This window comes from Centropristis striata, chromosome 19 (assembly GCF_030273125.1).
Source record: "Centropristis striata isolate RG_2023a ecotype Rhode Island chromosome 19, C.striata_1.0, whole genome shotgun sequence".
NCBI classification, from domain to species: domain Eukaryota; kingdom Metazoa; phylum Chordata; class Actinopteri; order Perciformes; family Serranidae; genus Centropristis; species Centropristis striata.
This window is the reverse complement of record NC_081535.1, coordinates 9,359,306-9,647,663: the sequence shown is the minus strand read 5'-3', so window position 1 is coordinate 9,647,663 and position 288,358 is coordinate 9,359,306. Positions and strand designations below refer to the sequence as shown.

At 38.4% G+C, this 288,358-nt stretch overlaps 8 protein-coding genes across 17 annotated transcripts; 5 read left to right on the top strand and 3 right to left on the bottom strand.

Annotated features, from left to right (window-relative positions):
* Positions 1–51,807: 51,807 nt before the first annotated feature.
* LOC131992770 (syntaxin-2-like) lies at positions 51,808–58,952 on the top strand. Of its 3 annotated transcripts, none has more exons than XM_059358459.1 (9): positions 51,808–51,841; positions 52,388–52,447; positions 53,211–53,310; positions 54,672–54,746; positions 55,148–55,221; positions 55,420–55,528; positions 56,098–56,171; positions 57,458–57,595; positions 57,701–58,952. In XM_059358459.1, the coding sequence occupies exons 2-9, from the start codon at positions 52,397–52,399 to the stop codon at positions 57,893–57,895; spliced, it is 816 nt and encodes a 271-aa protein (XP_059214442.1). In that variant the 5' UTR covers positions 51,808–51,841; positions 52,388–52,396; the 3' UTR covers positions 57,896–58,952. The 3 variants fall into 3 exon arrangements, with proteins under 3 accessions (XP_059214442.1, XP_059214441.1, XP_059214440.1); XM_059358458.1 differs by having other exon boundaries at positions 51,812–52,016; XM_059358457.1 differs by having other exon boundaries at positions 51,812–52,048.
* A 1,827-nt stretch (positions 58,953–60,779) lies between these two features.
* On the bottom strand, positions 60,780–62,619 carry pgam2 (phosphoglycerate mutase 2 (muscle)). Its single transcript, XM_059358461.1, has 3 exons — positions 62,089–62,619; positions 61,781–61,961; positions 60,780–61,177 (listed from the first exon to the last, which is right to left on the bottom strand). The coding sequence occupies exons 1-3, from the start codon at positions 62,503–62,505 to the stop codon at positions 61,008–61,010; spliced, it is 768 nt and encodes a 255-aa protein (XP_059214444.1). The 5' UTR covers positions 62,506–62,619; the 3' UTR covers positions 60,780–61,007.
* Positions 62,620–68,733: 6,114 nt separating this feature from the next.
* nefla (neurofilament light chain a) lies at positions 68,734–71,892 on the top strand. Its single transcript, XM_059358441.1, has 4 exons — positions 68,734–69,860; positions 70,076–70,200; positions 70,640–71,097; positions 71,200–71,892. Exons 1-4 carry the CDS (start codon positions 68,820–68,822, stop codon positions 71,610–71,612), a joined length of 2,037 nt encoding a protein of 678 aa, XP_059214424.1. The 5' UTR covers positions 68,734–68,819; the 3' UTR covers positions 71,613–71,892.
* Positions 71,893–76,998: 5,106 nt separating this feature from the next.
* On the bottom strand, positions 76,999–82,008 carry nefma (neurofilament medium chain a). Its single transcript, XM_059358437.1, has 3 exons — positions 80,817–82,008; positions 79,800–79,924; positions 76,999–79,683 (listed from the first exon to the last, which is right to left on the bottom strand). The coding sequence occupies exons 1-3, from the start codon at positions 81,873–81,875 to the stop codon at positions 77,952–77,954; spliced, it is 2,916 nt and encodes a 971-aa protein (XP_059214420.1). The 5' UTR covers positions 81,876–82,008; the 3' UTR covers positions 76,999–77,951.
* A 46,142-nt stretch (positions 82,009–128,150) lies between these two features.
* On the top strand, positions 128,151–231,957 carry LOC131992750 (ankyrin-1-like). 6 transcript variants are annotated; one of them, XM_059358428.1, is made up of 44 exons: positions 128,153–128,639; positions 172,768–172,869; positions 179,685–179,783; positions 180,002–180,100; positions 180,386–180,484; positions 180,628–180,813; positions 181,967–182,065; positions 183,144–183,242; positions 183,415–183,513; positions 184,058–184,255; positions 185,003–185,101; positions 185,507–185,605; positions 187,479–187,577; positions 188,642–188,839; positions 189,964–190,062; positions 190,307–190,405; positions 191,552–191,749; positions 191,860–191,958; positions 193,660–193,758; positions 194,030–194,128; positions 195,514–195,606; positions 195,848–195,920; positions 196,102–196,122; positions 198,989–199,112; positions 201,908–201,971; positions 202,285–202,397; positions 204,093–204,317; positions 205,084–205,238; positions 205,479–205,690; positions 207,717–207,921; positions 209,091–209,187; positions 209,280–209,508; positions 211,062–211,190; positions 212,619–212,738; positions 214,642–214,726; positions 216,568–216,642; positions 216,738–216,869; positions 217,099–217,257; positions 218,913–218,984; positions 227,354–228,011; positions 228,667–228,802; positions 229,292–229,363; positions 230,584–230,678; positions 230,917–231,957. In XM_059358428.1, exons 1-43 carry the CDS (start codon positions 128,514–128,516, stop codon positions 230,650–230,652), a joined length of 5,712 nt encoding a protein of 1,903 aa, XP_059214411.1. In that variant the 5' UTR covers positions 128,153–128,513; the 3' UTR covers positions 230,653–230,678; positions 230,917–231,957. The 6 variants fall into 6 exon arrangements, 4 of the variants coding, with proteins under 4 accessions (XP_059214411.1, XP_059214412.1, XP_059214413.1 ...); XM_059358429.1 differs by lacking the exons at positions 196,102–196,122; positions 218,913–218,984 and having other exon boundaries at positions 128,154–128,639; XR_009396244.1 differs by lacking the exons at positions 218,913–218,984; positions 230,584–230,678 and having other exon boundaries at positions 128,151–128,639; positions 205,084–205,250; positions 227,939–228,011; positions 228,667–229,363.
* A 5,364-nt stretch (positions 231,958–237,321) lies between these two features.
* LOC131992773 (eukaryotic translation initiation factor 4E-binding protein 2-like) lies at positions 237,322–242,125 on the top strand. Its single transcript, XM_059358462.1, has 3 exons — positions 237,322–237,609; positions 241,530–241,721; positions 241,802–242,125. The coding sequence occupies exons 1-3, from the start codon at positions 237,474–237,476 to the stop codon at positions 241,825–241,827; spliced, it is 354 nt and encodes a 117-aa protein (XP_059214445.1). The 5' UTR covers positions 237,322–237,473; the 3' UTR covers positions 241,828–242,125.
* A 1,883-nt stretch (positions 242,126–244,008) lies between these two features.
* ndr1 (nodal-related 1) lies at positions 244,009–245,812 on the bottom strand. The gene is made up of 3 exons (XM_059358449.1): positions 245,390–245,812; positions 244,287–245,050; positions 244,009–244,161 (listed from the first exon to the last, which is right to left on the bottom strand). The coding sequence occupies exons 1-3, from the start codon at positions 245,664–245,666 to the stop codon at positions 244,009–244,011; spliced, it is 1,194 nt and encodes a 397-aa protein (XP_059214432.1). The 5' UTR covers positions 245,667–245,812.
* Positions 245,813–248,934: 3,122 nt separating this feature from the next.
* si:dkey-88l16.3 (low-density lipoprotein receptor-related protein 2) lies at positions 248,935–286,400 on the top strand. Of its 3 annotated transcripts, none has more exons than XM_059358425.1 (47): positions 248,935–249,060; positions 250,290–250,412; positions 251,284–251,532; positions 252,558–252,671; positions 253,270–253,389; positions 253,884–254,009; positions 256,508–256,711; positions 257,259–257,427; positions 257,620–257,788; positions 259,303–259,525; positions 259,622–259,741; positions 260,220–260,438; positions 261,600–261,908; positions 262,818–263,036; positions 263,575–263,721; positions 263,877–264,425; positions 265,419–265,652; positions 265,801–266,049; positions 266,141–266,368; positions 266,503–266,751; positions 267,145–267,372; positions 267,507–267,755; positions 268,500–268,676; positions 268,826–269,092; positions 269,240–269,455; positions 269,726–269,911; positions 270,100–270,222; positions 270,497–270,664; positions 271,101–271,316; positions 271,903–272,132; positions 272,320–272,449; positions 272,850–273,043; positions 273,799–273,985; positions 274,718–274,930; positions 275,045–275,228; positions 275,876–276,077; positions 276,658–276,822; positions 277,043–277,297; positions 277,445–277,663; positions 278,116–278,250; positions 279,283–279,484; positions 279,583–279,708; positions 280,721–280,828; positions 284,355–284,591; positions 285,365–285,656; positions 285,951–286,047; positions 286,247–286,400. In XM_059358425.1, exons 1-47 carry the CDS (start codon positions 249,003–249,005, stop codon positions 286,325–286,327), a joined length of 9,165 nt encoding a protein of 3,054 aa, XP_059214408.1. In that variant the 5' UTR covers positions 248,935–249,002; the 3' UTR covers positions 286,328–286,400. The 3 variants fall into 3 exon arrangements, with proteins under 3 accessions (XP_059214408.1, XP_059214407.1, XP_059214409.1); XM_059358424.1 differs by having other exon boundaries at positions 273,799–273,994; XM_059358426.1 differs by having other exon boundaries at positions 251,284–251,533; positions 252,648–252,671; positions 273,799–273,994.
* Positions 286,401–288,358: the final 1,958 nt, after the last annotated feature.

Genomic DNA, 288,358 nt, shown 5'->3' with positions numbered 1-288,358 from the left:
TGCTATGCAGACTTACGTGGACCTATATTTGTACACATATTTGTGATATATTTAAAACAAATGTAATCCGTGAGAAAATAAAGTTTCTTTCTAATTATTATTGACAATGCACATTTGGTGTATGGGAACGTAAATCCTGCTTCCAACTCAATCAGCTGTCTAAGGTGTTTATTTTGCCACAAACTCTGTGAGCTAATCATCTTGTGACTGTCAAATTAAAAAAAAAGTCTTCCTTTCTCTGCTGCTGTCAGCTGTCATGTCACTGTGAAACTCCTCCATCCCATTCGAACTTCATATCCATTCATGGGTTTTTCCACTGAGATCATTAGAAGTCCTGCTTCACATCACATATGTCCAGATCTTCAGTATTGCTCATCACTTCTTTACCACCAACACCACAAGTTCCTAGACCATAGACTGTGACATCACCCATTGGTACGATTTTGAAGCATCAAGTTTGGCATATTGACATTCCCAACCTATTTATTTGCAACCAGAAGTGACCACATTTGGAGCAGAGGATGGAGCTTTGAATGAGGAAGGACCTTTTGTGTCTTTTCCTATTCGTTTTTTGTTTCTTTCTGGTCATTTTGGGTCTCTTCTCTTGGTTGGTATGTGTCTCTTTGCATGAAATTTTATAGGTGAAGGTGACCTTTTGCTGTCTGCAGAAGAGCTGTGGACTGTGATTACTATGAGCAGTGTGTATGGGAATGAATTACACTAACTTATTTGCACTTTTTCCCTGATGGTCTGATTAAGTAGCTAAATTTGTCGCTGGTTGCTTTCCAGAAATAAAGTCACTAAGTGGATCTGATTGTTAATATTGTGAGAAAGTTGCGAAGATGGCAACACTGGTACCAACTTGTAATGAGGATGCCATGCCTTAAAGCAGACCTGGGCATTAGGCAGCCCGGGGGCCACATCCGGCCCATTGACTGTCCCTCTCCGGCCTGTGTGATGTTACCCAAATATTAGGAATGAATACAACCGCAGTGCTTTTATTTTGAAGGCGATTTACATATGTGTGTGCGTTCCACAAAAAGAGTTACCTTGTTACCTTGTCAAAAACACTTATTGCTTCTTGCATAAAGTTTATAAATTGCTGGTTTACTGCATAACATACATGCTCTACATTGTTCTTGTGGTTTGAATGTATGTTGTGTTTAAAATAAATGGAAAACTGAAATAACGATTGGAGTTTTACTATTTTTTAATGCTATATTTGACTTACTCCACATTACCTTGCCTTATCATAACATGCATTCTAATCAGACACATCAGTAGAAGCCCAAACCCATATAATTTACTGCTTTTTATAAAGCAATGGTATTAATATTGAGCAGAATTAAGTTCAGAGTTTTGTTCAGGCCTTCCGCAACCTCGCAGTATCTCATGTGGCCCCTTGGGAAAATGAATTGCCCACCCCTGCCTTAAAGCATAGCCTGCTGTATTTTCTATTTTACATTTTAAGTGGAGCATCATTTATGAAATGTACATCAAGTTGTATTGGAGACTTGAAACAAGTAATTGAGACCATAAACTCATTACTGAGGTAATAAATCAAGTGAGGGTTTTCCTATAGACTTTCAAACAATTGGCTTCTTTTTTCAACCAGTCGCTCCCTGCTGGCCATTTGCAAGAATGCAAGCTTAAGGCACATTCGCCTCACTTGTCAGACCCAGAGGTTGCTGCTTGGTCTAGATTTGAAAGAGAGTGCAAGAAGTTTATGTGCAGCTCTCCTTCATACATAACTAAAATGATTCTTTGTATAATCAATTTCCCATAATCTTAATGAACTAAGAACAGGAATATAGAGGTATGTGTGAGACATAACTGTGACTATTTTAATGTCACATTTTTTAATGAAAGCTTTACTTTTCTGTCACGGACATGATTTCAGTTCCATAAATCATGTAGTAATGCATGGCAGTTCCATTTCTTTCCCTGGTGCATCTATCATTTAGACAAATAACACCTTAGCTGATTTTCTTCCAAACATGGTCCAATCACCAAGAAACTGTATCTTGTGTTAACACTCAAACTTTAGGCAGAGCAGTAAATAAATGCAACAAAAATGATGAATGACGCTGCTAAAATCAGTCACTCATCTGACATTTTGCAGTAGAGAAACTTATGGTGTTAGTGGAAGACTAACTTTTGTGTAACTGTGACAAAGCTTGTTATATCACATAATCTTTCTTCCGTATCGTGGGCAGGAGAACGTAGTGACAAGGATATGTGTGTGAGAGAGAAAGAGCATGCAAATTAGCATAGCTCAGAGAACTGCAGGACTAACTGATGTTAATTGTGATGAATTATGTGCATGGGGTCTTTAAATAATCCATCTGGAAAGTAGATTCACAGATGGCTTATGGTATGCTTTACGCCCAACTCTTGCACTAACCAGCCTCCTGAACTTGCTCATTAGTTACTGAGACAGACACCAGAGATGACCTCAGTTATATTATCATGTATTAGACTACAATAGAACATGTCAATAATTATGTCCATAACAATTATGTTTGCAAGACTGCATGCAAATTCCAGAAAGTGCACATGAAAGATAGATTCCTCAAAGGGAGCACAAAGACATATGCATGTTTGAATTTTGAGCACAGAATTCAGACTCCACTTCATCAATGCAATTGTGTTAATTAAAGCAGATGACACAAATGAAAGTGATTTGTTTTACTCTCATTAATCATAGAATCTGTGCATACGTATTTTTTCCCTATGCCTATTTCCTCATCAGACTGTTCTCATTCAAACTGCGTCAATTATTGATGCCTTTTCACAGCTCTTTGTGTCAGATGCCGTTGCACAAAGCACCCTATTGTCTGAGATTCAGCATTCTTTCATGTAACTTTAATGTTAACCCATCTGCAGCAATATTTAACACTCAGAGCAAGTGCTTAGGTAGTGAGGTGATGTAGTGTAAAGAGTGAAAATGTCTGCAAATGGAGGAGGACGGGTTGGTTGGATGGATGGGTCAGACAAAGACATGACTTTCACCCAGGAGACCACTGTTTGTCAGTTGTGTGAAACCAAATCAGTGATGGAAAGTAACAACAAGTACATTTTCCTCAAGTACCGTACTTACGTACAATTCTACTTTACTTGAGTTTTTCCATTTTATGTAACTTTTTACTTCTACTCCCACCAAACCCACCCTCAAAACAACTACAAAGATTCACAAAACGACTACAAAGAGACTCAAAATTGCTACAAAGAGACACAAAATAACTATAAAGAGACTCAAAGTGACTACAAAGAGACACAAAACAACCAGGGACATAAAACAAAACAACTACAAAGAAGTGCAAAGCAACTATAAATCAAAACACCTAGTCAAAAATCAATTGTAAAAAAGACCAATACAATTTGGTGGCAAAACAACAGGCAAAAAAAGTACTACTAAATGACCACAAACAGATACAAAACCACAGATGCCTAACAACTACAAGGAGATATATAACAACAATAAAAAGAGGCTAAACAACTAAAAAACCCAAAACTTGTACTATATTTGAGTATTTCCATTTTATGTAACTTTTTACTTCTACTCTGCTAACTTTTTAGGCAAATATTGTACTTTTTACTCCACTACATTTAGCTGATAGCTTTAGTTACTTTCCAGGTTGAGATTTAACATGAAAAAAAATAAAACAGTGCTTACATAAAAGCATCAATACAATTAATCTAATAATATATTCTTAGAATATGTAAAACAATCTGAGTGGCTTCATTCTGCATAACGAGTATTTTTACTTTTGATACTTTGAGTACATTTTGATGCTGACACTTTTGTACTTTTACTTCAGTAAGTTTTGAATGCAGGACTTTTACTTGTAGTGGAGTAATTTCACAGTACTTTTACTTAAGTAAAGGATCTGATACTTCTTCCACCACTGAACCAAACATCAGTAATAGCTACCCAGTGTGTCAAAAGCTGAAACCAACGGGTCCTGACTAAGTTGACCATTTGAATGTATTATCACTAATTATTATTATTACCACCATTCTTGTGCTGGATTCAAATTGCCTACCCTCACAAGAGAAATGAACAGGAAAATGATTCATGAATCTAATCCAGGGCAATTTTGACAGACTCACTGTTTACTGTTGTGTCTCTTCACACAGTGTCAGTCACTGCTAATGCAAATGAAACAACCTCCTGCTGCTGCTTCACATTCAAAACGTTAAACAGGCAGCACAGCATGGCTTTTATTTTGACGCAGCTACAGGAAACACAATGTGTTTGTCACATCGGTTAACACTGATTGTTTATCAAAAATGCCCTGCTATGGGGCGTCCCGGTGACTCATCGGTAGAGTGCATACCATTAAGGTTTAGTCTTAATGGTTCGAATCCAGCAGAGTCTCCCCCTTCCACTCTGTATCTCTACCGCTATCAAATAAAGCAAGGCCAAAATAACTTTTAAATAGGAAAGAATGCCCTGTTATGACCCCAAACTGGTCTCTGGACAGCGTATTAATATAAAGCTAGAAAAAGAAATAAGAGAAGTCAAGGGATTCAGCCTTTTAACCTTTTATTGCCAAATATAAAGGATAAAGAGATATGGGGGAACACTTGCCAAAACAACAAACAAAACAGCCCTTAGGTGAAATAAAATCACAAAGCTAACTGCACTGCCCAAAAAGAAAGGGTTACTGAAGCTAACTGCCTATCATCACAGGAAAACAGGAAATAAAGAACATAACGAAAAGTGGCAGCTCTCCCCTATGGTGCGTCTTGGCAAGAGTTTTCAAGGTGATTAAGACTAAACAAACATCAGACAGCAGTAACTTAACTTGGGTCTGACAATATTACACCAACACAGCTATGGATTAATCCTTTACAGACTAGCTCCAACAGAGAAACACTCAGGTTCTAAGATCCACCACCAATGGCAGAAGAGCAGGGAGGAGGAGCTACAGATGAGCCTGAGGAGAGAAAAATGTCACACATTCATCTATGTGGGAATTTATGAAACAGCCCCATTTGGCTTGCTTTCTTTAGTGGATCATTTTTAATTTTTGCCAGAGATTCAAGGTGCCGTGGTGAGCTGTTAGATGAGGAGCTGCGGGCGACAGGCTGTACACCTCCATCCCCTTCAACAAGGGACAGCTTCTACTGCGCTCTGTGGTTGTGTTGAAAACTACTCGCGCCATGTGCAGCATGAAATCAGTTCTCAGTTGCAATTATTTTTGACTGACTTCTTCATCCAACCAACATCAGACTGTTTGTTTGGTGCTGTAAACAGACCCACCAGCTGCTTCTCGGTGGTATTTCTGACAGAGAAGCTGCTGCTGATTCTTTGCTTTAGTATAAAACGGAACTTGCTGTTTTCAATAAAGGCGATCCCTCACTGCCTTCCCAATTATAATGCTACCTATAGCCCATAGAACAACACAGATTTATTTTGTTTACTTAAAACAATCATGGGTGGATTACTGTATGTGCCTAATGGGCACAGGCCCAGGGGCCAAACGTGTCAGGGGCCCTAGCCTTCGCCTGAAAAATATCATGCAAAGAGACACATATCAACCAGGAAGAGACTCAAAATGACCAGAAAGAAACATAAAATGACTAGGAAGAAACACAAAAGGTCCTTCCTCATTCCAAAACACTATAAAAGACCAATACAACTACAAAGATTCAAAACATCTACATAGGGACACAAAACAACCACAAAGAGAGACAAAACAACTACAAAGAGACACAAAACAACTATAAAATGTGATGAAACAACCACAAAGAGAGACAAAGCAACTACAAAGAGACACACAACAACTACAAAATATGATGAAACAACCACAAAGAGAGATAAAAAACAACTATGAGTCACAAAACAACTACAAAGAGACTCAAAATGACTAAAAGGAGAGACCAAACAACTACAAAGTGTCACAAAACAACTACAAAGACACTCAAAGAGACTACAAAGATAGACAAAACAACTACAAAGAGACTCAAAATGACTACAAAGAGAGTCAAAAAGACTACAAAGGTAAACAAAACAACTACAAAGACACTCAAAATGACTACAAGGAAAGACAAAACAACTACATAGAGACACAAAACAACCACAGAGGGACATGAAACAACCAGAAAGAGAGACAAAACAACTACAAAGAACTACAAATCAAAACACCTAGTCAATAATCTATTGATAAAAGAACAAAACAATTTGATGGAAAAACAACAGGCAAAAAAGTCTACTAAATTTCCACAAACAGACACAAAACCACAGATGTGTAACAACTACAAGGAGACACAAAACAACAATAAAAAGAGGCTAAACAACTATAAAATCTGTGTTTCATGCTCATATGTCAGAATCATGTTGGGGCTCCCTCCTTGCTTCTGTGCCCAGCAGTCATTTGTCTCATAATGTGCCTTTTAACAAAATGAGAAACTATATGAATATAATATAGTATTAGCCTTTAGATATCAATATCACAATATAGTGAATCAGGCATGCGTGGTGGAAGGGTAACTTTTTGCTCCTGGTATAGAAGGAGAGAGAGAGCAGTGGTAAAAGATCATTAAGGAAACCCATTGATGCACAAAGGCTGAAATAATGTCCGGCCTCTACTTTAGCTACACTCTATATTTGAGAGGATGTTCTACTTTCAGCAATATCTTATAGAATAATTATTTTTTATTAAACCTGCATAGCGTAGCACATATGTTGGGTTCAAACCATCAAGGCAATTCAAAACACACGGTCACTTTAAAGGATGTCAAGGGACTTTGTAATGGAAATATAACAGCTAAAGAACACGATTCCCAGCTGCATGCATTGATTTCCATCTGAACATAATACACTCTTAATAATACTCAAGGGGATGCTGCCATTTTACAGAAATTAAAATTTACTTTGACACTTTGTTCACAAACTTTTTCCTTTCTGTTTCTCTGCAAGTAGCCAAGTGGATAAAGAGAGACATTTTTCTGTATTTAACCTTATATTACTTGTAAGACAGTTTTCAAGAGCGGCAGTATGGAGTCTTCCAGGAGTCTTCAAAGGGAGTGTAGGAACTCATGAATCTCCATTGCAACTCCACCTCACATAAGAAGTGAACTGAAGTAACGAAAGCTGTCTGCCAGCATTGAGCAAATCTGTCCATGTTAGGGAGAGAGCAGAGGAACAAAACGATGCCAGGGCCCTGTCAATTCACATAATGATGATAAACAAACAAAAAATGGCAGCCTGTCTTCCATCAGTGCATCGGAATCAGACAGCCATCTGTGTGAGGGCTGAAGCAGTCAGCCTGGTCGCTGTCTACCTTATAGTTACTCCTCCGCTCTGTTATTTATACTCAGGAAGGAAAGTCTGCATTTACTTTAAAGAATTAACACTGTATTGCTGGAATTTACACAGCGTATTGATTGTGCATATTTGGATTTATAAAGAAAAACATAAATAATAAAAACAACTCACAGGGCTTTGATGATTTGATGATCCCGTATTTATAATTTACGGGACTGTGGTAGCATATTGATCAGAGAAAAATATGCATTTCACAGCAACGTATTCCCTATATCAGCATCAAAGAAAACCTGATGGAAATATGACATTTACGTTTGTTTCAAGTTTACATTTGAGGAACATCACAGTCTCCTTATTGCTCCTCACAGATGTGATGTTTTCATCTGCCGCCATTTTTTTGTTTCTTCAGCGGAATATCATGTACGCCATGATTCATTCTGCTTTTATCCATACATCAACTCTGAGTGCAAAAAGATTTTTGCAGTACTTTTGTGCTATTTCCATCACTACTGCTCAGAATTTTTTATGCACAAATAAAAAATGTCCATTAAAAAAAAGGTTGATAAAAGTGCACAACAAAAAAGATAAAGTCTATTTAGAACCCAAGGCGTATAATTAGTGGTGGTTAGAGTGTTAGATTACTCCACTACAAGTAAAAGTCCTGCATTCAAAACTTACTGAAGTGAAAGTACAAAAGTATCAGCATCAAAATGTTCTTAAAGTATCAAAAGTAAAAGTACTCGTTATGCAAAATGAACCCACTCAGATTGTTTTATATACTAGAATATTTGTATTGATGCATTTATGTAAGTAGTTTTTTAATGTTGTAAATATGGGACTCATTTTAACTTTAAAATATACTGTTAAATATATAATAACATTTAATTTATGATGTTTTATGTTAAATATTGAGGTGAAAAGTAACTAAAGCTGTCAGCTAAATATAGTGGAGGAAAAAGCACAATATTTGCCTCAAAATGTAGTGGAGTAGAAGTTTAAAGTTACATAAAATGGAAATACTCAAGTGAAGTATCAGTACCTCAAAATTGTACTTAAGTACAGTACTTGAGTAAATGTCCTTAGTTACTTTCCACCACTGCTTATTATTAGCTATAACCATACACTGTAAATCTTAAATGTAAATGTACAGTGAAATCTGAACAGTATTTTACTCTATTAATGTCATACAGTGTAATATTGTATATTACAATGCAATCTGAGAGAGAAAAAATGTGATTACAACAATATTTACAGGAATTTACACTGGAAAGTTTTACAGTGTATTGTAAATATTCAGTACTTGACTGACACATCTGTGAACAGTATTGTGTTGTAAATTTACAAGAACACAGTCATTTGCTGCAAATGTATTTTTAGTAATACACTGTTTTTCTAAAATACAGTAAGAACCTGGAAAAATAAATAAATAAATAAAAATACAGTACTTTGCAGGTGAATGTACACTGAAAAGTTTTACATCACATGAGTCCCCTTTAAAAAAAGTTTTGCTCCTTCATGCTTCCGAGTCTTTGCACGCCACCACTTTTCCCCACATCCACCCTTTTTGTCATTCTGAGCTTCAGTTTTACTTCCCCCTGATCTGCATGGAAAAATAACAGAGACAGACTGACAGTTATTGATAGGAAGAGGGAAGACACACCAAAAAAAGAGAGAGTGAGGGAGGAGAGAAGGCAGAGGCAGACACTGAGAGGGAGAATTCATGGAACAGAGTTCACACTCTGTCATTATTCTCCACTAGAATTTGAACAGCGTGTTTTAGATCACTGTTGTCGATGCTCACAGCCTGCGGGGTTGTGCTGAGCTGATGAAGGTGGGTAGTCAGCATCCAGCAGCGAGCCGGCCGGCAACATTGCAGGGGTGGGATAAAAGCCTGCTATCAATCTGGATGAATCACCATCAATAAAAACAGGAGCAACAATAACGTGTAGGGAACCATATTTATTTGTAAACATCTGGTGAAGTTTGATTTAAAACATTACATTACATTACATTACATTACATGTTATTTAGCTGACGCTTTTGTCCAAAGCGACTTACAATAAGTGCATTCAACCTGATGGTACTAGACATAGACCACAGGGATCAAGTAAGTACATAACTTTAAGAGCCAACTGTCATTGATACAGGAGTGCTATATGTTAAAGAAGAAAAGAAGAAGAGAAAAAAAGAAGAGCATTTAAAAAAAAAAAAAATTCTATACAGTACAGGCCAGAAGTTTGGACACACACCTTCTCATTCAATGCGTTTTCTTTATTTTCATGACTATTTACACTGTAGATTCTCACTGAAGGCATCAAAACTATGAATGAACACATATGGAATTATGTACTTAACAAAAAAGTGTGAAATAACTGAAAACATGTCTTGTATTTTAGATTCCTCAAAGTAACCACCCTTTGCTTACTAGAATATAAGACATGTTTTCAGTTATTTCACACTTTTTTGTTAAGTACATAATTCCACATGTGTTCATTAATAGTTTTGATGAATTTACAATGTCAATAGTCATGAAAATAAAGGAAACGCATTGAATGAGAAGGTGTGTCCAAACTTTTGGCCTGTACTGTATATATATATATATATATATATATATATATGTTAGGTGACCATGACTTAACCGAGGTATTGTTGGAAGAGATCTTGCGGAAGATGTCCAGGCTGTCTGAGGTCTTGATTTCGGTGGGGAGCTCGTTCCACCATTTGGGAGCCAAACACTACACTGTGTATTGCAACCATATGTGAGTACACTGTAAAAAAAGATAAACAATAGCTACTCAATAAAATTGAGGCAACAGTTTGCATGCAATATTATTAGTTAAATCTAACTACGTTACAAGTTGAGTTAATAACAACTTAACAGGAAATGCCTGTCAATTAAAAACGGACTAATTCTATTGTGTTGGATTCATTCAAAATGCTCTTGATTTAGAATTACATACACATAAAGATTTTATTTAATGTGATTAAAATGAGTAGATTCCATCTCAAACATTTTTATATTAAAGTTACTTAAACAACTGCCTTAAAATAAAGGACGCATTTATATTTAATACATTTTATCAAATATATTAAGTAAAATGAAATGACTACAGAATAATTTATTACAGTGTAGATATATGGTGTCAAAACAGAAATATATTTTGGGGCAAGCTTTTTTTTGGCTCATGTTTTGGTCTGTCACTTGTGAGTCCCTAAGCTTTATGATGATACCAAATCACTGGCCTTTAAATAATTGTTTTCTCAGTGTCAGCTGATGAAAAATTAATAATATTTTTTTTTTTATAAATGATGAGAACCAGCTCATTTTTCCCAAACTGAACATGAATTATGCAGGATTCTGCAGCCCTGGATTGCTTTCAGTGGCAATAGTGCTCCCAGAACTATTTAGCATTAGAGAAATACATATGGTTAAAAAACAGATTATTTCCTCCAACAGGGAGGTTATGTTTCCAGTATAGTTTGCTTATCTGTTGACTTTGTCTGTCAGCAGGATCATGGAAAAACTACTGGGCAGATTTTTAAGAAACTTGGTAGAAAGGTGCAGCATGGGCCAAAGAAGAAACCATTCATTTTGGAGCAGATCCAATTCACTGGGAGGACACAATTTGTTCTGCTGTTTGGCTGCATGGTCTCACTTTGAGTTGGTGTCTGTCTCAGCAGAACTCTGTTAAAAAAAACAAGGTTTTTATTTTAGACTCAATGTTGTTTCTGGATCTGTCCAAGCATCTTCTTTAATTCAGCAAATTTTAAATCCACCAAAAAGCATGTGTTAAAGTACTTTTAGACTATTCAGGTATCCACACCTCTTCTCACCACACACCACAGTGTTTCTCATTAACGTGAAACAGACAGAAATGAAATGGGGTCTGGAGTGACATTCTCTTCATTAACACCACTTGGACAAAGCACAGAGCTTTCTATAGTTGCTGTGGTATCTTCCTGAGTTAAGCAGCTTTTACCTCATTAACTTTTCACAGAATTTCGTCTTCATTTTACAATAATTTTGTGGGTTTTTGTTTAACAAGCCTCTTGCCTTCTTCATGCTGCAGTACCACTCTCTGCCTGAATTGTTACTGGTGTGCAGGTGGGGGCGCTGTTTTACCAAAACATAAACTCAAGATGGAAACAGTCCAAGCACAGGGCTGGAGTTCATGGCCTCGTGGAGGTCTCTGAGTACCCCATAAGTTTTGTATTTTTTCCTAAAGTAAAAGGAGACTACATTTGAATGATTTAACAAAATGTTCCCTGCAAATATTGGTTATTCTTACAATATCCAACTGTAGAAAAATGTCTCTACCTTGCACTCCTTTCACTTTTTGGTGGACATGCTGCTTCCTGCATCGGTTTTAATGCAATTTACTTTTTTACTGTTGGAACACAGGGTTGCGTAAACAAACTTTTCATGCTGTTCCTCTTCTGGAACCTTCTGTCTCCAGTAGAGGATAGAGAGAGACAAAGAGAGAGGAGAATTATCGATATTTGCACTGTTTTACTGCTCTCCCCTGAAGCAACAGAGCTGTGCGGCGGCAATTTGTCTTCATGTGTCTTTTTAGTCATCCTTTCTTCTGCTTAACTTGATGCTACTGTGTTTGTTGTTTACCTCCTTCTTTCCCTCTGCACATATTTGTGTTGCACCCAGGGTTATATGTCTTCATCCACTACCTCTTTCCTCCTCAATTATTTTAATGGTTGTACCTTTTTTTTATTCTTTGCGAGTCTTATTTTCTTACTCCCCCCTTCCTGTGTCCCTCTGTTTCCCCCTGACTCCTTGTCCTTATGTTCCCTTCTGACAAAATGAGTGGATAATAAGACATGCTGTTCCATGGTTGGACACTGTGTTACTGTCCTCTTTAGGATTCTGTTAATCACTATGCCTCGTCCGTGTCCGCTACGTAAGACATACACGCCAAAATATTGACAAGACCAAAAGCATCAGTTGTGAGTGACAGACAAACTGCATCGATTGAGCTTCAGTGAGCAACACAGAATGTGTGTGTCAAGAAAAAAAACAAAAAAAGCTCAATACTGAGAGTGGGTAGGTGACCTTGCTGAAAGTAAATTCACCAGTATGTGTCTCAGACGGCAACAGAAACACTCTCATGGGGTCACTAATGCAACAGTTGGAGCTGCTCTCAGCTTTCTATTTCACACAAGACAAGTGTTTACAACCCGTCCTCACCTTCACTCTCTTTCTCTTCATTTTGTCACTTTTTCACCAATAATGGAACGGCTGTCAGCTCAGGTTGTGGTGTGTGTGACAGGTGCGTGTTGGTGAGTGTTTAGTGTCTCCGATCATTGTCGCTGTCAGCTCTCCTCTTCGCTCGCAGCGCTCCGTATTTGTGGAAATTCATGCTCGCGATTGGCCGCCTGTACCCCCCAGACACAAACACACAGGAAGTAGATGATAAATGATTTGAAAAGCGCCTATACGCTGCCTCATCTCATAGCTTTCAGCTTATGTTCCTGTCAACGTGGAGCTCGAGGAGGATTTCATCGTCTCCTGGGACCCCCTGTGTTTTTCTTTATCGCTGCCTCTCCTTGTCTATTTATTGTATTTCTTTCTATCAATTTCTATTTGCAAATATAACCTCCTCTGCCTCCCCTGCTCACCACTCACAGGGGAACTGGGGAAATTATTTCTTGTCCGGGCCTAGTGTGTTGTGTGTACACTCTGTCTCCACTCCTATAGATTGCAATGGGATAAGAAGGCCTTCCAAAGGTATTACCATACATTACCACATCGACTGCTGGGCTGTGAAGATGACACTGTTTCACCCCAGTGGTCGTATACGGAGGGATAGAAAGATGGAGAGATAGCATATTATCATATCATTTCATATTTTAGCTGTATATCTGTGTGTGTTGTTTAAAGTGCAGCTGTTTAACTTAATTCAATATCTCGAATGAATCGCTATTTAGCGAGGGGAGGGCGATTTAGTTGGATTGGTTTAAAATATGTGTGGTATTAAAGTGTTCCTCATTGATTGAAGCAGCAGCTCTGTTTATAGCAGCCGCTCTATTGATCCCAGCAAAGGCCCTTGTGTTTGTTTGCTTTCAACCATGTCAGGCAGGAACTTAATCAGATTATACTGTCAAAGAAAAGTCTTTGTCTCTCTCATATAATCACAAAGATTATTTTTTAAATCAGAAAATCAAATGTGGATTTAAAAGAATTCATGACATACCACGTGGTTCATAAATACCAGGTGTTATCTAAAGCATAGTTTCAGTTAATACCATACTTGAAAGTAAATTATATGTTTATTGTCTAAATGATAATATATTGAATTTATTTATTTATTTTCTCCTTTACCGCTTATCCAAACTCGGGTTGAGGGGGGCTGGAGCCCATCCCAGCTGACATTGGCCGAGAGGCGGGTCCAGCCTGGACATGTAGCCAGACAATCACAGAGCAGACACATAGTGACAGACAACCATTAGCCCTCATTCACTCCTATGGGCAATTAACAATCACCAATTAAACCTAAGCTGAATGTTTTTGGACTGTGGGAGGAAGCCGGAGGACCCTGAATCGAACCTGCATCCCTGTTGTTGAAAGTGCTGATCACTTCATCACCACGTAGCTCAGATATTTCAATAATTAAAAAATATATATGTAATGATGTTATGATGGCACTATAAGTAAAGCTGGGTATCACTAAATTCAGTAGGAGTCATCCTCTGGGGACCATGAATGTCTGTACAAAATTCAATATAAATCCATCCAGTTGTGGAGGTATTGCAACTCATATTCTATCATCTTCTGCCACAAGAGGTCTCTTATTCAAAACAATAATAAAATATTAAATTCGATGATCATGGCAGCCCAATGCATTCTCATCCTGATGCTGTCTAGGCCCTCAACATGTCATACTTATGCATCAGTATTACATGTCAGTATCACATATGCTTCAGTTTTTGGCATGTGGGAGATGGCGTGTCACTTTCTGCTAGTTAAGTGAGAAGTGGTTTTTAAAAATAAACTTCTATGTTCACAGGTAATGGTTAATTTTAGGAAATAAAACCACTTGACTCAGGTTATGGTAAAAGATCAACGGTTTGCTTAAGACATTTCCAAAATCAGCTTATTATCACCTGAAAAAATATCAAGAATTTAATTACTTAAGGCTGAGCAGGACTGATTCATGCATTCTAATTCAGTAATGGTGTTGATCATATAGCTGCAGCTGAAAATACTACCACTAGAGTCCTCACCAATACATGTTTGATGTGCACCTTGTCTGGGATTTACTGTCCTGTGTCAAAACTGAAGTTGGAGAAGCAACATTCAGTTTTTATGTACGACTACATATCTGGAACAAATTACCCCAAAACTTTTTTTTTTAATCTGGTTTAAGAGTTTACAGTTTGCCACTGCTTTTCATTCAATTAAATAGTTGTTGTTTTTTTTTTACCATATTGCACTGAGCTCTAGCTACACTGTTACTTTTATTGTACTACTCAATGTGTCTTGTTCTATTTTGTCTTATTTTGATCTTCTCTTACCTTTTCCTTTTCTTCAATCCTATTGATGTCTTTTATAAAGATTTTTTTATATTGCCTTCAGTATTTAATTCGTATCTTAATTCATTTTGTGTCTGATGTGAAGCACTCTGTGTGCTGTACAAATTAACTTGCCTGTATACCTAAAGTGAACATTTATTTAGATACAAACAGTATTAAGATCCAAGCCAAATGTTCTAAACTAAATGCCCTAAATGTATGAGAACTAACAAGCATGTTGTAGTTTTCAAAAGCCCTTCTTATCTGAGTTGTAACTCAATAATATTGATTACTCTCAGATGAACACACAGCATGATACTAAAAGCATCCCGTTACAAGGGGAAACTCATAAAAACATATCTTATGCAAGCCAGGATCAGACCCAGCAGCAGCTACAGAAAAAAATACATTATTTTTGTTTGCATATCTATTTTATTGAATATTTAGCTCAGCAGGTACCTGGCAGTGTCCATGTCCAGCAATAGAATAATAGAGAGAAAGCTATGTCTCATGAGTTTAAATATTCATAAACATTTCCTCCTTTGGTGATTAATGTATGTAACATGTTCACCTGTGGAGAAGGATGAAAATACATATTCCCGATATGTTCTTTTTGCACCACATGCCCCTCATACTGTTTGAAGTCGGTACATTCAGGATCAGTTAGTCAAACTATGAAACATGCCTTCATGATCAAAACCTCATGATCATGATCAAAACTGACTTTTACACAAAGGCTTTTTTTATATTATATCTGTGGTCTAACCGCATTTTGGCCCATTTATTATAACAGATCCTATGGTCACGTTGTCATGGACTCTGTTGGAGCTTCCTGCTCCTCTTAACTCCTCCTCCTGCACTCACTCCTCCTGCTCATTCTGCCACACACCTGAAGCTCAACTGCTCTTTATTTCCTCAGTACTTAAGCCTGTCAGTTTGCCTGTGTCATTTGCCAGATCTAAGTTTGTGCTCCTGCCTGCTTCGTATGCTGTACTCATCAGTTTTTCTATTACCTGTTGTGGATCTTGCCTGACGTCTCTGTACCTTTGGCTAACTGTTTTCCTCAGTAAACCCTGTTTCTGCCTTACTCCCGCCTCTGCCTGTGATTCTGCATGTGGGTCCTCTCTGATCTGTGACGTTCTACATATCTGTGTGTGATTCTATCCTGACTGTAAACTGCTCAGGTTGTATGCTCAATGTTTGGTTTTTGTTTCATTTTGACTATGTATTTTTTATCTATTGTTATCATTGCCCTTGTTTCTACTCTTTTATTTAATCTAAAAAAATGCAATGTTTAGCACTTTGTAACTGTGTTTTGCACTTTGAAAGGTACATTTATTATTATTATTATTATTATTATTATTATTATTATTATTATTATTATTATTATTGTTGTTGTTGTTTTGTTTCTGTCCATTTTGGAAATTAGGAGCATTTCCTAAAAATGTGATACAGTATATTGGCAAGTTGGCATGGGAGATTGGCAAAATTATAGAATAGATATTATCTCTTAAATATTTCCCTTAACACAGTGGGGCCATCTGGCATACTGAGACAATTACCAGTCGGCCATCACATAGGTGATCCATTAACTGTTAAAAAAAGTCCATCTAACCAGCCCTGTCTGTCTCCATGCCAACCCTTAGATTGTGCTTGCCATTTGGGGTTTGCATATGACTGTGTCATGTGTTGTGGATTCACTGGCCAATCACAATAAGTTAGTTAAACTTGTGCTTACATCATACGCTCCACTGTAACACTCTCCACCACTACAGTTGCAGCTTTGAAATGGTGACTTTAATGCACTTTAATGCCTTCAAAATGATTTGTTTGTTTTTTCATCACAAATTGATCAATTTGTTTAGAAAAAAGTTTAGAAAATATTTTTGTCCATTAGTAAACATAGGGCTAAACTTTAAGTTAGCTGGCTGGGCAGGTGGAAGTCTCGAGTGGCAGTGAGTGCCCATAGAGCATCTGTGTTAATATTCTGTAAAAGTAGTATGCACCAGTCAGATGGCCAGCAAGAAAAATTGACAAGAACGCTTGGGTGACACTCAGGCGACAATCTTAAAAGTACATCTTTATTTTTACTGTACTGTATTTTATTTTGAAGGACAGAACTAAGGTCCAGGTGTGTTAGGGTGACCATATTTTGATTTCCAAAAAAGAGGACAATCGGCACGGCCTCGAGACACAAATTCAGACAGGCTTCTCGGAGGTTGATGAACATGCTTTATTATGCTTCAATTGTGCAAAATTAACTTCTGTAATAAAATAAAATGAAATCTTGAAAACTTGTAACAAAATAATAGCTCTCGTAGACTCTTCAAATAAATGAATAAATAATATGAAATAATGTTCTAAATATAAACTCTTCTGTTAGAAAATCTAGCTTCAACAATATATCTCTTAATAACTGCAATAAGATAAAAAATAGAAGAGTCTCACAAAGATACTAACTTAACAAACAAAAAGGATCTATACTTTTCATCTTCAGTTGTCTTTGAGCTTTGAGATCTCCAGCACCTTTATTAGACACTGAGACATATGTGCCAGCATTGCACACGGTGCACTCCGCCTCCCACCTGTCCCGACCGGGACGGTACGTCGGACATTTTTTTTGCAGTTCATCTGTGAAGCTGCACTTACGCTTCCGCCTTCCCCGTGCAATGCTGCTCCGCTGTTCGATCTGCCCTCTGTCTGCTCTGCTCTCTGTCTCTCTGTGTGTGTGTGTGCGCGGCGCTGACCCGCCCACTAGGCAGCCTCTTGGTAATTACGTCTCGCAAAATTGTGTGCAAAGTGCCGGTCAATTTACGTGCACGTGTACTGGTCCTATGAAAAACAGTGAACACAGGACATTTTCGTGAATTTATACATTTACATATACAGACAGGACGTAAAAAGTGGACATGTCCGGGCAAAAGAGGATGCTTGGTCACCCTAAGGTGTGTTGATAACGATGGTTGATAACGGTGTTATTTATTTGGCTTACCCAGAAACATCCAATTTCCCCAAAAAACTCAGCAAATCCCATTGTTTTACAGCGAGGAGAGCCAAGTGTCCGATTTGGGATACAGTTAGCGCACGGCTAATTCACCGGCGTTAGCGTCCTTTGGCCAACTCTGGCAAACCGGTTAAAACAATATACAGTTTAAAAGATAAGTTAGACTTTAGTTTCACACAATTAATAATAATTCATTGGAAGCCTAACATGATCATTTATATTAGTAGTTAATGTGAAATTTTGATAGAATCTTAGTCAAACGGTGTTTGATTTGGGATACAGTTAGCACATGGCTAATTCACCGGCGTTAGCGTCCTTTAGCCGACTCTGGAAAACCTGAGCCTAACAAACACGGTTAAAACGATATACGGTTCGAAAGATAAGAAGTTAGACTGTACTTTCACACCATTTAATTAATTGGAACCCTAACATGACCATTTATATTAGTAGTTAATGTGAATATTTGATAGAAGATCAGTCTAGGGTTGAATTTCGTTCCCATTACACCCCTGAAGTGAACAGACATTCCTATAACACCATCCTAAAAGTGTCCTGGAAATGACAGTTTGTTATCTGGACACCTCAACGCCACAGCAGTTTTGGTAGCCTGTGAACCATGCTCAACACATACACATGCATACACACATAACACTTCACATACCTACACCGTAGAGAAGCACATGCACTGATGCAGAAAATTGGCAGAAATGTGAGGGGTTTGTTCTGATATGATCTATGAGATGAAGCAGTGAAGCTTGTCACTCAATATAATCTAACATGACAGCCCCGTCTCTAACCATCTCTAATCCATTAATCACACCAAAACACTGTCCAACAAACACACATTGTTATACACCCACACGTAAACAGAGAGACACACATAAAGTCACTCAAGTGAGACATCAAATCAACAAAACTTTTGCAAGGAATTGATACAACTGTAGTTTTTCCCGGAAAAATCTTTGTCTGTAATTAATCATAATTATGGTAGAATGAAGCTGACCTCTTCCGAGTTAATAACTGTCACATACAGTCGCTGCTCTATTCAAAAGCCATTGTCCTACTCATTGTATTGCGAGTAACCTAGTGGTGCCACAGTGTTCGGCTCACAGCTTAACTGTTCTACACCTTAGTTCATGGGAAATTATTCCATAATTAACCCAAGTCTTTCTACCAACAGAGCCCTACAGTTGTACGAAATTATGCAAATATCTCATTTCCAATTCCCAATAGGCATTTGTATGCTAAAATGAACCACAGGAGTGCTCAGACTGAATGGGAGCCATATTTCAAAGGGGACCCGACTGCATACAAACTTGCACAAAAAGACGCAGATTAACTTGAAGTGAGGCGAAGATGTGTCCCTGTGAATGAGCTTGAACAATAAATGGGAACTTATCCGGAGCCGTACGACTCCGCTTCATGAAATTAAAAAGGCAAAATGGGAAGAGTTGAGGTAGAAGTAGACTCAAACAGCTCCTGCAGAAGGGAGCTAGCACAGGCCACGTCTAAGGGTTGATGGCTGTTTGCATCACTCTTCTAATAGATGTAAATCCGCTCCATAAGCCCTGTCTGGGGCCAGTGCACTGTGGACATCACAACCAGCTTAAAAGATATCACTGTCATCTAAGTGTCTCCTTTCAGCTTCCAGACTGAGAGGTGTTGACCCCTGGATTTTTTACTTTGCTGAAAAGTTAGAACTGTTACCAAGTCTCTGTCCTTCAAACAGAGTGGCAGGAGATGTAGAGGTGCAGGTAGAGAGGTAACATTTCATTTTGCTGCAATAAAAGAACAGTGACCAACTGAAGGCCGAAAAACTCTGCAAGTAACAGTTCATTTCCAACAGTAGATAGGTCACTCGCTTTGACATAAACACCGCAATTATAGAGTAGTAGAGTAGGTGGCAGTCGAGAAGTTTAACTAACGTTGAGGTTAAAAACCTCTTTACGTCACTATTTTAGTATTAATATACTGGAAGTCCAGGTATCATATGAAACTAGAAGATCTAAGGAATATATAAGCAACATGTTCATCATGATATTGTGTCTGGAAGTTGTCGAAATAACACTAAGTTATGCGACTTTTTTATGTTTCATGGTGATTTTCAAAATGGTTATCTGACTTCGGCATCATGCAATGCCTACTTTATGCTGATAACATGCAGTTTAAGGCAAAAACCACATCATTTTTCTCATGTAGTACAAATTTGCTATTTCCGCCTACTGTATTTGAATATTTGTGCACACTGAGGTCCCTAAACAGGCTTTGAATCACATAAACTGGGTATCAGTGGAAAGCTGAGACTCTTGTGGATTCCATAAGCTCAGTTTTCTATTCTTTTCTATTCTATTCTATTCCATTTCTTGAGTCTCGACCTCAGTGTATAAAATGATCTGCTGTGACCTCTAGGATAATCACAGCCTCATGAAACTTTACAACCATAAACTAGAGACCTAGAGCATTTAGACAGTGTCTATCCTAGGTATATTGACAGTAAGAGGGTTTCTCAGCAGTTTAAAGTGCTCATCATCCAATCGCTGAAAATACAGAAATCTCCATAAAGGTTTTGAACCCAAATCACAGCATGGGTTCTTCTATGTTGTTCCAAAGGCCTTGATATATTAATGTAATATTCTGGAGCGTTTTTTTTTAACCATTTTTTATCCATTCGCGATATGAATAAATAAATCAGCACCAAATGTGTGGTGAATTATGGTAAATGGTATCAATCCAAAAGTGCTGCAACAACTTATGGGACATAGTTGAACATAGAAACAGACTTCAAATAGCATAATATTAATGTTATGAACCCTTATGCACCTTAATAGGTTGAAATAATTAATTAATTAAATCATTTTTATTAGATATTTTGACCAGAACAACTTGATACAGTGTTGACTGCATCTCAAATTAATCTTCAGGTTCACAGCTTTCAGATGATGTCACCACTTCTATGTGGCATTTATTGATGACCTGCTATCTCCCCTTAAACATCCACTGCCCACAACCACCAATTCTCAACAACAAAAAAAAGGACATGGGATGGTAAGAGGTTAAAAAATGATATGGCCCACTTTAGGGGTGTGTAAAATTGTATTGCATTCTTGCATGAATATGGGAATTATACAGTAATATTTACAGTTACAGGAAGGAAGGACACATTAATGTTTTGACCCCCAATCTGTTGTTTATGACTCTTTCGATTGGCCCAAGTCTTAAGATGGGGGGGCAGATCCCACCTACAAATCTCCCTCTGTTATTCCAACGCTTCTGATGGGTAAGGAGGTGGACAGAGGGAACACTTTCACGTTGTCCTTTCTGAAATAAGATGACAGCCTCACCTTCAAAGACTTTTTTTCTGCAGCAGCTAAAAAAAATGCCGGTTTCCAGGATAAGGATGCTGCATTTCTATAGAGCCTCTTACCTTTTCAATTACAGTGTGGTTTGGCAACTCCACTGCTCAACAGAGGAAGCAGCTGGATAGAAATGTGCACTCAGCCTCAAAAAATCATGGGCCGTGAGCTGACTATCATCTCTGGCTCACATGAAACCTGCATTTAGTGTGGAAGCAATTCAAAGATACTGGCAGGAATACGCCAAGGTGGTCCCCACCCATTCTCCTGCTCCCTCAGAGGGAAAAGCCTCGGGGCAATCCAAACAAAACCCTTATGATTTTCAATAGCATTCTTGACACAACAACAACTCAACTAATACACCTGTATAAAATTACCCAAATGTCAGTGAATGAAAAGAACATTTTACAATGTAAATTGGTAAAAGTATTGTGTAGGTGTCAAACTAATCTGTGTCATTCCAACCAGGCAGGTGCACATCTGACTTGACCCATTCACAGTAGCCGTGTTTCCATTAAAAATAAATTGAATTTCGAAGCGTAATTCTGAAATATTGCATCAACGAAAATGTGAATTAGGAGCGTTTCAATCAACTGGTTTAGAGCAAATAAAGAATGCTGCATTAACATACTTTGGTCAGAAGATGGCAGTGTAATATATTGCTGTAAGCTAATCCGTCAGTAAACAGAAGAAGAGGTAGAGATTGTGCAAGAAAAAGAGACTAAAAGAAATAGTAGAACAAAAAAGAGGTTGTTAATCGGACAACTTTGGCCACACACAAGAGAAAATGGAGAGAAGTCTTCAGGAATTGGATTCAATTGGGCAACTTATAATTGTTCTTTTATATCAGAGCAGAAAAAGCTGATCAGTCATGTAAGTTAAATGATCGCTACATCAGAACTTTCCATCTCCTGCTTAGCGCATTAACCATTTTCCGAACTAGACAAAAAACACCTCAAGCAAGCGTAAAAACTTTTAATGCAACAAAAAACAAAAGAGTTTTATTGAATTTTGGTGTTTCGATCAAGCTTTTCTCGTGCAAATCTTCAAATTCCTTGTTGGAAACGTGATTATTCACATATTCCACAGTGTCTTTACTCAGTTTTGTTGTTTCAGGTGCGTTCTTTCTTGGTGAGAATAAAAACCTGCAGCCATGGATTAGTTTGACACCCTAGAATGGCCGAACAGAGGAGTCTAGCCGGGCTGGCGTTGTTTCTACTCCCTTCATAGCATTGTACCAAAAAGGTGACTCCCAGAAATGTCCCAAACACAATAAAGAACATTTTGTACTTCTTGCAGCACTTATAAATTACAAATACAGAACTTTGCCTTCAAAAATATAATGCAGGACAGTAAGAACCAAAGTTTAGCCTCATTAGTATTTAATTTGGTTACCCACCTCTCATAAGCCACCAAAGTGCAGGAAGCTGGCACTCCTCAAGGAAAAAAATGGCTCTAAAGTGCAACAGCTGAATCCAAATGTGCAAACTGTGTACTGGCAGACCGAGCCCTTGTGAACTATGGACTATTTTCTGTATTCTGATGTTGACTGGAGTGCTCAGAGTGGCTACGTGAGTTCGAAAGGGTACAGTACGTAAGACTTATAAAAGAGATGAATGTGACAGCCTTTACAACACAATTTTTCCATTGGCAACAGCAAGAGCAGGCAGCAACAGGTGCACAGTCACCACAATACATGAGCATATCTTATCGTCCTGTTATGCATGAGTAATCAGTCACCATCATGCACGAAAGGGAATATGAAGAAATATTTAATACCTCCTGCTGTTAATCTATGGGAGTGACATCTCTGGCATTATAGAAGAAAATATTTTCCCATTTGCCAGTGCTGTGTTAGTGAAAATCAGCTGATGATGTTGTTTTTTTCTCCATATGGGCGAACAGCAGAGTTGCATTCTCGGAGCTGTGAACTTTTCAAACTTACTTGGCATACAATATGATCGGGATGGGCTTATCAGTAATTGTGGTCTGTCCTGTAAAATGTGGTCACGCAGATAGTGTCCTGTATACCAACCTTATCTGTGTGGAGCCCTGGAAGTGAATCTGTCTGGAGGCTTCAGCCTTAATTTCCACCACCGCTTCTGCTGGACTAGTGGAAGCTTTTGAACATTTGGATTTGGGATGAAAGAAAAAGTCCAGTCAGGAACTAGAAATACCCAGGAATCTGTCCAGTTTTCAACAGCTTTACAAAAGTCCCATAATTCACAATCTGCTACTCATGTGTGTGGGTGTGAGGGCGTGTGAGTGTGTGAGAGAGAAAGAGTGAGAGAGCGAGTATATGGCTTAGAGTGCTACAGTTACCAAGTGTGCAGAAATTTCAACTAGGGATAGATGCACTGACCCTGTGTGTGGCCCTGTGACTTTATGTGTAAACTCAAAACTCTGCAAGAACTTCAGTTCTTTCTATTTTTTAATGTGACCCTCTCCTTTTAACTGTCTTCTCTGTATTTTTATGCAACATGCATGAGTTGCATAATGAGTTATAGAACTTTTTGTTTTACAGACATGAATAGGAAATGGTACGTTTTCATCATAGTATGAAATATATCAATATTTGAGGAAAGAAACCACTCTAATTATATTATGCTATTAATTTCAACCATATTGCCCAGCCCTGCAGCTATCTTATCAGGACCAGAATCAGTCAACCCATTAAGCTGCTAATGGAGGCTCAGTTGCTCTTTAATTAGCTGAGTATCAGAGGTATATCAGGCACATTCCAAACAACATACAAATATAATATTTATCTTGTATCTATTAGTGCTTGTTTCTGCATTATTGTGTATATTTAACTCTTTCCTCTCTTGGGCATTCTCTGTACCAAAGGGTTTACTGGCCATCTGGTAAACAGGGCACTATCCCGGTGGGCCGATGCATATGTGGGCAGGTCAGCAGGTGGATTTTAAAAAAAATATTTTACTTTGACTGTCCCTGCATTGGCTGAACGGCCCATCAGCACATCTCATTGGTTTATACAATTGTCATTCACACATGGGTTGTAAATCACTCAATCACTGGCTGGGCTGGACGAGTGACACTTGAGTCAGCTAAGCTAATGAACCAGGTGAGATCAACCGGAAAAAAACGTCCTGGTTGTGCTGAGAAGCAGAAGAAAAAACAATTATAGGTCTCTGAATTCCCTGAACATATCTTTGAGTTTTTGTACTGAAAGTCCCACTTTGCATTCTAGTCTCTATGCCTCTACTTTGTAGTGGTTTGGGGCAGTAGTAGAGTAGTGTGCATGATTAAGGGGCCGTATGAATTAATCCAACCAAACGGTAGTGGGACAGCCTGATTTTTTTTTCCTGTCCACCCTTGACTGTACGCCAACCACCTTTGATTGCTTTCTCATGTATACCCTGACTGACATGTTAGCCAGGTCTAAAGGTTGCTGTAGGGATTGTCTCCACACAGCTCTCCTTCTCATTATCAGCTCATAAAATACGGACACTTGGTCAGGACCCCTTGGCATCGCTTTGTGGTGCACTGGGCATGCACTAGCATGCAGACAAGGCCGGAAAAAAGAACAGAGAAATTTGGCTTACAACACACACAGAGGGAGTGTGACTTCCTTCTCTGGTCAGGATGCCATTACTCCACTATATCTTTATGTGGCAAATAGTTGTTTGCTGCTATATTAAGGTTTTTAATCTTTTTTTATGGCAACTGTAATGGTTCGATTCAGGTTCTACTGTCCAGTTAGACCAGGGGAAGGCAACCTGCAGCTCTGGAGCCTCATGTGGCTCTTCAGGCCATCTGCAGTGTCTCCCTGTGGCTGCGACAAAAAATATACCAAATTAAATTTCTTTTCTATCACTTTACATTTTTTAATATTCATTGATTGTTGGTGTAGGCCTAAAGCAATTTGTATTCTTCAATTATAAAAAGTGTTGCTTATATATAGCATTATTTTTACATTTTAGTCAACTAAAATGTGCACCACAGCTTCAGAAAGTCTACGTCTCCGCATCTTACCCTCAAAATTTTGCCAACATCAAGTCTAGTTTTGAGTTTCCCTTCAATTCCAAATCTCCAGAAATATTTCTTCTGTGTCCAGCGTCTCATTTGCACATGGGTCCTGGCTGCATTCTGACAAAATCATACTAATAAATGCTCATTATGACTGATTAGTATTGTTGGTAGGGTAATTTAGACTCAGTAGGCTATTTCGTCTTCATTGTAAGGCTCAAAATAAGGTTTTGCGGCTCCATTTCGATATTTTTTTCTTTTTTTGGCCAACAATCGCTCTCTAGTTCGACGACCCCTGAGTTAGACTATTAATCCTCTGGGTCTGGGAAGCGAAGCAAATGCATAAGTGCTTTAAACCTGCATTCGTTTTAATGGCCAGTAGGGGGCAACTCTAGACTGTATAGAAGTCTCGGAGAAAATGGTCCCAATCCACTTTCCAATCCACTTTATTTATATAGCACAATTTTAGCAAACACAAGGTTTCCAAAGTGCTGCACAAACAAATACATAACACAATACAAAGAGATGTAGTAAACAATAGATCAGTAAGATGCAATAAATTAAAAATGGGATAAAAATAAATAAAATAAAATATAAAATGTACTGCCCGCACAAAATAAAATATGCATGAATACAATAAAAACAAAAAATCATAAAATCAACATAAAATCAACATAAAATAAAATCAACACTCTACGTGGTGTTAAAAGCCAACGAGAAGAGGTGGGTTTTAAGAAGAGATTTAAAATGAGACAGTGAGGAGGCCTGTCTGATGTGCAGCGGCAATTCGTTCCACAGTTTTGGAGCTGCGATGGCAAAAGCTCGTTCCCCTCTGAGCTTCAGCCGAGCTCTTGGCACTCTCAGGAGAAGCTGGTCAGCTGACCTGAGAGAGCGGGTAGGAGAGTAGGGGTGCAGCAGCTCAGAGAGGTAAGGAGGAGCAAGACCATTTAAAGCTTTAAAAGCAAATAAAATAATTTTAAAATGAATCCTAAAATGAACGGGCAGCCAGTGCAGTGAAGCTAAAACAGGTGAAATGTGCTCATACTTTCTTGTGCCAGTTAAAAGACGTGCAGCAGCATTTTGGACCAGTTGAAGGCGGGCAATGGAGGACCCACTAACCCCCATATAAAGTGCGTTACAGTAATCCAGCCGAGTGGTCACGAAGGCATGGATTACTGTCTCAAAGTGCCGTGCTTGCAGGAGTGGTTTTATTTTTGCCAGCTGCCGTAGCTGGAAGAAACTGGACTTCACCACAGCTTTGATCTGGCTGTCAAATTTAAGATTAGCGTCCACTTTAACCCCCAGGTTACTCACAATAGGCTTATGATGTTGTGCCAAAGAACCAAGATCAACCAGGGGGGGTTTTGCAGAAGAGCCACCAAAGACCATGACTTCGGTCTTTTTTTCATTAAAACTCAGGAAGTTTGAGGACATCCAGGCTTTGATGTCATGTAGGCACCTTAGGAGTGAGTCAATACAGTACGAGTCATCTTTTTTGAGGGGGACATAGATTTGACTGTCATCTGCATAACAATGAAAAGAAATTCCATGTTTTCTGAGGATGGACCCAAGTGGCAGTAGATACAGGGAAAAAAGAAGCGGGCCAAGCACAGAGCCCTGCGGGACCCCACATGAGAGAGGAGCAGTGGAGGACACAGAGTCACCAAGGCTGACACAGAAAGTCCGATGTGACAGGTAGGACCTGAACCATTCCAGTGCTGTGCCACTGATGCCCACCCACTGCTCCAAACGAGCCAACAGGATTTCATGGTCCACTGTATCAAAAGCAGCAGACAAATCTAAAAGCACCAGGACAACACAATGACCAGAGTCAGTAGCTAAAAAGATGTCATTAAAAACTCTTAAAAGCGCTGATTCTGTGCTGTGCAATGTTTTAAAACCGGATTGGAAGATCTCAAGAATATTTTTTGAATTTAAAAAGTCCATGAGCTGAGCATAAACTATCTTCTCTAGAATTTTAGAAATGAAAGGCAGTTTAGAGATGGGTCTGAAATTTGCCAAGACAGTAGGATCCAGCCCAGGTTTTTTTAACAGAGGCTGCACCGCAGCATGTTTAAAATTTAAAGGGACTACTCCAGAGGACAGACTGCTATTAATTACTGTGAGACAGGATGGGCCAACAGTGGGAAAAACCTCCTTAAACAATCGGGGCGGGTCCCAGACAATATAGCAGGGTATGCTAAAGGGGATAGCTACCTTGTGACTAATAAGTCACTACCACCTGACTTCCATCGTCCTAGAACTTTGACCCTTTCACAGTGTGTTTTCAGTTTGTTATTATGGATGCACCTTGATAACCAATACAAGCACTAGCATTAACTTAGCTAGCAATCTAATGTCCTTCTACTCAGCTCCATCCTCTTCATCAAATATGGTAAATAAAAGTTACAAAATAAAAGTAAAAAGCCAAACTTTAGGCTTCAAAAAAGGAGTCCACATTGGGTGATGTTATGTGGATTCATATGAAGTGATTTATTTGACTTTACACTTCTTACTAAACTAAGGAGGTTGGGGAAATGATGGTCTCCCACAGTGGTGCTGGCCAAGATTTTAGTAGCAGTTTCTTGGGGCCTTTGCTGCAGGCAATGCAGAGCTGATATACAAGTTCAAGATGTAACTAGACAAATAATGTAAAAGTCTCCAGATCCCTTAATGAGAGAAAACAGTGTGTACATACTGTGTGTGTTGGCGGGTGTCCCTGCTGTGATCCCCCCTATTTGTTATAAATTGCTGGCCACTTTACGAGTTACAAGGGAGGTGAGGGCTGTCTTTTTATTGATTTCTCTTCAGCCCTCTGTGTATCCTTACAAACCTCAGGCCTCATGCCTTCTTTGACCAAAGAGTTCAACATCAGGCAAATAAAAGAAAGAATCTTCTTGGTGTATTTACTCCAGTGATTTAAAGGCTGAGGATTTTGAGAAGCCTCCTCCACTGATCTTAAAAGAAAGGTTCAACTAGAGGAGGAGAGCGCAAGTTCGGCTTCAACTGGAGGCTGCTTCACATCAAACTCAGCTACAGATGTATGCTTGCTGTTCAGGCTTTCTCAGACTATTGTTTTGACTGCTGTGTGACCATTCCTATCCAATTTTCTTCTTCTTCTGCTCATGTCCAGGGAGAATATCTCAACTTAAAAAGAGGAGAAGGATGATGAAGGATGAAAAATATTGTGAGAAACTTTTAATGGAGTAGTAGGAAGACATAGCGTAGAGAAAGAATAGATAAAAATGTCCATCACAATTTCCCAGGGGCCCTTTAAACCACTTGTTTTGGCAGAACAACAGTCCAAAAGCCTGAAGATATTAGCTATACAATGAAATAGAACACAGAAAGTGTCACATTTGACGAGCTGGAACCAGCAAATGTTTGACACTTTTGACTTCTACTCTCACCTCGAAGCAGGATTCTCCTGTATCCTGACAGAGTCTAAACAAAGCTTGTTGAAAACTCTGCAGCTGCATAAAGCTGATGCCAGACGGTGGTTATGTTTGTAATGATCACACCATAAGTACCCCCCACCTTCTGGTGGCACCCAAAGGGGCTGGTAAGACGAAGAAGTAAGTCCCTCTGAGCCTGGATAGGACAGGGCACACTTCAACTCAACATAGATGTACTGGCAAGCCAGAGAGTCTGCCGCTGCAGTATTTGCAGCTATTTGGTTACATAATGTCGAATGAAGCTCAAAATCCCAAGCTACAGGAAATTTCTAATTCTCTCTTTTAATATCTCAAGTGTGTCATACAATTTGAACAAGTTTGGGTTAGTTATTTTCTAATCAAGTCTTCATTTCCACCTATTAGCAGATTTCTGGAGAGTTAAGAGGCTAAAGATATGCTTGTCAGGATCTATCCTCTTGAGTGATACGGTGGGTATGTGTGTGGGTGGGTGGGTGGGTGTGCAGGCGGCTGTGACTGTACATGTGCATGTGTGTACTCAGGCATACTGTATAATCCTTTAATGAATGTTTGTGCGACTGACTGACGTCTCCCCTCAGTGCTCCAATAATAGCCTCTGCTTGTTTCTCTCCTTGTGTGACCCCTTCGTCTGTCTCGCTCCGCTCAGAGGCCGTTGGTTGTTGGCAAACAGTGCTGGTTCCCAATTTGGGCAAGCAGAACCACCTCAGTATTACGGAGGTGTCGCAACAATCCGTATAGGTTGTGAAATAGTAGTTATTTTGGCATTTTGGTAATAAACATCAGCCTGAAGTGATCATATTCGGACAAGAGGGTGGAGCTGGGTAGAAGGATGCTAAGCATAGAATGTATAAATAATGGACGTAGTCACTGTGACCTCACCCATTGGTTTGTGGACTGCCTGTTTGAGGCAGTCCACAAAATTCAGCATTTCACTCGTCGCCATCTTATGTCACCATCCTTTTTTCCTTTTGAACTGTGGAGGACCGAGAGGAATATGACGACACTGACTACACGCCTCTCTACACCAGCAACCTGACTGAGCAAAGCCGCTGCTAATTCATGTATGCAAAATCTATGTTACTTACCTGAAAACTGAACAGCGACACTTTTAAGTGTCTACTAGTACAACCAAACGTCATTAACTGAAAATACAGTGTGAAAGGGTCATAGTTATGAGAGAAAAGACAAACGTCCTTTATATATAATGAGGTAATAAACAAAGTGCGAAGTTTTCTCATTTTGTCAGCGCCCCCTGTTGGAATTTTCGGTAGAATGCAGCTTAAGGCACTTCCTGATTTGCCTCACTGCTCCGACTCAGAGGTTGCCTCTTGATTCTAAGTTTCAAGCTTACGCTAGCAAAAGCAAGCTAGCTTGGTTACCAAGGTGCATCCGTAATTTAAAATGCCTAAAAATAAAAAGCTGCCTCCATAGTGTAGACGGTGAAGACGACATTTTTGCAGCATGGTAGTGAATGCCAATCACAATGTGGCCACAGCCCAAGCTAAAGCAGACCCTGCTTTATCGTCTATTACACTCTAAATTGGAGCAAAATATCACAAGATAAACATCAATCTGTATTGAAGAAGACTTGAAACTATTGATTGAGACCATAAAGTTATTGGGAAAATGTTTACTTAGGGGGAAAAATCAAGTGAGAAGTAGAGTCATTCACCTTTAACTTCCTCTTGCTAGCAGTGGAGTCGCCCTCTGCTGGCCATTAGAAAGGATGCAGGTTTAAAGTACTTTGGCATTGGATATTTTTGTAGATAGTCAAGACTGCAGACACACATTACCAAAGTACAAGTGGGACGTAGCATTTTATCAAATATGAATCCAGTATTGAGTCTGTTTATTAAATCAAAGTCCTTTCAAATCCATGCATGAATATGTGTCCTTGACAGTTTAATCATTAGTAATACAATTATGTCTTACTGTATGCTGGCACCTAGGAGGTAAACACTGACTCAGTTACATTCATTTGTGTGCTTGTGCCACATAGTTTGGTGCTGTGGATTCACACACTGCCTGGGAGCTTATTCACCCAAAGACAGAGTTAACCTTTTCTTCCTTTACCGTTTTTATTTGAATTCTGCTGACACTTTCTCTGACTCAGAGAAAGAGACTACAGGCAAATTAGATTGTAAACATGTTCAAAGTCCTGTCACTCTTCAGAGCAGGTTTGCTCTGAAGTCAGTGAAGAGTCTCCCTGGCTTAAATTCTACCTTACTCCACCTCGCACCCTGAATATTAGAGGTTTGATGTTTAGCCTTTCCATCAAAAACAAAGTTTTCTCTTCCATCTTAAATCCAGTGTTTCTGCTCCCTAAAGCCCCCTATATGCAAAAAAGAACACAAGCAAAGCAACATTTGCATGGGAGTACGAGAATAAACATCACTTTTAATGTTGAATGTTGAATGACAATTTGCTTGACTTGTGCAAAGTGTGAATTACAATAAAACAGTTTAGAGGTCAAATATACATGCATTTCGATAAGAACACTCTAGATTACAAAACAAAAATATTTATGAAGCATTTTTATCTTTAGCTTGAATTTTCTCCTTTGTTAAATCTGCTCTCACAACCTTTGCACTTGGTGCAGATATACAGCACCATGCGTGTTAGTTTTTGGTTGAAAATCAAAGATCCTGATCTATTAGTTTGAAATCTGTCTAAGAAAATCAAGGCATCCAACCCATACTTACACATAGGCAATTTGTTCACACCCTCAAATATGATCAACAGGAACGTGGCACCCCTAAGTTATCAACTGAACCTAAACTCGAGGTTTATGTTGTAAAAAGCATTGCAGTTTGGTTAAGTTTAGGCAAAAAAACCCCTACTTAGTTAGGGTTAGAAAAAAAGATCCCTGTTTGGGGTTAAATATGTTGTTTGATACATTACCACTTGTTTCAAATTGTATTGTTATATTTGGATAATTATAATGCTGTGCAGAGTGACTTGTAACTTTCCACTTAACTGCTGATTTTATTATCTCTTTCCCAAAGATTTACAAGGGCCCAGTTTGTGTTCTCAGCTGTCATATTTAGGCTTGGTAACTCACAGATACACACCTGTAAGAACACACACACACACACACACACACACACACACACACACACACACACACACACACATATACACATACACATGTGTATAACAAACATTGTGAACAGCTGTTGTTATTAGCAACTGGCCAATAGAATAAGGTGTCAGTAAATTATTACAGTAATCTGGGCTCACTCTAACTGAATTCCTGCGAGAATTATGTTATCCTGAGACCAGATCTGCATAACTTAACCTGTGACCAAAATAAAGGCTGGTAATGAGACCTTACTTTTTCTCCAGTCGTGTTTACTCTTGGGCTTCCATCAACGAACCAGGAAACCTTAACGGTATCAACCCATTATAACCCCAAAAAATAGACTTTTACCTTCACCTTTGATCCTCTCATAAGTACTACGGCCACTAGATGATGCCTGTAACAATTAACGTAAATATTGGTCATCATGAGCTTGAACAATCAAGCTATGGGGGATTTTCGTGGGGAGGACAGTATCAAAATAAGAAAATTAGCTTGAAAGTTTTAAATCTAAACTCCTGTCAATGAGTTATCGACCATCACTCTCACAGTCTAAGAGAATCATGCAGGTTTATTTCTCGTCCGTTATTCTCAGAGCCCTCTGGGTAAAATAGGAATTAAAATAAGATGCATAACAATAAATTCAAATAACACCAAAAACACTGCATAAAAAGCAAAGATAAAAAGTATATGTAGTTCAGAAACCTTAGCCTACTCACTTTTAAATTTGATATTTCCCTTGTTTTTGTTTTGTTTTGCCTTTAGGCACATGTTCAGTACAAACATCCCTTAAAGCAAACAGGAAATAACTTTAACATGGTGATCTAGTACATAAAAGATTGCAAAGCTAAGTTAAAGCTTCTCTCTGCTGCATACCAACCTTAATAGGATGATGGCATTGTTATGGATTAGAATGAAGTCAGCAGCCAAGGAGTCGCCATTCAAACTGTACTTAGTGTTTTCATTTAGAATATAGTACATTACTTAATTGGTATATTGTACACATTTCCCCTTTCTCTTAGGCTGGTAAAGAGCTCCAGGCCATTAGCCAGGGACAGTAGTATGGCTCTTTCTGTTAAGTGAGATCGACTGTTCAAGTTAGTCTTCAGCTATTGATTCTTCCAGTGGTTTAAAACTAAAGTTAAACTCTCATAAATAAAACAAATCTGCAGTGCCTTATATTTGTATTCCCGTGTTTGCCTCATGGGCTGTTGTCCTGTTCCAAAGGCCTCAGAGGCTAACATTTTTAAAATGCTATTATTTGTCAAACTTGCCAAACTTTTTCTCTGGAGTGTCAAGCAATGGCTCTAGTATGCTCCTTTACATACCAAAAGCGAGTTTTTTTTATTCTGTTTTCTATAAGAACTGCATGTTTGGGTGAATAGAATACAAATGGGTATTATTCTGCTTTAGCTTCACTTACCCTCCTTCCTGCCCTGACCACTTAAGGGGACGTGTGGTGAAGAATGACAAATGCAGGACCACCGTGTATGTGCACGAGACCTGGGTGGCGTGCACACCGATGCAAGTGGTTGGGAATTTGATAAGATATTTCAGCAAGATTCTTCTGAATGTCCTCACGTCGTCTGCTTTGTTTTGAGGGGATTCAGTGAAATGCAGCTTTCTCTGTATTACTTTTCCTTTCTCCCTTAAATTAATCCCCTCTGTCCATTTTCTGTTCCTCTCTGACTTTGCCTCTGTCATTTTGCTACAGGCAAAATTAATAAAAGATGGGAGACAGGTGAAAGGATGAGCAGAAATTATTAAACAGACAAGTGATAATGGTGCAGGAATAAGGGGGGATACGAAAGGAGAATAGATATGATCAACAGGGTCACTTGGGCATCGAGAGCAAAAGTCTTTATGGATTTTCTTTCTCACATTCAGACATAGAGTACATCCTGGGCAAATATATATCAGCCAAATGACTTTATTGCAGGTTTGTCCTTATCAGAGTCAGCGGAGAGGTAATAAGCAATTATACAGAAGGACAGAAATGCCAAAGAAATACATTATTTTCAAACAGTGTTGCCATTATGAAGTTTGTCCACCAGAGAGTGCTGACAAGTTACTTTCTGTTGGTTGGTCCACCACTTTGCTCTAGACTAAAATTTCAAAATACATACCTGATGGATTGGCACAACATTTTGGCAAACATTAAGGGATCCTCTGTGAGGTTGACATTTGTCACTTTGAAATGTCTCCACAACTACTGAATAGATTTCCCTCAACTTTGCTAAAACACTTCTTATCTGACCATAATTAGGGCAAAATTAAAACATGTCCAAAACTTTGAAGTAGAAAGCATCAGCTTCCTACTGTTTTGTAATATATGGGAAATATACTTTAGCATGCTACCGTGCTAATGGGTTAACATCATAAATACTCAGGCTTTTTCCGTTCAGTGTTTGTAGTTCTACCTATGAACAGTGATGCACTATAACGGGTAGATAAATCTAGATAAAATTTGTAAACCAGGAAGCAAGGCTTTTTACAACTCATATTGACTAGGTTTTTTTTAGGTGGGGACCTCTAGTGGCCATTTGTAATTAAAACACTAGTGAAGAAGGACTGAAACAACTTGGTATGTAGAGCAAAAAAAAGTCAATGAAAGAAGGATGTTGGGATGGATGTATGGGTCAAAAACACTTTAACCCATAAGACAGGTCTTTGTGTCCCCTGTGAAACCAAAAGGTATCTTTTATATGTAAATATGCTACATTCTGTCACCAATGTAACTGTGTCCAGTAGTTAAATATAGAAGTAGTTATTTTAATCCAAACTATATGTTTTCTCATTTTACCAAGTAATTTTGAGCCTAAATCAAACCAAGTATCTTATTTTGTAAGACATCAGAGAAACTGTGAGGATAATTGAAATATTATAACCACTTGACTTTAGTAGATTACGTGTTAGCATGCTGCTGTTAGTGTTTAGCTAAGTAGAGTCTCATAGAGCTGCCAGCATGGATGTAAAGTGGTCTTGTTCAAGTGTAAATGTCTAAGTATATTTCATGGTCAAAATTGTCCAAAACAGCAATTTAATATTGGTCGTTAATTTGGTAAAACTTTCAAATATTGTTGTTAGCCTTAAAATTCTAGTACTGGTTGATAACCATAATCTTTAATGTACATTGTATTAGGGCTGGGCGATATGGACCAAAAGTCATGTCCCGATGTATTTAGGCTGAATATCGATATACAATAAGTAAGTAAGTAATATATAAATGCTGCCCTAGTAAGGGCAGCATTTATATATAAAGAAAGAAAATAAATATCAATAAATGCGATATGGTCTAAATCCATATCATATTTAAAAATGTATCGATATATCTTTTATATCGATATATCGCCCACCCCTACATTGCATATTGTAGGTGCTAAATTACTTCTATTGTTGGAGTGCTCACAGCTGACTCATACAGACAAACAAACACAGAACAACCTGTGATCAGGAGTCGTGCAGTCAGTGGACGTTATTTCTTTTGAAAAGGTCCCAGGCCAAAAAAAAAAAGGAAAGGGGAGCTAGATATGGATTAAAATCATGAAGCAACATTACAGCATAATCCTCGCCAGGAGGTGAAAGCCCAGAGATGGATGAAAAACAGACTCTGCTCCATATCCCTCCCAGGTCATCAAAGTATCACTCTGGGTGTACTTTTGTGCCAAGGTTACTACCTGTGACAGAGAGCCAAGACACAGCCACCTCACCAGACTGCACTGAGACTTAAACTCATCCAGCTTGTTTAACATTCCACAGAAAGCTCTGGGAGTGATTCGGAGCCTGAAGACAATTAAAGCCTGATGGGGTTTCAGAGGGAGGCAAACTCAGTTTCAATCAGCATCACATAACGAAAGTAAACAATTGCAATTACAATAATTAGTGTTGGTTAAACTTGAGCTTTGCTACACTTGCTGGATGAAAATGGAATTGTTTTTCGATCAGATGAGACTCATCACACAAGGCTGCCATCTAGAGCTCAAATCCTCTCTCCACTGTTTGAATGTATGTCTGTGAACTACCGGTCAATATCCAATGAAAGCATAGGGTTTGTGTTCAGTGACTTACAAATAGAAAAAGTGACCCTGTTTATTTGAGACCTCCATTTCCAGCAGTTTTTTTACTCGCTTTTCAGTGCTGTCATGGCCTGAATCAGTGATGCTTCCAGGAGTCGATGAGGTTCAGCTGCTACCTTGTCAATGTCACTCATTCTTGAATATCAGAGGAGCCTTGAGCTGTAGTTCATGGCTTACTGTAATCATTTGCCTCAGTTGAATACAACAAACTGTGCTTGAAGCCGGCAGTTTCTCCTAGAGCAACTGAAAAAAAGGATCAGTCATGCTTTATGACTCAGAATGCACAGATAGGAGGCTGTCCATTTGGCAGAAATGCAGCGGCACCTGTGTGCGGTTGTATATTATTACAGTATATTACAGCATATTCCCCATCCATGGAAGGAAAATGGATGCATGCATTCTTGTTGCAAGGGAAGGGTACATTTGTTTTGGTAATTTTTATTTCGCCTTGTGATGTAAAATAATTCAGGGTGGGTCATCGCTTCTCATTTCCTTCACAATCATCCTCCTCCAAGTTCTGTCCTGCCGCTATCTCTCATTTGAAGCCTTTAATTTACATCCATTTTGATCAATTACGGTACTGATTCATGCTGAATTCAGATGGAAGGAAAATCTATTCTGGAGTGTCCCTCCGTTGTCCCTCTGAAACTAAAATGAAAGCACAAAAATATCTGCATTTTTTGCTAAAGATGAAATCATGAGCCATTTACATAAATGGTGCTGGCAGCTTGTTATAAAAGGTAATGAAACGGGGGGGGGCCAGATTGCCTGAGAGAAAGCGTTTTCAGTAACAAAGCCAAAGGGAGCGCACATGCATTTCTGTACTGATATGTGCAACTTCTGAAGTGGCAGCCAAAACACTTTTATTACATTAGGAATAATATAAGTAGAAGCAGTGCTGTATGTCCCGATGTCCAACTATTAAAGGGATAGTTCAGATTTTTTTGAAGTTGGTTTGTATGAGGTCAGTGTATTACCTACAGCTGATAGAGGTCAGTACTCCCCAACTTTGGGGAAGCAGGCAGGAAAACCCATCACGGAAACTAAGCAATGTATTGCTGTGGAGGGGGGCTGCAGCAAAACCTATTTTTAGCCACCTAAAAAAGTCAACATCAGTTTAAGTGTACACCTAATTTATATATTATCATAATATTTTGTTTTCTTTTACCTTGACAGCCCTGTTTAAGTTTGATGCAGGGTGAGCTGAAGCCATTTTATGCTCAAATACACCAGACTCCATTTACAAAAATATTAATTTTACCTTACAGAGAACGATTTACGAGTTAAAATACATTTCTTCCTTAATATTATCACACATTTTACATTTTTCATTAACAAAGTTTAAAACAAAGAAATACAACTGTATAATCATTTGTTTTGTGTAAAACACCATCAATTTTAATATAAACACATAAATACATTATTTAGACACATAATATTTTGCATGTTGCCTTTTTTTATAATCAGGTGGTTCTGATGGCATGACGCACAATTTCTGAGTGTTGGTTCTGCAAGACCACTCTTCCAAGTCTGTCTTGAGCTTACTTGCTTTGGGTGACTCTTCTGCCTTATTATGACATACACTGGCTGAAACTTTTGTGGGAACCCTTCGGGAAATATCTGGTTTCTGATGCACTCCCAAATCTTTCATGAGCAGTGGGAATTTTCCAAAGAAGTTCGAGGAATATCAACCCCAAAGAAAATATATCAACATTTCGGTCATAGTTCTTCAAGCTCTTCTGCTCAGGAGCCATGTATGACTGGGTCCCTTCGTAAACCATTCTCTCCATCAGGTTTTAAGCATCGTCATTGTCATAAGTTGCTGCCTCATGTGGTTTGTTTGTGTCATTGTGTTACTTTGGTGTTTTAAATGCTAAGTTTAGATTCATCAAGGTAAGGCAAGGTCCAATTAGATGCGTCCCAACCGCCATCTACTGTAAGTAGAATACCCATTATGGGTAAATATCTCATACAACCCCACTTCAAAAAAATCAAACTATGCCTTTAAATTGGGGCTGCAACTAACAATAATAACATTACGTTATTAAGTTTTTGGATTGCTTGATTGCTTATTCTATAAAAATTGCATAAAATGAGAAAACAGATGAGTGAAACAGATTGAGATGAAATATGAAGTAGAGAGCCAATATCAGCCTCCATCTTTGTCTGACAGGTAAACATCCATGCTTTTGATATCTGTCTGTGCCCTCCAGCTCAGAGACTCAAGCCAACATAACATTTTAAAGATTTTTTTTTATTCATACACAGCACCACAGGCTGGATTTGATCATTTAACTTGAAGCTGGACTCATTTGACATTCGCATCACATTCTGAATTCAGAGTGAATACAGAGACCTTGTGAGGTTGCCTTGCTTTTAATCTAGACTATATATCTCCCTTAAATGAGTAATGTCTGAATCTTAGCCTTCATTGTGCATATTTCCTGCGATGCTGGTTAGTACAGGAAGTTATTTTACATCAGGAAATTGATTTGGGATGAGTAGAAGTACAATCATAATCTAATTTCCCTTTTTAAGCTGAGTAGGCTTTGCTGTTCCTGAATGAAAATTATCCTAAAATTTATCTTGGTTGAATGAGCAGAAGTGATTTTTTTTTTCAGCCGAAAGAGATCTTCAGTTAAGGTGAGAGCAAACGTGAAAAAACTAGAAAATGCAGCAAAAGTTATTAGAAGCAATGTATAAGGTGATGGAGGCCTACAGGAAGTTTAGAGTTTAAACGAGAGTCACTGTTACTTTAACTTTTCTTACGTTTCCGGATCAAAAACCTCACGCTTGCATTTGTGCGTCTGCTTGTGTGTCTATACAACCTCAATTTCCCGCGTGTCAGTGGTTTTGTGCCCCGCCGTGCTCACAATTTAATCCACAAAACACACAATTACAAGAGTGACAGAGAAGTTAATGAACAGTGTTGTGCTCCACTGAAGGACTCCCAAGGGTAGATCTGTTAGGCATTAACAGCAATCAAAGAGTTTTGTTTAATATATTCCATCAAGTGATAATGGACGTGTGGTGAAATGTAGCATGCTTATGATTGTCCAACATCGCATAAAGCGGAGAATGGAGTTTCAATCAAAGCTGTAATATCCTGCTATCAGGCAATATTCAGTTTGATGAATGGACAATAAGACATGGTGGGAAAGGTATTTAGTACTGACAATGGGGAGTTAAATTACTAAGTGTTGGCAATAATGCTTGGTTACTAGTAACTAAGTGTGTATTTTTAGCAAGCTTGCTAACGTGATTTCAAATTTGAATTCCTTCAAAATTCACTGCATTTCTTTTCGTAGGAAAATTTTCTTCATTAGAACAGCCTGTAGCGGACACTACTAGTTACTAGGGGATATATAGAGATATTGTGGTGTAAAAAAAGTTTTAAAAAACAAGTCAGCTTTAACTTGAACAAGTGTTGCAGTCTATAGTTCATGGAAAGTAGCTAGCAAATTGACAGAGAAGTCGAAACACCTAGCTATAAGTAGCTACAGTGAAAAGCGGTTAAAAAGTACCTAAAATAATGTATATAATGAATATACAATTAAAATAGTTAGCTAACTTAAAGTAATGGATAAATTAGGGTGACCATATTTTGATTTCCAAAAAAGAGGACAATCAGCACGGCCTCGAGACACAAATTCAGACAGGCTTCTCGGAGGTTGATGAACATGCTTTATTATGCTTCAATGGTGCAAAATTAACTTCTGTAATAAAATAAAATGAAATCTGTAAAAACTTGTAACAAAATAATAGCTCTCGTAGACTCTTTTCAAATAAATGAATAAATAATATGAAATAATGTTCTAAATATGAACTCTTCTGATAGAAAATCTAGCTTCAACAATATATCTCTTAATAACTGCAATAAGATAAATAATAGAAGAGTCTCACAAAGATACTAACTTAACAAACAAAAAGGATCTATACTTTTCATCTTCAGTTGTCTTTGAGCTTTGAGATCTCCAGCACCTTTATTAGACACTGAGACATATGTGCCAGCATTGCACACGGTGCACTCCGCCTCCCACCTGTCCGGTACGGTACGTCGGAATTTTTTTTTTGCAGTTCATCTGTGAAGCTGCACTTACGCCTCGGCCTTTCCCGTGTAATGTTGCTCCGCTGTTCGATCTGCCCTCTGTCTGCTCTGCTCTCTGTCTCTCTGTGTGTGTGTGCGCGGCGCTGACCCGCCCACTAGGCAGCCTCTTGGTAATTACGTCTTGCAAAATTGTGTGCAAAGCGCCGGTCAATTTACGTGCACGTGTACTGGTCCTATGAAAAACAGTGAAAACGGGACATTTTCGTGAATTTATAAAACCAGACGCCCCGGACAGGACGTAAAAAGTGGACATGTCCGGGCAAAAGAGGACGCTTGGTCACCCTACTTTAGCTTGAACAAGTGTTGCAGTCTATAGTGAATGGAAAGTAGCTAGCAAATGGGCAGAGAAGTCGAAACACCTAGCTAAAAGTAGCTACAGTGAAAAGCGGTTAAAAAGTACCTAAAATAATGTATATAATGAATATACAATTAAAATAGAAAGCTAACCAAAAGTTATGGATAAATGGCTAAAGGTGTTAGCTAAAAGTAATCAATATGCAGTTAAAATATGAAGCTAGATGTAAAAGCTAAACGGTTAAAAAGGCTAAATGGTTAGCCTTTGAATCTAGTAGCATATCCACTTGATCATTAACTTTGTAATATCCAGTTTACATTAAAATTAACATACTTTTTTTAACAAAAGTTTGAGAAAGACTGTTCATTTGGTTCTGTTAAGTACTGTAGATATTGTCTCAAAACGCTTTGCATGACTGAGCTGCTTAGAGACTTTATTGTGCTGAATGTATAAGTGTCGAGGGGTTAAATGAATCACTTCTTTGTTAAGGAGACCCTGTCAGTGTGATGACTGTTTAAGTTCATATTTGCTACTGTTAATTACAGATTAAAAAAAATAGATTCATATATTATTTGAAAGTCAGTTAATGAGCTCACATGTTGTGAATGAACAGTGTTAATACATCTGGAAGTGATTGAATACAACAGGAATGCCATTCCAATTAATTGTGCTTTTACTATTTGGTAAGAATAAATAAATAAATAAATGGATGGATGGATGGATGGATGGATGGATGGATGGATGGATGGATGGATGGATGGATGAATGAATGAATATAAAATTTCAGCATATAATCAGGCAAGATTGCCAAAAAAACAAACTATTTTCCCGCCTGTGGAGAGTATGAAACAGTTAAAGCATTGTTCCTTATTTTGTTGTTACGTCCCTGACATTTATGGATCAAACTAAGATAAATCCATCATATTAGAAACAGATACATACATATCTGCATTCTTAATGCACTGCAGCTGTTAAAGGTCATGTTGGGGAACACCACACGCTTTATCTCCACTGGAAACTGTCGCTCTTTGATCTGGGTGAGTTTACTGTGAGAGTCTGGAGGTCATTTGGGGAAATATAGCAAGTCAATAACTGAGGCAGAAGTAGACAAGAGATAAAGTGGATGAAACATAAACATATATTACACCACCTTATCACAAGCAACTCTGGACTTCTCTGGACATCCTTGATTTATGATATTTATTTTATGGACTTTTTTTCTATTTTGGTAGTACAGTAAAGCCTGGGTGTAAGTGGAGGTTGTGCTGTTGGATCGGCCCACGCTGCGAATCACACTGGCAGTGTTAATGCCCGCTGAGCATTACACGATTATATCAGATCCAGCTTTTAATCATGAAAGTGAAAACACAATTAAGTTGGATTGCACTGAGCGTAAACCTCTACCCTGCCTGCCTGGTTAATTGGATGGTCTGTGTGCAGGGCCTCGCATTCAGCCCACAGTTGACTCCTGCCATGGCCAAAATCACCACATATGTCTTGTGATGGCATTTTAATAGATAATGAAATTTCTCATTTAAAAATAGTAGAAAAAAGACAAGAGGTGGCAGGAGCCAGGAGAAAGGGCAGCAGAGGTGTGAAGATATTAAATTATGTATGGTGTGTGTGTGTGTGTGTGTGTGTGTGTGTGTGTGTGTGTGTGTGTGTGTCACAGAGACACTGGTCCCCAATGGTGTTGATCTTCCATTGTTAGCTAGTAGTAATGAAGAAAAATGCACACAGAAATTTTGTCTTGTTTTGAAATTACCATTTTTTTTGATGATTACATAAAGATTTCAATTTATTGGTGACACATTTGAACATATCTGAAGTTCATCTAATTATGCAGCACTGAAAAAATGAAAAAGAGAAATTGAATAAAGGGGAAGGCACACTACAAATGTTGCTGCACTATTTCTCAATTACTAAAGTGAAAGAAAAAAAAACTTTTTAAAAGTCTTTACATGTTTTAAAGTGTATGTATTGCTGGTTTTGATAAAGGCCACAGGTTAATTCATAAGTAAAATGTCAGTGTCCATTTAATTTAAACAGTACATATGAAGGAAACTTCCCTGACAACTATTATTGGAAATGTGATTCATATTAAAATAGAATAGTTTTTTTCTCCCCAAGATACATTTTCCTCATAATGGAAGATTTTTCCACGACAGCACTGAAGAATATGAATATGAAAAAGAGTGCACTGTTGTCATCAAACTTTAAAATGTTACTTTAAGAATATATGTTGAATAATTAAATGTTTGTCGCTTGCAATCCTTGATATTTGTGCATACAGCCATGTTACTTCTTATTGCAGGTAAAATTTTATACTTTTAATGATGTTTGTATCGCAGAAAAATGTTTCTAAATTGAAAAAAGTCATATTTAAAGTAATATTATGGGATATTCTTATTTTCTAAAGTGTATACTAATTACACATGGGTGGGTTCAGAGATTATAGGCCCCAAGGTACTTTTGTGTCTTTGTTGTCATTTTGTGTCTCTTTGTGATCTCATTGTCCATTTGTGGTAATTGTGTATCTCTTTCTTTCTGTAGTAATCTTTTAGCTGTCTGTAATTGCTTTGTTTCTCTTTGTAGTCTCTTTTATGTGGTGATTTTGCATTTGTGGTCAGTATGGGTCCCTTTGAGTGATGTCACAACCTTCGTACCTTGATTTCACATTTACTATCCCATTAATAATACATTTTGTACTCACAATATTCTAATGCCAAGTGACAGTCACACCATAACCATTAATTTTAATTCCAGTCATCTCTTCTTTTACAAGATTACACAGAGAGGTGACCTGACACATATCACAGCTGGACTTTCACTCTCCTGCTGCTTCACCAGGAACTCATCATCAGCGATGTAGTAAAATTGCTCCCCAGCTGCCTGCTTGCCTTCTCCTGAGTGTACCAGTCCGCGAAATCACTGCTTAGCACTACTGAGCCTGCCAGCAAGCATGCATTATTGATTTACATTGAAAACTGTTAACAAGAAAGAGTGTGGGCCTGTACTGCTCTACCGGTAGATCATGGCATCAAAACTTCCAGGTTCAGGTGTCAGACTCCCTCTGGGGCCACTGCTGGTTATTGTTAATAAAAGTGTCCTGGTTTTCTCCTTTCATTTTATATGTAACACTTTATTTTAACTTCCCCATATTTGACATTAATATCACTATACAATCACTGAATACAACCGGTTTATAGTACAATACCTATAATGTACTTGTAAGCAAATATAAGGACATCTTTGTAGCATCCATAACTGATGTTGCTTGTTAGTGCAGTTTAATATATAATAGCTGTAATCATATATGATGAAAAAATAATTCCACATGAACAGAGTGTGTTAGAACAGGCTGCTCTACAAGGCAAGGCAAGGCAAGTTTATTTGTATAGCACAATTCAACACAAGGTAATTCAAAGTGCTTTACATACACATTAAAACAGCAAGACACAATTGAAAACAGTAAAAACAATCAATTAAAACAGGGATATAGAAATAAAAATATAAATAAGATAAAATAAGATACAGCAGGATAAGAAAATAGATAAAATAATAAAAAGCACAAGTCAAACATTGCGTAGTTAAAAAGTAAGGGCAGTAGAGGAGAGCAGATAAGTGTTAAAGTTAAGAGCCTCATAGTTAATAGTAGTTTTTACGAAAGGAATGCACTGAATTTATAAGTTATCATACAAAATTTGGTCAGTATCATACTGATCATTGATGCATTAAAGGCGTGCTGGAGGGGAGGAAGCTGGCACAAACAAAACTAGGACCCTGACCCAGGAGACTGCATTGGAAACCTCTTTGCTCATGCTTTACGTCACCAACATAACTGTGCCTAGTTATGTAGAGAAGAAGTTATTTTAAGTCCTAAGTACTTTTGATTGCTGGACGTAGTTAACTGTCACAACTAAACTAAAACAGCGACCATGACATGACATGTTTAAAATAGTTAAGTGGCCATGACAAAGTTACAACCAACTTTTTATAAGTAGGCATTCCTAACTTGACAGATGCTTGTCAGGGGGTGCAGTTTGATGCAGTAGCCAAGTAGTGCATTAAATGTTATTTAGTGTAAGTGAAAGTATTTAAATGGGAAGGAGAAGATTAAAATAGAATGCATGCAATTCATGGCCATTGGCCATTGAACAACTGTGGTTTATACAAAAAAAAACAGTTATAGAGGCTGTACAGCAATCATAAAAGACTTTTAGTGATTGACATATTCATTCAGTCATTACCCTTATCCAGGTCGTGGGGGGCTGGAGCTGATTTCAGCTAACATTGGGCGAGGGGCGGGTACACCCTGGAGAGGTCGCCAGACTATCACAATCAGGCTCTCATTCACTCCTACGGGTAATTAAACCTAAGTGCATGTTTTTTGGACCGTGGGAGAGAGCTGGAGTACCCGGTGAGAACCCACGCTGACACGGGGAGAACATGCAAATGATTGACATATTAATTGGTAATATTGTTACATATGAGTACATAAGTGAATACAGTGGGTTTTACTGCTCACATAACTGCCAAAGGGTTGTTAAAACGAAATGGTAAGTAAATAAAGTATTTCACATCAAGTGATTGATTGCTGTTGGTTGCGATCTCTTTTTTGTCCAAAATCATCCTGCAGTCATCAAATTGAAGAGATGCACAGTTTTGCATTAGTTAATTATTATTTCCATGGGAGTTAATAAGCTTTTGATTTTAAGCTTCATTCCTCTCGTTGAGAACTTCCTCTTTTTCCTCCTTTTTCCAGCGACTCTCAGGCTCTCTCCCAGCTTCTGCTTTCCCGGGTGGCAGACAACCATTCTGCTAACTGAGCTAATTCAGAGTGACACTACTAGAGATTGTCTCTGCAAAAGAGTCCCTCCAATTCCTGCATTACAATGGCATGCTACAGCATCTTAAGCTCCCTCCGCAGAGGCATATTGTCTTGGATGTAGAGGCCGGGACAAGAATGCTGGCAGAAAAAGACCTGGCTGGTACATCTGTTTTAGCTTTAGTATGGATTGGACAGATTGCTAATTAGTAATTACCAGCTCATTGTTGCCTGGACTCAGGACACTAGCCAAAAACAACAGAATTACCTATGTGAGGGACTGTAGGAGAATGTGTATAGTGCCCAGCCATGTAAAACACACTTATGAGACCTCCTTGTTTATGTAGTTTGTTCCACATAAACCTTTTTTTTCGCCGTCACAAAAAATCTATGTGATCTCCTTTGCTGGCTTATTAATTGGCTGCCAGTAGATTCTGTAATTGTTCTCCAATCTGTTTAAATTGCATACATTTTTTCTGTTGCCAAGCAAATATTGGCTATTCGTCATTACATGTGGATCTCTCAGAGTCTAACTAAACTGAATTATGCTGATTCAGGCATCAATTATCATACTTTAAGGCCAAAGAAAAAAGAAAAAAAAAAGCACTCTCTCACTTCAGATTGTAATCTTGAAGCTACCCCTAGTGGTGGGAAGAAGGAATTGCATCAAATTAAAACATGACATGAAGATTTAATTCATATCAAAAGTATATTAAATTCAAGAGACTGGTAACACTGTCTCCAAAAAGAAATATGTTTTCAGGCCTCTCCTTAATGAATAATACATACATAAAACTGTATCTGAAGGGCAGAAGAGAGTGCAAGGATGTTTTTAATGTTGAATCACTGTGTTCAAGCTCCTGTGAGGGCAAGTCTTCACTTGGCTGAAGCGTCCGAGAGACAGAAATCTGTTGTGCTCTGACCTTCCCTCAGGGAGGTGTAACATTTCTCACTTACAGGTCGGATGGTGCATGAAAATGAAAGGTTAGAATTTCCATATTTTCTTGAACTAGATGCAAAGCTACAGCCTGGTTTGTGCTGAAATAAAACTGGGGATTTATATCATAATTATTCTAATTTAAATGCTTTCAAATGGGCAAACAAACATGAATCAAAGTGTAAAATATTCATATAATTCTACATGCATGCCAGGCATGCTGAGTTTATTTAAATCACGTTATTTTTAGTTACGTTTTTGGACCAAGTTTATATATTTTATAAAAAAAATATTTAAAAAAATGAAGTACTGGCTTTTGTTAGGGATTAATAAAAATGAGCAACTATCTGCATTATAACCATTAGTAAATGTTGCTTAAAAATGTATTTAGCAAAGTATAAAACACAATAATTTAACAAGAGCACACACACAGTTAACACTTTTTTCACATTCTTGAGGGAAAGCAGATATAAGACAGAGACTCATTCATGGAACAGAGACACCTTGTTGAGATATTTACAAGGTTATGGGCTCAGAAGGAGTAAAGCTCAGAGGAACACTAAATATACATTGTATTAAATTATTCTGTAGTCATTTCATTTTACTTAATATATTTGATAAAACATATTAAATATAAATGCGTCCTTGATTTTGAGGCAGTTCTTTAAGTAACTTTAATATAAAAATGTTTGAGATGGAATCTTCTTATTTTGATCACATTAAATATAATCTTTATGTGTATGTAATTCTAAATCAAGAGAATTTTGAATGAATCCAACACAATAGAATTAGTCCGTTTTTAATTGACAGGCACTTCCTGTTAAGTTGTTATTAACTCAACTTGTAACGTAGTTAGATTTAATTAATAATATTGCGTGCAATCTGTTGCCTCAATTTTATTGAGTAACTATTATTTATCTTTTTTTACAGTGTAGAGGGCCAGATAGAATAAATGTGTGTAGAATGTATTCCTTCAACAGACGGCGACCAGAAGCTGTAACACCAAAACACTGAGGACTGAGCCTAGGGTGTCATCAAGGGTGGGCCGAGTCTAAACCAGGGTGCTGCCCCAACAGTTTTGACCAATTAGATAGTTGTACATTCACATTATAAAACTCAGACTGTGTTTTTTCTGATCAGATTAAGTTCCATGTACATGCTAACTCTTTTATTACTGGCTTAATAAATAGTTAAAAGGATATGACTCTCCTCGCCAAAAAAAACGAACTCTAACACTTTCAACAGGTGTTTGACGGCAAGATTAATGTCAGTTAGTGAGCAAACATCCTGCCACACCTTGATAACTGTAACCATCTGTCCTTAGGAGATATGGCTTTCAACATTTATAACACCCATTGGGTTAATAACAAGACCTGACTTTTGTTTTGGAAATGAAACGTCACCCAAATCGGATATTCATCTGTAAAATGTCTTTTCAAAAACAAGCCGAGGCCGACTTTGCCCATGGCCCATGCAGGCAAAAATAATGAAAGATAGCTTTGTAGCGCACAACGAGAAACCAAGAAGCTGTTTAGTACCCGCGAGCACTCAATGTATTATTTATGAAAACCAGCACTTCTGATTGGAGAGGGAAGCTTCTCGCTGTGTGTGTCACTCATGTGAAAAGGCCGGGCTGTAGGTGTCTGAAGTATCTGTTATTTATTTCTCTGCAGAATCTTCCTCTGACGTGGCAGATGCTGTGATCCTTCTATGTCTCCGAGCATATTTTCACCTTTGGGACGGAGGAAGACTCAGGCAGTTCACAGTAACAGTTTTAAACAGACAGTGTGGCAAGATGATCACAGACACAGATACATTCACAGCTGTGCATTTCAAAACTGAATTGATGGGATCATCAGATTCAGATATCTTGTGTTTTTGGCTCACTTGACAGGGTAATATGTATTATAATAATATAATTAATTCGCCTTCATTAAAGGCTATAGTGTTAGATTAGGTAGTGTTAGAGCATCAGGCTCTTAAAGCCTCCAACGCTCACCCGGGTTCTTTTTCCTAAACTTGGTCTTACAAAACACTCAGAACAAATGAATATAGTTAACCATTTATTAAAAGAATAATAGCCAAATGCAATGCTCAGTGCTGGACTTTGCAATGTGACCTTGATGGCACCACAAGACAGAGATTTGATTACAAACTTCCTTAACTTTACATATATCTTCTTGGGTTTGGGCAAAACCCCGTACAAAGGGGTGGGCTCTTTAACGCAATTGGTCAATTTGTTTTTGTGGGATGCCATGGTTACCACCTTCAACCGAGCATCTGGGGATTTAACATCTCACTGACCTTTCAAACTTTATGTGTGTGTTTGTTGTCTGCTGAAGCTTTCACATCCTGCCCCCCCCCCCCCCTTCCTGCTTCTCCCCCCACATACCTTTCCTAACTCTGAACTCCTGCACATAATTTTCTTATCCTTAAGTAACCCAGTCATGTCATTAAGTAACCCGGTCATAATTTAGAAACTCAGCCAAGCAGAATATATTCCCCACTTCCACAGTAGCCAATGATTTATAGAATTGTCATTAACAATAGTCAGTATTGCAAACCTGATCCAAATGTGTTTTTTTGGCTGAAGCTGTGTCCACCCTAGGGTATGTGGTGCAAAGGTGTACGGGCAGTACTTTTAGTAAGTCAGCATATAAAGTACAAAGTTGCTTGGTTTCATTTTTATAGTGTGTAATGATTTTTTTTAGCTGCAGGTGAGCTTTTAAGGTAATGTAAAGACTTTCAATTGGCCTTGGGAAAAGTTGGAGTCCTTGTGCAACTTATTTCTTCACTGCAGCTGGGACACATTTCAGACTGAAACTTATAATAACTAACTTATTGTACGTACTGATTATACAGTCATGGAAAAAGTTATCAGACTATTGTTTTCTTCAGTTTCTTGTTCATTTTAATGCGTGGTACAACTAAAGGTACATTTGTTTGGACACATTTAGAGTTTACTTTAAGAGCTGATATCTGGCAATTTTCCATGGTTTTCTTGATAATAACCAAAATCATTATCAACAAAACTATGGAAAATGGCCAGATATCAGCTCTTAAATTAAAATCTTATGAGCTATTATGTTGTTATCATTATATTTGTCCAAACAAATGTATATTTAGTTGTACATGGCATTAAAATGAACAAGAAACTAAAGAAAACAAGGGTGGTCTGATAATTTTTTCCATGGGTGTTTATGTAAACCAGCTTCATAGAGAACAATGCAGCTCTATGCATCATATTTCTTTAAAGTGTCTGTCCCACTGTGTGCCTTGTAAAAACATAGGTTTATTCACAAGAAGCACTCCCTCTCACAAATTATAAGTATCATTTGTATCATTTGCAAACAGCACTACAGTAGGCCTGAAAATTTTCAGTTATGGTTCAGGCAACAGCAAGACAGTAAGGACCATTGACTTGGATGTGTACCATTATATAAATAGTTTAAATATAATGAGGGCCTGCAGAGATCCTGCAGCTTGGCACTGGAGTATGCTGTCATGTACTTATGGGAGAGGCCATTATTGTTTGGAGCTTGGAGACTAAGACACTGCAGTGAGAAAGTTAATACAATGTGTTAAATATAGTGTCAAAAAATACCCCTATTCTAAGACGGTGGACCTTTGGGGATACAGTTTAGTATAATTAAGAACAGAAATCAGCCCCAAGTTAGAAAGTAGGGATACACCCATAGGCTACTGATAGTGATATAGCATATCATGGATCGGATCAGATCTATTCAGTTCAGTTCTATGTATTTATTTGTTTGTTACATCTTGTTTTACAAAATAAGGAAAGCAATGTATAACCCATAAGAACCAAGACCCATTTATCCGCGAAAGACAGACCAAGTGGACCATGTAGAACACATTTATGATGTTTTTAAAAAAAATACTACCCCTAAATGTCAAAGATCTGTGATGTGACATATATGTCACATTGGGCATTTATGGTATTTATTTTTATGATATTTCTTATTTTAATATAAATAAATTTGACCAATGCGGCCCTCGTAACGATATTTTGTGGCCCTCACCTTTATATGAAAGTTTAATGTGCGTTTTATATGAATGGCACTTTACCGTTTTGTGTGTGGAAGGTCCCTTTATTGCACAAGCTGGAGCTTTGTTTCACTTGTTTCTATGACGATGTTAATAAAAAGAAAGGCAGCTGCTACCGGACTGTTTATTATCTGCCGTGTTGTTGTTACAAGAAGTGGAAATGTTATGTAATGTAATTATGTGTCTTTTATTTTTTGGTAATTTTGTGTCTTTTTAAAATTATTTTGTGTCTTTTTTTAGTAATTTTGTCTTTTTTCTAGTAATTTTTTGTCATTTTGTGTCTTTTTTAAGTAATTTAGTTTTTTATTGTCATTTAGTGTCTTTTTTATGGTAATTTTGTGTCTTTTTAAAATAATTGTGTCTTTTTTTTTTTAGTCATTTTGTGTCTTTTTAAAATAATTGTGTGTCTTTTTGTGTCTTTTTTAAGTAATTTAGTTTTTTATTGTCATTTTGTGTCTTTTTTGTTGCAATTTTGTGTCTTATTTTGGTCATTTTGTGTCTTTTTTTAGTGATCTTGTGTCTTTTTTTGGTCATTTTGATACTGCCTCCAGCGGCCCCCAGGTAATCTGAGTTTGAGACTCATGCCCATGTTGTGCATCAAAGGGTTAACATAGACCCTCATGAGGGAAGCTGTGATTGGTCGCAGTGTGAAGGTGGGCGTTACCAACCTCACCTTGGGTAACGTTAAGCTGCACCATTCAACTCACATCGCCTACTCGACCAACCTACACATCTACAGTAACTTTTTGGTAATTTTGTGTCTTTTTAAAATTATTTTGTGTCTTTTTTTAGTAGGCCTAACTTTGTGTCTTTTTTCTAGTAATTTTTTGTCTTTTTTTGTCATTTTGTGTCTTTTTTAAGTAATTTAGTTTTTTATTGTCATATAGTGTCTTTTTTATGGTAATTGTGTGTCTTTTTAAAATAATTGTGTCTTTTTTTTTTTTTAGTAATTTTGTGTCTTTTTAAAATAATTGTGTGTCTTTTTGTGTCTTTTTTAAGTAATTTAGTTTTTTATTGTCATTTTGTGTCTTTTTTGTTGCAATTATGTGTCTTATTTTGGTCATTTTGTGTCTTTTTTTAGTGATCTTGTGTCTTTTTTTGGTCATTTTGAAACTGCCTCCAGCGGCCCCCAGGTAATCTGAGTTTGAGACTCATGCCCATGTTGTGCATCAAAGGGTTAACATAGACCCTCATGAGGGAAGCTGTGATTGGTCCCAGTGTGAAGGTGGGCGTTACCAACCTCACCTTGGGTAACGTTAAGCTGCACTATTCAACTCACATCGCCTACTCGACCAACCTACACATCTACAGTAACTTTTTGGTAATTTTGTGTCTTTTTAAAATTATTTTGTGTCTTTTTTTAGTAACTTTGTGTCTTTTTTCTAGTAATTTTTTGTCTTTTTTTGTCATTTTGTGTCTTTTTTAAGTAATTTAGTTTTTTATTGTCATATAGTGTCTTTTTTATGGTAATTTTGTGTCTTTTTAAAATAATTGTGTCTTTTTTTTTAGTAATTTTGTGTCTTTTTAAAATAATTGTGTGTCTTTTTGTGTCTTTTTTAAGTAATTTAGTTTTTTATTGTCATTTTGTGTCTTTTTTGTTGCAATTTTGTGTCTTATTTTGGTCATTTTGTGTCTTTTTTTAGTGATCTTGTGTCTTTTTTTGGTCATTTTGAAACTGCCTCCAGCGGCCCCCATGTAATCTGAGTTTGAGACTCATGCCCATGTTGTGCATCAAAGGGTTAACATAGACCCTCATGAGGGAAGCTGTGATTGGTCGCAGTGTGAAGGTGGGCGTTACCAACCTCACCTTGGGTTACGTTAAGCTGCACCATTCAACTCACATCGCCTACTCGACCAACCTACACATCTACAGTAACTTTTTATTTTTATTTTTAGCACAGCAACACCTCAGCAGTTCAGTTTCTAAAGCTGTTTCAGTTGTAGCTGCTCCGTGTAGCTTTAGCTTGAACACACAGGTGGTGACCGGTTCTTTGTTTGTGACTTCTGACTGTTACGAGCCTGCGTGTGCGCGCTCATTATCATACAGGTGCGCTCAGCTCACGGGAGGAAACACGGCAGGTAGAGGTCGAGCCTTATCGTAAATACCGAAAATAATAGAAATATTGATAATACCTTGCTGTTCTTTGTTGTCATGGCAGCGTGGGGTAAATGTAAATCTTTAAAGCGAGAGGTTTGAGAAGTTATTTGACTTCGTCTGAGCAGAAAAACGGCTAATGCATCCAGCTGGGGTTGTTTATGACAGCAGCGAACTAAAGCGGATTTTTATTTCTTTTTCAGTTTTAGCCAGTCCATATAAGCGCAGCAGGTTCTACGAGTGTTTAAGTGACTGTCTATGTGGAGCAACAGGTGGGCGGTTTTTAAGGAGCCTAACGCTATTTTCTTCTTTTTGAACTGCAGCAGGATGATATGACAGCTACAGCAGAGAGCACAGTCAACATGGAGGAGTTTTTCACAACGGTGAGCTCCACACAGCGTGTCTGTTTATGTCTCTTCATGTTCTGTAGCTTAATTTAAGTGTTTGTGTTTCGTCACCCTGCTAAAATAATCGCCTAACTCATTTTTTTTTTCAAGTTTTGCAAGAAACACAAAAAACTTCACCAAAAGTGTAACATATGACATTTATTGATCATTTCACTCAAAAACGATGCAACAAAGGATGGCTATTGCCATAGTAATAACACTGTGTGTAAATTATGTAACTTAAGAGAAATAAATGACTTAGGCAATTTTTTTGAACATGCCTTTGTGACTTAAGCAAGATATGGTAACACTTTATTTTGAAGGTGTCTACATAAGAGTCACACAAGCCTGTCAGAAACATGACATGACAAGTATCATGAGCGTGAGTGTTACTTCTAAGTGTCATTAATGTTCATGACACATCCCATGTCATGTTTATGACACGCTCATGTCACTCTTATGTAGACACCTTCAAAATAAAGTGTTACCATATCTTGCTTAAGTCACAAATGCATGTTCAAAAAAATTGCCTAAGTCACATTTTATTTTGATTTAGGCATAATAAATCTTAAGTCACACACTTGACATAGGTCATTATCTTAAAGGGGTAAAATCACATGATCTGATCAACTGAGGATGTAGGTGATTTTACCATAGGTGGCCGGTGTCATGAGGAGATGATTTAGGCAAAAAAAAACAATTTTGACAAAAAATTACTTTGGCGATTATTTTAACAGTGTGACGATTTGTTTGTGTGTAGGTGGGGGAGGTGAGAAGCCTCATTGAAAAAATCTCCTGTCAAGCAGAAGAGGTGGAGAGAAGACATGGCGCCATCCTCTCCAATCCAAATCAAGACAAGAGTACGTAGAGAACCACCATCAGAAACTTGATGCCTTTTTCCGTTGTGCTGATGCTCTCAGAGATCTGTCTCCTCCTTCAGGGCACACAGCATTGAAAAGACAAACAAAACGTGTTTTCAGCCTTTGACAAACACACCTGTGTCTGTTTGTAGAGGGGGTAACAGGTATTACAAGTGCATTTCAATAAATTAGAATATCATAAAACGTTAATGTCAGTAATTCAATTCAACAAGTGGAAATAACACATTAATAGATCCATTACACATGAAACATTTCATGTCTTCATTTATTTAATTTCTTCTAATTATAATCATTATGGCTTACATTTAATAAGACCTAAAATTCAGTCTCTCAAAAAAATTGAATAATTACAAAAGTCCAATTTTTAAAAACAGTATGTTTAATATGGAAATGTTGGCTTCTGAAAAGTATGTCCATCTATATCAGGGGTGTCAAACTCAAATACACAGGGGGGCCAAAATTTAAAACTTGAATAAAATCGCGGGCCAACATTAATCAAATAAACCTTTTACCGGTGGGTCAGCTTTAGTAGTACAATAATAATATAATAATTTGGTATTCCCTCGCAGGCCAAATAAAATTACACTGCGGGCCAAATTTGGCAGTTTGACACCCCTAGAGTTTTTGCACACAATACTTGGTTGGGGCTTTTTGATTTGAACTACTGGAAATGGACTTTTCCATGTTATTCTAATGTATTGAGATGCGCCTGTATATGGAAATACAGTCATGGGGAAAAAATGATTAGACCACCCTTGTTTTCTTTAATTTCTTGTTCATTCAGAGTTTAATTTAAGAGCTGATATCTAACCATTTTCAATGGTTTTCTTGATAATAACCAAAAGCATTATCAAGAAAACCATGGAAAATGGTTAAATATCAGCTCTTAATGAGCTATTTTTGTTATCAATATATTTGTCCAAACAAATGCACCTTTAGTTGTGCCAGGCATTAAAATGAACAAGAGACTGAAAAAAACAAGGGTGGTCTAATACTTTTTCCATGACTGTAGAAATGGATGGCATAAAACATTTAAAATAGATGTTATACAAACCACTTTATATTTGGGCAATTCAACATGTGGCTGCTGGTGCCCACCACACACCGCATGTTATTGGAAAATAATGATTGGGTTTTATAAGCTAAATTATACCTTAATAAGGCAGTCTGAAATCTTTTGAAGTAAAAATATATGATGACGAATTATGAGAATATTAATCAGACATGCATAATACATATGAAACTCAAACATTGTTGATAGGTATAATCTTTGACGTACATCTTGAGGTTGTACATTACTTGACTTGTATTAATATATTGATACTGTATGTTGTTACTAGGGGGGAAAAAAGAGCTGGAGCTGCTGAACAAAGAGACCAAGAAGAATGCCAACTTAGTCCGGGCCAAGTTAAAATGTAAGTATATAAGATACTTTCTTTATGATAAGTTTCTTTCTTTCTTTTCTTTTTTTTTTAACATGTTTTGTACAGTTGATGATTTGCCTTTGGGGTGTGATAAATGGTGCAGTTTTTCAGCATGCAAAGTTATTTATGACATGTGACTATGTACCATCATAGTTTGAGACAATGAGGAGGAACTGTGCAGCACATCACACATCCTCAAATTCTGGACCTGCATTGTCCATAACATGGCATTTGACTTGCAAATTGGTTGAAAAGGAAGGTTGCTGTACTCCACTCTACTGATCATTAAATGTTGACAAAACCCTGATTATATGCAATATATATTGTGAGTAGTGTTTAAAAAATTGATCTGTGTTTGTTTTCATATTAGATATGTCTTGTGTGATTTTCAGCAATGCAGAAGAACTTGCCTGCAGATGAGAGCAGTAAAAGGCCCTCAGTAATTCAGCGTATTCAGAAGAACCAGGTCTGGTAGTGCTTTTATTCCCTGTAATAACCCAAGTGCATAAAGATCAGCTCTGAGTTTATTACAAAGAGGCCTCAGTCTTTATGCCTCTGACAAAATCCTCTCTGACAGCGGTCTGTGCGCCGACTTTATATGAGTTCATTTTCATTTCTTATTCAATAACCTGATTTAAATTTCTGTTGACTGCCTTTTTACCAGCACTCACACCTGACTCGGTGCTTTGCTGAAGTCATGAGAGGGTACCATAAGGCGCAAATCTCCTTCAGAGACAAATGCAAAGCACAAATTCAGAGACAGCTGGAGATTGGTAAGTTGCCAAAAATAAATGGAACCAAAACCTTGTTCGTCCCCCATCTGTGTTTAGTGTAAATGGCTTCCTATCATACATCAGGATCTTATCATGCCAGCACAGTTATTGCGAGTGATTCAATACTAATCGCTCCTCTGATAGTCAGAGATGGTATGATGTAAGAGTGGTAATATTATTTCTTCCTCGCAGTTACTTCATTACTATGACAAAGAGGCTCAGCATTAAATTTTAATGATCTACCAAGCTACCTTTTCCCTTTAGATTATGCACAAGCTGTGGTTTAAATCTACATTATACTCATTTGATTTAAATTGGATGAAGAAGCAAAGCAGTTGAGAAGAGTAGAGGTGTAACTACGCCATCTAGTGGTGAACATTCAGAAACACACATGTCCTGTTCTCTTATTTATGAAGACACAACACAAATTATTATTGCACGTCTATTTTATGATAGGTCCTTTAAGATTTAAGCCTGCTCACTTTTGTTTTAAAAGGGTGTTTTTTTGTAATGGCAGCCTGTTTAACTAACCTGTACAACCGGAGTTATCGCTATTGTCGCTGTTTCAGTGGATAAAGTGACAACAGATGAAGAGTTGGAGGAGATGCTGCACCATGACAATCTTTCCATCTTTATATCTGGCGTAAGTGGAATTTCCCTCACTACTGGGCCACAAAAATCACTATACTAGTGAGAATTACAGACTATAGTTTTGTTGTTGTTGCCACCGATCACCTAGATATGCAGTTAAAATGTAATGTGCATTGTTTGTGGGAATACAAAATTATTCAAATGTTTTGGAAGGCAGTATGCACAGGTGTCAGTACAGCAATAGGTCAGCAGGTGTCAGTAGACCCACTTTTCTGTCTGCTTTTGAAGGTCCCAGTTTCTTACGGGCGGAAACCTCTGGGTCTGAGCATTGAGGAAAACCAGGAAGTGCCTTAAGCTGCATTCTACCAGAAATTCCAAAAGGGGGCGCTGACAGCGGCTGCAGAAGTTTTTTCGGTCCAATAATTTCAATACAAAATTAAAAAACTTCTCACTTGATTACCTCAGAATTTTTTTAGGACAACACTATGGTCTCAATCGCTAGTAAAAAATCTTCAAGACAATTTGATCTTAATAGTGTAAATATTGGCCCCATTTAGAAGAAAATAGAAGATAAAGAATCATATGATTTAGGGCGTGGCTACAATTGATTGACAGGTGGCCAACAAGGCGAGCCGTCATCAGAAGAGAAGCAGAACAATGCGTATCCACGGCACTGTCTCAATAAAGTTTATATATATAAACGGGTGATGTCACGGTTACCACGTCCATTATTTTTAGACAGTCTATGGTTTCTTTTAAAAAATAATGAAGATGTGTTTCAGTCGCTTTTAATGCTAGCCAGCAAAGGTATAATGGTGAAGTGGCTTGCTGATGACCCTCCTTTGCATCAATAAAAGGACTCATATTTTTTGGCATAAGCTTAAGAATAATTACTTTATTAATCCCACAAAGGGGCAATTCAACCTCTGCGGTTAACCCATCCTTTTTTACACACAAGTGAACACACCATGCAAGGAGCAGTGGGCGGCATATTACTGCGCCTGGGGAGCTGTGCAGGGGGGATAGGTGCCTTGCTGAAGGGCACTCCAGTCCTCGAATTTGAACAAGCACCCCTCCGGTTACAAGCCGGATTCCTAACCTTTCACCAGTGATGCGGGCTGCTGCACAGGGACAGTGCCCTGTTTGCTTCATAATTGATGTCACTGTATTTTACTATATGAACCAGTCTTGTAGCACTACTATCTGTTAATTGTTTGTTTATCGGGTTTGGTTTGTAACCTTGTCTTTAAAAATTCTATTAAAAAGAATAAAATAAGAAAAATGTAAAGTGAAGCTTAGATGACGATAATAAAAACAACTGCACTTTTTCTTTCGCAGATCAACTCAAATGCTCGAATCTCAAGCCGGGCTCTGAGTGAGATTGAATCTCGGCATCAGGACATCATCTGCCTGGAGTCCAGCATCAAAGAGCTGCACGAGATATTTGCTGACACTGCCATGCTGTTGGAGATTCAGGTAAAATGGCTGCCTCATTTGGAAATGATAATGACAAATAAGGAAATATTCTGATTTCAAGGGACCCACAACCTGACTGGTGTTAATTGTGTTCTTCGTCTCAAGGGGGACTTGATCAACAACATCGAAAAGAATGTGACGAGCGCAGCAGAATACGTAGACGCATCCAAGGCTGAAACCTATAAGGCAGTCACGTACAAGAAAAACCCATACAAGGTAGCGTCTATGCCAAGCTTCTTCAAATCTTTCAGGAGGAAAACCACTGCCAAAACTGCTACTGATCAAAACACCTCAGACTAAAAACCATGACTGAGCTCCTGAACCTGTTTGAACATCGACTGCACCAAACATCCTGATCAACATCAAAGCCTGCGCTCGCTGGAGCACTGTACCACGCTCATCTGATTCATGGTACACTGCCTGTCTTCAGCTTCAAACGGCTTCCAAAGGATAATGAGGGGGCTGTTATTTTTAACTTAGTAAATTTGAACTGAAATAATAATGACCCTTCAAATGAAAGTGATAAGATACAGTCCTGGAAGCAGATTCTAGGGGTACCTGCAGACTGTCAAAAGGACAAATGCAGCATACAGCCTCAAAAAAACACAACGTTTAACTTGACTGTTAATCACTGTATTCAGACTCCCAACCCTGAGAGTTTAGGTTTCAGATTTGGCAACATTGTTCAGTTTCCAACAATATTACACATAATATAACACACTATCCTGCTATTAAGATGCACACCATATGCACTGACTTACAGGTGCATCTCCATAAATTAGAATATCATAGGAAAGTTTATTCATGTCAGTAATTCAATTCAAAAAGTGGAAATAACACATATAGATCCATTACACACAGAATGAAACATTTCATGCCTTAATTAATTTAATTTATTCTAATTATAATGATTATAAATGTTAATATTACAGAAGACCAATTTTAAGAATGTTTAATATGGAAATGTTGGCCTCTGAAAAGTATGTCCACCTATATGACTCAATACTTGATGGGGCTTTTTGACTTGAACTACTGGAAATGGATTTTTCCATCATATACTAATGTATTGATATGCACCTGTACTACTCACTTATTCACTCACTCAGGTAGCTGCTGTTCCCCTCAATGGCCAGTAGGTGGCACAGCAACATTACTTAGAACTCTGAACCAGGACCATCTCCCTTTCCTCCTCTCTGCAATCCTGCTGAAGTCTTGTGCCTTTATACTGTGTTTTACTAATGCGATGTAATGTTGTGTATTTTATACTTTATACATGAAATGTCTGTAATGTATTAGGATAAACTGTCAGACCATGCCAATCCTAAAATAAACCTTTGTGATGAAAGCTTCTACATAATCTGTTGCTGGTGCTTTATTGTAACATGAATGAGTGAGGGGAAAAGATTGACATGACGATACATACTGGAATTAGTTATGTGAGATGTACAAAAAATGGGTGACAAATTAAAGGGCTCTTTTAAAGCCAAAAGAGCAGCTTTCTTTTTTTCCTCATTCAATGGTTTGATAGCGGTGGTGAAGTGTGCTCTGTAACATCAGTCCAAAATGTCAATGGGGTTCATAGGTCATATTATATGATTTGTATAATTTTCATATTCATTAACCCATTCAGTGATCCTTTTTCTGTCCTTTACTGTAGATGGATGCCTTATCTTCCAGAGACCACTCCTAACAGGGCAGAAATGTTTCACCATGGAAAGAAGGTAATCACTATTGAAGCACAGTACAGTAGCCTACAGTCATGGAAAAAAATATTAGACCATTGTTTTCTTTCAATTTTCTTGCCTGGTACAACTAAAGGTACATCTGTTTGGACAAATATAATGATAACAAAATACCTCATAAGAGTTTAAGAGTTGATATCTAGACATTTCCCATGGTTTTCTTGATCATAAACAAAATCATTATCAAATCATTGATAATAACCAAAGTCATTATCAAGAAAACCATGGAAAATGGCAAGATATCAGCTCTTAAAGCTCTGAGACCCTCAAGATGGTTGTCAATCCTGGCGAACATTGCTGTTTATAAGAGGTTCTTGCAGCTTTTTAAACTAGAGTGCAGACATGATTCCAACCACGTCATGCCAGCTTATCTGGAAATGGGATAAATATTATTCTAATACACATTTTGTCGAGAGAAAAACTGGCATGGCCATTTTCAAAGGGGTCCCTTGACTTTACCCCCTGAATGAAAATGTAAGTACAAACTAAATACCTAGGGCATTCAGCAGATATATGGCTTTTCTAGGTATATTGGTAATAAGGGGGTTTCTGAGCAATTTCCAGAACACATCGCCAAAAAATGGAAGTTTTTGATACCATGATGCAGCATGTGTTTTGTATTGTTGATCTCAAGGTCTTGCTATTTTGGTGGGATTTTGACCATTTAGGCAATATCAATCATTGATTTTATCAACTCCAAAATTGCTGCATATAAATAGCCATCATTATAATTCCACCATAATGTGCCAAGCCCCTTTACACCCTAAACTTTTAACATTAACAAAACACAACGCTTATATCAGATTTATGATGAGCAAAACTGGACACTCAGGGCTGAACTGCATCTCAGACTAATCTTGCGGTACCCAGCTTTCAGATAATCTATACCACTTCTACTGATATCCTGTCCCCTCCTAAAAAAAGACAAAATTGTGTCTATATGGGTCTCTGAGGGCTAAATTATTCACGTTGGCTTTAAATGAGTCACCAGTCTGTTGGTTGTGTGTGATAATAATTGCTTGAAATGATTGTTTGCCTGTGTGGGCCTCGGTGTTATCTGACTGTAGGGGAGGATAGCCAAAAACTCAGACAAGCTGCATCATGGGACTGCAGCCAGAATGAACCCATTGACTCATCTCTCAGACTGTTTCTCTCTCTCTTCCCCTCCTCCTCTCTGCCTCCTGTATAAGATTTCACAGCACCTTTGCACTCTGCTGAAACCACTGATTTCCAAATGGGAAACTGAAGCGGAATAATAGATGAGGATGACAATGTAATTTGAAGAAACAAAAAAGGGGAAAATAACATGATGAAAAATAAGGAGAAAATTAAACAGACACGGGCCTACATAAAAACATGGTTTCTTTATTGGTTGTGCCAGGGTGGTGAGGCCCTCGGCATAGGGCTAGACCACAATTTAAAAGGGCTGAGTGATGTGTGGCTGCATAAACTGCGTGGCCGGGCTGTCTTCTTTGATTGACAGGTCATCTCTCTGTCTGTCATTGAAACAAACAGGGCTAATGTGCTGCAAATGGCCCATCTCCAAAAGAACCATTAAACATTTCCCCAGTTGGAATGGACTACAAGGATGGACAAATGCCTGGGAGGAAAGGTTGAAGGACAAAGGGGGAACAGTCTTTGGTGTTTTTCACAGAGCCTCCAGAGCGCGCTTACTTCTTAGCTTTGCCCTGAGCGGCCACGGCCTCCATGGCCTTCTTTACGGTTTCCTCATCACCGAGGAAAGCCATTGGCTTCACTGGCTTCAGGTTTGCGTCCAGCTCGTACACAATTGGGATTCCTGTGGGCAGGTTCAGCTCCATGATGGCTGCATCAGACATACCTGGAAGATAAACCAGACAGGCAGATCAGCAGACAGAACAGGGAGTGTAACCGATACAATAAAAGGCTGTCTGGAGCCCAGCTGGGCAGACAGGAAGGACAGTGGTCTTACATAATAAATGTCTTTATACGATTGTATTTTTATTTATTTTGACCACAGCAATCTATAATTTATAATCTAAGAAACTTGATCTACTTCCTTAACACCTACCATCCCTATCTGACATTTACTATTGCCCTTTAGGCTGTATGACCCTTATCTATGTCTGGCCACTCCTTGAAAAAGTACAACCTTTCTACATAAAGGTCGTGACTGTAACGGGAACCACACTCATGACTCTCTCTCTCTCCTGTCCCTGAGCTGAGGCCCTGCATGCTATTTTTATGCTCAGTAATCCACAACTGTGTGTGTGTGTGTGTGTGTGTGTGTGCGTCTGTGATTATTTATGCCTTGGCCTTGTATGCAAATGCAATGCAAGCTATTTTCAAACCACAGCATTTGTTTAATTTGTCATTTTGTTGTGTTAGATTTAATGTCAGCACTCCTTGCAGAACTTTCTTCCTTTTTTTTACACTCTGTCCACCTACAGACTGTAATGCTCACCCTCTAAGTGCTTGACGATGCCACGGAGGCTGTTTCCGTGGGCAGCGATGATAACGTTCTTTCCCGCCTTGATTTCAGGGGCGATGACGTCATTCCAGAAAGGCAGGGCGCGGGCGATGGTGTCCTTCAGTGACTCACATGTGGGGAGCTCACCGGGCTTCAGGTTCTTGTAGCGCCGGGACTGCAGGTAGTAAGACAGAAGTTACATAACTTTGGAGCACTTTAAAATGAATCCATGCCAGTTGCTGCTTCTTTAATATTTCTCTGATTAGTGAGAACAACAATATTCTAAATGAGTCTTTTCTCACCTCACTGATGATTTTGTTGTATGCGTGGTCCTTGTCCATGGGTGGGGGTGGGATGTCAAAGGAACGGCGCCAGATCTTCACCTGCTCCTCACCGTGCTTCTCAGCCGTCTCGGCCTTGTTGAGGCCAGTGAGGCCTCCGTAGTGACGCTCATTCAGACGCCAGGTACGGATCACGGGCAGCCACATCTGGTCTGTGCCTTCCATGATGGTCCACAGGGTCTTGACGGCGCGTTTCAGCACGGAGGTGTAGCACACGTCGAACTTCATGCCTGCCTCCTTGATAGCCAAGGCTCCACGCTTGGCCTCCTCCAAACCCTTCTCACTGAGGTCAGCATCGAACCAGCCGCAGAAGCGGTTCTCCTGGTTCCAGGCGCTCTCACCGTGGCGGACAATAACCAAACGATGGACGGCAGCCATGTTTACAGTGTGTCTGCTTAGTTTAACTTAAACTACACAGGTTCCTCAGCCCTTCTAAATTGTGCGTACACACACACTGTCTGACCAACAGTGAGCTCGAACAGCATACCACACTCTTTTTATAGCAGCCTGGATGGTGACAGTGCATAGCAGACAGGCCTCCTTTACTTTCCACCTGTGAGAGGCATTCATGCTCTGATGGACACACATGCCCAGCCAATAGGAGCAGACCTCTGCGTGGCTGGTGGGACATGTGGCGGCTGGGAAGGCCAGAGGTCAAACATTAAGCCAAAATAGCAACATGACTTTTAAACTGAGATCTGTGGAACAAAAGTTTAAAGATCAGAGTTGGGGTTGCCTCACTCTGAGATGAACAGTTTCATTACTGAGAGAGAAACTGCAGCTCATTACACTGTGAAGAGGTCATATGTTTAGTAAAGATAAGTTCACAGGGCATTTGTTGTGTGTATAACAATGCCAGTGAGGCTCATACAGGTCCATTCAGTTTCAACACTGGTCAGGGGAAATCCATGAGCAACGTGTTGCCAAAACACAGCTGAATGAACAGCTGCATACAGAGTGCACACTCATGTGCTTTCTCATACTGTACATGTAGCTGCCAATGCCAGCAATTAAAATGATGCAACTAACGGACTGCCACTCCTTTTACTACTCAGCAACTACAGATAATAACTTAATGGACATGAAAATAAAGGACAGGCTAAAGATGTGGAAGCAGCAAAAGCCGTAAACGAGTGTACAAAGGTTTGTCAGTTAGAAGAGAAAAAATTTAATTTAAGGGAAGCCACAAGTGAATTAGATAAACACTTTAACTAAAAGATATAACCATTAAACTTCCCCAGTTGATTATTTACATTGTGGCAATTCATTTTTTATATTACATTCATGCATTCATGCCAGACTATCGCAGGGCTGAAACACAGAGACAGACAACCATTCACGCTCTCATTCTTTGGTATTACAAGTTTTCTGAAATGTTCGGTTTCAATATACAAATTATCTTATTAAATATATGCTAATTTGCATACATTTCAAGAACAGATATCTGAACAACGGATAAAAGCCAGGTTCTAAATTATTGCTCATTTTGTTGACATATTTGAGTCTTGAGTTTTTACAGAGATCATTTTGGATATCTCTTTGCATCACACCATAAATCAGAAAATACTGTCAACAGACATATAAAACAACAGTTTGTGCTGTTTTTTGGAATAAATATAGAGTAAAAAAAATAGATATCCACATGGAACTAACTTTCTGAATGATGACTTACATTGAGACATTTATCATTGTAAGTTTCCTAAATGTCTATGTTAAATATGCAAATAGGGAATTATCTAATGCTAACTTTTGGTAAATGTAGGAAAAATCTACAGAAAAGAGACATAGTGCGGTAAAATGAACACTCAAAGTAGATCTTGGGTGTGTTAAATAGCTGAAAATCTCAAAGTTTACCACTGTATGAAGTGTTTTTTTCCCCTGTAGTGTCTCTCCTGACTCATTTCAGCTCAACCTGGTTTGACCTGAAAAGCATAATGTATTGGCAAATCATCAAGTGTCTAAAGTGTGTATAATAAACAGGCAGAGGAATTTTTAGTGTTATTACTGTCCATCACCTCTAGAGGTTGCTCTAGTATCATTTACATATTTCTACATGCAACGTGTCACATTGTTTTAGCCATACAAGTCTATGAGTAAGACTTAGAAGCTTGGCTTGTTATCCCAAAGGAGTTCAATGTTAGTAAGACACTGTTAGATGTACATATACCCCATGATTTACATAATTGAAGCTGTATATTCTGCAGAAGAATGGGGTTGACTGCAAACTAAAAGATCAAAGTGCTGCCTTGTGATAGGAACCTGCCCTGTCTCAGTATCACTACAGCATACTTTTATTACAACTAATGATTCAAGTTATTCTGAGAAATGTCTTCTGTTACACCCTACTGGAAATATTATACACCGCTGAGACAAATAATCGAAGCCAAATATTCTGCAGTATCCTTCATGAAACATAATGTTTTGAAGCACTCAAACTTACCGGACAGGGATAAAAGTGCTGATGGAAGCTTGGAAACTCAGCCACAGGGCCAGAGCTGTCAGACAAAGTCAGTGTCTCCTACCACTCCCAATCAAATTATCATCCATATTGAGAAAAAAAAGAGAAATACAATAGTCCAAAAATATGATATTAATGGCATTCCAGGCGTAACGCCAATCTGCTATGTGGGGGTTTTATGTTACTGTCAAGGGTGATGGTGCAGGAAAGCCACTGTGTGGGTTTTTTTTTTGTAGATGAGTGACTAAATTATAGTTCTCAATGGTGGAATAATGAAGAGATAATATCAAGCTCTGCTGCAAGGTTTTGGCTCTTTGGCACAGTTACCATACAACCCCTGAAGGCACCCATTTACCAGCAAAAAAAAAAAAAAAAGAGCTGATAATACAGCTGTACGCAACCTACTAAGCAAACTGCTGACAGATAAAGTTACAGAGTGGCTGTTGAACACACTGCAGTCAAACAACTAGCAGCTAAAGAGTCGTATATTGTATTTAAGGGTTGCTGCAACCCTGAGAGGTAGAGAACAGAGGGAGATGGAGAGAGAACATTTTATTCATTAGATGTCTAGAAATAAGTGAGGGCTCACTCTATTAAATTGTTAAATCAGTAAATTAAATTGGACTCACAGAGAGCAAGGTGTAATGTTACACTGGGCTCTGGTGCATTGTATCCAGCTGTTTTTCCTGTATACCTGCATAGGCTGTAAGCACTGAATGTGAAAGCAGGCACTGAAACTGATAGCACTGCAGCTGTTAAGTCATAATGTTAATGTTACACACAGTTAGGGCTGGGCGATATGGACCAAAAGTCATATCCCGATATATTTAGGCTGAATATCGATATATATCCCGATATTTTTGTCGCAAATGTTCAGTCAAAGCCAAATATGACATGTCACAAGTAGTTTTATTGAAACTGTTTATTTAAGAGAACATCAATACTGTATAACAGGGGTATCTTCTTTTTTTTTTTTTTTAATCAAAGCTCCAAAAACTTCACATTTAAATAAAAAATATCTTAAATTAAAATAGCCTATGAAATAAAATAGGACGATCTTTTTCTGAAATAAATATATTTATATGAGAAAAGAATAATGAACATTACAAAATAACTAAAAATGACAAACCATAGTAAGGGCAGCATTTATTTATAAAAAATAAAATAAAAATTGAACTATATCGATATATGCAATATGTTCTGATTCCATATCACATTTAAAAATACATCAATATATCACCCAGCCCTACACACAGTACATGTTTGTAGTGTTTATTTCGTTGCATTACTTAACAGTTTACGCCTTATGATTCAACAGATCTAACACCAAAGAAATGTATTTTTTTTGTTATATAAAATGAATTTTGTTCATGGTGATGGTGACTGTATCCATCAGCTGGTTATTCAAAGTGGCCAAAAGAAGATTGATAATGCGCCTATAAATTGTGGCTTTACACTATTTATCCACACACTAACTTTCCCCCCACTGCCAGCAAGCATGTGCCAACCCCATTAAATCAATGGTCCTCTACAGCTGCACGGCCTGTAACTGTTAAACGGCAGTCAGTGTCATGTTTTTATGTGTGTAGTCTGACTTATCTGTGTTAGATGTATAGTTTGGATTTATGGAAGTGGGGTTGTATGATCCATAGCCAGTGGCTTTGAAGAGAGCCAGGATAACGGCTTCAGTTCCCCACACATAAACTTAAAGAGGGCTGTCTGAGGGCTAAGTAAAGTGGTGAAAATATTCTAAATATAGCATACACTCAAACTGATATTGATTGTTTTGGATGGGCCTTTTCTTAGATGGCTATAATACATTTTGCTGCTGCCTGTCATCGATGGTGCTTTGTCTAGCGTCCATGTAGGAACTCCTGTCTGCTTCTCCAAACAAGACCACCCTCTATTAGTAGGTAACACACTGACTATGGATAGGTACCTCATATGACCCCACTTCAATACAGCAAGAGAACAACTGTTGAATTTTACAGTCATGGAAAAAATGATTAGACCACCCTTGTTTTCTTCAATTTCTTGTTCGTTTTATTGCCTGATACAACTAAAGGTGCATTTGTTTCGACAAATATAAAGGTAATAACAAAAAATAGCTCACTCAATAGCTGATATCTAGACATTTTCCATGGTATTATTGATAATGATTTTGGTTATTATCGAGAAAACCATGGAAAATTGCTGGATATCAGCTCTTAAATGAAACTTTTATGAGCTTTTTTTGTTATTATTATATTTGTCCAAACAAATGTACCTTTAGTTGTACCAGGCATTAAAATGAAAAAGAAATTGGAAAAAAAAGGGTGGTCCAATAATTTTTTCCATGACTGTATATGGAACTTGGAATATGGATGTTGCTGTTTTAACACTTAACACGCTCATTATAAGGACTGAGCTTTTATGTTAATTACAGGGAGAACAAGCAACAACCTGGAAATTAGCACAAGAAGTGAGTTAATTTGTTAAGGAAGAGAAGTTAATGGTTCCTGTGAGCATCTTGAGTGCCAAAAATCGCCCCCGTGCAGATTGTCAGACTGCTGTTAGGGTGGGAAAGCGTGTACACAGGGGAGTTTGTGTGATCACAACTGTTACGATGACTCAGCCTGCAGCAGAGTCCATGCAGCTCCCACTGAAGTCCCCCACCTCTCGCTGCCTGCCTCACCGCTGTTTGGGCACAGCACTGTCTGTAAGTACTGGGGGCCTTTGCTGCATAGGCAAATTACTGGAGCGTTCACACTATGGATCATGCACATACTCACACACACACAAATACACACTAAAACAGACAGATATTGCTGCAAAGTACTGCATTACACTTCATTTATGCATGGGGCTGGAGAGCAAGATGAATTTCCCAGCATAAACTTTCAGAGCCGCTGCATACCTGCACGAATATATACACACACAAGAAAAGAAAATGCACGTCAGCAGCTAAGTGTAATTGACCTGCCAGGGTATCTGTGCTGCAGATGAGAGGGACTGTTTGTCTTTTACCGAAGTGACAGAACAACCCGACAAAAGGCAAAGAAGGCTTTTCTTTCCGTCATAAAAACATTGCTTTCAAAATATCTCTCATATGTTGATATTTTGATTAGTTATCATCGCGCTTGTTTTTTTCATGTCAAATCATGAAGACAACATTATATACCTTATTTTAAACGAGCTGTCCAAGTTGTGTGACACTGACAAAGACTTTGCAGTGTTCATTACATTTTAGTTTTATTTATGCAAAAAACAAAACAAATCACCTGAAATTACTGCCAGATTCATGTACAGACCAGCCATTTTGGTTTCTGCCTGATTTGGTTGAGGTCAATTATGCTGTCAGTTTTGCATTAAATCCCTTTTACAGAGTCAGAAAAAAAGCCCAAAAATAATGAGAAAACTGAGAATGTATTGTAAATATGATCAAAAATAGTAATTTTCTTACTTTTTCTGCTCCATGTTGTCTACATGTTCTTCAACATGTGACCTCTTACCTTGTGTTTGGGTGGGATTTTATCATTGCAGCTCTTTTGACGGTTGTTGCTGTAGTTCTGCTCTCTACCAGAAGGAGAGATGCTGTGTCACGGCTGTTAAATGAGGACAACCCCCTCCCATCTCCCTCTCTCTCTCTCTCTCTGTCTCTCTCTCTCTCTCCTGCAGTGAGGATAGCACAACAACTATGTTGTAACAATGTTTTTGCTCTATATAACATATGGAACGCCGAACAAAATGTTTCACACTTACTTACAGCATTACTGTGGTCAAAGTCCATGTTCAGAGTGTTTGTTAAATATGGGTATGAGGTCTGTTTCCTGTTTTACATGTATTTGTTTTTGTTGCACTGTGAAGCCCACCGTAATCATTGGATGAATTTTACTGTTATGACAAGACAAACAGAAGCATGGATCGATATAACGTGTAATTTTGCGACCTCTTCCCTCCTGTCTTCTCTTCTTTCTATCTTTAACTGATCTCCCTCCTACGCTCATTCCCATGGACCCTCCGTCTCTCATTTCTTGCCGTTGCAGTGTAAGCCTATCGAGCCTGCATTGTCAGAGTTTGGGGGAAAGCGCTTGCGTCAGAGCTCACTGTCCTGGTATAAAAGCACAGAGCTGCTGCAGCAGGCGGCAGTCGAGGCTTTAACCTGAGCCCTTCGTACACCTCCACACACACACACACACACACACACATACACAAAGAGGAGAGGGAGAGCAGCTTGTCCTCCCACCACTCAGCCATGAGTAGCATCGGATATGACCCCTACTACTCCTCCTCGTCATACAGACGCTGGTATGTCGAGGCACCCCCTCGGGTGGTGACCAGAGGGAGGACCCACTCCGGCTACTCCTCCCATGCTTCCCCGCTGTCCTCCTCCCGCCTCCAGTATTCCTCTCCCGGACGGGTGCTGCTCTCCTCCTCCTCTCCAGCCTCTTCAGTGGAGCTGGAGCTCAGCCAGGCCGCCCAGATCAGCTCTGAATTCCGCGCCGTACGCACCCAAGAGCGCGGCCAGCTGCAGGATCTCAACGACCGCTTCGCTGGCTTCATCGAGAGAGTGCGTGAGCTGGAGCAGCAGAACCGTGCTCTGGAGGCAGAGCTGCTGCTGCTGAGGCAGAGGCACGCTGAGCCGTCCCGTCTGAGAGCTCTGTACGAGCAGGAGGCCCGGGCCCTGAGAGCAGCTGTGGACGAGGCGAGGGCAGAGCAGCAGGCTGTGCTGGGACAGAGAGAGCGGCTGGAGCAAACCCTGAGCGCCCTGCAGGGTCGATATGAGGAGGAAGTGCTGGGTCGCGAAGAGGCCGAGGGCAGGCTGATGGACGCCCGCCGTGAGGCCGACCAGGCTGCCTTAGCCAAGGCTGAGCTGGAGAAGAGCGTCGAGACCCTGCTGGAGGAGCTCGCCTTCCTCAAGAGGATTCACGAAGGGGAGGTGGTGGAGCTCCAGGCCCAGGTCCAAATGGGCGTCCAGGTGGCGGTGGAGTCTGAGGCCGCAACTCCTGACCTCTCTGGGGCCCTCAGGGACATCCGGTCCCAGTACGAGAGGCTGGCAGCAAGAAACATGCAGGCAGCAGAGGAGTGGTTCAGAGGGAAGGTCGGCTCCATGACCGAAACCGTGGCCCAGCACAGCGACGCCGTCAGGAGCTCCAAGGACGAAGCGGGAGAGTACCGACGCCAGCTCCAGGCCCGCCTGCTGGAGATCGACGCATGCAGAGGCCTCAATGATTCCCTGGAGAAACAGCTGAATGACATGGACGACAAGCAGAGGGCTGAGATCGACGCTATGCACGTCAGTAGTGGTTGCAGGTTCTACTGTATAATGATGTTATTAATTATTTACAACCTTTAATTTGGTAGTATTTAGTCTTTAAAATGTCACTTCAGGTTTTAATTTAATTGAATAATTACACATTGTATTAATTAATGTCATTTTAATAAATAAATATAATTCCTTAATTCAATTTAATGTTAGTTATTTTTTGTCTTTACTTTTTCTATATTCAGGACACCATTGCAGAGCTGGAGAATGAGCTGAGAGGCACCAAACAGGAAATGGCACGATACCTGAAAGAGTACCAGGACCTTCTGAATGTCAAGATGGCTCTGGACATCGAGATTGCTGCATACAGGTGAGAAATCATAATGGGTTTCTGAAAATCAATAACAACAGAGTGATCAAATTTATTTTTATTGTTGTTTTAGCATGTTAAAGTTGTGCATATATACAGGTTTTTCACAAGGTCATTTAAGGTGAAAGTATGTGTTGACATTCAAGAAAAGGGACCTGCAGAGTGCAAATTTGAACAAAGCTGTAGTATTACTTTCTTTTTATATATAAAGGTCTGCAAAGTTTATAGCAAAACTAAATGCATAAATGATGCATATGCATGCATAAATATGCAATGCATAAATATGTTGATATTTAGGCTTAAAGTCAAAAAGAGCAGGCCACTTTTATTTTGGTGAACACATTCTGGGATGGAGTTTTAATCAGAATTTATTAAGATAAATGTCTTTACACACATCATATCAGACTGCTAACTGGGTTCACTTCACCAACCTCTACAGGAAGCTTCTGGAAGGGGAGGAGTCTCGCTTCAGCGTAGGAGTGGCTGGGGGCGTGTCCAATCTGTACAGCCACAGTTATTCCACGCCCTCCTTCGGCCGGCCCGTCCTCTCCAGCATGAGCTCCGGCACCTCCTATCTGGTGACATCACGCCTGCTCAGCTCCAGCCTCAGCACCACCGAGGGGATCATCTCTGCCAGCCACGCCCAGCCGGCAGAGGCCAGCCCGCCCGCTGAAGAGGAAGAGGAGGAGGAGGAGGAGCAGGCAGAGGAGGAGGTAAAGGAGGAAGAGGAGGAGGAGAAGGAAGAAGAGGGAGGAGAGGAGACAAAGGAGGAAGAGGAAAAGGAGGAGGAAGAGGGAGGAGAGAAGGAGGGAGAGGAAGAGAAAGAAGATGAAGAAGAGGCTAAAGGAGATGAAGAGGCCGAGGGAGAAGATGCAGAGGCGAAGGAGGGAGAAGAGGGTTAGTGCACTGTTCCTTTTTATTATATTCTGTAATTAAACTTCAATTATTAAGGTCATGATGGCTAATACTAATATGTAAAACCCTCATTTGTTGATACAGGTGGTGATGAAGAGCAAAAGGAAGAGGTGACAGAGGCTGCCGAAGAGGACGGGGAGAAAGAGGACAAAGGAGAAGGAGAGGAGACTGAGGTTAAAGAGGAAGCACAAGAGGAGGTGAAAACAGAAGGAGGCGATGACAAAGAGGAGGACGTAAAGGAGGAAGAAAAAGAGGAGAAGGAAGAGGCAAAGAAAAGTGAAGACAAGGAAGATAAATCAGATGCCAAGAAAGACGACAAAGCTGATGAAAAAGCCGATGAAAAAGCCGATGAAAAAGCTGATGACAAAGCCGACGACAAAGATGACAAACCTGCTCCGAAAACAGACGACAAAGCCGACGCCAAAAAGGAGAAAGAGGAGGTCAAAGCAGCCAAACCTGAAGCTGCAGAAGAGAAGAGCACAAAGGGTAAAAAGTAGGCCAGTTACCTTCGCAAACTCCAGTCAAGACTGTCCATTTGCTCGATAACCAGTAGAGGCATCTATGCTATCCTGTCAAATCTGCTTGTTAACGTGGTGCTCAATAAAACAGTCCAATAGCCATTTACAGCAACAAATCAAGGTAAACTGCTTGCCAATATCCAGAGTAGAGCATAACGGTGTGGTTGCACACTTCCTGATGAATGTATTATGTGTAATTGCTGAATGCAAATGTGAGCGTGTGAGTTTTTGGTGGTTAAATAAACACCTCTTAAAGCCATGTGTCTCAGTGATTTTGAGCTTTGTAACACATAAACAAGTCCTCATGATTTAACGCCTGGCAAGAAGATGAAGGACACAGATTTACAGCTTTAAGCCTCTGTAATTACTGTTGTTCTGTAATCATCTTGCTAGGGTTTGTTGAGAAATGTTCCCAGTTGATCAGGTGATTATGAACAGTGACAGTGACTCATTATTTCCTAATTTCTCAGTATTTATTGTGTAGTTTTTTCAAAAACAAAAACAACCCTGCACATTTTTATTGGATATACTGACACATACAGTCATGGACAAAATTATTAGACCACCCTTTTCTTCAACTTCTTGTTAATTGTAATGCCTGGTACAACTAAAGGTACATTTGTTTGGACAAATATAATGTAGTAATGTAAAGAAAATATATTGATGCAAACATAAAATGCAACATAAAAAAAAGTTAATAGTATTTTGGTCACTCTTTTACTCACTCCTATAAATATTCTTTCTTGCCCATTTTGGCTATAAGCATGCCTTTAGAATCAGCTCCCATAATGCTTTGGTGCATATAAACAGGAAGAGTACTGTTACCATGTAAACGTTAAGTGAGTAGAACTACGTTGCAATGTTATCCTTTGTTTAGCAACATTTTTCATCCACAAGAATAGAGTTATGAAATCATCCCCCAAATGTATTTTCTTCATGAATTAATTAAAATTGTACATAAAATCTATAAAAAAAATTCTAACAATAAGAAAAAGGCACAAAAATTATACATCCTAAAAAAAATTCCCATTGAAATGAACAGTTAAAACTAATTCGAATCCCTTTTATTGAAAACAACATTTAGACTGTTTTATATGTATTTTATTTTTGTATTTATTTTTATTTTATTTCACCTGCTCTGAATTTATAATATTGATGTTATTAATAGTTTTACTGTTGATTGATGTTCACCTAGCATTCTTTCTACACTTATGCAAGGTATCTACTGTGAAAAACGTGCCAGAAATGTTTATTTTTATAATTTTCAATAAAGCATTGAAAAAAACAAAAGGAAAAAAAAACAAAAAACAAACAAACAAGTGAGTAGGTTGAGGGCTACAACCTATATTTGTTTACATTAAGACAAATTAACACAATTAAAATATGACGAATTAGCTGCTAGCAGTTCCTGTTAACAATGTATCCATGGATGTACGAACCACTCTCACTGGATTACTTTGTTGCTAATGAAAACTTAAAATCACCATGATTTTCAGGTAAGTCCTGTAGTTAAAAGCAGCGTCTTTTTTCTGAGATTTCTAAGGGTGTTTGTGGGCCTTAATTGCAATTGACATCTGACATATGTAGCCTATAATATGTCTGTGTTCAGGTTTGACAATTTTATGAATGAGAAGGTTCGTCATTTTTGACGTAAATTCCCTCCATGAGCAGCTGTAGCAACTGCTGACTGTTGACGCCAGCCAAACTACAATAAATAATTTCCCATGTCCCATATGTTGATTTAAAAACATGCACCTGTCCCATTGCACCTTCATGAAGTGATTAACTATCAATAAAAACACCCTCAGTTTATTACACCAAGGGGGTTTCTGCTTATAGAGTAAACTACTAGCAGCTTATGGTGTCTTAGCAACAGTGTTAGCAACTGCTGTGCAACTGCCTTAACTCCTATTTATGTGTGATAAACTTACGATACGTTGTCAGCAGAAAGAAAACATTTCAATGGTCTTATAGCAAATATAAAATGAATACATTTTACCTCTTTAGGGGTTGTTGTTCCGTCTTTTTTCCTATTAATGGTGATGTCTTTGCAGTAAGTTAACAGGGAGAGAATTTAGGGAAATTGTGTATTTATTATTTATTATTTATTGCAACTAATGGCCATAGTGGCCGCTGTTCAGCAATCATGACATAAATACGAAGGGATACTTGTTAGATACTAACTTTCTGAATAATTAAAATTGAGTGGTTCACCTTTAATAATAATATTAATAACAATGATAAATATTCATATATGTGAAGAGACTGTCAAATGACATGTTAATGTCAATGATTCATCATAATAATTAACAATGATTTACCACAGTAGGAAACAGTATGTAAACCATAGACTGTGATGTAAACAAGCAACCTTGTTTATTTCTGTTAGTCTGAATCATTCAACATTTGAAAAGCAGTTATTACATCTCTGAAAATCTTTGTAAATATCTTTTTTTTGACAGCTTGGATGAATGAGCACATTTGTATCATTTTTTTCAAAATCACACCCAGTATATTTTTGTGAAAATTATCACTTCTGTAACTTTTTTAGGAAATCGGTCACTGTCGACTGTCCACTTCAAATCATGAAACTTGGCAATTCTGTATTAACTAGAATCTAACTGATACAGAATTGCCATGAAGTTGCATTCTTTCTAATGGCCAGCATGGGACACATCCACTGGCTGCACAAAGAAGTGATTGTATAGAAATCTATGAGAAGATGACCCTATTTTTCACTTGTTTTATTGCCTCAGTAAACATTTTATTAATGAGTTTATGTCTCAAATTGAGAGTTTTATTACATTTTCAATGCAGCATGATATTCAGTTTGCAAGTTATGGTCCCATTTAGATTAAAACAGACGATAACGGAGGATTTGCTTTTGATTGACCAGTACAGCGGTGTCTCTATGTTCTCACTCAGATCCACCCTCTCGCCCAAATATCTGCCAATTATTTTATGCTGTCTTTGAGATGAGCTGTAAACTTTATTAGAGCCTGATATACATTGATAATATGTAACTTTTGCTGAACAGCAAGTGGCAATTACAGGATGATGGTAAATGCTGAAACATGGTATCACAGGTAGGAGAAGAGTCGAGAAGTTAATGAAATGACTCAAACTTTATTTACAGTTTGCTAATATTAGCTACCATTAAGCTTTGATGGATTGATGGATGGATGGATGGATGGATGGATGGATGGATGGATGGATGGATGGATGGATAGATAGATAGATAGATAGATAGATAGATAGATAGATAGATAGATAGATAGATAGATAGAAACTTTATTTATCCCGAGGGAAATTCAAGCATCCAGCAGCATTCAAACATACACTATACATACATTAAAAATAAACTTAACCTATGAATAATTAACTTCTGATAAATCTTAATTTACATTAAATCCTTTGCTGAAATATTTAAACATTTGCAGAGAAATTGTAAATGATAATTGTGAGTACTGAGCAAGTGTGTCTTTTACTGCTTAAAAATTTAACCTTTTACTTATAAAAGCATTTTATTTATTTCAAAAGTTACAGATAGTCTTGATTTTAATGTGTCAAATAATAGTCACAGTAGCTATGCCATTAGTTACAGTAATTGCACAATTTACTCAGGAATGATGACAATTATGATTACTCTGTTACTATGTGAAAGTGTGTTTTGTTTTATTATTACAAATTGGCACAATTATACCTTTTGCATAAGATGACCCATAACCTTTTTTTTGCAGTTAGCTAATATGATTACTTTCACAAACATGCTAGTTGTAACAGTTTGGTTTGTGTTTTCCAAGTACAACATTTATATTCTCCCCTAATGTGATAAGAGAGCATTTACACAAACACACACTGATGCACATAATCGTCTGACACCTGGCATCACCCAGCAGCTGCTCTGTTATTTTACTCCCTCGGGTAGACATTAAGTGTAAGACAGTCTGCAGCAGCAGGCTCTCTGCATTAGGCATAGTGCATGAGCCCTGGTGGTGGGTTTTAAAAAATAGTTATATAAATCTTCAGTCACTGATGCAGTCTTATTTCTTTGCACACAGCCTTGATAACTGTGATAACATCTGCCATATATTTCACTGTTGACAAAAAATAAAACCACATATTTAAAACCTCTCAGCAAACCAGCGGCACATCAATCCAGTCTAAAGCGGAAGAAATATATTTCAGCAATACATTAACCCATAAGCCAAGAAATAAATCTGGCCCATCCTTTCAGCATGGTCAGCCAAACCTTATCACACTCCAAAATTAAGTATCTAATAAAAATGTCATGGAAATGATTAATGACTTTAATTTGAAGGAAATCCAAGACTTTTTTTAATCAGATGAAAAAAGTTACATCCGTGGTCGATAACTTGTTTTATCAAATAACATCATTGGCAAATATGTCAATATTTTAGAGCAGCTTTTGATGATAAAATTACTTGGGGGGAATGATTAATTATCCACATATATATTATTAAAATTGTTAATACATCTCAATACAGTATAGATGTACGTGTCTACTAGAACTTTTATCTGATTGAACCAGATCTAAAATCTAAAATGATATGTGATATGAGGGAAATTAGGTCAGAGAACACTGTTACATGCATTATTAATCTTTTAAAATTAATTTTCATATTAATTTTTAATATTTATGAGTAGCCAACTGTCGCCACGGATTGGTATCAGTAATATTTTGTAGTTGAAAACATTAGAATTTATTAATATAACTTATTTGAAGTGATCTAGACATATTTATAGTATATATTGTATTTTTAATGGTGTGTTATGCGTATATATGCGTTATTTTATGCTGTACTTAGGAGAAGTTGGAAACCATTTGAATTTATTAATGTAGCTTATTTGAAGTGATCTGCCAATTTGCACTGTTATACATAATGTTTTAATGGTGTGTTATGATCTGTTTATATGTAGTTATATTATGCTGTACTTGGGAGAAGTTGGAAATCATAAGAATTTATTAATTTAACTAATTTGGAGTGATCTGCCCATTTGCACTATTATATATAATGTTTTTAATGGTTTTTTTTTATTATGCTGTACTTGGGAGAAAGACACTTGGGTGGGCAAAAACTCAATCTAATTTAATCAAATAATTTAATTTTCATGAGTATTAGCTAAATTAGTTGACCACATTGAAGCACATGGTGTTATAAGACGTAATCACTTTTTAAACTTAAAGGCCATTAATTTCAAAACTTAACATTTATTGTAAAGTCCTTTCCTGCCAAGTTGTAATCCTTTCAGATACTCGATGTACCTAAGGTAATGTTGACATCTGTACATATAATTGCAAAGCACACACACACATTAACATAAAATGACTCGACACAATCTCTTTTTTGACTTCATTATGACATTTATTGAGCAAATGCTGCTGGGAAATCGTTCATGATGAGTAAAGTCATGGGATTGCAAACAGTAGCACCTCATTTATTTCTGTATTTAAATTCAAGTCCATCCTATGCATACAAGAATGCATGAATCTGCGCATTTACAGTGTTTTTTTTTCAGTTGCACTCAGGTAAACATAACAGACACTGATAAAAAGCATGTTTAAGGCTAGGAGTTTCTTCAGGTTTCGTTAAGCTTTTAACTGCTTCAGTTACTGGATGTATATGGTCATGTGTTTATCATATCGCTGCCCCTTCTCATTCTTCTCTGTACGTTGTGTAATTGTTGTTAGTTTCTTTTTGGCTCAGTTGGTATCTTCACGTGTCAATTAAGGCGTCTTCAGTAGAGAACATGTCCGTGTAGAGGACCCTCCCACCTTTCTGTCCCCGCCCCCCTTTTATACTTAAACCCAAAAAACCTCTCAACTTTAAGAATATTTCTCTCACTCTCGCACCCACATTTCATTGATTCCTTTTACACATTTACTCTTTTTACAGTGTATTTCTACCATACATACAGATAAGAGAGGAAAGTACTTCCCCTCTCCTGAGCTAGCATGCACAGACCCGCCCCTCCCTCCCTCCCTCTCTCACTCCCCCGTGAGCTCGCCCGTGAACTGCAGAAAGAAAGAAAAAGAGGTTAAAATGTCCCAGTCGCTTGCTCCTGACCGCGTCTGCAGCGAAGCCCCCGTTTTTAAAGCTGTCACTCAACATGCAGTTTTTGAACTTTATAGCATTTTGGCTTCTCTCTATGTTTTGTTTTTGTATGTTTAAGAGTGGTTATCTTTAATTACATCGCTCTAGCTGTATGATTTTCTTTGTTATGTTAGTTCTGGGTTGATTGCTTGTCTTGGTGTCCTCTCCTCCGCTCCACCGGGTCGGCCGTCGGTCGCTCGGCTCATTCGGCCTCGGTCACCTGCTTGATGGACTGGGTGGAGTGCTTCTCTGACTTCTTGGTGGAGACCAGCTTCTCCTGGATGACCTCCTCCACCTCTTCCTTCACAGTCTCGGTCACAGTGACTGATTTGGTGACATGCTTGGATCCGTCCTCTCCTGTGGTGATGGTCTCCACTGTCTTGGTGATCACCACTTTCTGGCTGCCGTCTTCCTTCACGGGGCTCTCGTCCACGCCGTTAGCCAGCCCGTCGATTTCCTTCTTGTCTTTCTCTTCTGGGCTGCTCTTGTCTATGTCTCCGTTCATGGCCACATCCTTCTTTTCTGCCGGCTTGTCATCTGTTGATTCGCTCTTTTTCTCTGATTTCTCTTCAGCAGCTTTAAGGGTCTCAGGCTTGGCGGGCTCTGTCTTTGGGGATTCAGCTCTGGGAGATTCGGGTTTGGGGGACTCTGCTTTTGGGGAGCTAGGTTTTGGGGATCCAGCTTTCGGTGAGCCTTCTTTGGGGGACTCGGGCTTCAGAGTTAAAGGCTTGGGAATTTCAGATTTAGGAGACTTAGCTTTGGGTGATTCAGACTTGGGAGAGCCAGGTTTAGGGGATTCAGACTTGGGGGAGCTAGGTTTAGGTGATTCAGACTTGGGGGAGCTGGGTTTAGGTGATTCAGACTTGGGAGAGCTAGGTTTGGGTGATTCAGACTTGGGAGAGCCAGCTTTAGGGGATTCAGACTTGGGGGAGCTAGGTTTAGGGGATTCAGATTTGGGGGATCCAGGTTTAGGTGATTCAGACTTTGGGGATTCAGGCTTGGGAGAGTCAGGTTTTGATTCCTCAGTTTTGGCGGCCTCTTCCTTCTTGGCCTCAGGCTTTGCAGCTTCTGTTTTGGGAGCTTCTGTCTTGGCTACAACTTCTTCTGATTTGTCGTCCGCTTTCTCATCCTTTACTTTCTCATCTTTTTCACTGTCTTCCTTTGTGTCTTTGTCTGCGTCCTCTTTTTCCTCTTTCTCATCTCCACTTTTGGATGCTTTGTCATCTCCATCCTGATCGCCTCCCTCCTCTTCAGCAGCAGCCTCCTCTTCTCCTCCGCTTCCCTCTTTGTCTCCGGCCTTCTCTTTGTCAGGAGAGGCTTTAGACTCTGGAGCTTTGGAGCACAGTACTGTCTCCTCAACTTCCTCATCCCCCTCTTCTCCCTCTTCTCCTTCATCACCTCCCTCTGCATCATCACCTTTCTCTCCCTCATCCTCTCCCTCATCCTCACCCTCACCTTCCTCATCCTTTTCTCCTTCTTCACCACCTTCTCCCTCTGCCTCTTCTTCCTCATCATCACCCTTTCCTTCCTCCTCTTCTTCCTCCTCTTCCTCTTTAGTGGGTGCGCTAGCACTAACTTTGGCTTCAGTGGCGGCTACAATTTCCTCGCCCTCTCCCTCTCCCTCTCCTTCTCCCTCTTCTTCTTCCCCTTCACCCTCTGCTTCCTCTCCCTCGCCTCCTTCTTCCCCCTCATCTTCCTCTCCTTCATCTCCTCCTCCTCCGAGTGTGGCAGACAGCTCTTGCGCTATCTCTGCCAGGGCCTCGTCAATGTCAGACTTGTCATCCTCCACCCTCGTCTCCTCGATGATCTCCTCCACAAACTTGTGCTGCACCTTGAGCTTAGTGTCTGATTTAGGCTTTGAGATTTTGGTGGGGCTGACAATGTGGCGATAAGGGAAAGTGCTGAAGTGGGTCTCCTCGCCCTCTAGGAGTTTCCTGGGAACAACAAATGTATCCATATAATCATCACTTGTGATCCAGAGAAGGGTACAAATCATGTCAAAATGCTGTTTTTACTACTTTTTAAATGCCAAATGCATGTCGGTTTATACCTGTATGCAGCAATCTCGATGTCCAAGGCCATCTTGACATTGAGCAGGTCCTGGTACTCGCGCAGGTGACGCGCCATCTCCCACTTGGTGCTCTTGAGCTCATTATCCAGTTGGTGAATTGTCTCCTGGGGAAAGCAGACACACAACAAGGTTAAATAAACACATCAAAATCCCACACTGTGCCGAGCAACATTCATTTTTGCAGCTTCATTCATGCAGCTTCTGTTCATAGATTACCAGCTCATGGCAGACTTCCAAAACTTTTTATAATTGACCTTAAATATAAACCTGTTAATCTAGTCCTCCTTTATTCTCTCTGCATGTTTGAATGAATTAAAAAAAAAAACTGTGCACCAAAGTCTGTTGCTTTAATACAATCTGACGCAGTATTCTAGTGATGTTGAATGCCTCTTTTTTTTTTCAAGGGCAGCCTCCAGTCCACGCTTGTCAATACACCCCCTCACCCCACCCCCGCCTCAAAATCTCAGTGGGGTGATGTAAGGACAGAGCCAATGACGGCATCGACCCATGCCTCTGACTCAGCAGTACAGAGAGAGAGAGAGTGAGAGAGAGAGAGAGACTGCTGCAGTGTCTCCCTTTAACCATTTCCTGACAATTGGAGAGTGATTTGTAAGAAAAGTCTGCGCTTGTAACTTGTAAGTTGCGCAATGCTGCAATCATTACGCAGCAGCAAATGTTTCAACACAAGCCCTTAGTCATGACATGGAAATAATATATATGATCCGTTTTGCAGTTGTTAACAAAGTTTGATATGGTCCCTGAAATAAAAACTGCGTCACAATGACATAAAAACATTTTTAAAAATATATAAAAATCTAATTAACTTTCTTATTTATCCTTCATCATATATTTTACTAACTCCGACTCAGATAATTAAGTTTTTAAACACACAACAACTAAAAACAAACAAATAAATAAGTAGTATATCTAATATTTAAAAGTGTATTTAAACCATTTTTTCAGCTCTTTACGCACGGCTCTGCGGCTGGTTCCTACCTGCAGGCTGGACAGGTCGCTGTTGTGGCGGTCCTCGATGTCATTCAGCTGCCTCTCCAGTGAGTCCCTTGTCCCGCGGACAGACTCCAACTCCACGGTCTTGGACTGCAGCTGGCGACGGTAGTCGGAGATCTCATCGCGGGCAGACTTGATGGCGTCCTTGTTTTGCTCCGCAGCCTCGGTGAGCTTGGTGTAGCGGCACATGAACCAGTTCTCCACCTGCTGCAGGTTCTGGTTCGAGTGGCCCTCCAGCTCGCAGCGGATCTCCCGGAGAGCCTCGGTGATGTCCGTCTTCTGGAGGTCTTTCCTCTTCACGGTCACCTGAGACGCCTGGATCTGGGCGATGAGCTCGCTCACCTCTTCCTCGTGGTTGTTGCGGATGAAGGCGACCTCATCCTGCAGCGACTGAACTTTCTTATCCAACTCGGACTTCAACAACTCCGAGTCGGTCTTGTCCTTCTTCAGGACGCGGATGATGGCCTCTGTCTCCTCCCGGATGCGCGCCTCTTCGTCAAAGCGGTCCCTGAGCCGCTGGATGTCCTCCTCGATGTGGTCGGTGTCGAGCTGGATTTGCGCCTTTTCATGGTGGATCTGCTCCAGCATGGAGCGCAACTCCTGCAGCTCCTGGTCATAGAGGTCGCCCAGCTGGGAGCGAGACACCTGCTTCTGCCGCAGTGCCTGGATCTCCGCCTCGATCTGCGTGTTCTGCTGCTCCAGGTAGTGCACCTTGTCAATGTAAACAACAAACCGGTCGTTGAGCCCTTGAAGTTGCTCTTTCTCGTTGGATCGCTTGTAGTCTCCGTTCAGCATGGAGGTTTGACTATAATCAACGCTGTCGGCGGAGCTGAGCACCGTTGAGCCGTAAGCTCGGGACACCGGCATATTCACGCTCCTCTTGTAGGAAGTGGTCATGGTGGAGCCGGGGCTTGACCGGGACCAAGACTGGGAGCGAAAACCGCTGGAGGGGGTGCTGCCGGAGCGGCTGTAGCCGTAGCCGGTGGTCCTAGTATCCATCGTTCTCCTGAAGGGACTCCCAACCGTATCCACCGGGTAACTCATCCGGTCAGACTAGCCGGAGATGTGCGCAGGAATGAAGGGGGGACGGTGCAGGAGGTGAAAGGCGTGGGGCGAGTGTGTATGTGGGTGTATGTGTGTTGTGTGTGTGTGTGCAGGTGAGGGGTGTATGGCTCTCACAGCGACTGAGGGCTCCTCTGCCTGCCCCTTATATATCTGAGGCTGTGTCGCTAACAAGGCGAGTCCAAGCAGTTTTGTTTGGTCCATTGATGGAGGGGAGGGGAGGGCGCATCCCCCCCAGGCCGTCTGCTAATGGTCCGGGGTCCCGTTCAGTCTGAACCACGTGGGCTGCGAGCGCGACGTGGGTGTCCGGTTTAAATTAACAGGTTGACAAACATACAGATACAAACATTTATGTTGTTTTGGAAAGAAAACAACTTTTATTTAAAGTTAAAAAGCAGTCTGAATTCTCTGAATCAGCCAATCAAGATGTGAGTTTTAACGTGTGGAATAATCCTGAGTGAATTGGCTCTGTCATTTCAGCACCACGGACAGCGACTAGCACAGCAGTCAGTTGTTTCCTATGCTGAAACACTTTCTGTGATGGAATGACAGCATTTTGTGCAGCTCATTGAAGTGAACTATGAATGCACTAAGCTGAACAGCAGGATGACAGTTGCTTTGTATTCACTGAATATTGCTCACACCAAGTTTAAGCACTCTGAAGCCTCACTCTCATTGTCACTTGTATTTCTCCTAAGTGACCCTCAGCTCGTCTGTGTGTGCCCCCAGTCTTCTCCACTACATGAGTGTGTGGTGTTTGTGCTTGCAGGTGTTAGCATAATGGCATATGAATGGTAGAAATATATATTAATATGCATTAAAGTGACCAAAGAGGACGTGCAGGCAGGGAGAATATTTCTCGTATTTCTGATTGATAGAATACAGATAATTTAAAACTTAAAAGTTGTGTTTCACTTTAAAAGTAAAAAGATACATTAATGTCGGAAAATGATTTGGTTATAGGCATTTATTCATTTTAGATAATATCATAGAAGGTCATTTGTTTGTCGACAGCTTATCAATTATTAAGAGTAATTTGTACAGTCTAAAAAAAGAAAAAAGGTTGCTAAATGGGCGTTACTAAACTTTTTAGGGCCCCTTCCCTACCTTTAACTAAAAAATGTAATTCAAAAAGATATGTACCAACCAGGAAGAAACTCAAAATGACCACAAACAAACATAAAACTACTATAAAGAGACACAGAAAGACTACAAAGATAGACAAAACAACTACAGTGAGATATGCAAAACAATTGCATAAAGGGGGAAAACAACTATATATTTTTTAAAAAATACAAAGGCACACAAAACAACATCAAATAGATGCATAGTGACTGCAAATAGACACAAAATGACAAAAAAAGAAGCCTGAAGTGAATGGTATCAAAATCCACCCATGAATCAACATATGGATACTTTTACCTGCAGAGCGTTGACTTTTTCTAATATATTCTCTTGTGCTTATTGTACATTTCTGCATTGCTGTACTGTGTAGTGTTAATATTTGTAGGCTGCACATGTACAATCTTCCCTTCCAGCTATCTGTAGTAACCTCACTATTGTAGGTGCAAACCCACATGGGACTCATGGCTTTTCCCTCCATTTGCTGAGACATTTCCTCCCCCGAACAGTGAAGCGAGTGTCCGCTCGGCCTCACTGACAGGCTATTGATCTCCCATCAATCTTGATGCTTCACTCTAATCTCGGGTCACCCCAGTCAATGCAGGAACGATTACCGATTGTGGGGGGTAATGCAGCAAAAACAGCTGCATTAGTGCTTTTGGGAGGATCCATTACTTAATGTGGTTAATTCTGTCAAAAATGAAATTAAATCATCACACAGCTCCACAGGTGCAGCTAGTGGCGCTCTAGTGATCCAGGGGGGTAAAATGACTGTTTTTCTCAATGGACTCTGGTGGCTTTAAAGAGGGACAGTGCACTCTGGCAACAAGATAAAGCAGGAAAAATTACACTTTAAGTGTAGTGAAAACTTAAAGTAATAATTATTTTTGCTCTTTTTTTTTAGGTGGCTAATATACATTTTGCTGCTGCCCCTGGTCCACAGCAGAACGTTGCTTAGCTTCTGTGCCGGTACTTCTGTCGACCACCATCTACTGTAGGTAATACACTAACTGGGGATAAGTAGCTCATACAAACCCACTTCAAAGCAATTTTTAAACTCTCTCTTTAAGTGGCATCTCTAAATTCTTGAAAAATACAAATCAGATCTGGTACAACTAGTCACAGTGCTACCTTTAAAAGTCTGCTTGTTATGGGCGCAGCATGTGAGTGGATAAGTTTTTGTGCTTTTCAACAATGAATTAGACATTTGCCATTAATCACCCGTCTACATTTTCTTGTTCCCCTCATTGGTTTTCCACTGTGAGCTTTAGTCAAGCAGAGCTAATGCATCAAGCATGGCCAATTTTAGATTGCTCCAGAGACAAAAAGGCAGAGAGAGAGAGATCGAGAGGAATAGAAAGAGAGCTAGACAGAAAGGGAGGGAGAGAGACGGTCACAATGACTTTCTCCTCCTGTGTGTGCGTGTGTGTCTGCCTATTTTAAGCACTAATATGTATTGTAAATGCTTATACTCCATCAGCCGCACCCACAATCTCCTCGCATGCTGACGTTACAGTGTCCTTGACCGCTGCTCCGTGAGTTTCTCTGTGTGGGCCCTCCTGTCGGCTGCAGGGGTTTTTTAGATGCATATATTTCATTGTTGAGCCGTCCACCCAGGACCTAGAGGTGCTTTTGGATGCCCCTACGAGGGCGGCGGTGGTGTGATGTACACGGCGGAGTGAGGGATGTGTGGGTTGGACAAAAGCAGGGGAGTCATTCAACATCATTCTGGGCTCCAGCGCACTGCAGAAGGGTTGGAGTGTTTTCAAATGGCACTGCAGCAGAAGGCTCTATAGCAAAAGCAGACAAGCCCATCCCAGTCAGCCTGGGTCTGTCCCAGCTTCCAGCCCGCAGAGACCGGGCCACTGAGAGCGCTTAGCCCTTCTAGTGAGGTCAAGGCACGGGCATCTTGAGGTGGAATAGTGCAGGAATATGTTTAAATATATGCTGATGGATGCAGAAAGTGCAAGGGCAGCATGACCTTTTATGTAGCTGATAAACTGTTGAGTGGCACAGAAAAGTAGCAGCGTGCAGAGTTTATTAATAGCAGGATAATGAAGCAGTAATATGACAGATGAAGCACATATTCCAGAAGCATCCTTTGATAGTCAACAGGTGGAGGGATCAGGGCCGTAGCCAGGTTTTCCGAAGGCCATGGGTCAAATCCCCATCAGATGACTATTAATTAAAATTTTCAATAAAATTATTATTTATTTTGCTGGCTTAAAAGCAGCCAAATTCAGATATAATGAGTCTATGAATCGGCCAAATAGATATTTTTGTATGTGCTGAGTAATTATAGCTATGGATCTAAATAGTGAATCCTCCTCCTCTCTTTAAAACGAGATTTTGTAACTTGCAGCCATTGTGACCACAAGCAAAATCTATGGGTAAATATGAAATGCTCCAATCTAGTGAAACTGTAGCACACTAAAAAAGACTCATAAAGTCAGCAAACGGACTTAGTAAGGTTTTTTTAGACGTTACTCAGTGTAAGCACATTTTGTTACATGCATTTGCTTAATTAAATGCACAGTATGACATTTCAGTTGCTTTAAATCAAAGCAATAACAAAAAGTGACTTTAATGACATAGTGAAGTAGCCTGGGATCACTGGAGTTGTTGTCTTCATTGGGAAACAAGTGAGTTTAATTCTGTGATATTTTATGATGAGTTGCTGTAACTTCTGATGTTTCTCCAGAAGTTACAGTGATGAGAGGGGTCAAAGGTGACCAGGTGGAATCCATGTTAGCTTGAATCGCATGACAGATTTATCTGGGTTTGAAAATTGTTGGAAATATTTGGGATAATGCATGTAGACAACTCCATAAAAATAAACAACACACAGTCATGGAAAAATGATTAGACCACCCTTGTTTTCTTCAATGTATTGTTCATTTTAATGCCTGGTACAACTAAAGGTACATTTGTTTGGACAAATATAATGATAACAATAAAAAATAGCACATACAAGTTTAATATAAGAGCTGATATCTAGACATTTTCCATGGTTTTCTTGATAATGTTTTTGGTTATTATTGAGAAAACCATGGAAAATCTAGATATCAGCTCTTAAATTAAGCTCTTATGAGTTATTTTTGTTGTTATCATTATATTTGTCCAAACAAATGTACCTTTAGTTGTACCAGGCATTAAAATGAGCAATAAATTGAAGAAAAAGGGTGATATAATGTTTTTTTCCATGACTGTATACTTTTTAAAGTTTTAAATGCAGAACTTTTACTTGTAATGGGGCATTTTCGTTCTGCATCTTAGGCAAAGGATCCAAATACTTCCTTCACAGCTGCTGTAATGTGTCGTACAACTAACAGGCTGCCAGTTGCACATCTGCCTGTATTATATATTCTTGAGGAGGAAGAGAGAATGTCGTGAGGAGGAAGTGGAGAGGAAGAGTGACATTGAAATAAAGCAGATGCAGGGACTTTAATTAAGATTTACGTGGATGATGGTCAGTTCACCACTGTGTGAGGCCACAAGATTAATCAATGTCAAGTGTTGGATGGGGACAAAGTCAGTCAAGGCCCACACTCAACAGGGAAATCTATTTTATTTTTTTTTAGCTCAAAACAGAACAGGATCTACCCTGAACTATTGCCAGAAACCATACTATTCTCTAACATATTATTGTATGCAGTAAAACATGGGTCTCAAACTCGCGGCCCGCGGGCCAATTGTGGCCCTCGTGACGATATTTTGTGGCCCCCACCTTGATATGAAAGTTTAATGTGAGTTTTATATGAATGGCACTTTACCGTGTTGTGTGTGGAAGGTCCCTTTATTTACTTTACTTCTGTCTTTTTTAATAATTTTGTGTCTTTTTTTAATAATTTTGTGTCTTTTTTGGTAATTTTGTGTCTTTTGATAGTAATTTTGTGTCTTTTGTAATAATTTTATGTCTTTTTTAGTAATTTTGTGTATTTTTTGGTCATTTTGTGTCTTTTTTGGGTAATTTAGGTTTTTTTTTAAATGTTGTGTCTTTTTTTTAGTAATTTAGTGTCTTTTTTTGGTCATTTTGATACTGCCTCCAGCGGCCCCCAGGTAATTTGAGTTTGAGACCCCTGCTGTAAAACAATGAGATTTAACTTAACAGGAACTAAGGCATAGTCCACTCGACACAGGTATTTTTTAAACAGAGATTTAGGTCACTAAAAATGTCAGTATGTGTTATAACTATTGTGAGGCATCACAAATGCAACAATTTACAGGACAAACTAACAGAAGAACTGCAACCATAAATAAAGTGTCCTGAGTTTTTGGTTTCGTTATAGTACAACATACATACAACACAGTCATGCAGAAGTACGCGTACGTGCAGACGCACTTTCAGACCTTTCCGGAGGTAGATGAGATCACTAGATAAGATTGGTTGGACGTTAAAAATATCGGCCGATCGCCGATCCTGCAAAATTAAGGAAATAGGTGCCGATCGATCGGTGCACCCCTAATGGACAGTATATTTCATGAAACTCTCTTTATAAACATAATTCAGTGTGTGTGACTGCAGTCAGCATAGCTTGAGGGAGATGTAGAGGGCTGTTCTGGGCCAATGCAGGTGGCCAGGCTGAATGACTTGACACATACACCTACTCAGACACATACATGAATACTGAGCTGCTCAGGACACCAGCTGGAACAGAGTCTTCTTCACCCTCTTCATTTGTCACTGTTTGTTTTTATCACTGCTGCTCATCTCTTCTTTTCTGTTTTGTTCCTTTTATTTCTCGATTACTTCTTCCTCAGCTTTACTTATTTACACACTGAACTTACTTTGTTTCTCCCCCCCTACTAGGTCCTTTTCTCTCCATCTGTTCCCAGCTCCCCTCTGACTCCCCTCCTCCGTCCCTGTGTCTCCTTCCTGCCTCCTTATTGTCTCTCCATACGTCACTCCGTCTGACTCCCAGACACCATAATGTTTTTCCTCTGCTCGTTTGCAGTGATAACATGTTCGTTTTTTCCGCTCTCTACACCACATCCATCTGCTACAGCTGGCATCACATACCTCCACTACATGCAGTTGTCACGGAGACGTCCTTCACAGGAAAATGTCGGGCACCAAGGTTATAACTAAGTCGTGATGCACCATTACAAATGAGGCAAAGTGTGCTTCAGCTTTGTCATGTAGATGAATTATAATATCACTTGGTATTATTTAGAGTGTTTGTAACATTTAACGACATCACATACTTTTATCCAATTGTACACATGTTTGTGTGTTCGTGCATGTGTGTGCATTTCAGAACCTTGACAGTGGAGCGTTTAGATTATTGCCTGTTCAGCTCCCTGTTGAGATCCGTTGTATATTGATTTACATTATTTCCCAGAGGTTTCCACAGCTCTGCTGATGCATATGTTGACCAAGAAAATCTATATGTGGGCTTTTCTTTTGGGTTGAGGGAAACACACGACACTGAGCCTGCAGAAAACAAAGTCCCTTTGATTGTACTGTATGAATAAATATCACTTGAGAGGATGGAAATCTACGAATCTAAGCAACTTCTACTGGCGAGATTGACTTCTTTGAGGTTTATGCCTCACCTACTTGCTTGTGAGTCTTTAGAAGTGTATGCTTTGAAGCCAGACATCGTTTGAATTCACAGGACTTTATTTCAAATTCTTGTCGAGGTCCCAAAACTTTCAAATATATCTGTATTTCTTGCATAATAGAAATAAATTTTTTGGTGGAATATTTCAATGGAATTTAGTTAGAGAAGTGGGTTTCACCCAGTAGAAACATGATATAGAGTGGATTAAAGAAAAAAAATGCCTGTCGTATACATTTTGCCATTTAGATTCTAATACAACTTTAAAAAAAGCAATGACTGAACTGCATTTCAGCAATTTTTACCACATTTGGACCACTCTTTATGTTCTGATCATGCATGTTACATAGACTATTTATTGAATTACCAGAAAACATGCTATATCATGATGTATATTGTTATATAGATAATATCACCTTCAGTCATGGAAAAAATTATTAGACCACCCTTGTTTTCTTCAGTTTCTTGTTCATTTAATGCCTGATACAACTAAAGGTACATTTGTTTGGAAAAATATAATGACAACAAGAAAAATAGCTCATAAGAGTTTGATTTAAGAGCTGATATATAGCGTTTTTCAATGGTTTTCTTGATAATGATTTTGGTTATTATCAAGAAAACCATGGAAAATGGCTAGATATCAGCTCCTAAATTAAACTCTTATGAATAATATTTGTTGTTATCATTATATTTGTCCAAACAAATGTACCTTTAGTTGTACTAGGCATTAAAATGACCAAGAAATTGAAGGAAAAAAATGGTCTAATATTTTTTTCAGATAAAATATTTTCCCTCATCACCCAGCACTATTATTATCGATTTTATTGATTTAACTGCACTTTTAGTATGTTTTATCTATCCTTACTTTAGCCAGAAAGTGCAAAAAAGACACATTTTAAGTGAAAAATATTGCTGGCAAAAGGACATTTATGACCCACTGAGACCTTACTGATCTGTGAAACAGTCCAACATTTGAAATAGAGCTTAAGACTTCAGGAAGCACTTTTCTCAAAAAGGTCAAAGCTGTGCTGGCTGTTTAGATGGATGGGTGAGAGGTGTAAGGTGAAGGGGACCTGATGGTGAGGTAAGCAGGGCTGTGACAGGCTGTAGATAGTTGTATGGGGTGATGTTAGTGGGCGGTCTGGAGGCAGTGATGATGTCACAAGTAGTGGCAGGGCAAAAAAAAAGAGCAACAAGAGTGGAGGGGGGAGTGGGGGGTGCATTTGAAGAGAGAAAGGGAGGGGTTATACGAGGATCTGCAGTTTATCTGCAATGCATCAGTAGCTCTCTCCCTCTCTTTCTGTGTGTGTGTGTGTGTGTGTGTGTGTGTGTGTGTGTAGATTAGGCAGATGCAGCGTCTTTTCTCGTAGGTGATTCTCTGTGGACGGCTAAGTAGCCACAGAAATAATACTGTTCCACATTCCCCTCGCTCGGGGAGAAGGGCTGGCAAAAGCCCAAGAAATAGTTATGTCACACACACATTATGACACACACACACACACACACACACACAGGAACAGAAGCTTTCAGATTAGGCTTGTCTTGAGCCGGGCATGTTCGGTATAATTCATGTGCACAAATCAATAATTGGAATACCTGGGAAAACAAGACCTACATACAAATTAATAACTCCTCTGCAAAGTTTTGAAACACAACCTGACAAAGTTCTGTCTTTAAGCAGGTACTTCCTCAGCAGGGGAGACATCAAGCTTTAAATAAAATGTCAACATTAGTTTCAGCCCGTCTCATTTTAATGAGGTTACGCAACAAAATATACGACAAACAAAGTGGGGAGTGTGGTATAAATCTGTTGGCTCCCTGAGCAAATTCAAAACCAATTTAAAAGCAAACACACTTAAGCACACACTAAACTATATATAGGCTATATTCCAGTGATTTATTTTGTTTGCACATTTTGCATCATTTGGTGTTACAGATAATCATAGAAAGTCCAACCTGATAATCAGACTGCTCATTCATGCTATGAATTATGATATCAGTCACCCTGAGAGCTTTGTGCTATGCTGTCCTGTTCTCTATGATCACACGCAGCTAGCAGTACAGTTAGCATGACCTTAAACTCTCCATCATACTCTCTAAGTACAGCATATAGCAGCCTAAGTAATATCTTTCTTCTTCATATTGTAAATGTCTCTCAAATATTTTTGCTGGTATTTTGCGCTGCTGTGTTTTTCATTTTTGGATCACGTTACTCAGTGTCAGTATTGGAATCATTTGTCTTTGTTTGTGTTTCTCATGAGAGATGCACCGGTGTCAATATTGTTGTGATCAGCCATTACCAAAATAATCACTTTTGCTGTGGAAGTCCAAGATATGTCTATAATAGCATCCAGAGTTACACATGACTTGAGAATTTCACCATCTTTCCCACCACCAGTGGTATGAACTCAAAATAAACACATTTTGCTGTGTTTTTATAATAAATGGATCAAAAGTATGCCGAAATAACTACATCATGATGCAGATGTATGAAAAGTATGATTTCATGCTTTCTCAGGTCTTCCGCAAGACAGACAAGCAAACAACTGTTAAAATGCTTCTTTTGTGAATGGAGTTTGGATCACATATCACATATAAACGTCATTTGCATTACGTGATTCGTGTGATCCAGCTTCCACTCATGTCTTTGCATCAACTTGTATACCTAACTTAAGTAATTGCGCCGCGCAATAAATTTGCTTGGCATTTGTGAACACACCAGTTTCATTGGATGCATTTAAGGTTAGGATTAGGGTGGACTGATTTTAGCCACAAATGTTACAAAGTATGCTAGTTTTTTTACATTGATTTCCTTAAGCCCAGGGTTACAGTTCTGTCACTACAATAGTCGCATATAATGAACAATTTCTGTTTTTGGTTGAAGTTTTAATTGTATCATCCTTGCATTACAGATTTGAGACTTGGCTAACTAAAACATTGGACTTACAGCATACTGTCCACAATGAAATCTAGTCTAGTCTAGACTAGAAAACCTGGACCTTGTAGAAAGAATTAGTAGCCATCACTGAAGTTTCAGATGAAGAAGAATCATTGATCAGGGAAACTTTTCAAAACAGGCTAAACCTGCACCTGCACTATCATGCAATGATAAATTAACTTTGGCAAAAGATATGGTGTTTGTACTGCACATATGTGATGTCGGAATAATTGGAAAAATGAAGAGGTTTTGCTTGAGTGAAGAATGTTTTTAGAATCAATATTAACTCTTCTTTACCAAAGCAACAATGCTTTGTCATATTCAGTGCATATAGACTGTATATATAATATTAACTGTATATATAAAGCCCTTTCTACCACCTCCATCACACTTATGGCGTCCTCTTCCATGCTATATGAGCTCCTCTGTTGTCCCCTGAACCATACGTGTCAGCATGTATTGTGTAAGTGCTGTGTAAGTTGTCAATATGTTCCTGCACCAATGTCATCGAGACAAATCCGTTTACACATGTTGTCCTTTGCAAATAGAGCGACCTGATGTCTGAGGGGGAGGGTCCTGCATCGTGCTGTTGCAGGACGCTGTTGTTCCTCTGAGTCACTTAGAACACAAGAAAGGATTACATACTGTGTTGAACATGCAAACGCTGTCATAAACACACATTGTACATATTAAATCTGTCTTTTTCTCTCTTCCCCCCCCACTCACACTGACAAGGTCCTGCCTCACGATGAGTCTTAACATATTTAAAGCTGAGGTCAGCAGCCTCTCTCGTCTGGAGCAGGAAGTGAGTGATCAGCAGAAGCCCAGCAGATTAAACTGAATTACCCAACTGAGGGTGAGCACTGTGAGACCCCTATTTAATTATTTCATTAGTGTCTGTTTTTTTCTCTCCGTTCACAGAAATCAACTCCTTGACCTGACTGGTTTTATTTAAAGAACCAATCAAGTTACCACTCGGTGGGCCAGCCTTAAAGGGATAGTTCGGGATTTTGGACATTAAGTTGTGTGAAATACCTGCCAGTGTAGTTGATGCAAAGCTATTAGTTTACCTGCCGAGCTCTGGTGTCGGAGTTCTGACCAGTTCTGATAAGGTCAGATCATAGATCCAGTAGTAATATTGTAATTGTATTAACTGGATTTTCATTCATTCATTCACTATCCTTAACCGCTTATCTGCCGATCCCAGCTGACATTGTGTGAGAGGTGTACCCCTGGATAGGTCGCCAGACTATCACAGGGCCGACACATAGAGACAGACATTCACGCTCTCATACACACCTATCGGCAATCTAGAGTCACCACTTAAACCTAAGCTGCATGTTTTTGGACTGTGGGAGAACTGGAGAACCTGGAGAGGAACCACACTGACACGGGGAGAACATGCAAACACGAAGAAGAGTTGAACTGGCGAGCCTGAACTGGATTTGTATTTTCAAAATAGTGCCAAGTGAAGTTAGTTTCTGATATGCACAAGCATGTTACGACCCCAGTCCAGGGGTGCCTAGGACATAACTTGAATGCCCCCATCTTCCCCAAATCCCAAGTAGCCACCAAAAAAGACTGGTTTGTTTAAGGTAAAGAAAGTATACATTTTTTGCAGTAATAAATATTTTAATTCATATATGTTCTAAATGCTTCGGGGTGAACTAAGGCCAAAATAACAAACAAAGAATCTGTGTAGAAAATAATAACTTTAGCTAACCAAAACAAAATGACAGAGTGTCACCTCCCTAACTAACTAAACAGGAGAAAAAAACTGAGTAACAAAACCAGGCAGTCCACCCTTAGTAATTACAAGAACAAAAGTAAACATCAATCTGAAACAAGTTTTACAAAGTTGAAGTGTGGCCGGTTGGGAGAGGAGGAGGAGGAGGAAGTGCCTGCTGCCCTCTGTCTGCTGACAGCAGCCATCTTGGCTCTTTATATATCAGGTGGTTCCCAGCTGCAGCCAATCCTGGCCAGGGCGTTGGACCTTCCCACCAATCCTCCCGCGGCTATGGCACACCCATATATATCAAAGTGCATATGCATATAAAAGTTACACAAAAACACAGGGCACACACACACACACACACACACACACACACACACACATAGCAATCTGAAAAAAATGACAGCAGTCATAACAAGCTTTATTGTTCTGTGGTGGAATAGGTGACCTTTAGTGTACACAAAGTTTTGTCAAGTAAAACCTTGTAGTTTTGTGACACTGCTAGCTTGCCAGAACTATGTATTTTACAAATGGAACCGGCTAAAACTTGGAGCTCAGCAAGTAAGCTAATAGCTTGGCATCCACTACACTACTAGGAGGGATTTCATCCAACTTTATGTCCAAAATCCTGAAACATCTCTTTAAGACACTTTACGTCCTGGTGCACTAGGGTACCAACTACCTTTTCCTCAGGAAGATGTTACATAAATGCCAACTCACCTGATGAGACAGTTGTATACTGGGAAACATGTGTTTGAGAAAATAAATTATATAATTTCATCATTTTTAATTACTAATGTGCATTTTAGTGACCAGTGTGAAAGGAAAAAGCCAGTGTTAATTTCTAGAATCCATCTATGTCCAATATCCTTGACCATTGTCAGTGTTCTGACATCATGTTTTTAATCTGCAGAGTCTCTCATCACCCTCCTTCTCTGCAACCCTCCTCCCTTTCCTGCTGTCTCCACCTACACAGAAGCAAATTCACTGTCTCCCTTTTTATGTCTCCATCCTCCTCCATCATTTTTTTTTAGACGTTTTAATGCTGTGCCCTCTGTGAATCGTCTATTCACTACCCGTTCTCCAGGAAATTACCTCAATGCGTATTTTCCGATGCACCAGACAAAGTGTGAAGAAAACCGAATAACTTTAATGACATTTGTCGTCATCGTCTGTCTGACTCACAGTTGTGCAGTCACGTATACAAATCCCTGAAACGAATACAAACACAAGCCAGTGGGGCCTTATGGGTCACGTTTTCAATCGAAGGCCCAGTCATGACTGAGATTTATAGCTTAAAACAGTCTGCTGCATTCAACACTTGGCAGATGCTGAGTCATGTGTTTGTCATTTAATCACATTTGTACACTTATTGTAGTCAATAAATTGCTTGGTGTTACTGACTACAGCCAGCATGAAGGTAAATAATACATTTTGAGTATGAAAAGAAACTCATTGAGTTGACATCACCGCGAGGGAGAAATAAACAGTTCAGGTTGTTTTCGTTCGACTTGGATGACTCACCTGAATCCTACTGATATGAGTCAGCAGTTGTTTTACAATACCTGTGTGTGTGTATGTTTCCGTGTGTGAGATCAACTTTGAGATTTGAAATAGAAAAGAAGAAGCCATTTGAATGTAGTAATAGTCAATAATTCACATGTTATTTTTTCTACGCAATTATTGACATATTTAAAGGTTGTAAAAAAATCTTACATCTCATGTTAGAAGGAGATTTCCTTAGGTAGTACTACGAATACAAACTAAAGTAGATGCCTGCTTGATGCTTGATGGCAATGTCAGCCGGTCAGTCCATCACTCTGGTCCAGACTCCCGGCTGAAATATTTCAGAAGCTATTAGATGGAATGCCATGAAATTTTGTTGGTCGCCATGATGAAAGCTAATGACTTTGGTTGTCTCTTAGCATTTCATCCAGCACACCAGAAGGTCACATTTTATTACTCATAAATCTATGAGATGGATTGGCACAAAGTTTGGTAGAAACATTCATCATTCCAACACCGTTAAACCTCCAGTTCTACCATGAGGTTGACATTTGTGGGTTTTTAGGGAGTCTTGACACCTATTAGACGGATTGCCATGAAATTTGGTTCAGACATTCATCTTTCCCTCAGGATGACTTTGGTTGCCCGCTATTTTTTCATCTATTGCCACCCCTTTGGACTGTCCAGATACCTAGAGAACGAATGGCACTCCCATCAGCCACAGTTGTACTTTGTGTTTAATGCTAGTGTAGCGGCTTTGTACTCTCTCTCTCGTGCGTTGTGTAATTTTATGGCGAGACGAAGAGATCCAATTGGCATCCAGCCTTTTATTCTGGTACAGGAATCGCAGTCAATCAGTTGCTCTCTCACACAAACATAACATCTGAAAAATATAAAATCAAAAGACAGTGCAGGTTAGCTAACTCGTAGCAATAGCCATTTTGTAAATAAAAATAAAAGAAAAACACTGTCAACTTTCTACAAAAAAAAAAGACCATAAGGGAGCTATATAACAAACAAACACAACTTAAACCACCCATCTGCAGTGAAATTAAAGTAATTAATATAAAAAAAGACGGAGCTCATAGCCCGTGAACCTACCATGGAGCCACAGGGTCCGACTGTTGCTGTCCCCCGGGGTGCACGACTCTAAACCACAGGGGTGCTGCTTTCACTTACCATGGTTACTGAGAGATGCGTTTTTTATATATGGCAAGTGGAATCAATTTCATGAACTCATTAACTACGTTACACTAGTTAGTAAATGTTTGCATGCTAACACACTAAGGTGGTAAACAGGGTGAATATTATACCTGCTAAACATCAGAATGTTAGCATGAAAACATTAGCATTTAGCTCAAAGGTACACTGAACTTTCATTTAGCCTCACATAGCTGCTACCATGACTGTAGACTCTTATGGTGTGTACATGCCAACATAAAAAAGCGACATTGTGTTACTAGTAGGCCTATGAGTTTGACTGCAGTATCATTTGTGTTTATTTGTGACTTTTTGTGTGATTTAAGTGCAATGTATGGGTCAAAAGCATGCCAACTTAACTACATCATGATGCAGAGTATATAAAACGTCTGAATTCATGCTTTGCAAGCTCTGTCTACAAGACAACAAGCAAACAGCTTTTAAAATGCTTGTTTTCTGAATGGAGTTTGGATCAATCGTTGATGCTAAGCAGAAGATAGCTAAATGTTAGAAAGCTTTGAGGCACAGGGTCTGGCAAATTTCTCGCTTGAGTTTAGTCGCAAGAATACACAAATCATTGTCTTTTCACACATTAATATTGACTTGGTACAGCCCTGATATCAAAAAAAGTTGGGATGCTGTGTAAAACGTAAATGATAACAGAATACATCAAAGTCTAGAGAGTGAGTGTATCTGTTTACAAGAAACAAATTCCCAGTTTGAGCAATAAGTATCTTGTCTTTTTGTTATAGATCTTGTTATTCTACGGTAACAATGGAGTTGCATTCTGTTTTTAAAAGGTTTTTCAGTTTCCCAACTTTTTTTAAATCAGGGTTGTAATCGCTTTGTGTTTGTTTTGAACACATCATTTGTCTTATTTTCCCTTAAATTAAGTTTAACTCTGTAATGATGACATTTAAATAAGTTTTAGGTTCTCTAAAACCTTTAATACAACCCTGATTACAAAAAAGTAGGGACGTTGTCTGAAACATAATTAAAATAGAATGTGATTTGATGTGATTGAAAACTGTACAAAGACAATATATTTACCTTCTCAAAACCAGTGTTAGCCCTAAATCTACCCAAGCAGTAGGGTTTTAACAGGTTAATGTTCAAACCGATCACTTTTGTGTTTGTGACTATATACTCTGATCTCTGAATTTAATAAATTCAGTTTTTATTTGTGTTTTACAGAACAGCCCAGCCACTTTGGAATCTGGGTTGTAAATGTCAGTAGACTATTTTATAATTGTTAAAAAATTAACTCTCCAAAAGACCCCTAAGGTGAGAGAACTGCATGTGATATCAAATTTTCATAGGTGTCCTTGAATAAATCTGGCTGCAGGAATTAAAGAATGGGCTTGATTGGTTACTTGTAATGCATGAGAGGGATGCTGTATCTGGACAGTGTTCAAAACTACTAGTCAGTGAGGCATAGCCATTTCCAATTAAGATGTTAAACAACAATCTTGGGGTGGTTGGTACTCCGTCTTATGATAGAAATATCCCTATCGGACAGCTTTCACTTCAGAGGGAGTGTCTTTATTAAGGGAACAAATCTTTTTCTTGCCTTTTCTTTTTTGGCTGCCATGAACTCTTTTGTGCTTGCTTGCTCATAAATCAACGGAACACAGTTTTTACTTTGTTTCCTTTGAGTCGTGACAGGAGCTGCTCTATTATAAAGCATAAAAATAGAGGGAGGTAACATTATGTAGGGAGACTGCATAAAATGTTATTTATGTGGTGCTGTAGGACATTAACTGGTCTTTTTTTCTTGCAAAACTCCATTGGAACAGCTGTATATTACTAGTATACACTATTTCTGTCTGATTTATGTGCAAGTGCATGTCTTAAAGATCTAATGACTGCATTAAGGAAAAATTATACAGTCTGTGCTACTAAAATACCACTTAATGTGAAAGGGCAGTGTGTTGTTTGTGCATGTTTGAGGTAAAACACACCATGGTACATGAGTGTTTGTGTGTATGAGGAAGAGAGAGCGGGGGAGTGTGTGTATGTGTACTATAGGTCCCAGTTATTTAAAGCCATTCCAGTATTTGTATTAGACTTGTCAACGAGCTGCTGGAGAGGCAGACTGAGGCGCAGAGAGGAAAGTGGAGTCATGCTGCAGAGGTTGAGCTGCAGAATCATGATACAGCTGAATGAAGGAGAGAGAGAGAGAGAGAGGAGGGAGGGGGGTGGCAAGGGAAAGACAGACAGAGATGGGGAGGGAGGGAGAGAGAGAGAGAGGGAGCAGGGGAGTGAGAATAGAGGCGTTGGGTTCAGAAAGGTGGGTGTGTGTGTGTGCGTTTTGGGGATGCTAAGTATCCGTTCCAAACTCATTACGTAACTGTATCTGTTGCTGCAGCATGAATAGAACATTGTTGCAGTGAAGGGGATGGTCTCTGTCTATACTGTTGAACTGTTGCACTCAATGAGTCCTCTTATCTGAACGACAACATTTGTCACAACCTCCTAAACGACTCATTACACTTTTTTTGGCATTTTATTGGACAAATGACAGTGCAGGGGGAGATTGGAACCAGAGAGGCATGACATGCAAGAAAAGCCCCACGGCTGGATCCACGATGATGCTGTTCTATAGTTTGTGCTGTAGCTATTTCAGCTCTGCAGGACTGTTTTCTGATCAGTAACCACCATGTTTAATGCATGGTTAAATTTAGGCAAGTAAAACAAAAAGGTAGGTCATGGTCATGGTTAAAAGAAGTCAGTACTGGCAGTTAGGGATGGGAATAATTAATCGATGATCGATTAATGGCCGTTAAGAATTTGGTCGATCATGTGGAATTTTTAATCGATCTGTGTATTTTTTAATTTAAATTATATCTATGACTACGTATCAGTACTCACTTAACTGAAACACGGCCGAGCGTTTAAAAGCCAACGAGCTGAGAATTAAGTTGCATAAAGCTACAGTTTGCCAACTGAAAGTTGCAATAACAAAACACAGAGAAATACAAGAGTATTAATTTAAGCAAAACTAGTTTACTGTATCAAACCTTACTAGCATGAATTACTGGGTTTAATTTGATCCAAAACTTATTTAAACACAAACACATTTAAATATGCAGGATTACTGGGAAAACTAACCTCATGCCTCTTTGGGGGCTAAAACATAAAACATTGAACTCCTTGACATTATATTTACAGTATAATCTCACTTGAGTTAGTTTGACGATCGACAGGAAGTCTCTTTTTGTCCTTTCAAAATAAAAACGTCCCTTATCAAAACAGGCTTTTGTATAGTACTTTATATATATATTTTATTTTGCCCATGTACGCATGTTTTTACACATACTGGAGTGTGTGTAAAAATAGCGATTAATTGATCGTTAACGTTATAATCGAGTTGGCAGATTGCTTCCACATGCCCATCCCTACTTGCTGTAACTGGACAGCTGAACCATCCATTAAACATACCTTTTGCATGCATTGCCTGCAACCTGACAAAAACACTCAATGGAGGGCAGTACAAATGGTCATGGTGATTTGCATGTGAGAAAATACAAGACTTAGCTGAAAATTGGGCTAACTGTGTTTGTAAAGCAAAAGATTTTTTTTTAATATTTAGGTAAATTGTAACTGTTCACTAGCATTATAATGACTATAATATAGCGGGTTCATTAGAGCTGCATCAACATCATGATTTTTTGGCAACTGGCTTTCATCACAAAGTCGAAAAGGCGAACGTTAGCATTGCAACGTTAGCAAATAAGGGTTTACTTGCACATTGAGCAGCATTGGAGCCACACTAGCATTCATTTGAGTTTGTGACCACCTTTTGTATCCAGTACTCACTCTACTATTGGTCTTCCTAAACCAAAATATATCTGGGTGTTTATCTGCTAAATGCGTCACTATTGTTCACCAGTTAGTTGCTGACTTTTTCCATTAGCCATTTAGCGCTTGGCAGGAATAGCACAGTGGGTTTTCAGAGCTTTTTTACTGAAAACTGTAAGAACAGTGCTGTGTCTGATCTTAATGAGAGAAGTGAAAGTTAACCAAAATAGTTCAGTTGTAGGCCATCAAACCAAAAACAATGAACACAAAGACACTAAGACGCTACATAGAACAGAGACAATCTGTAGAATTTTGTGGTAATTCTTTGTGTTGAGTGACCCCTTCACATTACACCTTGTCATTTAATCTGTTGTTAATATAACAATATTGATTAATAATCAACTACATTCAACCACCTTTTTATTTTATTTTTCATTTTTACAAATCTTGAATTTGTTTGTACAAAACAAGGACTAAAGAAATCTTTGCTCCATATATGTGTATGCACTTATTACATGCAGTTTTGGTTAAAATAAAATGTAGTTCTAGTTTAGTACTCTAGTTTTACATTGAGTATTTCCTTTGTGTACTGTAAATGTTGGAGAGACCCTGCACGTTGTCAGTGCCACTCGCTTCTATACCCATCAAGAGAATTTCATTGACATTTTTCGGACTATGGGATTAAAGCTGTGATTAAATTGTGATTCACAGAATGGCTGGAGGTGATAGAGGCTACATTTATTTACAGATGGTAATAGGTTCAGGAAGACGGCACCATTGTGGGCTGCCTGTAGCCAATCCTGCTAAGTACCTCTTAGTATTCTGAGACAGTATGTAATCCCTCAAGTCCGTGTGATTGCCTCCAGAAAGATGTGTGTATGTGTTTGTGCTTGTGTGTCACCTCTACCATTGCATGTGAGACATATTCTCCTAGAGTATTACAATTCCCCATACAGTACATTGTGAACTTGTGGACTGACACCAGCATAAATAATAATAGCACCATACTTTTCCCTGACTTTTAGCATTTTCAAAACAATTATTTTAAAACTGGATGTGGTTAGACATGTAGTGTTGTGTCTGCAGCCATCTGTTTATGAATGCAGAGTACCTTTTTTTGGGAAGACTCATAGATAGATAAAAGTAATGGATGTAACCACTGTGACCTCACCCATTAGTCTGCTAACTCCCGTTTTGAAGACTTGAATTTGGCATTGTGACATCGTGGTCTTGTATTTCTGGAACCAGAAGTATATTTAGATAAGAGGGTGGAGCTAACCCTAACGCTAGCTGCTAGCTTGGTTAGCATGGTGCATATAAACAGCTAAAAACAAAGTTTGCTTACAGGAAAACTGAACTACCAACTCCATAGAGGGTATATAAATACAACTAAACACTCAACAAAACATTTTAGACCATGTTAGCATATACAGTCTATGGTTAATTGTGATCATGCTAATGGTAATGCTAATTTTTAATACTAGTGATAGTAAAAAAAAAAACAGGCTAAAATCCATGAAAACCAAAGGGTATTTAATACTAAAAACTAAAACTAAAAACGTGACGATACATTTTAGACCATATAAATATGTATATGAATATAAATACATAATACATACATAAATACATAATTGATCAAATCAAATAACATGGGGGCCTCTGGGAATTGACTCACTTTTGGAGCCAGCCTCTAGTGGCCTTCTGAGGAACCGTACGTCTTGGCACTTCCATTTTGGCTTCATTTTTCAGATCCTTTTTCAGCTTACCACTTTGTCAGACTTGAGAGTAAGGGCATTTTGCCCACTTTTTAACCCCTTTAAAAGGCTGCTTAAGAGTTGAGGCTTGGCTTTCGTGTTAAGGTTAATGGTTAAGGTTGAGGAAAGAGAATTCCTTATTACACTGAATGTCTTTTCAAGTATGCATGCACAAAGATGTGTGGGTGAGTTTCTTGCTGAGTTTTTTATATGCCAGTGACTGACAGCATTTCCCAAGGTGACTGTGCTACAAAGCAAGAGATGAAGGTTAAAGTAGAGAACTTTCTCTCAGTCTCTCTTCCTTTGTCTCCCTTATTTTATCTATCTTGTACCCTTCTCTTCTCTCCTCCCTTTTCATTTTTATCACTTTATTTTCCTTTATTTGCATATATATTAATACAATCCAACCCATTTGTAGAAACTGTATTTGTATAATGATAGCAGATCAGAAAATTAAAAACTTTGGGTATTAAATGTTTTGAGAAAATGAATTAACCATGCTGCTTCTAAAGGATGCTCATCAAATAAAATATTTTATTTTCCGGCATTTATTTTTCATACCTGCAGCCCTGCTGAGCAACATCCTTGAAACTGTATGTGACGCTTCATTATAGATAAATATATTTTTACTTGTTAATGCAGCTACTCAGTGTACTTCACTGTCAGTCTAAGAAAAACTATCATGAGTTGCAGAGTGGACGCATTAATGGAAAGGAGGGATGTTGGATGGATGGACGACGGCGGGATGGAGGGAGGGTGCTCCCCTAATGGAGATGACTCATGGTTGTTGGAACCTTACATCAGCTTTGTGCCTCAGCTCTGCTCTTACACGAAAATCCTTGAAGTTACTGCTTCCCATTTTTTATTTAGGATTTAAAAAACTTCTGCTGTCGCCCACGCCTTCACCCAATCACACAAGCACTTCTCTTTCCATTGTGCGATTCCATGGTGTGATTTGTACAATTAAACGGCTTATATAAACTGCAGTGTTTATTATAATTATACCGCTCTGCAGCTTTATTGTTTGCAACATTTCCCTTCAGGGACAACAAAGTCTAAATATGATTACAAACACTGTAGTCTTTTACAACTTGAGCTTCTTATTGCACCAACACCAAAACTTATAATAAGTGCAAATTTGAAGCAGGGTGGATTAGTATCACTTGATACGTGGAAGATAATGGGAAGATGTTTGTTTGTACTAATCTCACCTCAAATGATTGTTGTCATTTTTTTCACAAAGTAAGATTTTAAGATGATGTACTTCAATGTCTTGTTAATGACTTGCTAGACACAGAACATTCAATATGCACTATGGCCATTAAATATTTGGTAGATCTCCTTATATGATGCAGCATAAAACTCTATGATAAAACCCTAACCACGTGTTAATTGTAGTTATACATCATATAGGTTAATGGGCACATAACATCAGGGATTTCTTTCAAAGGTAACCCATGCAGAAATGTCTGCATTCACACAAAGTCATATTGATGTCACTTCCAGAGAAATTCAAAGCATGACTGTTGTTTTTTCCCCCTCTATAATCCATCAACCTCCCTTTTCATACTACAAACTGTGCTGCAGGCAGTCAGGCTGAACACAGTGAGAGTAGTAATCACGGTTGAGTAAGCTGTCTCTTTGGTTTGGGTCATGAAGCTAAAAGTCACGCAACCCCTTGCTGGTGAAATGCAATGACTGAGCTCTACTCTGCATATTTCATGAGACTGAAACAAGCTGCGGAAGAAATCTGCAGCTCACTGGAAAAATTAGTGTGCAGAGCAAAAGTGCACTTTCACAGACCTCCATCCTGTTTATGAGACAACTGGAACTACCTAGGGAAAAAAAGTTTGAATAGAATCCAAAAAATATCGAACTTTGCTATAGCAGACCTTCTTCATACAAAAAAGACAGCCGCATAGGTGGTGCAAGCAGCTTATTACGTTCTTATTTAAGTTTATTGTAAGGCAAGACCCCTAGTGGCATTGAAAGTCTCGCTCAGTCTCACTCCCAACTCGTCTCATCTGTGCAATGGGTTGTGGATAGGGCTGGGCAAAATATGGACCAAAAGTCATATCCCAATATATTTAGGCTGGATATCGATATATGATATATATCCCGATTATTTTATCGCAAAGTCAGAGCAAATGTTCAGTCAAAGTCAAATATGACATGTCATAAGTAGTTTTATTGAAACAGTTTATTTAGGTGAACATAAATACTGTATAACAACAGGAGTACCTTTTTTTTTTTAATTCAAAGCTCCATAAAGTGCACATTTAAATTAAAAAATATCTTAAGTAAAAGCCGCAGTTTGCTTGGAGCAAGGATCACAGTGCAAATTTGAACTAAATCGATAAATGCGATATGGTCTAATTCCATATCACATTTATAAATATATCGATAGATCTTTTATATTGATACATTGCCCAGCCCTAATGGTGGATCGGTCAAACAAACCCCGACTTTGACCCAGCAGGCCGTGGATTGTGTCCATCTTTTCTGTGGACTTGGAAGTTTATTTTGAAAAGCAACTATGCATGTAACTATCAGAAAGTGACCCCTCATCCCTGACTTGTCCAAAACTGCAGGAAAGGGGTGCCCTGTGTGTCGGTATCACATGCCAAAGACCTTGAAAAGCTTCAGAATCTAACAAGTTGGGAAGTCAGGTGAAGTAGTATAAAGAGCAACAAAGTCCACAGCCCAACCAGCAGATTGCTATTACATACATTTCTTTTTATTTCTAGTTTGTATTCCACATACCCTTATACTCTTTCTTACTTTTGCAATTACACTGATACATCCTACTTTATAATGTCAGAACATTTTGCCTTGAAATTTGACTGTCTCGCTATGCTGCACAGAGGATTATGGGTCAGAATCACCAGAAAAGCATGCTTGGTGGCAAAAACTGCAACTGGATACAGTAGGACAACATGGTATTTTTGGCATTTGAATTAAAAAAACCTATATATACTACATTGGGACGTACTATATCTGGCATATTTAGTAGTATAGTAGTTTAGATGTTGAAACACACCCTAAATGGTTTGGTAAACAAGCTTTTCTGTAATTGAGTTATGAGAGCATGTTGGCAGTAGCTATGATAGAAAGTACTGTACCAAATAAGTCAAATTCAGAAATCAGTCCTGGACCATTTTTATTCTGCAGCATGCATTCGAGTTGTTCAATCCACTTCTTCATCTATTTATTTATTTATTTACTTCCCACCATTCATTTATTGACTTTTTCTCATTTTGGGCTCATAGCAATGCAACGAGTAGCTTGAAATGAACTGGGATGTTTGGTATCTAGAGATATTTTAAGAAGTAAAAACTGTCAGCACTCAGAAAGCAGATTGCTTGCAAATAATTTAGAGGGTTTGCAGATTTCTGCTCGGTTAATTCCACTAAAACCACTTCAGAAACAGCATTCCAAGAAGTTCTTACAAGCACCAAAATGACGCAATTTTGCCCTAAACTCTTTGAGAAAGCATTGGGGTGCAGTGTCAGTGCCACAAAGAGTTGGATGACCCTAACAGAGACACATCACAGTTTTTTTAAGAGCATGAGGAAGAGCGAAGCGAGCACTGTTAAAACACCAAAGACTGACAGAGATGAAATATCACAGGCTTCCCCCCTCGGGTTGTCTGACTCACTCTGATGTCTCAGAAGTGCCAAAATTCTTCTTCTTTAGCCATGAGAGACCTGCAGCTTCATCAGCATATTTCATTTCCTCAGAAGAGGGAGAAGGGGGAAGAGGGGGTGAGGTGTTTTGCATTTTGGGTGTGGCAATTGTTCCCCTGTGCAGGATGAGCATGAAGTTTCTTCGCTGCAGAGTCCCAAAACTGCTTCTTCTTTGTTGCAGCTTTGCTATTTTTGTCCCTCCAACATGTTGTTGTTTTCTCAGAATTAGCTCTTCAAAGTCAAAGAGGACTTTAAGCTAGAATAAAATAATAAAGAGATAAAAAATGTAGAAATCTGAAAATCCATGAGTCATAACTGAATATATTTGAGCCTCCAGGAAAAAAGGAAAAAAACAGCTAAAAACAGGAAACAAGGAATGCAAGTCAATATAAAGTACAGCTTATCTGTGTTAATACCTGCTTGCATTACTGTATGTGCTTGTGCATCTACAGTACAGTGTGCAGGTTCGTGCTCTCAGAATTAGCTGCCTGTATACCTTTGTGGATTTAATGTTTTCAGTAATATTCTAACCCGAGGCCACAGTGAGCCTGGGTTTAGCCCGGCAGGTCTCATCAATATTTCAGAAGCGCAGTCAGTGGTGAGCAGGTCTGACGCATTCGGTGCTGTAAACCCTGAATTGTAATCGACTGCATCAACAACAGTTTGCACAGAAAATATAAAAGTGAATCTTTTTAGTCTTGTGCTGTATTTATAAATAATGTTTCCCTCGCAGCAGGCTTGTCTGACAAATATAACTTTAGCTTTATCACAGGCGAGGTTTATTTATGAAATAACAGCCGAGATATACAAGTGATACAGTTTGCTTCGCCTTGTTTCACAGTCGTATCAGATGCAATGTATCACATTTCCAGTGTTTGGTATCACTGCTGAGTGATGTCCATATTGTTTCTGTCCTGCTTTACACGGCTGGAAACCAGAGGGAGGAACAAGTCATTGTTTTGCAAGTCACAAGTCATAGATATTCCTTTATTTGTCTCACAATGGGCAAATTGTTAGTCTTACAGCAGCAAAAATAGAAAGAAGCATCAATAAAATAGCAATGAATAGTTAACAATGTGTGCTTGTGTGCTCTTCATCAAATGTAATACCAGAGTTATAACATTATTTTGTAGATTTAACACTAAATCCAAACTAGAACAGCAGCTTTAGCCCAATTCATTTGCAACACTTTCTATTAAGTCACATCTTTCCCCTCTACTGTACATGCAGTATATCAATAACATAAACAATCTGTATCTGTGTGTAGTTGTGTGATTGTGATAGGATTTCTGCAACATTGTATTCTTGTTTCCCCACTGCCTGACATATTGGAAACTTTGAGATCTTTAGTGCATTAGCACATAAAAGTTGTGAGTTTTATTAGTTCAAAACAAATACGCGGCCATCCATATTTCAATTTGATTGAGAAGCAATAAAATCTGTGAATAGAAAATGCAGGTTGTCTGGTCAGGTAATGTAGATTTAGCTAAATAGTTTTACTTACCTTAGTAATTTACTGGATATACACAGTCGCCCATAAAGTTGGAATAATTTTGTTTTCAGACACAATCCTCTGTTAAGTGTGGTCTGGAAGAGATTGATTAGTATAGTTTTGAGAAGATATACACTTTATCTGTCAATTATAAATAACATTGTCACAATCATTTCATGGAAAGAGGTAAAAAGTTGAAAGTCAAGACTGACAAATCCCAAATCAGGTCCTAAATGCTGACTTATGAGTCCTAAACAAGTTATGTAAGATATAACAAGATAAGATTAGATTGGATTCGATAAGATAAGACAATATTAGATCAAATGAAATAAGATTAGATAAGATATTCCTTTATTTGTCTCACAATGGGCAAATTGTTAGTGTTACAGCAGCAAAAATAGAAGGAAGCATCAATAAAATAGCAATGAATGGTTAACAATGTGTGCTTGTGTGCTCTTCATCAAATGTAATTCCAGAGTTATAACATTAAATTTACAAAAATCATGAAAACATTTTCAATGTTTTACATATTCATTAAAACAAGGTTGTTATTTAACAAATGCAACTTATTTAAAAAAAAAAAAAAAATAGTGCTGACTTTGCACTTCCATAGCGTGTAGGATGGCTTTTGGGATTGATATCAAATCATTTCAGGTCACACTAATAATTGTCATGTTTTTATTAAGGTTTTAATAATGGGCTGAAAATATTAATGCTACAAATAGCTGTTATTGATATTATATCAATATTGTGATATGATGACCACAAAATCTACTGCATTGCCCGGTATTAGACAATAGTATTGGAAAAACTTTTTAGTGTAAATTTGTAAAAGTACATGAATTATTAATTAAATTAAACTTAACCACACTTCTAGGGCGCCGGGGCTGGCAAAAATAACACATTTTTGCATAAATGATTTATCAAAAAAAATATTAATGCCGCTACTTAGTCTAAACTAAGTACCTAGTGGATAAACACAATTTAGTGTACCCAATTAACTGACATTTATGTGTTTAAATAAATTGTTCCTTGGGAAAGAAAATAGTTTCAGAGAGCCGAGACCATAAAAGTGTGGAAATTAAACTGATCAATCACTGACAACAGAGACAAGGTGAACATTTAAACTAACAGATGGTTGAGTGGTTTATATAACAGGTAGATGACTCAGAAACATCTGACGTCATGTAACCAACAACTGAATTTCTAAACAGATCAGTAAAAAAAAAAAAAAAACTCTAGAAGACACTTGTCTTCCTTTGACATTGTATTTCTCTGTTTGTCGCCTTTTTATCCGTCTCACTTGCAGCCCCCTTGTGTTTCTGTCTCTTTCTCGTTTCTTTGAAAAGCAAACACAGCTCTCCTGATAGCAAAAGCAGCACCGTTATCAATTACTCCCCGTCTATTGCACCAAATAGCTTCCATGCAAGCACAGCACATTTTCCTGGCCTAGACAGAGGAAGAGAGAGGGAGAAGGAAAGAAAAGAAAGAAAAAAGGAGAAATGGATAAAGAAAGACTGAGATGCTGAAAGAGGAAACATCAGAAATAGAGACAGATGGATGGAGCAGGGCAGCAGAGGAAAGGAGAGAAAGAAAGACAGGCCAGTGACTATGAGAGGATAGAAAAGTGCTTACGGCAATAAACATTATATTGGCGTTCTTAAGGTGGGTTGGCTGATAACGGAGCTGCTTGCACATTATGGCTTTATATATTACAACATGACAGCTGGACTGGAGGGACCTGCGCTGTGAGTGCATTCAGGATGTGTCCTCATTTGACCCAGCAATATGCATGTATAAGCATGCAATGTGTATAATAAGAGCAGGAATATAGGATACACTGGTGCTGATCATTAGGAGTGAGTTGTTGTTTATTGAACACACAAATAAAGCGGGTATAGCTGAAAACGATGACTCAGCACTACTTAAATTCAAGTCTAACTACTATTGAAATGTCCACACCAAAGTCTTAAATGAGTTTTTTCTAAGTTTTTCAACATTTTAAAGCATTGAGTAATGATATTGACATAGACCCTAAACTAAATTACCCATAAATGTAACTGACGTATGCAGAGAGACAGAGACATGACTTCAGTGACCCCACAAGGGAAAGAAAAAATAATGCTGCACACAGCAGTTTAAGCAAGGAAGTGACAAAATCCTGCAAATATGGATCTGGTGATTACTTACATTTTTTAAAGCACTAATAGTTCATTCAAGATTCATTCCCCAGTCAGATTTTGTTGACGTTACACTAAATCCAAACTAGAACAGCAGCTTTAGCCCAATTCATTTGCAACACTTTCTATTAAGTCACTTCTTTCCCCTCTACTGTACATGCAGTATATCAATAACATAAACAATCTGTATCTGTGTGTAGTTGCGTGATTATGATATGATTTCTGCAACACTGTATTCTTGTTTCCCCACTGCCTGACATATTGGAAACTTTGAGATTTTTAGTGCATTTGCACATAAAAGTTGTGAGTTTTAACTGATCAAAGCAAATACACCGTTGTCCATAGTTTAATCTGGTTGGGAAGCAATAAAATCTGTGAATAGAAAATGCAGGTTGTCTGGTCAGGTAATGTAGATATAGCTAAATAGTTTTACTTACCTTAGTAATTTACTGGATATACACGGTCGCCCCATAGAGTTGGAATAATTTAGTTTTCAGACACAATCGTCTGTTAACTGTGGTCTGGAAGAGATTGATTAGTATAGTTTTGAGAATATATACACTTTATCTGTCAATAATATATCACTGTCACAATCATTTCATGGAAAGAGGTAAAAAATATTTTATTCCAACTTTATGCATGACCGTATATAACGGAAATCAACAGAAATCGTCATAGCAGACATAACTAATGGTGGAGGAAATACTATAGATACTTTACATATAATTAAAAGTATAAATGTCACAATGTTAAAGTACTCTGTTACAGGGAAAACTCCGACATTTATATATCATATTAAATTTCAACCCAACCAAGTGTTATCGGAGGATATTACAAGACTTTTACTTTTATTGAATTTCCCCATTGTGGGATTATTAAAGGATAAATCTTAAATCTTGTGACTTTTTTCAAAATGTTTCATTTTTATGTTGCAAATCAAGGTCAGTTGAGTTATTATTATTATTATTATTATTATTATTATACTGATTGGTCATATGCCATGGTGTCAGTATCTGTGACGTAGCCTGATCTTCACTGGTTAGCTGGGAGAAATCCATGCGGTTCTACGACCTCACAGAGAGACATCAGGACCCCAATTTGGATGTCCACTAAATTTACCAAATATGGCTCTTTGCCCGATAAAGGCTTAAACAGTGTAGATACTTGAAAAGTGGATATAACATTAGAACAAGAGTACATCCAGTCTCCCTGTTACTCTGTTACCGAAATAATGGTTGTCCCTCCAGTTTGGGGACTTTTTTTTCCCCTTTCTGCTGGAGGTCCACAGTTTTCTACTGTATTGACACATGTTTTTTCTGACCATGAATGCTCCAAAAGTTTCCTCCAAATAACTGTTCCTAAGACCAAAGAAACGTTTATTGATTTTCGGAGCAGGCCCCTTCCCACTGCCCCAATTGTGATTAAAGTTGAGCCAGTGGGAACAGTACAGCAGGTTATGTATTTAGACACTGTCCTAGATGACAAGCTGAAACTAGATTCACCTACAGAGGAAAATCAGCTGTTGTTTTGATGTGGATATGACACTATTGTATCTGCACTTTCCCTCTCTATGATTTGGTGGTGTGGCAGTCTAAAAATAGCAACAAACTGGTAACAAAAAGTTGTAAAGCTGTGCTGTAGGATTACTGGTGGAACCCTTAATGACCTTCTGCACCTGTATGAAGTGTGGATCATCTCAAAGGCACAGACTATTGTTTCAGACTCTCTGCATCATTTGCATACTGAGTTCCAGATGCTTCCATCAGGGCGGAGGTTCGCTCAACCCAGGGGTGCCACTAATAGATACACATTGTCTTCTGTTCCATCTGTTACTGTTTTTTCAAACAAACTATAACCCTTAAATCTTGAGCATTATCATCTGAATGTACTTAAATTCAAAATAATAATTTAAATTATTGTTATTATGTCTGTTTATTATTACTGATACTTGCATACAGTTGCATAGTTTTATCAATAATAGCATATTTTATTAGCTGATTTTATGGTTTGAACAGAAAATCCTCATCTGCAGTAACTTTAACTTTATATGCAGTAGCTTTTTTGTAAAAGTACAAAATTATCAGCATCAAAATGTACTTAAAGTATCAAAAATATAAGTAGTTGTTATGTAGAAGGACCCGACTCTGATTGCTTTATATATTCCAAATATATTATTGTATTATTATTGTTGATATTGATTATGTAAGCAGCATTTTTCAGCTAATTTAAACTACATAATATACTATTTTTTGGGTTATTTTGTAAATTCATCATGTTTTTCATGTCAATTCTTGACCTGAAATGTATATGGAAATACTAAAGTACCTCAAAATTAGTACAGTACTTGAGTAAATATACTTAGTTACATTCCACCACTGCAAATCCAGTATTTATATGTACTTAATTACTGTCCAACATTGAGCTAATAACCCAAAATCTAACTCTCCCATAGTGGCAGCCCTAACTTTACTGAAGTAATTCTGTCGAGACATTTGAGGATATTTAGTCTCTAAAAAGACAGCAACATATTCCCTGTTCCCTCTTGTAGTGACATTCAGTGTTTACTTGTGTCTAATACTGCTTACAACAGATCTAACAGACTTCCCCTGCACCTCTCGTTCGGTTTCCTTCCCTCCTCTGTCTTTTTTCTGCCTCCTTCTGTGGGCTGAGCCAACGCCCAGTTGCTGCAGTGCAGCTTCACTTCCCCGTTTCCAAAAAACTCTGCCCCCTCCCTCTCCCGTTCTGAACACCCTTGCCTCTCCCCGTCTCTCTGCCTCTTTGCCTCCGTCTCTCTGCAGTGAGGCAGCGACGGGGCAAAGGGACAGTGAAGAGAGTTTTCGGTGCCAGCTCAAATCCGTGCTGCCCTAAAAACAGAAAAAGAGTTTGGATGTAGTTTGTAGCAAAAGCTCAGTCAATAAAAATGTTGTACGAGACCTCCTGGCTCACCTTTTATATATTCATATAATGCAAGATGATAAAAGACAAGCAGTAAGTTTATTTTTTAAAAGAAACACTGCACCTAACTTTATATACCTCTGCTTCTCTCCACTCCATTCTTAAAGGAACCTAATGACCCCAAACTCCTGCAGATCATCTAAATGTGTGTAATTTAGTGAAAGTTCAGAGTGGTTTGGGGACTTTTTCTCTCAGACTTTAATGACTTTAATAACTTTAACGACACATTATTAAAGTGTGTGTATCCCAGAAGAAGTGATAATGTGGTTAAACAGTGTTGTGTCAGTCAGTGCCGGGCCAGTGGGAGTAATTGAAAAGCACAGAGACACAAGGCTTAGATTGCATCTTGTGAGAAAGATGAGGCCGTCACAGAGAGTGAGGAATAGTTTGGGACAGTGATAAAAAAAAGGAAGAGATATTCCTTCAAAGGACAGAAGGACTTAATCTAAGTCTCATAGAGAAGATCCCCCAGATTGCTACTACTATGTGCTTTGTACATGTGACTGATGGCAGAAAGACAATAGAGAGTTTTGGTCTATTTATGTTTGCTATATTTCTACGAGTAGAGTACTACTCTAACCCAGAACTCAGGTAGAATCTGTATTTTTTTTTCCCAGCCTCATCTCTTTTGCTACTGATTGAAGATTATAATAATTAGCTAAAAGTTCAAAATGCTGTTTCCAAGATCCAAAATGAACTGCCATCACTTTCTAGTTGTGTTTTCTCCACATTTAAATCACAAAACTTGTGAATAATTACATGTTTTCTAGTTTTTTGGAGTTTTTATGAGTCAATCTGTTTCTGTTTATTGTGTCCTAGAGGATTCACATTTACACAATGGTGGTAGATAATGTAACTAAGTCGATTTACTTAAGTACTGTACTTAAAATTGCATTCTACTTGAGAATTCCCATCTTTCTTCTTTGTACTTCTACTCCACTACATCTCAGAGAAATATTGTACTGCCAGACAGCTTTAGTTACTTTTTAGTTCATCTTTAGATGTGTTGATTTGAATGTTAGTGATACACTGAAGGATGAAGTGCTCCTTTATGTGTTGAGAAAATGCTCTTTGTTCTTAAGCTAAATAAACTCTCTCAAACCCCTCTTGGATCAGCTGGATAATACGTCATCATGAAGCAGAAGATGCATGTTTTGATCTGATCTTTCAGAAGTTAACTTTTTAGAGACATGGTTCTCACAGCACAGCAACACTACGGACATATAATGATATTGTAGAATGTGATGCATTGCTGTAGATTAAAGTACCCAACACAATAGTTAAAATTAGCGTAAACCATAAACATCCACTGCACAATCAGCACTTTAAACACTTAAGGTATATTTTTATTATTTATTATTATTTTGCTTATATAATGCTTACATTTGGTTTTGACTGCAGGATTATTTTCACAGTGTAGTTAGTGCTTTTGCTAAAGTGAAGGAAGTGAATACTTCTTCCAGCAATATATCTACATGCAGCAAAGCACATGGGTGATGCAATTCAGAGGCATGCCACAAGTTTCAACCTCTCCAACTGATCAGCAGGTGGTGGCAGTCAGTGGTCCTGTTACATAAACTGTAACTGGGTGGTGCTTTTGTAAGCAGATCACATAAACCACACTGAATATACATTGCTGCCCTATTTCTGCTGGAGTCAGGGGGCCACATTGCTTTTGTAACTTACTGCAATGGATACCAACCTTGGAGCAGAAACCCCTCCAAGGGTCTGAATATAAATCTAAAGTGTTACAACATATTTAAAAGGATAATTAAGAAAAATGACATACATTATTAGGGCTGGTATGGCCAATTTCCTAAATCGATTCGATTTCAATTCACAAGGTCCTGAATCGATTAATCGCGATTCGATTCGATACGATTCGATTCGATTCAATCTGCTCTTAAATACAAAATACAAATGTACTTTATTTTTTTCACCATAAAGAAAAGGACAGTTTAAATTTGGCAGTTTAAACTTGAGCTGTAAACACAACTGTCTGAAGTCTCAAAAGTGCAATTTTGAAATTAGAAAGGAATTGCAAGTGAAAGTGTACTTGAACTACAACATTCCATCACTGCAAATTGCATTAAGGCATTGTTTCTTAATGTGCAAAAATAATAACAATAATGGTAACAAAACTAAAAGAAAACCTAACCTGTCTTATAATTATGTAACACAAAATTATTTTTCCTCGTCGAGTTAAGTGGCTGCACATAAAAATCACAGCATATTGATAAGCCTCTAACCCTAACCCTAACCTGCACAACATACTCTCAACATGGTGGCTTTGTTGTTGGCTAGCAGCTAACAGTGCTAATGCCACTGAAAGAGAGTCCTAAAAACGGTAACAGTGGGGACATAGCTAACAGTGTGACCTGAGGGGCAAACAGAGGGTGGCTGTTACGTTTCTGCAACAACCGCGTTGGTTGGGAAGCTATATAAGCAGCGATAACTGCCGTATAAGAGCTGGCAAGTGGCAGCACACTCTGAAACACACTTTCACTAACATGCACATGTGGCTATCACACCAATTTGTTGTCGTTTGTTGTCAACAAAGAACAGAGAAGCTTGGATTAAAACACACAGCTGAGCATGATTCTCTGGTCAGGTCTCCATTGCTGCACTATATCTTTAAGACTGGTCCCCTCAAAAAACGACCATATAGGTCGTTTGTACAGGCAGAAGAATATAATCCATATTCATGTTTTAGACTGTCCTCTGCTGCCCTCTAGCAGGCCTAGTAGTAATGATTGACAGTGATGCGTGGTTTAATTGGTTGAATTCACACTCAGAGTGAGTGGTAGAGGAGGTAGATGGGTTGAACTAATGTGAGAATTTCACCCAGGAGAACGGGCTTTGTGTCCCATGTGAGAACAAAAGTAAACAATGGGATTTTAACATAATGGAACTTCTGTGCCACGTTTTGTGCATCACAGTTTTACGTAACTATGTCACTTCCAGTTGTCATGTCATCCTCATAGTAGGGCCGGGCGATATTTAGGCTGAATATTGATATATGATATATATCCCGAAATTTTCATCGCAAAGTGAGAGCAAATGTTCAGTCAAAGCCAAATCCAAATATGACATGTCACAAGTAGTTTTATTTATTTACACAAACTGTTTATTTTATTATAAGTGAACATACATACTGTATAACAACAGGAGAACCTTTTAAAAAAAATCAAAGCTCCATAAAGTGCACAGTTAAATAAAAAACATCTTAAATAAAAATAGCCTATGAAATAAAATAGGCCTATCTTTTTCTGAAATAAAAATATTTTTATGACAAAAGAATAATAAATATTACAAAATAACTAAATATGACAAACCGTAGTATTGCGGCATTTATATATAAAGAAAGAAAAAAATTTAACTATATCACTATATGTGATATGGTCTAATTCCAAATCACATTAAAAAAATTAAAAAAATTAAAATAAAAATATATCGCCCAGCCCTACCTCATAACATTCTTGATTTGTGTACAATTATTTACTGTTTAAACTGTCTTTTATAACTCCTTACCAGAACGTGTTTTTGCACTAAACCCAAATCACAGGTTTTGTTGCCTAAATTCCGTGAAACTGCACCCTTTTCCTTTTACAACTGTGAACCATTTGTGTTTGTGTGCTATTTTTAGAACACTCTGCTCTGTACCATGAGCTGGAAATGCTCCTTATGGGTCATATGACAAACGCACATATGATTTGTTATGGGTGGTATTGACAAATGACCTCTGTCATTTAAATTGGAGATCTTGGAGCCGTTGTGTACAGCCCCCTTTTTAAGGGGTCAAAAAGGTCGGCAACCAGTGGCTTAGTGGGTCTGGTTATGGGCTTGTGTCATGTGACCTCCATTTAGATCATGACATAGCCGTCTTATACTGTCATATCCATCATGTCCCATTACTTCCCATCACATTGCATCACGCCCTGTCCCATCCCATCACATAATGTCACGCTGCATCATGCTGCAGCGTGACATAAACTGAAGATCACAGCTGCGATAAAAAAAAAAGAAAAAGACACTTGCTTTGTCATACTCCAGGCGGCCATTAGAGGAGAATCAGACCTCTACATCTCAGCTGCACCTCCTAATCTATGGAACAAGGTATTTGCCGTTGCAGTTTGCAGAACCACTGCAAAGCAAACACATTTACTGTAATGTAACTCTTGTAAAAAAAAGAGCGCAGTCGATGGGCATTGATCGGCAGCAGCGCGAGCCTTGTCCTCAAGTGCTCTTGAGCTGCTCTCTCAGGCCGTGTGAGGTAATCCAAGCCTCAGAGGTCGCAGGATTTCCCGGCAGGGTGAGGGAGGCGAGGCTGCAGCTCCAGGGTAGAAAGAGACAAAGTAACCCGGTGCTGGATTCAATGGTGATTTTTAAAACTTAATCAATGTTGCTCATATTTTCCCACAAACTAACAGAAACTTGGATGCAGCTAGTAGGTGTTAAGAGAAATCCAATAAGTGTGTTTAAAAGCTGATAAATATGCAAGCTGCACCATCATCAGCCGCTTGCCGAAAGGGCTTTGACAATGAAAAAGGAGACTGTATTATAAGCAATGCAGAATTGCCGTGTGCGCTAGTCTCCTCATCAGCATTTCAGATGGAAAGAGAGAAAGTTTGCATTATTCTTCTCCTTGACAGGAAGCTGGTCTGCAGTATTGTGGCGTCTTGGCTTCCACAGGGGTGACTCTGAGATAATTTTTGAGCGACTGCCAAGGGCTTTTCACCCCCAAGCACTTTGATTCTCACAGAGTGGGTCTAGCATACCCAGCTGCAATGATCAATGGTTCCTAATGGAGGAGCGGTCATGCACAGCGTGAGATTTAAAAAAGGACACAGAGACACTGGGCCTCTTTCTGAAGCCATTTTCTTTGTGGCTGCATAAATCAGTTGCTCCAATGTAATAATTATAATCCATTCAAAAGTGCAGAAGAATATGTTGCAAATGTTTTTGACTGTAATTTAGTTTAAAGGAAGAGTTTCATATTTGTGAATGCGCTCATTTGCTTTATTGGATTAGAGTTAGATGGGAAGCTTGTTGTTTGAAAACAAATGGAGAAGACATGATAAAGTGCTCTCTAGGATTCCCTTCCAGTAGAGGAAACATGATTAAATTAATATATAATGTACTTTGATATACTGTATAAAATGTACAAAGTATCATCTTATAAAGGTTAATATATTAATGTAAGAGTTGCAATTGCAATTAAAGTCTTATAATTCTTGTATACTTTTTTATTGCAAGATTTAGGTCCTAAAAAGTTCTATAACCTACACCCAACACCCACCCTGCAGGAAGTACACTTACACTAACACTACACACAAAAGAACATCTAATTAATAAATAATTTGTTGTGCCTGAAGCTGTGGCTGATGGTGCCTATTTTGAGAACAATGTTTAACTGCATTTATATTATTTTCTCTAGGATGCCCTTCCAGTAGAGGAAACATGATGAAGTACCCTCCAGAGTGCTGTTTTTAGTGGAGAAAACATGATGAAGTACTCTTTAGGATGCCCTTTTAGTGGAGAAAACATAATATATCCCTCTATAACAGCCTTATATAGAGAAAAAGTAATAAGTAATTTCTCCAGCTGAGAAAATGTGATGAAATGCCCTCTAGTGTGCCCTTTCAGTGGAGAAAACATGACAGAATGCCCTCCAGTATGTCCGTAAAACATGATAAAGTGCAGTCTAAGATTCCCTTAAATAGAAAAAACATAATAAACCACTCTAGAGTGCCCTTCCAGCAGGGAAAATGTGATGAAGTGCCCTCTAGTGTGCCCTTTCAATGGAGAAAATATGCTAAAGTGCCCCTTAGGCTTCCCTTCCAGTCGAGAAATTGCAATGAAGTGCCCTCTAGGATGCTCTTAAATAGAGAAAACCTGACAAAGTGACCTCTAGCATGTCCTTAAACAGAGAAAACATTCTAAATTGCCCTCTAGGGTGTCCTTAAATTAAGAAAACTATATAAAGTGCCCTTTAGAGTGCCCTTTCAGCAAGGAAATGTGATGAAGTGCCCTCTAGTGTGCCCTTTCAATGGAGAGATCATGACAAAGTGCCTTTTAGGCTTCGCATCCAGTTGAGAAAATGCAATGAAGTGTCCTGGAATGGGGACCTTAAAATTGAGAAGACGCAATGCAGTGCCACATAGGCTGCCCTACATGCTGAAAAACTATGTGCACTGGTGCCCCATGGCATGCAGCTGATGCCCTTTAAATATACCTTGCCCCTGAGACAGCCTGAGTCTGCCACTGATGAGAAGATCAGTATCACACTACTTTATGTATGCTTACTATGAAGCTATAGCCAGGAGATTAAGAGGAGTTAAGCATAAAGATGAGAAGTGCATTAAAATCTCATCTTAAAAAAATACCTTTCAGAGAGAAATCTCTCACCGTTACTGTTTAAATACTTGAAAACACAGCAGGTGTTTCAAGAAGCTGATAGGTCTGTATGTTCACACAATGGGTTTCATTTTAACATAACAGTATCAGCTTTGGGATTAACCCTACAATAAATACACTCACCGGCCACTAAATTAGGTACACCTTGCTAGTACCAGGTTGGACCCCCTTTTGCCTTTGGAACTTCCCTATCTGGGCAGTCTGTGGCCTAGAGGTTAGGAATCGGGCTTGTAATTGAGTTGCCGGTTCGAATCCCGGTACTGACAGGTCTAGGACTGAAATGCCCTTGAGCAAGGCACCTATCCCCCCTGCACAGCTCACAGCTTCTTGAATTTCCCCATTGTGGGATTAATAAAGTAATCTTCTTCTTCTATTTCTTTATTGTATAGATGCAACAAGGTGCTGGGAATGTTCCTCAGAGTTTCTGGTCCATATTGACATGACAGCAGCATGCAGTTGCTGCAGATTTGTCGGCTGTAAATCCATGATGCAAATCTCCCATGCACCACATTTCAAAGGTGCTCTAGGAGTTTGAAACTGTGGAGGACATTGAGTATAGTGAAGTCATTGTCATGTTCAAGAAACCAGTTTGAGGTTATGTGAGCTGTGTGACATGACTGTGTTTTATTTTGACAGGTGCAGTTTGGTCAGAAAGATGCTCTTCCAATGCATACTTTGATTGTAACAAATTAGTTGGTTTTCAATCAATTTGAACCTTTCTGGCCCTTCTCTTCCGACTTCTGGTATCAACAAGGCATTTTGGCCCAGAAAACTGACACTGAATATTCTCTCGTTCACTGACCATTCTCTATAAACCCTAGAGATGGTTGTGCGTGAAAATCCCAGTAGATCAGCAGTTTCTAAAAATACTCCAACCAGCCCATCTGGCACCAACCATGCCACGTTCAAAGTCACTTAAACCACCTTTCTTCCACATTGTGATGCTCGCTTTGAACGTCAGCAGATCATCTTGACCATATTTACATGCTCATATGCATTGATTTGTTGCCACATAATTGGTTGATGAGTTATTTGCCTTAACAAGCAGTTAACCCTCTGGAGTCTGGGGCTATTATGGCCGTTTTTGAATCCTTTTCATTCTGCCTCTATATAATACTTAAAACAATGTTTACCACGTCATGTTGGTATTTTTTTTTTTTTATCAGCAGAACCTCACCTTTATGACTTGATAATTATTTTTTCACTTTGACTTACTGTATCAACATTTTGAACCCAAAGAAACACAACAAAAGGTTACAAATGCAGACACAAGTTGCATATAAGACGTAAAATGAGGATAACATCTAGTTCTATATTTTTATACTAAATATATTTGACCTTATCTCCGGTTTTACTTGGCTTATCATCAACAAACAAAAACTGGCATGAAGTTTTAAGCCAGTATTTTAGAGGGAAGTTGATGGCAGGGAAACACACTGCTTCATCTTTACGCCATGACATCATGAAAAAGTCACATGATTTGATAATGTTGGCGTGATTGCTGACTCCAGAGGGTTAAGGTGTACCTAATAATTTGGCCTGTGAGCTGGTGTGTATGTCAGAATGAAAAACACATCTTCCCATTGTCCACTGGTGCAGTAGCTGAAGTGCTGAGCAAACTCAAAAGCCTTTCTTGTTTCACTATTTATCTGCATTGGTGCCCTTACATAGCCATATATTATTTCTGCCCTGCAGAGCATTGCTTGAGAAAGAGCCAGCAGAACAGTTCTTTAAAGGGTTATGACCATGGCTTATGTGCTGAGGTGGCCTAATTAGATGTTATGCTACACAAATGTCACAATATTTCTGCACAGCTACATTGCATTTTTAAGTGAGTGGCACAAGAAAAACACCCCCCAGCCGCATAGAAGATGAGGAAAAATAACACGAAGAAAAACAGAAGCAGAGATGTTTCTTATCATACTTTTTTTTTCTTGAATTCTGAGACTGTTTGCAGTTTTGTAGCAGATATTTCAGATTGTGCTCCTATAGAATATCTACTAAATCCTGTGTGGTAGATTCTTATGTTAAAACTTTGCTGACACCTACAGTTTCAAGTGTGCAAGTGTATTTTGTTGTGTGCCAGAACTTGTACTACAGCAGTGATAGTAATAGTAGTAGGGCCATTAGTTGATATGGCAATTTTATAAGTAGTAAAAAAAATAAAAGGAAGAAAGAATCAGTAAAAAAAAATCCTTCTTATGAAATATTACCACAGAAAATGCCATTTAATGTCATTTGATCCACTAGAGGGGGCACTGTTCTGTGAATCTGCATATAATGCACTTTGATCTACTGTATACAAAGTATAAAGTATCCTCTTAAAGAGCTTAATATATTAATATTAGAGAGCTATTGCAATCAAAGTCTTATATTTCTTGTATACTGTTTTATTGCAAGATTTAGATCCTAAAATTTACATGAACCTACACCCACCACTGCAGGACATACACTTCCACTTCCACTACACACAAAAGAACATCTAATTAATAAATAATCTGTTGTGCTTGAAGCTGGAGCTGATGGTGCCTATTCTGAGAACAACATTTCGGGAAGCATCACATCAAGGTGAAGAGAAAGACACGTCCTCACAACCTCTCTTCTTATTTCAGAGATGGCTATGGGCTGTAGATTGGACACAGCAGCACTGGCTGAGTCCCAGAATGTTTTCTTTTTTTTTTTGCTGAGAGAAGTGCAAGTCATCGTCAAGGGCAAAGACCAGTGGATACCGAGTGCTCTGGAGTTAGGCCAGATGGCATGTGACACAACTGGAAAGACACTGCAAAACGGTAGGGTGTTTCAGGGACATTTAAAGAACATATCCATGATATTTATTAGAAACAATATTAGTAGTGAAAATAGCAGAATCAAACAACTATACAACTTGTGCATCAGTATAAATCAGCCCAAAACAAAAAAGATGAGGGACACAAAAGATCTAATTAAGAAAAAAACAACGTGATGGAAATGACTTTATCAAAAGACACATGTATTTCACATTTTCTGCTTAAAATGTAATCACACAAATCTTTTGTTGATGCAGAGAATTTCAATTGAGAAGTTATTGTAAATAATCATCATAATAATTAGATTCACCCTGAAACAAGAAATCTGCCATCAACACTTTCATACATACATACATACATATATGCACCTTTTCTTTGCACTCTCCTTATTCTAACCTTTTAAAGCTGTATATGATTTCGCCCTTAGTCAAGTCAAGTCAATTTTATTTATATAGCCCAAAATCACAAATCACAAATTTTCCTCAAAGGCATTTACAGACCTGTCCGTAGGTTCATAATGTGGATGGCTGTAGGACGCATTGTTGTTTACAACATGAGCAAGTTGAGTGACAGTCATTGGCGGTCAGAAGAGAATATATTGTAGATCAATTTCACACTGCACTGGGTCCCAAGACTATTTAGTCCTTGAAGTGAAATACTGAGGTTGGCAAATTGGTTCTTACTATGCTCCGTAAAAGTGTTACAGTCTGTATAAGCTTGTAAAATATACAATATAAGTCCCTTTTACTCAATTTAAATCCCTTTTGAGGGCCTTAGAGCAGTACGAATGTATATTTCATTTGAATTGATGCTGCTGCTTATGTTGATTCCCATGTGCCGTTTGCTGTATAATACTGTAACTTCCATGTGGTTTTATTGTTTTATATTTAAGTATTTTGTACTTTGGGAACCCTTGTAAAAGAGAGCTTGCTCTCAGTGGCCTCCCATGTTTAAATAAAGGTTATAATAAAATAGGCATGCATTTTTATAAATATAAAATTATATAAAAAGCATGTGAATCAATGTATCAAATGTAATTTCAGTTAAAAAAACTGTGAAAGGGGAAATTGCCACAAAGCTATAATGGGACTAAAAAGGAACATAAGTTCCCACACAGCAGTCTCTCTCTCTCTCTCTCTCTGACACATTTGTAAAGACTCAAATGTTTTTTTCAGGCAGAATTAACATCTCAACTAGCAGGGGAGATACAGTAAATGTCCATTACTAGTATTGACAGCCGGCTACCACCAGATGGTGGTATAACACAGTGGACATGCGATGGTCCAAGCTGTTGCAGTGCAGTTTGAGGCTTTAAATAGCAAATATGTACTTGTAAATCTCTGCACTGTAGAATCATGAATCACCATCCGAGAGAAACAATTTAATCTACTCAGGAATGTAGAGCGTGACACGCTGGCAATAAATATTACACTTTCATTCTATACCATATGTTGATTGATGATCCAGGACTTATCACTGCCCAGTTTATTTTTATTTATATATATTTTGTCATTTTACTAAGTGTTAAATTGTTGAGTCATGGTCATGTAACATCCTTGGGCATCCTCAACAGCAAGCTAAATATTCCCAAAAGCACTCCGGAGAAAATTGGAAGTGCTTTTATCTATTTTGCTTATAAAATATGTAACAGCCTGCCCAAAGATATTAGAGTGGCTGACACAGCAGACATTTTTCAAAAACTACAAAAAATTATCCTTTTGACTATTTTTCCAGTTCCCGGCAGACAGTGTGTTGCTCCTTATTACCTTATTGTTTGGTGATTGTTATGAAACACTGTAGTGATGTTAAGATAAACCTAATCAGATCTAGGTGAATTCCAGTGTAAGTGTGCACATTTTAAGATGTATTCGAGATCTAGATATTTCTTATTTCACTACGCTATGGTTTCGCTTCAGGAAACAGAAAAGAAACATTTTTGCAGCTTCATCATTTTCCAAATTAAGCAGGGCACAGTTTGGCTGAGAAGCAGGTGGAATCAGTTCTGACCCAGAACCAGTATCGTCATTGTTTTCATCAATGATAGATCCCAGCACCATCTGCTCAAACTCATCATTTATATAATATTATAATTCAGGGGTTTTCTTTTTTCTTTTCTTTTTTACTGTGATTGATCTAAACTATTGTCAGCATATTTACAGTGTCATGCTATTATTGTGATCAAATACAGCTCAAATTTTGCTTGTCCATTAATCTAGCATGAATTAATTGTCTTTTTATTTATTTATTTATTTATCATTAGTTATGTGCATCCTCACTTATTATAATGGTTCTGGCTACCATGCTGGTCTGTTATGCAGCAGTGCAGATGCAGCATGCATAGACATAGTCTGGCTGTCATGGTTAAGAGCACAGGCTGAGCCCAAACCTTCACAGGTTTCTGTTAGAGAAAAAAAAAAATATCTTAACTTATACATGCCATCAACACGTCCATAACAATGCACGGATATGATAGTAAGCAAGTTGTAGGCCTACATTAATATTTTTGCATTGCCCATCCATTATTTGATAATGAGCTATAAAATGTAAGCTAGCCTGCATAAAAACGTTGACTTGTGTTATCTTCATTTATGATTAATACCTTAGCTAACAAGAAAAGAAAAGAAACTACCACTACGCTTTATTACTATATGCAAAAACTTTACATATTGTTGTCACTCAGTGTTAGCTAAGACTAACGTTTAGCCTAAATACAGCCCGCCCACATCAACGCTAATTAGCTAGCTAGCAGTTAGCTTGCATTGCTAGCCAAAGTTAGCACCAGGAGCACTAGCTTTTTCAGCTAGCAAGTAAGCAGCGCCTGGTAAGTGCTAATTAGCAGTACAAGTTAGCTACTTAGGACCGCATGCTAAATAATTGCCAGTTCGGTACAAGGTCAATTTAAAGCTAAAGTGTCGCCGGTGTCAATATCCCTGGGACAACTATATTAGCCTGAATAATAAATCATGAGAGGCACAAACTGTGAAAATGCCACAACCATAAAATATTTTATAAAACGTTAAAGGATATTATTAGCATTATTACTTGCATCTAATACCATTACTATCATAATCTGTACAGCCTATGTTTGCACTAATATGATCATTTGCATAATATTATCACCACTAACATAATGTGTATGCCCTATTTTTGCATTACTTTATACACTTATATAATTTGTACAGCTTATGCCTTTGCTACTTGTCGCTCTGCCAAAGTTTAATTTGAATTAAATTAAATTAAATGTAATAGTTGGCAGCTAGCTATCAGTTAAGTGACACTAAATTGGGGTTCCAAATGCAGACCGAACCCAGGAATGCCATACTCCTCCACTGTATAACTGTATAAGGTGCCATTTATTTTCGATGCAGGGGAAAAGTGTCTTGTGGAAAAAGCAGCAACTAAAAACATATAAATAGATGCAGTGCATTAAGATAATCCTAGCACGAAGGATGGATGTACATGCATGGATGTAAACAGAAACAGCAATGCAATGCTTGTCATGAAGACTTCTTCAACAGGTGACATACGTACATGCAACCTTACTAATAGTGGCTGAAAGTTTAGGCTATGGACACTACCTTTCACAATGGCATGCCTATTAAAAATATTTCACTATCTCTGCTTGGCAAACCACTCTTTTTTTTTTTTTTTTTTAGAAAAAGACACTTTGTGTTCTATATTTATGTTGGTTAATTTTCATACTTGAGTTACAATTAGACGGCATATAGTAGTAAACAGGGATTCATGGCCTCTTTTCCATGCAGCACAGAGACACCCATACACTGGAATGATCCTTTCATTATGGTTTTTAAGTGTCTAAGGGACTGGTCATTTAAAAAAATGTGTCTGTCAGAGACCATTTGACACATTAGTGAATAAACCGCTACGGGAGCATCAATCTTGTGCATTGAAACCCTTCTCCAATTTAGTCTTTATGATGTGCACATAACCTTGAAAGTAGACATGGGTCTCCTTGAGGGTAATTGTTATGTGAAATCTGGAATAATCAGTCTGGTTACACTGACAGCTATTCAACCAGACCTTTCAGCACAAGATAATCTAGAGGGTAGTGGAGGGAGACTATGGCATTGTTTTGTTTATTACCTCCAGCTTAATAGATCCATTAGCATTGGGCACAGGAAAATACAAAGCTGTCAATCAAATTAATGCACAGTGAAATGTTTAACCCACACACTAGCACACAGTTGTAGAAGGCACACAAACACTTGCAGGTGCAATGAGTGGGATTTTCATAAAAAAAGAAAAACAATGTGTAGACTAGGCTTGGATGAATTTTTTTCCATCATGGTATATGATATATGACAGTTTTATGGAAAGAAACTAAACTAAATCATTGAGCTGCTGATGAGAGTAGTCATTGCAGTATCTATGACTTTGTCTGGCCTACAACACTGTGTGTCTAATAGGCAATTAGCCTACTTAGACAAGTCATGCTGGGTTTAAATACTTAAGGCCCATAGAATAATTAATAGATAGGAAATAAGTGCTCTTCTTTCATAGATTCTTGCAGGAGGATCTGATAACACATCAGGGGGCTGAACGAAGAGGATTTTAAGGGGTGTTGGTGGCAGAAATGCAGTTGAATAAAATCATCTGGCCACTCCATTATATTCATCTGTGTTGCCTGGTTCCCCTCTATCAGTACTAAACCCATAATATTCCCGAACAAGGTCAGAGGTGTTTTTCTTTTTTACAAGTCCTGTAATGTCATCCTCGCCATGGGGCTGCCATCTTTTTCAGCTAATCCTCCTGTTCCACCAGTAGAGACTGACCTCTGGTGGTGCGTGTGTGTACTACAATACATCACTTCAATACAGCATGTCCGTATCATTTTAGTAGAAAAAGGAGTGTCTGTATTTTTGATGGTATTGAATATTATAGGTTTGGGATTTCTAAATAAGGGCACCTCAACTCTTCAACCCTCTGGTCACAAGCCGAATCGTCTAACCTCTAGGCCACAGTCCAAATTCTCTGGTATGCCATAAGGCACGTTTCCATTAGGGTAAAGAGTGGCCGCTGGTAAAGCTTCAGGCCACGCCCTCTCAAATGGCAGCTCACTCTGCGTGTCTACATTACAAAAAAAGGCCCAAGAGGCATTTATGAGACTCCGGAGGTGACATATGGTTTTCGATCGTCGCATAATTGATTGGTGCGGTTTCGACTGTGACGTCACATACACGACAGATTTAAAATGTCAAAATTTTCGAATTCTCTCGCTACTTCGCCGGCTTTTAAAAATGGTGCGTGTTGTTGTGGCGTCGAGTACACCGTCACATCCCGCTTAGTGTTCTATCCAATCAGCAACCAGTCTTTTTCCTGGGGAGAAAAATGACCCTGCTCTTCGACAGGGCCATAAAAATGGCCACTAGGGACTGCTCACATTCAAATTAGGGGCATTTCGGTGACGGAGACCCGCCTCATTCCGGCATTCGACTACACTGGAAAACGCAGCTATAGAAACTTCTTATTGCCCAAGCCTTGTAGCACCCAGCCACCACACTAAGAGCATAAAGACTAGGCTCTATAATAACACAGTGACCAGTTGCCAGATTGTAAGCATGCATTGAAGACTAGGCTAAAAAACGGAGGACACAGCACCAAAAAAAAACAAAAAACGCACATATAGCAATGTGAAATGCCAAACAGAAAACTGGTTTTGGTGAGCACCTCAGTCAGAGGTGCTCACATTTCTGCTGTTGTCTGTTGTCTTAACTTTAAATGCTTTGTTTACAAACAACAACGGACCAATCCTACTCATTGTGCCTTTAAAAGTAAAGGGTTGTGGTACAGAAAAAAAATCCTCACTTGAAATGATGTGGAATTTTGAATAGTCACAAATGGCCACAGTATTGATTTTCATGTCATGCCCTTTGGCTTTAAATGATGGAATGGGTCTCGTGCTAATCTGTTGGTAGATGGCATCTATGAATATAAAATGTATGCATTTCAGGTCTGGTCACATGCAACATCATTTTGCAGAAAGATGATGTTGCAGGGTAAAGAGATGGGGAATAAATGATAGAGAAGGAGAGAGAGTTTCATGTCAGTGCATTTTCTCTCATGTGGAAAAATGTGCTACAGATAGCAAATACATCATATGACTGACTAGAATAAAAATTAACTGTTAGGATGATAACAAAAGAGATGAGTCATGCACTGTTTTTAAACTAATTGCCTGATGGAAATTCATTTTTCAGTCACATTTTTTTCTCACAAATGTCAGTTAATGCATTAAAACATGTTATAGTCTTCATAGAAGTTTCATGCAGTAAAAAAAAAAAAGTTGTAGATAAATTATATTTTATTTTGCAATAGATTTTAATTTCACACTGGTATTTTGTGTTAAATATCAAATAATTTTAAAAAGGGATTTTATAGAAATGGCTCTTATCAACATCAAAACATAAATCAATCTCTATATTTCTGCCTTTATCGTCTTTCAATTCTCTATCCATACTGTTGTTTACTCATCTGCTTCTGAATTGCAACATCAAACAGCTACGCATGACCTCCTGATGTGATGGAAAGAGGGAAAGTGGTGGAACGAAAGGGGAGGGAGAGGACATGCAGTTTTTATGAAGCATTCATGTTGTTGATGTTTTTTCCCCTGTCTGCCTTTGACACTAAAACATGAGGGAAGTAGGTTAGTGTAGATGTTAATGTATGTTTCCTTGCCACCTTAAAATCAACCCATGACAGTAAAAAAGTGACCAAGCTGTGCAGAAGAACAAGCGCTCAGATACTGTATATTAGATAAAAGATCCATTTATATTTTACAAGCTTCCATCCCTCTCTCACTGCTGTTCTTTCTCTCCATCTGTTTCCAGGTGGGAGGTGCCATGGTCAAAAAAATAATTTTGAAGGCATTCCTGAGCTCTCGTCTTTTGCGCCTCACTTATGCAAGACGCAACAACGGAGACTGTGAGGGAAAATCGTTCAGCAGGGAAGAAAACTGGAGAAAGGAGGCAGAGGAGCGGGGAGAGGAGGACATTTGACAGATAAAAAGAGGGAGCTCTGCAGCAGGATCCCCATCGTGCTGAACACAGGACTGCGTGACTGGTCTGTGCAAGCAGAGGGAGGAGAGAGGAGAGAAGGGAGGAAGGTAGGAGAGAAAGAAGGGGGAGGGGAGGCATTTCAGCGCAGTGCAAGCTGACTGGATGAGTAGCAGCCGCGGCACAGGCAGCAGCATCAGCACCACTAGCCGTAGCATCTTTCTTTGTGGCTGCTGGAGGCTGTCTTGTGGCTGCCGTAGCATCAACGTCCTCCACGCACACACACATAAACATCTGGACACGGGCGTCCCCGCTGCTCTGCCTCATACACACACATGTCGTGGTGGCCACCAGAGAAGAGGTAGTAAGTGACGGGGCTCGGGGGAACAGAGGGACACAGGAAGAGGAAACCAGGGACGGCTGGTGTTAGGCTGGAGCGACGCCGACTAGAGCAGCAGCAACAGTAGCAGCGGCACCATGGCGCAAGCCGCCAAGCAGCTCCGTAAGACCAAGGACCTCGCAGAGGCCGCCGCCCAGGAGCAGCGGGAGAAGGAGGAGGAGAAGATAAAAAAGAGGAATCGATCCAGGGACCGCAAGCGCAAGGTATGGCCAGCTGTCTCAAGAGACAGGGGAGGTGACGGTGTTTCTTACATCCATCTTTCCCCTCCTCTACCTGCTTTTCACTATCTCTCTAGGGCTCTCTCTCTCTCTCACTGCATCTATTGTGCACGATTGGCGAAGATGCAATTACACATGTATAATTACACAGTTGGTGTTGCGGCCTCAGCTGGTGCATGTTGGTGGAGGCTAACCAGTCAAGCACATATGCTCTGGTGCAGGTTGTGCCTGCTCGGTCAGATATCTAGCTATGGGGGGAGAAAAAAAGCAGCCCGGTGATGATTGTGCACCGTGAGAGGTGGGACCGGTCTAGGCTGCTGATTAAATAACACAATGTCAATGTCAGTTTTCTGTCACAAGCGTTTTGGAGGATTTCAGCCTTACATGGGTGCAGCTCATTCATATTAATGCAATGCAAGTCACTTACATGCATTTCTATGCCTATAATCCCATCCCCATTAACATTCCCTGCATGCTCGAGTCTTTCCCACAGAGCTGTGCTGCTCTTAGATTTGGTGTCTTCCCCCATATTACAGGTTTTTTTTTTTCATTGGGGAAGATGTAAAATGGAGGGGGAAGATGGAGGTACACTCTAATAATAGATGCAGTTTTTAACCCATCTGTGTGTCTTTTCTGGGGGGCATGCTTGTGCTACATGTAGTGCTCAATCAGGAAATGCAGGCGGATAGATTGTTTGCTACTTATAATATTTGGTGTGTAGATTATTAATATTTAAATGTGTTGTCACACACAGGCACGCAGCATTTCCTCCTGTAGGCAAGAGATCTCTCATCCAGCCCTCCGTCCCACTTCTCCCCTGCACTCTCCCGCTCTGATCGTGCCTTTAGGTGTAGATTTTATTGTGGTTGTGCAGCCTTTTGCACTCATGCTCGGCGGCCATGAAATGATACATAATCTGTTGTCGAAAGTACTTGTTGACTGGATTAAAAAAGTTTTATGCATTTTATCCCATGGTGGAATTGCAACACTCTGTCATGTGGCTCAGTGTTCAGTGCAATGTCAGCTCTCAGTCGCTTTCTGTTCCTTCTGCAATATTTCTGCGCGCACATATTGATGTGGAGTTGGTGGCAGCAGAGGAGAGACAGGTCTTTTAATATTCACTCTGTCAGATGTGCGTGTGTGTGAGAAACAGAGAACGAGCGTTTGTGCAAAAGACAGGAACACAAAGGAAAAGAGCCAGTCCATGAAATGGAATCTGCAGAGAGAGACAGCTTGGGTGCTCATGTGTAATCGCTTCTCTGTATTTAATATTCTTTCAACATAAAACAGATTGTCTTGACCGCAAAATTGTGTGGTTTGGAGAGGGTTTTCCGAGGCCATACATTAGGCTTTTAGCAGGATGTTTTGCTGGTTTACTTTTCATCGAAGAGCCTGGCAAGCTGTAGTGATGAAAATGTGGTGATGTAATGAGGTTGTGTTACACTTGTGTTAGCTGAATGTTGTCAGCAAAATAGGTCTTCTTTAATATCCTTCATCCACTATCTTCAGCTCTTCTTGAAAAATCTAATAGTCTATGTCAATTCATACCAATTTCATTGATTTTCAACGAAGAACAACATGTATGTAAAAACAAAAAAATACAACCACTACATCAAATGGTACAAAAAATAAGATTATATGGGATGGACATAAATTATTTGCTCCATCATAGACTGAATTGGACATACCATAAATGGATTTTGTCTTTCCCCCAAGTGGTGTTTTACCAAGGTGAACCCCAGATTTGGTTTTGAAAATTAAAAACCAAGTTGACTTAAGTTTGAACTTAAGTCAGTAAAGCAAAAACAACTTTGTTACAGTTATGTAAGATTTTGGAAGTTATTTTTACAGGTGTGAAGAGTAACAACACAGAGCTGAGAACTGGCAGAGATAAAACAGGAGGCACACTAGTTCTAGATGGTGGTGGTGACAGGGTCCAGCTAGGGTTGGGCGATATGGACCAAAAGTCATATCTCGATATATTTAGGCTGAAAATCGCTATATGATATTAATCCCGATATTTTTATCACAAAGTGAGAGCAAATGTTCAGTCAAAGTCAAAGCCAAATATGACATGTCACAAGTAGTTTTATTGAAACTTTTTATTTAAGTGAAGATAAACTTAAAAGTGCACATTCAAATAAAATAAAAATCTTTAATAAAAATAGCCTATGTAATAAAATAGGCCAATCTTTTTCTGAAATAAATATATTTATATGAGAGAAGAATAACAAGCAGTACAAAATAACTAAATATGACAAACCCTAGTAAGGGCAGCATTTATATATATACAGAAATTTTAAAAAAAGAACTATATCTATATATGCGATATGGTCTAATTCCATATCACATTTAAAAATATATCTTTTATATTGATATATTGCCGAGCCCTAATCAATATATTTTTTATATCGATACATCGCCCAGCCCTAGGTCCAGGTAGTGATGTGGTTACATTACCTTATAACAAGGAATGCAAAGATGACTTTTCTACACAACATTTACTATCAATTTCCGAGATACAGACTTTACAAATGACCAGATGATAGTTGGGCAGCATGAAGATATTAAAGATACTGTCTGGCACCTATGATGTGTCAAGTGGTAGAAATGTCTCTGTACTGTTTCCCTTTCTTAATTCCTGGCTGTGTTGGACAAGTGTGGGCAGTGAGTGGGACTGTTCAGTGACAATATTGGATTCTAGTATTAGCGTTTGTCAAATATTTAATTTACCAGAAAAAGACAGTTGATTAGTTTTATCTCTGTAGGATCTCCTTTTTAAAATCCCTTGAGACCTGCTAATAATAAAATGGATAAATAAAGTAGAATAAATACACTTTTACTGATTGCATGATATGGCTGTAGGGACATTTTAGTCATTATGACTCAAAATGTAAAATTGGGTTTCTGAGCTAACAGCTTTAGTATGCCTAATAAATAATGTATTTATTTTACTTCAGTAGATGTAATTTGATTGAGAATGCCAGTCACAATCCTTACTTAATTTTACTGCACTTAGCTGTCCATCCATTGATCTTTATGTTTATTTTACTGTTCAAAAATCAATCAAGCTGTTATATGTAAGATTTCATTAATGGTCAGTGACCACCTAAGTGAGCAAGAACCTCTTTTACTTGTATCATTGCCATTCTACATAAGAAAGGAAGGACAAGTAAAGTGGAACATCAGTTTTATTGTTTTGCTGTCTACAGGATTTCACAGCTTGAGGCACGTTTGATGCAGCAATAAGAGGAGTTTGTAGCAAAACATAAAGTCATCTCTACTTCACTGCTTCTGTCTGAGTGGCCTTTCTCCCTCGCTCTCACCTCAATCAACCATGCCACTTTGTGTCTCTGTGTATCTCTCCCTGAATCTGTCTTTCTTCTGCCAGTTCATTGTTGCTATGCACCCAGAAAGAGTGAGGAGGCAAGTCAAAGAGGAGGCACAGCCAGGTCTTAATGTTCTGGGGATGTTAATTAGCTCCATTCGATGTAAATCAAACTCGGCAGCATGGCATCTCTCTTCCCTGCTCCTCCCCTTGCAGAAAGGTCATCCACTACAGTGCCAACAGAGATCCTATCATAACTCCAGATAGACTGGACATTAATGTAGTTAGGGAATCTGCAAAGAAAGTGCAGGGGCATTGTGCTTGCTCTGCTGGTGAGGGTGCATGTCATGCAGCTGCAGAGTTGAAGGGTCGGAACAGATCAGCGACCTTTGCAATCTACTTCTGTCTCTCCTTATCGCTCATGTCTTTCCTTACTCATATCTTAAAAATGAAAGTATAAAAAGAGAGAGAATTATAAGAGCAGAAATGAAACTGAATTATATAACTAAATATATCTTTTGCGTCGGGTTGCCATGCTGTGTAAGGGAAGATCTGTGATCACACCTGATTGGAAATAACAAAAACAGGAAATATATTGTGTGCAAAGCGTATTGTAACTACAATATATGTTGTTCTCAGTCCAAACAAGAGCAATATTTGTAGTTCATTACAGAGCAATAACGTCAAGAGGCAAATAACAACTAAATGTAATGAATTGTCTATAGCCTGACCAATTTTTTAAAGATTTTAAAATGTACTGATCACAGATATTGAGGCTAATATAAGGAATTTTTGAGCTGTGCACCCATTCGGCACTGATATGACTATGCAAAGGTGTTCAGATGGCATCTGTCTTAAACAGATAACTTTATTATACAATATTTAATATTATTGCACATGCAATGGATGATATGGTCAACCAATTCTCAAGATAAACACTTAAACAGAAAGTGTAAAATAAACTGTTAATAAATAGCTAAATATACAGCATTACAAGTTCAGAAATTACTGAAAATAAAATATAGAATAAATAAAAAAATTAAAATGTTTTTTATGAACATCAGTGAATATTGAGTATGAGTCAATCGCTGACAATAAAATAAAGAATAAATAAAAAATATAATGAATAGTTAAAAGAACATCAGTGCATGTTCAGTATGAGTCAATTACTGACGATGAAATAAAGAATAAATAAAAAATATAATAAATAGCTAACGCCATTTCTAAATCATCCAAGCATTCTTTTTTGCATTAGATGTTTTCATATCGGTGCATATTGAACAACATGTACATCAGTTGAAATAAATACCATGACGGCCATCTGAGCCAGGCTAATATCGGCCAATAAAAACAGCCGACCAATAAATCAGTTGGTCTCTAGTGTGTCATATGTCAGATAAACTGTGAAGTTCAATACATGGCCGCATTGACTATGCATTCTCATCTCAATGCTACTAGCCCTTTCACTATGGATCACTCTTCTGACTATCATTGATCACTGGTGTATGTTTACCAGTCACCAGTCATAACAGTGCGATGACTGTTATTGATCTATGCTGCTATGAATTAGGGATATCCTGATCGAGTTTTATTGGCCCTGATCTTGACCCAAGTTCAAATTGGTCGTCTGCTGATTCAGAGTCTGATCTGACAGTTGTATTTACATAAATGTTGATTAAAATATGTATCTGACATTGAAATAACAGCTCTGGACTTAAGCAAACCCTGTTTTTCTCACAATTTTTCATCCAAATACTGGAGCTCTGGCTTTAGATATATTAAACTGATTAACTTTAATTATACATATAAAATGAAAAACTGCAGACTGCAACTTTTTATCTCCATATGACTGAGTTACGTCAATTTCAGAAGTGTCACTCTCAGAGTTTGGACTACAAAAACACTAATGATTGCACCGTGGTGGAACAGAGGAGCTCTTTCCTCACAAACCAGCTTTGGCTGAGCACAGACACCAGCTTGTGGACAGCAATTTAACCAGACTGCAGACTAATGTAATCTTGGCCTGTTATCAATCCTCTCACGAAATTAACATTAATTAGTGAGAAGTGAAAGGACCTGACTGCAGCAACATTAGTCATTTTAAATGGTGAAACTAATGCTAAGCTCTAGAAGGGAGAAGTTGCTACCTGAATGTTTGACATTTCTATTAGGGATACAATATCATTGAGTAGTATGCATTCATCAATGCATCACATGCATTCGGAATGTACAACTTTTCGCATGCATGTGAAGATTTGGTCTTATGAATCACAGCAACGAGCATATACATTTCACTTCCAGCTTGGGTGTGGTGCATGCCAATAATACCAACAATACAAAGCTGTGATGAAGTAAAATGTAGATAATGCATGATTAGAATGTAATAATGTGAATGAGAAAGCACATAAGACGCGTTTCCACTATACTCAAATTTCCAGAATGAAGCTGGTCTCCCTCGCCGAAACCGCCATAATTTGAATGTGAGCGTCCCTAGCGGCTGTTTGACCGGCCGTTTTTTGGCTTTCGAAGAGCAGGGCCATTTTTCTCCCCTGAAAAAAGCCTGGAAGCTGATTGGATAGAACGCTAAGCGGGATGTGATGTAGTACTCGATGCCGCCACAACAACATGCAGCACTTTTAAAAGCCGGCGAAGTAGCGAGTAATCACAATAATTCGCCCATAATCATTGCAGCCATGTGCGTGAACACAGCAACAAGAAACACAGTAAGCTCTGCTCCTTCTCTCGGCGTCTCCTTCCTTATTGTTTACATTTGGTGCATTTCCCGTGTTAAATCGGTCGCGTATGTGACGTCACGGTCGAAACTGTCGCTAAGCGATTACGCGAAAATCAAAAACCATACGTCTGGAGTCTTGTAAATCCCTCTGGGGCCTTTTTTTGTAATGGAGACACGCTGAGTGAGCGGCCATTTGAAAGGGCGTGGCCTGAAGCGTTCCCAGCGGCCACTTTTTACCCCTAATGGAAACGCGTCTATAGGAATACTTGGTCATCTTCAAATTGCACTAGAGATTGTTGGGGTTCACCTTCAGTTCTCTGTGACCGATGGGATAGACTAATCTGGGACGTGAAACCTTTTGTCGTATTACCTCAGCATGAGCTCCTTTGGCCCGAACATTTTCCTGTTTCCTCCAGGCCTGCACTTATTACAATGGATCCAAAGATCTTCTAATGGATAGTGTGTGCATTTCCTGTATATGTGTGTGTGCTTGCTCGTGTTTTCATGGGAGCAGTGTGTGTGTACGTGTGTGTGCACACGCACATACTGTTTGTGTGAGTGTGTGTAAAATAGCAAGGCTTCAGGGTATCTCATTCCACTTTTATGTAACCTTATGGATACCCAAGCCTAATTAGCCAAAACCCTCTTCTGTCTCTCTCCCTCTGTCTTTGCCTCTCTGCCCACTTTTGTCCTCACAAAACAACACATGGGACAATGACATCAGAAAGACTTTTCAGTAATGCCTAACTTTGGTAATTATAAGTCCTTATAAGTTGTACACAAGGGGGAATATGAATTATAATATGGCTATTTTAAGAGCTTTGGATGCGGAATCATACATTGAATCACACACTTTGGACTGAACCATTACTGCTTTTTTTGTTAGAATTGATTTACTTCAGATCAGGCTTAAAATGACATGAAGCATAAAGTGCTGTGCTCCTCAGTCACATAACAAATATTAATATATATGTACTTTCTATGTGACAGCTTTTATGGAAGTCCTGACAGCACTGATTAAAGACTGTACCACTTACTACGTTTACATGCACATTTTCTGACAAAATATGGACAAATGGAAGGGCTGGAGCTGATTGTGCTTTTTTGCCTCTTTGTGGTTAAATAGAATTTTTAAAAAAAGTTTTCCACAGATGGTGGACTTATTCAACTGTGAAAACGTTGGCATTGTACATATCCAAAAACCTGTTATTATCCAAGTCTTTTATAATGTTTAAAAGGTGTTAGTGTAGGTGCTTTTCTCTTGGGCATACATCTCTAGCCCAGCCTTGCAAACTGTCAACTTATTGGTTTGTGTACTGATGTGATGTAGCCTGGCAAGACGCCTTGTGTTACAAACTGAGATAAAAGCTCCAATTCTGCCACAAATTCCAAATGTGCAATAATATTATCCAATAATGTTCCCTAAAACCTGTATAATATCTGCATAGCCCACATGTCTTAATTCGAAAAGGCTACACTCAGAATAACACCTACATGGGGATTCCCAAAGAAAATGTGCCATTTAAATTAATCATTTATTAATCATTTATTCATTAATTCATTATCCTAACCGCTTAGTCTATCCCAGCTGACATTGGGTGAGAGGCGGGGTACACCCTGGAAAGGTCGCCAGACTATCACAGGGCTGACACATAGAGACAGACAATCATGCTCTCATTCACTCCTACGGACATTTTAGAGTCACCAATTAAACCTAGGTGCATGTTTTTGGACTGTGGGAAGTAGTCGGAATACCCGGTGAGAACCCACACTGACACAGGGAGAACATGCAAACTCAACACCTAAGAGCTGCAGACCAGAGTCAAACTGGCGACCCTCTAGCTGTGAGGCAAGAGTGCTAACCTCTACACCACTGTGTAGCCATACTATTTAAATGACCTGTATAACATTCAAAAAATTGTCATATTTGGTTTAATAGTGGAATATCATTGTGCATATAAACTGTCTACTCAGCTCCTTTCTTTGACAGTTTGATCGGCAACGACTTATCTTGTTAGAGGTTCAGTATGCTTCTTCAGATAGCTGCTACTTTGTCTGTCCATCATTTGGTGCTGGGCAGGACGTAGACAATGAGTTTCTCTGAGCTTTTGTTCTGAAAATGTCTGCATACAGGGTTGAGTACAGCGGTGAGATTCAACTGTACAGCTCAACAAAATGATGCTCCGTTTTCTCTCTCAAATAGGGCGTGTATGACTTAAGGTTTTTACAGGATTAACATGTTCAGTTACACTGAATACAGTTTCAGGTGGTGCAGGGCCGGAGACGGTAAAAGCTTTTACATTGGATCAATTCTTGAAAACATTTTAGAGACATGTTTTTTGGAGGATGACAGTAATGGGTAGAGTAATAGCGTGGGCTGGTGCCTTTTCATCCCCTTCGAGGAAGGGGAGGGCAGGATGAGCCAAGGTCGAGCAGAGCAAAGCAGCACTCAGCCCAGCCCGAAGCAGCCACAGGCTATATTTACCTGCCAGCCTAGGATTACACTGCATCTGAGACCAGAGCTACCCATCTATCTACACACCACTACTGTGTGCTGAGCACCTGCTCTGATACTGTATCTGATGTTGCCCCGGATCCGTACCTGCTCCAACAACACACGAAGATTCCAGAATAGAAGCATGATGGCCGATATTTATCAGACCTCTCTGAGGGCTTATCTAGGACTCGACTGACACATATTTTGATCCGGAGATCAGAGTGATTTTAGATTAGAATTAAGCCTTGTCAGACACCTTTGATAGATATCAGGAATGTCATTTTGCTATGTTAATGTCAAAATTTTGTACAAATTCTGGCACATGTAAATCCACAGTCATGGAAAAAAATGTTAGACCACCCTTGTTTTCTTCTATTTCTTGTTCATTTTAATGCCTGGTACAACTAAAGGTATTTGTTAGGACGAATATAGTGATAACAACAAATATAGCTCATAGGGGTTTAATTTAAGAGTTGATATCTAGCCATTTTCAATAATTTTCTGGAAATTAAACTCTTATGAGATATTTTTGTTGTTATTATTATATTTGTCCGAACAAATATAGCTTTAGTTGTACCACGCATTAAAATGAACAAGAAATTGGAGAAAAAGGGTGGTCTAATAATTGTTTCCATGGCTGTATGTGTAATGCAATTTCTTAACCCCTTTTGTAATCTAGAAATACATTTATGTGCAGGGTTGAAGAAATTAAAGTGTTTTCAGAGTAATGTCGATATGTCAAGCTAATATTTGTGAAAACAGTGGTTTTCTTATTTCTTCACCCTGGAAGGAGTTTTACAAAAGCTCAGCTTTGAGTAACCTAAAACACAGTTTGCATGTGTTCAAAAAGCCAATATGAATTAAAAAAAAGGTTTGTTTTAATGAAATACCTGTGTACATGTGGACTGGACCCTTATTCTGTACAGGAAACAAGAGAAGTTATTCAGCCCCTCAGTGGACTCATGACCTTACAGTTTTTGCCCTACGTGTTTTTGGATAAATAACTGAATAATATTCAAAGTCCAAAATTTTGCAACTTTATCTTAAAGAATTTGGGTTTTAGGGTGTACAGTGAGAGTCTAGCCCTATGATGGGTCAAACAAACCTTGGAATTTGACTCATGAGACGCGTATTCATGTTCTGTGTGAAACCAAGAGTCAATGTTGTTATTTGGAATCAACTGTTTCCTGTGAATACATAAGTTTATTGTGAAAAGTCACTATTCATAAACAAGGAGGAAGTGACACGCCATCCCTGACATGTCCAAAACTGAAGCAAAGTGGTTCTGTGTGCTCCGGTATCACATGCTGAGGGCCATAACAAAGCGTTTGTATCTGAAGTACTTGGATGAGAATTTGTTGCTCTACTACAAAACATTAACTCATCTGTGAACTCTATTTCTGCCTTTTTTGTTGTTGCTACTACTCAATAACTACTTGAATGTGAATAATGCTTAAAATGCCCACCCCTGCTGGCAACAGTTGAAGTAGTCAGAGAGTCACTGTGCCAATGGCCCATTAGATGAATGTGCAGCCGTTGAGTTCCTCAAGTGTCACAGCTCATCTGCCAGTCTGGACCTGTGACTCAGAGCATCCATCACCATTGTTAGCAAGGCCAACCAGTGTGGAGCCCTGGCACACAGACTGAAGGGGTAGCAGCTGTAAATCTTTTGGCAAAGTTTATTGTGACCCTGGGGTCAGTCAGCAGGCAGTCTGAAGTGACTGATGTTACCATGGTGATTACGGCATGACACTACATGTGGCGGGATGATGAAGGGATGAGGAGATGAACAAGGGCATGCCTCAGTTGCCGATGAGACATCTAACTTGCTGCGGATCGCCAGCTAGACAGGAAATGTTGGAGTGGAAATAGCTTGTTTAGCCACACGCTCACACTGCTGTGCATGCTTCCAGATTTATGTGGCTGCTGAGATTCATTTCAACTCACTCTGTCTCTGATGAGACTACATCAACAAGGAAACATGAGTCAGACAGCAGTTCCAGAGATTTGTTTTGCATCCCAAGAACCTCAATTTTACATCAAAGGGGACATCTAACACACAAAAGTTATAAAACACTTCCCTTTTACATAATTGACCTACATACAGTATATACCTAGTACTAATGATGCAGCTGACTTATCACACGTCATTAGCAAAATCACTATCTGAGCGCTGTTAATTCTGAGAATCATTAGAGGAAGAGTGAAAGTGATACTGACTGGCACTATGCCACACACACTGATATGCCCACAAAGAACACACACACACACACACACACCCACGCACGTACACTTCGAGCTGGAGCTGGGCATTATGTAATAGAATTAGTGCTCCTCAAGGTCTACATGGATCATGTGGCCTGCAGGAGCCCACTAATGCACTGAAGCAGACGCTCTCAGGCACACCCTGACTCCATCACTTTCCTCTGCTGCCCCAAACACATTTTGCAGTACGTGAACTGGCTAATGGACGTAATGCATGATCAAAAATCAAGAATTTCATATAGTGATATATTAGTGCTGTGAGATATTCAAAACGATCCATAGATATGTTGGGCTCTTTTCCGGCTGAAACTTGTAATCACGGCCAGTAACTGATATTTGCAAAAAAAATTGCACAATTCAGAGTAGGGCTGGGCGGTATATCAGTATTACAAGTCATACCGATTTATAATATCCTTTGATGTTGCCTTGATTTATGAACACTATTTGTTTGCTCCTCTCTGAACATTAGCAAGGGCTAGTTCGTAAGAAATAAAAAAACAATGGTTCTGTAATTTGAAGGTATTTCAGATTTCAAAGTACAGATGAAGAGCATCTGAATCTGAGGAAATTGCTTCAAAAGGTGGAAGATTTTGAATTTGATAAAGTCTACCAATATATATTGTATACCGACATTCAGCCTAAAAATACCGGTATATGAGTTTTTGTCCATATCGCCCAACCCTAATTCAGAGTAACAAAACTTCAACACACACAAACTTAGTTTAAATATGTAGAGAAATATGGTTGCCATGTTTAATTGGCTCATATATTTAGTAATTAAGATGCTATGCAGTTATACATCAGCTTAATAATGAAAATAAGACATAAAAGAAGAAAAGCAATTTTTTTTAAATTGTATGATTCTTGTATCTATTTGGTTTGGTATTTGTTTTAAATTCAGTTTTGCTTTTGACAACAAAGGAAAGATGCATTATATGAGATAGATTGTACCCTACCTCTGAAAAAAAAACCAGTATTCTTTTATTTGATCAAGAATGTTAATCTTTTTTTACTCATAATTTGTCCTGAATCACTTTCTGTGTACAGTCTCGGCTATTTATTAGCTAATTGATGATTGATCCTCTTAATTTTGCTCTCAAACTGCACCAGAGTGATGCATTTCACTTTAAAATGTACAAAGAATTTGACCCTGCTAGGGGCTCTGAGGTCCACAGGCCCACGGCAACCAGGGTCTGAGTTTGTGATGGCCCAATCACCAGTTTTGTTCCCAATATATTCATCAACACATCTGCCAAATTTGGTGCTTTTATCACAAAATGAACAATTGTTATGATATATTGAGCTGTGCCGCCCCACTATAAGGAAATCCTATATCGTGACTCATGTTGACTTGTGAGTTTAATATATCCTTTTATCTGTATAAAAAAGTGAAACCACTGATCACAACCAAAGGTCTGGAACCATCATTTTCCTAAACCCTTAAACCCTTAAACTGTTGAGCCCTGAACTGTTAACATTCAGTGATTAGTGACGTCACCCATCAAGTGAGGTATGATTGATAAAAGCTAATTACTTAAGTAAGAAGAAAGTGTTCTTTGCCAAGTACTTTCACCTTTATTTCACCCATCGAGGCATGCACATGTGGGGGCTTTAATTGCTTTTGCGTGTATGTGTGTGTGTGTGTGTGTGTGCACGCAGGCATGAAAAAGGGTGTCATGTGTCACTGGGATTGCTGCCTGATGGCAGATGTAATGGCTCCTCCCTCTTCAGGCTCATCAGTCAGTAACCAATCTATGCTGGTGGACAAGGCACACACACTCATTCACTCACACATCCTGGTAAAGTGATTGGATGAAAGACGAACACATGATGTAAACTGAATTGGTTTGCAAGTTGTGAAACTACTGGAAATCGCAAAACCTAACATCAGCGGTTTTCCAAATATCCCTGCCAAAACCAGCTGCCATTCATTCACAGATATCATTTCACACTCTGATCCGAGAGAACTTGCATCAGCACTCACTGATGGCAGCCGGGCCGGGAGCACAACAGCAAGGGGAGACGGCTAGAAGCAAAGCCAAACTGAGTAGTTCTCCTCAGTTGACTCTAAATCCCTGTCATCCCTCTGCAACTTCCCCCATCTCTCCTTATTATTCCATCTTTCTCCTCCTCCCCTGTGGGTATGATCTGTTGTTGGGTGTTTCTCTGGTTGTCAATTTGTCATTATGCCAGAGACATGTATGTAGAAAGAAAAAGAAAAGAATCCAATCAACAATGCTGTATGTTCCCTGCACTATCTCCTCTGCTGTCTACTGTACAGAGGCACTGAGTTGGAAAATGCACGCTGCACTTGTATAAATACTTCATTGCTAATTCAATTTTAAACTCTAGATGGAAGGAGGGAAAGAGGGGCAACTGTTTGTTCTTTCACCAGCACTTTTCTCCATCAGTTATCTTTCTGTCTCTTTGCTTATCCCTGCTACTGCAGTGTCTGTCTCTCTGCATCTTTCATTCTCTCCTTTTCTTTTTCCCCACCTCTCTCTACCTCTACCTCTACCTCTTTGTCTCACTGCTATATTACATGTCATTACCAGTTTCTTGTGTTGGTGCCTCATGTTTTTACCACAGTTTACCACTTTTTTTTAACAATAGAAGCAGAGCACATTACACATTTTACCTCCATAGAACACCAAACTCCATTCTCAAATGTAACAATTTTAGTTTTTTTTTAAATATTTAATGTTCTCGGTTATTCTTCCAAATATTCACATTTGTTTAATATGTTACTTTTCGAAATCCACATGAACCTCTCTTTGCTTGGCGTGCAGATTTTTCTCACCCGAAAGCTCTTTTCCCGGTCTTCCATCCTTCAACCTTTTTGCCCTCATCCATCCCTCTGTCCCACCTGAAAAATTTCCTAATTCCATGATAATATTGACTGCATTTCATTGATCCAACATTGATTTCTGTTTCAAGAATGTGGGGTATTAGGCAGGGGATGAGTAAAACTTGGCATACATGAGATCCACCACAAAGAAAATAGAAAGAAAATATGTCACTTTTGAAGCTGGTTCACTTTCTGAGTTACCATATGATCTGTTGCTGACCAGCAATATGTCCAGAGCAGTGCTCACTAGAGATGGGGGAAAAAATTGCAAATATCGTAATATACCGGAGATACTATTATGAAGCTAGAAGATCTAAGGAATCTATAGGCATCATGGGCTTCATATCATGTCGGGAAGTTGTGGACATAACGCTGCAAAGTTTGTCTTTTTATGTTTCATTCCAAAAAATTCAGACCAGTGAAGCTGACATTTGTGGAAAGTTTGATAAAATGCTGCAATTGTTGTCGTCCATACATGATATCAGTTATGTTCAGTTTGACTGAATACTTTGTTGGTCAGTCTGTGGGTTTGACTCTCATTGTGGAGAAATAAAAAGACTGAAGTGAGATGAATAGACTGAGAATTTTCTCTTATTTGACGAAACAATTCTTGATCTGGTAAAAGCACAAAAACACAGAATCAATCAGCACGTTAGCATCTTGTTCGCTACTGAGCCTGTTTTGTAACTGGTAGCCCACCAACATCTTCATCTTCACCTAATCTCAGGAAAAAGCAAAACCACATGCTTCATGATAATGTTGCATATTACTAAGCAGAGGAAAATAAAAACCAGGATTCCCTGAGTAGGCGAGTGAAGAGGGTAGAGCCCAGTGCTGTCCTGTTCAACTGACTGCAGCAGTTTAGACGGTTCTGCTGTTAATATAGACATGTGAACAGCACACTGCTGAAGAGTGAAGATAAGGGAAATCTTGGAAGGGATATTTGATGTTACTTTTGGCATTTAAAAAAAGCATTTTATAACCTGGCAGCGATATCCATTATAGGGGAAATCCTGACAGCACATAAGCAGAGTACTGAAACCAACAACCCTATGTACAGAGGCTCCATACCCATTCTGTAGCTTTCCTCCCAAAACCCTGTCAAAAAAACCATTCAAAGACTTTCTCCCTGGAATCCCCGGCATGCTGCTTCAGCCAAACTGACTCACTTTACATGTCAGTGCCACTGCCAACATCATTCAGGCCGCTAACTAATATGTCAGCCTGGCCACTGTAAAATCAAAAGCCAGGAAATTAATATACATGTCTATTTGCCCTCATTCTAGCTTCTGGAAGTCTATAATTAATGTCATGCATCAACAAACACTCAAGCAATTCACCACAGTTCAAAAAGTCTTAAAATGTGTACGAATAAGACTAAAACTGGCGGATGTGATTTTTAAATATGGGCAGCATTAGAGCATGACCACCCTAGAACAATCCGTCTCCTTTTACGTGTGTGTGTGTGTGTGTGTGTGTGTGTGTGTGTGTGTGTGTGTGTGTGTGTGTGTGTGTGTGTGTGTGTGTGTGTGTGTGTGTGTGTGTGTGTGTGTGTGTGTGTGTGTGTGTTGTAGCTGTTATTGACTGGTTGGCTGGTGATGTGTTGCTTGTGCACCACCCCATTCCAAATGTTAATTTATTGCTCGCCGTGCAGATTTTTCTCACCCGAAAGCTCTTTTCTCGGTCTTCCATCCTTCAACCTATTTGCCCTCATCCATCCCTCTGTCCCACCTGAAGCTCTTTCCTAATTCCATGATAATATTGACTGCAGTCCATTGATCCAACATCGATTTCTGTTTCACAAATGTGGGGTATTAGGCAGGGGATGAGTAAAACTTTGCACAACACAGGAAAACGGATCATCGTGACTTTGTCGTATTCTCAATTTCCTTTCGTAATGTGTTTTGTGTCTTTTGTCAAACAGTCAGATGGCACAAATCATTCAAAGGACAAGCATCCATTAGCAGGCCTAACACAGACTTGAGAGATGAGTATGATAAATAAATGTTAACACTTTGTTTTGCCAGAACAGCCTGTGAGTCATAAAATGTTTTATGCATTTAGATGATATCCAGTTACCAGGGACACAGGAACAGATGGAAATGTTATACTGCTCTGGAGGCGCAGAGTGGAGGATGATCATTTCATCATGAATTCGAGCCTTCAGTTGCCCTGGTTTCTCAACAAAATTTCCTAACTGAAGTGGGTCTTAATGACAAGAGTAAAAGGGGTCTTAAGACTTTCATGTCTTCCCTGGAGAATCGACTTGGGTTGGTATCTTCTCATGTGTTTTGTTTACTTCCTGTTGTAAAAGTCACAAGAGCATGGAGTAGGGCTGGGCGGTATATCAGTATTACGAGTTATACTGATATATTTTAGAAAGAGATATATAGTAGAGACAATACTGACATAACGATTTATTATATTTTTTGATGTTGCCTGAACTTAGGACCACTATTTGTTACGGTCGTTTCAGATTTCGGATTCCAGATGAAGAGCAACAGGACGTTGTTTGCAAAAATGCCGCAAACAAATTGCTTCAAAAGGGGGGAAGGTTTTGAATTGAATAAAGGCTTTGAATAAAACAGGTTGATGATGATTACTTGTGATGTTGAGTTAAAACTTTGCAAATTTTGTTTATAATACCAATATATATCGTATATATTGCCATTTGGCCTAAAAATACCGGGATATGACTTTTGGTCCATATTGCCCAGCCCTAGCATGGAGTAGTGCCAGTCACTAAACTGAAGGCAGAGAGGAATTCTCTCATCATTCACTGCTGTATCATCCACTGCATGATTTATTCACGGCAGCAGTTCTGGTGAGCAAAAAGACTAATTCAGACCAACAATGGAACAGTAGCACGATGGCACAGGGTTACTGCATCACTGAGTATCACACTTTGTGTCACTGTGTGGCAGAAGGACACACATGGATCACTGCGGCGCCTGATTGATCGCATGTGTCTTGAATTTTTTGCATCCTCACTCCCTCAAACTCACACAAACTCACACAGGCTAAAATGTTTGTGGATCGTGGCCTGTTTGTAATGACGCACAGATTCTGACTCAGCTGTTTTATGCCGGATGACCGAGTGACAGGGTGACAGGGTGCTGGCTCTGCACCAGCGGCCCCATAGGGAAGGCCAAGGTGAGAGGACAAAACACCCACTCTCAAATATGCACATAGCATACATATTAAAAAACACCCCCTTAATCCTCCAGCTTAGCAAGTCGAGGCTTCTTTTCCTTCATCGGAATTCAAGTCACTGCGCTCACTGAACCACGCGAAAAGTCTAAAGTGATTGATTACTCTATAATTTGCATCGCCCACAGGGAAAAGTGAGAAAACAACTCTGGCATTGTAAATACAGCATGTAATTTTTTATCTCAGTTTACAACTCCGTCACCGGTTGCTGTTTATTTGAATCTGGCACTAGAGATAGTGCACACCTTTACCATAAAAGTACTAAAATCTCTCACTTGTAGTCACCTGTCTCTTATATATTTTATTAAATTTCTGTTTCAAACCGACCTTCTAGGTTTCAAGAAATATCTGACACAATTTATACATAATACTGGAGCAGTATTTCTCTCATGTTTCACATCTCATGGTTATAACATGGTTTGAGGGGCTTTTTCACTCCATCTTCACTGCCATGAATTATTAAGTAGAAAGAAAATGCTAAATACATATTGTCCTCAAAGCCAGGTACTTGTGTGATATGTTTGTTCCAACATGAAAGGGCTTTCTTTTATAGCCAGGATTGTCTTGCAGCAGAAAAACATTGAAGAAAATTATGGATAGAGCTGTCAAAATAGCTATTTTTATATGCAGGGATTTTACCCCAAATTGAATATATTTTTAAGTGTCCTATTCACTGTGCAGAGTACAGTTTGCTTATAGATTGCAAAGGATTGGTAAATTTCCTAAATGTTCTTTTCTAGGCTTGGGGATTTAGTGAAATAATCCGTAGCCAAGTGGCCGTAGGTGCACTATGGTGTTTTAGACCAGTTCTTCCCATTTAGTTGATCTTCTGCAGTTCTTTCTGCATTCCATCAGCCGATGCAATGGAGGAGGCTGGTTGTCTGGTTTACTCATCTTAAGTGTTTCAATAGACAAGATCATCTGGTGGTGTCCATCTCCTCTCCAGATGTGGATGGCCGTTGACTCTTGATTAGCTCATCCGCCCTTTGACAGGTCATATTTATTCATCCTGCATGGTGTCCACCCATTCTCCTCATCAAATTAAACCTGATGGAGTTGACGGTTTAGTCGCCAACAACTCAACAAGCCATGCAAGACAAGGATGCTTAGTTCCTTGAGGTGTTAATCCAACCGCATACCTGGATTAGTGAATTTATCTTGTTGTAAAATATCATATAGTTTGGCTTGTTTTCCTTAAAAATATGCCCATTAATTTTAATCGTAACCATGCACTGCATTCAAGAAATTTGGTAAAATTACAACCCTCTGCGTGCACAATGCATTCTCACATGTGTTTCTGAGCCAAAGGTCTACATGCTTTCAGGAAGAGTTTTGATCTTAAAACTAGAGTGAATATTTTTAAATTATACTTCACTTAACTATTTATTTCACTTAGCAGTCAGTAGCATACAGCAAAGTACACAATTTATAACTTGTTAACTGTTTGGCATGTGGGATGTAGCTTGATTAAACATACTAAATTAGGAGTTTTAATTAACCTATTTCCATGATTTTTTTTATTGTAAAGCATTTTTTTCATAGATTAAATGTTCACTTGCCAATATTATTGGCCTTAATTTCCATAGTACCTTTCCCCATTAGTTAACTTGCTTTGTAATGTTGGCTAACTCACCGCATGGCACATTATACAGTCATGGAAAAATGATTAGACCACCCTTGCTTCCTTCAATTTATTGTTCACTTTAATGCCTGGTGCAACAAAAGGTACATTTGTTTGGACAAATATAATGATAACAACAAAAATAGCTCATAAGAGTTTAATTTAAGAGCTGGTATCTAGCCATTTTCCATGGTTTTCTGGATAATAACCAAAATCATTATTAAGAGCTATTTTTGTTGTTATCATTATATTTGTCCAAAAAAATTTACTTTAAGTTATACCAGGCATTAAAATGAACAAGAAATTGAAGAAAGAGGGCGGTCTAATATTTTTTTCCATGACTGTAAATTGCATGTATTTCGCAAATGAATGGTCTGCTTATGATATAGTGAAAGGTTTCTTCCTATCTGCATATGACACATATTTCCATTTTACTCCCATTAATTCCCATACATTCTCATTAATGGAAAGTTTCCACCTTGAATGTTGCAACCCCAGGGTCAACATTTTCACCACGCCGGTGGCCAGTTGTATATGAATGTCACGTGTTGGATACACAGCACAGACAACAAGCATCAGCATCTCGTGAATGATGAGGATGATTGATGGTGTTCTGTATGAAGTGCAGCTTTCTGCAAATGCAGTGTGTCAGCTTGTCTAGTCCATATTTTTAGCTCTCCCTGGTGCATAAGGTTTATTATAGCATGAGCTTTGGAAAGAGCTCAGCGACTTCTCTTTGTGACATCATGTCATAGGCACGCTGCTGTTACCCACTTTGAATTCTCATTCGTCGGCTTGTGTTTGGGACAAAGCCTGATAACATATTTTAGTGAATTAATTGTGACGCATTATGTCTTCTTTTTGTACATTAGGATTCTTGCATCAGTGCAAATAAAAAGCTGGTGTTTAAGAGATACAAAATGTTTCACTGACAGACAGCTATATGATTCATGTTTGCAGTAACTGTCTCATTGTGTTTGTGTCTGTGATTGACATTGGCTTATTGGCTGGGTGATATATCGATATATATAAAAAATATATCGATATATTTTTAAATGTGATATGGAATTAGATCATATCGCATATATTGATATAGTTCTTTTTTTTTATTCTTTATATATAGATGCTGGCCTTACTAGGATTTGTCATATTTGTCATTCCTTTTTTAATGTTTGTTATTCTTTTCTCATATAAATATATTTATTTTAGAAAAAGATTGGCCTATTTTATTTCATAGAATATTTTTATTTAAGATATTTTTTTATCTAAATGTGCAATTTATGGACCTTTGATTTTTTTTTAATAGGTACTCCTGTTGTTATACAGTATTTATGTTCACTTAAACAAACAAATCAATAAAACTACTTGACATGTCATATTTGGCTTTGACTTTGACTTTGACTGAACATTTGCTCTCACTTTGCGTTAAAAATATCACAAAATATATTGTATATAGATATTCAGCCTAAATATATCGGGATATGACTTTTGGTCCATATCGCCCAGCCCTACTACAACCCCTTTTTTAGGGGTTGTAGTAGTAGAATCAGTTCCTCTCATTTTCTCTCTGTGACTCTCTTCTCTAATCTAGACTATATGCAAAATAGTAGTTGGCCGGCCTGTTGGGAGCAGCTACTTGCTGCTGCTTGAATTGACCCCTACTAGACCCCTACTAGACCTTCAGGCCTGACCCTGGTATCAGTAGTTTGTCCCACTGATGTATAGCTCCTTGTGAGATTTAACAGCACCTTGTGAACCTGCACAGAATGCTGAATCATAAGGAGTTGGCTCTATCGACCGGCCTCGGGGAGTGGTCACCATCCTGTGAAATCCATCAGAAGAGCAATTTGCGGCTGGGGATAATACCATTATTCTCTTTTGGTGGCATGCCGCGATGATTGGACATTTTTGTGGTTCTGGTTTTTATAAGTGGTGAATGTTTTTTTTAATATGTGTATTTTAATTTTATGCCAGCTTTCATTTTGAGTATAACCTTTGAAGTACCAGTGTACCAGATTTAATAACCTGTTTTAAAATAGTATTTTCCCTCATGAAAAATGGCCTCATTCTCAGTGCATTAAGTATAACAAGACAGGGGTGAGACTCTGCTTATACTATTGCTGTGTCATTGTTATTTTTAGAAGTGGTACTTACAGTGATAGTTGTGAACTCACAATAGTAGCTGGAGGTGGCCGTGCCCTGCTCTCATGTCGTCTTCTAGTTCATCTTGCGTTTGTCCTGTATGACTTTTCCTCCTTTTATCCTGCATCAGCACCTCCATCCCTCTCTCAGCATGTGGCTCAGTGCTATGACTCTACACCCACTGGGTGATTAGTGACGACCCGCTGTCACTGACACAGACATCTCAGTGGGGCCGACACCACGGGCAGCTGCCACATATATGCACAGACACACAGATATGCAAACATACGCATGTAAACACAATTATTTTATATTCACATGAGTTGTTTATTATTTTGCTCAAATTGCTTAATCAGCCTAATGAGTTGAGAACAAAATAGAGTTTAAGAATTACACGTCTGGTTGCTCAGCTTATTCATCTTTGAATGTTTTTCTGAGGGAAGAAGAGTCACAACATTTTCACTTTAGGTTCTTTTTTGTCTCTGTTTTGATTTTTTTCCCCCAATTCAACAAATACTTTTATTATGAAATGCCAGAAAAATATCATCTGTGCACTTAGGTTCACATCATTTGCATATAATTATAGTGAAGCTTGTTTCAGGTTATGTTTGTGTTTGGATTTCTGAATGTGCTAAACTGCATGGGATGAGACGTGAAAAAGACACAAATTGGCAAATGATCAAACTGAAGATGACACCTTATTTTTAATTACCTTAATATATTTTTCTCCAATGTTAAATATCTGTAAAATGCAAAGTACTCTCAGGAAAACAAACAACACAATAATATACATATATTAATAATAAATGCCAAATAGCAGAAATGTATGTATAGAATGTATATAGAATGTATGTATCGACTTATTTTTTATATTCTTATTCTGTTCTTATATGTATGTGTCTGTATCTTGAGCTACTATGACAACTAAATTACCCCACTGCGGGAAAAATAAAGTCATATCTTATCTTATCTCTTATCTGTAATGTGCTTTTCTATTGGTTTATCACATTACATTACATCATAATATATTCTCACATATATAGCTTATTTTATAGGCACTCTCTCTGTCACTAATGGTGTTTTTCCATTGGCACTTTTGGCTGTGCCAAGTCAAAATATGACGTGCCTATTTGGCACGAGTTGTGCCGTGTCGCCCCAGAGATGGACAATCTCCAAAGTCACACTAAAGCATGCCCAACTTGCTTGACATTTCGCCGACTGCGGCCAAACCATGACGACCCCTCTGTGTGGCCAGACTCAACTCGAGTCAGCTAGCAGGACTTTTGTAGCTTCTAACTGATTCTGGTTAGCTGGAAGTCTAGTTCCTCTCCTATGTTCCTGTTTGTAATTTAACTATTGGTTCTTTGTATTTTATGTGAACTGTTAATTAACGCTTTATTGAAATGCCAATTTTTTGCCAAATATCCTGTTAAAGTATTGCGAATAAAAACCCAACATTTCCTGAGTTTACCACTTCATAATAAAAGCTTTTAAATTGCATAATAACTGGGGACTATGATGGTGAGGAATGTATTATTAAGTTAATTTTGTTTATCAATGAATTAGCAGAGCTTTATTGGCAGCCATTCTTAAATAAAAAAAACATACTACTAATACTGTACTCCCAGCAAAAGTAACCAGGGAATTTTATTTTAAATGATTTATAGGAAAAAAACATGTTTATCCATCATTTTACAGCAGCCACTCGTTTCTCTCTCTCTCTCTCTCTCTTTCTTTCTCTCTCTCTCTCTCTCTCTCTCTCTCTCTCTCTCTCTCTCTCGCTCTCAGAGGTCCATGAGTCTTCTGTCATTGTGTATCTGGTTGAGAAAGAGAGTGAATGATATGCTGGGAGATAGGCTTTCAGTGCTGGGTGTGGTTTGCATGTGGGATGTTGTTGGTTTGCATTTGTCCTGGAGGAAACACATTTATATACATTATCTATCTATCTATCTATTTATTTATCTGTACATTTAAGTACAGACAACATTTTAGAAATAACCATGTGGGTAGGAGGCACATGGCTGAAGTGAACACCTTTTGACCACTGTTCATGTGAAGGCCCTGCGTCTTGATGTGCGTCTGTTGTGCACTCTGCATGCTGCGAGCAGCGAGCTGACACGTGCATCCTTGTGTTTGTTGCAGTCTGTTAATCCTGCAGTGAGGAGCATATGTCGGCTTCTGTGACCGCCTGTTGGCAGCGGGGCTGAAGGTGATGCAGCATGTTACAGTGCGTGTCCACGCTGACATGTCTGTGCATGATTAGAGCGCACAGGTCCGTCTATTATCTGGATTATTTTTTTGGGTGCACGTGCATCCACATACAGGTTATAGGACTGTGTGCAGTTGTGTGTATTTGTCTTGTGCCTGTCAGTGCACTTGTGTGAGTTAGTGTGTGTCAGCTCCAGAGCCCTCTACAGTCCTGATTCATGACACGGGTGATTTGGTAGTCAGTCAGTCAACGTCACGATAGGGCAGCAGCTCCTGCTCCTCGCACCATCCACCCCCTACGCCTCTCAGCCCATCTATCTCCTTCTCCCAGGCCACGATCACAGATACTCTGACATCTAACATCCAACTGTGGCTTCAACTACTGAGTCATACTGCAGTGACCTTATAGTGACTTCCCTGCTTTGTTTTGCGGTTAACTTACTTGCTGGTATCTCATCTTTGTCCTGCAGTTGCTTTGTTTATTTGAGATAGAATAATACCTTTATTTAATTTCCACAATATAATTAAAATTCCTTAGGTTGTATTAGGGCTGGGCAATATATCAATTAAAAAATATATCGATATATTTTTAAATGTGATATGGAATTAGATCATATCGCATATATCAATACGGTTCAATTTTTTTTCTTTATATATAAATGCTGCCCTTACTGCGGTTTGTCATATTTATTTCTTTTGTAATGTTCGTTATTCTTTTCTCATATAATTTTTTTTTTCCGAAAAAGATTGGCCTATTTTATTTCATAGGCTATTTTTATTTAAGATTTTTTTATTTATTTAAATGTGCACTTTTTGGCGCTTTGCTTTTAAAAAAAGGTACTCCTGTTGTTATACAGTATTTATGTTCACTTACATAAACGGTTTCAATAAAACTACTATGTGTCAATTTTGACTTTGACTGAAAATTTGCTCTCACATTGCGATACAAATATCGGGATATCTATCATGTATCGACATTCAGCCACCCAGCCCTTGGTTGTATGCTCTCTCTATCAAATGTTGCATTTTATTACATGAAAACAAACTAATCGAACTAATCAACATTACTTTAAGTATCTTTACAAAACATTGCTTGATATCTTTTTCTTGGAAGATGTTTGGTTTTAACGCATCATTCAGAAAAAGACATGCAGGCATTGATTCCATCATATTGATAACATCATAGTGCAGTGTGGAGGAGTGTGTGTTACTTGTAGTTGAACATGTCTGGGTCTTGCTCCTCCAGAAACAAGCATTTAAAGAAATAAAAGTGCTGTAAGGATGTGTGTTTCCTCACACATGCTTTACATACTCATGTAGAGATACGCATATGTAGGTCTCAAGAATTTCACATAGTAAGGTTTCCAGATTCATGTTTGCTTCAAGCATGATTTTCATTGTATTTTATGCAGTTCATACAATAATGTAGGAACATGAATAATGAACACTGTATCAATAATTAAACACGGAAGTCTTCACTTCTAAGTTCACTGAGCGTTATAAACGTGATGCTACGTATGTCTGTTTTTGTGCTATACACATTTTTAGCATTAAATCTACAAAATTATATTGTATATATTATATATATTATTTAAATTTTATGGGAATAAACCCACCAAAGAATAAGAAAGCAGGACTAATGTGTATAAGAGTTTGCCAACGTAGATTAAAATATCCTACGGCTGGATGCACCAAAGCCCAAAGGTAATGGCCACGACCTCGAGCTTGGCCTGATATCACCTCGAAATGAACAGATGACAGATGGGTGGGGGAGGACGAAGCGATAAACTGACAGCGCTGAAACGAGGAAGTGTTACAACCGGATGTCATCCACTGAGACAGCAGCACAGAGGAGCTTTTGTTTCTTGTGTTTGGGTGAATTCAAGTGTGTGTGAATTTGTGCACATATATTTAGTTGTTTTTGTGTGAAAAAGACTTGAAAAAGAAAGAAAGAACTGTCATGTTGAAGGTTTCATTACTGATGGCAGGTTCCTAAATTCCAGTCCAAACAGCCTATACTCTCACACCATCTGATGAATGTCGGATGAATGGACCATAGACTGCAGGTAATGGTTATATATGGTCTTTAGGGATAGGGAACAGTAATGAACTTGTCCCACTGGCTAATAAACTTCTGAAAGATAACATCTGACATTAGGCGTGTTTCCACTGAGTACTTTTTGAGTACTTTTTGGAAAGCGGCTGAGTGTTTTGGCTCCGCCCACTAGTTGGTCCCCTTCGGCCTCTGTTCCCATACAGGAACTTTTGTAGCGGCTGCAAATCAAGCGACTTTTTCTGGTGTTATTGGAGACTTTTGGAGATTTGTTACTATTCTTAACAAGTAGCAAGCACCATCCCAAAGCACTCACAAGCGGCCCAATCCTCCCACAGTGGTCTCTCCCAGCTGCAGTCAGCAGAGCAGGAGCTGTTAAACCCTCAGCGTCCAGTTTGCACCAGTCTGCAAATGAATCACGCATGCGCCAAATAGCCGCTCAGTAGCGGCTCAGAAAGTACCGACCCGAGGCAGGTACTTTCTGAGCCGCTACCTAGGGCCCTAACCGGTGAAGTTGGGCGGATCTTGGGTGGATTCTCTCTACCAAGTCACACCCATAGTGGCTCACTAGAGGGAAAACTAAAAGAAACACGCCTATTTTAAAAGAAAATCTATTCATCAGTGACAGCTAAAATCTGTAGAGCATTAACTGTGGTCGTCCTCCCTCCAGGTGTTGTCAGTCAATTCTCCAGGTTCAGACAGGAGTCGGAACTGCTGTATATTTCATTGTTTATCAGAGTCCGATCATTTTATCCTTTTATATCATTTATAATGCATGTGTTTTCTTGCCAGCTTCGCTCGGGGACAAAATAAACCATTTTTCAAAACTTTTCATGGGAAGAAAGAAAGAATTTCATGGGCGAAAATTTAAAAAACAAGTTTTTAAGAAAGGCAAAATGCTGGTGGATGGCATTCCACTTGTGGTTTTGTAATACATTTTTAATGTTTGAATCAATATAATTCAAGTTCAGTTACATTTTAGTCAGTGCAGAGTATTCATGCTCTCCTCCTCACAAAGTAGTTTCAACCTTTTCCAAATTCTTGTAGAGATGCAAAGCGTAAAAATCTCAATACATATCAAATCGTCACCCAAGTATCATGATTGTATTGAATCAAGAGAAAAGCTTATCGTCCCAGCCCTACAGGGTATATTGAAAGACTGAATCATTTCATTGACAGAGGTTATAAGGTGGCAATTTGTCAACTCAGTCTAACAAGTGTAGCGAGAGGTGTAGTGACAATGCAAACCTCTCTTCAGCTCCTCAAGTCACTGACCTTGCTTCAGTATTCTTTGAGCAAGTCGCTTTATCTCTACAGGCCCCAGATGTGTTGCTCTGTATCTGACCATGACCTCTGACCTCTTCCTGAGGAAGGAGTACAAGTGTAAAGAACATCTCCCAGTGGGGTTTCATTGCTCTAAGACACCTATCTCTCCCACTGGCACACTATAGGTTGCTTTAACACGTGACTTCTCTTACAGCTGGCTCCTCTCTCCATCTATCTCACTTACATCCGACCTCTACTCTCTACATCAGCGTAAAAGTCACGTCCACACGAATGCGTTTGTTGCTGCTTTAGTATTTAAAGCCAGCAGTTTCAAGCATTTAACCTTTCTGGAGACCCTTGTAGTTGATGCCAAACCTGAAAATGCCTGTGTGGGCAGAAATCCTTTGGCATGTAAACTGTATTTTTTAAATAAATTGGCTTCAATATGGATATGTGGACATTTTTCTTCTGTCCTTTTTTTTTTTTTTACCTGGTCTTCTTTTTTCCTTCCCCTCCCACCTCTTTCCTCCTCTCTTTTTCTGTCCTTTTCCCTTTAACTCATTCATTCTCCCATTACCCTTTATGTCCTTTACGCCTCCTTTTTTACACGATCAGACCCCCACCCTCTCTTCTGTATGTCCTTCCTGTCTCCCTCCACCTTCCTATACATCACTCTTGCTCCTCCCTCTGCTGACTGCTTCCTCCTGTCATAGTGATTGTATATCGGCCTTACGGGAGGCAGTGCAGTCATTGAACAAATGCAGCTGAGTGCTTTGCATTAGTTATGCACACATGACTTTCAGACATAGTGGCTCCCTAGCTTCTATGTCTTTCCTCGTCTTCATTTTTACTTCTCCCCTTTTCTGTCTTTGCAGCATTTATGCACCTTTTATGAGTTGCCGGGTTTGCCCCTCTCTTTTACTTCCATGAAGGACTTTAAAGCAGCATTATGCAAGAACTGGCAAATTGGCGCCCCTGCAGTTTCCGAGTGCAATTCACTTTTACGCCAATGTCGTAAATCTGTACATATGAAGCTTTCTCACCAGCAAGAAACGTCATAAATCACAAGAGATTATGTTTCCCAGATCTAGTTTCACCAAAATCAGTGACATGGTGTGTGTGACTGCAGTGAATGGTTACACACTTCTCCCTATTATGAGTCAGTATAGCATCAAAATTATTTTAAAGCTGGCATTTTAAGGTAAAATAGTCACATAATGTTGCTTCAATCCAATAAAAATGCCGCTTGCCCCATATTGAGTTGAACATTTTAATTATTTTCTTTCAAGTACACGGTTTGTTTTATCAAAAGTTGGTTTTGCATTATTTTTCAAATTTCATCAACACAAATCAACACCTAGAAATAGTTTAAAATGATGGAAAAAATGCGTATCTCCTTTTTTTTCAGGGGAAACAGTAAGCCTATTCTATCCTCCAGCACACAAGGTCAGTGACATCAAGTCCTGATCAGATACAGCCAAAATCAACCTATAAATCATGTGATGCTTGTTTTACAGTGCCTCCTCCTTGAAGCTGATTGGGCAATCACAGAGAGCTCAACTCCAGGCAAACCTAATGTGGTTTTGGCCAATCAACCCCAAGCCTCTTATCACATTTCTTCAGAAAAAATATGAGGAGGGCTGCACAAGCACCTGGTAAAAATAATCCTTTTCTAAAAGTGTTCCAGATTACATGCTGTGGTTCATGCAAATGTGCTTCTTCAACAAAAAATGGATGCAGCAGTGCTGTAACCCACTGTGATTGCCATGGTGCTTTTTTATGGAGTGCTTTAAGAGAAAGGTCATCGTTATCTACACGCATAAAGGCCTTTGTTTAATGGTCTGTTTTAATGATATAATGCTGTTGTATTGGGGGTATAGAGTTTTTCATAACATAGATTTTTCAGTGTCATAGCACAGGTGTTGTTAATGACATTCTTAACAACTATAATTCATTTAGGTTTTCTAGTAACTGGGTCATGTATTGTGCATGGTGGAACTGAGCCATTGTTGGCCTATCTGATGATAATTCAGCCTTTGGAGGCAAGGACTAGGGATGGGTGTTTGGAAGAAACCTGCCAACTCGGCTATCTATAACGTTAACGATCGATTAATCGCTGCATGCATACATGGGCAAAATAAAAGATATATGTACAGTACTATGCAAAAGCCTGTTTTGATAACGGACGCTTTTATTTTGAAAGGACGAAACAAAACTTAATACTGTTAATCGTAAACTAACTCAACTGAGATTAAACGGTAAAGATAACGTCAAGGAGTTCAATTGTGTGTTTTCTGTTTAAATATTAGTTTTGGATGCAATTAAACCTAGTAATTCATGCTAGCAAGGGTTGATACAGTAAGCTAGTTTTGCTCAAATTAATACTCTTGCATTTGTTTGTTTGAGTGTTTTATAATTGTTATTGCAACTTTCAGTTTGCAAACTGTAGCATTATCCAGCTTAATTCTCAGCTTATTGTCTTGTTCATGTACGGCTGCAGAACTGAACGATCGGCCGTGTTTCAGTTTAGTGAGTACTGATACGCAGTCATAGATAAGATTAAAATTAAAAAATACACAGATCGATTTAAAATTCCACATGATCAACCAAATCCTAACAACCATTAATCGATCATCAATTAATTATTCCCATCCCTAGCAAGGACTAATACACGGTTGCCCGTTGATGGGAATAATTTTGTTTTCAGACACAATCCTCTGTTAATTGTGGTTTTATTTTCAAATTTACTAATAAAGTTTTGAGAAGATTTACACTTAAACTGTCAAGAATAAATCACATTGTCACAATCATTTCATGGAAAGTAAAAATGTTGTATCCCAACTTTATGGCCGACCCTCTATTTCTAGGGTTCCTGAAGATATCCGAGTCAAGACTTCCTCTCTTGTATGCTGGTCATTGTTGACAGTCCAGTCAGCAACTTGTGATGCGACAATGGAGTTGGAGTTGAGAAAGAACGTCCACGTCCAAACGTGGTTTCTCAAACAGCCAGTTTAAGTATGTTAGCTAAACTACTAAAAAGCTTAATTGTCGTCATGCAATATAGCCAATGGGTGTCAAGATTGAAATGTGTTCTGCATCTTTTGTTCTCTACATGGATTGTTTAGTCAGTACACCAAAGACCGCTCAACGTGATTGGTCAACACTGCTTGGAGTACCACAAAAGACCAAAAATGTGGCCTGTCTGAATTATGTAAACTACTCTTCACTTGAAAAACAGTAACTAAAACACTATTTTCTCTGCAATATTGCCATTACCTCACTAAAAAAGATATCCCGAGCAGACCGTACGGATCAGGACTGATGTGATCAAGACATCCCTAAGAAAGTCTACTTTATATTTGCTCTGAGTGCTTTGAGAAACACATAAATATTGAAAGCAGTTTTTATTACAGGATCTCATGTTACAGTGACCAATTGTTGGCACTTATCTACCACAGATTTTAGTTCAGGCATTTTGTTCTCTCAAAACCCCATTTTTACTGTAGTTAATGGCTGAATTCCAAAACAGCACTTCCTGTGTATTATTAAAATGCTTTTTCAGATATCAGTGGTTCTGGCAGGGAAGTTGACTTTTGTCCGGATACTCAGACGGGGCAGGGAGCCCAGAATGTCAGCACAGAGTGATGACGTCAGGAGCAGGCTCTGAGGGACAGCTCTACCCAGCATGCTTTGCCAGTAGTATTTCTGCAGTGCTCATAAATATTGAAAGGTTATGAAAAGAGGGAGAGGAGGCCGGTTGAGAGGGAGAGAGAGGTTGCACAGAGCAGCTAGAGGGTGAAGCAATGAGAGAGTAATGACAAGAAATGGGTGGATATGATGTGGAGCAGAGCAAATGAACAAGTTGTGAGTTGAGGAGTTCGGGGCTTCCTCACCCTGTGGCACATTTCTTTATTGTCCCTCGCTGTCTCTCCCTCTCTTGTATCTCCCTTTTTTCTGTGCTGTTGGCAGAAATGAAACAGAAATTGAGTCGTAAAGGAAAAAGGGACCGGTGCCAGGCAGAAGTGGCAGTTTCAGGGAGAAAAAGGTCCGTTCTCATGTCACCTGCTCAGATCTTAGAAAGACACTAAAAATGTTCAGTTTCTGTCCCTGTGGATGTGTGTGCGGTACATCTGCAATCTGTGGGATTATGCTCAGGAGACAGTAGATTATGAAGTCAGGGTTTAGACTAGAAAGTTAAATGGAAGAATAATAAATTATGTATTTAAGAGGAGGCTGTAAAAGTGTTTCTTTTAGGCATCTAGACACTAAAAGGGGTGAAAATTAGGGAGTTTCTGATTCCATATTGACTTTTGTAAGCTTCTGAGACACTAAATAATCAGAAATTATTTTCCAATCATTGTTTTTTTATCATTATTGCTACCAAAAAATATGCATTTAGCATCACATCTTATCCCGGATTGCCATCATCAAGGCAGAAAGCAAGTCATGTAATATAAATCATGCACAAAGTGTGTATGTGTGTGCAGTAGTTGTATTACTACATGTATTTGTGTGTGTTGCTGCATCAGACATGATCAAATCTCTTGTAATTGCGCCAATGACAGCACACAGTATGCATGTTGTTTGTTGGATGTGCATGCAGTAAAGACATCAAGATAAATATAAAAAATAAGAAAAAGCATGCTTTGATTGTAATGGGTTGCAGAAGCAGTGGCCTGACAGAGGCTATAAATATTTCAGATGCTCTGTTTTAGCACCGGGATAGAGAAGACAACAGGAAGATCCTCGTTTTGATGTGTCTCATCATTGTTTCACGAGCAAAGAGGGATTTTGGTGTGCTGTAAAAAATCTTCATCTCAACAAATCATATAATCTTTTATTCAGTTTTTTATTTTTAAGATAAAGAGCAGCTAAGCTTCAGATGTAGCCCTTTGTAGACATGGAGCTGGTTGCACAGAGATACTCGACTGGTCTACTGAGAGAGAGGCCAGTGTTAGACAAACAAATACTGGAAGTAGAGTATTCTGTCATCATAATAATCAAATTTGAAGCTATATTAGCAGTAGCTTGCAAACGACCTACTGTATCCAAGCAGCACATAAGCTTGGAATTTTTAAGCAGACTGTTTGAATTATTTCTATGCTTGGTTTAGTACTGACAAGTGTACATGATTGTGCAGTCTATACTGTACATATATACTGCTCTGTGGGATTAGGGTGGGGATTTGGAGCAAACTGCACTAGATGACATCAAACATCTTTATGAACCTCTCATTAGCAAGCACTGTGCAGTTGATTAACTGGCGTGTAAGCCCATCTGACGTCTCACTATGTGTTAGACATAAGTCACAGGCAAACAGTCTTTGTCTTCGTGCAATCTGGAGAGCTTCAGAGAGCCACACTGCAAAAAGTGTCTCTCTGAACAAGCCGTTTATTTTTAACAAGTCTTATATTTTGATTTTACTGCAAACTGCTGAAAAAATGGTCACGGCTAACAAAACCAGCCTTTTTTCAGCCCCTAGAATAGAGAATAGAATAGAGTCTTTATTGTCATTGCACGGTAGTATAAAAAAATACGTTAGCACAAGGAAATTGAGGCATGGCTCTCCCGTCAGTGCAAAAAAGATAAATATTAAATAAATAACCAACCAAGGCATGCACCCATTAAACAAACAAACGTAAAAAAGGACATCACACAAATCACAAAAGTAAGGGACTGTAAACAGAGACACATTGTAAAGGAAAAACCTATTGCACATGTCACACAGTGAAAAAGCTTATTGCACATGTTCTACAGTAAAAATAAAGCCTATTGTACATGTCATACATGAATGTACATGAATGTTAAACGCTAAAGCCCTGTTTTAGAAACTAGAAATGCACCACTTTAATTCTGTGTGTGTTGTATGAGTACTTTACCCACATGTTTGTGGGGAACCGTCTCACCCTCACACACTCTTGCCATCCCTCCATCAATACTGGATCAACTCACCCACTCTGTAGAGCAGAGCTGCTGGACTCTATTGATTTCTCATTCTCAGGACTATGACTTCATCTTGCCAGGCATGGACGTGCTCTTGAAATGATCTCCGCTTTCCTGGGCGGAAATGTAAAATTATGACACCTCATTTATACGTTGAGGCATCATTTATCATGTTACGTCTCCTTAACCTAGTTATGCCCAAACTCTAGAGACACTCGTCTTGAATTTTTTTCTAAAAGCCCTCAGATTGACATAAGCAGTAAAATCATAATGTCAAAGTTGCCTGGCACATAAAAGAACCAAACAAAGCATCAATTATTTGACAGTTCTGTTAAGAGGTAAAACAATGTGCAACAAACATGATGAGTAAATAGCTAAATTAGGCTGTCAAATGCTAATTTAATCTTCATTTGGTTTCACCAGCCTGTCTGTCACATGTATTCTCTTGCCAATTATAAGATTTGAATGAAACAGAATTTTTTTTTAGAATGGCATTACTTTGCCGTAGTTAAGGGATTTAAACTACTTCATATTGTTATTTGTTTATGCATCATTTCTAGGATATGGTAGAGGTGGGGGAAAAATCGATACAGCATAGTATCGCGATATTTTGCGTGGCAATATTATATTGATTCATGTCTGCCAAGTATCCATATTCTGCGTTCCGATGGACAGCGGCCATCAGTATTTCAGCTGTTTTAGTTTTATTCTGGAGGCCATAGCGGGCTCACTTTTAGGAATATACTGGAGATACTGGTATCATATGGAACTATAAGACCTAAGGAATCTATAGGCACCATGCGTCAGGATATCGTGTCGGGAAGTTGACGTAAAAATGCTGCAAAGTTGCTGCTATTTTTAGATTTCATTCAAAAAAATTCAGAGCAGTTGAGGAAAGTTTGAGAAAATGCTGCAGTTGTTGTCGTCCAAACATGTTTGATATCAGTTACGTTCAGTTTGACTGAATACTTTGTTGGTCAGTCTGTGGGTTTGACTCATTGTGGAGAAATAAAAAGACTGAAGTGAGATGAATAGACTGAGGATTTTCTCTTATTTGACAAAACAATTCTTGATTGAATTTAAATTTTGTGGACACAAAATGCAATTAAACAGTTAAATCGCAATATATTGTATCGCAATACTCATCATATTGTAAAATGCTTAAAATCGCAATAATATCATATTGTTCTCAAGCATCGGGATAAAATCATATCGTGGGGCCTCTGCTGATTCCCACCTCTAGGACATGGGTCCCTGAAATCTTTATTTTTATGTTTCAGCTCCTTTACATGTGATACTTGTAGTCAAGCGTCTGAAAAAACAACAACACAAACACACACGTGAGGCTTGTCTCTGTGTGCAACACAGTGTTCTACCTGCACGCCTCTATGACACGTGATATTAGACAGCCAATCACCAGCATTATTCGACCTTGGTACACACATGCTGCATACTTCTTGGCTCAGAGACGCCAGTGAGATTAGATATTGAATTACAAAGCATTTTCTGATACCCAACACTATGGAGGTTTTCCTTGGGATTGCCATAAAAGCATTGGATTTTGGCACCAGTCCTCATCATTTCTTAGACAACACTGATCAGTATGTGTTATAAAGTACACGGCTCAGAATGAGGGGACTTCTTGGCAACTGACTGTAGTAGGATTCATTAGTGGAGGAAGGCATCGTGACCGGATAGAAGGTGTCGAGTGCCACTGCTGGTCCAGATCAGATGTGTCATTGTGATTGCTGATCAGTGTTTTCCATTAACTCTTGGTCCCCCTGCCAAGGTAATATTTCACAGTAAGAGGCCTTAGTTGAAGGAAGGACTATAAGAGATGTGGGACCAAGTGGGAAAGAAGAAAAATTGCCGGTAGGATTAAAAGTGATAGATCAGGTGACTTGTTTTAATTTGTCCCAGTGGTGAACAGCAGGTTTCAGCTGTGACGCTGCTGGGTATAGATAGAGTTTTTTTTCCTCTGTGCATCTGTGGTGGAGGATGTCTTTAACGCTTCCAGGGTTTGGGGCTGATGTCCCTCTAGACCAGCCTATAATAAAAACATGAGCACTCTGCGTACTAAAAAACATCCCAACTTGGCATACATTGTTTCGTGTGTATATTTATAATAGGGCTGGGCGATATATCAATATAAAATCAATATATATATATATATATATATATATTTATAAATGTGATATGGAATTAGACCATATCGCATATATCGAAATTTTTCTTTCTTCCTTTATATATAAATGCTGCCCATACTAGGGTTTGTCATATTTAGTTATTTTGTAATGTTGGTTATTTTTTTCTGGTATAAATATATTTATTTCAAAAAAAAGATTGGCCTATTTTATTTCATAGGCTATTTTTATTTAAGATTTTTTTATTTATTTAAATGAGGACTTTAAGGAGCTTTGATTTAATAACAAAAAGGTTCTCCTTTTGTTATACAGTATTTATATTCACTTAAATAAACAGTTTCAATAAAACTACTTGTGACATGTCATATTTGGCTTTGACTTTGACTGACCATTTGCTCTCACTTTGCGATAAAAATATCGGGATATATATCGTATATCGATATTCAGCCTAAATATACCGGGATATGACTTTTGGTCCATATCGCCCAGCCCTAATTTATAAACAACTCATGGGTCTATGTGAATACACATCTATCTGTTTTTGCTTTTATTTTGTACTCGCTCTAATGGCTGTGAGATCGAGTTGACAGCAGGGGCCTGCAAGGCTTCTACTACACTGTTTCCTGCTGTCAGAGCCTGCAAATCACTGTGCAGCTTTATTTTTAAATCTATCCTCCACTGTGGGACCCTGCTTGTTAGATTTTGTGTCTGCCCCAACTTTATGTGCGTGTGTGAATCTGTCTTTTGTGGTAGAAGTTGGGTCTCTGTTTAAACCCACGAGGGTTCATTACTGTGATCCATCTCCCTCCCTGTTAGTGCCAACGCTAACATACTGTGGCGTCTCTGCGGCTATTTTTAGCTTCCGTTTGTGAGCATGTGTTTGTAGGTAATTTGTCTTCATATGCATATTTTTTTTTAGCATTATGTGAATGAGTTTCGTGTTTATGCTCACTGTGACAAAAAGCCACCATTTTTTCAAGTACACTTCTGTGACCATCCAGCAGTATAAATCATAATAAATATGCTGCGTCAGTTGCAATGTAAAGACTACGACCTACTCTACTAGCTAGGTCTCTCTGTAGAGATGGATTGGAAGATGTTTGTCAAGATAATGAAGACATTTTTACTTCTCTCTCTCATTTCATAGTTTTTTCTCCCTCCTCCTCTGTGCATCTCACTCTTCTTTTCTACCTTCTCCTCTCCCTCTCTCTTTTTCCAATTAATAATAATAGACAGTGAAAACAACAGTTTTGAACTTCCTACTCAAATTCATTACACCCATGTCTTTTGTTTCCAGCAGTAAAGAAGACTGACATAGAAGCTGTTAGAAATAGGTTTTGGTGGTTGTAGGTATAAACTGATGTTTACTGTATTTCGAAGGTCCCATGGATAAATTAAATATATATATATGCATTTTCATTGGCATACAATTTATTGGTCATCATTTTTTTTATTATCTGTAGTTATTGTGGGACAGTGGGAATTATTTTAGCTGCACAACAGTCAAGTTACACTTTGTTATTGAAATCATCAAAAATATGAGGATTTTTTAAAGGTGACCTATTATGCAAATGTTCAGGTTCATACTTATATTTTGGTTTCCTGCTAGAACATGTTTACGTGCTTTAATGTTTAAAAAAAACCCTCAATATTTTTCTTATACTGTCTGTCTGAATGTACCTGTATTCACCCTCTGGCTGAAACGCTCCATTTTAGCACCTGTCTCTTTAAGCTCCGCCTCCCGAGAAAGCCCTGTCTGCTCTGATTGGTCAGTGATTCTGGGTCTTCCGCAACTGTGCTTTTAGTGGTTCTGCTCTGTCATTGCAGCTTGGGAATGACCGTAATGGCAATGTAGCTGTACTTTCAACCTGATTTATATATAGTATAGTTGTGACATCACAACCATACAGAAGTGCTGACAGCTTGGATAAAGCCACAGTTTCCCAAAACACAGTTTCTGTGTACATTGCTCTGGAAATCTATATTTTTTACAATATGGGTTTTTTAAGTATATTTTACGAATATTTTACAATGTGGACGAAGGAGTCATGCTCTGAGGGAGATTTGTCGAAAAGCTCCTGCATCTTATTGAAAACCTTAACTATTACCATGGTCTTGATACAAACAATGACACAAAGAAAATAATAGAAGATGCTCACACACAGTGTACAGTGCAGTAAATACTGGTAATATGGTAAAATGGACTATCTTTAAGCATAGCGTTATATTGATCTTCTTCCCTTTCTGCCAATTTCATATTAAATAAGATTGGTAATTGAAGGTTTTGCTTTGTTAACATAGACTTAAACATGTCCTTTGTCTGTGCCAACAGTAGTACATAAAATATAGTAGTAGTAATAGTAGTAGGTATTCCTACAAACACCTACCAAGTTACAGTGCAAGAGGAGATGAGATGCATGTTGAACTGTGAGGCGAAGTCTCAACTTGAAGTGACACAGGGACTCATTTCAAAATGAGAAGTGACAAGAGCTGTCACTACAATAAGTACACGTTTCCAATGTTCTGCCAATGACTTCAGTCAGAGAAAACCACCAAACGCTTCCAGGGCAGACAGTTTGTGATGTTCAGAGATTAAATGTCTCCCCTCTCCCAAAGTCCTGACTGTGTACTGTAGAAAATGATAGTGTACGTGGGGGGGAAGCCAAGAGCCAGTAGTCTGTAGCAAAGACGCCAAAAAATTATTCAGCATTATAATATTAATGTTTATTTACACTATACTCATGAAATCAGCCACACACCTAAAATTGACACCAACAACAGATCATATAACAGCTTATTTCTGTATCTAATCACCCACGGTTCTGTGTGACTCAAATTAAATGGCATGAGGTGTTACTCATCTTGTCAGATTGATTTCTATCAACCCGCATTTCTGCCACTTGTAGTAGACCATTTATGTGTGTTTCAGCAAATGTGTGGTATCATACTGTGTGTGTTAGGGCTGTGATGCAATGGACTTTTATCACCGTGGTAAAAAAAGCAACATTGCCCTTAGGTTTTGCATTTAACAGCAAATGTCTCGGCCGCCGCCCACCAACCCGGAGCAGAGGAAGCTGCTCAACTAGTTTAGCAGCCAAGCAGGCTAACAGTTCCATAGTGCCGTTCAGAGGAGGACTCTGGTCCAATTGTATCCTGTTCAGAAGCGGTAATCCAGCCCTGAACTGCGGTGTCCTTTGTAAAATAAATCCATAATGACAAATCCAACACAGAATCTCTTATGCATCCATTTTTCCATGTTGAAAACAGTCATTATTGTTGTTAGCTGCCCATTAGTAATCCCCATAATGCCTTGGGTTTAATGTGTCTACCAATCAGAGGCTGTATGATTCTGACTGGAATAAAAGGAGCTTGACACTACAAAAAAAATTGCAGTGATTAGGTGAAGACCTCATCACTGTGCCTGCGGTGTTGCACTTATCATCACAGCTGTAGTCTGTGAAAATGAATGTGACTATCAAAAATGATTGAATAGCAAAACCTGAAATAAAACCTTCTTTTACGAGTACATGGCTATTGTATTCTCTGTCTCCGTATTAATATTTGAAGCCTCTCTTCTGGCTTTTTTCGTGTCTACGTGATTATTTTTGGCTCAGCATAAAGCTTATGAGTTTGTGTTTCACTGTGAGGAGATTCAATCAGATTCATGTGTAGCCACACAAACACTCAGAAATGAAATACACCGTGTAACAAATCACATGCTGACACACTGAAAAAAAATATAGCAAAATAATCTAAAAAATAAATGTAGGCATGAATCAATCGATGCAATCTGGCATCCATTGATATGTCTCCTTTAATTTCCTCTTTATTTATTTACCTTTGAATTTATTCCCCTATTTATTTACTTTGCCATTTAATTTGTATACATTAATTTTTTTTACATTTTTGTATTATTTTCTTATGTATTTGTTTGTTTATTTATTTATTTATAGTGTAATAGATTAAACGTTTTCGATAACAATAGTTAAGTGTGTAATTGAGTGGAAATATGTGATGTATGAATCTGTTCTGCATTAATCACTTATAAACTATATGTTTCAGATATCATAGATTTGAGTATTTTCATGCATATAGGTCTTGAACATTTAGCTACAATCTGTAACACAAATACAGAACAAAATTTGATTTCAGTGACACTTTTGCGTCATTTCAACCAGTTTACATTTTTGTATGTACGTCCACTATTAACTGTCTGGTGTAGACGTTGTCTTGTCTTGGCCGGTGTGTGTTGTCTTGTCGGCTGTTATAGTTCAGCGCTGACTTGTCTGTCAGGTCAGTAGTGTGGGCTGTGAGAGGTTGGTGGAGGCCTGAGGAGTATGGCTCTTTAATAACAGAGTAAATATGATGTTTGTTTACATCCTTATGTACACGTTCTGTATTTCCTCAGCACTTTATGTTACCTCATCAGCTGCACTGGGGTTTCTTAAGGCATCTAAAAAAATGTTTTAAAGTTGCTTTTGAAGTCTTGTAGTTACAAGCAGTTCGTACAGGTGCTTGAAATCCTTGAAAATGCTTTTTTAATGTTGAATTTCAAGGTTTGAAAAGTGCTTAGATTTTGGATTAAGTGCTTGTAAATGCTTGAAATTCTTACTGTTTTTCTTGCAATCTGACTATAGATAACCGCATTTTCAATGGAAAAAATATATAAACTGAATAGCCTATCTGAAATGAAGACCGCTCCGCCTGGGTCTCGCCTGCGTAGACTTGTTTCTGAGATGTTTCTTGTTACTCTACCCTGTATCTTCTTACTGAAGGTTTTTTTTCCAATTCCTAGTGGATGTGAGGGCTTCTGCAGTAGGCCTATTTGTGAGGCTTTCCTCCTAGTTTGGGTCGTGTATAGTTCCAACCGGTTGATGATTTTTGTGAGCTTACTTTTGCTCCTAGCCCCTAGATTCCCATACCAGTATGTTTCATGAGATTAGCAAACTACTTTATTTGTTAAAAGTGTAATACCATTGCTGGTGGTATGGTTAAGTGAAATTACCCCTGTTAGTATCGAAGTACTCATCTAAAACATGCCATTTACAACCGTTGAAAGGTACTGGAAAGCTTGAAAATGGACCTTGAAAGTCCTTGAAAAGTGCTTGAATTTGATCACTGAAAAAGTGTACGAACCCTGTACTAGACATGTATATTTGTATTGATATTGATATTGCTTCTTGTCATGTCCTTGTGGTCATTGTGCTCAGGGAAACTGCTGTGTTTTGTGGCTTTGCTGGCAAGTTTCCAGTCATACTTATTGGGGATTTTCCAAAGCTGTTCTCTGTGTTTTCTTAGACTTGTAAAATGTGCTTTGATCTCATTTACAATTCAGACCATTAACATTTAATATTAATGATTGTCTAGATTAGATATGTGTTCCCTCTATTGGTTTGTCTGTTAGTTTATCTATTTTGCTCATGTGAATCCGTCAAGATCATGTCTTATTCTTGGTATAAAGTGGAAATTCTGCTTGACTTTCTTCACAAACTGCACACTGACCTTGTGTATTTTTTATTCATGGACAGTTTTTATATTGGAGAATCACTAAAAAATTCAGTCTATGAAAGCGAGGTCACACACACACATTGCTGCTCCTGGCTGACAAACATTTATCTTCACGATTTCACCTTGATGAGCTCGACAACGTTCCTCTAAAGCTGAAATCCAATCATTAAACATTTTATACTGCCCTTCATTCTCAAACTTTAAAATGATGATTTTTTGAATTTTTTCTTCATTTCTAGCATGTCAATGTCATCATTCTGTTCATACATCATACAACAAGAAACATAGATATCAATCGACCGGTCCATTTGGTCTTGAAAATAGTGTCTTTATAATAAGGTGATGGTATGTATTTTTCTGGTTTGATAGAGGAAGAGAACAAGTGGATAAGTGTTTACTTGATGTGCATTTATTCCATCCAACATCGGACCCATCTCTGCCATGCTTACAGTAGATGAATGAATGTGAAAGAGACTGAGCACCTTATATACTTGTCATGGCACGTTGCCAGCTATTCTTGGACATTGCAGGTTGCTGAACATTGTACATACATAGTCAACGTATCATATAGATGAAACATATATGTGTCAGGTGTAGTCAAACTGGTCATACTGTCCACAGTTTATATGGTCAGACTGTCATAGCTGAATGAAATGGTCAGTGCATTGTCAGCATATCAATATCTTACTCAAATGTACAGTAGACACAAAGTCTGTTCCTCAAATACACGCATGCCAAAGTATCAAGTGTGGTGGGTTTACCAATGCACAGTGAAAAAATTGTGACATTTACTTCAAAAAAGCTAGTCAAGATTTTCCACACTGAAAGTGTGAAATATTTACTCAGGCTGTTTCTAAGATTTATTTATTTAATAGAACCACTTTTTTTTTTTTTAATGAAAATACACAAGTAAATTGCAGATTCACTGATGTCCCTCAGTTACATTTTACTTGGAAATATCAACTAATTAAGCCAATGAACTGGTTTAGTGAATATTACTTAGAACAAATGATTCAATTTACATACAAAACTGAGGACACATAATAACAAACAATCACTAAGTAATGCACTACATGAAAAACTGCTATTTTAAAGTAAAAGCACTGAATTCATATTTATTTGTAGGATTTATATAGATGATTAAAATAATAATTACAGGGCCAAAAAATCTTTTTTTTCAGTGCATGGAGAATTACTGTGGAGAATTACTAAGAAATGCATACTAACACAAAGCTTTCAAAATAAACTACCATGTTCACAGGAAATGGTTTGTGCAAAAGAACAGGGTTGGGCTTAACAATGGGGGATACATGAAAATAAAATAGATTGTGTGACACAGAGAAAGAAGGGAAATGGACAGAATGGCAGAGGCAGCCGGAAAAGGAAAATGAGATGTAGGAACAGGTGAAGTAGCGGCAGGGATCATTGGACATTACTGAGAGATGCACATTGAGATATTCAGTCATCTGATCATTTGGTTTAACTGGCACGATGATTACACATAAAGTGACCTGCCAGGATCCGACGTAAGATGTAATTTCTGGGATAGGGTGAAGAATGAAAAGGAAGGATGCAGGGAACGGTAAAAAAAGAAAAAAAAGAAAAAGGCAGATTGAACTGCAGAGACGGTGGTGGAGCACGAAGGAAAATGGATTCCAGCTTGACAGAAACATGAACCCGAGCTGGTGAAGAATGACTTTCTGGAAGGTGGTGCAAGATTTTTCATTTTTTTCTAAATGTGGTCAGCTCGTAGCTCGTGCTGTTGTTGCCTCAACACACACACACACACACACACACACACACACACACACACATACTTAAAATGACCAGCGCTCATTAACAACCACATGATGATAAATGAACATGGAGAACTGGTTCATGAAGCAGTGGGGGTGGAGTCATGATGAAGAGGAGGAGGGACGCAGGTGGAGGCTATGATTAGTAATACCGTACATATCATGAACACATCATAGTGCAGAAGAAGAGACACATAAAAGGAGTTCACTGTGAAACGGTGTTTAAAATCATGTAACGGTATAGATGGAAGCAAAGAAGACTTTGTACAGAATAGTGTTTCTTTTCATTATAGAACATTCATAAGGAACTGTGCATATAATGTGACAGACATCTAAAACATACAGAACCAACCCTGAACCCTGTTCTTAAGTTGGAGAGGCTCCTGTCAGTGACTGTTTGAAGTCCTGCCTGAGTCACAGTATCTAGCTCTCATGTTCAAAGCAAAGCGATGAGATAGTGAATAGATCCTAATGCTTCCCAGACGCTCAGAGATGTGCTGCAAGAAGTGAAGAAAACAAAAGTGCAATGGAATAAACATCAAAGGATAATACTGGATAGAAACAAAATTTGCATAGTGTTTATAATACATGTCATATACAAACATCTGTTATTGGGAAATCTGCCACAGTGCTTTTGATTCACTTCAGATTCATATCTACACTGGCTTGAGAAAAGAAGGGATAATGTACAGCAAACTGGTCATTCTTGCGAAATAAACCCCAACAGAGTGATGCAGGTCTTGAAACACCCTGAAGGGGTTTATTTTACAATGATGAACCGCTCACTGTAAAATATTTTGCTTATGATATGGCTACTAGGTACTACGAAAGAAAATCTATAATGTGACTCCATTTAAAAAAAAAAAAGTATTTTGTTGCTTCGTATAGTCTGTTAGAGTCTGTGGTTGGTTACAACTGTGTCGTTTATTGAAAGCAGTGGTCGGCTATGTTATCATACGATTTAATAACCGTTTTCAGCCTTAATTGGCCCATAAGAATGGGCGACTAGGGGCTTCCTCCACCTGCTGGCGGGCTGAGTAGGTTGTTATCAGCCCATTCAATGGCCGCTCACTGAAAACATAGTGATTACTTTAGTAAATAACGTAGTTAAAAGGCAGTTTGCTTACGACCAAGGTTAGGGCAAAATATATGATATAATAAATGATTCTAAAATGTAATTTAAAAGGAAAATAAATGCCGCAAGTTAAATGGTAAATGGACCTGCACTTATAGCACTTTGCTAGTCGCTTTGCAAACGCTCAAAGCGCTTTACACTACAGACTGTGCTCATTCACCCGTTCACACACACATTCATACTGGTGGCAGAGGCTACCCTAAACAGTGCCGCCTGCCACCATTGAAGTGGTTAAACAGAAGGATGGCTATTTTTGAAAAAGTCTACAAACTTGTTTCGTAATAAAAACCAATAAATGGTTATGGGTTGTGTGAGATCATTCACGATATTCCATATGGGTTCTTCGTCTAAGTGATTTATACTCTGATTTATATCAGAGGCTTTATTTGCCATGTTTTTCTGGTGTGTATGTAAAACAAAGGCAGACATAAACTATCTGAGCAGTCAAATGAAAAGTCTTGTCTAATTACTTCTAAAACTTTTAATTTAGCAAAATGTCAACACAGCTTGGCTGAGGAGCAAATCCTGAGATGTTCAGAGAAAGTAGTTGAAGAAAATATAATTGGAGTAAGTTGGAAGGAACAACAGGGCGTTGATTCAGCAAAGATTCAAAGAAGAGGGCTGGTGAGAGGAAAGGGAAGAGGCTGTCAAAAGACCGAATCATGCTATTTGTTTGTCAGATAGAATTCAATGGAATGCATAGTTCACAAAGATGAAGAACACAGACTCCTGGTGGATCTACACAGATGAGAGATGTGAGGAGAGAAGAAAAAAAAAGTCTCAGTCATTTGAAAAGGGCAGGCATATCTTTGAGCATTTCACTATAATTAAACCACTTGAGAATAACAGCTCAAACCGATACATAATTTTGCCGGTGACAGGGGCGGAGGGAGGGTCAAGAGTACACTACATTACGCAGTATTTTCTCTTCAGGGCATTGGAAACATCTCATTGTGCAGGTCAGCCGTGTAACACTATTGGCTGATGAATGAATTCAGAGGTGGGCGTACAAACACTGACACACACCGAGGCACAAACCACAGGAGCTTTCCTCTGAGATCAGACAGGCAGACAGCGGAGCTCGTGGCGGAGCGCGCTCAGCTATGAATGCCTGCCAAGCTCACAGTGTGGGCGAAGCTCCACTGTAAGGAGTCTGACATTTTTAGCCTCTTACAGAGGGCAGGAGAGCCCCTGAATGTGGTATTTCCTGTGTATAGCCTTGTGTTTCTCCTTCAAGTGATTGTTATTGTATTGTAATGGATATGTGACCTGACTGGGGCTTCTACGACAGTTGAATCGTGTTTTTAAGGACTTGTGGTTGAACTTGGAGGAGCTGTGTGTTCAATTATGTGTCGGAATTTGCGTCCATGCTCTCCTCTCCTTTCTAACAGTCCTCCTCTTCCTCTTCATTGCAGGCTGATGCAGCCACCAGCTTCCTGCGTGCAGCTCGTTCAGGAAACCTGGACAAGGCTCATGATCACCTGAAGAATGGGCTCGACATTAACACATCTAATCAAGTAAGTTCATTTCATTCAACTCACTGGCACGCTAATCCTAAAAGCTGCTTGCGTGTGTTTGTGTGTCAGTGGGAGTAGAAAAAGACACCACCCACGGATTTCAATTAACCAAACAGTAAATTAAATTGTGGCTCGTATTAAAATCAATTACAGCATTTATTTAGTACTCACAGTGCTTAACAAAAATAAGCAGCCTACACGGAAGTACCTGAATCCAACATTTATTATTATTTTTATTTTTTTTGCCAAATGAGCTATTTTTGAATCATTTTAAAAGTGAAGATGTCATGTTTTGTTTATTTGTTTATTTCATTTTTTTGTCATTTGGATTTTTGGTGGTACATCATTGCAGTACTTTGTTTGAAATTTTGTTTTAACAGCCAGGATGGCAACAAGTTCATGCATGTTAAAATCCATCCTGAGAATTGATTTACATTTACAGTCAGGGAAAAAGTTATTAGATAACTAGATTACAGTATGTACATTCATGGGAAAAAAATAGACCTTTGTTTTCTTCAATTTCTTGTTTATTTCAATGCCTGGTACAACTAAAGGCACATTTGTTTGGACAAATATAATGATAACAACAAAAATTAGCTCATAAGAGTTTAATTTAAGAGTTGATATCTAGCCATTTACCATGGTTTTCTTGATAATGATATGGTTATTATCAAGAAAACCATGGGAAAAGGTTATAGTTGTACCAGGCATTAAAATGAACAAGAAATTGAAGAAAACAATGGTCTGATATATTTTTTCCATTACTGTACATTCTGTAATCTAGTTTATAAGGAGATATTGACATATGAATGCAGAATTTGTAGGCAACAGAACAACTAAACTGTAGTCCGACTGGTACTGACCAATCACGTTTGAACAGGCTTTGGTTGAATGAAGGTAACCAGCCTGTGTGAAGAGCAAATTAACTGGAAGACATCAGCCGGAATGCTTTTTATTACCTTTTTTCCAATTTAGCTGGGGGCATCCCAGTGGCTCACTGGTAGAGGGCAAACCACTAAGGCTGAGTCATTGTAGCAGCTGAACTGGCTTCCAGTCCGGCCCGAGGTCCCTTTGCTGCATGTCTCTCCCTCTGTCTTCCATTCTCTCTGTCACTTTCTAATAAACAGGGTTCCTACGGGTGTTTGAAATCCTTGAAAATGCTTGAATTTAAATGTTGTATTTTCAAGGTTTAAAAAGTGCTTGAATTTTGGATAAAGTGCTTGTAAAAGCTTGAAATTCTTACTGTATTTCTCTTGCAATCTGACTATATCCATCCATAGACTATAGATAATCACATGTTCAATGTAAAAATAATAGAATAATAGAGTAGCCTATCTGAAATGAAGACCGTTCCTCCTAAAAGTGTAATACCATCGCTGTTGGTATGGTTAAGTGAAATCTCCCCATTTTAGTATGTAAGTACTCATCTAAAATATGCAATTTACAACAGGTGTAAGATACTGGAAAAGCTTGAAAATTGACCTTTAAAGTCCTTGAAAAATGCTTGAATTTGACCACTGCTAAAGTGTCCGAACCCTGAATAAAGCATAAAAAATGCTCCAAAAGAATAAACTGCATTCATATCTGTTAAATGAGATTACTCAAAATGTCAACTGGACCAAAAAACACATTAACAAGTACTGATGAAGTTGCTGATTGAACTGTTTACAAGGAACCCAAGAAATATTGGCCCCTGCCCCCAGAGGAACAGTCACAGCCGATGGTCTGCTAGATTGGTTGTCTTCTAACTCCACATTTTGAAAAGTCTAGGCTGAAGTTAGCCATTGAGGAAATTAAAAAAAAGGCCAAAATATAGTAAAAATGAAAGAGTACTGCTGAACCTGTGCACACATTAGCAGCAGAACAATAAGAGAACTTTATTGCTTGAGTTGTTAATGGTCCTCAGGAGAAATTTCCACCGGTGCAGGTCTGGAGGAGGGTGGGAATGTATAAGCTCTTTTCCTTGAAACCACCCTACAATTCATTCATGGATTCATGCCCAGGGGCAGCGTACTGGAGATAGTAAAGAACTGTGCAGTCAGTGCCTTCTGGATAAGTTTTGTTCCAGGTATTAAATATAGCAACATAAGAGTTACCGCTGTCTCTGGGATAATATATGTGATGTTGATACAATTCCTCGAAATATTATCAAAATCGCCACAAGGACTAGTCCAATATCCAAATCGAAGGAGGTGTAAGCCTTGCTCACAGATAGTAACTAACTGAGCCAAATCAGTTAAAAAAACCAAAACCCTCAGATGTGCTCTTTTGCTCCCAGGTGCACATTTTTGGGTCTGGGCGCCCTGATGTCGGGACTACCTCTTATTGGACCAAGAAGACACCCGTTTTGCTCAAACCACAATAAGCAACCACTGATATTCTCTCTACAGGTGCTTTACAGGTGCAAGTCAATAAATTAGAATATCATAGAAAAGTTTATTTATGTCAGTAATTCAATTCAAAAAGTGGAAATAACACATAATATAGATCCATTACACACAGAATGAAACATTTCATGTCTTAATTTATTTAATTTCTTCTAATAATGATTATGGATTACATTTAATGAAGACCTAAAATTCAGTCTCTCAAAAAAAAAAAAAAAATCACAGAAGACCAATTTTAAAAAATATGTTTAATATGGAAATGTTGGCCTCTGAAAAGTATGTCCATCTACTTGGTTGGGGCTATTTGACTTGAACTACTGGAAATGGACTTTTCCATCATATTCTAATATATTGAGATGCACCTGTAGTATAATCCTGATAACACACTTTCAAAATTGTTTTCAAATTGTTCTTGTCATATTTATTTGCTAGAGGGAGAGTATAAACATGGATACATTTAGTTTGACATGAGTTCAAATTCTACTTTGGTAATATATCTGAAGTCCAAATTATCCCTAAATGTTTTGTACATTTCTTTAAATAGTCATTTGGATAGCTTTGCTAATGTCATGGGAACTCATTACCATGGGGGGAAGAATTAAATTGTAAATAAAAATGTCTGGGGGATTATTTCACCCTTTGTCCCCCCACTATGGGAAAGTAAAAGGCTTTCCCTCAGTAAGAAGGTCATGATTATGAAACATTTAATAGGGAACGGTACTTAGGAACTTCACTTTATTCCTCTGAGTAATAACAAACTGTGCAAAAATTTGGTGTTAGCAGTCTTTGTAGGAACTTGTAGAGGGATTTGAATGCGTCACATAATGTCACTATAATCTCAGTGGAACGCCGTTCTGCAGTATCAGCAAAGGATGTAAAATAAATGACCCAAAAAGAAAATTAAAAATGCACGACTCCTAGACCTCCTGATTCTCTATCTTTTGTGTAAAGTGGTGTGCATAAATAATTAACGACAGTAGATTATAGTCCCCTCAATCTTCAGCCCCACTGTCTCTCAGTCTCTTACACCTTGTTGCATCATGACCATAACACAACAAAGTCAGGCTATTGAATATTATGAGGCATGTGAAAGAGAATATGTGTGTTTTGGACACATACACTGGCTTGCCTGACAGCCTGTAGTTGTGTTAAGGATAGTTTTGGAGTGGGAGTGATGTTTAGTGAATGAATAGACAAGTGCTTTTATACACAGACAAAACACTGTCAGTGAGATGGAAGTCAGGGCATTAAGAATGAACGCCCAGCAGCCTCAATCTGTGTTTTACTGTTTACAGAGAGAGAGAGAGAGGCAGAGACAGGAGATGAGATATGGAATGATAGATGACTATGTGAATAAAAGGAAATATATATTTTTCACAATTTTCAAGAGTCCTTAATTTGTCTGTATTAAGATCGTAATCAGCTAGACAATTACTAGTGATATGATCTACGATAATTTAATTTCATACCCACAACCATGTGATCAATTAAGTTTCTAAAGGCCCTAATGCGATTCTCTAATAGGAATTATTTCCCTCTATTTCCTTATACAGTTTCAGTTCTTTCTTTCTTTCTTTCTTTCTTTCTTTCTTTCTTTCTTTCTTTCTTTCTTTCTTTCTTTCTCTTCCTTCCTTTCTTCCTTCCATCCTTCCTTCTTTCTTTCTTTCTTTCTTTCTTTCTTTCTTTCTTTCTTTCTTTCTTTCTTTCTCTTTCTTCCTTCCTTCCATCCTTCCTTCTTTCTTTCTTTCTTTCTTTCTTTCTTTGTATTTTTCTCAAATTTTTCATCTTTCTTTTCTTATTTATTTCTTTTTGGGTGTTTTCTATATATTTCTTCTTTTTTTAAAATATCTCACTATTATATTGATGGCTTTTTAGTGAGGCCTGAAGCAACAGCAGGTGTTTTTTTGTATTTTCTAAAATCTATTTTCATGTGATTTATGTGATTCTGCAGCAATAACCTGCCCATGTTATTCCTACTGTACAACCCTGCTGTTGTCTGTGCTTGTGTTTGTATAAATGCATATCATTCACATGAAGGTGTTTGTGGAATCAGTGTTAATTGGCATTGAAGGTGTAAAAACACCTGGTAGTTTTGTGTTTGCGGTAAAAAACGAACCGAATGTCTGGCATATTTGCTTTAGTCCATTGTGTGCACAGCAGATGTTCACACACTACATTTAACAGTGTGTGTAATTGCCACTGATGCACCGTGTTTCCCATCACTGTGCGCATGCTCTCAGAGAGGTTGTGTTACCCATTTGAATTGAGTGACACCGCAGTATGATGGGAAGCCTGAGAACAGTGTGGCTAACTGAGACTCCTGGTGGCCACATTGGGTACAGCAGGCAGGCTGCAGCTCTGACTTTACTATTACAGCATGTAGTCAGAGAGAAAGAGAGACAGACAGACGGACAATGCTGAGATTAAACAGTCGTCTGCCAGCTCCCCTCCTCCCTCTCCTCCCTACTCATCAAGCTCATCAGGTTTTTCTTCTGTCAGAACAGAGTCCTCCTGCTGTCGGTGTGTGTCTATCAGTTATTTTTAGAGATACAGTAACAAGACGAGTGATGTTCCGCACAGCTGGAGGAAATGGGCATATGTTGCAGGACTCACAGAGCCATGAGACTCATTCTCATGCTTTGTTAGGCCTGCCTTCACTTTAGTCAATTAGTCAAGTATTTGGTCGTATTGGTTTTAGTTGGTTTTGACTTTGTGATTATATTTAGGGATGCACGATATTATCGGCATGTTATCGGTATCGGCCGATTTTGGCTTGAAAATGAACTATCAGACATCGGCCAACACGCCGATATCCGCCAATATAATAAAGTGATTAAATAATGAGGTGCACATCACCTCTCTGTTGCACCTTGTTTGTAGCTCATAGAATTGTGCAGTGTAGTCTGAGCCCACCTATTTATTTATGTTCTGATTAGGGACTGAAGCTGCTTATATTTTTTTTGTGATTTTGTTTGCACAGTGCAGATTGAGTCGTCACAGATCGGGCTCCTGTTTTAAGTTAAATTTGAATTTAAGCAGCAGTCTGTAAGGTACATGTAGTTTTATTCAATTTGCGTTTAATTGCTGTACAGTTGCAATTTTCACATGTTCCCAGTGAACACAGGTTATGTTTACCTATTATGTCAATTGGGAAATTGGCCAAATTTGCCCTGATTGTGGGTATTAGTTGTGCGGGAAAAAAATATTGGTAATCGGCTAAATGAGTTGTAAAAAATCGGCATAACGGTTATCAGCAAAAAATCCAATATCGTGCATCCCTAATTATAACTCAGTTTTACAGATCTGCCTCTTAATAAATACAGATTGAATATGAACTTGGGAGTTTGAAGATGTTCAACAGCATAAGTAAAACACATTAGAGTCTGGTTTCTCACATCACTGCACTAATAGCTCATTTGGCAATACTGAAAGGTCGTGAGTTACTTTATGTCAGTGGTTGTGGCCAAGACCACAATGATCAAGGCCAAGGAGAGGCAGAGGCAAAAAAGGTGGCTGGGAATGACTTTGGCCTGGATGTAAAGAGATTTCTGAGAGATCTTTGAACATCTGTTCCATTAATTGATTTAGGAGGGTAGAATGTGTGATTCGTACACGTGTGTGCTTTATAATACTAACTCACAAGACCACAACTTAACTCATTAAGTTCTCCTCAGAGATATGGTATCACTTTTCAGTTAATGTGGACTGTGATTATAATAATCCTGATTAATAAAAGGATTATCATACTATTACTAACACTTGAAGATTGAATATAATGAGTACAGAGTAATCCTTTAATATGAGTTGGTGGTAACTTTTCAGAGGATCCTGTATCCGATTTCTTCTAACTCAGGGGCAAAAGAGCCACTGTTGGCCGAAAATAGGGAAAAAATGTTGGAATGGAGCCGCAAACCATATTTCAAGCCTTACAATGACGATAAAACAGCCTACTAATTCTAAATTAGCCTACCAGCTTTACTAATAGGTCATAATGAGCATTTATCAATAGGATTTTGTCAGAAAGCAGGTGCACAGTGCAAATGAAAGGCTTGACACTTGACAAATATCTCAGGAGATTCGGAATCAAAAGCTAGCCAAGCTAGAGAAACTTAAAGCTAAAATTTAGAAGTTAAGGTGGCGGGCCATAGACTTTCGTAAGCTATGATGCACATTAAATTGACCAAAAAGTAAAAAAAAAAAAAAGTTTTAATGCTGTATTTAAAATGCACATCTTTACAATCGAAGAATGCAAATTGCAATCAATGTTTAATAAAATTTAACATGTAAACTAATAACCGTTTCATTTCGTATACATGTTTTGGGAGCCACTGCAGATGACCTGAAGAGCCACTCATAGCTCTGGAGCCGCAGGTTGCCTTCTCCTGTTCTAACTCTAATGTGACTAAATGTCTTTGTCTTTTCTCTTAGAATGGTCTCAACGGGTTACACCTGGCCTCGAAAGAAGGTCACGTCAAAATGGTCCTGGAGCTACTACACTCTGGCATTGAGCTGGAAGCCACCACCAAGGTACTTTATTCCCTCTGTATGTAGTGGAAGCATTCCATACTGAACTGAAATGAATAAAGCACTTAAGGTGTCACACCTTTTCTTAACTTAAGCTAAGCACAGATACACTACACTAAATGTATTTAGGTGTTGGAAATATTTTCCTTTGGTCCACTCTGACTTACTGTCTCCTTTGCTGTGGTTTTCTTTGTGTGTGTCTTTACGTTTGTGACCTCCAGAAAGGGAACACAGCTCTCCATATCGCTGCGCTGGCAGGGCAGGAGAAAGTGGTGGCTGAGCTTGTCAACTACGGTGCCAACGTTAATGCCCAGTCACATGTGAGTCACTGCAGAGCGTGCCAAGTCTGTGTATTTATCTCAGCATATGTGACACGCCGTCTGAAGAGTTGTTCATATATTTACATTCAGTATCCAAGGACACGTGTTTGTACTTGTCTGTCCTTGTAAAGACACACAGCAGTTAAATATTTATTTCTCAGGTTAGCTCTCAAATCCCCGTCCTGTTTGTGTGCTTTTTGCTGAAATCACATCTGGCAGTATGGTCTCATTATGTGTTTTTGTGTATGTAACTATGTATAATATATTCTATTTGTGCCCTAACAGAAAGGCTTCAGTCCTCTCTACATGGCAGCACAGGAGAATCACTTAGAGGTTGTCAAGTTCCTGCTTGAAAATGGTGCCAATCAGAGTCTCCCAACGGAGGTATAAGTCTGCTCATTCTGGCTGGCTGGTGGAGAAATATCAGGCAACAGAGTATTTTATCCCTCACTTGTTGGTCATAGGATGTACAGTCATTACTTATTCTGTCATCTCTGTCTCTTTCCATTCACTGCCTCCTCCCTCAGGACGGCTTCACTCCCTTGGCAGTTGCCCTCCAGCAGGGCCATGAAAATGTTGTGGCCCTGCTCATCAACTACGGCACCAAAGGCAAGGTCCGCCTCCCCGCGCTGCACATCGCCGCGCGAAACGACGACACGCGCACCGCTGCAGTGCTCCTGCAGAACGATCCCAACGCTGATGTTCTCAGCAAGGTACGTACTCACTGTGATTGTCTGTACTGATGGTTTACTTAGTGTACAGGTGCATCTCAATATATTAGAACAGGGATGGGCAACTTAAATGCTGGAGGGGGCCACAATTTTTAATCGACACTACCGCAGGGCCACATATGGGACCGTACACTTAACCAGATATGATGAAACTGTAATTTTAAATATGTTTGCAGTGCAGTAACTTAACATATTTCATGCTCAAATGCATGTATAACAGTAGAAATAGGAATACAAAAGGTTTGAAGCAAATAAAAAATAACCACTTACTGTGATTTTTTTTTCAGTGAAAGAACAGCAGACCAACATTAATTGTAAGAAGTAATTTTGTGCATTTTTACACTGCACTTTTAAGATTTCATGCTCAAATGCATGTAGTTATACTGAGGGCCACTTCAAGTGAGGGTGCGGGCCGTATGCGGCCCCCGGGCCTCCAGTTGCCCATCGCTGCATTAGAATATGATGGAAAAATCCATTTCCAGTAGTTCAAGTCAAACAGCCCCAACCAAGTATTGAGTCAAATAGACGGACATACTTTTCAGAGGACAATATTTCCATATTGAACATACTTTTTAAATTGGTCTTTTGTAATTATTCAAATTTTTTGAGACACTGAATTTTTGGTCTTCATTAAATGTAAGTCATAGTCATTATAATTAGAAGAAATTAAATAAATTAAGACATGAATATTTTAATTTTGTGTGTAATGGATCTATATAATTAATTATAATTGAATTACTGACATAAATAAACGTTTCTACGATATTCTAATTTATTGAGATGCACCTGTACTATGACAATAAAAAAAAAAAGGAAAAGAGAAAATGCACGAGCAGAAAGAGCACAAATAAAATGTTATTTCCTTGAATGAAAGAGAAACTCTCCAAGCAAATACTAAAGGGAACAGTGTTGGCATAGATTTCCTAATGCAAATTATCGTGAAAAATAATCTTCAAAACACACTGTTATGAGATCTTTTGGGCTTTGTCTGGCTGTTCTTTCTTCAAACTGTTATTTAATCGCTGTCATGCACGTTGCTGTAACCTTGTTTTTCCATAGTGATATAAATAGATTCTAATAATCCTTATATATGCTTTTATTCTCACTATTTCCCATCATGTCTTCTTCTCTGCAGACTGGTTTCACACCTCTACATATCGCAGCCCACTATGAGAATATGAGTGTAGCCCAGCTGCTGCTGAACAGAGGAGCCAATGTAAACTTTACCCCCAAGGTCAGTTCATCTCAGCTGTAGGATCAAAAGCCACCTCTGAAAGGAATGACGGTGGTCCAAATATAGGGAAGATTATTCAAATTCAATTCAATTCAAAATTACTTTATTTATCCCCGAGGGGAAATTCAGTTAGTCTGTTATCTCTGTTAGAATGAGACAGCCTGAGGAGAGAAGGATCTTTTGTATCTCTCCATCCGGCAACAGAGAGAGAGGAGCTGTCCACTGCTGTTTTTTTGGTCCATAAAGGTTTTGTGTAGCATATTTCAAAATGGCCTGGAACATGTTGACAGGTCATCTCTCCACCACCTCCTCCAGTGTGTCCAACCTGGCTCCAACCACAGAACCAGCTCTTTAGACCAGTCAGTCCAACCGCCTTCATCTCTGTGTCTGATGCTGCCTCCCCAGCAGACTGCAGCATAAAACAACACACTACCACCACAGACTGACAAAACATCTGCAGCATCTTACTACAGATGTCCAGAGATCTGAGCTTCCTTTTGTAGAGAGCGTCTGTGTTTAGGGACCAGTCCAACTTATTATCCAGGTATACACCTAGATACTTATAACTTGGCACCACCTCCATGTCCACCCCACAGGTATTGGCTGAAGGGGGGCTTGAACCTGCAGAAATCTATGATCATTTCCTTAGTCTTTTTTTTTTTTAACTCTTTATTTATAGATCGTTTTCATTTTTCAGTACAGGAAAGTAAAACAAAAGACAAATACAAAACACTGAACAATTACCCATATTCAAGGTCCGGGGGTGATCAGTAAAATCCAGAAGACAGTAGTATAATACCCAATACATGCATACAGTCTCACTCATTAGCCAAATATTTCCTTAGTCTTTGAGGTGTTCAGTAGGAGATAGTTTTTGTGACTCCAGTCACTGAAGGCTTTTATCAGATCCCTATATTCAGATTCCTGTCCATTCCTGATACACATTACAATAGCAGTGTCGTCCGAGTACTTCTGGATGTGGCAGGACTCAGAGTTGTATTGTATAAGCTTTCATGCACTTTTGTCTAAACAGTGGTGGTTCATACAGCTGACTTATTTCTTGCTCCTGCTTCTGTAGAATGGCATCACACCCCTTCATATAGCTGCCAGGAGGGGCAATGTGATGATGGTCAGACTACTGCTGGACAGAGGAGCACAGATTGATGCCGTAACTAAGGTAGTGTTCTGTTCAGCTCCACTCAGTTCCACCCTGGCATTTTGTCACTTTTGCACACCTTCCCAATATCTATTTCCTCCATCTGTCTTCCTCCCTGCTGATTTGCTTATTCCTGTCTCTTATACCGTTTAACACCTTTCCAAATTACTCTTCCGGTCTCTTCTCTTTGTAGGACGAGCTGACTCCTCTCCACTGTGCAGCCAGGAACGGTCATGTTCGCATCATTGAGATCCTGCTGGAACACGGTGCTCCCATCCAGGCTAAAACCAAGGTAGATGAATTTAATAAAATTCAGTAAAGGCTGTGGTTGTCTTTTAGCCATTGCTCCTTTTTTGTAATCAGCAGTGATTGTTAGTTTATTAGTGCTTTAGACTTTGTGAATCTCAATCTAACTACTGAGTGAGATTCCTTGTTTAATGTCTTGTGGTATTCTCCAGGCCGACAGAAAATCAGCAGCTTGCTAGAAAGTAATACACTTTCATCCAACTCCAACTGTGGCTAATTAGCTAAAAGCAAGATGTTTGACTCATTGGTCTGTTTACTGAGCGTCCTCGATCTGGGCCTCATCAGCCGTGGATGTTTATACTCAGCAGTTATTATTTTCACAAGATTACTTGCCAGCTTTATCATCTCCAAGTAATTTTAGCACAGTGTGTTGATTATATCCCCTCTTAGGACTAGTCCGCTTTCCTAAACACAAGAAATGTCATCTTATTGACTATGTGCTATATACAGCATGATGCATGCTCAACACTTTTTTTTCTTTTCATAATTTGTCCTGCCTCTGACGTTGTCCCATTGTTTCTCTCCTACAGAATGGTCTGTCCCCCATCCATATGGCAGCTCAGGGGGATCACATGGACTGTGTCAGGCAGCTACTGCAGTACAACGCTGAGATTGACGACATCACGCTGGACCATTTAACTCCTCTTCATGTAGCAGCCCATTGCGGTCATCATCGGATGGCTAAAGTCCTACTGGACAAGGGGGCCAAAGCCAATGCACGAGCTCTGGTGGGATTTTTTTTTTTTTACGTTTTATTTCAGATGACTTTCAAATATAATATGTGTACAATCCATAATAGGTAACACTTTTGGATGATTGGATGAGGATTGGTAAATTGTAATGTCAATCATTACTCAACAAAGTGGGTCACTGGTTGACTAGAATTGGCACTACGTGGATCACTTTGCGCCAATGTGAGTCTACAAAGTAAAGCATATTGAGATTGTAACTAATATACAACAACTAACTTATTTACTACTAATTAGCAATAATTCTGAGGTTATTGAGGGAAAACTCTTAGTTAATGGCTTACTGGTTGTATAATAAGGCCATGCAGAATAAGGCATTAATAACTACTTAATAATGACTAATTAAGAGCTAATATGTTACTTATTTGCATGCTAATAAGCAACTAATTAATGTTGAATATGTGTTCCCTCATCTAAAGTGTTACCCAATAAGATTATATGTTTATTGCGATCTTCATGTAGTGAGGACATAAATGTTGCAATGATTTATTTATGAATTTATTTTTATAGTTATAATGTATTCATATGTGAGGATATTTTTGCTAATACAGGTGCATCTCAATGAATTAGAATATCATAGAAAGTTTATTTATGTCAGTAATTCAATTCAAAAAGTGGAAATAATGGCGGAGCTCAACATCAGACAATCTCAGTCAACTTTAATATTAAAGTAATGCTTGGTTAAAAAGCATAAAGTAATTCTGGCTTATTTGTCGGTGTTTTCAGAACGGCTTCACACCTCTACATATTGCTTGCAAGAAGAACCACATGCGGTCCATGGACCTGCTGCTCAAGCACTCTGCTTCCCTAGAAGCTGTCACAGAGGTGAGATGACGTGACCACCAGGGACAGAGTGACGTAAAGAAAAGTGTTCACCCAAGTGGCATTCACTTAGACTTCTTTTTGCTTTTGTGACAAACATTTTGTTCCTTACACATTTAAAGTCTAGCAACAGTAGAACACATGTAGTTTAAATGGCTTCAAACAAGGGACTTTTTATTGATATACCTTCTGTCTAATATCAGTGTCATAAAGTTTCAGGACTGTCTATTCTCTGATTGTTAATAGGGAATATTAATAATATTGTCCTTTCCTGTCCAAACTGTTAGACCCAGTACTGACACCAATCCATTAATGCCTATCAGTCAGATGTGGCTAATGAACTAGAACCTCTGCAATGCTTTCGTAATGAGCCTTGGTAAGCTTGTCTGTCTGTGTCTGTGTGTGCAGTCTGGTCTCACTCCACTTCATGTAGCAGCGTTCATGGGCCATCTGAACATAGTGAAGAACCTGCTCCAGAGAGGGGCTTCGCCTAATGCTTCCAATGTGGTGAGAAGCCCTTTTCTAACCCAAGACTAAACAAGTGCTGCTTAATTTTTCTTTTCTTTTAAATCACTATCCAACATTGCCAATTTTGATGTAATTTGTGTTCAGTTGTACTACAGAAAAGTTACCTCACTATGTGTTTTTAACTTCTTGTTATTGATTTTTCAAAAATATTCTGGCATAACGTCACTGTATCACCAACATTCTATCAAAAATGTCACAATAACTACTAATGATCATGTTATGTTTCCAATTAATTCAGTGGTGTAAAACTAGAGTCTAACTACTTAGTTTTCAAACCGCATATCAATATATTCTCAATAGCCGCCCCCTCCCTCTGGAACTCTCTCCCTATAAAAATCAAAGACTGCTCAGATCCAGCCACCTTCAAAAAACTTCAGAACTGCTTTTAATCTATGACCAATGATGTTGATTTTAATTGTTTGGTTTTAATTTGTAAATGCATTTTCACTGTGTTTTAACTGTAAAGCGTCTTTGAGTATCATTTAAAGCGCTCTAAAAATAAAATGTATTATTATTATTATCATTTTAGCAATGAACGTTAGCCTTAGGTTTACCAGAGTCGGCTAAGGGCCGCTAATGTCGGTGAATGAGCCGTGTGCTATCTTTGTCACAAGTCAGACACTTCCATCTCCTCGCTGTAAAACGATGGGCGCTTTTTTTTTTCGTGGGAAATTGGATGTTCCTGGGTAGGCCAAATAAATATCCAACACAGTACAATGAAAATACAAACACACTTTTAGGGCTGTAAGATTGTTGCCCAATTGTTCTTACTGCTTTCTCTCATCGAAGTTGCTTTCGTATTGTAACTTGTTAATCTTCATGTATATAAAGTAAATTTCACACCTAGGTTGTTAAATATGGATAAATCTATTCTAGCTACACTGGTGATGGCATTCTTTTTGTAATGTTCATGAAACATTGGAAAGTGCATCATTGTCCAGATAGAGCCAAAAGTACCAAACAGAGTCCAACTGGTGAAATAGTTACTATACAAAATATAAAACCACCTTCTTCTTTCTCAGCTCTCTGGTTTCTCCAAACCATCCTCCCAAGACATCCCACCACTTAGTCCCACCCCAGCAGCCCACAGCTGTAGACAGCTGACTGAAATAATAATTACAATAATAACAGTAATAAGGAAATTACAGAAAGGTGCATAACAAAGAAACCCCACACATAGAAAAGAGCAGAAGAGACTGGTATCATACTAAAGGCTAGATGTATTGACCCACACGTTCTTGCAAGAGAGTGCTTTGAGTCATTCCAATTTGTTATCCCAGAAACAGCGGGGAAATAAAATAGAAATGCAGCCCACGTTTTAACTGAACACAGCCTTTTTCCCCTTTGGGGTGAATTTAATCTTTTCTAGTTTAAGATGGAACATGACATCCTTCAGCCATCTGGCATGGGAGCTGGGTTAAGGATCTTTCCAGTTTGTGTTCACATTTTTTTAAGACATATTAAATTCCACACGGAATTCAATAATTAATAATTTAGGAGATTAATTTCTTAGGTCAAAAATTCAACAATTAGCCACAGATAGATTAAGTCTCTTTTTTTCCCCAGCACTAAAAGCCACTGCTATTAAAAGGATATTGCTGAGTTGAATATTGCTTTCTAAATCACTGAAATTAAAAGATTAGTTTGAACTATGGGCCCTGATATGAACAATGTGGATTTAAACACGATTAAATGAGAGAATAACAAATCACCATTTTCAGTTAAATTCTCAGACGTACTTGGTAAATAAAGTGAACCTGTCACTGAATTAATTGAAAAGCTCAACTAAATCAAAGCAAGTGGTGTATTAATATGTCATTTGAGTGACTGGTTCATGTTTTATCTCCATCAGAAAGTGGAGACTCCCCTCCACATGGCCTCCAGAGCAGGACACTGTGAAGTGGCTCAGTTCCTGCTGCAGAACACAGCACAAGCGGATGCCAAGGCCAAGGTACGAGTCGTGTAATCTTAACTTTTAGACCCCTTAACTCTATAGAGTCTGGGGGCTATTTTGTCCATTTTTGAATCCTTTTCATCCTGCCTCTATACACCACTTAAAAAATGTTTAAATGCCATGTTGGTATATTTTTTTCAGCACAACCTTACCTATATATATGACCTGATAATAATAGATTTTTTTATTCTGACTTACTGGATCAACATTTTGAACCAAAGAGAAACATAGAAAAACCAACATAAATGTGATCCTGTGATTGTGTGTGGTCCTGTCATCCAACTCTGGTTTTTATTCTAGTCTGACTGTATTATATTTGTGTCTTGTTTAGCGTAACAATTTTGGTCATATTGTGTATTTTCTTTTGTCATTTTGTGTCTTTGTAAGTCATTTTGTGTCTTTTTTTGGCCATTTTGTGTCTTTCTGTGTCTTTTTTGTGTCTTTTTATTTTGGTCATTTTGTGTATTTTTTTTGGTAATTTTTTTTTAGTCCTTTAGTCCAACATAAAATGTGATTTTGAATCTTGTTTTTACATTCAAAACACTATCATGCTCAATAAAGAATTTGAAATGTTGCAAATGTGAACAAAGGTTGCAAATATAACATATAAGAGGGTTACATCCAGTTCTATAATTTTATACTAAATATATTTGAGCTTGTCTCCAGTTTTACTTGATATATCATCATCAAACTGAAACTGGCCTCATGGAGTTTACAGCCAGAACTTTAGAGGTAAATTTACAGTAGGGCTCCACGCTGCTTTGTTTTCTAGTCTGGATGTGATGAAGAAGTCTGAATACTTTGGAGCTTTTGGAGACTCCAGGGGGTTAACAAAAATTGTGTTTGTACATTATGTTTGTATCCATAGCTGCCATTCAGTGTTTCTTGAGGAGATCATTGCTTCCTTGTTAAACTGCAGGAAAAGAGTCATAAAGCCCACCTAATAAAATTAGCATACATCAGAGGGTGTCCTAATAGTCGTGTAACTTCATTACTCAGTACTTAATGCTATCTATTTCCTTGTTTAAAGCATAAATTGACCCTTTTCTCCTTGTGTCCAGGACGACCAGACACCTCTTCACTGTGCGGCCCGCATGGGCCACAAAGAGCTTGTCAAGATGCTCCTTGAGCACAAGGCTAGCCCCGACTCGGCTACTACTGCGGGCCACACACCCTTACACATCGCTGCACGTGAGGGACATGTACAAACTATTCGAATCTTGTTGGATGCTGGGGCACAGCAGATCAAGATGACAAAGGTAGAGAAACTGATTTCATATGCATTCATGCACAAATGACCCTTTGCTAGGGCTACACAGTGGAGTAGTGGTTAGCTTTCACAAGGGTCACAGGTTCTGTTCGGAGTTTGCATGTTCTCCCCGTGTCAGCGTGGGTTCTCTCCGGATCCTCCGGCTTCCTCCGACAGTCCAAAAACATGCAGCTTGGGTTTAATTAGTGACTCTAAATTGCCCGTAGGAGTGAATGAGAGCGTGAGTGGTTGTCTGTTCCCCTGCAGTTAAGCATGACGAATGAATGAGGCTTCGCTAAGTCCCGCCCCTCGAATGCAGACTACCCAATCATATCGTAGCTCCGACCAGCCCTGGCTCCAACTAAGGTCAGACAGCTTCAGGTGTATCTCAATACATTAGAATATCATGGAAAAACCCATTTCCAGTAGTTCAAGCCAAACAGCCCCAACCAAGTATTGAGTCATATAGATGGACATACTTTTCAGATGCCAACATTTCCATATTAAACATACTTTTTAAAATTGGTCTTTTGTCTTTGTATCTTTTTTGAGACACTGAATTTTAGGTCTTCATTAAATGTAAGTCATAATCATTATAATTAGAAGTAATTAAATAAATTAAGACATGACATGTTTCATTCTGTGTGTAATGGATATATATAATGTGTAATTTCCACCTTTTGAATCGAATTTCTGACATAAATACACTTTTCTATGATATTCTAATTTATTGAGATTCACTTGTATCTGGCTATACTCCATAAACCCTTTTTCAAATTTTCTTTCATGTAAGGCTGGTTTGGTGGATTTTGACTTAGTCATAGTTAAACGTTGTGCCTGGGGCATGTGTAATAGTCCTACTCATTACCTGGAGAGGTGTTAAAATGATAAACGTTGCCTTGGAGCTAACATTATAGTCCAGCACATCATTAGTTAGAACTTCTATACTACGCTTGCTATTAAAGGGATACTGAATGCAAGCACATGCTTCTTTTCCTTTTTAATGGTTGAAAAGAGTATAATTTTCCTTTTTTAAGAGCACTTCCTGGTTTATTTTATGCTAGATTGTATCTTGTTCTCTTCTCATTCCATCACAGACTGAGTTTTTTGACGAGCATGTTTTCTTTTGAGCAGAAAGGCTTCACTCCCCTCCATGTGGCCTCTAAATATGGAAAGGTTGACGTAGCTGAGCTCCTTCTGGAGAGAGGGGCCAACCCCAATGCAGCTGGGAAGGTGAGACCATCTGTGCTCCCTGTAGTTCAGCTCTCTGAAGTACACACACACACAAAAAGTCCTCTTCAGACACCTGTGAAGAGTGATTCAGCCTGAAACTTTGACCCCACAGATGATGATTTCAGCTGAATTATAGATAATCATGCTATGTGTTTCATATATACATGTTTTTTGGGTGTGTGTGTGTGTGTGTATGTCTATGGCTTTATATGTGTACACGTGTATGTGTGTCTGTGTTTAACAGAACGGTCTGACACCCCTTCATGTGGCTGTCCATCACAACAACCTGGATGTTGTTAGACTGCTGGTCAGCAAGGGAGGATCTGCACACAGCACTGCCCGAGTAAGATGCTCACATACGTGTGTGCACAAAGTCACACAGCAGGCCAACACATCACTACATCAGTGGTGGAATGTAACTAAGTACAGTACAGGTCAAAAGTTTGGACACACCTTCTCATTCAATGCATTTTCTTTATTTTCATGACTATTTACATTGTAGATTCTCACTGAAGGCATCAAAACTATGAATAAACACATATGGAATTATGTACTTACAAAAAAGTGTGAAATAACTGAAAATATGTCTTGTATTTTAGATTCCTCAAAGTAACCACCCTTTGCTTACTCGAATATAAGATATGTTTTCAGTTATTTCACACTTTTTTGTGAAGTACATAATTCCACATGTGTTCATTAATAGTTTTGATGAATCTACAATGTAAATAGTCATGAAAATAAAGGAAACACATTGAATGAGAAGGTGTGTCCAAACTTTTGGCCTGTACTGTACATTTACTCAAGTACTGTACGACTTGTACTTTGCTTATATTTCCATTTTATGTAGCTTTTTACTTCTACTTCACTACACTTTGAGGAAAATATTGTACTTGTTCTCCACTACATTTAACTGACAGCTTAAGTTATTTTTCTGGTCAAGTTTTACATGACAAATGTGATCAATACAAAATGATTATGCAGTTTTATTAATTAAACCACATAACAACATATGAAGTAGTTAAAATGAACCCTACCTGGACAACAGTAAAATGCTGCTTACAAAAATACATCATTACAAATAATATAATAGTATATTTGAAATACATATAACAAGCTGAGTGGTTCCATTCTGCATAACAACTACTTTTACTTTTGTACTTAAAGTACATTTTGATGCTGATACTTTTGTACTTTTACTTGAGTAAGTTTTGAATGCAGGACTTTTACTGTGAGTAAATTCACAGTGTGGTATTAGTACTTTTATTTAAGTAAAGGATCTGAATACTTCTTCCACCACTGCAATACATACATGCCAAAATATGTCAGAAAATGTGTGTGATACTTATACACCAGTGAGTTACATTACAACCTTTGTATGACAAAGCACTCTCTCATAACGGCAGTCAAGTTTGGATCTAAAATTAGACGGTGCTAAGAAAAGCGATGCCCACTCCTGCGTGTGTCTGCGTGTCCTTGTTTCTCGCTACAGAACGGCTACACTCCCCTGCACATAGCAGCCAAGCAGAACCAAATGGAGGTGGCCAGTTGTCTGCTGCAGAATGGTGCAACGCCAAATTCCGAGTCCCTCCAAGGCATCACGCCCCTACACCTGGCTTCACAGGAGGGGCGGCCCGACATGGTGGCCCTGCTCATCTCTAAACAGGCCAACGTAAATCTGGGAAACAAGGTATAATATAAGGATGGATTAAGACATATCAATCCCAGAGAGTGTAAGTTGATTCACATGTTTTCACCATTAAAACGATCCCTTCCTTGTCCATCCTTCCTGTCTTTCAGAATGGGTTGACCCCTTTGCATCTTGTGGCTCAGGAAGGTCACGTGGGAATTTCTGACACATTGGTCAAACAAGGAGCTTCTGTTTATGCTGCCTCACGGGTACGTTACATTGCCTCCTCTGGTGCACATGATAATAATAAGATATTGCAGGTGTAGTGACCCGATTGCTACTCAAAAGAAGATGCCACTAGTATGATGAGATCATGTTTATAGTGTTTTACGCGCAGAAATGAAATGTCCAGTTTCCGTATATCAATTAACTGAGTTTATTATAACGTTTCCAAACAAAGGTACACTTAATTCTTAAACAAATAAAGTTATATTTCCAACTTATACATCACATTTAAAGTAAAACACTATAAACAGGATCTCATCATACTAGTGGTATCTTTTTTGAGTAGCAATCGGATCACTACAAAAGTAAAAAAACTGTGGATTGAACTGTGGAACTCGGGCATCTCACCACAATCAGTCATACACCAGTGCCTTATATTAACTCATGACATTCAGAACAAACAACAAATAAATAATCAGAGCAAAATGGCTCTTACAGTAGGTATTAATAAGTAAGTTGAGTGAGAATCGGCTTATTTCACTTTTCTGATGGAAACTGTCATAATGTAGTCTTTAGCCCCTTTCAGACTGCCACTTTAAGCCACAATAGTAATGCCTCTGTGGCGTTTCCCCTTCAATCTGAACGTGCAAGAGGCATAATGTGGGGGGACAAGTGATCTTGGCTCTGTACCACTTTTGGAGGTAGCAGCATAGGCGTTAAATTGGCGAGACTGTTGGAGGCGGGATCAGTATTCCGGCAAGAAATTCCGCTATGCGACCACAATCAGGTAATAAGAAAAGAAGTGGACCGTATCATCAGAAACATGTCTCTCATTTGAGTCCGACAGTAATCGAATCATCTTCAGCAAAATGCAAAACAACTTTGCTTGAGTCTGTAGAATCTCTACAGGGAGAAACAGCACGACGTGCATTCTTCCACCATTATTGTTTTGAATGCACTCACAGCTGCCAATGCTTATTGGACACATACTGCCGCTGCTGTTACGCGACTCTACCGTCTCCTCCCACTTTGTTCCATGATGCCGTACTGCAATGTGAATGGACGCCAATATTAAGCCTTTGCAGAATCAGTATGAATGTCCTAAGGTGAAATGCTGGCAGATTGCGGCACCTTTGCGGAAACTCTATATGAAGAGAGCTTTTGACTACAAGACAGTCAGAAACGAGACTAATTGGGACAGACCTACAGTATATTGTTACAGTCATTGAGAATCATCAAGATATTAACCATCTCAGAGATTGAAGTTTACTGTGAGACTAGTTTGAAAATTCTCTGCAGTTTTTTACATATATACATATATACCTATATATATATATATATATATACAGACAAAAAAAAAAAGCAATCAAAAACAAAAGCAAAAAAAAAAAAAAAAGGGCTGCCAGACCAGTATCTCCAGAGCAAGGTAACATTACATGAATAAGAGAATCCAGTCCAACACCATACTACATAGTTATATAGCCAGCCAATTCAGAGTCCCTGTGGTTCAGTTTAATATAATTTGATTTAATTTTAATAAAATGTATGTGAAATCTATCATATACCTTTAAGACAGTCTTTTAAAGTACTGTATAATTGTTTCTTGTCTTTATTAACTGCAGGCTTTTTACAAGCCCTCTTTATAGACATAAAGAGTTATTAATCTGAAGCTACTGAATAACGGCCAACTCTCTTTCCCTCTCCCTCTCCCTCTCTCTCTCTCTCTCTCTCTCTCTCTCGCTCAGATGGGCTACACACCCCTTCATGTGGCCTGTCACTATGGCAACATCAAGATGGTGAAGTTCCTTTTGCAGCAGCAAGCTCATGTGAATAGCAAGACGAGGGTAAATGATCTCTATCTCACTTGTTTAATACACATGACTTGTACTGCCTATTTGCCTAATGACTGGCTTTGTGTTGTTGTTTACTTGTTTGATGCTGTGTGTTAATCCTGTGGAGCTCTATTCAAACGCTCCTTAAACAGCAGCAATTAGTTAATCAGTATGAAGGGCGTACTGGAGTATCATTAGTATTAGGTACCAAAATCATAAATAGAAATACTCTCTATTGTGTTGCTTCTGTAATCTGACGATCCGTCCTTTTTTTTTTCTCCAGATGGGCTACACGCCTCTGCACCAGGCAGCTCAGCAGGGCCATACTGATATTGTCACGCTGTTGTTGAAACACGGAGCCCAGCCCAATGAGATTACCTCGGTGAGACACCTCCAGGAATACTCTTTTAATCTTCCTCCCAACCATGGTCATTCCCTGTGTGCCTGCACACTGATTTCTCTTGGCAAACATTATGGTTGTCCCAATACAGTTTAGTATTTCTGTGGTTTAGTGATTCAGTATGATTTAAATGGCTTGGTGGATATGAATTCAGTAAAACCAATATGATTCACAATGCACAATTTAATTTACTGGTAGTTTCAACCAGAACTGCACAATTTGCCCAGGTTCTGGAAAGGTGCACATGGTCCTCATTCACAATGATCGGACGGATTTTTACAAAATGACCTTTTGCCACATTTTACACATTCAAAAGGAAGATGGTCAATATACTGGAATGTAATCAATGTAATCACTCTAATGTAATACTTCCTTCAAAAGCTTACCTATCATAGAGCCTGTAGGATTCTAAGTTGTTTTGTTTTTATGTCTAAAATTAAGATCACCTATCTGCAGTGCTTGCGAGAAATACACGGTCACCATTTAATGTTGGAATAAAAAATGTTTTACCTCTTTCCATGAAATGCTTGTGACAATGTGATTTATCATTGACAGATGAAGTGTATATCTTCTCAACACTTTATTTACCAATCTCTTCCAAAATTATCCCAATGAAAATAAAACCACAATTAACAGAGGATTGTGTCTGAAAACAAAATTATTCCAACTTTATGGGAGAACTGCTCATGGATATTTTATCATAAGATAAATTGTATGAATCTCCCCTTTCCTCCAGCCACCATTTATCCCTGTATGCTGATGATACTGTATTGTATTTTTGGCAATTTGTATAATTGCATTTCAATATAATTACACATTGAAAAAAATCACCTTACCATAGCTATTATAATACAAAATAACAGGAATTTTACACTAGTAACTTTTCTAGTGGACACTGGTCAATATTTTACATGATCCCCATTCATAAATAAGTTACTAGATGTATGTAGTTACTGAACATCAGTTCACTATTTTCTCTAAAGCTTTTTTTCTTACTGTATTTATATACACCATAACTACCTTCTCTCCTAGCACCACACAACAATTGTACTCCTTAAAGAATTGTCACTAGCACTTATTGCTGCACTAATGGCTCTTATTGCACTATACCTTGATTGTTTCCCTTTCTTCTGTAAGTCGCTTTGGATTAAAGCGTCTGCTAAATGACTAAATGTAAATATACATGTACATTTATTTGCAATTTGATTAAATGTGAATCAATTAAAAGACAAACAAATTATAACATTATGTGGCAAAATAACAGATGTTGTGAAAATGTACTTTTTATAGAATACTTTCCAGGAAAGAATGAAGTTAAAAATCGATGGAAATACTTTGCATTGTGTTTCTCATCTCCCTCTGCACAGAACGGGACATCTCCCCTGGGTATTGCTAAGCGGCTGGGTTATATCTCTGTCATCGATGTGCTCAAACTGGTTACCGAGGAGTCCGTCTCCGCGGTGAGCAACACATCATGCATGGTTCACATGGTTACACCAGTACGCAAAGAAGTAACCTTGATACAGTATGACTCAACACTATGTTCAATATAATGTTTGTCTTCTCTTCATCAGGTTTAGCGCCCTCACCTGCTTGCAAAAATGTAGCATTTTTCATTTGTTCTTCTCTCTTTCTTTTCTGATTTCACTCCCTCCTCGGTCTCTGCCGTATCTCTCTCTCTCTCCCTTCTGCTCGACGCAGATCACGACAGAGAAGCACCGGATGAGTTTCCCTGAGACAGTAGATGAGATTTTGGATGTTTCGGAGGATGAAGGTAGGCTATCTGATTTAATTACATGATCAACTCTCCAGCTTTCATAATTAATTTTCAGCTCTCATTCGCTATTTTGGTAGAAGAAGACTGTATGGGAGGTACACTGACTCTTCAAAGTACCACCATGAATGTGAATTTGTTTATGACTGTTTATAACGCCTCTTTTCCGTTTGTTTTGTAGGGGTTGCCCAGCTAACGTTAGGTAGGAGTGTGTCTGTATCTCTGGCTTGTCCGGTCCGGTGGCTAGTGAACTTGTGCCTTCATTGCAATTCTCATTTTCTCTGTGTGTCACTAATTGTCTTTTTAATCAGTTTCTCTGCTCTCAACTCCAGTCCTGTGTGCTCTTCTCTTTCTTTATCCTTTACATCTTTATTCTCTCCTCCTCTCCCTCTTGCGCTGAGATTTATTTTAAAAAAAATGTGTCTGTTTTTCATCAGCATGTAGTCACAACATTTTCCTTTCTACCAGTGTTCAATGCACATCTGTCCGTGGACTCATTATTGAAAGACCTCCAGTATTCCTGCATTTCAAAGACAAACAGCTTCCTTCCAATCTAGACATTTTGAAAATGAGTGCTCCCACTTTTTTACAGCTTAATTGATAAATACGCTAAATTAAACGCATGCTGTGCTCCAGCTGAGACACTCAACATGCACAGCTGCAGATGCAGTCGTCTTTCTGTTTTAAAGAAATTCAGAATGAAATCAGTGTGATTTTTACAACACATTTCAGAGACTACTTACATGCAAGCTTCATTTTAATGTATTTTGTTCTTGTTGTACTTGTTTAATTGTATTGCTTTTCTTCTTTAACATTTTTTCTGTTAACTTGTACAGCTTATTCCAATGAATGTTTACTGTAGGGCTGTACTGAATAGTTTCAAGCTTCAAGTTTCATTCATAATGTTTGACATATGAATTCTAAATCAACATTCAAATGCTGCACAGCTGCAGTGTGATTATTATCAAGCAGAATATGTCTATTCATTGTGTTTAAAGCCGGCATTTCTGCACAGTTGTAGATAAAGGTAAGGCTTTATTAATGTTAGGACTGTTTTTGATTCGAGTGATTCAAACATTTCCAATAACTCCAGAGCGTTGTAAAATCCAAAGGAACTTAGATGTAATAATTTCCAAAATTCACATCTAGGCCTGTCGCGATAATAACTATATCGACTTATTGTTCGATTTATAAAATGAAAACGATGTATGTACTCTAAAAGTGGACTCGTTGTTCTGTAACGCTTTTTGTGCTTGTTTGTGTTGCATTTAAAGTAATGCTGCAAATGTTTGTCAGGCAGTACAAACTGCCAAAAAATAACTATATTTCCCAAGCAGCAATTCCAGCTTTTTATATGTTATTTATATTATAAAATTATATTATTCAAAATATTTATCTCAGTGCATTTTTGTTAACAGAGCCTGAGAGTCTGTTTTATTTATCTAGGATATTTTAATATTTCTTTTCCACAATTCAATTCCAATGTTGAATATTCTTGAGATTTAAAAATATTTGCTGCTGAAAAGGATGTACCGTACTTGCATTATTATGCTCTAATTTCATTATATCAATGGCATAAAATAGTCCGAAAATGACCTCAATGATAATATCGTTTATCGTGATAGTTTCTGGGAAAAAATATCATCTTAAAAATGTGTTATCATGACAGGCCTATTCACATCATGTTTAATGTAAAGAAATATTCTGCTTTTATCCATATTTACTGATATTTGGCCTTTTAAAAAACACATTTTCACTGTTTTGCTCTTCTGGTTGACACCCACAAATAGAGGCAAGCAGTCTAACAGCACCATGAATTACATTTGTGTTTTTATATTACATTTTATAGTGTTGTTATTATTATTATTATTATTATTATTATTATTATTATACACGGGTGCCCATAGAGTTGGCATAATTTTGTTTTCAGACACAATCCTCTTTTTTTATTGTGGTTTCATTTTCATTGTGATGTTTGGAACAGATTGATAAATATTTGAATATATTTGAATTTGAAGATAAACACTTTATCTTTCAATAATAAATCACATTGTCACAATCATTCAATGAGGTAAAAAAATATTTTATTCCAACTTTCTGGGCTACCGTGTATTTATATAATATATAATATCTTATATTTATAGAAAAAAATTCAATTTCAGCTCTGACACGATCTGACTCTTTTAATCCAATTAATCACTTCAGTCAAATTGAGGATTCCTTTTAAGGATTTTTCAATATTTTTTTAGGGTGCTTACATCATAAAAATATGACAACAGACATTACAAACTTCAACCAAAAACCTCAATAAAAGCTTGTATATATATTCGGTACAGCCCTGGTTTAACTGTCTGTGACCAACTGTTGTGTGAATTGGTTTATCGTTTACTATTGTTGTTACGATCATTATTTCAATATCATTCCTCCTTAATAATTGAGGTATTTTCTCCTACACAGAAACAACCATCACCACATGTGATTTCATCTTTAATGGGCATGCTCACTAAAAAAGCTGTCACCAGGTGCCTTGCAGTTTGCCGTCCATGCAGTGTCCTAAACTGTTTTAATCTTCACTGTCTTACCAATCCTCTTCTTTCACTCCTTTGGTTTCCATTGGCTCTGGTTGTGTTGGTTTGATTCCATTGCTTAGAGTAAAATTTTTAAGACTGCTTTGTGGCCATTTTTTTCTGTGGTTTTCATGAAGGTGAAGGGATGGGAAGGATGGTGGTGTCACGAATGCTAACTTTGATTGAGAATTGAAACAAGTGACATTATTTTGATTCAAGTGGAACGCACTGTTAAAGATACTGTCACACATAAAAAAAGAAAAAAAAGTAAAAAGTAAAAAAAAAGGTTGAAATCCATTGGCAGACCTTTTTTTACATGATTTGAGAAACTTATATCACAACTGAGTGGAAGAACTTGAGATCAGCATCATTTTGCCCCGTATTCCCCTGGTCTCGTCCTTTTCTCTCTTAATTCTTTATGTGCAACCTGTTCTTTGCCAGTTTTCGTTTTCTCCTCCTCGCTCCTTTTCCACCTTTCTAACATCGTTATTTTGCCCGCAGGAGACGAGTTGCTCGGAATGGATGGAGCACGATATTTGAAGCTTGATGACTTCAAGGACCAGGACGATGACTTCCTCTCCCCGAAGAAAACCCTTAGAGACTTTGAGGGTGGCTTGGGTACCACGTAAGTCATTGGGAGGGTAATTGGGGAATTGGCAGGTGACAGTTTAAACAGCTTTTTGTACCTATTTTGATATATATTTTTTTACATATTATAAAACGTGATTGGATGAATCATTCAGTCAAAATGAATCAAAATCAATTGATTTTTACTTTACTTGATTACTTGATTTTAGTGGTGGGCAGATCATACTAAAATACTATACAATTCTACAATGTCATTTAGCAGACGCTTTTATCCAAAGCGACATACAAATGAGAGTTAATACAACACAAGCAAGGATGAAGTCAAGAAACAGCAAGAGTAAGTGTCGTGGGTTCAGTTTGAGTCCATTAGGACACAAGTGCTTTATAGGTCGCAAGAGCGGTCAGTGCAATACTTATCGTAGTCGTCAGTGTAGATCAAGAGTGAAGGTGTTCAGTAAAGAGTTGGTCTTCAGTCTCCTCTTAAAGATTGAGAAGGACTCAGAAGAACGGATGGAGTTTGGAAGTTGGTTCCACCACCTATAGGGGCTCTGCAGAGGAGAAGAGTCTGGTTTGAGACGTAGAGGCCTTCAGCGGTGGAGGAGCCAGACGTCTTTCACTGTAAGAGCGTAGTGGACGGGAGGGTTTGTGGACCTGAACAAAGGAGTTCAGATAAGAAGGGGCTGTGCCCATTGCTATTTTGTAGACAAGAGACAAGGCTTTGAATTTGATGCTGCTGTGACCAGGAGTCAGTGCAGAGAGATGAGGAGCAGAGTGACATGTGCTCTCCAGGGCTGGTTGAAGACCAGACGTGCAGCCGTGTTCTGGATCATCTGCAGAGGCTTGGTGGTGCAGCAGGAAGACCCGCCAGTAGGGTGTTGCAGTAGTCTAAACGGGATACCACAAGGGCCTGAACCAGGAGTTGTGTGGATTGCTCGGTCAAATAGGGTCTGATCTTCCTGATGTTGTACAGGGAGAATCAACAAGATCGGGCAATTGAGGACACATGAACCTTGAAGATCAGTTCGTCATCAGTCATGACACCCAAGTTCCGTGCAGAGCTGGTGGGTACAAGTTTCATGGATCCAAGCTGAAGATTGATAGGCTGATATAAGGTGGGACAGGGTGGGATGATGAGGAGCTCCGTCTTTGAGAGTTTAAGCTGAAGGTGGTGTTCTGTCATCCATGTGGAGATGTCCACAAGACAAGCAGAGATGCTTGATAGAATCGATACCTACGTTGGTATTGGTATTGATTGATACTTGTGTGATGAGATCGATACTTAAGTTTCAGTTTTTCTTCTCCACGTTCAGTACATAACTCCTGTCCAGCATAGAGGTAGCGCATGTGCAAACACCGCTCCTCTCACTCAGCCGTTCTGCTCTCACTCACCTTGCTCATGCTCACTCGCCCCTCCCTCCTCCCTCCTCCCTCCTCCCTCCTCCCTCCTCCCTCCTCCCTCCTCTCTGTGCTGTGAGCTGTTGCCGGCGTGCAGTCACATGACTCAGAGTCAGACTCAGCAGCACACTGCTGAGAGGAAGGGGAGTGCTTTTTGGAGTTACATTATACTGCAAGCTGCGACATTTGCAGGAAACGTCCTCATCACCACACATTTATGAACATAAAAACACACTCAAAAGAGACTCTGAGCTGCAAAGTAAACAGTGTGAGGAGGAGAGGGATCCCCAGGTTAGGTCACTGGCAGAGACCTTTCAGCATGATCAAGAATATCCAGGGAGCTGATTTATAGAGGTGAAAGATATAGATATAGTCATCTCCAGCATTAATTAATTTTATTTTTTTTAATAGGTCATCATAGTTGTAATTTTAGCAGACTGATTAAATGAAGACTATTCAGACAGTCATATAGAATATTCAGCCAGTTGAAATACATCTAAATTAATGATTTTACTGGAACTGAAAAAAATATACCTATGTAAAGATATATACCTCGAACTAAAATATATATATAAGAGAATATAATAACCCGTTTGTGTTAACTGTCAAATGAACATTAGTATTCCTATATTCCTTTTTGTAAGTAAAAAGTATCTGTATCAACAATACTGGCCCTGTTTTTACTTGGTATCGGACTGATACCAAATTTTGCAGTATCGCCCACCACTACTTGATTTATCCCCGAGGGGAAATTCAGTCAGTTAGCTGTTCTGTAAAATATTGAAGAATGAGACAGCCTGATGGCTGTAGGAGCGACGGATCTTTTGAATCTCTCCGTCCTGCAACAGAAAGAGAGGAGCCGTCCACTGCTGTTTGTTTGGTCAATAAAGGTTTTGTGTAGCGGATGTAACATCTTGACAGGTCATCTCTCCACCACCTCCTCCAGTGTGTCCAACCTGGCTCCAACCACAGAACCAGCTCTTTAGACCAGTCTGTCCAACCGCCTTCATCTCTGTGTGTGATGCTGCCTCCCCAGCAGACTGCAGCATAAAACAACACACTACCACCACAGACTGATAAAACATCTGCAGCATCTTACTACAGATGTCCAGAGATCTGAGCTTCCTTAAGAAAAAGAGGCAGCTCTGCCCCTTTTTGTAGAGTGCGTCAGTGTTTAGGGACCAGTCCGACTTATTATCCAGGTATACACCTAGATACTTCTAACTTGGCACCACCTCCATGTCCACCCCACAGGTATTCACTGGCTGAAGGGGGGGCTTGAACCTGCAGAAATCTATGATCATTTCCTTATTCCTTATTGGCTTGTTTACAGTATCTCTGTCCCAAGAGGTTGAGATAAAGTTGGATATTTTTTTTAAGCCCTTTACACAGTCAGCTTTTTCTTGTCTTACATTATTCTCACGTCCTCTCCTACAGGCCGTATTCTCCTGCTATTCCCAGGATCCCTTGCGTGTCCCCAGAGACTGTACTGCTGGATCAGGTAAGCTTAGCTCATGATGTTTAGAGAGTTCATTACATTTTGTAGCCATTTGTTCCTCTATCCAAATCAAGACGAATAACAATTTGTCAAAGTCAAAAAGTATTCTGATGTTTATTTATATCTTAGTTTGTCTCTTCTTCTGCCTGTTTCTGTCTATCAGCGTCTCTCTTCTCTCTCGCTCCCTTCACTGTGCTGTATGTTTTATCACCCTCTGCTCTATCTTCTTTCCTCTGTCTTAATCTTTTCAGTCATGGTTATTTAACTGCCTCTCAATGTTTCACTGCTTGTCTTTTCTCTCCCCGTCTGACCTCAGCACACCCCCATCCCCCTGCCAAAGGAGTATGATGAAGACTCTCTTATCCCGAGTAGTCCTGCTACAGAGACTTCAGACAACGTCAGCCCTGTGGCCAGCCCCATTCACACTGGGTCAGCAAATATAACATAATATTTGTTGCATGTTAATTCTCATTTCATTTATGTCATTGATTAATTCTGCTTGTCAGCCATGACGTGAAGATTTTGGCAGACTCAGTGAGATAACCAGCAAATGTTTTTTTAAGTACAGAATGACAACAGAAAAAAAAAACCACAGAAGACACAAAATGACCAAAAAAGACACAAAATAACTAAAAAAGACACAACAAAAGACACACAATGACTAAATAAATACACAAAAAGACACAAATGACCAAAGAAGACACAAAAAAACTAAAAAAAGACACAACAAAAGACACAAAATGACCAAAATTGTCACTCTAAACACACAAGACAAATAAAATAGAGTAACAATAGAATAAAAACCAGAGTTGGATGACAGGATCACACACAATTACAAGATCACATTTATGTTGATTTTTCTTTGTTTCTTTTTGATTCAAAATGTTAATCCAGTACGTCAGAATAAAAAATCAATTATTATTAGGTCATATAGAGGAGGTTGTGCTGAAAAAAAATATACCAACATGGCATTTAAACATTTTTAAGTGGTGTATACAGGCAGGATGAAAATGATTAAAAATGGACATGACCCAAGACTCCATAGAGTTAAGAAAAAACACATTTTTACTGTCTTGCTCTCAAAGATTTTGGCAGACTCAGTGAGATAACCAGCAAATGTTTCACGTTTTAAGTACAGAATGCTTGCAAAGGCAGTGAATATAAAGGGGAAATGTGTAAAAAATAAAAAAAAATACTTAGATTTAGACTCAGTTGTATATGATGGGGTATAAAAAGTCTTGTTTTGATTAAATATTTATTGTTAGTGACAAAACGGATCTCTAAGGTGAGAATTCATATTTCCACAATGCTACACTTTGCAGAATCACCCTTTATAATAACTGATTACCGCCATTGTAACATCCCTGACATCAAAACATCAGTTATGCCAAGACTGAAGCACACATACACCACCCACCACCACACCTCCTGCAGTGCTGGCAAATGTCTTTTTTAAACTGTCCCTGTGTGTGAGTACACACTTTTTTAATGCATAAATTGCATATTATTAAGATATTTATAACACATTCCTAAGGTTAATGCAGCATAATGTTCATGTATTAAATGTGCCTAGTCATAATCTGTCTACAGCACAATGATTCGGCATTTATTCAGAGTAAAGTGAGTGTGCTGGAAAAAAATAAGCACATGAGAAAAGAGTCACCCTGACACACACACACACACACACCCACACACACACACACACCTGTATGAAGCTGCCTGTCCAACGCAAGTTCAAACAGCATGGGGCTCTTTGAAAAGTCTTTTTATGTCATTCCTGCAGCACTTAGTGGCCACTCCAGATGGCGTGTCCTCCCCTGCCATATTGAGACAATCAAATGAAAAGGGCACCCACGTTGTGATTTGATGTCTGCTTTATGAATCACTCTGAAACAGACAGAGACCAGATCAATTTCAAACACTGCTGAATAAACCACAAATTAATTATCCTTTTCTGTCTCATTCAGTGGAATTTTACTCCGGAAGGAACAGTATTGATTGTTACATTTTACATTCCTACCCTGTTTTTAAAAAAATACTAAATGCACCTTGATTGTAATAACATAAAGGTTGAATAATTATTAAGTGATCTTTGGATCATTTTCATTTAATTATCGTTTTCAGCTTCTTGGTGAGTTTCATGGTGGATGCTCGAGGAGGCTCCATGCGAGGCAGCAGACACCACGGTCTGCGAGTTATCATTCCTCCTCGAACCTGCACCGCACCGACACGCATCACCTGCCGTCTGGTCAAACCTCAGAAGCTGACCACGCCTCCTCCGCTGGTGGAGGGGGAGGGGCTTGCGAGCCGCATCATATCCCTCGGGCCGTCAAGTATGCAGTTCCTTGGGTGAGTTGTTTGATTACTGTGTTTGGCCAGCTTGAAAACTAAAAATTACCTGAAAATGTGTTGCTTTAAAATGACTTTTTAAGCACAATTTTGTATGCAAGTGTATGTGTGTGTAGACTCATAATTTATGAGTGTAGAATGAGGCAGTCTCTGTATATCATACATAGACTGTATATAAATAATGGACGTAGTCACCGTGACGTCACCCGTTAGTTCATGGCAGTTGGAAGTTCAGCGTTACACTTGTCGCCATCTTGTTTCCGATACGGGGAGCAGACCATATTTGGACTGTGGAGGAGCGAGAGGGATCCGATCACTGACTAAACATTTTAAAAAATAAACCTCAAACTGGTGATTATAAGAATCAAAAACAGGTTTATTGCCAAGTAAGTTTTCTACTACAAGGAATTCACCTTGGTGTTTGGTGTATATAATAAAAATAAACGGAGGAAATAAAGATAAAGGCAAAGACAGTGGCACTCAATGACATAAACAGAGTGGAAATTACAATAGAAATATTTAACATATACTTAATAAATACTGGAGCAAATATGTACAATATAAATAACCATTTAAGAAAAAAAACTGTACAGTTTTGTGCAGGATGTGCAACAGTGCCATCTAGTGGGCATTAATAGGTCTGTATAGCTCTGGGCAATACTGTCAATTATGGTAGTCTCAGAAACAATGTTGGAACAGAACAAAATTTATTTATTTTTCTAGTGAGTTTCTACATTTTTTGTCTTATTTATTGTTTCTTTAACAGGCCTGTAATAGTGGAAATCCCCCACTTTGCCTCGCTGGGCCGAGGGGACCGAGAGCTGGTGGTCCTCCGCAGTGAAAACGGCTCCGTCTGGAAGGAGCATCGCAATCGCTACGGTGACGAAGTGCTGGAAACTATTCTGAATGGCATGGATGAAGGTCAGTGTGATGGTAATGAATGACTCAGACCTTGCTCGGTTACAAACCAGTCAGTCCTAATCTTGATATATGACCCTGGAGTTGCAGAACAGGCAGGGGACTCTTTTTACAGCGACGCAGAACTTTTACTTACATGGAAATGTGTAACTTACATTCTTATAATTGTCCTCATCCTGTTCCATTTTTTTTTTTTAAATCAACCTTTGTTTCCCTGTCGTCCTCCTCCATTTTTGTGTGTAGACTTGGAGAGTCACGACGAGCTGGAGAAAAAGAGAATCCGTCGGATCATCTCGACTGACTTCCCCCTCTACTTCGCCGTGGTCTCCCGCATTCAGCAGGAGAGCGATCTGATCGGTCCAGAGGGCGGCAGGTTAACCAGTAAGCTGGTGCCCCATGTCGAGGCCATCTTCCCCGAAACGGCCGTCACCAAGAGAGTGAGACTGGGGCTGCAGGTAAGAGAAGCAGAGCAAAAACACAGAAGAAGAGGGAGTTATGTATGAGCAGGAGTGATAAAGAGGAGATGGAGTTACAGATTTAAAAACATGACATAGCAGATCCTCTACACCTTTTATAATTACTTGGGTGTCTGTTTTTTGCTGGTTAATCAGAGACAATCTGGTCATTTTCATAAATTACTAAGGACAGATGTTTGAATTACAAATCAGCTGACTCTCTGTCTGTGGCTCAGTGGTCTGTGCCAACATGTTTACCTGTGCTGCATTCAGTCTCTTGGAGCTGATATTTGACAGATTTCACATCCTAAAGTTGATGTTCTGGCTTTCTGTCTCCTGAATATGTGAGAGATGTGTGCAATCAGTCATTGAGAATAAATGTATACAATGTACTGCTCACTATAGACAGATGTTTTATTCTCTTATTACTGTAAAATCTTGATGTTGGAAGGAAGATCATGAATTGTCATTTGAGTTGTTGCATCCATGATGAACACATTTTTGGATCCAGTCTTTATTGCATGTTTTTTTTCCTATTTAATTAAAAAATAGTAACTTTCCTGGCTTACATTTCTTATAAATTTAGTTGTTGGTTTCTATGTCTTTAATGACAGAATACATTTTTTTCCCGTAATTCATCACAGAGAACACAAAATCTGCTGAACTGAAACCAAAAACTACCTCAGAGATATTACACAAATATTTAAAATCTAAGACTCCCAGGCATGCTATGATATGCCTGAGAAACTGGTAAACTGGTTACAATTAATGTAATCTTAAATATTGCAAAAAAACGATATGGTCCTCTTGATGTGAATCATTACCTCTATCTATTAGTTACGGGTTATTTCATAGGTTTAATGCAAACGGCAACGTCTGAGCCTGAAAAGTACAGCTAATGTGCTAGTGCCTCAAATTTGCATTATTTCTAATGGCCAACAGGGGGCGACTCCACTGGTTGCTAAAAGAAGTTCAATTGTATGAAATGGCCATACATCTCACTTAATTTATTACCTTACCTTTATTACCTGGCAATTAAGACAACCACTCAGCATTTTTTATAAAGAATGTTGCTTAACTCTAATTGGAAGAATCACCTTTTTCCAACTCATCCCTGCCCAAGCCAGTAAGTAAATGCAAGGTCAAAAAGTAGAAATGCAGGAATCTCTCTTGAGAAATAATCAACTTTTCTCAAAACTGACTGAAGCATAGATCAATAAAATAGGATTTCAGTGCCTTTAAAATACTAAATAACATATAGTTATACAGTGTAATACATCACCCTGCATATAGTTGCCAAGAAGCCTGTCGTACCAAACTGCACAGTTTCTAAATGAGCATTTGTAACACGTGGTTTCTGTCCTGCCAAACAGGAGCATTTGGCATATGTGTGGCTGACTGTCAGTCATCCAGACCTCCACAGACACACATATGGGAACTTGGCAAACACTCATGCTGACTGTCTGTTTTCACCCAACACCTCCGCTTGGTTTTGTTTTTCATGACAGAGAGATTACGATGGATTATGGGTTCTACATTTCCTGTTTTTTTTTTTTTTTTTTGGTCACTTCAGAGTACATTGTCTGTCAAAGCACTGATGTTATTTTTGTATATTGCATGGGTCTGAGTTTTGCTTTGCCTTATGCTGCTCTGTTTATGTTTTCCTTTTTATCCAGCCATTCATCACTCCTCAGTTGCCTGATTTAAGTTGTGAGCCACACTGACCGAGCTGATGCACTGATCTGAGTTGGGTCAGGTGTGAAATATGAATTGGTTGCATGTGTGAGTATGGCTGTGAGTTTGATGATTCAGACTATTGCACATGTTTTCTTTCTTTTTATATTTCTTCCCTATTTACTGTCGTTTTAGATCACCTTTACTTACTGCAGCTTTTATATTGTGTTTGTGCCTGAGCTTATCTTTCACATATTTTATGCACCTATCTTTCCTCAACTCCATATCCTTTAAACTGTCCTTTTTGGCATCCTCCTTTTTAATAAGCTTTCTCCCACCACTCACACCTCAGGCGCAGCCTATCCCTGATGAGCTGCTGACTCGGCAGCTCGGTAACCAGGCGACCTTCAGCCCAGTGGTTACCATCGAACCACGCCGACGCAAATTTCACCGTCCAATCGGGTTGCGCATCCCTTTGCCACCATCCTGGCGGGAGAGTCCTCGGGATGCTGGCGAGGGCGACACCACCAGCCTGCGCCTCCTCTGCAGTGTCATCGGTAGGAATCTCTTTGAAGTCGATCCAAAAGACAAATGTGCCAATGTTTCCTGTAAAGTAACGACTTTTTGTATTGCTGTCAAGTGGCCCTTGCTCTTGTGAGGTTTAAACTGCAGCTTCCCCCACTTGAAAAGGCAGCATGTTTTCTTTTTCTTTTTTCTTTTAAGACTGAAATTCTGAAGTAACTTTGATTTTGATGAAATACTATGAAACTGATATTGATGAAATTGTGAAATTGCTTTTTTTTTTTTTTTTTTTTTTCTTTTTTCTGTTGTTCTGATGTACTTCCTGGTACCTAATATGATGACCCACAGAAATTAATAAAATAAAATTCTAGAAAAAAAAAGAAAAGAAAAGGCAGCATGTGTCCAAAGATTGGACTGGAATTGAAGTTTGAAGTTTTTTTATTTTGCACAAAAAGAAAAGTATAAATAAACAACAAAAGGAAAGTGCAAGGTAGCGGCAAGAAACCCAAAAGGGCTTATACAGGCCTCTAACTATATTAAATTTCACAAGTTAAATTAAAAACAAGTAACTATGAAATAGAAAAAAAATTACACACTCTAAAGGACACTCAAAAGGATATAAATGTTATTTTTTCCTCCAGGTGCACTTGTAAACAAGATTATCTATTGAAATTAAGGTTGTTTACCAAAATATGTATATTATTGTATATTTGAGTGTTGAAAAGAATCAGGTGAGTTAGATTTTTGCTAAAGAATTGTCTTCAGTTGTTTTTTTTCCTTCTTCGCTCTAATTACATTAAATAAAGTAAAATTATGATAATATTAAAAGTAAAATAAAACAAAAGTGTAGAAATGTGTGTGTGCATGCGTGCCTGTGTATGAGTGTGTGTACTACTTAGTGACCTGAGCAATCAGAGCCACTAACCTGCTCTTGTATGTGTTCAGAGACTAAACCTGTATGGAACTATTAAACTGATCATTCCAGAGTATTGTTCCTCTGTATTTTAAGGAAAATTGAATCTATATAATATACAAGTTTCACTTTCTGAAATAAGTGATAAAAATATTGAACTTTTTCACAATATTCTAATTTTTTTAGATGTACCTGTACTTATCGAATTTGTTGCAAAAGGGGCTACATGTAGGCACCTGTTACCTTGCTTACCAGGGCATGAATGACACAGTGTGGTTGTTTGTGTCTCAGGTGGCACAGCACCAGCTCAGTGGGAGGACATCACTGGAACCACCAAGCTAATGTACGCCCACAACTGTGCCAACTTTACTACCAACGTTTCTGCAAGGTGAGCAGTCATCAAGACAAATGCATCACTAGTCAGCTTCCCTTTGCTGCTCTCCTGCACACTTCTTATTTCTCTTCTCCTACCTTATCTAGATTCTGGCTGGCAGACTGTCCACGCACGGCAGAGGCAGTGAGCTTTGCCAATTTGCTGTACCGCGAGCTGATGGCTGTCCCATATATGGCCAAGTTTGTTATTTTTGCTAAGATGAATGAAGCACGGGAGGGACGCTTGCGTTGTTACTGCATGACAGATGACAAGATGGACAAAACACTGGAGCTGCATGAAAACTTCACCGAGGTGGCCCGCAGTCGAGACATTGAGGTCAGCATGAGAGAAAGATACCAAAAAAAGGGAAAAGGTGTTGCAGAAACCCTCAAATGTAGTTCCCAAACAGTGCAAATCATTTTCATAATTATAATATGAGACATTTTTTAATCTGCACACTTTTTTTTCTAAAGAATGACTTATGCTTTATGAATTTAAAGGGACATTTCACCCCAAAAATAAATATCTTCCTCATAGCCATAGTAGTTCACAGTCACCCATAAAGGAATAACATATTTCTTACCTCTTACCATGAAATTATTGTGACAATTTAAATGTATTCTTGATAGATAAAATGTATATATTTTCAAAACTTTATTAATGAATCTCTTCCAAACATATCAGAATGCAAATGAAACCACAATTAAGAGGATTGTGTCTGAAAACAAAATTATTCCAACTTTATGGCTGACTGTGCATTTATCAGTTCAGATTAGTCCGCCTTTCCTCAAATTTAATGGAACAAGGTGGCACTGGGCTTGTGGTACATTTAAAAAAAACCTCAATAGCAATGTCTCTTTCCAGGAGTTATGATCAGGGGCCTGTTCTATAAAGCAAGTTTCCCAAAAAAGCTAGATTTATTTTGGTTTGTCTGACTCATGTTCACTTGATTCAGTTACAAAAAGCAAATTCAACATAGCCCAAGCTGTGAAACTATGTTGAATTGACTTTATGGAGCCAAATCAACTGAAAATGAGTCAGACAAAAACCCAAAATAAATCTGGCGCTTTTTTGGGGTAAATTTGCATTATGGAAAAGATTCCTGCTTACTCAACACAATCAACAGACCTGGCTTCTGTCAGCTTCTTACAGCTTAGACAAGGAGAACTCCATTACTGAATACATCTTGTGCTGTCATGAACACATGAAACTGCTCACAAGAAGGTCTGTGGGTTATCTTGAGTACAGGCAAGAGAAAAAATATGTGTTTTTTGATTTTGGGGTGAACTGTCTGTTTAATTTTGGCTACTCAAAAGTCATACAGGTGCATCTCAATACACTACAATATCATGGAAAAGTCCATTTCCAGTAGTTCAAGTATAAGAGCCCCAAGCAAGTATTAAATGCATATAGATGGACATACTTTTCAGAGGCCAACATTTCCATATTAAACATACTTTTTATATTCATTTTTTTTGAGAGATTTAAGGTCCTCATTAGATGAAAGCCATAATCATTATAATTAGAAGAAATTAAATAAATTAATACATTAAATGTTTCATTCTGTGCGTAATGATCTATATAATATGTTATTTCCACTTTTTGAATTTAATTACTGACATAAATAAAGTTATCTATCATATTGTAATTTATTGAGATGCACCTGAACATTAGATGCAATGTAATGCAAACAAAGAAGCATGATGAAAATGCCTAACACCATTGCTGGCATTGCTCTCAGAACTCCCCATCTTGGGAGGCATGATCCTTCCTGCAGTAGGAGTTTGGGTCTTATGATATCAAGCCACACTTGTTTTACAAGGGTCAAACCTTTCTCAGACTCCATACCTGACATTTATCTTGTCACCTTTTAACATTTTATTCCACAGCTGATGGAGGGCATGCCGCTGCACCTGGAGTGCTCCGGGAACCTGGTGCCCATCAGGAAGGCCACCCAGCAGCCTCGCAGCTTCAGCTTTCAGGCCTTCAGAGACAACAGGCTGCCCGTCTCTGTCAAGGTCTGTCTCTATCCAACTGTCCACATGCCTGCTTTTTCTCTCACTCGCTTTGTATTCATACAGTACTGTGGTTCTGTGTGTTCAGCGTGTCAAGGATCCTCTCACCAGTTAGTCAGTTTGCCTCCTGAGCACCCACCTGCTGATCACCCAAACAACCTGTTCATACGGTGGTTTTTGTGTGCTTTATTCTGTGTGTTTTTGTCTCCCTGTTAGCATGTAAAGGTTGAGATAACAGTACAGCACCGTGTACTTATTCAGCACCACAGCAACACCACACTAAAAACAGTCAAATACACCCAAATCGACATGATAATATCATTTTACACAACATTAAGTCTTAAATCTAACCTAAAGCTATAAATTCCACTCAAAAATGATTATTATTGATGATATTTTACATTGATACATTTCCTGATCTGTGTGTGTCTGTCAGTCAGTCCATTCTTCCTCGTTGGTGTCAAACCGTGTTTGCCATATCATTCTTTCTAAACAAATGAAAAGTTAAAGAAATATGTCCATAATTTTGTGGTTATCTTCTGTTTTAATTGAATAATGATAATAACAATAATAATAATAATAGAAACCTCTTTTTTATGTAATGGTACACTGGTTTTAAGTGTGTCCTCTTGGTTACAGATGGTAAAAAATATTCCTTCTTTCTGATCATAATCATCATAATTTCTCTTTTTTGTATTTCAATGATGTTGTTTAAAACCCCCTCTCTTGACGGATAACCCTTTTCATACTCTGCATGCTTTTTCATGTCTTTAAATATCTGTAATCATATTCATGTAACTTTAGTTTCATTGGTGTGTTTATTTCATTTGATAATCCGCCTACTTGTCCATCAGTGTCTTTGTCTCTGTTCCGTATCAGCTAGAATACTACTTTGATAAATATGTTTTCATTACGGTGTAGCCAGGCAACAAACAACTTACCTATCTACCTGTCGACTCTCTTGGGTAATTGTTTGCATGTCCTGTGACTCCCTCACTTTCTTTGCCTGCCTTCCTATCTTGCGGCCTTGCCTGTCTGTACGTGTCTGTCTCACTGTCTCTCTTTCTCTCTCTCACGGTCACTCTGTAACTGTCTGGTCTGACAGACGTCCAGGTAAAATGTGCAGGTAAATCTCTCCCTCTCGTCTGCCTGTGGACTGCTTCCATCCCTGTTTCCCCCTGCTTCTCGTCCCATGTTACTGCGCCACATGCTCGAGACACTGTGGAGGGATCTAATACCCGTTCTGATCTGTTTTTCTTCCTCCTCCTCCTCTTTCTTGCTCTATTTCATTCTATCCACTTCCTTCCTTGCCACATCTCTCTTTCACCCTTCTCTCTTCCATTCCTCTATTTGCTTTCATCTCCTTCCTCTCTTTTCTCTCTCCATATTCTCCTTCTTCTCTCCTTTCTGCCTCTCATTTCTCTATGTTAGGTCAGAGATAGTAACAAGGAAGCCGCTGGGTTTTTGTCCTTTCTGCGCAAGTGCACCAAGTACGAGGACACACAGCACGTACTGTGTAATCTAAACATAACCATGCCACCTTGTGTCAAGGTAAGGGCCTGCTTGCAAACACCGTCCCCACAAGCACACATACACAAACTTTTGTTCTTGAATTTTCCCAGATGTCCATCTGCTTGATGAGACAGAGGTTCTCCGATTAAGAAGTCACTTTTTCTATGAGGTATAACATAATAGATGCATTAGCTATTATGTCTCACTTACCAAGTGTGATGTCTGAGGTGGGATTTCGGCAGCCATTACTTGCTGCACCTGATTGACTAGAGGACAGTAAGACTAGAAACTTTGGATTGTTTGACTGTGTTCTTGTCCAATATTTGAAATACTGAATATTCGTCATTGGTTGAAAATGTGTACAGTAGCCCAAAAGCTGTATGTGGCATTTAACCCATTTAGGCCTAAAACGCCTGGAAAAAATGCCTGTAAAACCTATGGTGGATTTTAAAATAACCCCCTAAAACCTGAAGTTTTTCTGGAAATTCAACAGAAGTGTCAACGCCTACTAAATAATAGATTTTCAGCCTCTGTAGCTGATAGAAATGAAATTCAAAAAAAATTTGAGAGCTTATACCTGTGGCTTTCATGAGAAGTTGAGTTTATTTGTCCAAACCTTCAATTAACTTTTTTTAAAAATCAACGTGTTGCATTGTGAAACTCCCACATGTATTCTGATGCACGTCATTGGCCAAGAGACCGAAAATAAGTGGAAAAAATTACAAATACTACAAAACTATGTATCGGCTTTCCCGGCTTTAATGGTAGAATAATGCAACAGCGCCCCGGTTTTAATGGTAGAAATGTGGTAATGCTTTCGTAGCTTAAATGGGTTAACATTAGGGGCGTCCCGGTGGCTCACACCGGTAGAGCGCTAACCATGTATGCCATGTGCTGCGGCGGAGCCGGGTTCGAATCCGGCCTGAGCCCCCTTTGCCGCATGTCTTCCCCTCTATCACCCCCTTTCTATCTCTCAGTATCAATAAAGCAACAAAAATGCCAAAAAAATAATCTTTAAAAAAAAAAAATGGGTTAACATTACTGCAAACCACAGATACACTGATATGGAACCGTACGGGGGTAAAACAATCAGCGTCTACATTAGACGATCAGAAAAAAAGTACTCCAGAAGTCAGAGGAAGTATAAAGAGCGTCAAAGTCCGTGTGGTGAGGAGGTTGGTGTGTGAGTCGGTCAAACACACACAGATATCCACACTGGAGACCTTGTGTCATGTCACTTTTGTGTTGCGTGTGGAAGTGAAAGTCAAACTTAAGTTACGGGACAGACAGAATAACCCAAACCTCAATCCTTTCCTAAACCTAACCCAGTATTTTTTGTTTCCTTAACAAGTTGAACATCAAACTACGCTACCCAGAATTTCAAAAAGTGATGCTAAGAACCGGTTGCAGCTGTTGAGAAACATCCAGATTCGATGTATCTGTGGTTTTAAGGCATGTGCAATGCCAACATTTTACTATGGTGACTGAGTTGTTTATAGTATCGATCCATCAATAAGAAGATGTTTTTTTAAACGGAATGCAATTCAAATTCTTCTTCAAGAAATAGAGAAACAACATGTAGCACTGCTTTAAAATCTTCCTCCTTATTGGGATGGTTCACCTAAACGAAGACAGATGGACTATTGATTGGTAGACCTTTACAAGGGCTTAGCTCTTGGATTTAATACATTGGTGCACTGACAGACTACTTTGAATTTAAGGCAGAGAGAATCCATGTCTAAGGTTTCACTTGTATACTCTGCTGTGCATGTAACCATTGTTGTTATAACAGGGACAATGCAGTACAAGCAGTCCTCCAAAGCTTTCTATAGTGCTAATGCCCTACAGGCCAAGCTGTGGACATTAAAAAGTAGTACACTAAAGACACTTCTGATTTAATTACAATGTGATTTTGTTGTTGTTATTTTTTGTTTTTTTTTAGGTTGTTGGAAGTGAGGAGCGCAGACGAACCTTAACGCCCCTCGCCCTGAGGGAACGCTACAGTGCACTGAACGAGCCCGGTGTGGGTGAGTCCTTCACTGCCTGACCCTCAGCCCTCTCCTGATTTATACACAGTGGAGACGGGCACTGAATGTTGCAACGCCCCTTTACCCACAACCCTTTGCTTCCCACTCTGCCCTCTCTATATCCCCCTGTATCTGTCTCGCGTGCACGCATGGCACTGAGCCTTGGATGCAATGCACTGCTCTACAATATGCCCCAGAGCCCTTTGCAGTGCAGTTAGAGAAAATCATTTTGAATGTGCGACTAAAAGATAAGCAGCAGTCCCCAACTTGACCCAAAATGGCACCATGGCACACGACAAATTAGCCTTTTTCTGTCGAGTGTCGAGTGTCCGGTTAGCTATGACAAATGAATGACTTCTGTGATTGGTTTGCATGGCGCTAGTGTCTCCACTGCGATTTCCAATGGCATGGCAGCAGATGCTGTTAGTATTAGCACCATAGCTTAGCATTGGGAATGGGCAGGACCTCGCAGTGGAGCTAGACAGAGGAGCCCTGATTTTGATTGGCCTGTGGTAAATGAACAGAGCCAAGATGGCCGTTCTGGTTGGTTTTAAACATTGCTGATGGCGGGCGGAGGGTTGAAGAGGAAAAGGCCTTTTCTGTCTATCACACAGCGCTGCTACGTTGCACCTCAGTCCCTCTGTAATGGTTACTGAATGCTACTTTGATTGGTGGGACTAGCACCTGAATGAACCCCAAATTCTAACCTCCCTTGCCCATATGGTGTGTTAACCCTGAAGGTTATTTGGACAAAAAACAATGTTGTGGGTATTGCTTATTTCCTTCAACAGAGCAATGCTTTTGTCAAGGTAAGTATTGCTATTAACAATTTTAATAGCAACTCAAGTCAGTGTTACAGAAGGTGTATTAAAACCAAAAGAGATTTTAAAAAATATAATAGCAATTTTCTGCCGTATTTGAGTTTTTGTCAGTAACTCACATTTGGATGGTCCAAAGTTGATATTATTGTGACTTAGACATTCTCTATTTTTTAATGTATTTAATCAATATGTTTAAATAAAATTTGGTATCAAACACAAATCCATAGAATGAGTTTGCAGTATGGTATGCAAGTATCATATTTGTTTGAAATTCCCCATTTTAAAATGTGTGACAAATGCAGAGAAATAAAAATACAAACAGTGAAAAAAAATACAATCCACTTTTCACAGCTTGTTATTTTTTCCATTTTGCAAATGGACATTCTAATGTTTTGTAAATGGATATATCATGCCCATCCATGCATTTAAAGTTATATTACCCATTTTCTAGTAAGAGTCATTTAGAATATGCTACTAGCAATACATTTAATAATAAATATGTGCCTCTTTTTAGACATTCTTAAGTTATTAGTCCCAGGGGGGCACTACATCTGAAAAAGTTTTCATCATAATGGGATTACTTAAGGGTGTAATAAAGTGACTGACTCAATTTACAGCTTGCAGGCCAGACTGGTACCTTCCAGTAAAATATTTGATTTATGTGGCATATAGACCTAGTGTCAAGTTAATTGAGTTAATGACTTAAGGTAATAGGTCAATAATTTATTCCAAAGAAAGATGATTTATGGGCATTTTAATTATTTTATCTGATTAATATTATTAATGTCTGTTTTAATAACTGGCCCCTGGCCTCCTGTCATTTTACAAAAGTGGCCCTTGGAGAATTCGTCAAGTATCCCTGGTGTGAAATAACTAAACAGGCTCTTCCTATGTAATGTTTTTTAATCAGAGTCAGGGGTACAATCTCTACAGTTCAGATAATGTACACTTATTTGTGTTGTTGACATTGACTTGGCAGCTAGTTACTAATGTGGCTGTTTTTGTTCTTTTTCATTTTAGCCGCAGTGAACGCCATGGAGAGGACTGAGATCAAGATCAACATCATATCTGATCAGCTGGGTTTGAGCTGGGCAGGTTAGTCATATAAAAAAATTAAACAAGCTATGTAGCTACTGTATCTGTCAGATTCTGTACATATCTTTTGATCTACTTGACTGTCCATTTGTTAGAGTTGGCACGTGAGCTTCAGTTTGGTGTGGACGACATCAATAGGATCCGCGTGGAGAATCCCAACTCCCTGCTGGACCAAAGCTCTGCCCTGCTCAACCTGTGGGCCAGCAGAGAAGGAAAAAGGGCCAAGAGTAAGTCTGACACTAGTACTAAAGTACTGTATATCTCTTAGAAATTTGCTACTTATAGATAATGGTAGCTACTTCAATACTGGTGGATTGTTTTGTTTCATCTGTACCTCAAAGCACAAAGTGAATTTCTCTAGGAACGATGCGATCTGACTTCTGATATTTCTTGACCTCCCTGTCCTCGTGCACATGCTCTCCGACCCCCCCTCCATGTGTTTTTTTCCCCTCTCAGTGGAAAGCCTGTACACTGCTCTGAAAAACATTGATCGTGCAGACATCGTAACATCTCTGGAGGGTCAGGCTCCACAGCCGATGCCGGGTTCTTCCGAGGAAGGCGCCTGTCGACTCATCGACCGCGACTCCACCCTGCTGTCCCCCAGTGTCCTCAATGGTAAGACACGCAGACACATCACACTCAAGACATGTAATATTCTAATCAGTATCCTTGTCAATGAACAGACCATGGGTCTTGTATTTAATCTTAACTTCTTGTTAACTTAAAGTTATTGAAACAATCTTTCACCAAGGCTAGATCATTTCACTTTTTTTTCCATAGCAAGTCATGAATCCATTTGTTTTAATAGTGGTATTCCCCATTCAAGATATGTAAGGAAAATAAAAAGTTTTGTTTGTTAATAAAATTATGAGGGTGAAATAAATAGGGCTGTCCCGAATACAATTTCCTGGCCTCCGGAGCTTACAGCAAAATTTGGAAACCTCTGTTTAGGGGATGGACGGCATAGCACTGCAGTGTTTCCCCTAGGTTGACGGCTTTGGGGGGTGGATTGGAGGTTGTGCCAGTCACCATGATTAGCTTAAGCCTATTGCACTTCACATCCCATAAATTAGCCTACACTGTAAAACCCAGTGTTGCTGGTTTGTTATTATAACTAATTTTTCTTTTTCAATACAACAAGATTTGTGCAAAAAGTCATTTTAACTTAAAATATTGAGTCAAATAGCAAGATTCATTTGAGTTAACTCTGTTGTCTTTGTTGTCTTGACATACAATTCTTTTGCAGCATGGACACTCAAATATTTAAGTTGAAACAACAAGTTGGGTTTTACAGTGTAGGTGCTAAGGGACATTTCTTCTGCTCATAGCTCCATCCTCACAAACTGCGGTTGAGTTTCAGCTTGCATGCAGGTTTTTTCAGCCTAGTGTTGTTGATTCAGAGCAGCTAATATTGGTGAATCACTGGAGCTTTGTCTCTGCTCCACACCGAGTGTGTGTGTGCAAAGCCCCGCCCTCGGGGAAACACAGATCAATGGCCAGAAGAGAAACTAGCATGACCGAGAATGACAGTAAGGTAATGAAGACTCTCTCAATGAGATAAAATGGAAACACTGCGTTGCCACATGTGTCTTTCGGCTTAATTTAAGGCATTCATTTTTAAGGATTACGTTATTTTACAGAATTGCAAAAAAAAGCAAATATGCGAAGCCCAAAATTAGAAACCGAATACCTACTCAACTAATATCTGAATAGTCGAATATTCGGGTCCAGCCCTATAATAAATAAATTAATTAATTAATAAATAAATGTGCTTGTTTGATTGCCCCATGATGATCTGTAACGATCAGAAATGGAAAGTTTAAAGAAATGTCCTGCTTAGGCAGAATTTGGAGGAAAGTTAATCAGAGGCTCAATTGCTTAATTTGCCAACTACAGTATTTGGTGTACTTGGTAATACTTGATATACGATATATGCATAAAGAATAGGAATTCAGTGGTTTAAAGGGAATTTCAAATAATACTGAATATTACAAGAATATGCACAAAATATTAATAATGATAAATTCTCTATGTTGATTAAAAATCACTGTGATTTCTACCCTTATTTCAGAATTATGCCTCCAGGATTTTCTTACTCAAATGCTTTTTTTGTAAACAAAGTTAACGGTCGCAACAGCACCACTAAAAATCTGAGACAAAATTCTTCAGCTCAATAAGGTGAGCTGCTTTACTTTCCACCTCTGAAAACCTCCCCGCTTCCCTTGAGTCTGGGTAACAGCCATTTTACCTTGTTTCTGTTGCTCCACAAGAGGTCACGGACACAAGGCCACCGCGCCTAGTGCACAAGCCACGAGTTATTAGACCCCCGTTTTTCAGAAGGGGTAAGTTGAAGGGAACTCGGGCTGCATGGTGGTTTGCTGCTCATGACTTGTACATGATGATGATGATGATGTTGGTGATGATGATGATGAGTGATAATGACTCTCAGATGATGGTTTTGAGGTCTGAGGAATGGTGTCATTCTCCCACCATGAACCCGGCCTTTGGCAGCATGCACTAACACCGCCTCTGTGCACTCCTCACCGGGGCACAAGTCATTTTCAGTTTTTTCACACCTCATACTTGAGCCCTGAACATGATGGTTTTTAATCTCTTTATTGAATATGAGAAACGAGGATACTATGACAGGATTTTAAACTGAGAGACGTTTTAAGGCAGAACACTTTACTCATTGGTAATATCTGATTTTCAATTAAGGATGTTTGAGATTGTTTAGATTACATGTGTGTACGTGTGTCTGTGTGAATGTGTGCACACATACATATATGTGTCTGTGTGTGTGTGTGTGCATACATGTGTGTCTGGGATGGATACACCAGTCAGAAGTGGCGCTAGTACACAGATGATAGTGTGCTCTGGGCCTTCATACCTTGTTTCTACCCCTCCCTCTTTCTTTCTGTCTGTCTTTTCTCTTTCTTTCCCTGAGAACAAGACAGAATCTGTTTGATTGACAGCAGACATTGCACCTCAACAGCAATGCTCTTGCAGTCTCCAGATTTTGTCTTTTGCTCAGGACAGTTTCTCTCCGTCCTACTTTCAGTCTCTGAACCTACGACATGTCATATCTGCTGCCCAGCCGCCCTGCTCCTCCTCCTCTTCTTCCTCCTCCTCCTCCTCCTCCTCCTCCCCCCCTCCTGCTCTTCTTCCTCACAGCTCTTCCTGTCCGACCTCTGACCTCATATGACCTCATGTTGACCTCTGGGCCTCCTCCTTCTCTTGTCATCTTATTTTCCCGCGCTCCTCCCTCGTTCAGTCAAGCGGGGAACCTCTCCTCCTCTCTCAATCCAGCTCTGTGTGTGTTACTACAGTTTGTGCATGTGCACGCTGCATGCTTTGCTGTTATAGTATCTGTTTGTGTGTGTGTGTGTATGTGTGTGTGTGTGTGTGTGTGTTTGTGTGTGTGTGTTTGTGTTTGTGTAACTTTGTAGGTGTGTGTGAGTGTGTTTCAGACCTGGGCTTTAGGTAATATTAGCTGGATTTGATAGTATTCAAAAAAATGAAACACACTTTTTTAGATAGCTCAGCTTGCAAGGATTTTATGTGTATGAATATAATATCTTGTTTTTACACAAGCAAGATAAACTAGGCTCAGTTGATATTTTATAAAAAAATATATATAAACATAAATCTTTACCCAGGTCTACTCCAGATGACTTTTGTCTATACAGTGACTGGGCCTTGAGAGTGAGGAATTTCCTGAACAAAATAAAAGTTTGCTGTTTGCTGTTTTTGATTATGACATCTTTATGTGCATGGCATGCTTTCAATGTATGAAGTTTTATTCACAGTGTTAAAATGTTTTCTCTGTTCAATGGGTGTATTTCAGTCTTGTTTTTAATGCTATATTAACAAACAAAATGATTTTTTTTTCTTTACCTGTAAAATAAATGGTGTTTTGTTTTAATGCTACGCTGTAACACATGGTCAGCTGCGTAGTTAATAACGTTCAATGTACAATGTTGCAGTGACGTGTCTTTTCATTCATGGGCAAAACTGTAAAATATTCTATGTTTGATAAATTGGTCTAGTTTTTACACCTTTTTAAATTTTATTTCATATATGTGCACATTCTCTATTAAATTTTGACATTAAAGGGAAATGTCAGTTTTTTTAAAGTGGGGTTGTATGAGATACTTATCCATAGTCATTGTATTACATAAAGTTGATGGTGGTTGGCACACCCCCAGTTTGAAGAAGCAGACATGAGGACCGGCTTCGGATGGGGGTAGCACCAGAATTTATTTTAGCCACCTTAAAAAATCAATGTTAGTTTAAGTGTATGCTATATTTAGAATATTTACTTTACCTGCCACCAGACAGCCCTCTCTGACAGGGAACTAAAGCCGATGTCGATGCTCTTTTTAAAGCCACCATCCTCCTTTGGCAAAAACACTAATTAACCTTGCAGAACATGAGAGTTGCTGGTCAACCTGCTGCCTCAATGATTAGATTGTATGTGTTATTGTAAGTAAGTAAGTAAGTAAACTTTATTTATATAGCACCTTTCGCAGACAGAAGTCACAAAGTGCTTCACATTAACAGAGGATAAATAAGTTAAAAGAATAAAATAAAATAACATAGAAATAAAATGTGACTTTGGTGACTCCAAGCTTACCATTTAAAACACCAGAGTCACATAATAACACATACAAACTAACCGATCAAGGCAGCAGCAGACAGTGTCTGCAAGGTAAATTGACTGTTTTTATCAATGGAGTCTGGTGGCTTTGAAGAGAGCATAGATGGATGTAAATGGCTTCAGTTCCCCATCATAAAGGGCAGTCTGACAGCAAGGTAAAGCAGTGAAAATATTGTAAATATAACATAGACTTCAGGTTATATTGATTCTTTTAGGTGTTTTGCTGCTGCCCCTGTCCACAGCAGTTGTTCTAAGCTTCGGTGTCAGTATTCCTACCTGCTTCTCTCAACTGGGAGCATGTCGACCACCATCTGCTGTAGGAAATACACCAACTGTGGATAAATACCTCATACAACCCCACTTTTAAAAAAAAGTCAAACTATCCCTTTAAAATCAATCTGCAGATATTAAATTATATTTTGATAAACTATGTTTTGCCCAAGTCTGATGAAGGACTCACTGTTAACATTGTCTGAACGTTATCTGCCAGCAGGGATATTGCTGTGAAGTGTGTTGGGTGTGTTTGATTATTTCAGTACATTTGAGTGTGTACAAAAGTGTGTGTCCTCATCTATATGTTAATAAGAGTGCAGTATTGTGTGTGTGTATGTGTGTGTGTGTAGAGTGGTGAAGTAAGTAGCGTGCTGTGCAGTGTGCTGTCTCTGTTTTCTGTTTGTTTTCTTGTGCCATGACAACCTCCGTGGAGTTTATTTGTGCTTCACTACATCCTGTGCCTTTGACACCTGTGTGTGTCTGTGTTTGTGTTTAAATAGCAGGAGTGAAGGGAAAGGCTAACCCAGATCCATCTAACTCATCCTAACTCTCATTCTAATTCTGACTCATTCCTCCCTGTTCACCTCATTCTGACGCCACATCTCATCATCCTGGCCCTGTACCATCCCAGAAACACACACACATGCTTACTCACATTTTAGTCCACTAGCACAAAATCTCTGAGAGATGATAACTTACATAGTAAAGAGGTATTTCACCCAATAATAATTGTTTTTTTACTGGTCAGAGTCATTATGAATTCCATTAGCTACATAGCTCTATTTACAACAATTTGACTTGCTGTTGCATTTTATTTATGGTAAAACAGGTCGTGGTAAAATTCATCTTATCTGCACAATTTGATTGGGAAGCAATAAAATCTGAGAATGAAAAAAATGCCGATTGTCTGGTAAGGTAATGTAGATTTAGCTAAATTGTTTTACTTACCTTAGTAATTTACTGGATATACACAGTTGCCCATAAATTTGGAATAATTTGTTTTCAGACACAGTCCTCTGGTAATTATAGTTTCATTTTCATTGTGATATGTTTGAAAGAGATTTATTCATTAAGTTTTGAGACAATATACACTTTATATGTCAATAATAAATCACATTGTCACAATCATTTAAAGGAAAGAGGTTAAAAAATATATTTTATTTCCACTGTATGGGCGAACGTGTATATACCATCTGTTGTTTCAGCAAAAAACACATCAGCTTTGCTAGAATTAAAAAAATGACAATGCATGGACAGTATCTTAGTAATAATGCCTTATTTCCATACAGTAAATGCCCTGATAGACATATTTTTTATCAAAGTCGTAATTTATTTATTTATTTCATTCTTTTTGATTATATATATTATATTCTTAATTCTATTCATTCTCTCCCATAATTATAGTACAAAAAAGGTGTTTTTCCAAGATTGAAAATGATGGTGAAAGCTAAAATCAATGTACTGCCTCAAAGTGACACATTAGTCATTCAAATCATCAGACACAGGAGGTGTAATTAATTAATTCCTACAAACAAATCCCCTTGTTTTCTGTCTGGCATGCTTAAGATATGAACAACAAATTCTAAAAATGTTCGCCTTGGAGTATAATAAGCAATTTGTAAAAATAGCCTGGAATATTAAACTGGTTGTCCTCATATTATAGCCCCATCTCAGCAACACTATTAGAAAGCCTCTACATCTTTCTCCGATGTTTTTGGTTTCAACCTGAGCCTTGCTTCAGTGTGAACACATCCTAACTTTTGGGTGAAATACTCCTTTACTGTTCAATTTCACCTTACGCCATTCATCTGAACTCATTGATACAACAATTTATCAAAAACATTTTACTAAGAGTAATCAGGCAATCCCAAATCCAAACTGGTCACATGTACAAAACTGTGAGAATATTATTGTCCTCATATATCACTGAAGAAAACTTATAGATTGTAAGATGTAATTCACATAGTATTCCCAAAGTATATTTGTTAAAACACTGAATATGTTTCAATATATTTGTTTTTAAATAGTTGGACATTTAATCATGGCTTTATGTTAAACTTAGATGATGGATGATGGTTGAAAATGCTTATCAATTTATTAAACAAAACAAAGAGCAGCTGTTGGAAAGAAAATAAATATTTTTAAAAAATGATCCAGACATCAGATAAAAATAAGGAAGCTGTTGTTAAACTGTATGTATTATATATATATTATATATAAATATAACTTTTTAAGTGAATGTGAATCATACTATTATATTATAATATATAAGATCTTTTTGTCTTTTTTAATTAATATTATAAAAGATCATTTTAAAAAATGACCACTGAATATAATGTGTGTTTGTGCATTTGACAGTGTGTTTGTGTGTCCTTGTGTATTTTGCTAATGTTATTGTAATGAATGACGTCATGGTAACCCAATAATGTAATTTATTATTAACAATCAATTAAGTAATCTTGAATCCAAAGAGGCTCATTAGAATAACACAAAATAATACAGGCTGCAGCCAGGTGAATGATTATAGATTTTTTTTTAACTATTTAATTAATTTATAAATAAATGTAGACTAGAGGAGTTGTAGTATGGTAAATTGCCCTTATTTACAGGCAAAATTAATGACAAAAAAGCTCTTTAAACATAACAGTTTTGTCTAATGTTTATGTATGTATAAGTGTGTATGTAAGGTTGTGTGAGAGTGTGTGTGCGTGCGTGTGTGTGCGTGTGTGTGTACACAATGACCTTTATTTGGATGCTTGGGATGCAGACACACAAATGCATGACGCTGACAATGCAAGAGCAACAGTAACTTGCATTTTCCTCTGGAGAATCTGCAAGATGCTGCTGACTTCCAATCAGAAACGTGTGACAAGGGTTGGAACGATAATTAAGATGTTTTATTACAACATCAAAAACAACTAGTATATTTACAGTCATGGAAAAAAAAAGATTAGACCATTGTTTACTTAAATTTCTTGTTCATTTTAATGCCTGGTACAAATAAAGGTATGTGTTTGGACAACTATAATGATAACAGAAATAGCTCATAAGAGGTTAATTTAAGAGCTGATATCTAGCCATTTTCCATGGTTTTCTTGATAATAACCAAAATCATTATCAAGAAAAACCATTGAAAATTTCTAGATATCAGCTCTTAAATTAAACTCTTATCAGCTATTTTTGTTGCTATCATTATATTTGTCCAAACACATGTATGAAATGAACCATAAATTGAAGAAAATGTGGTCTTATCATTTTTTCCATGACTGTATAATATATAAAAATATTTTGTGATTTTGGAAAAAGAACAGCACCCAGCCTCTGTCTTGATTGGTCAACACCAGTTATCTAAAAAATAAATTAATTTAAAAATAATTTAAAAATGCTTTCTGACATTAACTGAACACATATCTGTGATGGCAGGATTGCGTAAACGTAAAGTACTTTCTTTGAATATTGTAATTTCATTATTGGCTGTATTTAAATGCATAGCTTTTATGTGCTAATCAGCCTGTTAATGAACCCCCGTTTCAATCAGGATACTAAAACCCAATTGGAATACTTTTCTAAGATGTTACTAAAGATGAGTTTATATCGTGCCAACCCCTCAATCTATATGCTGTTTAACTCTAGACTCACCTTTTCTCACTGATCAAGGAACACAGTGTATGTTCTGCAGATTCACTTTCTTACACGGTAGCAAACTAGAGCCCTGCACCGTTCACCTCATAGACGACAGGTGATACACCAAACCCCTCTGACCCCCACCTCACTGCTGTGTCCCAATGACAATAACCTAAAGTACTTGGATCAAAACATACATCAATTAGACAAAGTGAGAAGTGAAACACAAGTATTGTTCTTGTGCTCTACCTTTCAAACTGAAAGTAGTACATAACATTCTGGCTGGGATTTATTGGAGACAGATTGCTGGTTAAATATATCTTTCTTTTCACGCTTAGAGGAATAGTTTGGATTTATTAAAGTGGGGATATATGAGGTACTTATCCACAGTCAGTGTATTTCCTACAGTAGATGGGGGTTGGCAGGCTCCCAGTTTGGAGAAGCAGGCATGGAGACTAAGCCTCGTACCGCTGTGGACAGCAGCAGCAAAACATATAAACATATATACAGTCATGGAAAAAAAAATTTGACCTCTGTTTTCTTCAATTTCTTGTTCATTTTAATGCCTGGTATAACTTAGGGTACATTTGTTTGGTCAAATATAGTGATAACAACAAAAATAGCTCATAAGTGTTGAATTTGTGTTATTTGTGTAATTAACTCTCATTTGTACGTCGCTTTGGATAAAAGCATCTGCTAAATGACATTGTAGAATTGTAGAATTTGAGATATCTAGCCATTTTCCATGGTTTTCTTGATAATGTCCAAAATCATTATCAAGAAAACCATGGAAAATTACTAGATATCAGCTCTTAAATTAAACTCTTATGAGCTACTTTTGTTATCAGTATATCTGTCCAAATCCTTTATTTGTACCAGGCATTAAAATGAACAAGAAATTGAAGAAAACACTGGTCTAATAATTTTTTCTGTGACTTTATTTATATATATTTATATATAAACATATAACATATTTAGCCACCTAAAAAAGGCCCTCCTAAAACAATGTGTACACCTTATTTTCACTGCTTTACCTTGCTGTCAGATATACCAGTTTAAGTTTACATAAGGGAACTTCAGTTGTTCTCTCTCACCACCAGACACAAAAACAGTCATTTTACATTTACAGAAGACTGGAGTTAGCAGTCTACCACTGCCTCAGTCGGTTAGCTTGTTTTTGTGTTAATGTGTGACTTTGGTAAATCCAAACTTACCCTTTAAAACACACAAAGTCGCATAATAACGGGAAACACTAAACGATTAATGCAGCAAAGCACTAATGTGTTCTGCCAGGTAAAATTACAGTTTTTGTCAATGAAGTCTGGTGATGAGAGCATTAAACAGCTGCGTAAGCTTAAATGGGGCTGTCTGAAGGCTAGGTCAAGCAGTAAAAAATATTCTACAGCTACAGGTGCATCTCAATACATTAGAATATGATGGAAAAGTCCATTTCCAGTAGTTCAAGTCTAATAGCCCCAACCAAGTATTGAGTCATATAGATGGACATACTTTTCAGAGGCCAACATTTGCATATCAAACATACTTTTTAAAATTGGTCTTTTGTAATATTCACATTTTTTGAGGCACTGAATTCTAGGTCTTCATTAAATGTAAGCCATAATCATTATAATTAGAAGAAAATAAATTAAGACATGAAATGTTTCTTTCTGTGTGTAATTGATCTATATAATGTGTTATTATTTCACTTTTTTGAATTTAATTACTGACATAAATAAACTTTTCTATGATATTCTAATTTATTGAGATGCACCTGTAGCGTTCACTTATTTATTTATTTATTTATTTAGGTGGCTAAAATTAATTTTCCTGCAGCCCCCATCAACATTGCTTAGAGGCATGCTCACCGCCATTTATTTTATATAATGGACACCATAGATATGCACATTATATAACTCCACTTCAAAAAATGAGAACTGTCCCTTTAATGAAATGGACTGGAGGATATCTCAGTCTTAATTCATGGCTTTTTGAAGCCTTACTCTGATCTGTGTGATAGTATATTGGGACAGGGCTGAGCCCCACTGTTTCCTCACAGGTTGGAGAAACAGTCGACCCTCCACCTCCCCCCCCCTCCCCCTGGCTATGCCTGCGTGGTGTTAGTCTTTCTCTTGTCTCGCCCCTGTCTCCCCTCAGGTTATGGGCTGGTGCAGGAGGAGCTGCTGTCCCCCGCCTCTTTGCAGTACAGCTTACCCTCCCCACTGGGCGTAGAGCCCTACTGGCAGGAAGTCTCCAGCCTGGAGTGCGCTCCCATCGCCACCACAGAAGAAGACACATTAATGGAGATGTCAGATGTTCAGGTGTGGCCGGCAGGGGTCAGCCCCTCGCTGGTCACGGTGGAGGACTCGTCCCTCGAGTGCAGCAGTCGGGCTGACGACTCGGAGGGCGCCACGCTCTCCCTCCCCTGCAGCTTGGGGCGCCCGAGCAGCGGAGCCAGCGGGGCCAGCGGCTCCATCATGGAGCTGGAGGAGGAGGAAGAGGAGGAGGAGGAGGAACGTGAGGTTGAGGAGGAGGAGGCGCCACAGGAGCCAGCAACTGTACTGGCAGAGTGGGACAGGGTGAGGGCCAGTGGCGCCGTGCCCAAGGTCAATCTAAACGGCCAGCTGGGAGGTCAGAGGTTGGATGGAAGGAGAGGGGAGGTCCTCGCGGCAGGAGGAGGAGCAAAAGGAGGAGGTGGAGGTGTAGGGTTGGGTTCAGTGGAAGGGATTTCTGTTGTTGCAGGCCAGCAGGTGTATGCCCAGCGGTGTGAGGTGTCGGGACTGAGTCGGGCCTCTGAGCACAATGGAGACAACCGGTACGTCTTCTATTACATCAGACTGACTACACTGGATTCAGATCCTTTACTTCAGGAAAAGTACTAATACCACACTGTGAAACTGCTCCACTACAAGTAAAAGTCCTGCATTTAAACCCTTACTTAAGTAAAAGTACGGAAGTATCAGTATCAAAATGTACTTAAAGTATCAAAAGTAAAAGTATTCATTATGCAGAATGGCCCCATCAGATTGTTTTATACTTATTATATTGATAATATATTATTGGGTTATTGATATTGATGCATTTATGTAAGCAGCGTTTGATTTTGTAAAGATAGAGCTATTTAATTACTTAATATACTTATACTAAGATTCAAATTTAAAAAGTCTAATTACTTTAAGCTGATTATATATTTTATGTTGAATCTCGACCTGAAAAGTAATTAAAGCGGTCAGCTAAATGTAGTGGAGAAAAAAGTACAAAATTTGCCTAAAAATATAGTGGAGTAGAAGTATAAAGTTACATAAGATGTAAATACTCAAGTAAAGTAAAAGTACCTCAAAATTGTACTTAAGTACAATACTTGAGTAAATTCCACCACTGCTACATTGTGTTTTCTTTTTCACTTTCTGTGCTAAAAATGGCAACATATCTTTCTCTCCTTTTTGTTTTATTTGCATTTTGCACTCCAGCATGGTTGGAGGCGGAGCATTTCAACCCTACCTACCAGACAAGGACTCCCTGCAGGGCTGGGTGGGCTCGGTGTCATCGGGACGAGACGGCAGCGTGCCGGGCCTGCGCGTGGCCCAGGAGGCTCTGCTGACTCCGGTGTGTGACACGGGTTACTCTCATGTGCTGCGTGGGCGCATCCTGCAGGGCACGCAGCCCTTTGACAAGGGGCTGGGCTTCTCTCACCAGGAGGTGGGCCAACGTGCTTGGCAACAGGAGCAGAGGCGGGGCCAGGTCAGGTCGCCGACCAGCCGCCGCTTCCTGCGCCCAGAGGGGGAAACATCTTTGTCCATTCCTTTATCTTTTTTGAATGATCAGATGGGAAGACAAGTCATTCAATTTGATTTGTTTTTTTTCTCACAACCATCAACAAATTTAGTCTCACTTAAGAAGTCAACAATCATCAAAATTGATTTTGATGATGTCACAGAGCCCGACGAAAATGATGTGTTGTGTGGTGCAACACATGGGGAATAACTGCCATGTCCAATACCTTTTGTTTTTGTTTTACATTTCTGATTGCAAGCTATTTCAAATATTGGTACTATGAATTGCTGTTTACATGCAAATTGTGTTATTTTTGCACAGAGAGAGGAGAAAGAGGAGTACGCTCCTGAGGCGCAGTTTGTTGATGAACACGGCCGCGTGCTTGCCAGAAAGGTGAGTCAGTCGTGTTTATATCATGTACACTGAGTCATATCCGCACATAAACACTGTTAACCCAAGCAGATTACTGTGAATCACTCACATAGCCGGGCACAAAGCGTGGGAAAACAGTAGCCACCAGCCAAATGATGTCCACATCAGCAAATCTGACAGCAAATCCACTATGATTCTTAGTTAATTTGATTTTTTTATGATTGTCATGAAGAAATTAGACATCAATATATTAAATACATCATAGACATAGTTGTACAAAATGACCTTTTGTTTATCAATTACACACCCCGTGTTACCTTGAATTATTCGGGGAAATGTTGTTTTTCTGGCATGCCTCCACCTTAATACAGCACTGTTTGATTCTCCATTCATCTTTATGACAGCGTATTGGGCCATGTATGAAAAAATAAATAAAAATACAGACCCGGTGGACGGGGGTAATATTTAGAGAAAAAAAGTTGCAGATTTATGAGAAAAAAAGTCGGAAAAATAGTGTTTTGTATTTGTCAAGGAACCCCAACACAGAACGGATGCCAGCCGGAAAGCAGGAGATGGCACTCTGACATGCAATAGTTTGGAACATACGTATTTAAATTGTGGTGAGTCCGGACAATCTGCTCCCCAAATAGCTTTTTCTTTAGCCATCATGGAGCCAGTGAGGCCCAGATCACAGAATCTGGAGTTTCAGTATGTAACTTCATTCTCAAGTGATGCGTCTTAAATTGTGCCATGGTGGCTGGGTTTAGTGATTCTTTATCCATCTCTGAAGTGTGTGTGTGTGTGTGTGTGTGTGTGTGTGTGTTTTTAATCTTGTAAATCTGCAACTTTTTTTTCGCAGACTTGCCACTTCAAATCTTGTAAATCTGCAACTTTTTTTCTCGTAGATTTGCCACTTTAATATAGCAAATTTGCTTCTTTCATACTTGGCCCCCTCATATGTCATTGTTCATCTTTTAGGCATGCAAAAAAACAACAACAAAAGGTAACACAGGTTGAGTAACTGACATACAAAAGGTTATTTTGGGGGTGAAGTATTCCTTTAATAGACATCAACATCATCACTGTCATCACTGTTAAAATGCTTGCACATCTGTTTGTATTTTGGGACTGCAGTGAGCCACAGAGGCAGTTAGTTTTCTGCTCTTCTTATATGTTGAGGCTTCAGCAGTTAACTGGTCCGAGTGTTGTTTCCTTCCCTCCTCCCTCCCTCCTTGCTCCAGGTGGGGGTGGATGTGAGAAAGGGCGCTCAGTCAGCGCAGCGCACCAGTCTGCGGAGAGTTAAACACTGAAATACACATACTACCCAGTCCTCCAGGTACGGGACACACAACAAGCACTTGTGCATCCCAGTGCTTGGATAAAAGCCTGTATGGCAACATAATGGAGCTCAATAGTTTCTCACATGCTGTTCTTTTCTATTTCTGTTCAGAATTAGAACCTCAGATTTGGCTTTCAGTACACTTTGATAATTTTTTTCTTCTTTCTTTCTGGAAGGCCAAATTAATTTCGCCTGTGCTTTGTGTGTAAATGGTGTCTGTGTGTTTTTTTTCTAGGACCGGAAAGCCACTGCCAAATCATCCTCCACAAAAACACAACCAGGACGCCGAGGAAAATGAGCGCAGGAGGAGAGGAAGAGTGAGACAAAGACTTTAAGAAGTGCAAACTACAAAATGACAAACACAGAATCATCCTCTATACGTGTGACCATGGAGCACCACAAAAGAAAAAGAGACAAAGAGAAAAAAAGAGGAGCTCAACTTGTAGTTTTATAACATTTGTAAAGAAAAATATCAACTAGACTTAAGGCATGATTCTTCTTCTTTTTTTTTTTTACAAAAAAAACAAAACTTAAATGTCAGTAAAACAACCAAGGAAAAAAAAAAAGCAACAAAAAGTGCTTCCTGTGAACTGTAATCGCATGATGACTGCTGGTGCATGCCCTTTGACCTTTTGAACTGTCATTATCTACAAACTGAAGGGGTACAAGGTACGGGGCTGGCCCACGCTTGGGCCGCAGGCCATTTTTAAAGGACCTATCCCCCCAAACTGGAGTGGTTTGTGTCAGCAAGCGAGTCCAATAACACTACAGCCAAAAAAAAGTCCCTCAATGGATGGTTCTGTATACAGCTAAGCTTCTGCTGAGCCTACCAATGCTTCTCTCACTGGACCCTTTTCCCCTATTATTCTCAATGTGATATATGCACTCTATGCTACGTGGACGTGTGTCAGTGTGTGTATGTGTGCGTATGTGTGCGCGTATTCTTCTCTACCGCATGTGTTTCTCGCCTCTGGCTTGGCGCTGAGCCCCGCCTCACGATTGGCTCTTTGGCCCTGTGATGTCATGGCGCGCGCTCAGCGCTGGAATGACAAAGCCGCTGTGTGCTCCCCTTTGCTCGTGAGTGTTTCTGTCCGCGTGCGCTGACGTCTTTCCCCCTTTTTGTCGTGGATGAAGTTTTTTTTTCTTCCGGGAACCTGCCCGCCTCAGTTTAAAGTATTGTCCAACCACGGGCCGGGGACTGAATCTCTTCCACCCCTCGTGTTTTCTCCGGAAAGGGGTCGGTTGCTTGATTGTATTGTGCAGCAGCTCTACGACACAAAGATCAACGTTTTGCTCCCTCGAGACCTTTTTCTACCTTTTTCCCATCATTTCTTCCCAGTAGCGCTCTTCATCTTGATTCACAACCTTTTATCAGTAGCGTCAGTCAATATGCAGTAAAATCACAGGCCTCTCCATCAGTATCTATAGCTCCTCCATCCAACGCTTAAAAACTTTGTGTGTGCTCCCTCGTTATCTGTTCGCAACGGCTGTAGCGCCTCACTGTCCAGTTCTCATTCATTTGAAACAAAGTGAATGAAGCGGAAACAACACGGAGGATCGGATTCGTGTGAGGATGTTAGTGATTCGGAGGAGTTGGAGGAATGGTAGCAAGTGTTAAAAAAAAAAAAAAAAAAAAGCATGATGCTACAACATGTGATTGTGATTGGATGGGTGCAGCGAGGACAGACAGGTAGCACTGTGATTGTCTTATTAACACTGACCCCAGACTCGTGAACTGTGAAGACACACAAACAAAAGCACACACACACATGCATATACACACAACATCAACACATTACATGATAAATACGTTATTGCCTGGTTTGGAGTGTTAGATTTTTGGAGTTTGCCACAGCAATAATACCTTACAAGAACACAGAAGATGGAAGCCAGGGTTGTGTTTGTCCACATGAAGGATTTTGACTTTGGCTGTAAGGTGCAATGAGTTATGAGCTCCTCGGTGAAGACAGAAACTCCGTCTGGACGAACAGCATTCGAGCATCCGCGCTGCACCTGGCTGCTTCCATCGACCTTGATGTGAATGAGTCAGAGAGGACGCACTGATGCAGGAGATCACGTGATCCAGCTGTAGCTGTGTGGGACTGTGGAGGCCTGAGAGGGATTGTTTGTGTTTCAGCACCTAACGTAGCAAAATATAAACCAGGATATGTTAACTTAATACACTGATACCTATCAAGGAGTCTGCTGCTGCTGTAAGGTGGAAACCACCTAGCTCCATTTTCTTATTCTGAGTAATTTAAGTTGTACTTGTTTCACTATTTCCATCCATTGACATCACTGTAAACCACCCATTGTTCTCTTTATCTTTGAAGCACTTCCTTTATGCAGAAACCTGACTACGGCAGCACTACGGAGGGGTCATGTCATAGTAGCACACATTTCCTGGAAATCAAAACACAATATTTAAATAATGTAAATGCTACTGTAGCCTGAATGAGTGAGACACCGAATGAATGAATGAGTGACTGAATGACATATGCACATATTTTCCATGCCCAGTCCGTGCACATGAGAGCCTCATCCGATATAGCACATGTTTATTACATATCACATGTTTTCCACTGTTACTTCACTCAGGTTTTCAGTTCTGCTCTGTCAGAATCAAAATGTTTTCTTTTTTAAGTTTCGAGTCCTCCTCTCAGAGACGAGTGCGGGACACAAAGAGAGTGCTTCTGAATAAGACTTTGGTGTAAGGGGCCGATTAGGGCGGGATGGGGATGAGAGGGGGGGGGGGGGGGTTAATGGAGCAGGATGGTTGGTGTGCAAGTGTGTGTATGTATGTGTGTGTGCGTGTGTGTGTGTGTGTGTGTGTGTGTGCGTGTGTGGTGGGGCACTCTTTGATTCAAATAAAACCAAAGTATTGAGTATGAAGTCAGCAACTCTGTGCATGCTCCAGGGGCAAGTAACGAAAAACAGTAAACCAAAAGAGTTTTGATGAAGCATCCCTCCCTCTACAAAGAACTGAACCAAGTCAAATAAAAAACTGCAAGTGCTGCAAAAAAGTGAAGAAAATTTTGATTTATATTTCTCTTTTAAGTTACCTTTCTTGACCCATTTTGTAATCTTATCAAATCAGGCAAGGCTGTATATCTGAAATTTGAATCCAAACACCAGAGGACAAACAGGATGCCCACTTTTAATATTTCCACTCAGTCTAAAATCGTTTGGCTGATGGAGGCCAGTGACTCTGTGAACTTCTAAAGTGAGGAGTTAGTGGCTATATGACATCTTGTACTATATATGCGTTTAAAAAAAAGGATGGATTTGGCATTTTAAAGAAAATAATCCCATGTTGAAGTCATAATCCTTAAGATTTCAAACCCAGTTTTTATACTTTTCATGGCATTTTGTAGCAACAGCAACTCAGTGTATTTGCATGAGAAATTACCTCTTCACAGTAGTAGTTTTGGTAGTTAGTTCGTGGCAGAGTCCATCTTTAAAGTCAACTTATGTATGTAACTTACGTCACAAAGTTAACTTATATTTGCAACTTAAATTACGTAACAAATGTTGTTATTTTAACCCAAACCATAAACTTTCCCCACACCTCATCGAGCAGTTTTGTTGCCTAAACTTAACCAAATAGTTTTGTTTTAATTCACAACATTAACCATGTGTTTGAAACTGAGACAATAACCGGAGGAACGTTCCTGAGGTTGATTTTTGATTGTATGGGAATGTAATTTTAAGGACAAAGGTGCTGCAATCCAAATCACATAATTTTTGTTTTTACTGCTGTGCTGTTGCATGCAGTATGCATACAACTGGAACATACTGTATTATCATAACATTCCACCTTGACCCTCTGGCTCATTAGAATATCACAGAAACGTTTATTTATGTCAGTAATTCAATTCAAAAAGTGGAAATAACACATTATATAGATCCATTACACACAGAATGAAACATTTCATGTCTTCATTTATTTAATTTCTTCTAATTGTAATGATTATGGCTTACATTTAATAAGGACCTAAAATTCAGCGTCTCAAAAAATAATAATATTACAAAAGACCAATTTTAAAAAGTATGTTTAATATGGAAATGTTGGCCTCTGAAAAGTATGTCCATCTATATGACTCAATATATATTGGTTGGGGCTATTTTACTTGAACTACTGGAAATGGACTTTAACACCTGTTATGCACCTGTGTATGCTCTGCAGAGGATTGTGGGTTAAATAGCCAGAAAAGCATCCTGGCTAACATACTGGAAATTGTGACTGGATGTTGAGCATCCTGTAGAGCATCCTGGTACTTTTGGCATACTGCATTTGAAACACTATGCATTAGGACATACAAAATCTGTTTATGGCATACTTAATAGTCTGGTAGTATGAATGCACAGAGGGTTTCCCTAGCAGCTTCTGGAAGTGTGTTTACTGCCCCTGGTGGTTAAATGCAATCAATGCGATTAAATGCAAGTCTTGGAGCATTATTATGAAATAAAAGCTGTTTTAAAAAGTGAAAACACACTTGTTACCAACAGTAACCACAGGTGTAGCTAAATTAATCAGAACTAAAACCTTAATGATTGTCACTTTAACTCTGAGCTATTATCCTCTTGTTTAGGTTGCAGCTAAAATATCAAATATTGATCAGTTTTCAAATCCAGATGAACTTTCCATTTGGCACTGAATTAAATTAGGAAATTAAGAATTAGTTTTATTTTAATGGAAGTCTTCTTTTTTCACTCTGAGGTGAAAAACAATAATAATCATTTTTGTAGTTATTTGGAATTAAACTAGTCAGTGAGCCTGTGCACTTTGATAAATTCAACTCCACCATGTTTGTGTGTGTGAAGTGTGAGAGTGTGTGTGTGTGTGTGTGTGTGTGTGTGTGTGTGAGTGATGGTGCTTGGTTTCAAACCTCGTTGGATCAGGGGGAAGAACAGAGAAAGATTTTAACCGGGCTTGTGACTTGAGAGGACGCGTAACCTTCGATGATGTATTTTAAAGAAGAGTATTGTAAAATTTTAACTGTCGCGAAAGAATAGAGATCACCTATACTCCTTTAGAATGGATACATGACAATGTAAACGCAATATCATATTACTCTATCCTAAGGAATGCAACTGCGCACATGCACAAAAAAAAGATGTTTTTATGAAAATATATGTATAAATATATGACAAAATATATTTAATTAGAATGCTATGCACCCTCATAGAGTTGTTATGGATGTTCTTTAAGCATTATCTAGAGTAGGCCAACGCCCACATCATGGGGAATGTAGAGGCTTTGTAGCTATGACCACTTGTTTTCTTTTCTTTTGTATTGTCCTGGAGAGAGGATAAACAAACGTGAATATGTATACAAGCCTTTCAATCAGAATCATTCTGACATGAAGATATGTATAGATCATCTTACCCTGTACACCAGCTCAAACCATTTACAAGAATTAATAAACAAAGATGTGACATAAAGGTTGCCTCCTGTTTTTGTAAAAAAGTTAAATTATTTTAATTTTTTTTTATTTTAATTCATATTTCTACAAGGAGTATTCCTTATAAATAATTCTAATATTCCAATTTGTGTTTAGAAAGAACTTTATAATTCTCAAGTTTATAAGCAGTTGTTTATTTCCTTGAAGTAACTGCTCCATTTAAACCCGGGTAAATATAAATGCCTTGTTATTTATTTATTTGTTATTTATTATTGGAAACATTATTTTCCATTTATGTTGACACTTACCATCTTTTTTGCATGGTGGCATGTACTGATTCAGGAAAATATTTGATTGGGTTATAGTGTATGTTTGCTATGACTGCACATTTTTTTAATCAAATGAAAAAAGTGTCATAATTGTCAGCCACATATTTATTGTTCTTAATATCAATATTTGTATATGTATATATATATATATGTATGTGAGTGTGTGTGTGTGTGTGTGTGTGTGTGTGTATATATGTATGTATATATATATATATATATATATATGTAAAATTAAATTAATTAATTAATTAATTAATTAAAAAAAGTATAAAGTTACTACTCAAGTAATGTACAAGTACCTCAAAACTACTGCATATACTACACACACACACACATACAATACTTCAATCCTATACATATATATATATATATATATATATATATATATATATATGTATAGGATTGAAGTATTGTCTGGTTGATAGAGACACCAGCACATCAGGAATTTATTCATATATTTATTTATTTATTTCCAACTTTATTGAAAGTTGCAATACAAACAAGGAATTCAGTCATACCAGTTCACACTGTGCAATAGTAACATAGTAGCAGCATAGTTACATATGGTAGTATAGTAAGGGTCAAAGGGGGGAAAAGAAAGAAAAGGAAATAGAAAAGCAAAAATAAAACTTTGGTGTGACAGACTTTGTGATCTTACATATAGAATAAAAGTTGTAGGTATAAGTGATGTGACAGGTTATTTGTTTCAAATATCTGCATGGATATTCATTATTGATATACATTTCTTATTAGTATTTTACTTATGAGACTTAAAATAATAAACAACTTCAATCAGATGCAGCTTAAAAGATGGTCCTGCACATCAGGAAAAACTACAACCAACACGTGTTGTGACGCCCCCTGATTTCAGCCAATCACAGCTCTCCTCTCCACGTGCTGTTTTGAAGGAGGTCCCAGGGTTGTTTTGGATGAAATCACACCACGTGGAGGCACAAGGTAACTTCTCTGCTGTCTCCCTGGAGCTTCATAGCGTTTTTCACACTCTACCTGTCTGTAAAGACGGTGAAGCAGCACAAACCTGACCGGTACAGTGAGACATGTCAGCGGGAAGCCACACCACCAGGAGCCGGGACATCCCCGCCGTCAGACGGGTCACCATCCACGATGCTGCCCACATGCCCCAGGACTACTCCAGCACTCCCGGAGGAACTCTGTTCAGCACGACGCCAGGAGGTGACTATGCACTCACTCCTATAAAAACAACAACAACAACAACAACAACACACTTTGATTCTTAAAGGTTAAAGAAGAAATTAGAAGCTGTCTAGGGCCTTTTTGAGGAATACTACGTTGATCTTGGGTACATTGATAAGTAATGATAAGTTATGACCTTGATCTTGTTTATTATTTCACTGATATTCCACTCCATAACACATGACTTAGTCAGTGGTGGAAAGTAACTAAAGTTAAGTACAGTTACCCAAGTACTCAGTTGTGAATATTTAACTCATAAGACCCAGTAATCCTTAAAGGAAAATTATGGGGAATATTCCACAGACCAAGTGGACCACATAGAACACATTTATGATCTTTGTTTTTTTTAACTCTACCACTAAATTTCAAAGATCTGTGATGTGACATATATGATACATTGGGCGTTTATGGTATTTATGTTTCTGATATTTCTTATTTTAAAATAAAAAACTAGACACATTTCTGCTTAAAGAAACACAAATTTGCCTTTTTCTTTGCATCTCCACAAAATATATAAAAATTGAGACATTAATATGCTGTTTAACAATACATTATTATTATTAGATTTGTTTTTAAGTATCAAAATGACAATAAATCAATAATAAATACAAACAAATAACCATTTGCATTTTTGTTTGCATCTCCATAACATATATAAAAACTGTGACTTTAATTTGTTCAGGAAATCTGGTCAGAACAAGTTAAATGTATGTCACCGTGGGTTCTTATGGGTTAAGGTACTTTATTTGAGTATTTTTAGCTTCTACTCCACTACCTATCAGAAGCACTTTTTACTGCACTACATATATCTGAAATTTTAGTTACTTTCCATTTTTTCTTCACATTTACCAGCTGCAGCATTAAAGCAATAAAACACATGAACTCATCAATAATTATTATCTAATTGCATGGGCTTTTCTGCATAATGGGTACTTTAATGCTCTTATGCTTTTACTGAAGTAAAATTTCCAATTAAAACTTTTACATCTTACAAAGTATTTCTATACTGTAGTGTTACTACTTTTACTTCAGTAAATATCTGAGTACTTCTTCCGCTTCTGGCTTTGGCATCTGTTTTGACATTAGGTCAAACGTTAAAGGGAATGGGTTGTAAATTTAAAGATTCAACCTTGTTATTTTTATATTTTACAGTATGGAATCAAAGTGAATAGTTACATCAGTTTTTAAAAATTATATTATTTACTTATTGTGGCATGAGAGAAGCTCATTGTAGAGGAAACGCTTCTGAGAGGCTATAGGTCTGTTCTGTTAAATTCACCCTGTTAATGTTTGACAGTGTTGGAGCTTCCTGGAGGCTACCAGTGAACAGAGTTAAAGGAAATGCATTAGAGCAGTCCCGTGCAACCAAATCATGCAAATTCCATAGCTTTTCCACAGTATACATTGTTGTCTTACATTTCACTGCAGCTTTATAGATACAGTGACAGTTTTGTCCCTGTTTCCAATCAATATTCCATGCATTCATTTCATCTTCTCCTCAGTAGCTTTTAGCAGGATTATTTCTTCATTCATGTTAATGTCAGTGTAAAGACATGCTTATCCATTTCAAAGTAATTTAATGTGTGTGATGTCAGTCTTTCTTCCTTGAAGGCCCCTGAAGATGTGAATGTGGATAAATATTTATCAGTTTAGGCATCAGTCAATTATGAGCAGCAGTGAGCTGCAGCCTGTAGCTGCAGAATTCTTACACAATCAAAGACTGTACGGTGTTCAGGCCACTACTCGGACATATCCTATTTATAGATTTGCTATTACAGCAGGCTGTTGTTGAGCTTCAGCAACATGTTTACTAGATGTTGGACACACTGGTTACATTAAAGAGGAGAAATAGTAGCTAAAAATGATCTTATGTGTGATAAATGTAACTTATTTTTAAATGGCTGCATTAAATCTGCTAAAAATGACTAAAAATTCACTCCCTAACCGCTATAAGCTCTCTACAAAAACACATTTTCTGCATTTTCACATATACAGTCATGGATAAATGTATTAGACCACCCTTGTTTTCTTCAATTTGTTGTTCATTTTAATGCCTGGTACAACTAAAGGTACATTTGATTAGACAAATATAATGATAACACCAAAAAATAGCTCATGTTAATTTAAGTGCTTATATCTAGACATTTTCCATGGTTTTCTTCAAAATTATTTTGGTTATTATCAAGAAAACCATTGAAAATGTCTAGATATCAGCTCTTAAATTAAACTCTTAAGAGATATTTTTGTTGTTATCATTATATTTGTCCAAATAAATGTATCTTTAGTTGTACCAGGCATTAAAATGAACAAGAAATTGAAGAAAAAAGGTGTTCTAATATTTTTTTTCCATGACTGTATAAAGAAAGAAATCGATGTAATTATTGGCTCAGCACCCAGAACAACCTACTACGACTAAAAACAAGTTTCACACTTATCCACACACTGAGTTGTTGACCCACTTATTCAGTGTTTTTCTCAGACGTGTAGAAGCATGAGACCTTGGGAATTCTCCAGCATGCTTACAAAAGTAAAGCACAAAATGTTTTCCCTCTGTCTGTGTGAGAAAGATGACGCGCTGTGCACATGTCCGTTATACCTGATAGTGTGTTCTTGGTGGCAGAATCACACAGATAAAACAGAATTGGGTCAGTGAAGGTGCGTCAATGGCACTGATACCGAAGCCAAAAAAACAGGTCATTGGTCATGGGCATGTATGGACATGTATACAGCACAAGACTGTATCTATAGTGTTGCTATTGTGTACTATTACTATTTTATGGGATTTATTTGGCATACTATACTATGATTTATTTATTTTTTAACTTTATGGTTTAGAGTGTTTTTATAGTATACTATGAGTTTTTATGAAAATGCAATTTTTATTTTTAAACTTTTTATGGTATACTGTGACATTTACACATTCACATTCACTGTTTTTTAGCATAGAAAAAATGTTTTAAATTGAGATTTGTTTGGCTTTTTTTCTGACATGCAATACTGCTACTATTGGTTTTACATTTATTTTTAAAACTGTCTTCACAACACTGAATAATTATTTTATACAATTTGTATTTGTTTGTATTTTATTGTATTGTATACTTTTTAAATTGGGGTTGCTTTATGTTAGGTTAGCTCCGAGGTTAGGGGTTTAATTAAGTGGAATTTTATTAGATTACATTAGATTTCATCTTTATTTTGTAACTGTTTAAACAAGCTACAGGTGTTTTAATGTCAATGTTAGTGTCTGAATTTTTTTTTTTAATTTAATTTAATCCTTATTAGGATTTTTTTTAGGAATAGTTAACATGTGGTTATTTTTTTTTTTTTATGTATACATACTTTTGTTACAATTCTTTAAAGTTGATATTTTATCTGCTAAATTTTATTTCATTTTCACCATTTAAACCAGTTACAGGTAAGCAGATTAATTGACAGCCCCAGTTCCAAAAAAGTTGGAATATGTCTAAAATAATAAATAAAACAGAATGTGGTAATTTGCTTAACTTTTGTTACATATTTTCAATTGAAAACCGTACAAAGACCATATATTTTATATTTAAACTAATAAACTGTTTTGTTTTTTTTACAGTGTCCCAACTTTTTTGGAATTGGAGTTGTAATTTCTAATTTAATTTCATCCCTTTTCCACTAGATAAAAAATGTTTAATGTTAAAATAAGTAGCTGAATCTTATTTTTATTTTTTTCTAGATTTTTACTATTTATTTATAGTATTTATAATTACTTTATGTCAATTTTAAGTTGTTGGTGGTGTTTTTTGTCTTTTTTTTACTATTTTAACCAGAACACAGCTGCATATTTTGATCACCTAAGCTTTGACCACACTATATTGACTATATTTTTTACAATAGGTAACTTTTGTCTCCTTTGCTGCCTGCAGGCACCAGAATAATCTACGACAGGAAGTTCCTGCTGCAGTGTCGGACGTCTCCTCTCGCTCGTACGCCTCCCAACCTGCCCGACATCCCCGGAGTCACCAGGCCGCTCAAAGCCTCCACCAACGACACCAACCAGCCTGAACAGACCGCCAGCAACAACACCAACCACGACCTGCATGCAGAGGAGAGCACAGGTAAACATATCGATGTTTCACATGTAAACAAGATGAGATGTGTCTCCTTCTCTTCAATGTCTTTTCTTTTCTCCTTAAAGACGACCAGTTTGAAATGGACATCTGAAGAGACTCCGCTGCAAGGATCAAAGTGATTCCCAACATTTTCATTACGTTTTTGTGTCCTGACATGAAAAACAAATTCTTCTATGAGATGAGAAGTCTTACTGAGCTGTGTAATCAACCTTCAGACTTGTTCTGGAAAGAGGATGGCATTTTTTTTTTGTAATATGTGTTAAAATGTTGTACTCTTATCAAACGACGCTAACTGATGCATACAGTTGTTTCTTTACCTTGACCTGCACTTGACTTTGTTTGACCTATGACATGTTTGACAAGTGTTGAAATTAAACATTAATATTTTATGTTGTTTGACTCATTGGATGACTTGAGGATTTAAAAACGTCTTTAAAATATTCAGTGTTTTAATTATTGAGCTTTGTGTAAAGCAACAACCCTATAACATTAACTATAATGTTTTGGTAAATCTGATGTTTTTAAATCTGCAATATTTTCTTTTCTGCTGCCCCCTGGTGGTGGCAGAAAAATATATAAGCACAACACTGATATGTTGACATTGTTTAAAATTGATATGGCAGATTTGGTAGAAAACATACACATCCATTATGTGTATCACAATTATGCTTCTGTCTCTTCTTTTAGCTCTGTTTTGGTTTTATATAAGAAATATATCTGGATATTTACCTTCCTAATGCTCCACTATGATCAGCTAACTGCTAACTATGTCAGGCTGCTGTTTGATGGTGTACAGCTCAGTTTTTAAAGCTTTTTTTTGTTGGAAAGTAACAGTCAGTCTTCATACTTTGAGTATTTTCTCTTATTAAAAAAAAAAGGATATATTATGCCAATTCTCAGGTACATACTTGTATTCTGGGTTCCTATTATAACATGCTTTATGTAAGAAATAATAAATAAACATGGTATTTTTCTCATATGGTCTATACTTGTATTCACCCCGTCTGAAGTGCTCCATTTAAGCGGTGAATTTTGATATTTTTTAGCACCAAGACCTGTTTTTTATCGCTTTTTTATTATATATTTCCTTGAAAGAACAGGTTCACAGTTTAGTATGTATCGCAGTATATCTTACTAGCGAGCAAGCATGTAAAACATCTGAAAATATCTAGGTTTATGCTCAAAAGTTTTTATAAAGTTAAAGGCAGAATTGTTGGGGTTTGTCTGTTGTGGTTTATAAACACACACTGCAAAATATTTGTTTTTTTACCAAGATAAAAAATACTTAGATTTAGAAGTGTTAGATAATTTAGCTTCTTTTAAGAGTTAATTTCTTTTTAATTTTTAATTTTAATTTTATTTTAAGTGTTCAACATGCTTATTTCTAGATTTAACAATCTTAATTCAAGAAATATTGTCAAGTGAAATTATCTGTCCATGCAGCAAGATCATTTCCCTCAGATTTAGTGTTTTTATATTGTTTTTAGACACACCTTTTTTGCAGTGCAACGTGCAGATGCAGACACCACCACTTATACTGCATCATAAGTGATGATTGATCTACACATTGGTCTGTTTTTTTTTAGAAAAAACCTACACATTGTGCTTTTAAGAGAAAAGTGCAGCTTCATTTCATCTCTTGTTCAAACACTAATAAAGACCATCAAAAAACACTTTTTTTCAGATAAGAAATAATTTATTGTATTACTGTACATAGTAAACATACAAATGGGTCAATGTGACCCAAACATCTCAATAAAGTTAAAAGCGCTTACACCATTCTGACATCTGTCCTATTAATGGCAAATCAGTCTCCAATCATAAAAATACATTTGTACATAAAACCTGTTGTGTACAACTGTTTGTGAATCGTCTATAGTGCTTTAAGTTGTGACTGTTGTCCTTTTTCCATCTTGATTGGATCAGTCTTACTATAATCAGTCCTCATAGAACTGAATTATAGCACATCCACTTGCAATCCTAGGCACAACTTAGATAACAGAGTCTTTTATAAAAAGTACCAACAATTTAAAACTCTTGATTTGCAAAATTCATCATTTAGAAAGCTGTATCCAGGATCTATAGTAGTTGCCTTCTTTCATGTGTTGCATCAGCAGCAGCCTCTGTCCCAGTGTCAAACTGGACATCTCAGTAAAGTGCCTGTGGACATAAATCCACTTTGTGCCCCTGAGTCGCTCGGTTGAAGACTCTTCTGGGCCTACAGCTCAGCAGCTCCAGTCTTTCTGACCAAAAGGTTTTTTACGTCTTTTGCTCAGTGGCAGCCGCACTCCTCCACCACCATGTTCTCGTGATGCCTCATGACCATCTTCCCATTCTCAAAGTACAACATGGAGAGCGGTGCGAGGCGTGTTGGCACACAGGACACACACGGCACCTTGTCTGGGTGGTGAAGCTTCAGAAGGCTCTAGATAGAGAAAGAGGGGAAATGACTGATTAGATCACATGCAGATAAGTAATATTTAGAGCTATGTCCTGTTGCAGCAAATACTGCACAATAGAATAAAGGAGTTGATTTAAATCCAGTCTTACCTGCATGTATGCATGGTTGGTTGGAGTGAAGGTCTCATCTACTGGTGTAGGGCAGCTCCCTTCACAGCGGAATGCGTTGTACTGTTTGGGATAGACAATCCACTCGCTCCAGCCGAGCTTTGAAAAGTCCACCCACATGTCCACCTTCCTGCAGAGAGGACCCTTCTCCTCCTCTGTGGGCTTGCTGGCAGGACCTGCTCCAGCCACTTTCCGATGGGTGTGGTGGTCCCTCTTGGTCCTGTGTCTCCTCTGCCTGGAACCAGAACCAGCCACCGCTCTCTCCCGGTCCAGACTCACGTACTTGGAGTGCTCTGCTGTGCGGATGAGTGTTGGCATCTGCTGGCTGTTTGGGTTCTGCCTTGAGAAGACCACCATCATGACCCGGTCAGCTGTAAGGTGTCGGACACCCTCCTCCTGCTCCTGCTCTTCCTCCTCCTTCACCTCCTCCTCCTCCATCCTCTGTGCTGGGTGATCTCGCTGCAGCCAGCGACTGAGCATCTCCGTCATGTTGAACACCTTCCAGGAGGAAGGGGACACCATGGAGCTGGGATGAGCTCTCAGGCGGCCCAGGAACAGCCTGCTGTCTGGGCAGTGCACGCCAGAGCATCGCTCCCTGTGGGAGTGGAAGATGTCCACTGAGGCTCGGGGAGACTCTGAGAAGGCGGGAAGGCGGATGCGAAGTTCAGCCAGTTGGACATCGTCGCTTGCAGACATGGAGGACATGTCAAAGGTGACGGACCACCTTTTGCCAGTCTGCTGGCAGCCTGAAAGAAATAAGAGTAAAGAAAACTGGTTAACATTATGCATGACTTTACAAGACACTAGAGCAATTTCTCATCTGCAAACATGATGAATTTGCAGCTTTTATACCCATTAGGGGGTTGCATAAGTGCTAAAATACATTCATCACGTTTGATTAGACAAATGATTAAATTATGATGAGTGAAATAAATCAACACATCCACATTTTGTAGGTATGTGAGAAAGGAAAGCACAGGCATAAAGTGCTCTTTCTGTTTAAAATAGAATAATATATAGCCTGTGTGCACTGCACAGCCATAACACCAGAATCCATTTAAAATAATTTAAAATTGAGTACTTACTCTTAGCGACAAGGCTGATCACAGAGTCCGAGTCGTGCAGACCGGGGTTGTCCTCCGGAACCGGAGTCCGGTCCTCGGTCAACATGGTCCGGTAGAGCTGCATCATGTAGAGGGGCAGCCTGCTGCTCTGCTGCCTCTGCACGATGCGTCTGGATCCGGCGCTCATTCCACGCAGCAGTGCGTCAGGGTGCATCCCAGCGAAGGAGTGTGCGGCGAGACCCAGAACCAAATCCACCAGAAGAAGCGCAAAAGAGAAATCCACTGCTAGTCCCTTCATAATTCCAAGATGCGGTATGTGTTGTCTCTTCCACAGGTAGAGTCCAAATGGTCCAGGTGAGATGCTGACACTGGTATTTATAATCACGCCCCTCTCTCCTGACGTCTTTTGAAGAGATCTGTCAAGCTGCAGATGGTTGGGGGGCGTGTGTGATCCACGGGGGCGCTCAAAGACTTAAACGTGACAAGGTCGTTGAATCGAAACCAAGCGGTCTTTGTAGTGGCAGAGGTGTGAAAACTCTAAAAGCGCTCCATTCTGATTGTTATTGTTTTGTATATTAAAGATCCCTTTGATAGGAAGCAATGACAACAATATTAGTTAAGGAGATTACGAGCTGCACAACTGCGCTGTGATTAATTGGGAAGTAACACGGGAGTTAATCAGAAATCACTTTCTGTGGCGCAGGTTGTGATCTGGAAACTAATTGGGCCAAGTTAAGGTCAATATTAAACACAATTATAATAGAGAAAAACGATATATGCTCCACGTTTCAGCTTAATCATACGTTATTTTTTGTTGACTAGGCTATATGGTTTTCAATTTAATATTTTCTTTGCTAATGAGATTTTATACAATATACAATGACCATAAATGTTCAACAAAGATGATATTCACACAATCTTTTTATTTTATTTAAATGTTTCACTGAAAGATGTAACAACGGCAATAATGAAATTCTCATCAATAATGAATACAAATATTAACCATTATATATATATGTGTGTGTGTGTGTGTGTGTGTGTGTGTGTGTGTGTATATATATATATATATATATATATATATATATATATAAACAAAATGTCTATTTATTTTTCCTGTTAAATTATTTTTTGCACGTTTCAATAAATGAATACATTAATAATATAATAAATTATACCTCATAAGACAAATAAGAAACATTTCACGATCTTTTTTTTTTTACATGAATATTATCAGAAATAAATTATACTACATAAGACAAATAAGCAAAGAGTAAGGATTTTTTTCTTATTTATTTCTTTTGTAAATAGATTTTTTTTACATGAATATTATAAATAAATACATTTTACCACATAAGACCAATATGCACAGAGCTTATGTATTTCTTTTGTAAATCTTTATTTCGAAAATTATGGAGCTAATGGCAGCAGCATGAAAGGGACGCTAATGACGCCAGCTGATCGATGCCCATTCATAAGACAAACTGCACACTTGACCTTAGAAGAAAGAAGAAAGGGCTGATGGTGAACAACAAAGCTTTGATGGTTTTTGATGAATATGAGGCGTTAAAGAATAAAACAACTGCATTAGTGCTTAACTGGTCTGTTTCTTTATTGTCACAACATGAAACAAACTTTTGAAAACACTTTCAGACTTTTAAATTTATAATTCGCTTCACGTTTAATGTTTTTCGGCCTGATTGGAACGAAAGTAAAAAATAAAAAAGGCTATCAAACCTTAATAACCATATATATATATATATATATATATATATATATATATATATATATATATATATATATATATATATATATCATACAATCACTATTGTGGATGACTGAAATGAAGCAGCAGCATCAAATTATCACTCCACTGGAAATGTACATACTATGTGTTTTATGTCAATATATTTTCAGTATGTATCAGAAAGTCGTGGCCACACAGTATTTCCATTTTATGCCACTTTATTCATCGACTACACGAGATTCTGCTATTCTGAATAATTTTTTATTTTTATTTTTATTTTTATTAAACTACTATTTGACAACATTCCTTATTAGCCTACTTCAGATTATTAGTACAAAATATAATTCAAGTGATGAATTGTTGTGCATAATTATGAATTAAGCTACTCGGCTATATCAAGTATAGTCAAATGATCACCACTATTACCATCTGCAACGTTATTGAACTATAACCCTCTGATATGTTACATATTGTTCAGAAAAGTGCCATTCTGCATAATCATATTTTTTACTATAATGCTTTAAGTATACGTAAATGCTTGTACTTTTAATGAAAGTTGTGGACACTGTTTTAAAATACAATGAAACAATACAAGAATAACTGTCGTAATTCACTGCGTAAATGCACAAAATATATCCAAAATACGCTCGGCCTCATGGGGTACAACGCCAGTATATGTTATTGATCCACAAATCAATATTTAAGTAATTTATGAGTCTAACATTTTGGATAGCTTAATGAAAATATTTCATGACGCATGCTCTGATAATTTACAGCAGCATTAAAGACATAATAATGACTTCAGGCACGCCATCTGATGATCGTTGCCCATTTAGTCAAACTGCACACTTGACATCTAAGAAGAAGAAGAAAGAGCTGGTGGCGAACTACAAAGCTTTGATTCCTATTACTCGTTTCGTGCTTAAAAGCGCCAAACTCATTGAAAAAATTACTTGGAACATTAGCTGAAGCAAATCAGATACGAATTCAAATTTAAATTAAATAAACCGATATATATTTAAAAAAAAAAAAAAAAAAGCAAAGTAGGCCTAAAGGTAAACAAAATACCGAGTCGAATTAGTAAATATTATTCAATTGCACAACGTGATAAGTGTTCGCAATTTTATTTTACTTTGTTTCATTTTTTAAATTTTTTATTTGAATTTAATTCAATTTAATCATTTTATGTTATTTCATTTAATTTCATTTTACTGTATTTTATTACTTCATTTCTATTCTATTTTATTTTATTTTGTTTCATTTTGCTTTATTTTATTTCAATTTAATTGAATTATTTTATGTCATTTAATTTAATTTCATTTTACTTTATTTTATTTATTTCTATTTTATTTTATTTTGTTTCATTATGTTTTATATAATTTATATTTAATTTAATCATTTTTATGATATTTCATTTAATTGAATTATTTTATGTCATTTAATTTAATTTCATTTTACTTTATTTTATTTATTTCTATTTTATTTTATTTTGTTTCATTATGTTTTATATAATTTATATTTAATTTAATCATTTTTATGATATTTCATTTAATTTCATTTTACTTTATATTATTTATTTCTATACTATTTTATTTTATTTCATTTTGTTTCATTTTGTTTTATTCTATTTCAATTGAATTTAATTATTTTTATGTTATTTAATTTAATTTAATTTTACTTTATTTTATTTTATTTTATTTTATTTTATTTTATTTTATTTCATTTTGTTTCATTTTGTTTTGTTTTATTTCAATTTAATTTAATCATTTTATTTTTTATTTATTTTTTTATTTTAACGGAAGCGGAGTGAGCTCACCTGCAGCAGCTGAGCTCATTAAAGCTCTTCCTCTCAGGTGACGCTGTTTCTCAGGAGGAGCCGCGCGGGCCGATATGGACTTACGCCAGTTAATTTGTTTAATTTTTCTGGCGAGTCGGAGAATTTCCCGAGGTAAAATGTCGTTTTTTAACGTTTTAAAGCATTTTTGTGACTTCATTCATGTCAGTTAACACACGGGGCGTTTTTTATACATTAGGCTATATTTGCATCTAAACATGAACGAGGCAACATGGCGTCCATTCCTCGACCCCATAATGGATTCAGGGTTACAATTTATTTATTTATTTTTCCAATTTGACTTTAATGTCATTAACTCTTGTGCAGAAGTTATTAATCATTCAGATTCAGCCCATTTTGTTGCTTCTGTTCTGTGTTTAAGCACATGTTTGGGTAAATTAGTTTAAAATGTTGGACTTTAGCAAGGTTTGATTGAAATAGGCCTGTGATAATTGCTCTTTTAGTTAACTTTCCTTTAATATTCATTTAGCCTGGACATTTGCATATCAAACTATGACTTCGTTTGCCCTTTTGTAGCCTAGGGTGGCAATTTGTGACGATTTTAATATAAATATAAAATATCTCCTTGGTTTGTCTCATCCATGGTTTTTCTTATACTTCAATTGTAATCCTGTTGGCTACAGAGGAGCAAGTGTGTGGCAAGTCCTGGTGATATAAGTGGACAAGTCTTTAATAATTAATTTAAGTTTGATTAGATTGTGGTGGATTATTGAAAATCATGATCTTTTTGAAATATATTCTTTTCTCCCCTTAGTGAAAGCTCTGATTCCAGGTTGGATTGTTTTTCACATTTTATTTATTTCTCCTAAAATTTGGAGAGAAAAAAAGAAATTAAATACTTAAAACTGGCAAATTTATTAAGTTAATACCTGTGGCAGCCAAGATAAAATAAAATAAAAACTCCTAATTCTAACTTGACTTGACATTCTAAATCAAGATAATGAGGTTGTATCTTAATTTTTACAGCAGGTCATTATAAAAAATAGAAAGGAAACAACAGATGTAATTGACTTACAAAACATAAAAGCACTTAGATAAAATAAAAACAAGATAATTTAAAATAAGTAACCACAAAATTGAGAATAAATGGGGTAAAAAAAAGGGAGAGAATAAATAAACCGAGGGCCTGAAGTGCTTGGGTTTGGTGCATTTCAGATCAGGCTTTGAAGGATTCAAGGGTTTTGTTTAGTATTTTTAACAATTTCTGTTCATACATGGTGACAAATTATACAATAGCTACTCCAGTAACAGGACAATGTGGTTCCCTAAGCGTTCATCTTTGTCTTTTGTCTTATTGTTGGTCTCTCTTTGTATCTTTGTAGGTCAGATTTTAGGATGCCAGAAAGACCAGTGGCAGTGTGATGATGGACACTGTATCCCTGACGTTTGGAGATGTGACGGAGAAGGAGACTGTCTGGATGGATCTGATGAAATGGATTGCACTGGTAGGTTTATTTCTGTCCCTGTGCAAAATAACTTTTCTTGAAACTTCTCTCCTACGTCACACAAATTATATTATATGCAGGACTTTTGCACCCAATAGAGAAAAAATAACTGGAATGAAAGTTAAATATTCTATGTAGTGGAGAAAATGAATTCAATAGTAGGCTTTGAGATTAATAATGATTTTTGTACAATTTATCTTGGTTATATTTCCCCCACAATCAGTGCTACTGACAAATATTTGCTCAAAAATAATGGTGGTAGCCAGTAAAAAAGCTATTACAAGAAGATGGTTATCGAAAGAGTCCCCATCTAAAGAGGAGTGGATTGCAATCGCGAAATAAATTTATGACATGGGAAAAAAATGACTTTTTCCTTGAACTTGTGCATGGACAAATTTAATACGTTCTGGAGGACATGGACAGCTCATCTTGAACAGGAGGCAGTTAAAAACTAATAATGTGCTCTGTTTCATTTTTTCTTTTTTCTTTTCTTTTTTTTTTGCTTGAGTACAGTGCCCCCTACTGTCCTATTTGATGTGCTCTCTCAGTGTTGTTGTTGGGCACTAGTGTGAGAATGTTTCTGTCTTGTTTTGATATGAAGGATAGACTATGGACAAATGGAACAAAAATGACTGAAATATCTCTATACCCCGGACCTAACTCCTGAAATGTACACATTGTTACAATGATTCTTCTCTCCCTGTGTAATAATATATATACTTATATATTTTTCGTCTGTGCATTTTCTTTCTTGTTGTTTTCCTTTCTTTCTCTCTTTCTAAGTATACTCTAAAATGAATGACTTCATAAAAATAAAGTTTAAAAAAAAAAAAAGAAAGAAAAGAATGAAATAATTTATTTTTCCCTCCAGCACGTCCAGGCTCTCCTGAATGTCCTGCCGGCCAGTTTCCTTGTGGTGACTCTGTCGGCTGCGTTGCTGCGTCGGCCCGCTGTGATGGACAAAACCAGTGTCCCACCGGCTCTGATGAGGAGAACTGTCCGTCCACAGAGAGCTGTTTGGACTCTGATTGGACCTGTCGAAACCAAATCTGTATCCCCAAAGAGCTGCGCTGCAACGGGCTTAATGACTGCCTGGACAACTCTGATGAAGAGGACTGTGGTGAGAGAGATGGAGGGTTGAATGCTGCGTTTCAGGAAATAGATTTTCAGTCAGTGGGATTGCAGCACAAATTACAAAATATTTTGCTATTTTGTTGTGTCCACTCTTCCTCTTTTCTGTTGTATCTACTGTTGCAAGATATAGTTTTGGTTTTATTTATCTAGGTATTGAGATAACCAGTCTTTGAGTCTAGCCTGGTGTTGAACTAAGCATACTTTATATACTAATTTACTTTCTAAATAGATGTTTGGGATCTTTTCGTAATATGGGTGAACTAACGAACCTTCTAAACACTCAACTGGTACAGTAATTTTAGCCCCGTGGTGATCAGGTCATTAGGCTTTTTGGACATTTGTTTTCTTTCAAAGGCATTATCCGACTTCATTTTAAGGCTACAGAGAAGATAGTGATACCATATGAAACAAGAAGATCTAAGGAATTCACCGTATCATGTTATCTTGTCAGGAAGTGGGCGAATAATGCTCCAAAAAACAGACATGCCCTGGCCTCTGACCTATTTATATGAATGAAAATGATTCAGATCCTTTACTTAAGTAAAAGTACTAATACCACACTGCGAAATTACTCCACTAGAAGTAAAAGTCCTGCATTCAAAACTTACTGAAGTAAAAGTACAAAAGTATCAGCATCAAAATGTTCTTAAAGTATCAAAAGTAAAAGTGCTCATGATGCAGAACGGACCCACTCAGATTGTTTTATATATTCCAAATATATTATTAGATTATTTGTTTTGATTACCAGTTTAATTTTCTCAGGATAGGGCTCACTTTAACTACTTAATATACTGTTATGAGGTTTAATTAAAAAAAAGTCTTATCACTTTGAAATAATCATGTTTTTCATGTTAAATCTCAACCTGAAAACTTAATTTAACTTAATCTGGCAGTTAAATGTAGTGGAGTAAAAACTACAATATTTGTCTCAAGATGTAGTGAAGTAGAAGTATAACGTTACATAAAATGTCAGATTAAATGTTAATGTACTGATTGTCTGTTCTCTTGCAGGTCTGTGTGGTGAGGAGGGCCTACGGTGTCCTGAGGGGACGTGTCTGAGTGCTGACATGAGGTGTGATGGGACCACTCACTGCTCAGATGGCAGTGATGAGCCTTTAACCTGCGGTAGGTTTGGGGCACCTTTACCTGATTTACATCTCAACTGTTGGTTAACCCTCAGGAGTCCATCGATTTATTGAAAATACACATGTTTTATTTACAGTAATAACTTTATTTATATATGATATGTAGACAAGCTGAGAAAGCCAGTTGAAAGTGCAATCAAAGGAGCTTTCACAGTGTGCCATTTATGTTTCTAGACCATTTATAAATTGTGAATTTTCTTTCTACAATGAAAACTATTACTAGTTTTAATTTGCATGCAAATAGACTGTTTTGTAGTTATATTATTTATTATTTTTTCAGCTTTTTGTGTGTATAAATGGTTTTAAAAATGGTACATTTCCATTTTTGTTTGTATTTTGGGTTCCTGGCAGCTTTATACTTTAATTAAAATAAAATGAAAAATTTGACTGATAGCCAAGTTTGTGTGGAGAAAAAGGAGCCATGCATGTGATGTAAGGACAGACTGAAAGATGCTGAACAGAGACAGAAATGAATGCATAGGAAGTTGACAAATTTGAACCAAAATCTCCTGGACTTCAGAGGTTTATTGTTTGTGGTGCATGGATTTCTGTAATGCTAAGACCATTATCTCCTGCAGGTCGTATTTGCTCTATAGACAACGGTGGCTGCAGCCTAACGTGTGTTGATGAACCCTGGGGAACTCTGTGTTCCTGTCCTGTTGGATATAAGCTCTCTCCCAATGGAGTAGTCTGTGAAGGTGTGTGTGGCAGCACAGTATTCACTTTCAGTGTACAGGTGCATCTCAATAATAACAATTTCCAGTAGTTCAAGTCAAATAGCTCCAACCAAGTATTGAGTCATATAGATGGACATACTTTTGAGAGGCCAACATTTCCATATTAAACATACTTTTTAAAATTGGTCTTTTGTAATGTACTTTTCTTTTCTTTTTTTTTTCTTTTTTTTTTTTGAGACACTTTTTGGTCTTCATTAAATGTTAGCCATAATCATTATAACTAGAAGAAATTAAATAAGACATGAAATGTTTCATTCTGTGTGTAATGGATCTATATAATGTGTTATTTCCCCTTTTTGAATTAAATTACTGACATAAATAAATAAAGTTTTCTATGATATTCTAATTTGAGATGCACCTGTAACAGTTTCAGGATGATTGCTTTTCCAAAAATCTGTTTGATGCACAGCTTAAGCAAATGAAGCTAAATCAACTCAGTTTCTCCCTCTCCTCAGATGTGGATGAATGTGTCCTTCCCTCTGCCTCCTGTATGCATCATTGCACTAACACTGTTGGATCCTACTATTGCCACTGCAGAGACGGCTTCAAACTGAGTGGAGGCTCCACATGTCTAGCTACAGGTAACGAGACAGAATTTCCCCCGTTTTTCCAGAGCATGGTGCAATTATTAATTGTGGCCCTTCGACCTTGTTTGGTGCCAAATTGGCATCATCCTGAGCCATGAATAACAGAGTACAGGACAGGATATTTTGACTCATGGACCATCAGATTGGTATTTAAAACAAAAAATTGAAATGTAAAATAAAATCTTTTTCTTTACATTTTGGCCTTTTGTGCACATGCAAACTTTTTTAGGTCACTAAAAAATATAGTGTCTATAAAACTTGTGTGGCTCTCATGCATACAAGGAAAACTTGGATTTTGTTTTTATTCGTTGTATGGAGAATTTTTTTTTTTTTAATCCTCCGGGCCCACTCTAATTTATTCCCCTTTCAGACCCTCCGGGCTGAAAATGTCCACTTCCAAAAATGCGATTAAAAACTTTATAGATTAATATTTTTTACTACTTTTTTCTGCAGAGAACTCTTAAACAACTTCCGCCCTGCACAAAACTACCAAATGTTTAAACATTTTTGGCATTTTAACCCTTTAAATGCCAATTTGATTGCATGGTGTCACTGATGTTTTTATGAAAAAAAAACCACACAAATGTAGTTATTTTCCATACAATAAATAATTTTTGGCTGATAGTTTTGATCAGGACTGAAATTGATTGAACCCCAAAAAGTTAAAAATATATATATCAGTAATATTTTTGTAGCGTTTTTTGGAAGTGTCTTGAAGCGGACATGTCTGCCATCAAGTTGCTATGAAGGGGTTTTTACATCTTAAATCTGACACTACAGAAAAAACTAAAAATGCATCAAAATGAATTTTGTTGATAATCTGTTTGAGCAGGGTGGAAGTTGTTTAAGAGGTTTATGCAGAAAAAAGTTGAAAAAATATGAATCTGTAAAGTTTTTATAGCATTTTTTTGGAGGTGGACATTTTCAGCCTTAAGGGTCTGAAAGGGTAGTAAATTTGTACACATTGTATTATAGACCCATTAGAATTGTTTTTATTTTAATTTCAAAATATATCAAGAAAAAAAAACCTTCTTCCAAAAACCTTGCCATTTGCAGTATCACAGACAAAATGATTGCCAAAATAAAAGGGAAATATGACAAATATGGCTCAAAATGTCCGAAGTGGTCCCAGAGGGTTAAACTTTATTTATTTATTTTCATGAATAAGAGGAAAAACTCCATTTCCATTAATACCAGTGTACATGTGGACTAGCCCTTACTTAGCAAGTCATCATCTTATGAGGTGAACCAATCTGGATTTAGTTTCATCCCTCTGAGAAGATCAAGCCCAACAACAAAGATTATGTAGTGCCTTTGGACAAAAGATATCTGTGTTAATGGGCAACTTTGATGTAGAAGAGCGAATATCAAAAGCAAGAACTTCAATAAGATCAAAGCCTGAACTTCAAATGGAAACCGTCAAAGGTTACATTAAAAAAAAACCTTGAAATGTTGATAATAAAAGGTTGACAAAATGGGCAAATATTACATAGTCATCAGGGTTCTTTTTTCTGTCCATGTATTCTGCCCTACAAAGCCTAACTGCAGTAACTATTCAAAGGGTGAAACTGACAAAAACTGCTTTAAAGGTTTTTAAACGTTTCTAACTGGCCAGCCAAATGGGTTATAGGTAGGTGAGTGATACTTATTTCTACTTGTATTGATTATGTAATTTTTACGCCAAAAAATCATGACCTTTGACCCCAAAAATGTAGTTACTGCACTCTGGTTTTGCGTTGCTGTAAAAGGATCTAATAGTGATGCGCAGAGTGCAATTACTACAATTTTGTTGTCTTTCAGCTTTTATATTTTGTTTCTAGTGAATAAACATTTTGAAATTGATTTTGTAATAAGTTGTATTTAAAAGTGTTTAACAACTCTATTCAAAGATTTGTGTATTTGAGACTTAATATGATAAAGTAATGCTATATTTTAGTCTTAATATCATTTTATCTCACTTTTTTACTAAATCATTATCTAGGTAATAATTTCCCTATCAAATAAATGTATAATTTCTATTCTTGTCTTCACTATTCAACACAATGAAGAAATCCAAGGCTACACTGTATCCGACTGCGGTCAGTGAACTTACTGCAGTCTGCTTTGGTTTTATGTATAAAAATGTATATTTATCCAAATCAGACCGCGGTAAGTGAAATTACTGCGGTCTGCTTTGGTTTTATGTTGGCTTTTGTAGTTACTGCAATTTTTATGTCATCTCTCCGAAAATCTAAAACTTTGTCACAAGATAAAACGGACATCAAGGAGTTCATTTTTGGTTATAACACAATTTCGACCAAAAATGTAGTTACTGCAGTTAGGCTTTGTAGGGCAGTGTAGGCAATTGCTTTTTTTTGATGAATGTTCCAACTTTGCAACTTACTACATTTGTCTTTCTATTTTCTGCTCATATCTCTAGTAATTCCACATGTCAGTAAATGAGAAAGTGAAGCTTACTCCAATCCAAATATTCACACTATGCACATTTGCAGGTAATGCTACCAGATTACTAACCATGCAGAGGAGCTCTATCGGGCTGTTGGATGTGAAGTCTCAACAGTTTGAAGTTGTCCAGACTCCAGTGTCCGACCCAGTGGCCTTGACCTTTGACATTGCAAGAGGCTCGTACTTCTGGGCTGACAAGCAAGGCAATGTTTACAAAAGTGATGGACAGAACAGCTGGACAATCTATATTGGTTGGTGGCTTTTAATATTTGTGCATATATATAATAAGTGTGGCCCATTATTATATCCATTTGGTCCACAAATATATAAATATATTTATTAATTGATGTTCATACTACTACAATGCAACAACAATAACCTGCAACAACCTATTTAACCTATTTAACATGCTAAAATATATTTTCTTCAATGTACAATATCTGTAAAAATGCAAAGTACTTTCATTTTCATTTATCCTTTATTTATTTTCTCGAGGAATCATTGAGGGCAACCCCTCATTTACAATGATGTCGAGAGTACAGAGAAACAAACTAACACAACAAATATATATGAATAATAAATGCCAAATAGCAGAATAGTAATTAGTATGTATAGAATGTGTATATAATGTATGTATGTCTCTTAATTTTTTTTTTTTTATATATTCTTTATTCTGTCTTCTATATCAGTGCCTGTACCTTGAGCTGCTGTGGCATCTAAATTTCCCAACTGCAGGATACATAAAGTCATATCATCATCACATTAATGCTGAACAAAGATTTCTCTCATGTTTAACAGGGGAAGCTGGAATCAAGGGTCTAGCCTGTGATTGGCTGAATGGAAACCTGTTCTGGACCAATCAGAGGACAGAGTCAATTTACATGCAGGCAGCAGAGGGGAACAGTTACACCACTCTGCTCAGCAAAAACATCAGTCCATCAGAGTTGGTGCTTCTACCTGTAGAGAGGTATCGTTAATAATAATCCTGGTCTCCTGCTTTTATTTATACAGTGTATGAAACCTGGAGAACAATACAGTTTTGCAGAAGTATTGAACTAAGCTGCTAAATGTTATGCACTCTGCACACAAGAATACACAGCCATCATGAATGAAGCCAAAAAGCTGATGATGTTCAAATTCCCTGCTCTCTGCCTCCCAGCATGATGTTCTGGATGAATACGGGCCACGGCATCAGAGTGACAATAGAGAAGTCGTGGATGGACGGGTCGGGGAGAAACACTCTGTCTGTGCTCACTGCTCAGGCAGCCCACAGCCTCAATGCTGACGTGGCAGCCAGGAGGCTCTACTGGATCAGTGACTTCAAGAAGGTTAGTTGAGGAGGGAAACAGTATAAAATGTCAGAGATATCCAAAGTGATGATCCATAGTAGGCGTTTTTTAACAGTAGACATTTAGATTTTTATAGTAGGAAAAACCCAAGTGTTACTAATAACCTTAACCCTCTGGGGTCTATGATGGTGGTGTCCTGATCAGATCATGTGAAGTTTAACCAAAATACTAGGTCACATGGAGCGCTGCATACTTGAATACTTTCTCCCAGTTGTTGTTTGACATTCCTAGGTCATGTAAAACCAAAGATATGATAGTTTTTATTTGATAGTACAGAAATATTTGAGCGTTGTGGAAGTTTGTTTTGAAGAGTTGCAGCTAAGAAGAGAGAAAAAGCCTATAAATACACGTTTTATGGGACTTTTTTGTATATAGGTTTATTTTATTTAATTTTTTACCATTTTATATGTTCATATTTGTATCCTATGTTTACATTTTCAAGTTCCAAAACAGTTCATTGAGCATATTTGTGGTTTTTATTGTAGTAAATAGTATAATTTTTCAACTCGGATTTCATGATTTTTGGGTAGTAGATTAAAGTGAGAAACTGTCAGATCATATAGGTGAAGAAAAAATGGATACCAAATATGGGTTTAGTAAACATTTTAGGGCAAATCAAAAGTATTCAAAAACGGCCAAAATAGGCTCAGACGGTTAAGGATAACCCTGTTCTTTTCAAATGTCCCAGTAAACCAAAATGAGCCATCATGCATAACACCACAGCCCTGAAATGTGAGCTGCAATATGAAATTCAGCCATCAATACATTTCCCATTTAGTAATTGCTAATTTCATCATTTCAAACTTGCCTTAGTTGCCTTATTCACTGAATTCTAAGGTCATGAGTGAAAATGAATGAAGAAATACTTCACTTATTTGTCATGGTGAGGAGAGAATATAATTACTAGTGATGGGCAGATGAAGCCTTGAGGCTTTCCATCCAATTAGTTAAAAAAAAAAAGGTTTGTTTCTCGTAGCTTCATGTGCTCACAAACGCCTGGGGTCTGAGCCTTTTTTGGCCGTTTTTGAATACTTTTGATTTTGCCCTAAAATGTTTACTATACCCATATTTGGTATCAATTTTTTCTTCACCTATATGATCTGACAGTTATTGTCTCACTTTAATCTACTTTATCAACATATTGAGCCCAAAAATCATGAAATCAGAGTTGAAAAATTGTACTATTTACTACAATAAAAACCACAAATATGCTCAATGAACTGTTTTGGAACTTGAAAATGTAAACATAGGATATAAATATGAACATATAAAAAGGTAAAAATTTAAGTAAAATAAAACTATATACAAAAAAGTCCCATAAAACATGTATATTTATAGGTCTTTTTTCTCAACACACGCTCTGAAGCCTTGGCACAGTCCGTCCCATCACTAATAATTAAATAGCCTAAACACTGTTCCAGTTTGGTCGGCGCGATGGATTCATTCTGCAAATTATTTTTTCTTTGTTATCCTTACAAAATGATTGTATTCAGTCCATAGAGACAGTGAGGGTGGATGGGACTGGCCGTTACTCCTTCACAGGGCTGTTCAACAGGAGACCGGCTCTCAGCCTGGCTGTGTTTGAGAGTTCCTTCTACTGGGTGGATGACAGAGGGCTGTGGCAGGTTCCCCAGAGCCAACCAAACCAGAAGAAATTCATCTGGAAAGCCACACTGCCAACATTAGCCGTTTACCACGAGCTACAGCAGCCTCAAGGTAATTACAGTATTTCTTCCTTTAATTTCCAATGATTAAGGTTATGGTTTGAAGGAGTATTATAAACAATATGTTGGTGGTGTTCTCCTCAATCAGGTTCCTCTGCATGTGTGAAGACTCCATGTCAGCTCTGCCAGCTGACTAAAAGCAACCCTGTCGGATTCACCTGCGCTTGTCCCATCTCCAAAGTGCTGATGCTTGACGGGTCATGTGAATGTAGGTTTACAGTAGATTTTACATTTCCTGTGATTAAAAAAAGCCCTGTTAACATGCAGTCATGGGAAAAAAATATTAAAACACTCTTGTTTTCTCTAACTTTTTCATTTTAATGCCTGGTACAACTAAAGGTACATTTGTTTGGACAAATATAATGATAACAACAAAAATAGCTCACAAGAGTTTAATTTAGTTGATATGTAGTTATTTTCCATGGTTTTCTTGATAATGATTTTGGTTATTATCAAGAAAACCAAAGAAAATGTCTAGATATCAGCTCTTAAATTAAACTCTTGTGAGCTCTTTTTGTTATCATTATATTTGTCCAAACAAATGTACCTTCAGTTGTACCAGGCATTAAAATGAACAAGAAATTGAAGAAAACAAAATAATAATAATAATGCTAAATAATTTTTTCCATGACTGTACATTCCTGCCGATGGATCATTAAAATGTGTTCATCTGTTTTGTCCCACAGATCCGAGGTTTATATATGCCACCATCACCAACATAAACCTGCTGGAGTTTAGAGGCACAGAGGCAATTAAAACCCAGCTGTTTACCACTGGCGATGGCATCTTGTCATTTGACCTGGACTGGTACAGAGACTGGCTGTACTGGGCCAATCAAACTGGGCATATCCAACGCACCAGTCTAACCCAGGTCAAGACTGAGCTGGTCCCAACACCTTTGCCAGGTTAATGCTTTGAGTTTTCATCTAATGTTGCTATCTTAGTGGAATAAATAGAACTCCACAACGCAAGCCCTAGTCTTCTGTTCAGGTCGAACTGACCTGTTTTTAAAGTTTTGTTAAAGAGAAAATGAATACTGACATTTTACAAGGTCAACCAGCAGCAGTGTTCTCAACATTTTGCACCTCCCAAATTGAAAGGTAATTACACCATTCATAATAAAAAATAAAAAAAACATCAAATACTATTAAAACACAAATTCTTAGTTTGATTTAAAGGTCTAATTGGGACAGGGCCAATATGTTTGCTAACAGCGTTGGGGGGGGGGGGGGGGGAAGGTTTAAAAATGGTGAAGCATTTATTATGACAGAGTAATATTCACTGTATTATCACTTAGCTAAAAAAGTAACCATTTCAGTAATTTATCAAACAAAAATTCCACACATTTCCTTGTGCCAACACTAGACTGCTTATTTCCTCATAGACTTCTTTACAGCCAAACTTTTTTGCAGCCAGTGCCGTCGCCCCCTGCTGACCATTAGAAAGAATGCAGGTTTAAGGCACAAATACATTGGATTGACTGTTTAGGTCCTGGAGGTTAACGCTTAGTTCAAACTCAAATCTGTAGAAAAAAATGAATCAGTACATTAAGAAAATATAGATTAAATGTAAATAAAAAATAATTGTTAGTCTCTTCAAGCTTGATAGTCAGTAGAGTGTAAGCCATGATCCAACTGGCTACTTGGTCTCATTACAGCAGACTTTGTTGTGGAAAATCTTATCAGACTACAAGAGTTTCTTAGAAAGACAGCCCTGTGCGGGATTTAATGAGTATCAAAAACCAGATACAATACTCAAGATACACAAACAGGTCTAATTCTGGTACTATTATACCTATTATTTGCATATTCATGCGTAAGATCTCATGATTTCCTGTTTCCAACTGGTGCACTGGGATTCCCTAAATCAGAGCCACTCTTATCTTAATCAAGCAGCTTTCCTGTACAGAGAGACTGACTGTTGGTCAAATTCTGTATGTTTGTCAAATCATATGTGATGCATTTTTAAACTGCTGTGTTTAAAAATGCATGTCTGATATTTTAATACATCTTCAAATTAATTCCACAACAACTTTCCATCTGCTCACTTCTGTCTTTTCTCTTTAGTGTGTCTGATAAAAGTAGACTCGAGGAGAGGAAACATTTATTGGGTATCATGCGACCAAAAGAGCATCGGCACCACCACCGCCGACAGTCGCTACCCACAGCAGCTCTACCACACAACAAAGGAGATCCGAGACCTGTATCTGGACTGGCTGAGGGGAGGCATCGTCTGGCTGGAGGAAGACCGAGTCCTCAGCATGAGCATGATGGGAGGCAAAGCCAAAGAGCTGCTGCAGTTAGCAGGAGGTGTCAGAGGAAACATCGCCTTCGACCCGCGGGCCAACAGTCTGCTCTGGAACTCAGAAAGGACAGGTCGGTATCTTTCACACATTGGAGTGATAAAATGTTTCTTAAATGTCTCTCAAGATGTGGCTCCTCAGTAAGAGCATAAATCAGTAAGATTAAAAGCATTTGCAAAGAAGTGAAATAAAGTAGTAGGCTGTCTTGTAGAAGATGAAGTGTGCATTATAAGAATAGATATTGAAAATAGTTCTAAATATTAGTTTAAACATCTGCAGGAACTAGACAGTTGTTTTTTCAATATCTGTTTTTTGCATTGCTACAGTGAATGCACCTGTTACATCTAATAAACTGGTTTGTAATTACTTTAAAAAAGAATACCTTTAAAGTTGTTGAATCATGTCTGTTTTTTAAATTTCATCCACATAAAACATGATCAAGTGCGGAAATTTCCTGTGATCAGCAAAAAGAGCTGATGTCCAAATAGGTTCGAATGGGATTATTTAGATTTATTTATTTGCATAGTTATAATAACATAAAATGACAAAGATAAATAATGTAACGTGCAGGGAGAGGCGGAAAACCCATATGGGCTTATTTAAAGCCTCCACCTAAAATTTCATAATTTCATAGTTATAATAAAGTAAAAACAAACTGATAGAATAGAAAAAACATATGTATCACATAAAAAACAAGTTAAAATGACAATAACAAAAATAACAATATAAAAACAAAAATATGAGCTTGATATACAAATGTATTTGTGTGTGAATTAGAATTTTAAAACAGCAGTTAAACGGGCTTTTAGACATATTTTGAAACATTTTATAGAGATGGAGTTCTTTGCCATTATGCAGTTTATAATAATGGTTACTTTGGCTCTCAATCAAGAACTTTGAAACTAGTGATGCTGAATGGGATATGAGACTTAAATATTTCCGTAGTTTACAGGGTTGTTGAATGAGTTTTCTCTTTTTACAGGTTTGACAACAATGAGTTTGCTGCGAGAAAGAAGCCATCAAGCTGGCAGAAGATGGATCATTTCAGGCTCGGTCATAGCTGCCTTTGAGCCCTTCCTGTTGTCCCTCTCTGATGATGTCATGACTCTGTGGGACCGGCGTGATGGGAGCTCGCTCCAGAACACGACTGTGACGGGTCATGTGCTCGGTGTAATGGCTGCACTCAGGGAAATCCAACCAGGTCAGTAATGGCTATCAAGATTTTAAATGCGCATAGATACAGGTACATCTCAATAAATATAGTAGAAAAATTTATTTATGTCAGTAATTACATTCAAAAAGTGGAAATAACACATTATATAGATCCATTACACACAGAATGAAACATTTCATGTCTTAATTTATTTAATTTATTGTAATTATAATGATTATGGCTTACATTTAATGAAGACCTAAAATTCAGTGTCTCAAAAAAATATATATGACAAAAGGCTAATTTTTTAAAAAGTGTTTAATATGGAAATATTGGCCTCTGAAAAGTATGTCCATCTATATGACTCAATACTTGGTTGGGGCTGTTTGACTTGAATTACTGGAAATAGACTTGTCCATCATATTCTAATGTATTGAGATGCACTTGTATCTTTTTTTATCTGATTCAGTTAAAGGTAGATACTTATTGGCTTATAGCACTTTTTGGTACAGGATGTTTTTATGAAAGACACAGATTTGTATTCTCACCTGACATCATTTTCTCTATTCCAATCACTAAAACGTAGTGCCCGATACTCCAGTCTGCATTGAACCCTTTCTGCTGTGCCGCCACACATCAACCTGTCTCCCACAAGCCCAGCTGTGTGACGGCAAAAAGGACTGCCCTGATGGAGATGATGAGGATTTTTGTATCACCACATGTCCATCTCAAGGTAAAGGATCAATCTCGCTTTTACATACTTGTCAGGACTGGCAGTGCAACCTATAAAACCATTAAACATATCGATCAGTGACTTGAATGATAACTGTCCTACCTTTTTAAGAGATCTAATAATAATTTCTTGTCTAAAATAATTTCCTATCTTAGAGGATTTCCGGTGTGAGGACCGTAGGAGTTGCATCTCCAGGAATCTAATTTGTGATGGTCGTTCTCATTGTCGTGATGGTTCAGATGAGGTCAACTGTCCAACTGTAGCTTCCCCTGCAGCTCGGACAAACACCCTGAAGTGTCGCACCGGCTCAAAGCCATGTAGAGACGGCACAGAGTGTGTTTTATACAGCCACGTGTGTGATGGGGAAAAGGACTGTCGTGATGGATCAGATGAGGCCGACTGTCCAAGTGTAACTTCACCGGCAGTTCAATCGAACGTTCTGAACTGTCGCTCAGGCTCAAAGCCCTGCCAAGACAGCACAGAGTGTGTTTTCTACAGCCAGGTGTGTGATGGGGAAAAGGACTGTCGGGATGGTTCAGATGAGGTCAATTGTCCAACCGTAGCTTCCCCTGCAGCTCGGACAAACACCCTGAAGTGTCGGTTGGGTTCAAAGCCATGTAAAGACGGCGCTGAGTGTGTTTTATACAGCCACGTGTGTGACGGGGAAAAGGACTGTCGGGATGGATCAGATGAAGAGGGCTGTGGTGAGGATGTCATCTCACTTATTGGAATTCTTTTTTTAAACAAAGTCTTTATTCAAGCTTGAATGTTACATTCTCAGAAAATACACAATAAATCACTTTTCGGCAAAAAAACGTACAAACTGTAGATGATGGTAACACACAGAGGAAGAAACACGCAGAGGAAAAAATGTATTAATTAAAATATGTAAAATGATATATAATTTACTTAGCAAGTAAGTGACAATCAGAGCCCATAAATTCAAAAATGGATATAACTTCAGATGGAGCTTTGTAGTTATTTTTTTTCGTCATGTACACCTTCGTTAACATCTCTTACCATTGAGACAGTGTGGGAGGCAGCGGTTTCAGCCAAGGTCGAATTATAATCTTTTTTGCCACCAGTAATAAAATATGCAACAATTAAATCCTACAGTCATCTGTCGCCCCACTTATTGGAATTTAATTTAATACAATTTAAAAATTATTAAATTGGACATTTCCAGTTACATTTTTCATGGTAATGTAATATTTGCTAATAACTAACTTGAAGGGAGAATTTTTTTTTTTCACCCTGTTTTCTCATGTTTTTGTGGCTAGTTGATGGTTTTTGTATTGCAGCAGTCCTCCGGCCACTTGCCCACTGACAGGCTCAGATTGTTATTATAAGTGTCTGACAACATTATGGAAATGACCCTACAGAGAAAACATTTTATTTACCTGTTGCTAGATTCAGATTGTTTGTTATTGTGTCAAAGTTCTGCTCAAGAAAAAAAATTTGTTTTGAGATTGCAGGTCATGGGGGACATTAGGGACATTTGCATAATGTTGTAAGACACTTAAAATGGCAATCTCAGCTGGTCAGTGACAAAAACACTTGAAGTGGACGTACATTGATGATGCGAAGCTGCCCAAAGGATTACTTTGCTGCCCATTACACAGCTCACTAAAAACATAGGAAAAAAGGGTCCAGGTTTCGATTTAACTTTACTATGTGATTGTGACTTTATCTTCAAGATGCAAAAGAACAGACGATGATGACCGCAAAACCAAATACTAATCCATCAAAAGAAATTCCACCAACAACCGAACTTCCTGCTTCCACTCTGCCGCCATGCAACAGCCCCTCTGTCCTCTGTCCCCATTCTGCTGCCTACATCTGCATCTCTCCGAACCAGTTTTGCAACGGGCGTAAAGACTGCCCTGATGGCTTTGATGAAGTAAACTGTGTGAAAAGATGCCCCTCTAGAAGTAAGTCTGGAATCTGGACTGTGTGTTTTACAATTCAAAATGCATGCATTACCCTGGTCTCAGATGTCATTTTTAAGATGGAGTCTTTTAGTGTCTGAGTGTCCTGAAACTTGGGGTGCTGAATTAGTTTTCCATAATTTCTGTCCAGCCGACTTCCGCTGCAAGGATCGTAGGAGCTGCGTCTCAAAGAATCTGGTTTGTGACGGTCGATCTCATTGCCACGATGGCTCCGATGAAGTCGGCTGTGCAGGTATAACTTCTTCTGCAGCTCAAGCGAACGTCCTCAAGTGTCGCCTGGGCTCCAGATTGTGTCGAGATGGGACAGAATGTGTCCTCTTTAGTCACATTTGTGACGGAGAGAGAGACTGCCGGGACGGATCAGATGAAGAAGAATGTGGTGAGTATTAATGCAAAATATATGACCTTTGTACAGAAGCACACTTTGTTGTTTTGTCCACTTCAGCTAACTCCTGGTGTAATGTTTCTAGATGCTACAGACAGTGCCACCACCATTCTAGCACAAAATCTCCCCTTAAATGAATCTCCTGCACCTGTCGAGTCGTTTACTCAGCCTCCCACTGAGCCGCCCTGCACCAGTCCTTCATTCCAGTGTCCAGGTTCTTCTTTATGCCTCAACCCAAAACTGATATGTGATGGAAAGAAAGACTGCCCCGATGGATCAGATGAGAACTGTGTAAAAAGATGCCCTTCCAGGAGTAAGTTATTATATGTGGTTCTTTAAAAAAATGAGTTTACAACAAATACATCAGTACTTACTATGCAAGTGTGACCTAAAGCACAGCAAAGTTGGTCCCACTCATGTCTTTGAATATTCTTTTCCTCTCCATAGTTGACTTCCGCTGCAATGACCGTCGAAGCTGCGTCTCAAGGAATCTGGTTTGTGACGGTCGCTCTCATTGCCACGATGGTTCAGATGAGGTCGGCTGTGCAGGTTTAACTTCTCCAGCAGCTCGAGCAAACGTCCTGAAGTGTCGCCTGGGCTCCAGACTGTGTCGAGATGGGACAGAATGTGTCCTCTTTAGTCACGTTTGTGATGGAGAGAGAGACTGCCGGGACGGATCAGATGAAGACGGATGTGGTGAGTTTTCGTGGGAGCTTTGCCTTCGCAAAGTGGAGTAAATTTGAAAATGCTTTAGAGGTGAGCACAGTCTGTGAATGAAGCAGATGAGTTCCAGTTGATTTTCTGTTATAATCCAAAACTTTTCCTTGTTTCATATTTTTTAAAAAGCCTTGTAAATTTTAACATTTCAGCAAGTATATTCATTTGAATTAAAGATATATTTTCACAATAATATTTGAGAGGTTCGTAAAATAAGCAAGGTTATTGCTAAGAATCAAAGTTAAGATATGGCAATGATGCCTGTGGTTTGTGTTGGAGACTAATAGAAATCTTGGACTTATATTTATTGTAATTATTATAAAATAATCCTGTGGTGATTATATTTTATTAACTGTTGTGTTCAATTCTCAGATGCTGCAGAGATCGCCCCTACCACTGCAACAGAAAACGTCCGTTCAAATGAATCTCCTGCAGCTGTCACACTGTCAACTCAACTTCCCACTGAGCCGCCCTGCACCAGTCCTTCATTCCAGTGTCCGGGGTCTTCTTTATGCATCAACCCAAAACTGATATGTGACGGAAATAAAGACTGCCCTGATGGATCTGATGAGAACTGTGTAAAAAGATGCCCTTCCATGAGTAAGAATCAGATTATGGGGATTGATTGAGAGTTTTTCCCTTGTCTCAACTACACTACAAAAGAGGAAAGTTATATTGTTGTTCAATTGTTGCTTTTCAATAACATTTGATATATTGAATTCTTCCCTCCTCAGCTGATTTCCGCTGCAAGGACCGTCGAAGCTGCGTCTCAAGGAATCTGGTTTGTGACGGTCGCTCTCATTGCCACGATGGATCCGATGAAGTCGGCTGTGCAGGTCTAACTTCTCCAGCAGCTCGAGCAAACATCCTGAAGTGTCGCCTGGGCTCCAGATTGTGTCGAGATGGGACAGAATGTGTCCTCTTCAGCCACGTTTGTGATGGAGAGAGAGACTGCCGGGACGGATCAGATGAAGAGGAATGTGGTGAGTATTCATTCAAAGGCGTAAAGAGGTAATAAAAGCAAAAGGCGAGTTTCCATTAGGTACTTTTTCCCTCTAGTGAGCCGCTATGGGTGTGGCTTGGGAGAGAGAATCCGCCCAACTTCACTGGTGAGTGGCTCAGAAAGTTCCTGCCTCGGCTAGGTATTTTTCTAAGCTGCTACTGAGCAGCGATTTCGCGCATGCGTGATTCATTTGCAGACTGGACGCTAACGGGTTAGCATCTCCTGCTCTGACTGCAGCTGGGAGAGACTGCTGCGGGAGGACTGGGCCGCTTGTGAGTACTCTGCGACGGCGCTACTCGTTAAGAACGGTAGGAACGAGTCTCCAAACATCTCCAATAACACTAGAAAAAATCACTTGATTTGTCGCTAGTAAAAAAATGTTTAAAGAGTTGCTCGAGGGGTCTGTATAGTCTCTAAATATAGCGACAAAGTTGCTAAGTTGGCAACACTGCTTGCCGCATCGGCCTGTTGTCACAATAACTCCGTTGGTTAGCCGCTACAGAAGTAGCTGTGTGGAAACAGAGGTCGAGGGGAACTAACTAGTGGGCGGAGCCAAAACACTCAGCCGCTTTCCAAAAAGTACTCAGAAAGTACTCAGTGGAAACACACCTAATAGTGCTTGGTAGAGAAGCACTATTACAGCACTTTGCTGCTTTAGACCCAGTCTAATAAACAGCTTTGATGTTTACACTTTTCCAATTTACTCTTGGTGTAATATTTCTAGATGCTGTTACTACCGCTGAGCCATTCACTCAGCCTCCCACCGAGCCGCCCTGCACCAGTCCTTCATTCCAGTGTCCAGGTTCTTCTTTATGCCTCAACCCGAAACTGATATGTGATGGAAAGAAAGACTGCCCTGATGGATCTGATGAGAAGTGCGTAAAAAGGTGCCCTTACAGGAGTAAGTAGTCAGATTATTGACCAAAATTTGTAATGGGACAATAAATGTACCACTGACAACTTCAGTACCTATTCTGTAAATCTGAAGTATACAGAGGAAGTCTGATAAGATTCCACTCATATCTTTAAATACTACTTTACCCTCCACAGGGGACTTCCTTTGTAAAGACCGGCGAAGCTGTGTCTCAAAGAATCTGGTCTGTGACGGTCGCTCTCATTGCCATGATGGCTCTGATGAGCTGGATTGTCCGAGTGCAACTTCATCTGTCGCTCGAGCAAACGTCCTGAAGTGCCGAATGGGTTCAAAACCATGCAATGATGGAACAGAGTGTGTTTTATACAGCCACGTATGTGACGGAGAGAAGGACTGTATGGATGGGTCTGATGAACAAGGATGCCAAGAAACCTGCAAACAAGGTGGATTCACTTTAAATTTTTGAAGTGCTCATTCAATTTATTAACTTAAATCTCACTACAGAACACCATACTATAAATAGGCACTAAGATTAGCTCTAATGCTGCTTCATTCAAACAGCTTTACTTTGTATTTGTACTCTACTCTAGTTGAGTTTCAGTGCTCCCATGGGAAGATGTGTATCCCTGAAGCTGAGGTTTGTGATGGCAAGTCACAGTGTCGGGACCAGTCTGATGAACTGGACTGCTGGAAGAAAACTAAAAGTTGCGAGCATCGCTGCACTGACGGCAAGCGCTGCATCCCAAAGAAATTCCTGTGTGATGGAGAGAAAGACTGCCTGGATGGTTCTGATGAGGTGGGCTGCGGTAAGTCAAATATTTATATATATTATATAAGTATTTTTTATATAAGTATTGGCCAACTAGAGCTGCAGAATTCCTACCACCAATGAGAGTTTAAGAGCTGTGATTTAAGAGTTGTAAAAACGTAGTGATGGAAGTGATAAAAAAAACTAATGGAGCATACTTTGTATGCATACATGTACCCTTTTTTGGCTTACTTTAAGTTTAGCTAGTCAACAATGCTGCCATTGTTCCACAACGCCTGAGTTTAACACTTAGTTTTCTCCTTTCCAGACCCTGTTAATGCTGCATCGACAGAGACTCCCATTGTTGAAACTCCTGCATCAACTTGCTTCACCCCTTCAATGCTCTGTCCAGATTCAGCACTGTGTATCTCTCAAAACCAGCAGTGTGATGGACAAAGAGACTGCCCTGATGGATCTGATGAAAATAACTGCATGGTCCAATGTAAAAATCCAGGTAAGTTTGAGTGCAGCGATGACCATGAGGCAAAGGTAATAATGATGCCAAAATGAATATTCTCTGCAATATCGTGGATCGTATTGCAAAATTAGTCAAAAAAAATCACAACAATTAGGAATTTATAGTTCCTATTTTTCTTTTTTGCAAAACATTCACTGTTCTATTGACTCCTCCATGCACATCAGGTGACTTCTTATGCAGGAACCGGAGAAACTGCGTCCCCATGATGCAGATGTGTGACGGTCGTGCCCACTGTCCTGATGGATCTGATGAGATGCAGTGTAAACCAGCAGATCCTTCCCCTAAAGGTAAGCCATTAAGCAAAAAAACAGTACAACAGCATGTAAAAGCAGGAGATCAGTCTTTATGACAACCAACTTATACCAAGTATACAAACCATTTAGCTCAGTCCAACCTACTCCCTGAGTGTTGCCCAGCTCTTAAACTCACATAACTTATATTACATAATTTGTTAATTATAGAAAAACAATCCCTGACTTGACTGTTTCCTTGCCCAGCTCTCGAAATCTGTACTGGGTGTCTTCATAATCTTTTAAATGCACAATGTTTTTCTTTGCCAAGCCTCCAACACTGATCTCAGCGACAGATCGGCCCCACTGAAATGCCGCAGAGGCTTTGAGCCATGTAAAGATGGCCTGGAGTGTGTCATGTACAGCCATATGTGTGACGGAGAGAAGGACTGCCAGGATGGATCAGACGAAGAGGGATGTGCTGCTAAGTGCAAAGCAGGTTTGTTATATTTGCTGAGCAATGCCGCAATCATTCATAATTTTAAAGTACATTTCAATTGTTTCCAGTGTTGTCGACGCTTTCTAGTTCATCCTCAGTTCTGTGGTGTTTCAAATCCACTTCTTTGTATTTATGAAGTTCTGAGTATATCATGGAAAAATCTCTTTAGTCCAGAGCTACATTTCAAATAAATCAAAATTACTTTATTTATCCCCGAGGGGAAATTCAGTTAGTCTGTTAGCTCTTGAAGAAAGAGATCTCTGTGTCTGATGCTGCCTCCCCAGCAGACTCCAGCATAAAACAACACACTACCACCACAGACTGTTAAAACATCTGCAGCATCTTATTACAGATGTCAAAAGATCTGAGCTTCTTTAAGAAAATTTGATCAGGAAAACAGTAGTTTGAAAATCAAAATCTCTTTTCTCTTGACCAGACGAGTTCCGCTGTGCTCACGGAAATAGATGCATCCCACCAGAGAAGGTGTGTGACGGGCAGAACGACTGTCAAGACCGATCCGATGAAATGGAGTGTTCACGCATGATGGAGGGCTGCCATCACCGCTGTGATAACAACACTCGCTGTATACCAGAGACCTTCCTGTGTGATGGCGAGAGAGACTGCGCTGATGGGTCAGATGAAGGAAAGTGTGGTAGGTCGACATATAGAATATTCTGTCGTGTGTGTGTGTCTGTAAACAACTTGACAGATGGCGAACAAGCTCCAAGAGAAAGTAGAAAAAGAAGCTGGAGTAAAGTTGAATGGCCTTTACTGTTGTCTTCATTCTCATGAAACAATTTTGTAAAACTGATGATATAGAAAAATTTAGCATCAATTACTGAATGGTAACTCAAATAACATAATATATTCAGAGATAATAATGTAAATATCTGTACGTAAGTTGTAAATAATGTAGATAGTTGTAGTTCACTGTTAATTTAGCATTAGCAACAGTTACATGCAAATAAACATTTATGTAACATATCAAAATGCACGACATCAACACCTGTGCAACAACAGAATTGACTGAAAATGTGAATATACCTCACAAGCGATCCCTTTCCTAGGCACAAACAGCGGGAGGAAATGTTGATAGCTGGAAGCTACAAGCTGACCGCATGGCATGTAGAAGCTAATACTTTAATGGTCAAAGTCTCTACACTCTTTTAAAGATGGATATAAAGCACATCTAGACACATCTCAGATAAATATTCACATTTCTGTTTGCTTCTTCCTAGGTTTGGTGTCCTGTGCCATTAACCAGTATCGATGTCTTAGCGGTCAGTGTGTGTCTGAGGCCCTGAGATGTGATGGATACACCGACTGTAGTGACCACTCTGATGAGTTGCATTGCACAAGACCCCCACGCTGCCCGTCACAGCTCCGATGCCCAAACAGCCACGAGTGCCTGCAGAAAGAGTGGCTATGTGACGGCGAGGACGACTGCAAAGACGGCTCAGATGAGAAGGTAAAGCACCACAGTTGGAGGGAGGTGAAGTAAATCTGTATTAATGAGCACAGGCGAGAATTGAGGGCGACTTTCCTTGCTTCTCGAGCATTTTATTGTCTCGTGGTAATGCGTACTGGAGCTTCGCTTGGCAAGTATGAGTGAGGTTTGGAGGAAGTGGTTGAATCTTTGTCTCATTTCTATCTAGAACTGCATATCGTCACCAACAAAGTGCAGAGAATACCAGTGGCAGTGTGGAGACAGCAGCCAGTGCATCCCTCTGTCATGGAGGTGTGACGGGAAGGAGGACTGCCACAACGGCAAGGACGAAGATAAATGTGAGCATGTCTGTTCTGAAATATTCAGTCAGGTTTAGTCTCAGTTTTAGACACAATTTGTTGTTACATACAGTCATGGAAAAAAATGATTAGACCACCCTTGTTTTCTTAAATGTCTTGTTCCTTTAATGCCTGGTACAACTAAAGGTACATTTGTTTGGACAAATATAATAACAACAAAAATAGCTCATAAGAGTTTAATTCAAGAGCTGATATCTAGACATTTTCCATGGTTTTCTCGATAATAACCAAAATCATTAACAAGACTCAATATTTGACTTGAACTACTGGAAATGGACTTTTCCATGATATTCTAATTTATTGAGATGCATCTGTAAATGTATTTTAATCACTGTAGAGGACTGCTGAGGAACAATGTATCTGCATTTTGCTTTCACAGGCAGCCAGAGAAAATGCCCCTCTCACCTTTACCAGTGTGGCAGCGGTGAGTGTGTGGACCCCAAGCTGTTGTGTAACGGCTTCACCAACTGTGCCGACAGTTCAGACGAGGGAGCAGGATGTGCTCAGTGGAACTGCTCTAGCTCATCAGCTCCGCGGTGCGACCACCACTGTGTCAGCACGCCAAACGGGCCGGTCAGTACAGAACACAAATGTTTTTCTGTTCAAGCAAGTTACTCAAGTGTATCTAGAAACGTGACCTACTGTAACACATGTTTTACTCTATTTTTGCCTAAATCATCTCCTCATGACGCCGGCCACCTATGGTAAAATCGCCTACATCCTCAGTTGATCAGATCATGTGATTTTACCCCTTTAAGATAATGGCCTATGTCAAGTGTGTGACTTAAGCGGATATATTATGCCTAAGTCAAAATAAAATGTGACTTAGCCAAATTTTTGAACATGCCTTTGGGACTTAAGCAAGATATGGTAACACTTTATTTTGAAGGTGTCTACATAAGAGTGACATGAGCGTGTCATAAACATGACATGGGATGTGTCAAGAACATTAATGACACTTTGAAGTAACATTAGTACTCATGATACTTGTCATGTCATGTTTCTGACAGGCTTGTGTGACTCTTACATAGACACCTTCAAAATAAAGTGTTACCATATCTTGCTTAAGTCACAAAGGCATGTTAAAAAAATTCCCTAAGTCCTAAGTTACATAATTTACACACAGTGTTATTACTATGCCAATAGCCATCCTTTGTTACATCCTTTTTGAGTGAAATGATCAATAAATGTCATATGTTACCCTTTTGGTGAAGTTTTTTGTAATTCCTGCAAAACTTCAAAAATGAGTTGGCCGATTATTTTAACAGGGTGATGATATGAATGGTGCACCGAGCTCATGAAAATGCCCCTTTTTGTCATTTTTGCAGAGCTGTTACTGTGCTGCAGGTTTCAGACTACAGTCCAGTGCCGTGTCCTGTGTGGACATTGACGAGTGCAATGAGGAGCCGCACGCTGTCTGCAAACACACCTGCCTGAACACCCGCGGCTCCTACGTCTGTCATTGCCTCCCTGGCTTCTACCTGGAGCCTGACAACAAAAGCTGCAAGACCAAAGGTACCTTAGGTATAGACCCGTCTCTGTCCCTGTTGAAGGAAAAGCCCAGTTGCATTTAGTTTATGTGAATGTAATGCTTTTTAGCAGCTGATGAATATTCTGAGCACTCGTTAATATTCCTGTGGTCAGTTACATTACTGTCTGTATAACTTTACCTTATAATTGAGCCATTAAAATATTCACTCTGATGTACTACCTATATCAAGTTCAACAGCTTGTAATTGAAGCGTATTACAATTAAGTAAACCTAGTGGCTACCTAGTGGTAAATCAGTCGAAACTATACTCTATATCATATAGTGCCTTAGATAATTAACTTCATGATGGTTTTAGTTATCATCTAAACTCCCTGCTTAACAACCCAGTGGATGTCACTGATTCATTTCTCTAGTCTCTGCAGCTAAATCTTCAACTTTGAAAAATATTGATGATTACATTATTATTAACTATTAGTTATTAAGTTTATTATATATAGATTATATAGATATATATCTCAGATCATTGAGAGCGGCCCTCATTTACAATGATGACTAGTTTACACTTTACTCTGAAATACCTGGAAACTGCTATTATTCTGCATTTTGCTTTTATTTAGTTGTTTGAAGCAGAGGCATGCCTATAATCACTTGACCATAATCGGAGAAAAACACGAGTTCAACTGCTGTTATGTTAGTGAGTTTTTCTGGCTCTTTCCCAGAGTGAGTAACACAGGCTGTCATGTTTCCGTCTCTAGATGAGCCTTTGCTTCTGGCGTCAGTGCAGTCAGAGCTCTTACTTCAAGGAGTCCACAGCAGCAACTTGAGCCTTCTGTCCTCTGCCAATCGGCCAGTCTTCTCCCTCGACTATCACTGGGCTCTACAGAGAGTTTACTGGCTGAGCCCGGACTACCAGAGCATCCGCTGGGCTCACATGAAAGACTCAAACAGCAAAGGGACACTGATCAAAGGTATGCATATCTCAGGAACTCTGCAGTTGTATACATTTTCTTCTGGATGGTTCACTAAATCATTTAAAGCAAATTATACATAAGTTTAGACTGTAAGTGAAAATCTTGTTATAGGGGTGAAGTCAGATTCCATCGCGGTGGACTGGGTTGGTAAGAACCTGTACTGGGTGGACGGACTGGTGGGCCAGATTCTGGCTGTAAAGCTCAGCGATACCACAGTGAGATCTCAGGAGTACACGGTGGTCCTGGGGGAAGATCTGGAGCAGCCAAGATCTTTGGTCCTGCTGCCACACAAAGGGTAAGCAGCTTAACCTAGAGTTAGGCCTGTCACCATAATTACTATATCCAGTTATCGTTCGATATATAAAATGGACACAATAGTTTTTTATGGACTCGATAATTGTTGTTTACATGCTTGCTCGTTTACGTAAGCCATCAACATTTCCGTCTCCTGTCAGTCAACCTGCTCTTTGTAGGAGGCGGGACACACAAACACACACACACACACACACAGTGGACGTGTTATAACGTAGACTTTTTGTGCTTTTTTAGTCATAGTGCAAATGTTTGACAGGTTGTAGGAATTGCCAAAAAAAATCTCCCAAACGGCTGTTTATATATTATTGATAATATATAATAATAGTCTGAGGGTCTGTTTTATTTGTTTTGATTGCAGTTTATTAATTTATGTTTTAATTATCTAAGATGTTTTAATATTTCTTTTCCACATTTCAATTCCAATGTTTAATGTTCGTGAGATTTAAAAATGCTTTGCTGTGGCATAGGATGAGCTCAACGATACCATTGTTTATCGTCATAGTTTCTGAGAAAATGTATCGTCCTAGAAAATGTGTTATCGTGACAGGTCTGCCCAGAGTGCTTTTTAAAAACGAAAATAATGTTAATGCCAAATTACATTATAAAACTGCATATTCTCCTTTTCAGGATGATGCTTTGGTCTGAGATCGGCAGCACCCCTCAGATCGAGCGTGCCGGGATGGACGGTTCAAAGAGGAAGGTGGTGGTGAGCCGAGGCCTGAGTTGGCCAGTCAGTCTGGCCTACGACCTCCTGGACAACCGGGTCTACTGGGCCGATGAGAAGCTGCGCTACATCGGCTCGGCCTCTCTGGACGGAGACAACATCAAGGTAAACCACATCAGCTTGTGAGAAAAATGTAACGATCCAATACTGTTTTAGCATCATTTCAGCAAAATGTATGATTTCATCATGATGATGACCAGGGGTCGGCAACCTGAGGCTCCAGAGCCACATGTGGCTCCTCAGGCCGTCTGCAGTGGCTCCCTGTTGCTTTGACAAAAAAAAAAATTATGTGGAATTTGTCCACAATTTAATCCACAACATTGTAGTGATTCTTACATGATCCAATTGTAAAAAAATATGTACCCTATAGACAGGAAAAATATAAATATATTAGTCGATTGAAATGTGCATCATAGCCTATGACCATCTGGCTCTTCATCATTTTTTATATTCTTATATACATTTTTGCCAAAACTAGCTACAACAGAAAAGACAGATGAGTGATTTGCTTGATTTGCAGCGAGAAATTGGCAAATTACTTTCATTATAAGGCTCAAAGATGTGGCTCCAGAGGGAATTTTCTTAGTTTTTTGGCCAAAAATGGCTCTTTTCATGGAAAAGGTTGCCGACCCCTGATGTAGACTATCAACTGGTGACAGTTATGATGGTACCTTTCTCTCAATAGATCCTCCAGTTAGCTGAAACCCCGAGCCCTTTCTCTGTGGAGGTCTTCAACGACAGAATGTTCTGGTCCGACACGAAGAGAAGAACCATCCGCTCGGCTGACAAGAACACCGGCAAAGATCAAAAAGTTCTTCTGAAGAGACCAGGGCAGCCTTTTGGACTGAAAGTGAGTCCATAACCTCTAATGCTGAATTATTCAAACATGTTTTGTTTTATAAATATTTCACTGTTTGCTGTAACCACTTAATTCTTAGAACCTTTCCAGGAATGTAGCTTTTTGTTTCAGTATTTTATACTCTAAGCTCAATAAGTAGTTATTGAGCAGAAATACTATAATATTAGATCACAGCTATGACCCTTGATATGTGTGTTTCCTCTCTCCCCAGCTGATGCATACCCTCTCCCAGCCAGCCATATCCAGCCCCTGTGACCAGCTAAACTGCTCCCACCTCTGCCTCCTGGCCCCGGCAACAAGAGGCAAGACTGGAGCACTGTGGTCTCCAGGAGCTCCAGTGGAGAAGGGTCCTACAGCAGTTTGTCGATGCCCAAAGGGGCTGCTACTTTCTGGAGACAAGACAACCTGCTCTGTGCCTGTGGATTCAACATTCATCCTGCTCTTGTCTCAGGCTACAGTCTATCAGGTGAATGGTCTCATTGGGGTTCAATAGGAGGACCTGCTGACCTTTACCTAACACTGCTGAGAAAATGTTGAAGTCTTTTTGATTACATTTTATTGCTATTCTTCTCCTGCTCACTTTCCTTTTACCTCACCCTCCCACTACTTACAGATTCACTTGCGCACCGTGCGTGATGGTGTTGCTCTGAAGAAAATGCCAAATGGAAGAGCTTTAGCTCTGCCTGGCATAATCGAGGCCTTGCGTGTGGACTTGTCCATCCATGGGCCTTTTATGTATGTGGCTGATGCAGGAAAAGGATCTGTGGATGTTTTGAAACTGGACAGCTCGAGACATGAACTAACGTCCTCTGGGCAGATCCTAAAGCTTGGGGTAGGCGTAATCAGCTTCCAGACGAAATGGCAATTCCTTAAAACCATGCAAAAATGAAATGTTGTTTCTCACTATTTTAGGTGTTATGTCATTATTTTTTTTAACTTCTGATGGACCCCAGATATACAATTCAATTGTAGCATAAACAGTAACTGTAGATCTTGATTACCTTCACTATTTTCTATTCTCTCTTAATAAATTGCCCTCTTCATTTAATGTGCTGTGTTCAATCAAAAATGGCCAGTTTTAGGTTTGAATGCTTTATTATGTTTATAAAGAAAAACATGTATTTACGTCAAGGAAGCAGGACTGATGTAAAATGTTGAAAAAGTATCTTTTTTAGCTGTCTCTCTCTCTCTAAGCTTCACGTTCACATCAGCACTTCTCCAGTAAAAGCTGTCTCACCCTGATGAAATTTTAATCCTGGAACCTTAACTTCTCCGTCCCATAAGGAGGATTCAGTCACAGCTCTGGCGGTTGACTGGGTGACCTCCAACCTCTACTGGAGCAGTATAACGAGGCCTGATCTCCATGTGACCTCCCGCCATGACGGCTACACCACCTCACTGCTGCAGGGATCACTAAAGGTGAAGTAAGCTCGTCTCAAAGGCTCATATTTGTTCTTCAGCGCTCATCCGTCATCTCCTTCAGCTCTGATGCATACAGGACTCCTTCCTCCCAACAGAAACTTCTCTTTAACTCTGACTGCAACGTTGGTTTCCTGATTTTGTCTTGACAACATGCTTCCTGCATTCAAAATATTCATTTTGAAGGGTTACTGTCACTTTTGCTAAATGTAACTGGCCAAAGATCAATTCATCATGTTTATCTTTAATGTTTTAATTCTGTAAATCTTGTTTGTTTATCCAAATCTGCTGAAGAATATATATTTTTTTAGTATTATCAGTGATTGTGAACAAGTTAATGATGATGAGATGTTTGCATGTACCCCGACTCACTAATGCCAGATTTACAATTGTTGTTCTGTAAATGGTTAAAGTTACCTTGAATTAAGAAAAGTGTAACGTAGATAAATACCTCTTTAGTCTTTGAAAAGTATCATCAGAAAAACCCAGGACCTCTAATGTACAGTCCAACAACAAGGCAGTATATACAGGTTTATCTCAATAAATTAGAATGTCATAGAAAAGTTTATTTATGTCAGTAATTAAATTCAGATAATGGAAATAACACATTATATAGATCCATTACACACAGAATGAAACATTTCATGTCTTAATTTATCTAATTTATTCAATTTTAATGATGGCTTACAATTAATGGAGACGTAAAATTCAGTGTCTCAAAAAATTTGAATATTACAAAAGACCAATTTTAAAAAGTGTTTAATATTTAAATTTTGGCCTCTGAAATGTATGTCTATCTATATGACTCAATACTTGGTTGGGGCTATTTGACTTGAACTACTGGAAACTTTTCGACTTTTCCATGATATTCTAATTTATTGAGTTGCACCCGTCTATATATACTTCATTCCATGTTTTTTCATGACCTTCACATTTCATTGAGCTAATTTCCTTGCTCAGCTTCAGGACACATTTTTTTCAACATTATTCCTTGAAATTCTTTTTAAACTCAGATCTTGTTCATCCTCTCAGGGCACCACCTCCATTGCGCTGCATCCCCCCTCAGGACGACTCTGCTACACAGCATTAGCCGTGGCAGGTGGGAAGAGTCAGGGACAGGTGGACTGCGCCTGGATGGATGGACGTAACAAGATGGTGCTGTGGAGGAAGTCGAGCATCCCCACCTCGCTGGTCTTTTCCACCCATGGAACCCATGTCTACTGGGCTGACATGGGTGAGGAGTTCAAAACATCTTAATGACTTAACAGATATCGCCTGGCATGTTTTTGTCTGCCTGCGTGTACCTCTTTGTTTACTGTTTTTTTTCTCCAGGTGAAGGTTTAATCGGCTCTATTGGAGTGGACGGAACAGGATATAAACAGTACAAAACAGGGCCAGGTGTGCTCATGTCCTTCACATATGTTGAACACATCCTCCTCTGGGTCAACCTGGACAAAGGTAAGACTGCAAAAATACCAACTTTGAAAACGCAAACACCCACAGGGTCTTGGGGAAAGTCTTAGGGCTTCATGTGTTCTAATTGATATTTTCCAGTCTTGCTCAAGGAATTTAATTCTCGTACATCTTGGCTTTCACCTTCGTTTCATCTGTCTGTGTCAGCTCCAGGCAGCAGCCGCCGTCACAGACTAATGTAACACTGAATTATTTAGTCAAACACTTCTCAGCTTAAAACATCCGCTTGTCACCTTTCCTCCTCTCCATTAGACCTGTTGTAGTTTCATTCAAATCTTTATTTTCAGGCTGATTATCTAACATGTTTATTCAATACTAGGGATGGGAATAATTAATGGATGATCGATTAATTGTCGTTAGCAATTTGGTCGATCACATGGAAATTTTAATCGATTTATGTATCTTTTTTATTTTAATGTTATCTCTGACTGCGTATCAGTGCTCACCACACTGAAACACGGCTGATCGTTCAGTTCTGCAGCCGTACGTGAATAAGCCAATGAGCTGAGAATTAAGTTGGATAAAGCTACAGATTACAAACTGAAAGTTGCAATAACAATTATAAAACACACAGAAATACAAGAGTATTAATTTGAGCAAAACTAGCTTACTGTACTGATACTGAGTTTAATTTAATCCAAAACGTATTTAAACACAAAACACATTTAGATATGCAAGATTGCTGTGAAAACTAACCTCATGCCTCTTCGGGGGGTAAAACATAAAACATTGAACTCCTTAACATTATCTTTACAGGATCACCTCACTTGTTAGTTTTAAAATGGACAGGATCAAGTCTCTTTTCACCCTTTCAAAATAAAAGCAGCCATTATCAAAACAGGCTTTTGCATAGTACTGTATATATATCTTTTAATTTTGTGTGTATAAAAACGTAGCGATTAATTGATCGTTAAGGTTGAAGGTAATAGAGTTGGCAGGTTTCTTCCAAACGCCCATCCCTATCCTTATTTTTTGTGTTTGTTTCCAAACTGTTTAGATGTAACCAAAGTGTGGTTCAGTGATGGTTTCCAGCCAAACCAACTGTGGTTTGAAACAAAGACCAGCATTGTGGAAGCCAAAGCCTACAGCAAGGACACTCAGTCTGGTAAGTTTTTATCAAGAAGTGACTCTGTCAGCAGCTACTAGGGCTGAGAATCTCTAGGCACCTCACAATTCTTTTTATAGCGCTGTGATATTATAAAATGATTTTCTATGCATCAAAATTTCTCATTTTTATACATAATTTCTCACTGTGTGACTTCTTGCTACATTCCTCACATAGTGTATTATATAAATAAATGGATTAATTCACTTTAATTCCTTTTTCATTTAGTTATACACACACCTCACATGGGATGTTTATAAATGCAGTAAATAAAAGCTGACTAGCCAATATTCATACTGGGAGATTTAAGGCACTCCAATACTGGCATATTGTCAATTAGAAAAATATAATTAATAAAACAATCAGTGATGCTCCATGAGACTCTTAGCTGTTGAAAATTCCTGATCTGCTAGTTACACTGGTTTCTACAGGGCAGGCTCAGCACACTGACTAACTTGAAATAAAAAGCAGATTAGCAGGCAGGTAACTGAAGTCACAACATTGACAAAGTCTCCTGTGGCCACTAGATGGCAGTTGAAGAAAGACAGGATGTTGAAAATTCCAGAGCAGACTGAATGCAAAAGTCTGAACAGGTATTACTGAAACAAATAATGCAGCATGACTACACGATCAGTAAACAAGAACAATTAAACTTCAGTAGCAAAAACATGTCTGACTTTGAAAACTTGTAATCTCCGTTTTTGCATTTAACTTGGTGTGCTATGTCTGACTTGAGCCAAGTGATTGCTACAGCTGTTTGTGTGTGTTACCTAGCCACAAAACTGTAAACACACACACACACACACACACACACAGAGTCATGGAAAAAAATATTAGACCACTATTGTTTTCTTAATTTTCTTTTTTTTAATTTTAATGCCTGGTACAACTTAAATGGCTACATACACAGGTATGTAGCCATTTCCCATGGTTTTCTTAATAATAATCAAAATCATCAAGAAAACCATGGAAAATGGCTAGATATCAACTCTTAAATTAAACTCTTATGAGCTATTTTTGTTATCATTATATTTGTCCAAACAAATGTACCTTTTAGTTGTACCAGGCATTAAAATGAAAAAGAAAATTAAGAAAACAAGGGTGGTCTAATGTTTTCCACGACTGTATAAAGTAAGCGAGTAGCACAGGACGTCATGGAGCTGAAGAGATAAAGGTCTGGGTGCTAAAAGTCCTGCCAAGAAAATGAGAATATTATGCTCTGAAAGTGTCTTCTGAGATGCCACTGAAGAGGGAAAAGGGATGAGCCTAAATCACAACATCCAGCTTTGCTGTAACTCAACAGCCATGGATTATGTGCTGATTCTGATGGATTACAAACAAACAGTTTGGCTGGTGAAATTGTGAAACCAGTTCGTCAACACCTTAATCCCCTTCATAAATATAATGTATTAATTCCCGCCCAGGTTTGCAATCCTAACCAAAAAAAACTTGCAGCACACTGTCAGCTTAATTTGGAAAACAGAAGCACGGCAAACCAGTTTTCTAGCCATAAATCAGGAATTTGCTCCATCTGCACACTTTTATTTTCACTTCAACTTTGCTCTCTACTTCTGAATGCAGGAAGCAGATAAAGTGTTATCGGACACTCCGGGCAGAATGAAAAGACTCGCTTAGCCGCAGTTTGAGTTGAATGAATAGTTGAATAGATGGCAGAGCGAAGTGATACCTGCAGAGTGTGTGTGTGTGTGTGTGTGTGTGTGTGTGTGTGTGTGTGTGTGTGTGTGTGTGTGTGTGTGTGTGTGTGTGTGTGTGTGTGTGTGTGTGTGTGTGTGTGTGTGTGTGTGTGTGTGTGTGTGTGTGTGTGTGTGTGTGTGTGTGTGTGTGTGTGTGTGTGTGTGTGTGTGTGTGTGTGTGTGTGTGTGTGTGTGTGTGTGTGTGTGTGTGTGTGTGTGTGTGTGTGTGTGTGTGTGTGTGTGTGTGTGTGTGTGTGTGTGTGTGTGTGTGTGTGTGTGTGTGTGTGTGTGTGTGTGTGTGTGTGTGTAAAAAGCAATGATGAATTGCGCTCAGCACACACTTGGACAACACTCCCACTTGCTTATTTTCTGACAATCCAAGCATACAAAAATATGGTTTGAACATGAAACAAAGCAGCATCTGAATCCAACAGACAAGTGATGACACCTTCCTGACCAAGGACATTGTCCCTGAAGCAGAACGCTCACCCACTGCTCCCCACTGTTGCTGTTTGTTAGGACTGTTTGCGGAGGCGTAAGCACCATTAACTTAGCCACCGGCTCAGCCAATGCCATCTTGACACACTTCCAGAAGTCATCTTTCACGATTAACCATTCATAAATGTCAACACACCCCTGTTGTACATGTTCAGTCTGGCACTGTCAAAGCAGATTGTATAATTATACACAGCCAGCAGTGCCCCATTTGTGTATGAGAGACTATTGATTGACATGGGAGGAGTCTAATGAATGATCTGCTGGGCATCACATTTATTCCCATGAAACAAGCCACTGTATGTAGACATTAGAGCCTATTTACCCACAATAAGACATTATTATTGTGCAAAACAAAGTGGAAGTTGATGAGGGTCCTATAAATAATAAAGAGTAAAAGCCTCTGACACGTTAAGACCTGAGAGCTAGTGATAGAAGAAAGCTCTGTAAGTTTAAAATGGTCGTCAAGTTGCTGTTTCAGGCTAGAATAAGTGATATCAAAGTACTCAAGGGGGTGCGTGAGATGAAAAATGTAATGGCAGTCTGATAATTACAAAATTTAATTTCCCCCCCCCACACACACACAATAAAGACAGGTAAATAAAAATGTACTTTGTAAAATGTAAAATCAAAAACTGTAATATTAATAAATAAATAAATAAATGCAGGCTATTCAAAATGCACTTCATCTTAAAATGAAGCATGGAAGAAGTTATCTTCCATTTTTCCAACCTGTTCTGATGAGGGGGTTGTGTAACCTCCACGCTCATTTAAACTTGCTGCAATTTTTGTTCAACGTGGCTCAAAATATAAAAAAATTTCCAACTCATCTGCTTTCTGCCTCTGATCCTGAGCCTGTCATCATCCTCTTTGCTCTTAAAAGTGGAAGCGTGTTCATAACTTTGTTGCATTATATTGAAACTGTGTTTCAGATGAATTCATGAATGCGAGAGCTCATTGTTGTGATCGTGATTATTTTATTATGTGTGTTTTGGTCATTTGAGCATGATTTAACATGTGCCTTTAATATGGCTATAAAAAAGCTTATTGCTTTTTTTTTTTTTTTTTTTTTTTTTGAAGGTGTGGGGGATTGGGGGTGCATCAACCTGGTTGGGAAATCGAAGGGGGTGCGCGGCCAAAAAAGTTTGGGAACCGTTGCATTAATTCATTTAAAATTCAATGTACAGCTATTAATGATAATCCAAAATCTCTTCCCATTCCCTTTAAATTATACCTTAAATAATTTTGATGCTAATTAGTCACTTTGAGTTCCCCCAGAGACAATAAATGTTATGTGTTACTTAATTTTTTAATCCTCTTTATCCCGTGTCCTCCAGGAACTAACAGCTGCTCCAACAACAATGGTGGATGTGCACATCTGTGTCTGCCTCATCCTGACGGCCACACGTGTAAATGTGGCCGGGGTTTCTACGCTGTCGGTGCCGATCTCTGTGCTCCGCTCCCCAACTGCCCCGCTGGGCAAGAATCCTGCCTCGATGGTAAAAAATGTATCAGCAGCAGCGAGATCTGTGATGGACATGTGGACTGTCCAGACCAGTCGGATGAACAGGACTGTGAGTTGTCATCCAGATCTTTACTTATCCAACTCGATACAAGGAGCTGTAGTCAGGGTAGATGAGGTAATATCCTAACGATCCCACTGAATCAGTTGAGTTGATTTTAATCACCTTCAGTACTTTGTTTACTTAACCCTCCTGTTTTGTTGCGGGTCAAATTGACCCATTTCGAAGTAAAAAAATCAAACAAAAAATAGTTAAGTATTTTTTCGTTAAAAGAATAAAAATTAAATTTATAATACATTTTTTTAAATCAATCCCATGCAAAACCATTGTATTTTATATGTAGGTCTTTCCAGTGTACATAAAAAAGTTTTAACATGCATTTTTTAAATGAAAAACTAGTGAATTATCCTCATTATACCATGATCTGTGAGAGGTAAAGAACACCATTGCACTAAATATTGATTGAAATGGTTAGTAATGGAGTTATTAATGAAATATAAACAATGTTGATTGGGATTTTTTAGTTTTCTGACACTTTTGGATAATTAAACATGCCCCGGGTAAAATTGACCCATGAACATTATTGCTCTTCCTGAGAAACTCTAAATTAAACATTAAATATTAAAGTGTATGCCTATGTAATATTCCTTCCCACATATTTATTATAGGCCCTATTTGAATAATTCTAACTACAGCTTGATTTGAGGTTGACTTGTGTTAGTGTATATATTATAATGATGAATATTTGTAAATCTGAGCTTTTAGTTTGTAAAAAAGATCACTATAATATGTGTCATAACCACTTGTGCTGATTTTCTCTTCAGGTCCGATCACAAACTCTGCATCTTTCGGGCCCAAATCTAGTGACAGCCCCCCTCCAAGTGCCAAAAAGAGCCCTGTCCTTTCAGTTGAAAAGGATTCGTGTGACCTCCAAAACTGCAACGGTCATGGCAAATGCCTCACAGAAGGAAAAACCACTCGGTGCCAGTGTTCGGCTGGTTTCAAGGGAGAGTCATGTGAAGAGGCAGTAGCTGGAAAAAGCCATGCGGCCGCGGTCCTCGGTGTCTTCTGCCTCGTCGCTGTGTTGCTGAGTGCTGCTTTTATTTTCGCTAAAAGGTACTGGTCAAGAGGAAGAGTGTTTTCTTTTGTGCACTGGCCATTGACTTTGAACACAAGTTATGGGCAGAAACGCCCCACTGTTATTTATACCGGCTGGAGCAGCACTTTTTACTGATCGACACTTTGTGTGAGGACAAAGTAAACATCACAATCAGTTGCCGTTGTGTTTTGGATTCCATTCTCAACAGACTCTTGGAGCTTTACAACACTTTACAGAAATGTGTTGTGCTATGTAACTCCGTAACCTTTGTGGAAAACTAACGATTCACTTTTTAAATCTCATTTGAGCAGGAGAGGCTGGACATCCATCAGAGGCAGATCCGTGGATAAGGAGACTCTGATGGCCAACATGGGCCTGCCATATGAACACGATGATTCAGACTCTGAGGTAAAACCTCAGGCCACTGAGGAAATTAACTGTGAAACATTAATGTGGCTAATTTATATACTCCACTCAGAGTAGGTTTGTTGAACTAATTTATGATGCATTTTTTATATATCAAGTGTATTTTCAGATTGTATAAAGAATGAAACCCCTTTCTAAGTGAATAAATCAAGGGGAATAATGTCTCCTCTTTTCTCCACAGGAGCTGGACTCCCCAGTAGACCTGAAGAACCCCGCGCTAGCATTAAAGTCTCTTCAGCCAAAGAGAACTAATCATGACTAATGTCTGAGGAAGCATTTCTGTGCTGTATCTAATGGTGGTCTTTTGTGTAATAAAAATGAGAAGGAACCTCAAATCAGACTCTGCTTGTTTTATCAACAATTTGGCTACTAAAATGCTATTTTTTTACTTTTGTATGGATTTTAGTGAGTATATGTATGATTATATTTTAGTGAGCAAAGTTTTTGTCCATTAGCCACCTAAATCCTAGCAATTTTAAATAGCACCGTCTGTTTCCTCTGTAGTGTTTCCTTTTGATTTCTCCCTTAATGTTGTGTAGTTAAAACCTCATCTCTTCCAATTAGCTTAATCAGTTTGATTGTACTGCACTTTTTTTTCTTCGTTTTATTATTTTCTAAAACCGCGCCGCACTTTCTGTGTTGTTATTTTTTGTGTTTTGTTTTCATTCCCTTTTTTGTCTTGTTTAAACTATTGTACAGTGTCCTTGAGTGTTAGAAAGGCACTTATGAGTTCAATGTATTATTATTTCTATTATTATACGTAGTTGTAGGTCACATTGAACACAGTTGCCATGGTATGGATATATAATATCTGATTAGGGCTCTGTGCACGGCAAGAATCGTCATCTTAAATGATACATTTATATACATCCCTTAAAGATTGTTCTATAGTTTTCACATGTAGCATCAACCAGTTAATGTTGGATATTTAGGATTGTTTACATCCCATTTCCCCTCACATCCCTCAGCTCAAAGCCAGACAGACTTGTCAGCATGTTTAATCTCTGTCTGTCTTTCTGTCATTACCCGTCTGTCACTGCTGGACCTTCTGATGTTTTATATTTCTTCACCTTCTTCAGTATGTCTCTATTTATGTTGTATATCTTACTAATACTACTGTGCAGTACTTGTCTTCTAATGCCTGTGTTCACTGCCTTTTGACCGTCTCGTGTGCCATCACAGATCAGCCTGACATCCTTACAGCTACTCTTTCACTTAATGTGTGCTGCAAAAATGTTATTGCAGCTTTCCATGCAGCCCTTTTGTGGTCTGATACCAGTTTCAATCAAGCGCTTCCTTGTGATGTTTTGCTTCCCTTTTCGTTTCCAGAGAAACACTTCTGACATGAAGCGGGCCTTTGTTTTCAAACTTCCACCTGTATGCCAGCCAGACTTGACCCAGAAACACTAAGGACGTGTGCATGCATGTAGTCTAAGCCCTTCATATCTGTTTTGTATTACTGAATATCTTCATATTGTGCAATTTTTATATGGAGTGAAATTCCTTGTTGTCTCAGGTGAAAAATCTACTATCTACAATAATGTGAAATACAATATAGTTGGAGGTGTGGTTACTTGCTTGGTAAAAAGTGTCTTTGTTGTCATGCATTGGCAGACCTGCCTTGCTTTTGTTTCGTCTCTGGTTCTCATGCAGCATCTTATCTTTGCAGATATCATCTTAGTAGGTCGAGACTGCAGCTTCTGCTGGTTCATGTCATTGAAAGGTCAGTCTGACTTTGCTTAAAGTCCCACTATGTAGCATTTATTAGCTCTGTATCAACTATTAAGCTCATTGTCTATTACACACTATAGTGTAGAACTCAGAAATAGGGATTTTTTTGGTGTTAACCATTTAAGGGGTTTGTCAGCAATTATAAGTTCTCCTATTGTGACATATTTCATATTTAAGGTTCTTCTAGATTATTTATACACCAGCCTCCTGTTGTTGTCAAATACATTAATTAACATTGTCTGCTTACAACTAAATTATAGTGTATTACATGTCATATACAGTCATGGAAAAAAATATTAAACCGCCCTTTTCTTCAATTCCTTGTTCATTTTAATGCCTGGTACAACTAAAGGTTCATTTATTTGGACTAATATAACAATAACAACAAAAATGGCTCATAAGAGCTGATATCTAGCAATTTCCATGGTTTTCTTGATAATTACCAAAAATATCAACAAGAAAACCATGGAAAATGTCTAGATATCAGCTCTTAAATTAAACTCTTGAGCTGTTTTTGTTATATTTGTGCAATCAAATGTACCTTTAGTTGTACCAGGCATTA

Coding starts and splice junctions, on each gene's coding strand:
- LOC131992770 (XM_059358459.1), top strand. CDS start 52,397: ATGACAGCTACAGCAGAGAGCACAGTCAACATGGAGGAGTTTTTCACA. Junction 52,448..53,210: donor TGGAGGAGTTTTTCACAACG/GTGAGCTCCACA, acceptor GTTTGTGTGTAG/GTGGGGGAGGTGAGAAGCCT. Junction 57,596..57,700: donor CCATGCTGTTGGAGATTCAG/GTAAAATGGCTG, acceptor CTTCGTCTCAAG/GGGGACTTGATCAACAACAT.
- pgam2 (XM_059358461.1), bottom strand. CDS start 62,505: ATGGCTGCCGTCCATCGTTTGGTTATTGTCCGCCACGGTGAGAGCGCC. Junction 61,962..62,088: donor ACAACAAAATCATCAGTGAG/GTGAGAAAAGAC, acceptor TACTACCTGCAG/TCCCGGCGCTACAAGAACCT. Junction 61,178..61,780: donor CATCGTCAAGCACTTAGAGG/GTGAGCATTACA, acceptor TTTATCTTCCAG/GTATGTCTGATGCAGCCATC.
- nefla (XM_059358441.1), top strand. CDS start 68,820: ATGAGTAGCATCGGATATGACCCCTACTACTCCTCCTCGTCATACAGA. Junction 70,201..70,639: donor ATCGAGATTGCTGCATACAG/GTGAGAAATCAT, acceptor CAACCTCTACAG/GAAGCTTCTGGAAGGGGAGG. Junction 71,098..71,199: donor GGCGAAGGAGGGAGAAGAGG/GTTAGTGCACTG, acceptor TTGTTGATACAG/GTGGTGATGAAGAGCAAAAG.
- nefma (XM_059358437.1), bottom strand. CDS start 81,875: ATGAGTTACCCGGTGGATACGGTTGGGAGTCCCTTCAGGAGAACGATG. Junction 79,925..80,816: donor GCGACCTGTCCAGCCTGCAG/GTAGGAACCAGC, acceptor TGCTTTCCCCAG/GAGACAATTCACCAACTGGA. Junction 79,684..79,799: donor ATCGAGATTGCTGCATACAG/GTATAAACCGAC, acceptor TGTTGTTCCCAG/GAAACTCCTAGAGGGCGAGG.
- LOC131992750 (XM_059358428.1), top strand. CDS start 128,514: ATGGCGCAAGCCGCCAAGCAGCTCCGTAAGACCAAGGACCTCGCAGAG. Junction 209,509..211,061: donor CCCGCAGTCGAGACATTGAG/GTCAGCATGAGA, acceptor TTTATTCCACAG/CTGATGGAGGGCATGCCGCT. Junction 214,727..216,567: donor ACTGAACGAGCCCGGTGTGG/GTGAGTCCTTCA, acceptor TTTTCATTTTAG/CCGCAGTGAACGCCATGGAG.
- LOC131992773 (XM_059358462.1), top strand. CDS start 237,474: ATGTCAGCGGGAAGCCACACCACCAGGAGCCGGGACATCCCCGCCGTC. Junction 237,610..241,529: donor GTTCAGCACGACGCCAGGAG/GTGACTATGCAC, acceptor TGCTGCCTGCAG/GCACCAGAATAATCTACGAC. Junction 241,722..241,801: donor GCATGCAGAGGAGAGCACAG/GTAAACATATCG, acceptor TTCTCCTTAAAG/ACGACCAGTTTGAAATGGAC.
- ndr1 (XM_059358449.1), bottom strand. CDS start 245,666: ATGAAGGGACTAGCAGTGGATTTCTCTTTTGCGCTTCTTCTGGTGGAT. Junction 245,051..245,389: donor GATCAGCCTTGTCGCTAAGA/GTAAGTACTCAA, acceptor TATTTCTTTCAG/GCTGCCAGCAGACTGGCAAA. Junction 244,162..244,286: donor CCAACCATGCATACATGCAG/GTAAGACTGGAT, acceptor TTCTCTATCTAG/AGCCTTCTGAAGCTTCACCA.
- si:dkey-88l16.3 (XM_059358424.1), top strand. CDS start 249,003: ATGGACTTACGCCAGTTAATTTGTTTAATTTTTCTGGCGAGTCGGAGA. Junction 270,665..271,100: donor TGCTGCTAAGTGCAAAGCAG/GTTTGTTATATT, acceptor TCTCTTGACCAG/ACGAGTTCCGCTGTGCTCAC. Junction 280,829..284,354: donor CAGCAAGGACACTCAGTCTG/GTAAGTTTTTAT, acceptor CGTGTCCTCCAG/GAACTAACAGCTGCTCCAAC.